Genomic DNA, 288,358 nt, shown 5'->3' with positions numbered 1-288,358 from the left:
TGATCAGCAAGGGAGTCAAATGATATGGGGAAAGAGCGGGAAAGTGGAGTTGAGGTAAAAATCAGATCATAGAATCATAGAATCATAGAAGTTACAACATGGAAACAGGCCCTTCGGCCCAACATGTCCATGTCGCCCAGTTCATACCACTAAGCTAGTCCCAATTGCCTGCACTTGGCCCATATCCCTCTATACCCATCTTACCCATGTAACTGTCCAAATGCTTTTTAAAAGACAAAATTGTACCCGCCTCTACTACTACCTCTGGCAGCTCGTTCCAGACACTCACCACCCTTTGAGTGAAAAAATTGCCCCTCTGGACCCTTTTGTATCTCTCCCCTCTCACCTTAAATCTATGCCCCCTCGTTATAGACTCCCCTACCTTTGGGAAAAGATTTTGACTATCGACCTTATCTATGCCCCTCATTATTTTATAGACTTCTATAAGATCACCCCTTAAACTCCTACTCTCCAGGGAAAAAAGTCCCAGTCTGTCTAACCTCTCCCTGTAAGTCAAACCATCAAGTCCCGGTAGCATCCTAGTAAATCTTTTCTGCACTCTTTCTAGTTTAATAATATCCTTTCTATAATAGGGTGACCAGAACTGTACACAGTACTCCAAGTGTGGCCTCACCAATGCCCTGTACAACTTCAACAAGACATCCCAACTCCTGCATTCAATGTTCTGACCAATGAAACCAAGCATGCCGAATGCCTTCTTCACCACCCTATCCACCTGTGACTCCACTTTCAAGGAGCTATGAATCTGTACTCCTAGATCTCTTTGTTCTATAACTCTCCCCAACGCCCTACCATTAACGGAGTAGGTCCTGGCCCGATTCGATCTACCAAAATGCATCACCTCACATTTATCTAAATTAAACTCCATCTGCCATTCATCGGCCCACTGGCCCAATTGATCAAGATCCCGTTGCAATCCCAGATAACCTTCTTCACTGTCCACAATGCCACCAATCTTGGTGTCATCTGCAAACTTACTAACCATGCCTCCTAAATTCTCATCCAAATCATTAATATAAATAACAAATAACAGCGGACCCAGCACCGATCCCTGAGGCACACCGCTGGACACAGGCATCCAGTTTGAAAAACAACCCTCTACAACCACCCTCTGTCTTCTGTCGTCAAGCCAATTTTGTATCCAATTGGCTACCTCACCTTGGATCCCATGAGATTTAACCTTATGTAATAACCTACCATGCGGTACCTTGTCAAATGCTTTGCTGAAGTCCATGTAGACCACGTCTACTGCACAGCCCTCATCTATCGTCTTGGTTGCCCCTTCAAAAAACTCAATCAAATTCGTGAGACATGATTTTCCTCTCACAAAACCATGCTGACTGTTCCTAATTAGTCCCTGCCTCTCCAAATGCCTGTAGATCCTGTCCCTCAGAATACCCTCTAACAACTTACCCACTACAGATGTCAGGCTCACTGGTCTGTAGTTCCCAGGCTTTTCCCTGCCGCCCTTCTTAAACAAAGGCACAACATTTGCTACCCTCCAATCTTCAGGCACCTCACCTGTAGCTGTCGATGATTCAAATATCTCTGCTAGGGGACCCGCAATTTCCTCCCTAACCTCCCATAACGTCCTGGGATACATTTCATCAGGTCCCGGAGATTTATCTACCTTGATGCGCGTTAAGACTTCCAGCACCTCCCTCTCTGTAATATGTACACTCCTCAAGACATCACTATTTATTTCCCCAAGTTCCCTAACATCCATGCCTTTCTCAACCGTAAATACAGATGTGAAATATTCATTCAGGATCTCACCCATTTCTTGTGGTTCCGCACATAGATGACCTTGTTGATCCTTAAGAGGCCCTACTCTCTCCCTAGTTACCCTTTTGCCCTTTATGTATTTGTAGAAGCTCTTTGGATTCACCTTTGCCTGATCTGCCAAAGCAATCTCATATCCCCTTTTTGCCCTCCTGATTTCTCTCTTAACTCTACTCCGGCAATCTCTATACTCTTCAAGGGATCCACTTGATCCCAGCTGCCTATGCATGTCATATGCCTCCTTCTTCTTTTTGACTAGTGCCTCAATCTCCCGAGTCATCCAAGGTTCCCTACTTCTACCAGCCTTGCCCTTCACTTTATAAGGAATGTGCTTACCCTGAACCCTGGTTAACACACTTTTGAAAGCCTCCCACTTACCAGACGTCCCTTTGCCTGCCAACAGACTCTCCCAATCAACTTCTGAAAGTTCCTGTCTAATACCATCAAAATTGGCCTTTCCCCAATTTAGAATTTTAACTTTTGGGCCAGACCTATCCTTCTCCATAGCTATCTTAAAACTAATGGAATTATGATCACTGGTCCCAAAGTGATCCCTCACTAACACTTCTGTCACCTGCCCTTCCTTATTTCCCAAGAGGAGGTCAAGTTTTGCCCCCTCTCTAGTCGGGCCATCCACATACTGAATGAGAAATTCCTCCTGAATACACTCAACAAATTTCTCTCCATCCAAGCCCCTAATGCTTTGGCTGTCCCAGTCAATGTTGGGAAAGTTAAAGTCCCCTACTATTACCACCCTATTTTTCTTGCAGCTGTCTGTAATCTCCTTACATATTTGCTCCTCAATTTCCCGTTGACTATTTGGGGGTCTGTAGTACAATCCTATCAAAGTGATCTCTCCCTTCTTATTTTTCAGTTCTACCCACATAGACTCAGTGGGCGAACCCTCGAATATATCCCCTCTCACTACTGCCGTGATGTTCTCCCTAATCAAGAACGCAACTCCCCCTCCTCTCTTACCTCCTGCTCTATCTTTCCTATAGCATCTGTACCCTGGAACATTGAGCTGCCAGTCCTGCCCCTCCCTTAGCCATGTTTCAGTAATAGCTATAACATCCCAGTCCCATGTACCCATCCATGCCCTGACTTCATCTGCCTTGCCCATCAGACTTCTTGCATTGAAATAAATGCAGTTTAATCTAGACTTCTCTTGGTCTTTGCCCTGCTTTCTCAGACCATCTGTCCGGTCATGTTCTGTACACTCTCCCTTGCTGCCTTTTGTTTCTGTCACCATTTTATTTCCCACTGACTTCCTGCATCGGTTCCCATCCCCCTGCCACATTAGTTTAAACCCTCCCCAACAGCACTGGCAAACACTCCCCCTAGGACATTGCCGTGATCTCATTAAATGACGGAGCAGGCTTGAGGGGCCGAATGGCCTACTCCTGCTCCTATCTCTTATGGTCTTATGGTCTTATAGCAGGGGAGTGGGACTAATTGGATAGCTCTTTGAAAGAGCTGGCACAGGTACGATAGGCTAAATGGCCTCCTCCTGTGCTGTACCCACTATGATACTATGATCTGAAAGAAAGCACCTTTGACAGTGCAGCACTCCCTCAGTACTGCAGTGAAGTGTCAGCCTAGATTATCTGGGTAATTTTAACCCCCAAGAACGGGTGGGATGGAGGTGGGTGGGTAGTAAAAATTGTTGAATTCTTCAGCAGGACCGCATCCCGCTCCAACACACCCACTTTTGGGTTTAACCCAGGCGAGTTAGGATGCATGTGTGCAACAAAAACCAAAAACCTGGAAATCTCATCTCCACGTCTCGGAGCGGCTGCAGAACATTTTGGAGGGGAAGGGCGAACAGCCAGCTGTTGTGGTGCACATAGGCACCAACGATATACGTGAAAAAGGGGATGAGGTCCTAAAAGCAGAATATAGGGAGTTAGGAGGTAAATTAAAAAATAGGAGCTCAAAGGTAGTAATCTCAGGATTGCTACCAGTGCCATGTGCTAGTCAGAGTAGAAATAGGAGGATATTTCAAATGAATACATGGCTAGAGGAGTGGTGCAAGGAGGAGGGATTCAAATTCCTGGGGCATTGGAACCGGTTCTGGGGGAGGTGGGACCAGTACAAACCAGACGGTCTGCACCTGGGCAGGGCTGGGACCGCTGTCCTCGGGGGAGCGTTTGCTGGTGCTGTTGGGGAGGGTTTAAACTAAAGTGGCAGGGGGTTGGGAACCTGAGCAGGGAGACAGAGGAAAGCATGTCAGGAAGGGACAGAAGGTATGGAGTAAAAGGTAAAGTGTTAAAAAAGGAAAAAGCAGGAACTAAGTGTCACAAAACATATTTGAAAGTTCTTTATCTGAATGCACGTAGCATTCGTAACAAAATGGACGAGTTAACGGCACAAATAACTACGTATGGGTATGATCTTGTGGCCATTACAGAAACATGGCTGCAGGGTGACAACGACTGAGAATTAAATATGCCAGGGTATTTAACAATCAGGAAGGACAGGCAGGAAGGAAGGGGAGGTGGGGTGGCTATGTTAATAAAGGAAGGAATCACTGAATACTGAGAAATGATATTGGGACAAAGGATCAGGATAATGAAACAGTTTGGGTAGAGATAAGGAATAATAAGGGGAAAAAAACTAGTGGGAGTAGTATATAGGCCTCCTAATAGTTGCAACTCTGCTGGAAGAAGTATTAATCAGGAAATAGTCAGGGCATGTAACAAGGGAACAGCTATAATTATGGGGGATTTTAACTATCATATTAACTGGACAAATCAAATTGGGCAGGGCAGCCTTGAGGAAGAGTTTATTGAGTGTATTAGGGATGGATTTCTTGAGCAGTATATAACTGATCCTACAAGGGGGCAGGCAACCTTGGACCTGGTCCTGTGTAATGAGCCAGGATTAATTAATAATGTCCTAGTTAAGGATCCCCTTGGAATGAGTGACCATAACATGGTTACATTCCATATCCAATTAGAGGGTGAGAAGGTTGGTTCTCAAACAAGCGTACTGAGCTTGAATAAAGGAGACTATGATGGTATGAGAGCGGAATTGATTAAAGTGGACTGGGAAAATAGATTAAAGGGTAAGACGGTGCATGAGCAGTGGTGTTCATTCAAGGAGTTATTTTACAACTTTCAAAAAATATATATTCCACTGAGGAAAAAAGGGTGTAAAAGAAATGACAGCCATCCGTGGCTAAGTAAAGAAATTAAGGATAGTATCCGACTAAAAACAAGGACATATAAGGTAGCCAAACTTAGTGGGAGGATAGAAGATTGGGAAGTCTTCAAAAGACAGCAAAAAGTAACGAAAGGATTGATTAAGAAAGGGAAGATAGATTATGAAAATAAATTAGCAAAAAATATAAAAACAGATAGCAAGAGTTTCTACAGTTACATAAAAAGAAAAAGGGTGGCGAAGGCAAACGTAGGTCGTTTAGAGGATGAGACCGGGAAATTAATGGTGGGAAACATGGAGATGGCAAAAATGCTGAACAAATATTTTGTTTCAGTCTTTATGGTAGAGGACACTAAGAATATCCCAACACTGGACAAACAGGGGGCTCTACGGGGGGAGGAGCTAAATACGATTAAAATCACTAAGGAATTGGTACTCAGTAAATTAATGGGACTCAAGGCGGATAAATCCCCTGGACCCGATGGCTTTCATCCTAGGGTCTTGAGGGAAGTGGCAGCAGGGATTGTGGATGCTTTGGTGATAATTTCCCAAAATTCTCTGGACTCAGCAAAGGTCCCGGCAGATTGGAAAAATGCTAATGTAACACCCTTATTTAAAAAGGGTAGTAGGCAGAAGGCTGGAAATTATAGACCAGTTAGCCTAACATCTGTGGTGGGTAAAATTTTGGAGTCTATTATTAAGGAGACAGTAGCGGAACATTTGGATAAACATAATTTAATAGGACAAAGTCAGCATGGCTTTATGAAGGGGAAGTCATGCCTGACAAATTTGCTTGAGTTCTTTGAGGACATAACGTACAGGGTGGATAAAGGGGAACCAGTGGACGTAGTGTATTTAGACTTCCAGAAGGCATTCGACAAGGTGCCACATAAATGAGTATTGCTCAAGATAAAGAATCACTGGATTGGGGGTAATATTCTGGCATGGGTGGAGAATTAGTTATCTAACAGGAAGCAGAGAGTTGGGATAAATGGTTCGTTCTCGGACTGGCAACCAGTAGCCAGTGGTGTTCCGCAGGGGTCGGTGCTGGGTCCCCAACTCTTTACAATCTATATTAACGATTTGGAGGAGGGGACCGAGTGTAACATATCAAAGTTTGCAGATGATACAAAGATGGGAGGGAAAATAGAGAGTGAGGAGGACATAAAAAACCTACAAGGGGATATAGACAGGCTGGGTGAGTTGGTGGAGATTTGGCAGATGCAATACAATATTGGAAAATGTGAGGTTATGCACTTTGGCAGGAAAAATCAGAGAGCAAGTTATTATCTTAATGGCGAGAAACTGGAAAGTACTGCAGTACAAAGGGATCTGGGGGTCCTAGTGCAAGAAAATCAAAAAGTTAGTATGCAGGTGCAGCAGGTGATCAAGAAGGCCAATGGAATGTTGGCTTTTATTGCTCGGGAGATAGAATATAAAAACAGGGAGGTTTTGCTGCAGTTATATAAGGTATTGGTGAGACCGCACCTGGAATACTGCATACAGTTTTGGTCTCCATACTTAAGAAAAGACATACTTGCTCTCGAGGCAGTACAAAGAAGGTTCACTCGGCTAATCCCGGGGACGAGGGGGTGGACATATGAGGAGAGGTTGAGTAGATTGGGACTCTACTCATTGGAGTTCAGAAGAATGAGAGGCGATCTTATTGAAGCATATAAGATTGTGAAGGGGCTTGATTGGGTGGATGCGTTAAGGATGTTCCCAAGGATGGGTGAAACTAGAACGAGGGGGCATAATCTTAGAATAAGGGGCTGCTCTTTCAAAACTGAGATGAGGAGAAACTTCTTCACTCAGAGGGTGGTAGGTCTGTGGAATTTGCTGCCCCAGGAAGCTGTGGTAGCTACATCATTAAATAAATTTAAAACAGAAATAGATAGTTTCCTAGAAGTAAAGGGAATTAGGGGTTACGGGGAGCGGGCAGGAAATTGGACATGAAGCTGAATTCGGATCGGTCAAGGCCCTGTGGGTGGCGGAGCGGGCCCAGGGGCTGAGTGGCCAGGTCCTGTTCCTACTTCTTGTGTTCTTTCGATTTGAGGTTAGGATCAGATCAGCCATGATCTTATTGAATGGCGTAGCAGGCTCGAGGGGCCGATTGGCCTACTCCTGCTCTCATTTCTTATGTTCTTATGTTAAAGCCGGCGTGCCAATACTTAAAGGGGCAATGTACCCTAATTTGATAGTTGAGGCATTTAATTTTTGTGTATTAGTAAAGTAGAACGAATTTAACCATACCTGTTCAGGTTTCCCATCCTTCCAAATCACATTGGGTGAAAGCAGTCGGGTAGGGCCGGATCCATGACGTGCCTTTATTGCACTGCTTGTGGGCCAGAAGGAGCAGGAGTGTTTCATCCAGGCCCAACAAGCTCACCTGGCTGACAGGAACCCTGCGATCGGCTGACCACTCCCCCCCCCCCAAAAGGATGCTGCAACTGCCCCCCACCACTTAGACTCTGGACCCCCCTCCCTTGGATGCTGCTCCCCCCCCCCCCTTGGATGCTGGCCATCCCACCCCCCCACTGGTTGCTGGACATCCCCCCCCCACCTTGGATGCAGGACAACCCCCATCCCCCCCCCCCCCCGATCTTCTCCAAGGCCCACCCGATGTCATCCACGTTCCCCCCACCCACTCCGTCCACCCACCCGTCCCCCGATTTCTTCCACAGCCCATGATCTCTCTCTCTCTCTTCTCCAATTTGCGGCACTTTTCCCTCCCGACAGGCATCCAGCCTCTCAGTCTGGCGGCCTGGCTGGGAAACCTGGAAGCACAAATACTTACCGTCAATTGATCTGCGATCACAGAATGCGATGCACTCACTTTCACTTCCGGGTTTCCCATGCAAATAACATCGCACACGCTGGGATCCTGGCTCCCAGCTAAAATCATGCTCTGTGAGTTCAAGTACTCTGAGTGGGGCTTGAACCCGTGACCTTCTGAATCAGTGGCGAGAGTGCTACCGCTGAGTCCAGGCTGACACCTAAGGCTGGCGCTATTGCAATACCCCTGTCCCTGAACCCATGGCTGCTCAGAGCAAGGTGTGGGATTAAATGAATTGAGGGTGTGGTGATTTAGCTATTTTTAAAAAAAATTGTTTTTTATTTGCTACAGGAGGGATAAAGTTGAGCCAATATCTTCAAGTAAAATCAGAGCATCGAGCTTTAACAAACATAAAAGTGCTCTTTCCTGCTTTCGATGCTTGTCCATCATTTTCTAACACAAAGTTGGGAATTAATTTGATGATAACAGCGCACGAAAGGTTAACATGCTTGTGTGACATTTCTCTTCCCATTATCAGATGGGATGACCTTTTTTTTAAAAAATAGGTCGATGAAAAATGACAGTCAGAGGAACGTCCATCGAACGTATTAAGTGTTCATGTGCAATTTAACGCCAACAGTAATTTCTACCCTATATTGATCTTTTAACTCAGTCACACTTGAAAAGAAAAAAATTGCAGGGAGGTGGGGAAGAAGCGGGGTAAAGAGACAAATTGGATAGCTCTTTCAAAGAGCCGGCACAGGCAGGATGGGCCGAATTTCCTCCTGTGCTGTAAGATTCTATGATTCTATCAAAAGGTTTTTTTTGCTGCACTGGAAGCCATTGATCATTGTAAAATCTTTTAAGAAAAAAAACTAAACTGCACGAAGGTGTGGTTATAGGGGGCTGAATGTTGTGCTTTCTGGTGGACCTGACAGACTGCCATCATCTGGGGTTTCCAATCTGTTATGCTCGATGTTGATTATTAATGTCACCTCCACATTTCTGCGTGGATGTTCACTGCTCTAAAATGGACGATGCAGCCTCTTTCCATGGTTAAGGCTCAGTAACAAACGAATATAGGAACTGGAGTAGGCCATTCAGCCCCTTGAGCCTGTTAGAACATAAGAAATAGGAGGAGTGGCTATATGGCCTCTCGAGCCTGCTCTGCCATTCAATAAGATCATGTCTGATCTTCTACTTCAACTCCACTTTCCCGCCCGATCCCCATATCCCTTGATTCCTTTAGTGTCCAAAAATCTATCGATCTCAGTCTTGAATATACTCAAGGACTGAGCATCCACAGCCCTCTGGGTTAGAGAATTCCAAAGATTCACAGCCCTCTGAGTGAAGAAATTTTTCCTCATCTCAGTCCTAAATGGCCGCCCCCATATGTTGAGACTTTGACCCCTAGTTCTAGACACTCCAGCCAGGGGAGACAGCCTCTCAGCATCTACCCTGTCGAGCCCGCTAAGAATTTTACATGTTTCAATGAGATCACCTCATTCTTCTAAACAACAGAGAATATAGGCCCATTCTATGCAATCTCTCTTCTTAGGACAATCCTCTCATCCCAGGAATCAATCTAGTAAACCTTGGTTGCACCCCCTCTAAGGCAAGTATATTCTTCCTTAGGTAAGGAGACCAAAACTATACACAGTACTCCAATTGTGGTCTTACCAGAGCCGTATCTAATTGCTGCAAGATCTCCTTTTATTCTAAAACTCCAACCCCTCTGCAATAAAGGCCAACATACCATTTGCCTTCCTAATTGCTTGCTGTACCTGCATGTTAACTTTCTGTGAATTGTGTATAAGGACACCCAAGTCTCTCTGAATATCAACATTTCTTAGTCTCACAACTTTTAAAAAACATTTTTGCTTTTCTATTCTTCCCACCAAAGTGGATAATTTTACAATTCCCCACATTATACTTCCGTCTGCCACCTTCTCGCCCATTCACTTAACCTGTCTATATCCCTTTGCAGCCTCTTTGCGTCTTCCTCACAGCTTACTTTCTCACCTAGCTTTGTATCATCAGCAAACTTGGATATATTACCCTCGGTCCCCTCATCTAAGTCATCAATATAGATTGTAAATAGCTGAGGCTCAAACACTGATCCTTGTGGCACCCCACTAGTTACAGCCTGCCAACCCGAAAATGACCCGTTTATTCCTACTCTCTGTTTTCTGTCTGGTAACCAATCCTCAATCCATGCTAATGTATTACCCCCAATCCCTAATTGGGATTGTTCTGCCATTCAGTGAGATCATGGCTGATCAGTATCCTAACAACATCCACCCGCCTTGGCTCCATATCCCTTAATACCCTTAACTAGCAAAAATCTAGCGATTTCAAATTTAAAATTATTAATTGAGTAGCATCTACTGCTTTTTGTGGGAAGGAATTCCACACTTCAAGCACCCTTTGCATGAAGAAATGTTTCCTAACTTCACTCCTGAATGGACTGGCTCTGATTTTAAGGTTATGTCTCCATGTCCTAGACACCCCGACCAGTGAAAAAGGTTTCTCTCTACCTACCCTATCATAAGAACATAAGAACATAAGAAATTGGAGCAGGAGTAGGCCAATCGGCCCCTCGAGCCTGCTCCGCCATTCAATAAGATCATGGCTGATCTGATCCCAACCACAAATCTAAAGAACACAAGAAGTCGGAGCAGCACCCGGCCACATAGCCCCTGGGCCCTCTCCGCCACCCACAGGGCATTGACCGATCCGAACTCAGCTTCATGTCCAATTTCCTGCCCGCTCCCCATAACCCCTAATTCCCTTTACTATCATTCCTTTCAAAATCCTAATATCAATAAAATCATCCCTTAGCCTTCCATATTCCATGGAATACTAGCCTAGTTCATTTAATCTCTCCTTATAATCTAACCTATGGAGTCCTGGTAACATTCTGGTGAATCTGCGTTGCACTCCTTCCAAGGCCAATATATCCTTTCTAAGGTGCGGTGCCCAGATCTGTACACAGTACTCCAGATGTGGTCTAACCAACATTTTGGACTTTGTATAGCTGTAGCAAAACTTCCTCCCCTTTATATTCTAGCCCTCTAGTTATAAAAGCTAACATTCCATTAGCCTTTTTGATTATTTTTGAACTACATTTTAGTTAAGTGTGGACATGGACCTCTAAATCTCTTTGGACCTCCACTGTTCCTAGCATTTCACCATTTAATAGATACTCGGATCTATCCCTTTTTTTGGTCCAAAATGGATGACCTCACACCTACCTGTGTTGAAATCCTTCTGCCACAGTTTTGCCCCTCACTTAATCTATCAGTGTCTCTTTGTAATTTTATGCTCCCATCCACGCTACTTACTATGCCAGCAATCTTTGTGTCATCGGCAAACTTGGATATATGGCTCTCTATTATGTTATCTAAGTCATTAATAAATATCGTGAATAGTTGAGGCCCCAGCACAGGTCCCTGTGGGACACCACTAGTCACTTCCCTCCAATTCGAGTACATACTCATTATCCCTACTTTCTGTCTTCTACTGCCTAACCAATCATAGAATCATAGAATTATGGAAAATTATGGCACCAGAAGGATGTCATTCGGCCCGTCGTGTCCGTGCTGGCCGAAAAAGAGCTATCCAGATTAACCCCACTTTCCAGCATTTGGTCTGTAGCCCTGTAGGTTACGGCACTTCAAGTGCACATCTAAGTATTTTTAAAATGAGTTGAGGGTTTCTGCCTCTACCACCCTTTCAGGCAGTGAGTTCCAGACCCCCACGACCCTCTGGGTGAAAAAATTTATCCTCCGCTCCCCTCTAATCCTTCCACCAATTACTTTAAATCTATGCCCCCGAGTCACTGACCCCTTTGCTAAGGGAAATATGTCCTCTCATAATTTTATACACCTCAATTAAATCTCCCCTCTGTCTCCTTTGTTCCAAAGAAAACAACCCCAGCCTATCCAATCTTTTCTCATAGCTAAAATTCTCCACCCTTGGCAACATCCTCATAAATCTTTCTAGCTGTGGGGTCCAGAACGAGGGGTCACAGTCTCAGGATATGGGGTAGGGCATTTAGGACTGAGGTGAGGAGAAATTTTTTCATTCAGAGGGTGGTGAACCTGTGGAATTCTCTACCACAGAAGGCTGTGGAGGCCAAGTCACTGAATATATTTAAGAAGGAGCTAGATTGATTTCTAGACACAAAAGGCATCAAGGAGTATGGGGAGAGAGTGGGAATATGGTATTGAGATAGAAGATCAGCCATGATCATATTGAATGGCAGAGCAGGCTCGAAGGGCTGAAAGGCCTACTCCTGCTCCTATTTTCTATGTTTCTATGTTTCTGGTGTAATTACATCTTTCCTGTAATGTGGTAACCACCTTATTTACCTGTCCTACTACCTTCAGGGATCTGTGGACATGCACTCCAAGTTCCCTCACTTCCTCTAAGTCTCTCAGCATTCTCCAATTTATTGTGTATTCTCTTGCCTTGTTTGCCCTCCCCAAATGCATTACCACACACTTCTCCAGATTGAATTCCATTTGCCACTTTTCTGCCCACCTGACCAGTCCATTGATATCTTCCTGCAGTCTACAGCTTTCCTCCTCACTATCAACCACATGACCAATTTTTGTATCATCTGCAAACTTCTTGATCAAGCCCCCGACATTTAAGTCCAAATCATTAATATATACCACAAAAAGCAAGGGACCTAGTACTGAGCCCTGTGGAACCCCACTGGAAACAGCCTTCCAGTCACAAAAACACCCGTCCACCATTACCCTTTGCTTCCTGCCACTGAGACAATTTTGGATCCAACTTGCCTATTTTTCTTGGATCCCATGGGCTTTTACTTTTTGTAAATCTCTTTTTTTGCAATTTCCTAACCAGGTCAATAATTTGCTTTCAATTCCATGAACTTTAATGTTAGCTAACAGTCTCTTATGTGGAACCTCCATTTCTATGTCTTTTAGGGAAGAAAACCTGCCATCCTCACCGGGTCTGGCCTGTATGTGACCCCAGTCTTACCCCAATGTAGTTGACTCTTAACTGTCCTCTGAAGTGGCCCTGCAAACCACTCAGTTGTATCAAACTGCTAGAAAGAGTAACAAGGACTTCAGTGGTTCAAGAAGGCGGCCCATCACCACCTTCGCAAGGACAACTAGGGATGGACAATAAATGCAGGTCTTGCCAGCGATGCCCACATCCCAAGAGTTGTTCAAAAAAACAAAAGATTGTGCAATTCGTCATTAAAATCACCTCAAACTGCTTCCCACAATGAATTACTTTCGGTGTGCACTGACCCCCTTTTTATGAATTGTAGATTACACCAGGTAGAATTCAGAGAATGTGTGGTAGAAACTGACTGTCGGAATGAGATGAACAAGGTCTTTGCCCAGAAGAAGCAACAAAAATCAACACTCATATCTCAGAAAGGATCATCCCAGCAGCACAAGCCATGGCTTCTCATTCTCTGCTGCCGAGAGGTGACAAGCAGCAATGTGTTGATGGAATGGTCACGTGCCTCCCCTTCCATTTTTTGAAAACAGGATACGTATGTCCAGAGATTTATAGTAAAACTGAAAGCAGCTGATGCTTCCTCAGTCTCCAAATACGTTGACACTGCACTTGCAGGACTTGCGGAATTTTTTTTTATTTTTGTTGGAACTTATTTGATTAAAATGCCCAATTTCTCTGTAACTGGCTACCGATTGCTTCTCTGTAAACCTACAGATCGCGGATTTAATACGGTCACTTGTAAAATGTCATGCTCTTGCTCGCTCAGAAACTTACCAGGCAAAGTGAGAGAGAGAAAGATGAGCAGTATCTCAAAATGCTAACCTAAGAACCAACATTCATGAACTAAAACCCTTCCTTTTCACTATGATGACGGTGAGGAATTTTTTTTGGAGGTGATTTTTTTTTTATGTGTGTGTGTGTGTGTGTGTGTGTGTGTGTGTGTGATAATCAAGATTAAGGATGAAGAATAGAATATTTTTCCACTTTGGATTTCTCCTACCTCCACCCCTCTTTGGATAGGTGCAGCACAGATTCGCCAGAATGATACCGGGGCTAAAAGGGTTAAATTAGGAGGACAGGTTTCATAGACTAGGCTTGTATTCCCTTGAGTATAGAAGATCAAGGGGTGATCCAATTGAGGTATTTAAGATATTTAAAGGATTTGATAAGGTAGAGAGAAACTATTTCCTCTGATAGGGTTTCCAGAACAAGGGGCCATAACCTTAAAATTAGAGCTAGGCTGTTCAGTGGTGATATCAGGAAGCACTTGTTCACATAAAGGGTAGTGGAAATCTGGAACTCTCTCCCCCCAAAAAGTTGTTGAGGCTGGGGGTCAATTGAAAATTTCAAAACTGAGATTGATAGATTTTTGTTAGGCAAGGGTATTAAGGGTTACGGAACCAAGGCGGGTAGATGGAGTTAAAATACAGATCAACCATAATCTAATTGAATGGCGGAACAAGCTAGAGGGGCTGAATGGCCTACTCCTGTTCATATGTTCCCACAATCAAAGCCCAAGTCTTTCCTACCTGTTGCAGTCAAATGGCAGGAGTCCCGCCCTTCCAGATGTGCGCTACGTTGGTGTCTTGATGCACAGATCGAGGGCAGTGGGAGTGTGCGCCTCGAGTACGCGAGAGCTTCATTTTAATATCGGCCCCCCGAGGCACGTTGGTGCTGAATGTCACTTCCCGCAATTCTTGTGTGCGGACATAAAGGATGCCCATTTGAAATGGGTGCCAATGGTTTCTAGGTGGTGGTCGGTGACCTGAGGCTGTGGAAAAGGCACAGTAATGTTAAGGGGAGTGTACTTTAACCAATTTGTAACTGCTTTACTTCAGGTTTTCTCCCCCCAACAACACCCGCCCCCACCCCCCCAACCCATGGCACTTAGATTCTCGTGATTTGTGCCAATTGCGTGTGGCCAGAGCTTTACTCCACCTCCTTGCGGGCATGCTAAATGTGGACCTATGGGGTTCGGTACAATGAAATGGCACAGAAGATAAACCTCCTCATAGCCACCTCTCCTAGAGCAGAATAACTTTTTTGCAGTTAGAGGTTAACTTCAGGAACAGACTGCCATGGTGCTATGTTACTCTGTCATTCACCTGCAGACAGAAGAGTTTCCTTTTCCTTCAGTTTTCCAATCTCCTCTTAGTCCCCACCCCTTCCAGCCTTAGCAAAGGCTGCCAATGGCTTGGCATGCCTTCTGAGCCTTTTCAAAGACATTTACTGAATTTTTGTCCTCCTATCGTGACACTCCCCTTTAACTGCCTTCATCCCTTGAAGTTTGACTCACAATCAATTTTCCTCTCCAAGCACTATAGTGTGCTCATTTGATTTGTCCAAATCTGCATCTGAAGTTATACCATAGAGTCATAGAGTCATACAGCACGGATAGAGGCCCTTCGACCCATCGTGTCCGCGCCGGCCATCAGCCCTGTCTACTCTAATCCCATATTCCAGCATTTGGTCCGTAGCCTTGTATGCTATGGCATTTCAAGTGCTCATCCAAATGCTTCTTGAATGTTGTGAGGGTTCCTGCCTCCACAACCCTTTCAGGCAGTGAGTTCCAGACTCCAACCACCCTCTGGGTGAAAAAGTTCTCTCTCAAATCCCCTCTAAACCTCCCGCCTTTTACCTTGAATCTATGTCCCCTTGTTATAGAACCCTCAACTAAGGGAAAAAGCTCCTTAGTATCCATCCTATCTGTGCCCCTCATAATTTTGTACACCTCAATCATGTCCCCCCTCAGCCTCCTCTGCTCCAAGGAAAACAAACCCAATCTTCCCAGTCTCTCTTCATAGCTGAAGCGCTCCAGCCCTGGTAACATCCTGGTGAATCTCCTCTGCACCCTCTCCAAAGCAATCACATCCTTCCTGTAGTGTGGCGACCAGAACTGCACACAGTACTCCAGCTGTGGCCTAACCAGTGTTTTATACAGCTCCATCATAACCTCCTTGCTCTTATATTCTATGCCTCGGCTAATAAAGGCAAGTATCCCATATGCCTTATTTACCTCCTTATCTACCTGTTCCGCTGCCTTCAGGGATCTGTGAACTTGCACACCAAGATCCCTCTGACCCTCTGTCTTGCCTAGGGCCCTCCCATTCATTGTGTATTCCCTTGCCTTGTTAGTCCCTCCAAAGTGCATCACCTCGCACTTTTCCGGGTTAAATTCCATTAGCCTGTGGCCAGTGGGGTACCACAGGGATCGGTGCTGGGTCCCTTGCTGTTTGTGGTCTACATTAATGACTTGGATATGAATGTAAAAGGTATGATCAGTAAGTTCGCTGATGATACAAAAATTGGTAGGGTGGTAAATAGCGAGGAGGATAGCCTCAGTCTGCAGGACGATATAGATGGGTTGGTCAGATGGGCGGAACAGTGGCAAATGGAATTTAACCCGGAAAAGTGCGAGGTGATGCACTTTGGGGTACCACAGGGATCGGTGCTGGGTCCCTTGCTGTTTGTGGTCTGCAGTGATCCAGGAAACTGAAACCAATGATCTAGGGCAACTGAAACCAATGTACTGACATAGGAGAACTTGTTGTAAAGTGAGTTCAAGTTGCCCTAATTCGTATTGTGTCGAGCCCTTACGGCCAGCAGAGAGGAGACCTTATCCCCATCACTCTCGGCTGGATTCAAACCCGGACCACAGAGATGAAAAGGCATTATCCTAACACACTGTGCCACACAGCCCCTCCCTCCCCCGCGGAGTCACTTCCTAAAAAGTCACACACATAGAATTATAGAATGTTCCAGAGCAGCAAAAGGGCCATCAAGTGGTTAGGATGTGGAATTCTTGCCAGAAAATATTGTTGAAGCAGTCACAAATTCTATAAAAAAAAAACGAATCAGATAGTTGCTTGAAAAAGAGCAATATTAAAGGGCCTGTCGTCAGTTGTTGAGGCCCCATGCAATGGAATTCTCTCGCTAAATTCCTTCGCCTCTCCACCTTCCCTCTCCCTCTTTAAGGCCCTCCTTAAAATCCACATCTTTGACCAAGCTTTTGGTAACCTTTCCTTACTATCTCCTTTTTTGGCTCAGCATCCATTTTTGTCTGATTACACGTCTGTGAAGCATCTTGGGGATGTTTTTCTATGTTAAAGGTGCTATACAAATGCAAGTTATTGTGGAGATTATGAAATAGTTCCTTGCCCTGAACTAAGTGACATGATTATAATCCAATAATAGGAGATATGATTATAATCCAATAATAGGAGATATGATTATAATCCAATAATATATGATTATAACATATCTAGTAATACCTAACATATCTGGAGTTAGGTCGGCAGGTCAGAGGCTGGGTATTCTGCGGCGAGTGACTCACCTCCTGACTCCCCAAAGCCTTTCCACCATCTACAAGGCACAAGTCAGGAGTGTGATGGAATACTCTCCACTTGCCTGGATGAGTGCAGCTCTAACAACACTCAAGAAGCTCGACACCATCCAGGACAAAGCAGCCTGCTTGGTTAGTACACCATCCACCATCTTAAACATTCACTCCCTCCACCACCGGCGCACCGTGGCTGCAGTGTGTACCATCTACATGATGCACTGCAGCAACTCGCCAAGGCTTCTTCGACAGCATCTCCCAAACCGCGACATCTACCACCTAGAAGGACAAGGACAGCAAGCACATTGGAACACCACCACCTGCACGTTCCCCTCCAAGTCACACACCATCCCAACTTGGAAATATATCGCCGTTCCTTCATCGTCGCTGGGTCAAAATCCTGGAACTTCCTGCCTAACAGCACTGTGGGAGAACCTTCACCACACGGACTGCAGCGGTTCAAGAAGGCGGCTCACCACCACCTTCTCAAGGGCAATTAGGGATGGGCAATAAATGCTGGCCTCGCCAGCGACGCCCACATCCCATGAATGAATTTTAAAAAACAGAATAATAGCAGGTACGATTATAACATAATAAAAGGATACATCATTATAATCCAATAACAGGACTCCTGATTATAATCGAATAATAGGAGACCGGATTATAATCCAGTGACAGGAGACCGGATTATAATCCAGTAATAGGAGGAATGCTTATAACCCAAAATAATAGGAGACCTGGTTATTAAAAAATAATAGGAGATATTGGAATCAAAAATTGGTAGGCCAAACAAAAACTGAACAATGGGAGGCCTTCAAGGACGAGTTGGTTCAGGTGCAGAGTAGACACATCCCTGCTGGTGCTCCCTGGTTGACTAAAGATAGAGAGATTAAAGTGAAACAGAAAAAGAAGGTTTATGATGAATGTAAGGTTCATAATACAATAAAGTAGAGAATGAGGCTGAATACAGAAAGTTCAAAGGAGATCTAAAAATGGGAATAAGAGCAGGAAAAGGAGATTAGGAGAATAGATTAGCAGCTAACGGAAAAGGGAACCCAAAAGTCATTTATAAATAGAAAAAGGGTAGTCAAAGGAAGGGTGGATGAATGTAAGGAATCTTACAACACCAGGTTATAGTCCAACAATTTTATTTTAAAATCACAAGCTTTCGGAGATTATCCCCTTCGTCAGGTGAATGAGTGAAAGGTTCTCAAATCGCATATCTTATATTAGGCTGGGACAGCATCACACCAATCAAAAGGTGTCGTTGTTGTTCAAACAGGCCAGTCACGGAGAACAGCACGTCCCAGTACACTGGATATACATTGTGTCAATTACACAGACAGAAAGAAAGAGACCCAAATGGCAGAGAGAGAGAGAGAGAGAGAGAGAATATTAAAACACGGTCGGTGGTGGGGAAAGTTCAAGAGACAATAATCCAGGACAAAATTAATTGGCATTTGGAAAAGTATGGGCTAATAAATGAAAGTCAGCACAGATTTGTTAAAGGAAAATCGTGACTAACTTGATTGAGTTCTTTGGAGTAACGAAGAGGGTTGATGAGGGTAGCGGGGTTGATGTTGTGTATATGGACGTTCAAAAGGCATTTGATAAAGTACCACATAATAAACTTGTTAGCGAGATTAAAGCCTATGGGATTAAAGGGATAAGTGGCAGCATGGATACAAAATTGGCTAAGGGACAGAAAGCAGAGAGTAGTGGTGAACGGTTATTTTTCAGACTGGAGTGAAGTATACAGTGGTGTTACCCAAGGGTCAGTATTAGGACCACTGCTCTTTTTGATATATATTAATGACTTGGACTTGGGTATAGAGGGTATAAGTTCAAAGTTTGTAGATGGCATGAAACTCGGAAATGGAGTAAACAATGTGGAGGATAGTAATAGACTTCAGGAGGACATAGACAGACTGGTGAAATGGACAGACACATAGCAGATGAAATTTAATGCAGAGAAGTGAAGTGATACATTTTAGTAGAAAGAATGAAGAGAGGCAATATAAACTAAATGGTACAATTTTGAAGTGGGTGTAGGAACAGAGAGATCTGAGGGCGCACATACACAAATCTTTGAAGGTGGCAGGACAAGTTGAGGAGGCTGTTAAAAAAGATACTATGATAATGATTATAACCCAATAATAGGCAACATAATTATTATCCAATAATAAGAGATATGATTATAATCCCAATACTAATATGAGACCGGATTATAAGCCAATAATGGGAGACTGAATAATAGATAATATAATATATTATAACTGAATAATAACAGCTCTGATTATAATCTCCCATTATTGGGATAGACAGTAATGATAGTAAAATTGAAGTCAATGGGAATTAGGGGGAAAACTCTCCAGTGGCTGGAGTCACACCTAGCACAAAGGAAGATGATAGTAGTTGTTGGAGGCCAATCATCTCAGCCCCAGGACACTGCTGCAGGAGTTCCTCAGGGCAGTGTGCTAGGTCCAACCATCTTCAGCTGCTTCATCAATGACCTTCCCTCCATCATAAGGTCAGAAATGGGGATGTTCGCTGATGATTGCACAGTGTTCAGTTCCATTCGCAACCCCTCAGATAATGAAGCAGTCCGTGCCTGCATGCAGCAAGACCTGGACAACATCCAGGCTTGGGCTCATAAGTGGCAAGTAACATTCGCGCCAGACAATGACCATCTCCAACAAGAGAAGTCTAACCACCTCCCCTTGACATTCAACAGCATTACCATCGATGAATCCCCCACCATCAACATCCTGGGGGTCACCATTGAAGAGAAACTTAACTGGACCAACCACATAAATACTGTGGCTATAAGAGCAGGTCAGAGGCTGGGTATTCTGCAGCGAGTGACTCACCTCCTGGCTCCCCAAAGCCTTTCCACGATCTACAAGGCACAAGTCAGGAGTGTGATGGAATACTCTCCACTTGCCTGGATGAGTGCAGCTCCAACAACACTCAAGAAGCTCGACACAATCCAGGGCAAAGCAGCCCGCTTGATTGGCACCCCATCTACCACCCTAAACATTCACTCCCTTCACCATCACGCACCGTGGCTGCAGTGTGTACCATCCACAGGATGCACTGCAGCAACTCGTCAAGGCTTCTTCGACAGCACCTCCCAAACCCACGACCCCTACCATCTAGAAGGGCAAGGGCAGTAGGCATATGGGAACAACACCACCTGCATGTTCCTCTCCAAGTCACACACCATCCCGACTTGGAAATATATCGTCGTTCCTTCATCGTCACTGGGTCAAAATCCTGGAACTCCCTTCCTAACAGCACTGTGGGAGAACCTTCACCACACAGACTGCAGCGGTTCAAGAAGGCGGCTCACCACCACCTTCTCAAAGGCAATTAGGGATGGACAATAGATGCTGGCCTTGCCAGCAACGCCCACGTCCCATGAACGAATTTTTAAAAAATGAACAAGAGTTAAGGAATAACTATTTTGCATTTAGAGGTTAACTTCAGGAACAGACTGCCACTGAACAGATTGAATGCAGACTGGGTTAAAGCAATCAAAGACAAATTTCTCATTCAATGTGAAGTTGTGGGATACGGGGCTTAGCACTAAAGCAGATAGAATGGTATTGGGGGAAGTTGTGCCTAGAGAATGAGAGAGACAGCGATAGAGAGAATAGTAGAAGATGTATAGATAGAGAGGATAGGAGAGAAAGAGACAAGGGGAATGAGAACGAGAGTGACTGAAAAGGTGAAAAAGAATGAGGAGAAAGGGAATGAGAGGTGGGAAAGAGATGAGAGACACGGAAAGTGTGAAAGAAATAAAGAGGGAGGAAATGTTAGAGAGAGGGAACAAAAAGGAGGGAATGGGAAGGAGAGAAAATACAAAAGGAGGCAGGGAATAAGAGGGGTGAAAGAAAGAATGAAAAATAGTGAAGGCTATCAGAGAGAGAGAGACAGAAAGAGATGGAATGTAAGATAATGAGCACTATGTTGTGAGTTAGGGAGTGTGAGAGAGAGAAAGAGAGTACAATTCAGGTTCTGATAGTTGTCAAAAATCACATTAATGGGCATGGTATGCTTATAGTTACAGTAACAATATTGGTGAGCATATTAGTATATATCTCTTTATATTAAAAGTCTTGTGTAACTGTCACACTTACTTCCTGTCACAGTTTAGTGGTCACATTTCAGCATATCCTCTGACTGCCTGTGAGCGACACCACAAGAAATTGGTTGGTGCGAGATTTCAAACTCGGTTCTTACAGTGCAGACTCTTCTTCCGGCCCTTGGGCTTTGAAAGGTTGGCTCCCCCGGTTTAACACATTTGCAGGAAATTACCTTGTCTGCTATTTTAATTGATGTGGTTGCCCAGTGAGTTAAATGGCATTAAATTAACAGCAGAAGCTGTAAATATAATGGTCCAAATAATTTCATATAGACACCATAAATGTGTATACACTAATATCATACAGCATCAATTCGATTATTATATTAAATGTACAGCAAAGCCCAGATTCAATGGTGTGGAGATGCCGGTGATGGACACGGGAGGACAAATGTAAGGAATCTTACAACACCAGGTTATAGTCCAACAGTTTCATTTGAAAATCACAAGCTTTCGGAGCTTTCCACCTTCGTCAGGTGTGTGAAGGTTTCCATAAAAGCACCGCATATATAGTCACAGAACAATGCCTGGTGATTACAGATAATCTTTCCAACTGCCTGTTATCACACCTCTGCATGGATGGTGTTCAGACAGGGGAACATTACACCCAAGACCACTGAATACGCAAGCGGTCAGATTACAAAGACAGAGAGAGAGAGAGACAAAGACTGGCCAGTTGTATTAAAAACAGATAACTTTTTTTTTCCCCCGGTAGGGTTACATGTAGCGTGACATGAACCCAAGATCCTGGTTGAGGCCGTCCTCATGGGTGCGGAACTTGGCTATCAATTTCTGCTCGACGATTTTGCGTTGTCGTGTGTCTCGAAGGCCGCCTTGGAGAATGCTTACCCGAAGATCGGAGGCTGAATGTCCTTGACTGCTGAAGTGTTCCCCGACTGGGAGGGAACCCTCCTGTCTGGCGATTGTTGTGCGGTGTCCGTTCATCCGTTATCGCAGTGTCTGCATGGTCTCGCCAACGTACCATGCTCCGGGGCATCCTTTCCTGCAACGTATGAGGTAGACAACGTTGGCCGAGTCACAGGTGTATGAACCATGTACCTGGTGGGTGGTGTCCTCTCGTGTGATGGTGGTATCTGTGTCGATGATCTGGCATGTCTTGCAGAGGTTGCCGTGGCAGGGTTGTGTGGTGTCGTGGTCGCTGTTCTCCTGGGAGCTGGGTAATTTGCTGCGAACGATGGTCTGTTTGAGGTTGGGTGGCTGTTTGAAGGCGAATAGTGGAGGCGTGGGGGTGGCCTTAGCGAGTTGTTCGTCATAATCGATGACATGTTGAAGGCTGCGGAGAACATGGTGTAGTTTCTCCACTCCGGGGAAGTACTGGACGACGAAGGGTACTCTGTTGGTTGTGTCCCGTGTTTGTCTTCTGAGGAGGTTTATGCGATTTTTCGCTGTGGCACGTCGGAACTGTCGATCGACAAGTCGAGCGTCATATCCCGTTCTTACGAGGGTGTCTTTCAGCGTCTGTAGGTGTCCATCGCATTCCTCCTCGTCTGAGCAGATACTGTGTATTCGCAGGGCCTGTCCATAGGGGATGGCCTCTTTGACGTGGTTAGGATGGAAGCTGGAAAAGTGGAGCATTGTGAGGTTGTCCGTGGGCTTGCGGTAGAGTGAAGTGCTGAGGTGCCCGTCTTTGATGGAGATTCGTGTGTCCAAGAAAGAAACCGATTCTGAGGAGTAGTCCATGGTGAGTTTGATGGTGAGATGGAGCTTGTTGATGTTATCGTGTAGTCTCTTCAGTGATTCTTCGCCGTGGGTCCATAGGAAGAAAATGTCGTCAATGTATCTGGTGTATAGCGTTGGTTGGAGGTCCTGTGCAGTGAAGAAGTCGTGCTCGAACTTGTGCATGAAAATGTTGGCGTATTGGGGTGTGAATTTGGTCCCCATGGCAGTTCCGTGTGTTCAGGTAAAGAACTGGTTATTGAAGGTGAAGACATTGTGATCCAGGATGAAGCGGATGAGTTGTAGGATGGCGTCTGGAGATTGGCTGTTGTTGGTGTTGAGTACTGAGGCTGTTGCAGCGATGCCATCATCGTGGGGGAATACTGCATTTATTTCAATGCAAGAAGTCTGATGGGCAAGGCAGATGAAGTCAGGGCATGGATGGGTACATGGGACTGGGATGTTATAGCTATTACTGAAACATGGCTAAGGGAGGGGCAGGACTGGCAGCTCAATGTTCCAGGGTACAGATGCTATAGGAAAGATAGAGCAGGAGGTAAGAGAGGAGGGGGAGTTGCGTTCTTGATTAGGGAGAACATCACGGCAGTAGTGAGAGGGGATATATTCGAGGGTTCGCCCACTGAGTCTATGTGGGTAGAACTGAAAAATAAGAAGGGAGAGATCACTTTGATAGGATTGTACTACAGACCCCCAAATAGTCAACGGGAAATTGAGGAGCAAATATGTAAGGAGATTACAGACAGCTGCAAGAAAAATAGGGTGGTAATAGTAGGGGACTTTAACTTTCCCAACATTGACTGGGACAGCCATAGCATTAGGGGCTTGGATGGAGAGAAATTTGTTGAGTGTATTCAGGAGGAATTTCTCATTCAGTATGTGGATGGCCCGACTAGAGAGGGGGCAAAACTTGACCTCCTCTTGGGAAATAAGGAAGGGCAGGTGACAGAAGTGTTAGTGAGGGATCACTTTGGGACCAGTGATCATAATTCCATTAGTTTTAAGATAGCTATGGAGAAGGATAGGTCTGGCCCAAAAGTTAAAATTCTAAATTGGGGAAAGGCCAATTTTGATGGTATTAGACAGGAACTTTCAGAAGTTGATTGGGAGAGTCTGTTGGCAGGCAAAGGGACGTCTGGTAAGTGGGAGGCTTTCAAAAGTGTGTTAACCAGGGTTCAGGGTAAGCACATTCCTTATAAAGTGAAGGGCAAGGCTGGTAGAAGTAGGGAACCTTGGATGACTCGGGAGATTGAGGCACTAGTCAAAAAGAAGAAGGAGGCATATGACATGCATAGGCAGCTGGGATCAAGTGGATCCCTTGAAGAGTATAGAGATTGCCGGAGTAGAGTTAAGAGAGAAATCAGGAGGGCAAAAAGGGGATATGAGATTGCTTTGGCAGATCAGGCAAAGGTGAATCCAAAGAGCTTCTACAAATACATAAAGGGCAAAAGGGTAACTAGGGAGAGAGTAGGGCCTCTTAAGGATCAACAAGGTCATCTATGTGCGGAACCACAAGAAATGGGTGAGATCCTGAATGAATATTTCACATCGGTATTTACGGTTGAGAAAGGCATGGATGTTAGGGAACTTGGGGAAATAAATAGTGATGTCTTGAGGAGTGTACATATTACAGAGAGGGAGGTGCTGGAAGTCTTAACGCGCATCAAGGTAGATAAATCTCCGGGACCTGATGAAATGTATCCCAGGACGTTATGGGAGGTTAGGGAGGAAATTGCGGGTCCCCTAGCAGAGATATTTGAATCATCGACAGCTACAGGTGAGGTGCCTGAAGATTGGAGGGTAGCAAATGTTGTGCCTTTGTTTAAGAAGGGCGGCAGGGAAAAGCCTGGGAACGACAGACCAGTGAGCCTGACATCTGTAGTGGGTAAGTTGTTAGAGGGTATTCTGAGGGACAGGATCTACAGGCATTTGGAGAGGCAGGGACTAATTAGGAACAGTCAGCATGGTTTTGTGAGAGGAAAATCATGTCTCACGAATTTGATTGAGTTTTTTGAAGGGGTAACCAAGAAGATAGATGAGGGCTGTGCAGTAGACGTGGTCTACATGGACTTCAGCAAAGCATTTGACAAGGTACCGCATGGTAGGTTGTTACATAAGGTTAAATCTCATGGGATCCAAGGTGAGGTAGCCAATTGGATACAAAATTGGCTTGACGACAGAAGACAGAGGGTGGTTGTAGAGGGTTGTTTTTCAAACTGGATGCCTGTGTCCAGCGGTGTGCCTCAGGGATCGGTGCTGGGTCCGCTGTTATTTGTTATTTATATTAATGATTTGGATGAGAATTTAGGAGGCATGGTTAGTAAGTTTGCAGATGACACCAAGATTGGTGGCATTGTGGACAGTGAAGAAGGTTATCTGGGATTGCAACGGGATCTTGATCAATTGGGCCAGTGGGCCGATGAATGGCAGATGGAGTTTAATTTAGATAAATGTGAGGTGATGCATTTTGGTAGATCGAATCGGGCCAGGACCTACTCCGTTAATGGTAGGGCGTTGGGGAGAGTTATAGAACAAAGAGATCTAGGAGTACAGATTCATAGCTCCTTGAAAGTGGAGTCACAGGTGGATAGGGTGGTGAAGAAGGCATTCGGCATGCTTGGTTTCATTGGTCAGAACATTGAATGCAGGAGTTGGGATGTCTTGTTGAAGGTGTACAGGGCATTGGTGAGGCCACACTTGGAGTACTGTGTACAGTTCTGGTCACCCTATTATAGAAAGGATATTATTAAACTAGAAAGAGTGCAGAAAAGATTTACTAGGATGCTACCGGGACTTGATGGTTTGACTTACAGGGAGAGGTTAGACAGACTGGGACTTTTTTCCCTGGAGAGTAGGAGGTTAAGGGGTGATCTTATAGAAGTCTATAAAATAATGAGGGGCATAGATAAGGTCGATAGTCAAAATCTTTTCCCAAAGGTAGGGGAGTCTATAACGAGGGGGCATAGATTTAAGGTGAGAGGGGAGAGATACAAAAGGGTCCAGAGGGGCAATTTTTTCACTCAAAGGGTGGTGAGTGTCTGGAACGAGCTGCCAGAGGCAGTAGTAGAGGCGGGTACAATTTTGTCTTTTAAAAAGCATTTGGACAGTTACATGGGTAAGATGGGTATAGAGGGATATGGGCCAAGTGCAGGCAATTGGGACTAGCTTAGTGGTATAAACTGGGCGACATGGACATGTTGGGCCGAAGGGCCTGTTTCCATGTTGTAACTTCTATGATTCTATGATTCTATGATTCTATGGTGTATCGTGCCGAGACGTCCATCGTGGTGAAAAGTGTTCCTGGTTCAACTGGTCTGTGGGTGCTGAGTTTTTGTAGGAAGTCTGTAGTGTCGCGACAGAAGCTGGGGGTTCCCTGTACGATGGGTTTCAGGATGCCCTCGACGTATCCAGAGATGTTCTCACACAGGGTTCCGTTGCCTGATACGATAGGACGTCCGGGTGTGTTGGCTTTGTGTATCTTTGGGAGGCAGTAGAAGTCTCCCACGCGGGGAGTACGTGGGATGAGAGCACGTAGGATGCTTTGAAGGTCTGGATCGAAAGTCTTGATCAGTTTGTTGAGATGGTGGGTGTGTTCTTTGGTCGGATCTGCGGGTAACCGTCTGTAGTGTGCCTGGTTGTCCAGTTGTTGGTATGCTTCTTTGCAATCGTCCATTCTGTTCTGTATGACGATGGCTCCTCCTTTGTCTGCTGGTTTGATGACGATGTTGCGGTTGGTCTTGAGAGCGTCGATGGTGTTGCGTTGTGCTCGGGTGACATTCTGGACTGTCTTGTGAGTGCGGCTGATGAATCTGGCGTTAACGCATCTCCTGACAGCTTGAGCATACATGTCCAGCTGAGGGCAGCGACCCTCATCAGGAGAATGAGGCTCCGGGAATTCTTCCACAAATCCCAAGATTTCATCAGCGAACCCAATGAGACAATCAACGATCCGGAACAGCAGACAGAGGGATCCGCAGTACAGCAACCGAAGAAGAAAGAGTCAAGCTGTCAGGAGATGCGTTAACGCCAGATTCATCAGCCGCACTCACAACACAGTCCAGAATGTCACCCGAGCACAACGCAACACCATCGACGCTCTCAAGACCAACCGCAACATCGTCATCAAACCAGCGGACAAAGGAGGAGCCATCGTCATACAGAACAGAACGGACTATTGCAAAGAAGCATACCAACAACTGGACAACCAGGCACACGGAACAGCCATGGAGACCAAATTCGCACCCCAATACGCCAACATTTTCATGCACAAGTTCGAGCAGGACTTCTTCACTGCACAGGACCTCCAACCAACGCTATACACCAGATACATTGACGACATTTTCTTCCTATGGACCCACGGCGAAGAATCACTGAAGAGACTACACGATAACATCAACAAGTTCCATCCCACCATCAAACTCACCATGGACTACTCCTCAGAATCGGTTTCTTTCTTGGACACACGAATCTCCATCAAAGACGGGCACCTCAGCACCTCACTCTACCGCAAGCCCACGGACAACCTCACGATGCTCCACTTTTCCAGCTTCCATCCTAACCACGTCAAAGAGGCCATCCCCTGTGGACAGGCCCTGCGAATACACAGTATTTGCTCAGACGAGGAGGAATGCGATGGACACCTACAGACGCTGAAAGACACCCTCGTAAGAACGGGATATGACGCTCGACTTGTCGATCGACAGTTCCGACGGGCCATAGCGAAAAATCGCATCGACCTCCTCAGAAGACAAACACGGGACACAACCAACAGAGTACCCTTCGTTGTCCAGTACTTCCCTGGAGTGGAGAAAATACACCATGTTCTCCGCAGCCTTCAACATGTCATCGATTATGACGAACACCTCGCTAAGGCCATCCCCACGCCTCCACTACTCGCCTTCAAACAGACCATCGTTCGCAGAAAATTACCCAGCTCTCAGGAGAACAGCGTCGATGACACCACACAACCCTGCCACGGCAACCTCTGCAAGACATGCCAGATCATCGACACAGATATCACCATCACACAAGAGGACACCACCCACCAGGTACATGGTTCATACTCCTGTGACTCGGCCAACGTTGTCTACCTCATGCATTGCAGGAAAGAATGCCCTGGAGCATGGTACATTGGCGAGACCATGCAGACACTGCGACAACGGATGAACGGACACCGCACAACAATCGCCAGACAGGAGGGTTCCCTCCCAGTCGGGGAACACTTCAGCAGTCAAGGACATTCAGCCTCCGATCTTCGGGTAAGCGTTCTCCAAGGCGGCCTTCGAGACACACGACAACGCAAAATCGTCGAGCAGAAATTGATAGCCAAGTTCCGCACCCATGAGGACGGCCTCAACCAGGATCTTGGGTTCATGTCACGCTACATGTAACCCAACTGGGGGAAAAAAAAAGTTATCTGTTTTTAATACAACTGGCCAGTCTTTGTCTCTCTCTCTCTCTGTCTTTGTAATCTGACCGCTTGCGTATTCAGTGGTCTTGGGTGTAATGTTCCCCTGTCTGAACACCATCCATGCAGAGGTGTGATAACAGGCAGTTGGAAAGATTATCTGTAATCACCAGGCATTGTTCTGTGACTATATATGCGGTGCTTTTATGGAAACCTTCACACACCTGACGAAGGTGGAAAGCTCCGAAAGCTTGTGATTTTCAAATAAAACTGTTGGACTATAACCTGGTGTTGTAAGATTCCTTACAGATTCAATGGGGTAGATTTTGACTTTGTGCAATATTGTAAAACGGGTGATAGAGAGTCAGAAGCCCGTTTTATACCTTTCCCGATTTTTATTTCCATTAACTGCTGACTCAACGTCACCCGTCAAGATCTACCCTAATGACACACTTCCCTCACCCTCTCATGGTCCTTATTGGTTTTCATTCTCTCTTTCCCCCTCTTAGTTCCTCTCTCACACATTGCTTTTCTTCCTCTTTTTCCTGTCTTTCATTCCTTCTTCCTCCATTTTTCTTTTCCTTTTTCAATCTCTCTCCTTCTCATTACGTCTGTCTCTTTTTCTCTCAATCCCTGCATCTCTCTTATTCTGTCATTGTCTCTCACCCCTTGTGTCCTTGTCATTCACTCCTTCTCATTCTGTTTCCTCTCCCCTTTCTCTCATTCCCTCTTTTTTCATTCCTTCTCTCCTTGCCTTTCTCATTGTTTTCTCATTCTCTCCCCTTTCCTTTACTCTCGCCCTCCTTTTCTCTCCCTCGCCCCCTCACTAGCTATCTCATTTCATTTCTTCTCTCCTTGTCTCATTTCCTGTCTCTCTTCCTCATATTTCTTCCCTTCTCTTTTCTCTCATTCCCTCTTTTTTCGTTCCTTCTCACCTCATTTTTCTCATTCTCTGTTTCCTCATTTCATTCCATCTCCTTGTTTTTTTTCCCATTTGCCTCTCTCCTTGAGGCCAATTTTAACTTCTGTCGCCCGGTGTTAATGGGATGGTAACGGCCTCAAACTGGGGTCAGTCGCTCCGCTGTTCACCCGCCTGTCTCAGGCGCTAGGCCCCTTTTAAGATGCAAGTCGAGGTCCTAGGCACCCCGATTGCCATTTTAGGTCGGAAATCCTTGGAGCCTGCGCTGTGAGCACTCTGACCAGATCCACGGTTGATGGAGGCGAAGAGGCCCAGCCAACGGGTGCTCGTCTGGGCCTCACAAAAATAATTGGGCCGCAGCCCCCTCCTCCCCCCACCGGGACCCCCACCCTCTGTGATCAGCCCCCGCACTTACCTTATTGGCAGCTGGGGAGGCCTCAATTCGGCGAGCTTCATCTGGTTGCCCGTTGAGGTCCCGCAGCTCGCCGGCCCGACTTTACTGAGGCCAGTGACTCTCCCCACGCTGGGATGGGCCATCGATCCTCTTGTCTCTCTCTCTCTCTCTCAATCCTCTTTCCAGCTGTCTCTTCTTCATTTCTTCTCTCCCAGCCCCTCATTTATTCTCTCCCCATCTCGCTCATTTTTCTTTCTCATTATCTGTCTCTCTCGATATTGGAGGAAAGGTAAAAGAAAATGGTAAAAGAAATTTGATTTGGGCGGGAAGGCAAAACAGGCGATATCACATAGGCTGCCCGTTATACGCCAAGCCCAATATCGACTTCAATGGAACTGAATATTGGCAGGCCTTTTAATGGGCGACAGATGCAATACCGCCCATTTTGCATCCTTGCGCAAGTAAATTTTACCCCCAATAACAACAACTTGTATTTATATCCCGTCTTTAACATCGTAAAATGTCATAGGAGCATAATCAGATAAAAATTGACACTGAACCAAAGAAGGATAAGCTTGGTCAAAGAGGTTGGTTTTAAGCAGCGTCTTAAAGGAGGAGGGAGAGGTAGAGAGGCGGAGAGGTTTAGGGAGGGTATTCCCTGAGCTTAGGGCCTAGACAGCTGAAGGCACGGCTGCCAATGGTGGGACGAAGGTAGTGTGGGATGCACAAGAGGCCAGAGTTGGAGGAACACAGAATTCTTGGAGGGTTGCGTGGCTGGAGGAGGTTACAGAGAGAGAGGGAGGGGGCGAGGCTATGGAGGGTTTTGAACACGAGGATGAGAATTTTAAAATGAAGGCATTGATGGACTGAGAGCCAATGTAAGTCAGCGAGCACAGGGGCGATGGGTGAACGGGACTTGGTGCGGGTTAGGATACGGGCAGCGGAGTTTTGAGACAGCATTTTAAAACGCAAAAATGCTTTTGTCTGTATTTAATCTGAGTCCTGTGGGATGATTAGCCTTTCCCTACGACAATCAGCATCCTGGAAAACCACAGTCACATGTTTTGCTGGAGACCAGCTGATCCTTCGCTTTATGAATGGGTTTTTTTGGTGGGGTGGTAGTTACAGTAAAGTGGAGGCATTACTGAACTTTACCAAAATCAGCACTCTTTTTGACCCTTATTCTTGAACTAAATACATAGAATTGTATTAGTCACTTTTTAGAGGTATTATAATTGAAACTGAAATAAAACTTGTGGTCAGAGAGAGCTAATATAAAAAGGAAGTCGTTTTAGTGCTTTTAAAATGTAAATTTTTCTAAATCAATGCTTTTTGGCAGTGATGTCATTAGGATCTGAATAACTAGTATTTTCTCCCAGTTAGAAGCGGTGTACAACTTCAAGTTACAAAGCACCTTTAATATGATGAAACCCCTTGAGGACACTGGATAATCTTGGACTTTTCAGTCTTGTCTGAACGTTGGACAATAAAGAATCTGGAATGAGTAATCCAGAATATTACTTCAACTATTCAGAGTAGCACAAGGGGATACAGGTTGAAATTAGTGAAAGGTAAATTTACGATTGATCTCAGAAAGTCCTTTGCACAAAGAGTGACCAACACAGAGCAGTGTCCTAGGCCCAAATTATCTTCAGCTGCTTCATCAATTGCTTTTTCTCCATCATAAGGTCAGAAGTGGAGATGTTTGCTGATGATTGCACAGTGTTCAGCTCCATTTACAATTCCTCAGATAATGAAGCAGTCCATGCCTACATGCAACAAGACCTGGGCAACATCCAGGCTTGGGCTGATAAGTGGCAAGTAACATTCATGCCACACAAGTATCAGGCAATGACCAGCTCCAACAAGGGAGAGCATAACCCCCTCCCCTTAATATTCAATGGCATTACCATCATCGAATCTGCCACCATCAATATCCAGAAACTCAACTGGACCAGCCACATAAATGTCATGGCTATTAGAGCAGGTCGGAGGTTGGGTGATGGAGTGTGATGGAATACTCTTCATTTGCCTGGATGGATAAAGCTACAACGTTACAACAGAGGGGAAAAAATGAGATGAGGAAGCAGGAAAAACTGTAAAAGGGACAGAGAGTAGGAAAGATAGGAGAGAGAAATAGATCAGAAGGAGGACAGAATAAAATAAGTAATATTGTTAAACAGCCAGAGGCGGTATGAGTTGTATATAATGTGAATAAAATTGGTGAGCTAGAGGTACAAATTGCAATAGAGGGTATGATATAACATTAGCTGAGATGTGGATAAGATTAGGGTAGGACTTAGAGCTGAATGTTCTTAGTTACAAAATATTCAGGAGAGATAGAGTCGGAACAAAAGGAGGAAGGGTGGTGATGTTAATGGAAGATTCCATTACAGCACCAGAACCACGGGGATGATGTAGAGGATGGTGCAAATGCTGAACCATTTGGTCAGAGCTGAGGAATAGGAAGGAAATTGTTGCTCATTAAAAAAAAGACAAACGAAGCACTGGGGTTCATTTCTAGAGGGATAGAATTGAAAAGCAGAGAAGTTATGTTAAACTTGTATAGAACCTTGGTTAGATCACACTTGGAGTACTGTGAACAGTTCTGGTCTCCATAGGATATCGAGGCACTGGAGAAAGTGCAAAAATGATTTACTAGGATGATACTAGAACTGAGAGATTATACCTATCAGGAAAGATTGAATGGGCTGGAACTCTTTTCTCTAGAAAAAAGGCTGAGGGGTGACCTGATAGAGATCTTTAAGGTAATGAAAGGGTTTGATAGGGTAGTCATAGAGACGATGTTTCCACTTGTGAGGGAGGCCAAAACTAAGGGCCATAAGCATAAGACAGTCACTAATAAATCCAATAGGGAATTCAGGAGAAACTTCTTTACCCAGAGAGTGGTTAGAATGTGAAACTCGCTACCACAAGGAGTAGTTGATGCGAATAGTATAGATGCATTTAAGGGGAAGCTAGATAAACACATGAGCGAGAAAGGAATAGAAGGTTGTGCTGATAGGGTTAGATGAAGAGGGGTGGGAGGAAGTTCAGGTGGAGCATAAACACCAGCATGGACCAGTTGGGTCGAATGGCCTGTTTTTATGCTGTACATTCTATGTAATTCTATTGGGAGTATATTGCAGACTGCCGAATAATGGAAAGGTAGAGGTACGTAGATAAATTAGAGAAAAATGTAGCAACAACAGGACTATAATAATGGACGCATTTATTTAAAATAGGCAAAGAGCAATGTAAGTGGCAAAGGAGGGAAACAGTTTCTACAGGGCTACTTTCTGGTTCAGAATGCATTTAGTCCAACAAGGAACGAGGCAATGCTGGAACTGGTTCTATGAAATGAAGTAGGATAAATAGGTAATGTCAGGTTAGGGAAACATCTAGTAAACAGCAATCAGAACATAATTAGATTCCATAAAAACTGAAAAGGAGAAGGAACAAAGTACTTGACTGGAACAAAGTCCACTTCAATGAGATAAAATGGGAACCAGCCCCCCAAAAAACTGGAATGAAAAACTGATAAATAAGACATAAATAATGGGAAATGTTCAAACAGAGATGATTAGGGTACAGTCAAAACATATTCCCACAAGGAGTAAAGGCGATGCAGCAAACACTGGAGTTCGTTAGAGATAAGTAGAGAAATTAAAATGAGTTGACCCTTAAAAAAAGCCATGATGTGGCGATGCCGGTGATGGACTGGGGTTGACAAATGTAAAGAATCTTACAACACCAGGTTATAGTCCAACAATTTTATTTGAAAATCACAAGCTTTCGGAGGCTTTCTCCTTCATCACCTGACGAAGGAGAAAGCCTCCGAAAGCTTGTGATTTTCAAATAAAATTGTTGGACTATAACCTGGTGTTGTAAGATTCTTTACACTTAAAAAAAGCAGCATGTGACAAAGCTAGGGCTAATATTACAAAAGAAAATCAAGGCGGATATAAAAAATATAGGGGCGAAGTTACCAAAAGAGATTAGAAAGGTTGAGAGGAGGTATGAAACAGGAACATAAACTGGCTCCCCCGAAAGGGGATGGGATTCTCATGGTGAAAGGCGGGCGCTGATAATACAGCACTATGAAACCATTCAAGGGCCACTTCCATATGGACCAGTGGGTATGAAGAAAGACTGGCAGGGAACATAAAGGGAACATAGTAAAATATTTTATAAACACGCAAAATATAAAAGGATAGTTAAAGAAAGAGCAGGGCTGATTAGAGATGGGAAAAGCAAATCTTCTTATGGAAGATGAAGGAATGGCTGAGAAGTTAAGTGAGTACTTTGCCTCGGTTTTCACAGAACGACGTGATAGTGGGAATGAAAGTGTACAAGAGGAGGGGGTGGAGTAATTAGATAAGATAACCATAGATGAGGACCTTGAAAAAACTGGGGCAACTCAAAACGGAAAAGCCAACGGGCTCTGATGGCATCCATTCTAGAATGCTCAGGGTGGTCAACAAGGAAATTGTAGAAGCTCTGTTCATAATCTTTCAAACATCCTTGGATATGGATGTTGTGCCAGAGGACTAGAGGGTTGCCAATGTAACACCTCTGTTTAAAAAGGGAGAAAAGGATAAACCAGGTAATCAGTCAGCCTAACATCAGTAGTGGGCAAGCTGCTAAAGATCATGATACAGGATGAAATTAATATTAATTTATAAAGACGTGGGTTAATTAAGGATAGCTGGTGTGGATTTGCAAAAGGCAAATCATTGCCTGCCAAATTTAATAGTCCTTTGAAGGAATAATGGAGTGTATTGATAAAATAAATGCAGTGGATTTTGTGTGTATATTGATACGGTGTCACCTAGGAGGCTTTGTGATAAAATTAAGGCACATGGTACTAAAAGGAACGTGACAATATGGATAGCAATGTGGTTTAAATGACAGAAAACAGAGAGTAGTGGCTAATGGATATTTTTTGGACTGGAAGGATGTAAACAGTGGTGTCCCCCGGGGGTCAGTGTTGGGACTGTCGGTTTTCTCAATATATGGACATGATCTGGACTTGGGTATACGGGCATAATATAAAGATTTTCAGATGACACAAAATAGGGAATGTGGTTAAATGTGAAGAGGACTTCTGGATGACTAAACACCGTGAAAGTTTTCAGCTGATCAGAGAGAGCCAGCATGGATTTGTAAAGGGTAGGTCATGCCTGATGAACCTGATTGAATTTTTTGAAGAGGTGACTAAAGTAGTGGACAGGGAAATGTCAATGGGTGTTGTTTATATGGACTTCCAGAAGGCTTTCGATAAAGTCCCACATAAGAATCCGTTAGCTCAAGTTGAAGCTCGTGGAATTGAGGGCAAATTATTGACGTGGTTGGGAAATTAGCTGAGCGGCAGGAGACAGAGAGTAGGGATAACGGGCAGGTACTCAAATTGGCAGGATGTAACTAGTGGTGTCCCACAGGGATCTGTGTTAGGGCCTCAACTATTCATTGTATTTATTAACGATTTAAATGACGCAATAGAGAACCACATATCCAAGTTTGTCGATGACACAAAGATAGGCATCATTGTAAGCAGCGCAGATGGAAGCATAAAATTACAGAGAGATATTAATAGATTAAGTGAATGGGCGAAACTGTGGCAAATGGATTTCAATGTAGGCATGTGTGAGGTCATCCATTTTGGACCAAAAAAGGATAGATCAGGGTACTTTCTAAATGGTGAAAAGCTCGAAACAGTGGAGGTCCAAAGAGACTTAGGCGTCCATGTACATAGATCATTAAAATGTCATGGACAGGTACAGAAAATAATCAAAAAGGCTAATGGAATGCTGGCCTTTATATCTAGAGGACTAGAATATAAGGGGGTAGAAGTTATGCTACAGCTATACAAAGCCCTGGTTAGACCACACCTGGAATACTGTGTTCAATTCTGAGCACCGCACCTTAGGAAGGATATATTGGCTGTGGAGGGTGTGCAGAGTAGATTTACAGGAATGATACCTGGACTCCAAGGGCTAAATTTTGAGGAGAGATTACACAAACTAGGGTTGTATTCCCTGGAATTTAGAAGATTAAGGGATGATTTAATCGAAGTTTTCAAGATATTATGGGGAACTGATAGGGTGGATAGAGAGAAACTAATTCCGCTGGTTGGGGACTAGGGGACACAGCCTAAAAATTAGAGCCAGGACTTTCAGGAGTGAAGTTAGGAAACACTTCTACATGTAAAGGGTGGAAGAAGTTTGGAACTCTCTTCTGCAAACGGCGGTTGATGCTAGCTCAATTGTTAATTTTATATCTGAGATTGATAGATTTTTGTTAACAAAAGGTATTAAGGGATATGGGGCTAAGGTGGGTATATGGAGTTAGGTCACAGATCAGCCATGATCTCATTAAATGGTGGAATAGGCTTGATGGGCTAAATGGCCTACTCCAGTTCCTATCTTCCGATGGATGACACAGACAGGTTAGTAGGTTGGTTACATAGATATCAGATGAAATCTAATGCGGAGAAATTTGAGGTGATACATTTTGGGACTTTGAAGGAGAAGGCGCATCTATTAAATGGCTAAACCTTACAAAGGGTAGAGGAACAGAGACTTAGGGGTTCAGCTACATAAACCTTTAGATAAGGGAGGACAGATTAATAAAAATACACAAGAAAGCATATGTTTTATAAATAGCAACATAAAGTACAGGAGCACAAAGATCATGCTAAATCTATATACATCATTGATTAGGCCACAGTTAGGAAATTGTGTCCAGTTTTAGGCAACTTATTTTAGGAAGTGTGTCAAGGCCATGATGAGGGTACAGAAGTGATTTTATTAAGAGGATCCCAGAGATAGGAGGCTTTAGTTATGAGGAGACTATAGAAACTGTGACTCTTTTCATTAGAACAGAGAAGACTGAAAGGAGATTTGACAGAAGTGTTCAAAATTATGGGAAGGTTTGATAAAGTAAAAATCAGGAGAAACTATTTTCACTGGTCAGCGAATGGTAACTAGAAGTCATAAATTTAAGATCATCACCAAAAGCTTGAAGGGAGAGATTAGGAGATTTTTTTTTAACGCAGAGAGTTGTTAGGAGATGGAATTGCCTGCCAGAAGCAGTGATGGAAGCAAAATCCCTGATAGCTTTTAAAAAGGGAGTGGATAAATATTTGAAAAAGAAAAATTGGAACGGGAATGGGGAAAGAACATGGGAAGTGGATTGCTCTTTCAGAGAATTGGCACAGGACCAATAGGGACAAACGGTCTCCTTCTGGGATGTTAAATTCTTTGATTCTAGATAGGGATTATGCAAATATATTTTATTTGACATATAAAGGACAAATCACTCGGTGTGTTCTACACAACTAATAATTCTTTCCATCATTATGTTATATGCCCAACGTCATTGATGATTGATTTCCCCTGCAGAATACCAAGGAGCTTCAAGAAACATAAGAACATAAGAAATAGGAGCAGGAGTAGGCCATACGGCCCCTCAAGCCTGCTCCGCCATTCAATCAGATCATGGCTGATCTTCGGCCTCAACTCCACTTTCCCGCCCGATCCCCATATCCCTTGATTCCCCTAGAGTCCAAAAATCTATCAATCTCAGCCTTGCACATACTCAACAACTCAGCATCCACAGCCCTCTCGGTCTTAAATGGTCGACCCCTTATCCTGCGACTGTGCCCCCTAGTTCTAGACTCTCCAGCCAGGGGAAAAAACCTCTCAGCATCTACCCTATCAAGCCCCCTCAGAATCTTATATGTTTCAATGAGATACTGTGATTCAAATATCGGGCCAGCTTTTGCTGTGAGCGGCGGACGAACGGCACCCATCGTTCGTTAGACTTACACTTGCCTACAGACTTTCCATGGGGGTCTTGCGCTGCAAGTTGCTATCAGCAGGACACCCAAACAGCACAGCACCCTCAACAGGGCATCTGGGACCTGTGCGAACAGGGCAAGCAACTGTGTATCTCCTTCCCCATTCAGATTGAAGTATCGTCAATGAGCAGCACAGAGCCTGAACCAGGAAGTGTAAGTTAGAATAGTGAATTGAATGTCAAATCAGGTACAGAAAGCGAAATAACGAGGGAAAGAAAGATTCGATTAAGAGAGATAAAAGAGACACAAAAAGAAAGTTAAAAAAAATTTACATTTAAAAAAATCTCCAACAATATATAAAAGGAGAAGGAATGAGACTCCACACTTGTAAAAGTTAATTTTCAGTGCCAGAGAGGTTGTTTGGCAGTAATTAAGACTTACCATGCAAGTCCTAACTTTTTTTGGTGAGTTTATTCTGTATCTGCGATGTCAGTACAGGAACTTTACATTGTTCAATACATTTGAATGGGGAGCCAGGCGGTGAGATGCCATTCTCGTGCAGCTTACGGAGGGGCAGCGCATCTAGGAAAGCAACTTCCGGAATTTCACGTTTAACTGCGCATGTGCGCTCACTGGAAGTTGCTGTCCGATTTGTTCATAAATAATGGTGAGCACTGTTAGCTTCATTGTTATTTTCACAGCAAAATCTGGCCCATCATATTTCCATTAACTGTCTCTCTGTCCGAACATACAGTGTTATCATCAGCAGCATTGAAATTAGTACCAAGATTTAGTGCTCCGTTGTCTGTGAGGCTTGCTGATTATAACTTAAGTTCCTTTTCTGTAGTCTGTTCGTAACTGATGTCTCTTATCACTGGGATCATCTTAATAAAATCACTTCTGTACCCTCACCATGGCCTTGACATCCTTCTTAAAGATTAGGTGCTTAAAACTGAACAATATACTAACTGTGGCCTAACCAATGATTTATATCGGTTTAGCATTACCTTTTTGCTTTTGTATCTTATGTCCCTACTTATAAAACCTAGGATCCCATATGCTTTCTTTTCTGTACTTTTATTAGCTTGTCCTCCCAGTTCTGAAGATTTATGCAGCTGAACCCTTAATTCCCTCTGTTCCTCCGCTCCTTGTAAAGTTTAGCCATTTGATGGGTGCATCTTCTCGTTAATCATTCCAAAATGTATCATCTCACATTAGATTTCATCTGATATCTATCTACCCAACCTACTGAACTGTATTTGTCATCCAGAAGTCCTCTTCACAGTTGACCACACTCACTAGTTTATGTTGTCTGCAAATCTTTATACCAGATTAGGCAAAAGCATACGTCATTATTCAGTACAGACATATGTGGGCATGCAGGCTTTGATATGCCGTTCTAGTATTCCTATATAATTCATTATATTATATTCGATTGTGTAGAGCGTGTTTGTAAACACAAACCATTCAGTGGGTAACTACGAAACACGTGATTCATTCCAATCGCCAAGTAGGTTACATAGGAACACAGGAACAGGAGTAGGCCATTCAGCCCCTCGTGCCTGCTCCGCCATTTGATAGGATCATGGCTGAACTGTGATCTAACTCCATATACCCGCCTTTGGCCCATATCCCTTAATACCTTTGGTTGCCAAAAAGCTATCTATCTCAGATTTAAATTTAGCAATTGAGCTAGTATCAATTGCCGTTTGCGGAAGAGAGTTCCAAACTTCTACCACCCTTTGTGTGTAGAAATGTTTTCTAATCTCGCTCCTGAAAGGTTTGTCACTAATTTTTAAACCGTGCCCCCCACTCCTAGAATCCCCAACCAGCGGAAATAGTTTCTCTCTGACCACCCTATCCGTTCCCCTTAATATCTTATAAACTTCGATCAGATCACCCCTTAACCTTCTAAACTCCGGAGAATACAACCCCAATTTGTGTAATCTCTCCTCGTAACTTAACCCTTGAAGTCCGGGTATCATTCTAGTAAACCTATGCTGCACTCCCTCCAAGGTCTATATGTCCTTCCGAAGGTGCGGTGCCCAGAACTGCTCACAGTACTCCAGGTGCAGTCTAACCAGGGTTTTGTATAGCTGCAGCATAACTTCTTCCCCCTTGTACTCTAGTCCTCTAGATATAAAGGCCAGCATTCCATTAGCCTTATTGATTATTTTCTGCACCTGTTCATGACACTTCAATGATCTATGTACCTGAACCCCTAAGTCCCTTTGGACATCCACAGTTTTTAACTTTTTACCATTTAGAAAGTACCCTGTTCTATCCTTTTTTGATCCAAAGTGGATGACCTCACATTTGTCTCCATTGAATTCCATTTGCCACAGTTTTGCCCATTCATCTAATCTATCAATATCGCTTTGTAATTTTATGTTTTCATCTACACTGCTTACAATGCCACCAATCTTTGTGTCATCGGTAAACTTAGACATGAGACTTTCTATGCCTTCATCTAAGTCATTAATAAATATTGTGAATAATTGAGGCCCCAAGACAGATCCCTGCAGGACTCCACTAGTCACATCCTGCCAATGTGAGTACCTACCCATCATCCCTACTCTCTGTCGCCTTTCACTCAGCCAACTTCCTAACCAAGTCCGTACTTTTCCCTCGATTCCATGGGCTTCTATCTTAGCTAACCGTCTCTTATGTGGGACCTTATCAAATGCCTTCTGGAAGTCCATATAAATAACATCCATTGACATTCCCCTGTCCACTACTTTAGTCACCTCTTCAAAAAATTCAACCAGGTTTGTCAGGCATGACCTACCTTTCACAAATCCATGCTGGCTCTCTCTGATTAACTGAAAATTCTCGAGGTATTCAGTCACCCTATCCTTAATTATAGGCTCCAGCATTTTCCCCACAACAGATGTTAGGCTAACTGGTCTATAATTCCCTGGTTTCCCTCTCTCTCCTTTCCTAAAAAGCAGAGTGACATGTGCAATGTTCCAATCCAGAGGGACAGTTCCTGAATCTAGAGAACTTTGAAAGATTATAGTTAGGGCATCTGCAATCTGCTCACCTACTTCCTTTAAAACCCTGGGATTGAAACCATCTGGTCCTGGGGATTTGTCACTCTTTAGTGCTATTATTTTCTTCATTACTGTTGCTTTACTTATATTAATTTTATCAAGTCCCTGTCCCCAATTCAATATTAGTTTTCTTGGGATTTCCGGCATGCTATCCTCTTTTTCTACTGTAAATACTGACGCAAAGTAATTGTTCAACATGTCCGCCATTTCCCCATTGTCAATGTCAATATCCCCACTTTCAGTTTTTAAAGGGCCAACACTGCTCCTGACCACCCTCTTTTTCCTAATATAACTATAAAAGTTCTTCGTATTGGTTTTGATATCCCTTGCAAGTTTCTTTTCATACTTTCTTTTTGTAGCTCTTACTATCTGTTTTGTGACCTGTTGTTGATCTTTGTATCTTTCCCATTCGCCAGGATCTGTGCCATTTTTTGCCTTTTTGTATGCCCTTTCCTTATGTCTTACACTGTCCCTTACCTCTTTAGTTGTCCATGGCTGTTTTTTTTGGCAAGTAGAGTTCTTGCCCCTCGGGTATAAACCGATTCTGTATCACGTTAAATGTTTCTTTAAACATTTCCCACTGATCATCAGTCGTTTTACCCATTAACAGATTTGCCCAGTTTACTGTGGACAGTCTCTGTCTCATCCCATTGAAGTCGGCCTTGCCCAAGTCTAGAATCTTAGCAGCTGACTCACTTTTTTCCCTTTCAAACACTACATTGAACTTGATCATGTTATGATCGCTATTGGATAGATATTCGCGTACAGTTAAGCCGTTAACCAAATCTGGTTCATTACCCATTACTAAATCTAGTATGGCTTACCCCCTTGTTGCCTCTAGGACATACTGCTGTAGAAAACTATCCCGAACACACTCAAGAAATTCACTACCTTTCTGACAGTTGCTAGTCTGCTTTTCGCAATCTATGTGAAAGTTAAAGTCCCCCATTAAGACACTATGCCTTTCTTACATGCTTGTCTAACCTCTACATTTATACAATCTAGGTTCATTGTAATGTTACCACTGAAGAGTCACTGGGGCCTCCATGTGCTCCTGGAATAAGTTCTGCATTCTACAGTTCCTCCTACAGAAGTGGCAGGTAGCTCCCCTGACAACCCAGTTGGAAAATTTGTGGCCCAGCATGGAACCAAACCATACACATCTGGCACCACCCATGTTGAATACCCAATCTGTGCTGAGTCAGTCAATGGCAGCTTGGGGACACCACAATCGGGCTTGAGGGGGGTGGGGGGGTGGTGGTGAGTGGAAGGGATAAATCATCCGGAGTGGAAATCTAAGTCACAAGTTAGAATCATAGAATCATAGGAAATTTACAGAGCAGAAGGAGGCCATTCGGCCCATCTTGTCTGTGCTGGCTGAGAAACGAGCCACCCAGTCTAATCCCACTTTCCCACATTTGGACTGTAGCCCTGCGGGTCCCGGCTCTTCAGGTGCACATCCAGGTATTTTTAAATGAGTTGAGGGTTTCTGCCTCTACCACCCTCAGGCAGTGAGTTCCAGACCCCCACCATCTTCTGGGTGAAAGCATTTTTCCTCATTTCCGCTCCAATCCTTCTACCAAACACTTTAAATCTATGCCCCCTGGTTATTGACCCCTCCACTAAGGGAAATAGGTCCTTCCTATCCACTCTATCCAGGCCCCCTCATAATTTTGTACATCTCAATCAAATCACCCCTCAGCCTCCTCTGTTCGAAGGAAAACAACCCCAGCCTATCCAATCTGTCGTCATAGCTAAAATTCTCCAGTCCTGGCAACATCCGCGTAAATCTCCTCTGCACCCTCTCTAGTGCAATTACATCCTTCCTGTAATGTGGTGATCAGAACTGTACACAGTACTCAAGCTGTGGCCTAACTAATGTTTTATACAGTTCCAGCATAACATCCCTGCTTTTATATTCTATGCCTCGGTTAATAAAGGAAAGCATTCCATATGCCTTCTTAACCACCTTATCTACCTGTCCTACTACCTTCAGGAATCTGTGGACATGCACTCCAAGGACCCTCACTTCCTCAATACGTCTCAGTATCCTCCCATTTATTGTGTATTCTCTTGCCGTGTTTGCTCTCCCCAAATGCATTACCTCACACTTTTCTGGATTGAACTCCATTTGCCACTTTTCTGCCCATCTGACCAGTCCATTGATATCTTCCTGCAGTTCACAGCTTTCCTCCTCACTATCAACCACACGGCCTATCTTTGTGTCATCCGCAAATTTCTTAATCACGCGCCCTACGTTTAAGTCCAAATCGTTAATGTATACCACAAAATGCAAAGGACCTAGTATCGAGCCCTGCGGTACCCCACTGGAAACAGCCTTCCAGTCGCAGAAACACCCATAGACCATTACCCTTTGCTTCATGCCACTGAGCCAATTTTGGATCCAATTTGCCACATTCCCTTGGATCCCATGGGCCTTTACTTTTTTGATCAATCTGCCATGTGGGACTTTGTCAAAAGCCTTGCTAAAGTCCATGTAGACTACATCAATTGCACTACCCTCATCGATCCTCCTTGTCACCTCCTTGAAAAATTCAATCAAGTTAGTCAGATATGACCCCCCCCTTATCAAATCTGTGCTGACTGTCCTTGATTAGTCCGTGCCTTTCTAAGTGACAGTTTATCCTGTCCCTCAGAATTGATTCCAATAATTTGCCCACCACCGAGGTTAGGCTGACTGGCCTGTAATTACTCAGTCTATCCTTTGCTCCCTTTTTAAACAATGGTACAATGTTAGCAGTCCTCCAACCCTCCAGCACTACGCCTGTATCCAGTGAAGTTTGGAAAATGATGGTCAGAGCCTCCGCTATTTCCTTCGTTGTTTCTTTTAACAGCCTGGGATACATTTCATCTGGCCCTGGTGATTTATCCACTTTTAAAGATGCTAATCTCCTTAATACTTCTTCTCTCACTAAGTTTATCCCATCCAATATTTCACACTCATCCTCCTTAACTACAATTCCTGCATCACTGCATTATCCCTCTCCTTTGTGAAGGCAGACACAAAGTATTCATCAACAACCATACCCACATCTTCCACCTCCACACATAGTTTATCTTTTTGGTCTCTAATAGGCCCTACTCTTTCCTTAGTTAACCTCTTGCTCTTAATGTATTTATAAAACATCTTTGGGTTTTCTTTAATTTTACCTGCTAATATTTTTTCATTCCCTCTCTTTGCTTTCTTAATTTCCTTTTTAACTTCACCCCTGCACTTTGTATACTCCTCTAAGCTTTCCGTAGTATTGAGTTCCCGGTATCTATCATAGGCTTTCTTTTTCTGCCTTATCTTACCCTGAATGCCTCTTGACCTCCAGGGGCTTTAGATTTGGCAGCCCCTCCCTTTTTCTTTGTGAGAACATGTTTACCCTGAACCCCTTGAATTTCCCCCTTGAATGTCTCCCACTGCTCTGACACTGATTTACCTTCAAGTAGCTGTTTCCAGTTTACTTCTGCCAAATCACTTCTCAGTTTAGTAAAATTGAAAACTTTAACTCCTGCTCTGTCTTCGTCCTTTTCCATAACTATGCTAAAACTAACTGTATTATGATCACTACCACCAAAATGCTCTCCCACTGCTACTTCTTCCACCTGCCCCTCTTCATTTCCTGGAACTAAATCCAGAACTGCCCCTCCTCTCGTTGGGCTTGCTATATACTGGCTAAAAAAATTCTCCTGTATCCAACTTAAGAAACCTGTGCCCTCGATACCATTCACACTGTTTGTATCCCAGTTAATATTAGGGTAGTTGAAATTCCCTATTATTACTGCCCTATTGTTTTTGCACTTCTCAGAAATTTGCCAACATATTTGCTCCTCTATCTCCCTCTGACTGTTTGAGTGTATAGTACACTCCCAGTAGTGTGACTGCCCCTTTTTTATTCTTTAGCTCGACCCATAAGGCCTCATTTGATGCTCCTTCTAAAATATCATCCTTCCTCACAACTTTAATTGTTTCCTTAACCAAAATTGCTACCCTCCCTCCTTTTTCATCCCCCCTCTATCGCTTCTGAAAACTCTGTAACCAGGGACATGGGTTCAAGCCCCACTCCAGAGACTTGAGCACATAATCCAGGCTGATATTTCAGTGCAGTGCTGAGGGAGCACTGCATTGTTGGAGGTGCCGTGTTTCAGATGAAATGTTAAACTGAAGCCCTGACTACCCTCTCAGCTGGATGTAAACTATCCCATGAAACTTATTGAAAAAGAGCAGGGGAGTTCTCCTGGTGTCCTGTTCAACATTTTATCCACTGCAGTGCATCCACACGGACTGCAGCGGTTCAAGAAGGCGGCTCACCACCACCTTCTCAAGGGCAATTAGGGATGGGCAACAAATGCCGGCCTCGCCAGCGACGCCCACATCCCATGAACGAATAAAAAAAAATCCGCGGGGTTGAGAGCTACATGGATAGCACATTTCAGGAGGTGGTCACCTCGCAGCTTAAGAGAGTGCAGGCAGAGGGGGACTTGGGTGACCGCCAGACAGACAAGGAGGACCGGGCAGGTAGTGCAGGATTCCCCTGAGTGCATCTCACTCTCTAACCAGGGGTGAGGGAAAGGGATCCTCTGCGGAGTGCAGCCAGAGCCAAGACCATAGCACCATGGATTGCTCAGCTGTACAGGGGAGGAGGAGAAAGGTTACGAGAGCAATAGAGATAGGGGTTTCTATAATTAGGGGAGCAGACAGGTGTTTCTGTGGCCGCAGATGTGATTCCAGGATAGTATGTTGCCTCCCTGGTGCCAGGGTCAAGGATGTCACTGAGCGGTTGCAGAACATTGGAAAGGAGAAACAAGAGGCAGAAAAGATCTGGAGGGAAAGATAGCACTGGAGCAAATAATAGTACAGTATTAGGTGGGATCAAACTAAGAGAGAGTACAAGCAAGTCTAAGACTGGTTTGCAGTGCATGTGCGTAAACGCACGAAGCATGGCAAACAAGGTTGGTGAGCTGCAGGCACAAATAGCCACATGGGAATACGATGTTGTGGCGATAACGGAGACCTGGCTCAAAAAAGGGCAGGATTGGGAACTAAATATTCCTGGATACAAGGTGTTCAGGAAAGATAGGTAAGGAAAGAAAGGGGGGGGGTGGGGGGGGTGCGGTATTGATTAAGGAGAATATTGCAACATGGGGAGAGAGGATGTCCTGGAGGGGTCAAGGACAGAATCTATTTGGTTAGAGTTAAGAAATAAAAGAGGTGCCATTACACTACAGGGTGAATTCTATAGGCCACCAACTAGTACAATGGATATAGAGGAACAAATTTGCAGGGAAATTACAGAGAGGTGCAAAAGCTATAGAGCAGTGATAACTGGGGACTTCAACTATCCTAATATAGACCGGGATAACAATAATAATATAAGGGGCAAAGAGGGGGATGTATTTTTGAAATGTGTTCACGATAACTTTCTTAACCAGTACGTTTCCGGCCCAATGAGGAAGGAGGCATTGCTGGACTTGGTTCTAGGGAATGAGACGGGCCAAGTGGAGCAAGTGTTAGTGGGAGAGCATTTAGGGAGCAGCAATCATAGTATCTTAAGGTTTAGAATAGCTATGGAAAAGGACACAGACCACTCTAAAGTAAAAACACTTAATTGGAAGAGGGTCAATTTCAGTGGGATGAGAACAGATTTGGTCTGGTTAAATTGGAGTCAAAGACTGGCAGGCAAAACCGTAATTGAACAACGGGCGGCCTTTAAGGAGGAGATGGTTCTGGTAAATTCGAGGCACATTCCCACGAGGCAGAAAGGTAGGGCAACTAAAGCCAGAGCTCCCTGGATGACAAAAGAGATAGTGAGTAAGATGAAATGGAAAAAAGGGGTGTATGACAGATGTTGGTAGACTCATGGTGGGGGCAGACCAGACAAGAAACATGCTTCCCAAGAAAATTTTGAAAATGATAAACTTTGAGCACTTGTATATTTCACAAATAATATATTTTTAATCTAAAGAGGAAAAACAAAGTGACATTTATAATTTTCAACAGACCATCACTTCCCCGAAAGTTACCTCAACAATCACTCACCCACATCTGACCTCCTCACGCTAGTTCACAGAGGGTCATAAACTATGGACCGTGTCCTTTTACCCAGATCTCGCAATTAAAAGAGGGAGAAGACATGGAGAAAACGTGTTAAATCAGACCTGGAATAAACAAATAGAATTGCATCTATTTTAAAATATATTTGAAAATATTGTATATGTAAAACCAGGCTGATCCAAGTTGATTTATGCCTCTGGCCAGCAAAGACCTAGACTCGATAAACAACAGCTTGCGTTACTAGAATTGTGCTGTAGAACTAACTCCAAGCTTGGCCTCAAGTGCATTTTTTGCACTTGCTGAATACATAAACCCTACATGACTTCCAATAATAAATGGTTATTTACAAGAGTTAGGGCTGACCTTGTGATACAGATGTTTGTTGGCAACTGGACTATGCTGGATCCTTATTTCAATAGAGGTGAGAAAAGCCGAATAAATATAGACTGAGTGGAATTTTCAACTGCAGTGGGGACGTAAAACGAGCGGATTTTCCTGTCCATGGAAGCTAATGGATGGGAAGGTCAGGCGGGATGTAGGGTGTATAATGGATGGGAAGATCAGGCGGGGTGTAGGGTGTATAATGGATGGGAAGGTCAGGCGGGGTGTAGGGTGTGTAATGGATGGGAAGGTCAGGCGGGGTGTAGGGTGTATAATGGATGGGAAGGTCAGGCGGGGTGTAGGGTGTATAATGGATGGGAAGGTCAGGCGGGGTGTAGGGTGTGTAATGGATGGGAAGATCAGGCGGGGTGTAGGGTGTATAATGGATGGGAAGGTCAGGCGGGGTGTAGGGTGTATATTGGATGGGAAGGTCAGGCGGGGTGCAGGGTGTATAATGGATGGGAAGGTCAGGCGGGGTGCAGGGTGTATAATGGATGGGAAGGTCAGGCAGGTTGTAGGGTGTATATTGGATGGGAAGGTCAGGCGGGGTGCAGGGTGTATAATGGATGGGAAGGTCAGGCGGGGTGCAGGGTGTATAATGGATGGGAAGGTCAGGCAGGTTGTAGGGTGTATATTGGATGGGAAGATCAGGCGGGGTGCAGGGTGTATAATGGATGGGAAGGTCAGGCGGGGTGTAGGGTGTATAATGGATGGGAAGGTCAGGCGGGGTGTAGGGTGTATAATGGATGGGAAGGTCAGGCGGGGTGCAGGGTGTGTAATGGATGGGAAGATCAGGCGGGGTGCAGGATGTATAATGGATGGGAAGGTCAGGCAGGTTGTAGGGTGTATAATGGATGGGAAGGTCAGGCAGGTTGTAGGGTGTATAATGGATGGGAAGGTCAGGCAGGTTGTAGGGTGTATAATGGATGGGAAGGTCAGGCGGGGTGCAGGGTGTATAATGGATGGGAAGGTCAGGCGGGGTGCAGGGTGTATAATGGATGGGAAGGTCAGGTGGGGTGTAGGGTGTATAATGAGGGCCGTTGGTGTCATGGTTAGGTTGCGCACCCAAAGACGTCAGCACAAGGCTTGTTGGAAATTGGGCCTGAGGCCTCATCGGCATAAAACTGGCGAGCTTCGGAGGTGAATCACATGTCCTGATGCAGCTCGACAGTCGGGGCCGTGGGAAATTTGGCGAGCTCTGATGTTGAGCCGGTCCGCAAGCACATCCTGGAGGTGGGAGGAGGCAAACCAGAGGGGACCAGCCTGGGCCGGCAGCAGCCTGCAGTATATTTGTGGAACCTGGAGGAGCCCGAAATTGGTGCCCAGAAAGCAAATTTTTCACCCAAAAAAGACGCGATGAGGACTAATTTTTCCCCTGTCTGTTTCTACCTACCCTCTCCCATCCTTTCATAATTTTAAACACAGCTATCAAACCATTCCATAATCACCTCCGTTCTAACCCCAATTTCTCAAGACTTTCTTCATTTTTGTATTTCCTTATAGCAGGCAGCATCCTAGTGATCTACGAAGTACTCTCCCGATTACCTAAACATCCTTCCGATAATGCGGAGCTCAAAGTTGTACACAGTACTCCAACTGCAGTCTGATTAACATTATTGTATAGATTCCCCATTATATCTTGACTTTTATATTCTATGCCTCTCGCCATCACCATTTGCTTTTTTTAATGGCCATATCCACTTTAAGCGTCTTGTGAACCTAAACTCCCAAATCCCCTTGCTCTTCCTCAATACCCAGCTTTCACCCAAAGTATAATGATTAAATTTTTAAAATTAAAATATACCACCTCACATTTACTGACATTGAATTTCATTGGTCACCTTTCTAGCCCATTCCACCAACTTATCAATCTCCCCTTGCAGCTTCCTTTGGTTCTTAGAATTATTTACTATGTCTTAGTATCATTTGCAAATTTTGGACACTGATCTGTATGGTACTTGCATATTGTTAACTGAACACTAGATGGCCCCCTGATGGGAGTAAGCACTTTGTAGTATTTGCATTCCAATGTCTTCCCTTGTATTACATTGTTATTCTTTAACGAGACTATCTGAAAATAAAAGCCATTAGTTAATACCACACCAATTTGAGTATTGTTTGGACAAAACAGACACCTCTCTTTCTAGCCCTATATCTAAATCATTAATGTACATAATGAACAGAAATGATCCCAGAACAGAATCCTGTGGGACGCCACTACCCACCTCCAACCACTCTGAGGAACTGCCCTTAACTCCAACTCTCCGCTTCCTCTCTTTGAACCAGTTTTTAATCCAATTTGCTACCCTTCCCCTAATTTCATACCACCCAGTCTCCTGTGTGGTACCTTGTCAAAGGCTTTCTAGCAGTCTATGTACACCACATCCACTGTATTTCCCCCATCCATCATTTCTGTCACCTCCTCAAAGAACTCTATTTTATCAAGCGTGATCTTCCTTTCTGAAATCCATTTGGCTGCTTATAATTGTTTTCTCTTCATCTAGATATTTAGTGATTTCATCCCTCATTAAAGATTCCAAAATTTTCCCGATCACAGATATTAAGCTAACTGCCCTGTTACTACCCCGGTTAGCTCTGTGTCCATTTTTGAAAATGGGTGTTACATTGGCCACTTTCCAGTCCTCCAGTAAACATTCACTCTTAATAGAACCCTGAAATATAATTTCTGGGGCCACCACTATTCCTTCCCCTTCAGGTTCCTCGATTGTATTCAGTACAGTCAGGCCTTTGGTCCTCCTTTAGCTTAACTAGTGTAATACTTTCCTTTTATTTATCTCTTATCTCACGTTTAACCAATTCAGGATTTACTACCTTCCCAATATTGTTCTCTTTTGTAAACATTGACGAGATTCCTCATACTCCCTCCTTGCTTTCCTTAACTTCTTTCCTTATTTTCTTGTATTCTCTCTTACTTTTATCATACCTGTATGTGTGAGGGTCACAGCATTGCAGAAACCAAGGAGTGTCATTCACAACAGAACTTATGGCAAGGCATCTTCTGAACCATCGATATGTACAGTTCTGGGCTCTTGCGCATCCCCGATTTTAATCGCTCCACCATTGGTGGCCTTGCCTTCAGCTGTCTAGGCCCTAAGCTCTGGAATTCCCTCCCTGAATCTCTCCGCCTCTCTATCTCTCTCTCCTCCTTTAAGGAGCTCCTTAAAACCTACTTCTTTGACCAAGCTTTTGGTCACCTGTCTTAATATCTCCTTATGTGGCTCGGTGTCAAATTTTGTTTGAAGTGTCTTGGACGTTTTACTACGTTAAAGGTGCTATATAAAATTTGTTCCAAACTCCATAACTCAGATTATATCCTGTACTAAGTCCCACTCACCCACGATTTTGAAGTCAGTGTGATGGCTCGCCTTCCCCTAAGCACTGGCTTCAAAATCCTAGTCCACGCAAATCACTCCATGGCCTGATCCGAACCTAATTTTTCAGCCTCCTCCAATCCTATTTCCCAGCTCACACTTTCCGTTCACTACTACAATGCTGGCCTCCCTTCCCCTTCCCACACCATTAAAGGTCCTCCAGTAGTCTTGGCTCTGCTTTCTGGAATTCCCTCTCTATATCCCTCTGCCTTGATACTCATCTTCCCACCTTCAACCACATTCTCAAAAACCGACCTAATCATCCGTGTCTTCAATAACCACCCCAACTCTTCGACTACTGTTCGAGGTCCATTCTTCTGTGAAGCACCTCGGGATATTTGTTACATGCAAGTTCTTGTTGTTGAATGTTCTTTAATTACTACAATGCTGACATTTATACATGATTGTCATGTTTTGGTATTTTTTGACCATTTTCTCAAAAGGATTTAAAAAAAAGTTTACATTGAAGGGTTGTATTTTAAAGCAAAGTGTACACGCACAAGTTAGAAAAAGGCACAGCGTTGGAAGGTGGTTCAGTGTGAGGCCTGGGCCATTTTAAGTCCCGGGCCTCATTTGAAGAGTGCAGCACTGAAGCCGGGAATGGTGGTCATAGCCGATGGGCGAGAGCGGAGAATCAGGCAGGAGGCTGACGCCGCTGGGGACCCAAGGGAACGGGACCCTGACATAAGATTAGCGCTTGAATGGGGGAGGGGGTTGGGAGTCTCCAAAGAGCTGCCGGAGTGCCTGACCTATGAGGAATCCTCACAAAATTTCATTAAAAAATACTTACTCTGGTCTCTTCGGACAACTCTGCTGCCTTCCGCCAGGTTTCGCTGGTGGGTTTGTCCTGGTGTGTGTCTCCTGCAATTTCAGGTAAAAATAATGTTGCAGCTCTGATAACTTCATCAAGCTGTGACTTCAGTATTTTAAGTAGAACCCCACCACCCCCACCCACTGCCGTGCCTGAAACGTCTGCGCGAACCCCCTCCGACCATCATTTTACCTACTTACCAGCCCCATTCGCGCTGGGCTGAGATAAAAAGACAGGGAGAGAACATAGGGCATGATTTTAGCATGGAGCTGGGAATCGAGCGGGCGGGTAGATGTTCGTGTGGGATACCGGGAAGCGAATTGAGTGCGTCAGAATCTGCGATCGCAACTCAATTGAAGGCAAATTAGTTTTGCTTCTGGGTTTCCTGCGCGACAGCCAGTCGGGAAGGCAGCCAGAAATTGGAGTTGAGGGAGGGAGAGAGAGAGAAATCGTGGGCCATGGAGGACACATCACGGGCCAAGAGGTGATCGGGTCAGCAGAAGATCGGAGGTCAGCAGGAATCGGAGCCGTGCAAAACATCGGAAGTCAGGAGGAAACGGAGGTAAGGAGGGGGGTCAGCCATCGGAGCGGGTCTCGGACATCGGGGAGCGGGTCGTCGGCCAATTGCAGGGGTCCGATCGCAGCAGGTAAGCTTGTTGGGCCTGAAGGGAGCATTCCTGCTTCTCCTGGCCCAAAAGCAGTGCTATAAAGGCACTTACCTCATGCATCTGGCCCTTCTCGCCTCCTTTCTCCTGACATGATTCAAGAGCCACGGGAAAGGCGTCCTGGAGACGTTAAATATAAAGGTAACACTCAATAAAAAAAACCTACCTTAACTGTTTCAACGAGGTACATTGCCCCGTTAATGATCTACCCACCGGCATTAAGTGGGGATGGAACTTCTGGGCTTCGGCTGTGCACGTGCATCCAAACGCGCCCATGTTAAATCCAGAAGTGCACACGTGGAGCAGGGTTGCGGTTGCGCTTGAAAAAAAAGAGGGATTTTGACCATCCACGTGCCCCCAACCCACCCGTTTTTAGGGGTTAAAATTATCCCCGTATAGTCAGTAAGTGTTTTTAAATAGAAAGCCGTGAGGGAAAGCGTATGGTGTGGTTCAGGAGGAGAATGCAGGAAGCGAGTCAGAAGTTATTTTATTTAAATCAAGGAAGACCACCCACTAGTGTGGGGAAGCATAGTGTGTTCATTATTTTTGTATTGCACAAAGACAAGTTGTACTGACTGAATTAAGTATCATTATCATTGTCATTATTAATGATATTATCAATCATAATCATTACTCTTTATGTTCACAAGTTGTGAAATAAAGCAGCTTAACAATTCGTATCTGCCCTAATCTTACCAGGGGTTTTGTTGTCTGCTTTCAAAAAGTTTTTAAAAATTTGTTCTAGGGAAGTAGGCAATGCTGGAAAGGCCATATTTATGGTCCATCCCAAGTTGCTCTGAAGCGGAACTGGGCCTTTTCCTTGAACTGCTACGAGTCCTTAAGATGATGGTGCTCCCTTAACGGTGCTAGGTAGGAAATTCCAGGTTATTGACCCTGCAAAGATGAAGCAATGTGATATATCTCCAAGTCAAGATGGTGTGTGACTTGGAGAGGACGCTGTTCCCACAATATTGCTGCCCTAGTCTTTCTTGGTGGTAGAGGTCTCACAGGAGGTGCCGCCAAGGAATCTTGGTGAGATGCTGCAGTGCTGTAGACAGTATGTACAACAGCCACAGTGCATTAGCGATGAAGAATGTTGATATTAAGTCCAGTGGCAGGGGTGCTTCAAGGGAACTGGTTGGTCCCAGATGAGGTTGAGCTCCTTTAGTGTTGGTGCAGCTGCAGCCATTGATGCTGACTATTCCACCACACCTGCAGATGGTGGAGAGACCTTGAGGGATCAGGAATTGAACCATTTGTTGCAAAATCCCCAGCCTAATTTCCACATCATAGGCCTAGTGAAGCTTCTGGTCAATGGTGACCCCCCCCCCCCCCCCAAGATGATGATGGTTAGGAACTCGCCAATGGTGTAGTCATTGCAGGTGAGGGGAGATGGCTGGATTCTCTCATGATTGAAATAGTAATTATCTGGCACATGTGGTTTGAATGTTGCCTAGCGTTTGTCAGCCCAAGCCTGGATATTATACAGATCCTGCTATAGACTGGCACGAGCTGCTTCATTATCGGAGGAGCTGCGAATGAAGCTGAACACCGTGGAAATGCCACCGAACAGCCTAAATCGTGACCTTATGGTTGTAATGAAGACAATTTCCTAAGGAACTCCTGCAGCAATTCCTGAAGGTATGATGATTGGCCTCAACAACCCCAACCATCTTCTTTTGTACGAGATATTACTCCAGCTACTGGAGGATTTTCCCTTTCACCAACCTTCGATAGATTGTGGCATGTGCGAAGGACATGAATATCCTGCTCAAATCACAAGGGCACAGCACTGTTACACCCATGGGCTGTGTCATCATACAAGTATGATGTGGAGATGCCGGTGATGGACTGGGGTTGACAATTGTAAACAATTTTACAACACCAAGTTATAGTCCAACAAATTTATTTTAAATTCCACAAGCTTTCGGAGTTTACCTCCTTCGTCAGGTGAACGGTGTGGAAATGACATTTTCGAATCCTTCGCATTTGAAAATCACAGAACAATGCCTGGTGATTACTGCCCGTTGCCAAGGCAATCACAGTGAGCAGACAGAAAGGTGTCACCTAAAAGGCCACCGAATATACAAACCCCCAAAAAAAAAGAGACAGAGAGAAGGAAGACAGTCAATGACCCGTTATATTAAAAACAGATAACATTTGTTCGCTGGTGGGGTTACGTGTAGTGTGACATGAACCCAAGATCACGGTTGAGGCCGTCCTCATGGGTGCGGAACTTGGCTATCAATTTCTGCTCGACGATTTTGCGTTGTCGTGTGTCTCGAAGGCCGCCTTGGAGTACGTTTACCCGAAGGTCGGTGGCTGAATGTCCATGACTGCTGAAGTGTTCCCCGACAGGGAGAGAACCCTCCTGTTTGGCGATTGTTGCGCGGTGTCCGTTCATCCGTTGTCGCAGCGTCTGCATGGTCTCGCCAATGTACCATGCTCTGGGGCATCCTTTCCTGCAACATATGAGGTAGACAACGTTGGCCGAGTCACAGGAGTATGAACCGTGCACCTGGTGGGTGGTGTCCTCTCGTGTGATGGTGGTATCTGTGTCGATGATCTGGCATGTCTTGCAGAGGTTACCGTGGCAGGGTTGTGTGGTGTCGTGGACGCTGTTCTCCTGAAAGCTGGGTAATTTGCTGCGAACGATGGTTTGTTTGAGGTTGGGTGGCTGTTTAAAGGCGAGTAGTGGAGGTGTGGGGATGGCCATAGCGAGGTGTTCGTCATCATTGATGACATGTTGAAGGCTGTGGAGAACATGGCGTAGTTTCTCCGCTCCGGGGAAGTACTGGACGACAAAGGGTACTCTGTTGGTTGCGTCCCGTGTTAGTCTTCTGAGGAGGTCTACGCGATTTTTCGCTGTGGCCCGTCGGAACTGTCGATCGATGAGTCGAGCATCATATCCCGTTCTTACTAGGGCGTCTTTCAGCGTCTGTAGGTGTCCATCGCGTTCCTCCTCGTCTGAGCAGACCCTGTGTATTCGCAGGGCCTGTCCATAGGGGATGGCCTCTTTGACGTGGTTATGGTGGAAGCTGGAAAAGTGGAGCATCGTGAGGTTGTCCGTGGGCTTGCGGTAGAGTGAGGTGCTGAGGTGCCCGTCTTTGATGGAGATTCGTGTGTCCAAGAAAGAAACTGATTCTGAGGAGTAGTCCATGGTGAGTTTGATGGTGGGATGGAACTTGTTGATGTTATCGTGTAGTCTCTTTAGTGATAGAATAAAGAATAGTGTATCATACAAGTAGATAGTGGGCAGTGTAAGCCTGAATAGTGTGTTGCCTCCCTGGTGCCAGGGTTAAGGATATCACTGAACGGGTGCAGGAAATTCTGCTTAGAGAAGGGGAACAGCCAGAAATCAAAGCACATGTACGAAGGTACGAAAAGGGTTGAGGTCCTTCAGACAGAGTTTCAGAAGCTAGGAAAAAGATTAAATAACAGGACCGCAAAGGTGGTAATCTCTGGATTACTTCCAGTGCCATGTGCTAGTGAGTGCAGAAACAGGAAGATAGTGCAGGTGACTGCGTGGCTAGAGAAGTGGTGCAGGAGGGAGGGCTTCAGATTCCTGGGGCTTTGGGACTAATTCTGGGGAAGGAGGGACCTGTACAAGCCGGACGGGTTGCACCTGAACAGAGCTGGGACCAATGTCCTCGTGGGGAGGTTAACTTGTGCTTTGGGAGAGGGTTTAAATTAATTTGGCAGGGGGAGGGGAAGCAAGATATAGCAGCACGATGCATAGAAAACTAGCAGGGATCAATAGCAACAGAATAAAGAATAGTGTAGAAAGAGCAGGAACTAGGGAGGAAAAAAACAAAGCAGACTAGCTTGGTGTTGGAATGCATGTGTGTTAATGGGAGAGTTACAAATAAGGTTGATGAGCTGCAGGCACAAGTTGTTACTTGGGGTTATGGTATTGTGGCTATAACAGAGACCTGGCTTCAACATAGGCAGGAATGGGAACTAAACATTCCTGACTACAATGTACTCGGAAGTGATAGGGAAGGAAAAAAAAGGGAGGGGGAGTGGCAGTATTGATCAAGGATAATATTACAGTTCTACAGAGGGACGATATACTTGAGGGTTCAAAGACTGAATGTATTTGGTTAGAGTTAAGGAACAGAAAAGGAGCTGTTACACTGCTGGGTGTTTATTACAGACCCCCAAATAATGAGAAGGAGTTAGAGGAGCAAATCTGTAGGTAAATTTCAGAGAAATATAAAAATAATGGAGCAGTAATAGAAGGGGACTTCAATTACCCTAATATAGACTGGGAAAAAAAGTGTAAAAGGCAAGGAGGGTGAAGAATTCCTAAAATATGTACAAAACTTTCTTAATCAGTATGAAGTATGCTGCAGTGTGCACCATCCACAGGATGCACTGCAGCAACTCGCCAAGGCTTCTTCGACAGCACCTCCCAAACCCGTGACCTCTACCACCTGGAAGGACAAGAGCAGCAGGCACATGGGAACAACACCACCTGCACGTTCCCCTCCAAGTCACACACCATCCCAACTTGGAAATATATCGCCGTTCCTTCATTGTCGCTGGGTCAAAATCCTGGAACTCCCTTCCTAACAGCACTGTGGGAGAACCGTCACCACACGGACTGCAGCGGTTCAAGAAGGCGGCTCACCACCACCTTCTCGAGGGCAATTAGGGATGGGCAATAAATGCTGGCCTCGCCAGCAACGCCCACATCCCGTGAACGAATTTTAAAAAAGTATGTTTCTAGCCCAACGAAGAAGGAAGCCGTGCTGGATCTTGTTCTGGGCAATGAAGTAAGGCAAGTGGAGTGTGTTTCAGTGGAAGAACGCCTGTGTAATAGTGATCATAATATAATTAGATTTAAAGTAATTACGGAAAGGGACAAAGAAAAAGGTGAAAATAGCTAACTGGAAGTACAATTTCGAAGTTTGCAGATGATCCAAAACTTGGCAACGTATTAAATAGTAGCAGACTTCAGGAGGACATAGACAGACTGGTGAAATGTGCAGACACTTGGCAGATGCAATTTAATGCAGATAAACATGAAGTGATGCACTTTTGGGAGGAACAACATGGAGAGGCAGTATTTTTCATTATTCATTCATGGGCGTCGCTGGCAAGGCCAGCATTTATTGCCCATCCTTAATTGCCCTTGAGAAGGTGGTGGTGAACCGCCTTCTTGAACCGCTGCAGTCCCTGTGGTGAAGGTTCTCTCACAGTGCTGTTAGATAGGGAGTTCCAGGATTTTGACCCAGCGACGATGAAGGAACGGTGAAATATTTCCAAGTCAGGATGGTGTGTGACTTGGAGGGGAACGTGCAGGTGGTGTTATTCCCATGTGCCTGCTGCCCTTGTCCTTCTAGGTGGTAGAGGTCACAGGTTTGGGAGGTGCTGTCGAAGAAGCCTTGGTGAGTTGCTGCAGTGCATCCTGTAGATGGTACACACGGTGTGCCGGTGGTGAAGGGAGTGAATGTTTAGGGAGATGGATGGGTGCCAATCAAGTGGGCTGCTTTGTCCTGGACGGTGTTGAGCTTCTTGAGTGTTGTTGGAGCTGCACTCATCCAGGCAAGTGGAGAGTATTCCATCACAATCCTGACTTGTGCCTTGTAGATGGTGGGAAGGCTTTGGGGAGTCAGGAGGTGAGTCACTCGCTGCAGAATAGCCAGCCTCTGGCCTGTTCTTGTAGCCACAGTATTTATATGGCTGGTCCAGTTAAGTTTCTGGTCAATGGTGACCCCCAGGATGTTGATGGTGGGGGATTCGGCGATGGTAATGCCGTTGAATGTCAAGGGGAGGTGGTTAGACTCTCTCTTGTTGGAGATGGTCATTGCCTGGCATGAATGTTACTTGCCACTTATCAGCCCAAACCTGGATGTTGTCCAGGTCTTGCTGCATGGGGGCACAGACTGCTTCATTATCTGAAGGGTTGTGAATGGAACTGAACACTGTGCAATCATCAGCGAACATCCCCATTTCCGACCTTATGGTGGAGGGAAGGTCATTGATGGTTGGGCCTAGAACACTGCCCTGAGGAGCTCCTGCAGCACGAGATGATTGGCCTCCAATAATCACTACCATCTTCCTTTATGCTAGGTATGAATCCAGCCACTGGAGAGTTTTCCCCTGATTCCCGTTGACTTCAGTTTTACTAGGGCTCCTTGGTGCCACACTCGGACAAATGCTGCCTTGATGTCAAGGGCAGTCACTCTTACCTTACCTCTGGAATTCAGCTCTTTTGTCCATGTTTGGTCTGGAGCCGAGTGGACCTGGCGGAACCCAATAATATAAATGGTACTATTTTGAGGGGGTGCAAGAGCAGAGAGACCTGAAGCTGCATATTCACAAATCTTTAAAGGTGGCAGGGCAAGTTGATAAGGTGGTTAAGAAAGTGTACAGGATACTTGGCTTTGTAAATACTTGGCAATGTAAACAAGGAAGTCATGCTAAACCACTTCAAATCACTGGTTAGGCCTCAGCTAAAGTATTGTGTACAATTCTGGGCACCATACTTTAGGAAGGATGTCAAGGCCTTGGAGAGGGTACACAGTAGGTTTACCAAGATGATACCAGGGATGAGTTATGTGGAGAAATTGGAGGAGCTGGGACTGTTCTCCTTAGAGCAGAGAAGATTAACGGGTTTTGATGGAACAAATAGGGAGAAACTGTTTCCACTAGCAAGTGGGTCAGTAACCAGAGGTTATAGATTTAAAATAATTGGCAAAAGAACTAGCGGGGAAATGAGGAGAATTTTTTTCCACACAGAGGGTTGTTACGTTCTGGAACACATTACCTGAAAGGGTGGTGGAAACAGATTCCATAGGAACTTTCAAAAGGAAATTGGACATCTACTTGAAGAGGACTAATTTGCAGGGTTATAGGGAAAAAGCTGGGGTGTAGGACTAAATTGGACAGCTCTTTCAAAGAGCCGGCACAGGCACGATAGGCTGAATGGTCTCCTTCTGTGCTGTAAGATTCTATGATTCTATGTTCTGGAATGTAACAGGCATGAGATCACAATAGTGACTGTCGCTACTGAACCAGAGTAGGTACGTGAGGCAGACCCGAATGTGTAATAATGATTTTGCAATATAATATGCACTCTGTATGAAGTGAAGAGCAACGTAACACAATGAAGAAAATGTCTTTTCTTATGTTTTACTTTGTAGTCATTAAAATAGACATTGGCGACACCACTGAAATTTGCTACTTAAATTTAAATATTGTCTGTATAACATTCAGAAAAGTACAATAATTTCATAGTAGGCTAAAGTTTACAGCAAGTTTCTTCCTCAGTACAAAGGAAGTTTCTAAAATTTGTGCTTACAAGACAAGTATTCCAGTTAAGGGGAGAAAGAGAAGCACAAATAAATATAGCAGCAACACCCTATATTTGTTAGTAGCTCAGAAAGCAATAGCAGTACAGCATCTTGTCTACCATCTGTGCAATTGGCACTTGTACAGAAAATAAATTACGCAAGTAAAAGACAAAATCCCCAAACCTTAAATTATGTGCAAAGAAACAATGTAGTGTTGGTGCTATTCTTTCAAATAAATTATAAAGCTTTCATTAGAAGAAATTTGCAGCTTTACTCAAACTCCAGGTTATGTATGACTGGTGCAGCCGCCGTTTTAAGCATATAATCTTGCCCAGTATGGACCTTACTGTCCTAAACTAATCTGTGATTTGGAATTTACACACTTCAAAAATAAACCTGTACTGCTATATTGATGATTGTAGTGTCACAGGATGCCATCGTAATTCATTTGCTATTGCCCTGCAAATTTTAACTTTTCCCCAAGGCAAGAATTCCAAAAGCACAGGAAGGTTTGACAAACCAGCGAATGATCCTCATGCATTTAAAGCGCCACTTAATTTTTGAGAAAGGAAAGATTCATAGTATGTGAAGCACGGTGTGACATTTCTGAGACACAAGGCTTGATATAAATGTGTCGATTAATTTTACTGCTGCAGTTATCAAATAGCTATAGAATTACCTGAAATAAATTAACATTCCTGGTAAAGAGTTATGATTTCGACATCAACGTGCAGAAAAAATTAAAAGGCGATTTCTTTTCTTGACTGAGAAATGTGCAAGGTTTTCCCCTACCAGAGGATAAAAGCAGTGCATTTTGCCTCATTGTTAAAAGTGAAACCCAGCTTTGAAATGCATCCTTAAAGTCTCCCTTACCTAAATCACTTTTTACTAGAAATTCTGATCGTCAGGAAAAAAAAGCTACCCAAATTGGCACTTACAGATTTGCATCAACACTTAATTGTCCATATTTGAAGTTTCTCTCTCACTCTCCACTTTACAGACAGCTTGCTTTAACACTGGCCTTAAAAGTGGTGCTACTGCCACCAGTCCTGATGTGCACAGCAGCAATTCCAACAGAAACTTGCCAAATTAATTAAATCAGGCACTTGCCAAATTAATTAAATCAGGCAAAAACACGCCTTCCCGGCAAGTTGGATTTCGTGAATCTGGCAGGTTTACTTTGGGGCTACAAACGGCAACACTGTCACCCCTCTACTGCCGGTTTTGGAGCGACTATAGAGACTAACCAGCCTGTAAATTAGTAGCAGATCTCTCGTCTCCCACTTCAAGAAGCTAACATGATTGAGAGGCCGGTGTTCAAAAACCACAGGAAAATAAAAGGAGCTTCTAAATCCAATTGAAAACATTCTCAATTTTACAACTTCAAAACATTTCAAACGATTTTTTGTCCCCTGAAGCTACTAACTGTACCGAGTATAAATGTTGCGTAGGGTCAATCAGCTTTAAGATGCTAATATCCGTGCTGTGGATGAGATACATGAGTTAAAACCCACCATATTGATCTTTTCAAAATCATTAAATAAAAAAAAAAATCACAATTATTCAAGTTTTCGATAATAAAACTTTGGATCTCGTCACTACTACCAAAAGCTGCAGATGCTACCTTCTAAAAGTCATTTTATTTTTCTTGCTCTAATTTTCTCCCCTTCTCAGATGAGGTAGCTGCCCCGATAGGGTTGGGATCCTTCTGACATCTCGGCCAAGCAGCCATTCTTTACGTGAGCCTGGCAGTGACGGTCGGTGCGCTGTGCCATAAGCTCAGCCCAGTCTTGTTCTCCTCCAACATCTACTTTCTCAACACAGGTTGTGGTGATAGTGATCAAGAATGGGAACGCTGGTTGGTTTTTCCTCCTCCTTAGCCCTGAGCACTCAGGCCACAGTTGGTACCCTGCCTGAGAACAGCTAATTCAGCACAGACCATGGGAATCAAACCTGGGACTTTCTAGACTTGAGTATGGCAACCCTGGGATCTGTCTTTACCCACCAGGGCAAAGAGGTCACTTTACTGTCAGTAATTTCCTAATCCCATTCTGCATCTTGAGGTAGTGACTAGATTCAGATCAGCCATGATCTCATTAATGGCGGAGCAGGCTCGAAGGGCCAAATGGCCTACTCCTGCTCCTATCTCTTATGACTACCTGAAAGCTGAAGGTGTGACTGCATCGGGTTCATTCAAAAATCCCATTTCAGCTGCAGAGATCCGCGTAAACACGAGAAGTAAACAATCCTAGAGTCCTAAAGTAAACAGATGCACACACAAAAGAGGGAAACAAAAAAATAATCACATTTGCAGCTTATTGTATAGTTTAAAAACTCTAAACGCAACCACAAAAATATGCTCTGCCATTAACTTCCATTGGTTGGATTCCAAGATTCCCAACATTTAAAAAACAAAATTCCAGTTGAGGTTTAGGATAGGAAAAATCATGTGCATAAAAAAATATTGTAGCAATTTAAGTCCTGTAATAGACAGGGGACTTTACCTTGCCCTACCATATTGGAAAAACTTTGCTCAATGTCCAAGGTTCAGCTGACCAATTGCCAAAAATATCTGCAGGGCAAACTCTACAGGTGGAAAGATGCTGGGAATCTGCAACCCATCTCTCCCAGTCACATTCTCAGAATGCGAAAAAAGCCCCCCAGAAAACTGCATTGGATGTGTGGAGTGAACACGGAGGGAACGATGAACAGTACGGGAGTGTGCTCATGTCCCTCTCCAACAAAGATGGCTGCAAGGTCAAGCGCATCAGTTATTAGAAAGTGCTCGACTTGGGAAGAGTGGAAAATGCATCCCACAGGCTGGGAGGTGGAATTTTCACATTGTTCCAAGGCTGAGTTTTCTCTGGACATTGCACTTGCAGCCATTTCCAGAAGCTAGAGATTTAATCCTTGTAAGCAGACACAACTTACAACTTGGCTTTGTGTACCTCACCTCTGGTCCCAGCTTGCTCAGCATTCTAGTGAGTTTAGTGACGTAAAAGTGCATGATATTCACATTGAAGGAAACTTTTTGTTGTGTGCGCGCAACTGTGAAAATAGAGACAACTACCAAACTATTTACAAATGGTAAAAGAGAAAGTTACAAATCCAGACACATAATAGAATTCCTAGTAACTATACAATCAATGTAGTGTCCAAGCTCTTGAAACGACAAACAGTGCGTTACACTATAGACACTCTTGTATTACTGTTGTCCAAGTTTTGCTTGCCTCTCATGCAACTGCAAGGGGCAACCTATCTGATTTGGATCTATAAACACACACACACCACACACACACACACCACACACACACACACCACACACACACACAAACTGCGCTCGAATCCTTCCATGGTGGAGGTGGGATTTCATGACTAGTTGTTGTACTGTTCAATTATCAATAGCACAATTAGGGAGAACTAGACATAGGGCCATGGAGTGTTACAGCACAGAGAGAGACCATTCTGTACATCAAGCCTGTGATGGTGTTTTTCTCCTCATCAGCCATCTAATCTAATCCCACTGCCTTGCTCACTCCCCATATCCTGAAGTAGTCCTTTTCAAGCAACTATCTGACATTCTTAAGATAATTTATGGAGGGATTGGTAGATTTTTTTAAAATCTGATTTTTGGGCCTGTGACACCCTTTTTTAAGGATTTATTTTTCTTTTTGTGCTCAAAGTGAGGGATGCTAGTTTTGAGAAATGGAACACTTTCCCATTGCTAGCATCACACACTCAAGCAGAAGTGAGGGACAGCACCAGTGAGCTGCAGGGTAAAGTTGCCTCTACTCTGGCCCAAATATTTGCCTAAATACCAATCTCAGTACAGTACCCCCTTACTGTATTTGTGTGACATTTCACTATTTCCACAGCAGCCATCTTGGAGTGACACTACCATATTAAAGGCAATTCTGTGCTATGTGCCCACACTCAAAATAGGTTGAGACTGCCCAAACTCATTTCATGTAGGATCTTTACAGGCATTCTGGACTGAGTTCCAGAGATGAAAGGACAGTATACTAACCCACTGCAACACCCATTAGTTTCTAGCTTGAAGGGGAATGGGCAAAGAAAGGCAGGTCTGGAGGAATCCTTTCAATTGAAAATGACTCACTGGCTACTGAACCAAAATATCTTCTGACCAGAATCACAGAACCATACAGCACAGGAGGCCATTCGGCCCATCGTGTCTGTCCCAGCTCTTTGAAAGAGCTATCCAAATTAGTGCCACACCCCCTGCTCTTCCCCCACAGCCCTGCAATTTTTTTTTCCTTTTCAATTCGATATTGAAAGTTACTATTGAATCTGCTTCCACCACCCTTTCAGGCAGAGCATTCCAGGTCATAACAACTCGCTGCGTAGAAAAAAAAAAATTCTCCTCATCACCCCCTCTGGTTCGTTTTGTGAGAAGGAAGTGAGATGGTGGTGATTATAGTCAAACGTTGGATTTGCTTCCCACGTTGCGCATGGGTAGATTCGATGGCCAGCTGTCATTAGTCACTGGTCCCATTTGCCAGTCTCAAGTGCTATTGTCTCCCTTTCCGTTCACTGAAGTAAGCAGAGGTCCTCATTTTCAACGCCTTCTGCGTTTCCTTCTTCCTTCAGGGCTTCCTCTGCCTCTCCATCTGGTTGAGTTTCTGTGCCGGTCAGCTTCTCCCGAAGCTCCATGAGCAGGTCGCGGCTCTCGCTGGCTGGTAGGTTGCTAAGGTAGTACTGCGGCGCAAACTCAATCAGCCTAGGCGAGAGAGAGAGAAAAAGCAGAATCCAACAGACTCAGCGGTGTCAGAAATCATAGCTAAAAATGAGTGTAGACTTCTCAGAACAGGTTAAGGACGGCTTGGGAAATAAAATTCCACTCATGCAATACGGCAGCACCGAGATACTTTTTAATTCACTATTTCATGAAACGCTCAATGAATAAATCAGGCAAAAAATAATTGCTTCAATAATACCGGCTTCGGTTTTAGATTTAAATCTCGATACAAACCCTTGTCAGCTAAACACTGACAGAAGGACACAGATTCAAACCAAGAAAAAGCAAATTTAGGGCCATGTCTGGAAATTATTCATCACCACAAAGAATAATTTGGAGTGAACTGGGTACAGCAATGGAGGCAAAACAACTGAAATCCTTTAAGAAACAGACTGGTCTGTGAGGAGTGTAGATTCTTTCTGAATGGATGAGCTAGAATCCAAGTGCCCTCCTCCTCTGTATTTATTTTATGGCTGGTGTTGCAGCTATGAACAGGTGGTGAGCCCTTTCTGTTAAAATATAGCCGTATGAAGTATTCCTGTCTCCTAGCTGTCAGCATTCAACTTGAGTTTGGGCAGTCTTAATTCAGCTTCAAATGAACAGGGGCCCTGAACACAAAAGTGGCTAACTCCCTCAGAGGGGCCAGAAAATAATTGGTATAACAAACAGAATCTATTATGCCAATCTCAGCCATACCACCATGGGAGGACACCAACTGGGGTCCAGGTGGACACTTGAACTTGACAGAGGTCATTAGCAATCAATATTCACCAGGGAAGACACTAGTAACATGCCCTCTATAAATCAAACATATAATCCAAATAGGATTAACAGGTTCAACATCCGTGACATAGGGTTTCTAAACAGGCTAAAAGGCTCAAAACTAATAAATCTTCAGGAATGGATGGTATTTATCCTAGGGTACTAAGCAAGATGAGGAATTTAATTTGTGAGGTGTTGATGGCCATCACGAGGGAGCTGAATGCTGAAAAGATCTCATTCGATCAGAAACAAGCTGATGTGATAAACATATTCCAAAAATGCAGCAAAACATAGTCAGGCAACATCAGTATGGGGTACAAAGGAAACTTGAAGATTAACTGTATGATTACAACCTAGTAAATAGCAGCCAACATAGATTCAGAAGGGGGAGGATCCTGCCTGACCAACTCCTTGACCTTTTTTCAGGAAGTGATACCCGAGTAAACTTTGGAAAACCCTATGATGTGGCATACCTACACTTCCAAAAACCCTTTGACACAGCTTCACACAAAAGACTGCTAGAAGCTTAGAAGTGGGGACTTGAGGTAAAACCTGTGAAATTGGGTGAAGTATAGGAAACGGTGAGTATTGATATTGGGTTATGGTGCTGAATGGAGTGCCCCACAGATCAGCTTTCAGATTCTTGTTGTTTCTAATTACATTAATGATTTTAATTCAGAAGCTTAAAATAAATAGAATGCTGAAACATACAGCCAAAACGGCATACAAGTCAGAGGATGTCATGATAAATTGATAAGTATTTAGTTTGGGCCAGAAAGGAATCATAAAACCAGGTTTTGGGAAGATTGAGATCTGAACAGGCAAGCTCAGAAGCAAAAGCCAATGTGGAAATTGATAAGCCAGCTAGGTGATGAGAAATTATTCCTGATATATGAATTGAGTGAGAATGTGACAGTTTTGCAGAAACTGACTCTCCCCATATCCCCCGTAACGTGCACACACCGTGAAGACTCAAACTAATTTATAACGGTCTTACATTTCAGGATGAATCTCAGAGACGACACTGATGCAGTTGTCTTGGGAGATGGTGAACTCATGATACAGGACCCAGGAGGGAGGCCGTGGCTGAGGCTTCCTGGTGAGGTAACATGAAAAAGGATGCAGGTGAGCCACGTGCTTATGATTCAGCATCAGGTAATTCCCAGAGCCATCCACGTCTCTCGCTACCTGGAGATCGGGTTCATTTTTTTGGGAGAAAGGGGTAATAGGAGGAAGGGAGCAGAGAGGAAAGAAAAAAAATAGCTTAGTTAATCAGTTAAAATAAACGCACTCCTTTAATTTACCATGGAATTAAATACAGTTACCAGTGCATTAAGAATAAGGCAACAGTGTCACCCCTTAGCTTGCCCTAAAAGTGAAGATTTTTTTTTAAAAACAGGTATCATAAATAACCCTGACACTCATCAATCCTGATCTGTGTAGAGTTTGTGTAAAATAATTTCTCCGAGGGCTCTTCAGTACCATTTCAACTGATGCCAAACAGACGACATAGTGCAGCTACCAGGGAAAGACTTCTTCAGAGCAAGTTTAGGGGTGGCTTATTGATTGACCTCAGACTAAATACTTTATTGGTTATTGGCTTTCATTGGCTGAACCCAGATAGGTGACAGCAGCTGGAAAAGCAGCTTCTCACTCTTCAGTTCTCATACAGGGCCCACCTGAAATACCTTTCTCTTTCTGATGTTGACTAGCTTCCTAAACATTCTCAGGATTTTCTGCTTTTTTAAAAAAAAAATGCATACTGTTCAATGCTTACCTAGGGTCAATTAATCTGAATCGTAACATCTCAGTTTAATATTAAACCTAAAAGCCGGCAGAAATATATTCAGGTGTTTTATTAGAACATATTTCTTAAATTACTCCAGTATTTCTGTTTACATTTTAATGAACTACCATTGAGCTTTGTCGCCATTTTTTAGTCTGTGGTTTTGCATTCTCACAGCTGCGATTTGACTATGTGCCTTCGATCCGAATGTAACACAGACAGTTGTGCCTTCCAACCATACAGCAGAGACAAGCTTAACAATTTCACATTGCTACGGGCAACAGTTAAGCAAACAGAATAACACATCAGGCAAAGAAATCTGGGACCTTGTGCAATGCATACTTTACATGAAGGAGTATCACCATGGGTTACTCGTCAAACAGTGTGCATTAGCTGTGGCTCTTTAGGATGTCCTGAGGTTGTGAAAGGCGCTATATAAATGCAGGTTCTTTCTTTTCCTTTATATACTGGTAACTATGGAACCAGATCACTTTTCCAAGAGAAGGGTGACAAAAAATGGTATGCAACACAGTGTAGAGATATATTAAAGGAACTAATAAAAGCTCACTAAAGATCTTCAATTGATGTCAGGCCTTGGAGGAAGAATTGGGACAGTGCAACGTGATCACACACCTTAAGGAAGTAGCCAGAGATCAGAGCTCTCTTTACGTTGAGCACATTTTCCACCATTCCGAAGTATGGTGGCGATACAGGCAGCTCTTGCCTATGAGTCCAATCCAAAGACTTGAGCACAAAATCTAGGCTAACACTCCAGTGCAGTACTGAGGGAGTGCTGCACTGTCGGAGGTGCCGCCTTTCGGATGAGATGTTAAACTGAGACCCATCTGCCCTCTCAGGTGGACGTAAAAGATCCCATGGCATTATTTTGAAGAAGAGCAGGGGAGTTCTCCCCGATGTCCAGGTCAATATTTATCCCTCAACCGACATCACTAAAGCAGATTATCTGGTCATTATCACATTGCTGTTTGTGGGGGCTTGCTGAGTGCAAATTAGTTGCCACATTTCCTACATTACAACAGTGACTACACTTCAAAAGTACTTCGTTGGCTTTGGGATGTCCTGAGGTCATGAAAGGCGCTATATAAATGCAGGTTCTTTCTTTTCTTTATATACTGGTAACTATGGAACCAGATCACTTTTCCAAGAGAAGGATGACAAGAAATGGTATGCAACACAGTGTAGAGATATATTAAAGGAACTAATAAAAGCTCACTAAAGATCTTCAATTGATGTCAGGCCTTGGAGGAAGAATTGAGACAGTGCAACGTGATCACACACCTTAAGGAAGTAGCCAGAGATCAGAGTTCTCTTTACGTTGAGCACATTTTCCTCCATTCCGAAGTTTGGTGGTGATACAGGCAGCTCAATCCTCTGCATTAGTTCCAACAGCTCATAGCGGACAACATCAGCCAACTTCAGAGCAGAACAACTCAGATAATTCTTCAGACACCACGTTTCATCTTCATTATCTGCAAGCAAATGTACAGAGTTAATCTGATATTACTGCCCTCTCACAAATAAATAAATTAAAATGCTTCCGAGACAATGTAGATAATAAAAGGGCAGGTGGGACAGATTATAAGCTTTTAAGAAGTACAATTAAGAAGTACATGAAACACATTAGTGTTGGGGTCACTGCATGATTTTACCCAGAGGCAAAAAGGAAAAAAAAAAGTATTGGAAATATGTAGCGTGTCAGCCTGTATCTGAAAGGGAAAGATCCATTCAAATTTCAGGATTAGCTGAGCCCCAATGAAGGGTCACACCTGAAACGTTAACCCATCTTTCTCTTTCAGATGCTGCTTGGCCTCTGCACATTTCCTCTTTCTGTTGTTCCTTGGGCTCATTCCAGCCGATGCACTTCATCCAGTGGATGTGTGAGGATGGCCACACCGACCACAGGAAGTTAATCAAATGATAATCAAAAGTTGATCGTTGGGAATCAGTCGATGGTGCAGCTCATCCGATAAGTCGTTACTGATTGTGCCTGTTGTTTTCTCAACAATTAACAAAGCAAATAAAAGAAATGATGGAATTATGTCAGCGTATATAAATAAGCAATTCAATTTTTATGTTATTTAAAATTGGACATTTTCAGTTGGTCTGTTGAGGGGAGATACAGTACTAAAATAAGAAGCGTAGCTTTTGAGATAAGCAACATTAAATCAAGAGGCACACTTGCTGCTATTTTCTATACAGATTAACAGCAGAGCGGTTGATTCTCTTGATATGTGAACTTTGTACTCTTTGGAGTAATGAAAGGTAGTGCTGGGGAATGGAACAATTTCTACTTTGGGCACCTAGGGCCCGATTTTGCAGGGATGCGGGTTCTCGGCGGATGGGCAAGCGGGCGCGTGGGTAACGCGCCCGGTGAAATTAGTGGGTTTCCCGCGCGATCGTAGCAGGCAACCCACTAATTGGATTCACTTACCTGCTCCTCCGGGTTCCCCGCTGCTGATCTGCACGTCGGGCGGGCTGCGCATGCGCAGTAAGATCTGTCAGCTGGAGGCGCTCTATTTAAAGGGGCAGTCCTCCACTGACAGATGCTACAACAAACAGCAAAGATGACTGCATGGAGCAGCCCAGGGGGAAGGCTGCTCCCAGTTTAATGATGCCTCACCCCAGGTATCAATACATGGGGTGAGGAGGAGGGGGAGGACAGAGATCTTCCACCCGGCAGGCGGGAGGAAGCGGCCCGCCTCCGCCACCAGGAAGGCCTGGCTCGAGGTGGCAGAGGGGGTCACCTGCGCCACCAACATATCGCCCACCTGCACACAGTGCAGGAGGCGGTCCAATGACCTCAGTAGGTCAGCCAAAGTGAGTACACGTAGTCTTTCCCCTACACTCCGTCTGCCACATCACTGCCCCCACCCCACATCTCCTTCGGCACTGCCAACACTACTCTGTCACATCACCCCTCATACCCACTCAAACCCCATCCTCATCTTACCTGCACCTACTCACCTCGCCAGTACTCACCCCGCCACTACCACGCAACCCAATCCTCATACAATCTCATGGCTCTATCCCATACTCACCCTCTCGTGCATCTCTCTCACGGCCAGCCGCACTCAACCTGCCACCACCTGTGCTGCAGCCACAGGGCATGCATCACATATGTGCAGTAGGCAGTGTAAGGCAAACGTGTCGTGAGCATGAAGGGGATGCACAAGGGTGTTTGAGGGTTTGTCATGTTGTTACTTCTATTGAATTTCAGAACAACTCACATCACACATTATATTGTCACCACTACTGCCATGTCTTCGCGAATCCTGTCCGGTTTGTGCAATAATGCCCGCTCCTGGGTATCACTATGAGGACCCACCAACTGATGCCACCCATTGTGTCACTGCAGAGTGGGTGTAAGTGTATTTGCAGGGCTCTTCTGCGCAGACGACTGAGAGACATCGGCGATGTCCCCGGTTGCACCCTGGAAGGCTGTGGAGGAGAAGTTCGGGAGGGCAGTGGTGACTTTGACAGCGACAGGTAGGAAGATGGTGCACGGGCCAGCCAGGAGCAGCTCGGCATGAAAGAGGCTGCAGATGTCCACGGCTACATGTCGAGTGACTCTGAGCCTCCGTGTGCACTGCTGCTCAGAGAGGTCCAGGAGGCTGAGCCTCGGTCTGTGGAACCTGTGGCGAGGGTAGTGCCCTCTGCGACGCATCTCTCTCTGCGGTAGCCCTCCCTCCTGCTGTGCAGGTGGATGTGTCACAGCACTCTGTTGTGGAGCTCCACGTGTCAGAGGTGGACGGCGTGGATGGTGAGGCTGGTGATACTGTTCGCCCTCCGAGGAGGTCATGACTGCAGCTACGGCGGCCCCCATCCGCAAGATGTACATCTGAGGGGGTCCGCTAGGTAGGTACATGTCTCCGGACCCCGGGGTAAGTGTGCAGGTTGGTGACTTTGACCGTCAGGAGGAAGGTGGTGGAGGCCAAACTTTGTCCCAAGTGACAGAGTGGCCTCCTGCAATGGGTGAGGGTCTCCCCCCGCCACCTGTCAAATGGACCTTTGCAGCTGCCACAGGCTGACAGCTGCAACACGTCCATTCGAGCTGGGAGTGTTTCCCCCAGTGTGGGAAACAGTCCCATGTTGATCAAAAATCACACACAGTCCTTTAATCAGGTCAGTTAATGACCTGAAATACCAAACTAAATATTGTCACGTGGCATCCCGCTGGCTTTAATTGCCTGCGGGATTCCCACCAGCGGGGGCTGCGCGCGCATGCCGGCGCATCAGCGGGGAACCCGGAAGTGGGCGGGATCGAGGCGCGATCCGGTCCCGCTCCTGGATTTCGCGATTTTCGGGCCCCCCCCGCCGATAACGCACCCGATAGCGGGTGCTAAAATCGAGCCCCTAGAGTCAGCATCAAGCACTTCCAAGTCAAGTACAGCATTGTTAGATGCAGAACAATGCTCCCTCTTCACTGTCCCAACAATGTGTCTGTGGTCAAACCTTAGAAGAGCATCCAGTAATGCCTCACTGTGATATTTTTCCATTTCCCACACCAAGGTGTGAGTGAGACTGTCAATTTAGACCTGAATTAGGGGTAGTTTATTGATGTGGGAACTGGATTGAGATTGCCCAAATACATTTAATTTTGGATAAAAGATTTCATGATATTATACTGTGTACTGTTAATATGCAACACTGCTGAAAAACAAGTAGAACATTCTAAATTTAAAATATTCTGATTGTGTTCCTAAAAAAAACACCTACATATTTGGGAATATTTATTGGGCTTTACATCATAAATTGTAATTAAAGTATCCCCCATGTGTCAACAACCTTGTAATTAAAATAGAAGTTTTCATCTCTTAGACTTAAAAAAATTGTGGTAACCCAGTTCGAAGATGGATTCAACAAGATTTATTTAAAACTAAAATAGCTGCTTACAGACTATCCTCTGTATCATAGACTCGCCTAAAAAATGGACAGACAGCAACAGAAAAACACATTGCTTGTCATTTTAATTCTCCGTCCCATTCCCACTCTGACCTCGGCCCCTTACGTTGTTTCAATGAAGCTCAAAGGAAGCTCGAAGAACAGCACCTCATTTTTCGATTAGGCACTTTCCAACCTTCTGGACTCAGCACTGATTTCAATAACTTCAGATCATAACCACCGCTCCCATTTTTTCGGACAGCAGGTGCTGGTAACGGTTCTGCCATCGACCTGTAACATTAACTCTGTTTTTCTCTCTACACAGATGCTGCCTGACCTGCTGAGTATTTCCAGCATTTTCTGTTTTTATTTCAGAAAATCATGGGCGGGTTGGGGGGGCGGGGTAGCCTGATGCAATTGCACAAGCTGCACCCATTTATACCAGGAACTGACCGGCCTGACCAGCAGAAGTCGCTCAAAAGACAGCTGAGGAAATTTTAAAGGTTTTTTTTGGAGCGTTTGAAAATAGTAGGATGGGGGATGCTTTTGATTACAAGGATGTTGACACATGGGGGATACTTTAATTACAATTTATGATGTAAAGTCCAATAAATATTCCCAAATGTGTAGGTGTTTTTTTTGAGAAACACAATCAGAATATTTTAAATTTAGAATGTTCTACTTGTTTTTCAGCAGTGTTGCACATTAACAGTACACAGTATAATGTCATGAAATCTTCTATCCAAAATTAAATGTGTTTGGCCAATCTCAATCTAGTTTCCACATCAATAAACTGCCCCGAATTGATAGTCTCACTCACACCCTGGTGTGGGAAATGGAAAAATATCACAGTGAGGCATTACTGGATGCTCTTCTAAGGTTTGACCACAGATACACTGTTGGGACAGTGAAGAGGGAGTATTGTTCTTCATCTAACAATGCTGCACTTGACTTGGAAGTGCTTGATGCTGACTCTAGGGGCCCGATGTTAGCAGGGCTGCGGGTTCTTGGCGGGGGGGCTATCGGGCGCATGGGTAACGCGCTCGGTTAAATTAGTCAGCTTCCCGCACGATCGTAGCATCCAATCCACTAATTGGATCCACTTCCCTGCTCCTCCGGGTTCCCCACTGCTGATCTGCGCGTCGGGCGGGCTGCGCATGCGCAGAAAGATCTGTCAGCTGGAGGAGCTCTTTTTAAAGGGGCAGTCCTCCACTGACAGATGCTGCAACAAATAGAAAAAATTACAGCATGGAGCAGCCCAGGGGGAAGGCTGCTCCCAGTTTAATGATGCCTCACCCCAGGTATCAATACATGGGGTGAGGAGGAGGGGGAGGACAGAGATCTTCCTCCCGGCGTGCGGGAGGAAGCGGCCTGCCTCTGCCACCAGGAAGGCCTGGCTCGAGGTGGCAGAGGAGGTCACCAGAGCAACCAACATATCGCCCACCTGCACACCGTGCAGGAGGCGCTCCAATGACCTCAGTCGGTCAGCCAAAGTGAGTACACATAGTCTTTCCCCTACACTCCGTCTGCCACATCATTGCCCCCATCCCACATCTCCTTCAGCACTGCCAACACAACTCTGTCACATCACCCCTCATACCCACTCAAACCCCATCCTCATCTTACCTGCACCTACTCACCTCGCCAGTACTCATCCCGCCACTACCACTCAACCCAATCCTCATACAATCTCATGGCTCTATCTCATACTCACCCTCTCGTGCATCCAGCCTCACTCAACCTGCCACTACCTGTGCTGCAGCCACAGGGCATGCATCACATATGTGCAGTAGGTAGCGTAAGGCAAACGTGTCGTGAGCATGAAGGGGATGCACAAGGGTGTTTGAGGGTTTGTCATGGGTGTTACTTATATTGAATTTCTGACCAACTCACATTACATATTATATTGGCACCACTACTGCCATGTATTCGCGAATCCTGTCTGGTTTGTGCAATAATGCCCTCTCCTGAGGATCACTATGAGGACCCACAACTGATGCCACCCATTGTGTCACTGCAGAGTGGGTGTCGGTGTATTTGCAGGGCTCTTCTGCGCAGACGACTGAGAGACATCGGCGGTGTCCCCGGTTGCACCCTGGAAGGCTGTGGAGGAGAAGTTCGGGAAGGCAGTGGTGACTTTGACAGCGACAGGTAAGAAGATGGTGCTCAGGCCAGCCAGGAGCAGCTCGGCATGAAAGAGGCTGCAGATGTCCACGGCTACATGTCGAGTGACTCTGAGCCTCCGTGTGCACTGCTACTCAGAGAGGTCCAGGAAGCTGAGCCTCGGTCTGTGGAACGTGTGGCGAGGGTAGTGCCCTCTGCGACGCATCTCTCTCTGCGGTAGCCCTCCCTCCTGCTAAACAGGTGGATGTGTCACAGCACTCTGTTGTGGAGCTCCACGTGTCAGAGGTGGACGGCGAGGCTGGTGATACTGTTCGCCCTCCGAGGAAGTCATGACTGCAGCTACGGCGGCCCCCATCCGCAAGATGTACTTCTGAGGGGGTCCGCAAGGTAGGTACATGTCTCTGGACCCCGGGTTAAGTGTGCAGGTTGGTAACTTTGACTGTCAGGAGGAGGGTGGTGGAGGCCAAACTTTGACCCAAGTACCAGAGTGGCCTCCTGCAATGGATGAGGGTCCCCCCCCACCCCCCACCTGTCAAATGGACCTTTGCAGCTGCCACAGGCTGACAGCTGCAACACGTCCATTTGACCTGGGAGTGTTTCCCCCAGTGTGGGAAACAGTCCCAGTTTGCTCTAAAATCCCACCTCTCCTCACATAATCCCTTAATCAGGTCAGTTAATGACCTGAAATACCTAAATAAATACTTTCAAGTGGCATCCCGCTGGCTTTAATTGCCAGATCTTCGACCTCAACTCCACTTTCCTGCCCTATCCCCATATCCCTTGATTCCCCTAGAGTCCAAAAATCTATCTATCTCAGCCATGAATATACTCAATGACTTTGGAATTCTCTATCTCAGAGAATGCTAAGATTCACAACCCTCAGAGTGAAGAAATTCCTTCTCATCCTGAGCCCTTATCCTGAGACCATGCCCTCTAGTTCTGGCCTCTCCCGCCAAGGGAAACAACCTCTCAGCATCTACCCTGTCAAGCCCCCTCAGAATCTCATATGTTTCAATGAGATCACCTCTCAATCTTCTAAACTCGAGAGTATAGGCCCATTTTACTCAACCTCTCCTCATAGGACAACCCTCTCATCCCAGGAATTAATCTAGTGAACATCCGTTGCACCGCCTCGAAGGCAAGTATAACCTTCCTTAGATAAGGAGGCCAAAACCTGTACACAGTACTCCAGGTGAGGTCTCATCAAAGCCCCATACAATTGTGGATGATTGGACCGTTTGATTGGTTGAAGTTACGACACTCTTATGACATGCTGAAACTTAATGATTAGGATTTCTAAAAGTAATAGAAGATCCGAAGCAACGTTTTGCATAATGTACAAGCCAGTGCAATCATCCACAATCCAAGGGGAAGAGAGGCAGATTTCTGAGATTAAACAGACGCAAAGAACATATTACAATGCAATTGTCTCTATCTTTAAGAGAAGCTACTTAAAGGGGAAGTAATGACTTGGGGGCATTTTTGTTCAAAGTGCTCTATTTAATGAAAAACATGGTAATTTTATAGAGATTTTGTTTCACTGTTCTTAAAATTTCTTGACTCTTGAGCTGCTCTACTAATTGCTCAGTGACATCACCATCAGAAAACATCCCCCCTGCACCCTGCAGCAATTCCAATAGATACAGTGCTGCAATACAGCAAGTACCACCCAGCTGTGGATGTAGATTTCATGTAAATTACAACCAGCTGATATAGCTGAGCTTGAGCACTGAGGTTGGGAAAGACAGAGAGTGAGCCTCTAACGGAGTGAAGAGCTAATAGAATGAGGACACTCAATTGGGAATTTGGTGAATGTGGGTATTAGGTGCAGAGGGGGAAAGGAGGTGCTAAGTGATTTAAACCAAAGAACTATAGACTAAGACTAAGTGGAACATAAAGGGAGCTGCACGAGGAATCAAAACAAGGTAAGGAGGACTGCCGAGGGTAAGTCAGAAAGTATTTAGTTCATTGGTTAGTGTTTTTAGTTTTTAAGTGATTACTGGGGATAAAAGGAGCGGGAGCGGAGGCCCGAGAGCAGAACGGGGACATAAAGCTGAGACTAACGCAAACACAGGCAGAAGTTTGAAAGAGTGACATCAGAGGACAGCGGGTTGGTCACTGGTTGGTGAGTAATACATTTGTTTGCTCTCTAAGCTAGGGGAATGGTTTAAACTAGGAACCTACAACTTGCTAATACTTTATTAAATTAATAACTTAAACTAGATAAATTAATTATAAAAAAACTGAAAATAAACCAAGTGAATTAATTACATAAAAACTTTAATTAAATAAATAAATAAAACAAGGTTAGACAGAGATGGCAGTGCAGGTGGTGTGCCGTAACTGCAGCATGTGGGAGTTTATGGAGAGTAGCGTGATCCCAGGCAACCATATCTACAGTAGGAGTCTACAACTCGAGGAACTTCAGCTCAGCGTTGTTGAGTGGAGTCCGCGGTGCAGACACTGCGATGCATCAGGGAATGGGAGAATTACCTGGACACTTTGAGCCAGGAGGCAGCCACACCCCTTAGGTTAGGCAGTGGTTTAGATTTGGTTAGTGGTCAGGGACAGGAGGACGTGACTGAGTCAGGCAGGTAAGGGGATCTCAGATGCAGTGGTGTCCAACAGGTACAAGGTAAGTGCTACCTGTATAGATGAGAATAAAGACTGCAGGGAGGATGGGCTAACTGACCAAGGCATCATGGTACAGGAGGCCATTCAAGTGGGGGGAGTAAAAAGGAATGTGGTAGTCGTAGGGGATTGCATATGCAGGGGGATAGACCAGGAGTCCCGAAGGCTGTATTGCCTGTCTGGTGCCAGGGTTAAGGACATCTCCTCGTGGCTGGAGAAGAACTTGAAGCAGGAAGGGGAGAATCCAGTTGTCGTCGTCCACGTAGGAACCAATGACATAGGTAGATCTAGGAATGAGGTTCTGCTGATAGAGTTTGAGGAGCTAGGGTTCAAATTAAAAAGCAGAACCTCAAAAGGTAATAATCTCTGGATTACTATCTGAGCCACAGCAAATTGATGTAGGGATAAACAGATTAGATGGTTAAATGCGTGGCTGAAAGAGTGGTGTGGGAAGCAGGAGTTTCATTGGGGCACTTGCATCAGTACTGGGGAAAGAGGGAGCTGTTCCATTGGGACGGGCTCCACTTAAACTGGGCTGGGACCAGTGTCCTGGCGAATCGAATAACTAGGGCGATAGATAGGGCTTTAAACTAATAAGAGGCGGGGAGAGTTCAGGTAAGGGTAAATTTATAAGTCTAAAGAGAAAAGTCAAAGCTGTCGAGCAGAGTAGAGATTTGGGTAAAAACAAGCAGAGTGTGTCAGGAAGGGACAGAGACTTTAACAAGGTAATAGGGCATTAGTGACCAAGGTCACATCAGGGAAAAATAGTAAAAAGTTAAAATTAAAGGCGCTATATCTGAATTCATGGGGCATTCGTAACAAGATGAATTAATGCCACAAAGAGAGATAAATGGGTTTGATCTAGTAGCCATTACTGAGATGTGGTTGCAGGGTGACCAAGGTTGGGAACTAAATATTCCAGGGCGCTTGACTTTTAGAAAAGATAGGCAAAATAGAAAAGGAGAGCGGGGGTAGCCCTGATAATAAAAGATGAGATAAAGACAGTAGTGAGAAAGGATCTTAGCTCAGAAAATCAGGATGTAGAACTGGGTGGAGCTAAGAAATAACAAGGGGCAGAAAACACTGGTGGGAGTAGTTTATAGGCACCTAACAGTAGTTATAGTGTTGGGCAGAGTATGAATCAGGAAATTAGAGGAGCATGTAACAAGGGTAATGAAATAATCATGGGGGACTTTAAACTTCATACAGACTGGGCAAACCAAATTGGCAAAAGTAGTTTGGAGGATGAGTTCATGGAATGCTTTCAAGATAGTTTTCTAGATCAATATGTTGAGGAACCAAGGAGGGAACAGGCTATTTTAACTCTATTGTGAAGTGAAAGGGTTAATTAGTAATGTTATGGCTAAGGATCCTCTGGGGAGGAGTGATCAACAGTTCCGACAGGCCACAGTGAAAAATCGCATAGACCTCCTCAGAAGACAAACACGGGTCGCAACCAACAGAGTACCCTTCGTCGTCCAGTACTTCCCCGGAGCGGAGAAACTACGCCATGTTCTTCGCAGCCTTCAACATGTCATCGATGACGATGAACACCTCGCTAAAGCCATCCCCACGCCTCCACTACTCGCCTTCAAACAGCCACCTAACCTCAAACAAACCATCGTTCGCAGAAAATTACCCAACTTTCAGGAGAACAGCGTCCACGACACCACACAACCCTGCCACGGCAACCTCTGCAAGACATGCCAGATCATCGACACAGATACCACCATCACACGAGAGGACACCACCCACCAGGTACATGGTTCATACTCCTGTGACTCGGTCAACGTTGTCTACCTCATACGTTGCAGGAAAGGATGCCCCAGAGCATGGTACATCGGCGAGACCATGCAGACACTGCGATAACGGATGAACGGACACCGCACAACAATCGCCAGACAGGAGGGTTCTCTCCCAGTCGGGGAACACTTCAGCAGTCAAGGACATTCAGCTTCCGATCTTCGGGTAAGTGTTCTCCAAGGCGGCCTTCAAGACACACAACAACCCAAAATCTTCGAGCAGAAATTGATAGCCAAGTTCCATACCCATGAGGACGGCCTCAACCGGGATCTTGGGTTCATGTCACGCTACATGTAACCCCACCTGACGTAGAGTCATCCAGACTCAAGTAGTAGTTGGCTTGTTCTCCATACACAGATGCGGCCGGGCCTGCTACGATTTCCAGCGAAAAAAAGTTATCTGTTTATAATACAACTGGTCATTCTCTCTCTCTCTTTCTGGTCTCTCTCTCTCTCTGTCTTTCTGATTTGACCTCTTGTGACCCCACCTCAGTATTCTTGGATGTAATGTTTCCCTGACTAACCTGTCTGAACACCATTCACTCCTTTGATTGCTGTGATTATCTTTCTGCCGAGGTGTGATAAAGGGCAGTTAGAAAGATTATCTGTAATCACCAGGCATTGTTCTCTGACTATATATGCTGTGCCTTTATGCAACTCTTCACTCACCTGACGAAGGAGCAAAGCTCCGAAAGCTTGTGATTTCAAATAAAGCTGTTGGACTATAACCTGGTGTTGTGCGACTCCTTACATTTGTCCACCCCAGTCCATCACTGGCATCTCCACATCATTAAATTAGAATAGACGTGGGGGAGTGGCACTATGTTACTTCATTCTGAAAGCTATTTCCTGATGTTTGTGCATGAGTCATCTCTACACCAATATGTAATGGATGCCCAGGGTTGCCATTGGACCAGCTATATTTGGAAGTACATTTAAAGGGCGTAGTAGAAAGATTGCATTAACATTTTTCAGGTAGTTTCTGCACTAGGTTTGTTGATTTTTCTCCCCTGTTGCCACTTTAGTTTTCAGGACCACTATGGCAATTGTTTTGATGCTGCCTTTTCCCCTCCAACCCAATGGGTTTCCAAATGGAAGTCCCCCTATATCTTGATCTTTTTGGAGGAAGAGAACCAATAGAGGGATACCAGATGTGTCAGACTGCACCAGATGTTATCAGTACCCGCCCACCGAAACCTCGCACCACCATCGAAAGACAGGTACATATTCCTTCCCTAAACCTCTCCACCTCTCTCTCCTCCTTAAAATCTACCTCCTTGACCAAGCTTTTGGTCACCTGTCCTAATATCTGTGTGTGTCTTGGTGTCAAATTTTGTTTGATAATCGCTCCTGTGGAGCGCCTTGGGATGTTTTAATACGTTAAAGGTGCTATATAAATGCAAGTTGTAGTTGTTGTCAGAGGATTAGTGCGTGCAGATGCTCCAATTTCTAAGCGAGGCCATGACAGTTGACACAATGGCACAAATGTGGTACGTGAAGGCTGGATTTACCTTAATGCTGAATGGCTCTCCCACACTACTGTACAAGAACGTGCTCGTCACCTGGAAAGCATGGTCACCATTTTAAATTTTCTTTTCCTTATTTTGTCAATACTAGTGTTACCAGTGCTCCTATAAACTTTCCTCTCTTGTTCCTCTGAGCTCCAACTATACGAACCTACATGATCTTTCTCCTCCTTGTGTTGAATTCAGGTCTAAATCCACTTTCTCCTATTCTATCACATAGAAGTTACAGCACATAAACAGGCAATTCGGCCCCACGGTCGATGCCGGTGTTTATGCTCCACACGACCCTCCTCCCATGCTACATCATCTAACCCTATCAGCATATCCTTCTAGTCTACAGGTGAGGTGGCTGAAGATTGGAGGGTAGCAAATGTTGTGCCTTTGTTTAAGAAGGGCAGCAGGGAAAAGCCTGGGAACTACAGACCGGTGAGCCTGACATCTGTAGTGGGTAAGTTGTGAGAGGGTATTCTGAGAGACAGGATCTACAGGCATTTGGAGAGGCAGGGACTGATTAGGAACAGTCAGCATGGTTTTGTGAGTGGAAAATCATGTCTCACGAATTTGATTGAGTTTTTTGAAGGGGTAACCAAGAAGATAGATTAGGGCTGTGCAGTAGACATGGTCTACATGGACTTCAGCAAAGCCTTTGACAAGGTACTGCATGGTAGGTTGTTACATAAGGTTAAATCTCACGGGATCCAAGGTGAGGTAGCCAATTGGATACAAAATTGGATTGACGACAGCAGACAGAGGGTGGTTGTAGAGGGTTGTGTTTCAAACTGGAGGCCTGTGACCAGCGGTGTGCCTCAGGGATCGGTGCTGGGTCCGCTGTTATTTGTTATTTATATTAATGATTTGGATGAGAATTTAAGAGGCATGGTTAGTAAATTTGCAGATGACACCAAGATTTGTGGCATTGTGGACAGTGAAGAAGGTTATCTAGGATTGCAACGGGATCTTGATAAATTGGGCCAGTGGGCCGATGAATGGCAGATGGAGTTTAATTTAGATAAATGTGAGGTGATGCATTTTGGTAGATCGAATCGGGCCAGGACCTACTCCGTTAATGGTAGGGTGTTGGGGAGAGTTATAGAACAAAGAGATCTAGGAGTACAGGTTCATAGCTCCTTGAAAGTGGAGTCACAGGTGGATAGGGTGGTGAAGAAGGCATTCGGCATGCTTGGTTTCATTGGTCAGAACATTGAATACGGGAGTTGGGATGTCTTGTTGAAGGCCACACTTGGAATACTGTGTACTGTTCTGGTCACCCTATTATAGAAAGGATATTATTAAACTAGAAAGAGTGCAGAAAAGATTTACTAGGATGCTACCGGGACTTGATGGTTTGACTTATAGGGAGAGGTTGGATAGACTGAGACATTTTTCCCCTGGAGAGTAGGAGGTTTAGGGGTGATCTTATAGAAGTCTATAAAATAATGAGGGGCATAGATAAGGTAGATAGTCAAAATCTTTTCCCAAAGGTAGGGGAGTCTATAACGAGGGGCCATAGATTTAAGGTGAGAGGGGAGAGATACAAAAGGGTCCAGAGGGGCAATTTTTTCACTCAAAGGGTGGTGAGTGTCTGGAACGAGCTGCCAGAGGCAGTAGTAGAGGCGGGTACAATTTTGTCTTTTAAAAAGCATTTGGACAGTTACATGGGTAAGATGGGTATAGAGGGATATGGGCCAAGTGCAGGCAATTGGGACTAGCTTAGTGGTATAAACTGGGCGACATGGACATGTTGGGCCGAAGGGCCTGTTTCCATGTTGTAAACTTCTATGATTCTATGATTCTAGTCCTTTCTTCCCCATGTACTTATCTAGCTTCCCCTTAAATGCATTTATGCTATTCGCCTCATTCTAGCTCATGTTTCCTGCAACATCAAAGCTGTGGAACTCCTCCCCTATCATTCTTTCCTCTCTCTTACCACCTTATCATTTGGGTGCTCTCTCGATGTTTTTCTTCATGGCAAGTGCAAATGACCACTTCCCTAGACAAGTCAATGCTTCCTTTGAACCGAAAGGTGGCCTAATATGCAAAGTAATCTGGGAGGCAGTGTGCTATGGGGAAGCAACAACCCAATTTATCGTCAGTATATATCGACTGACAAATAACATTAGGACAGAATGTATATCGCCGGCTACAACTACAAATCAGGTTTATTAAGAAACAAAGTTAGCGGAAGCAAAAGTCAAATAGCAGCAGATAATGGTTCACTTAACATAACTTCTATTGTTATCTAACAGATTTTAAGGACCTTTAGTAGTTCTCTGCAATACTTTAAATAACTTGTGTCCCTGATGAAAAGCTTTCACTTAAGAAAAATGAACTCACAAAATCTTTGGTTTGCCTCTGCCCACGTGGCAGTACAATAAAAGGGAAGTCATGAACTAGCAAAAGACCCTAATAGTCAGGTGAGCCCTGAGCATGGGCCAATACCAGTATCAGACAGCTTGGACAAATTGAAACAGCAACAAAAAATGGTGGAAAAACTCTGCAGGTCAGGCAGCATCGGTAGACAGTACAGACAAGTTGACGTTTCAGGTGTGGGCCCTTCATCAGAACTGGAGGATGGTACAGATGAACAGCATTTAAAAAGGAACAGGATGAAAGGAAAGGGAAGGAAAGAGAAAACATGCCTGCCATTTAACCATCTCCTGTTTGCCACTCAAGCACTTTACAGGTCATTTTATTTTGTGTATGTGTTCGTTCTTTGTTTCCTGTTCCTTTTTTAAGTGCTGCTCATCTGTAGTATTTTCCAGTTCTGATGAAGGCTTCACATTTGAAACATTAACTTGTCCGTTCCCTCCATAGATGCTGTCTGACCTGCTGTGCATAATTTCAGATTTCCAGCATCTGCTGTTTTTTTTCCCCCTTTCTGTTTATCCTGGATAAAGTGCCTTCTACAACACACAATTAGAGGTATACGGGATTGTTAAGGTCATAGAAATAGTTAACCCGGAATATCCTCGAAGCCTTTCCATCATCTACAAGGCACAAGTCAGGAGTGGAATACTCCCTACCTAACAGCACTGTGGGAGAACCTTCAACACACAGACGGCAGCGGTTCAAGAAGGCGGCTCACCACCACCTTCTCAAGGGCAATTCGAGATGGGCAATAAATGCTGGCCTTGCCAGCAACGCCCACATCCCATGTATTACTTCAAATTAATGAATGACTTCAAATTAAACTGCGGGGGTAGAACTAGGGAACGTAGGTTCAAACCAGTAAAAGGTAACTTTAGGAATATCATCAGGAAATTCTTCACACAAAGAGTGATCAATGTGTGAAATAAACCTCCAGATAGAGTAGTGTAGGCAAAAATCCCTGGCATCATTTAAGGAACAATTGGGTGCTGCAGTGGGGCAGACTTTAGAATCTTTCTGGATTGATGAGCTAAGATGGATGGATGAACTAAGAATGATTTTCCTTTTCTGTAAATTATCTTGTGAACATCCTTTTCCTTCATGACACAAATGGATTGGATAGGGTCCATGATAGTGTAAATTGTCTATGAGGTGTGGAAGGAATGGGCTTGAGGGACTAAGTGACGTTTCTGCCATGCATGCTTTATGTTCTTATGGCAGGCCCAGCAACACTACACAATCCTAAATGAGAGGTTAGGAAATCACAATGCATTTAAAGCCAACGGCACAAGTGCATTCCATACTCCAGCAGTTTTTTAAAAAACTTATTACGCACTGTAGCTATTTTTGCAGACTCTGACTGAGATTCCCAGGGAAGGACATTCTTGTTAAAAGCACCGATCTAGCAATACAAAGTTACCAACAGCATTAATGCTGCCTGCCCCGCCACAGTGGCAGGAGGTAAACATAGTAACAGTAGTAGGCCATTCAGCCCCTTGAGCCTGTTCTGCCATTCAATTAGATCATGGCTGTTATCTTAACTCCATCTACCCGGCTTAGTTCCATAACCCTGAATACCCTTGCCAAACAAAAATCTATCAATCTCAGTTTTGAAATTTTCAATTGACCCCCCAGCCTCAACAGCTTTTCGGAGAGAGTTCCAGATTTCCACTACTCTTTGTGTGAAGAAGTGCTTTCTGACATCATCCCTGAACAGCCTAGCTCTAATTTTAAGACTATGCCCCCTTGTTCTGGACTCCCCCACCAAAGGAAAGAATTTCTCGCTATCTACCCTATCAAATCTTTAATCATTTTAAACACTTCAATTAGATCAACCCTTAATCTTCCATATTCAAGAGAATAAAAGCCTAGTCTATGCAACCTGTCCTCATTTAGGGGGATAGAATATAAAAACAGGGAGGTATTGCTGCAGTTATATAAGGTATTGGTGAGACCGCACCTGGAATACTGCATACAGTTTTGGTGTCCATACTTAAGAAAAGACATACTTGCTCTCGAGGCAGTACAAAGAAGGTTCACTCGGTTAATCCCGGGGATGAGGGGGCGGACATATGTGGAGAGGTTGAGTAGATTGGAACTCTACTCATTGGAGTTCAGAAGAATGAGAGGCGATCTTATTGAAACATATAAGATTGTGAAGGGGCTTGATCGGGTGGACGTGGTAAGGATGTTCCCAAGGATGGGTGAAACTAGAACTAGGGGGCATAATCTTAGAATAAGGGGCTGCTCTTTCAAAACTGAGATGAGGAGAAACTTCTTCACTCAGAGGGTAGTAGGTCTGTGGAATTTGCTGCCCCAGGAAGCTGTGGAAGCTACATCATTAAATAAATTTAAAACAGAAATAGACAGTTTCCTAGAAGTAAAGGGAATTAGGGGTTACGGGGAGCAGGCAGGAAATTGGACATGAATTTAGATTTGAGGTTAGGATCAGATCAGCCACGATCTTATTGAATGGAGCAGGCTCGAGGGGCCGATTGGCCTACTCCTGCTCCTATTTCTTATGTTCTTATGTTCTCATGTTCTCATAATTTAATCCTTTTAGCCCCTTTAAACATCATGTAATGAAAACCGAATGCAGGAAACGACGACAGTGTCTTTGGCTAGGTTAATTAAATCTCACAATACAAGTGGCTGCATGTCCAGAATCATCATTAACAACTTGCACTTTTACAGTGACTTTAACACAGTAAAACATTTCAAAGCAGAGGTGAAACAAATAGTCGGACAGAATCAGTTAGTTAAATGTGAACTGCCGACACAGTTGTACTACTTTTTGGGAGGGTGTAAGAAAAAAAGAAAAAGAACTACTAATTTAAAGAATATAGCTTTTCCCACACTTACGCTGTTTGAACGCATTGTAGACATTGATGAGAGTAAAATGGTCACCCTCGGGATGTAGAAGAACTCTCCTGCGAATGGCTGCGGCTTCCTCCAAATGCTTGGGTGGCACGACAAAACACGGTAATGCTGAAGAAAAGAAAAATACCCAAGCTATAAGGATCTTAGATACTCTGCTCTAATATAATAATCAAAGCGCAATAGCCACTCAATTAGAATACCTGGTAACGATGGTTACGGCAAATCTCTGTCGGTAACCATCCATTCGGTTTGGGACCAGACAATTCTGCTTTGAGGAATGACTTCCTCCTGGTTTTTAGAAATTGCGGCTAGTTACTGGTTAAGAATTTTAACCAGCAATACAGGCCCGTTTTTTGTACCACTTCATCACAATATTAAAAGAACATTATGTTACTAATTAAAATGATTGACCGGTAGCTATTTATATCAAATCAAGCAAGTGGCAATCCCAAGGTGATAAATGGGAAGGTTGATAGCTAGACAAAAAAGTAAAAAGATTGCACACATGCATTTGATTCCTATTGTGTGGACATGCATTATCTCGCTTTAAAATATCCAGTCCAGTGCCAGACTGACAAAAAGTGGTCACTGCAAATCAAGTTACAGCACAGAAACAGGTCTTTCAGCCCATCTGCTCCATGCTGGCGTTTATGCTCCAGACGAGCCTCCTCCCACCCCTATTCAGCTATCAGCATAACAACAAACAACAACAACAACTTGCATTTATATAGCACATTTAACATAGTAAAACATCCCAAGGCGCTTCACAGGAGCGTTACCAAACAAAATTTGACACCGAGCCCCCTAAGGAGATATTAGGACAAGTGACCGAAAGCTTGGTCAAAGAGGCAAGTTTTAAGGAGCGTCTTAAAGGAGAGAGAGGTGGAGAGGTTTAGGGTTTAGGGCCCATGCAGCTGAAGGCACGGCAGCCAACGGGGAAGCGATAAAAATTGGGGATGCGCAAGAGGCAAGAATTTGAGGAATGGAGAGATCTCGGAGGGTTGTATGGCTGGAGGAGGTTACAGAGATAGGGAGAGGTGAGGCCATTGAGGGATTTGAAAACAAGGATGAGAATTTTAAAATCAAGGCACTGCTAGACCAGGAGCCAATGTAGGTCAGCGAGCATCGGGGTGATGAGTTTGAACGGGACTTGGTGCGTGTTAGGCTACGGGCAGCAGAGTTTTGGAGGGTGGAAGATGGTCAGCCAGGAGAGCATTGGAATAGTCAAGTCTAGAGGTAATAAAGGCACGGATGAGGGTTTCAGTAGCAGATGAGCTGAGACAGGGGCGGAGACGGGCGATGTTATGAAGGTGGAAGTAGGCGATCTTGGTGATGGAGCAGATATGTGGTTGGAAGCACATTTCAGGGTCAAATAGGACACCAAGGTTGCGAACGATCTGGTTCAGCCTCGGACAGAGGCCAGGGGGAGAGAGAGGGGTGGAGTTGGTGGCTAGGGAACGGTGTTTGTGGCGGGCTTCACTGTGGAGTGGCTATAGCCAGAAGTGAATGAAATTAACCCACAACCCCCCGCCCCCGGCCATAGCTGTGATATACAGGACCACCGCACCATTACCGTTAATCTGTTCCAGAAATGAAAATTATAGGGTTAGATTTTTCATCCATATGATTGGGTGGAAAGTCTAGCCTGAAAAGCTGGAGCAATACTGAACAACCACTAAGTGGGTATCTGAGACAAACAGCCTGCAAATTCTGTTCCCTTTTTGGCATGTGAATCTCACAATCAGGGCAGGGGATGGGAAAGAGGAAGGAAATTGGTGCAGAACCCATTTCCACCACGTGCCTGGCCCTTTCCACCCATGTGGAAAATCCTGGTGGGGACCAACCCCCTCTGTCATGATATCACAGTAAGAGGAGGGACCTAAGTGGGGCCTACATAGCCATTTCCCAACTGTTGATCTCAGAGAGATTGACAACCAACAGAAATGTGGCAACTGGACTGAGGAGCACATTGGGTGTCAAAGTTTCCTCTTTGGCCACCCCCTCCCCCGCTTTCCCTCCACACCCTGAAATTCTGGTCACGTCTTAGGACATGGGGGCTTGCACCCTTTATGCATATGACCCAGTCTCCAAATTTTGGGACAGGGCTATCACTGGGGCAGAATTCCCACCCAACCTCACTTCTGGCCACACCGCAGCCCAGTCGGAATTTCTGGGCTAATTTTATTTAGAATTGTAAAAATACTGTGGTATTGGTAGCAGAGGTTTCTCACATTTACTTTGTTTCCTGCAAAAAGGAGAAGCTATGAAGAAGAAAGGTTTTTTTGTTAGAAGTTCAATACCGTATTTATAATCTCCCCTATTGGCCTCCTTCAGCTTGGAGGTCACATGTGAAACTCATAGACATTGCCGTTTCCTCAGTCTATCAAAGGCGTTTACGCACGTACAAACTGACACACACACAATACCGTGAAAAGAGATAACTTTTTCATTTTCCTGCCCTCCTTCGAACAATTGTAGGAAAATCCCAAAATATTGCACTTCAAAGCAAATAAAACTTAAAAGCATGCCATTAGTAGCCGTGTTCACCACATACCGAAATGCCCGTTAACCACAACAAGGATAGAGATGAATGCGTGGCTGGAGAGATGGTGCAGGAGGGAGGGCTTTAGATTCCTGGGGCATTGGGATCAGCTCTGGGGAAGGTGGGACCTGAGGTGCAGGCCGGACGGGTTGCACCTCAACAGAGCTGGGACCAATGTCCTCATGGGGAAGTTCGCTAGTGCTGTCGGGGGAGGGGGGGCTTTTAAACAAATTTGGCAGGGAGATAGGCACCAGGATGTCGCAATGGAAAGGAGAAACAAGGGACACAAAAGATTGGGGGAGAAAGATAGCACTAGAGCAAGTAATAGTACACTATTAGGTGGGATCAGACTAAGAGAGAGTACAAGAAAGTCTAAGACTGGTTTGCAGTGCATGTGTGTAAATGCACAAAGTGTGGTAAACAAGGTTGGAGAGCTGCAGGCGCAAATAGCCACATGGGAATACGATGTTGTCGCGATAACGGAGACCTGGCTCAAAAAAGGGCAGGATTGGGAACTAAATATTCCTGGATACAAGGTGTTCAGGAAAGATAGGGAAGGAAAGGGTGGGGCGGGTGGCAGTATTGATTAAGGAGCATATTGCAGTGCTGGAGAGAGAGGATGTCCTGGAGGGGTCAAGGACAGAATCTATTTGGTTAGAGTTAAGAAATAAAAGAGGTGCCATTACACTACTGGGTGTAATGGGCCTTGGTGAGACCGCACCTGGAGTATTGTGTACAATTTTGGTCTCCTTACCCAAGAAAGGATATACTTGCCATAGAGGGAGTGCAATGAAGGTTCACCAGACTGATTCCTGGGATGGCGGGATTGTCGTATGAGGAGAGATTGAGTAGATTAGGCCTGTATTCTCTAGAGTTTAGAAGAATGAGGGGTGATCTCATTGAGACATACAAAATTCTTACAGGGCTCGACAGGGTAGATGCAGGAAGAATGTTTCCCCTGGCTGGGGAGTCTAGAAACAGGGGTCACAGTCTCAAAATAAGGGGTAGGCCATTTAGGACTGAGATGAGGAGAAATTTCTTCACTCATAGGGTGGTGAATCTTTGGAATTTTCTACCCCAGAGGGCTGTGGAGGCTCAGTCATTGAGTACATTCAAAACAGAGATCGATAGATTTCTAGATAGTAAAGGCATCAAGGGATATGGGGATAGTGCAGGAAAATGACGAAGTAGAAAATCAGCCACGATCTTGTTGAATGGCGGAGCGGGCTCGAGGAGCTGGATGGCCTAATCCTGCTCCTATTTCTTACGTTCTTATGTATTCTATAGGCCACCAACTAATGGGAAGGAGATAGAGGAGCAAATTTGCAGGGAAATTACAGAGAGGTGCAAAAGCTATAGAGTAGTAATAGCTAGGACTTCAACTATCCTACTATAGACTAGGATAACAATAATAATAAGGGACAAAGAGGGGGAGGAATTTCTGACACGTGTTCAGGATAACTTTCTTAACCAGAATGTTTCCGGCCCAACGAGGAAGGAGGCATTGCTGGACTTGGTTCTAGGGAATGAGATGGGCCAAGTGTCGGTGGGAGAGCATTTAGGGAGCAGCGATCAAAGGATCATAACGTTTGGAATAGCTATGGAAAAGGACTCTGACCACTCAAGTAAAAATACTCAATTGGAGGAGGGCCAATTTTAATGGGATGAGAACAGATCTGGCCCAGGTAAATTGGAATCAAAGATTGGCAGGCAAAACTGTAATTGAACAGTGGGCTGCCTTTAAAGAGATGGTTTGGGTACAGTCTAGGCACATTCTCACGAGGCAGAAAGGTGGGGCAAATAAAGCCAGAGTTCCCTGGATGACAAAAGAGATAGTGAGTAAGATGAAATGGAAAAAAGGGGCGTATGACAGATGTCATACGTTGATAACACAAGTGAGAACCAGACTGAATATAGAAAATTCAGAGGGGAAGTGAAAAAGGAAATAAGAGGGGCAAAGAGAGAGTATGAGATCAGTCTGGCGGCCAACATAAAAGGGAATCCAAAAGTCTTCGACAGGCATGTAAACAGTAAATGGGTAGTAAGAGAAGGGATGGGGCCGATTAGGGACCATAAAGGAGATCTACTCATGGAGGCAGAGGGGATGGCCGAAGTACTAAATCAGCACTTTGAATCTGTCTTTACCAAGGAAGATGATGCTGCCAGAGCCTCAGTAAAGGAAGATATAGTTGAGATACTGGATGGGCTAATAATTGATAAAGAGGAGGTACTAGAAAGGCTAGCTGTAATTAAAGTAGATAAGTCACCCAGTCTGGATGGGATGCATCATAGGTTGCTGAGGGAAGTAAGGGTGGAAATTATGGAGATACTGGCCATTATCTTTCAAACATCCGTAGATACGGGAGTGGTGCCAGAGGACTGGAGAATTGCAAATGTTACACCCTTGTTCAAAAAATGGTGTAAGGATAAACCCAGCAACTATAGGCCAGTCAGCTTAACCTCACTGGTGGGGTAACTTTGAGAAACGATAATCCGCACAGAATTAACAGTCACTTGGACGAGTGTGGATTGATTAGGGAAAGCCAGCACGGATTTGTTAAAGACAAATCATGTTCAACTAACCTGATAAGCTTTATGATAAGGTAACGGAGAGGATAGATGAGGGCAATGCAGTTGATGTGGTGTATATGGACTTTCAAAAAGCGTTTGATAAAGTGCTGCAAGGTAGGCTTATCATCAAGATTGCAGCCCATGGAATAAAGTGGGCAGTAGCAACAGGTAGTGAATCCCGGGGATGAGGGGGCGGACATATGAGGAGAGGTTGAGTAGATTGGGACTCTACTCATTGGAGTTCAGAAGAATGAGAGGCGATCTTATTGAAACATATAAGATTGTGAAGGGGCTTGATCGGGTGGATGCGGTAAGGATGTTCCCAAGGATGGGTGAAACTAGAACTAGGGGGCATAATCTTAGAATAAGGGGCTGCTCTTTCAAAACTGAGATGAGGAGAAACTTCTTCACTCAGAGGGTAGTAGGTCTGTGGAATTTGCTGCCCCAGGAAGCGGTGGAAGCTACATCATTAAATAAATTTAAAACAGAAATAGACAGTTTCCTAGAAGTAAAGGGAATTAGGGGTTACGGGGAGCGGGCAAGAAATTGGACATGAATTTAGATTTGAGGTTAGGATCAGATCAGCCATGATCTTATTGAATGGCGGAGCAGGCTCGAGGGGCCGATTGGCCTACTCCTGCTCCTATTTCTTATGTTCTTATGTAACATGGATACAGAATTGACTAAGGGACAGGAAACAGAGAGTAGTGATGAAGGTTGTTTTTTGGACTGTAGGGAGGTGTACAGTGGTGTCCTGCAGGCGTCGGTGCTGGGACCACTGCTTTTCTTATATATATTAATGACTTGGGCTTGGGTGTACAGGGCACAATTTCAAAATTTGCAGATGGCATAAAACTTGGAAGGGTAGTAAACAGCGAGGAGGATAACGATAGACTTCAAGAGGATTATAGACAGGCTGGTGGCATGGACGAACACGTAGTAGATGAAATTTAACACAGAAAAATGCGAAGTGATACATTTTGGTAGGAAGAACGAGGAGAGGCAATATAAACCAGAGGGCACAACTCTAAAAGGGGTACAGAAACAGAGAGATCTGGGGGTATATGTGCACAAATCGTTGAAGTTGGCAGGGCAGGTTGAGAAAGCGGTTAAAAAAGCATATGAGATCCTGGGCTTTATAAATAGAGGCATAGAGTACAAAAGTATGGAAGTCATGATGAACCTTTATAAAACACCGGTTCGGCCACAAATGGAGTATTGTGTCCAGTTCTGGGCACCGCACTTAAGGAAAGATGTGAAGGCCTTTGAGAGGATGCAGAAGAGATTTATTAGAATGATTCCAGGGATGAGGGGCTTTAGTTACGTGGATAGACTGGAGAAGCTGGGATTGTTCTCCTTGGATCAGAGACGGTTGTGAGGAGATTTGATAGAGGTATTCAAAATCATGAAGGGTCTAGACAGAGTAGATAGGGAGAAACTGTTCCCACTGGCGGAAGGGTCAAGAACCAGAGGACATAGATTTAAGGTGACTGGCAAAAGAACCAAAGGTGATATGAGGAAAAACCTTTTTGCACACTGAGTGGTTAGGATCTGGAATGCACTGCCCGAGGGGGTGGTGGAGGCAGATTCAATCATGGCCTTCAAAACGGAACTGGATAAGTACTTGAAAGGGAAGAATTTGCAGTGCTATGAGGATAAGGCGGGAGAGTGGAACTAGCTGGATTGCTCTTGCATAAACGCGGACTCGATGGACCGAATGGCCTCCTTCCGTGCTGTAACCTTTCGATGATTCTATCTTTCTCCATTACATCTCCGTTATTACGGTCAGTGCTCCTATGAACTTTCCTGTACACACTCAGCTTCAAACACATGAAAAGCAAGAGCATGCAAGATGTCAAGAGTTATTGCAGCCTTAGACTCAAACTAATTCTTTCCCAAGACCTCAGAAGTGTGGATCCTCCTACCTTTTTCAGTTATTCCTTTCTCCTACAAGCTAAAGGCTTTTAAAATCCAATCCTGCCACCACTTAAATCACTACAACCTGATTCATCTCATCTTTTATTCTTTTTAACCTGCCCTGGGAGTCTTGCCCCTTCACTTTAATTTTTTTCGAAAAAAATAAGGCCAGAGAACATAAACGGGATTTAATGAAAAGTGAAATTGATGACAGAAACTAGGAAAGAACTCTTCACTCAAAAAAGTGATAAATGTTTGGAATTATTTATTATGGGTGAGGTACTCAGGGCTGCTGTTAGCTGTGTAACGCACCACCTTTGGGGGAAAAAAAAAACAAAACTTGAGATTGAATTCCATTCACCACTAATCACCTAGCATTAAAGGAATGTTTCTAGGGTGGGACTATAAAAATGTGTGAAGAGCCCAGCATAGGAATGCAGGAATTCAAGGTATTTTTAATAATGAATCAGGGGAAAGTTGTTCTACTCCACAATCAGACAGATGCCTCATCAATCTTTTTAAAATGTGCAATGTTCAATCAGAGAGTGCATTTTTCATAGATAGGATCTGATGTACATTTAAAAGTGTACGTCAGTCTGACAGTAGGAGTAGGAAGGACAGCTGATAAACGCACTCCCTCTCTCTACCACTTCCTTCAACCAGCAACTACCCATGCTGTCAAAATACCTGGGATGAATCAAAATTTCTTCTAACTGAACAATGGTAAGGCCAAAGTCATAATTTTTATCCTCCACCATAAATTCCGCTCCCTTGCCAGTGACTTCATCCCCCTCCCCAACTATCTGCTCTGGCTGAACTAGACTGTGTGAAACCTTGGTGTCCTGTTCGACCCAGAGCTGAGCTTCAAAGCCCACTTCCTATCCACCATCAAGGCTGGTTACTTCAGCTTCCACCACATTGCCTGCCTCCACACCTACTTCACTCCATTGCCACTGAAACCCTTACCACGCTTTTGTCACCTCTAGACGTGATTTCTCCAACGTCCTACTTACTGGCTTCACGTCTTCCATAAACTCCAAATTGTTCAAAACTCAACTGCCTGTATCCCGTCCTGTTCATCAGTCACTCCCATCCTTGCTGACCTACGTTGGCACCCTGTCCACCAATGCACTGAATTTAAAATGCTTGTCCTTGTCTTCAAATCACTCCTTGGCCTCAGTCTAACCTATCTCTCCAAATTTCTGCTGCCTTGCATCCCTTAGTGCACCCTTGAGTCCTCTGACTCTGCTCTTTTGTTCATCGACCTCTCCATTCCATTTTCAGTGGCACAGCCTTCAGTTGCTAAGTCCCTACTCTTAGAATTCCCTTCTTAAATCCCTGTGCCTCTCCACTTCTCTTACCTTAAGAAACTTTTTGACTAAAGTTTCAGTCACCTCTCCTAACTCCTGCACGATAACGTGTCCATTTCCTTTATTCCTTCCATCTATTTTTCTCCCCCTTTGTAAAGTATTTTTCCTCATTAAAGGTATATAAGCAAGTTACTGCTTAAACACTTCAATGAAAAACCAATTTCCCACTTCCACCTTAAAGGATCAGGACAAAGATTGTTTAACCTATCTTATACGCAAAAAGATACATTTCAAATGGTGGAGATGAGGGCAGGGAGAGAAAGCACTTCAAAGACCTGCTCAAATGATATATTCAGTGGGTTGTCTCATGCAATAATCATCCTTTTAAGTAGTGAGACACATGCTGCCTCTGCCTGAATGCTTAGGAACATAGTTTTGGTTAACGGATGCATATGCATACACGCACAGTATTTAAAGTAAACTGTCCACAAACATGAGCTTTTGAGAGTAAATAAGATTAAATGTTCACAGAAAAATTGAATTAGTGATGTGAGGAGGCAGGAGTGGGTGTTCTACTGGGGGAATGGCAGACTGATGTATTTGGTCTTGATCAAGCTAAAAAAAATACACATCACAGTATAGATTTAAATGCCTTAAAAATATTATGCTGTGGAGATGCCGGTGATGGACTGGGGTGGACAAATGTAAGGAATCATACAAAACCAGGTTATAGTCCAACAATTTTATTTTAAAATCACAAGCTTTCGGAGATTATCTCCTTCGTCAGGTGAGTGAGTGAGTGAAAGGTTCTCAAATCGCATATCTTATATTAGGCTGGGACACGCTCACACCAATCAAAGGTGTCGTTGGTGTTCAGACAGGTTAGCCATGGAAAACAGTTCTGAATACACAATGGGTCAGATTACAAAGCCAGAGAAAGAGACCCGAAAGGCAGAGGAACACTTCTCACCACGATGGACGTCTCGGCACTCTACACCAGTATCCCCCACGATGACAGCATCGCTGCAACAGCCTCAGTACTCAACACCAACAACAGCCAATCTCCAGACGCCATCCTACAACTCATCCGCTTCATCCTGGATCACAATGTCTTCACCTTCGATAACCAGTTCTTTACCCAAATACACGGAACAGCCATGGGGACCAAATTCGCACCCCAATACACCAACATTTTCATGCACAAGTTCGAGCAGGACTTCTTCACTGCACAGGACCTCCAACCAACGCTATACACCAGATACATCGATGACATTTTCTTCCTATGGACCCACGACGAAGAATCACTGAAGAGACTACACGATAACATCAACAAGTTCCATCTCACCATCAAACTCACCATGGACTACTCCTCAGAATCGGTTTCTTTCTTGGACACACAAACCTCCATCAAAGACGGGCACCTCACTCTACCGCAAGCCCACGGACAACCTCACGATGCTCCACTTTTCCAGCTTCCACCCTAACCACGTCAAAGAGGCCATCCCCTCTGGACAGGCCCTACGAATACACAGGATCTGCTCAGACGAGGAGGAACGCGATGGACACCTACAGATGCTGAAAGACGCCCTCGTAAGAACGGGATATGACGCTCGACTTGTCGATCGACAGTTCCAACGGGCCACAGCGAAGAATCGCATAGATCTCCTCAGAAGACAAACACGGGACACAACCAACAGAGTACCCTTCGTCGTCCAGTACTTCCCCGGAGCGGAGAAACTACGCCATGTTCTTCGCAGCCTTCAACAAGTCATCGATGATGACGAACACCTCGCTAAGGCCATCCCCACGCCTCCACTACTCGCCTTCAAACAGCCACCTAACCTTAAACAGACCATCGTTCGCAGCAAATTACCCAGCTTTCAGGAGAACAGCGTCCACGACACCACACAACCCTGCCACGGCAACCTCTGCAAGACATGCCAGATCATCGACAAAGATATCACCAACACACGAGAGGACACCACCCACCAGGTACATGGTTCATACTCCTGTGACTCGGCCAACGTCGTCTACCTCTTACGTTGCAGGAAAGGATGCCCCGGAGCATGGTACATTGGCGAGACCATGCAGACACTGTGACAACGGATGAACAGACACCGCGCAACAATCGCCAGTCGGGGAACACTTTAGCAGTCAAGGACATTCAGCCACCGATCTTCAGGTAAGTGTTCTCCAAGGTGGCCTTCGAGACACACGACAACGCAAAATCGTCGAGCAGAAATTGATAGCCAAGTTCCGCACCCATGAGGACGGCCTCAACCGGGATCTTGGGTTCATGTCACGCTACACGTAACCCCACCAGCAGGGAAAAAAAGTTATCTGTTTTTAATACAACTGGACATTCTCTCTCTCTCTGCTTTTCGGGTCTCTTTCTCTCTCTGGCTTTGTAATCTGACCCATTGTGTATTCAGAACTGTTTTCCATGGCTAACCTGTCTGAACACAAACGACACCTTTGATTGGTGTGAGCGTGTTCCAGCCTAATATAAGATATGCGATTTGAGAACCTTTCACTCACTCACTCACCTGACGAAGGAGATAATCTCCGAAAGCTTGTGATTTTAAAATAAAATTTTTGGACTATAACCTGGTGTTGTAAGATTCCTTACATTAAAAATATTAAACACTGCACAAACTATGGAAACAGCAGCCCCCTATTGATTTTTGTGGAGATTCATTACTTGTCACCAGGATTGCTCTGATAGAGAAAAAAGGAGTTAAAGTGGACGAGGTAAAATTGGAGAAAAAAGCAACTTTAAATAATTTTTTTAAAACACAATTTATTCTCACCTATTATCATCGCAGCAATTGTTAACATCTCATTCACACAGTCAAATTCACAGGATGCAAGAAGAGCTTTGGCAAGCTGCGGATCCAGTGGGAATTCAGACATAATAATTCCAACTTCTGACAGGTTCCCGTCATCATCCAGAGCTGCCAAATAATCTAGGTCCTCTAGTGCCTGCATTAGAGCCTCTGGGGCTGAGGAGGGAAAGACAGAAATTATCACGTTGTGCTCTTTGTATTATTACAGGTGCCGAGTGGAGGTAATTGCACCTGGAAGAGGTCTCACGAAAACGGAAGCTGGTGGCTGCAATTATACTGAAGTATGAGGCATATATCAGTATAAATCAGACCTTTCCCAGAACTGAATGTATGCTCCAGTGAAGCCATCCCTTGGAATAGTGACTTGTTGGGCTCCACATTTTAACGTTACTCATTAATAGTACAGAAGTAAGATGAAAGACTTATAAGAGTTGTATTTCTGAGCATCAGCCCATCACGTCTGTGCTGGCTCTCTGATGGAGCTAACCAACGAGTCCCAATTCCCTCCTTTTCCCAATGCCCTTTTAATTTTTTTTCAAATATTTCACAACTTTCCTTTTAAAAGCTATTATAGATTCTGCTTCCACCAAGCCATTCCATATCCTAATAACTTAGTGCGTCAAAAAATTATTCTAAATCGGTCCCTTTTTTCTTTTGGTGATCTTAAATTGATGTCCTCTAGTTACCAACTCAATGACCAATGGAATTGATTTTACTCCATTTATCCGACCAAAACCCATCATAATTTTTACATCTGGCAAATCTCCTCTTAACCTTCTATGTTGCAGTGAAAAGAGCCACAGTTTCAATAGTCTTTCCTCATAACTAAAGCCTCTCATCCCTTGGATCCTCTTAGTAAATAAATCCCTTTTGAACCCACTCCATGGCCTCAACATCTTTCTAAAGTAAAGTGCCCAAAATGGGAAACGAGAGAGGAGATTTCCTTCTGTCAGCTCTCCAGATACAGGAACGGATATCGGGCAAACATGCATTCCAGCCCATGATTTTTCGGGCATTTAAATTAACAGAGACAAAATCATGCGCTGGAGGTGAGCAGTTTCTCGATATGCAACCCCAGCATGAGGCAGGTACACCAAAGTGTAAAAGCTCCCTCATAGCTCATGTGCAGCCTAGCCAATGATGTGTATAATAGGTTTAACATTATCTCTTTACTTTTGTACTCAATACCCTATAAAAAAGCCTAGAATCCCATTTTCTATGATTACAGTCTTACCGTCCCATTTTCAAAAATATGTCTATCTGATCCCAGTCGTCCACCCCTCAGATCCAACAGCGGTAGGACATTTTGGGACTACTGTAGCATCAGGTTATAACAAACTGGTATTATGGCTTTAGGGCTTTATACGACATAAGAGTAAGAGACATCATTAGCTACATCATTAAATAAATTTAAAACAGAAATAGACAGTTTCCGAGAAGTAAAGGGAATTAGGGGTTACGGGGAGCGGGCAGGAAATTGGACATGAATTTAGATTTGAGGTTAGGATCAGATCAGCCATGATCTTATTGAATGGCGGAACAGGCTCGAGGGGCCGATTAGTCTACTCCTGCTCCTATTTCTTATGTTCTTATGAGACAACATCATGACAACATTTTAACGTATGTGCCAAGAACCAATGAAGCGAGACCATATTTTACAGTGTGGAGGATGCTTATTAAGATTTTTCCCAACGTGGATATAAAGGCGTTTTTAAAAAGTTTCACTACAAGGGGTGATATCAATGTAATTAGTGGTAATGAGAGTTTTTAAAACAATATTTATTAACGACTTAGATGAAGGCATAGAAAGTCTCATATCTAAGTTTGCCGATGACACAAAGATTGGTGGCATTGTAAGCAGTGTAGATGAAAACATAAAATTACAAAACGATACTGATAGATTAGGTGAATGGGCAAAACTGTGGCAAATGGGATTCAATGTAGACAAATGTGAGGTCATCCACTTTGGATCAAAAAAGGATAGAACAGGGTACTTTCTAAATGGTAAAAAGTTAAAAACAGTGGATGTCCAAAGGGACTTAGGGGTTCAGGTACATAGATCATTGAAGTGTCATGAACAGGTGCAGAAAATAATCAATAAGGCTAATGGAATGCTGGCCTTCATATCTAGAGGACTGGAGTACAAGGGGGCAGAAGTTCTGGGCAACGCACCTTCGGAAGGACATATTGGCTTTGGAGGGAGTGCAGCGTAGGTTTACTAGAATGATACCCGGACTTCAAGGGTGAAGTTATGAGGAGAGATTACACAAATTGGGGTTGTATTCTCTGGAGTTTAGAAGGTTAAGGGGTGATCTGATCGAAGTTTATAAGATATTAAGGGGAACAGATAGGGTGGATAGAGAGAAACTATTTCCGCTGGTTGGAGATTCTAGGAGTCGGGGGCACAGTCTAAAAATTAGTGACAAACCTTTCAGGAATGAGATTAGAAAACATTTCTACACACAAAGGGTGGTGGAAGTTTGGAACTCTCTTCCGCAAACGGCAATTGATACGTGCTCAATTGCTAAATTTAAATGTGAGATAGATAGGTTTTTGGCAACCAAAGGTATTAAGGGATATGTGCCAAAGGCAGGTATGTGGAGCTAGATCACAGATCAGCCATGATCTTATCAAATGGCGGAGCAGGCACGAGGGGCTGAATGGCCTACTCCTGTTCCTATGTTCCTATATTCCTAAAACGCTATGGGAACTATAGAAAAAAATGACTGAGGATTGAGTAGCAAGACACATCTCAAAAGAAACAAGTGTATTTCAAAGTTTATCTGTAACTAATTTTTATATAATGGGATATTTTAAACTTATGATTGTATTCTACGCCAACATGCATATCATACAAAATGCTGTGTTGCCCTTACCTGGCCTATCCAGGAAGTCACACTGTCCCATATCCGCAATATCCAGCCTCTTCAGCAGAAGCACCAGGTGACTGAGGTTTGTTTCAGACACTCGAGGTGGTGGAACCTCCAGCATCTCGTTGTGGAATGCTTCAGAGTACAAGCGGAAGCACTTCCCTGGAAAATAATGCACACGATGTTAAACAGTTCTCTTAAAAGCCCTGTTTCCTTTTCTTGCTGCTGCAAAACTGGCCTCCAGAAAATAGGTGCCGTCACTGCACCACGATCATCTTAGCAGCATCTAGTGGAAGGAAAAATAGATTATCTATTCAGCAGGCTACCTTTGTGCTGAACCGTATAATCCTAACCAAAGTCTTGCTTGAAGGCTACTCAGAAATGCTACAACCTAGTGCAGCATAGAGTGATGGGATTCAGGTCTGTGCCTTCGATTGTTTACATGGCATGCTCCCAATTTCAATTTTGCTACTATGGGTCGTTCACAAGATAATTATGGATGAGGAAGACATTCAGCCCATATTTGCTCATCCAGAGATGAGATCCAGAGAAGCTTCCTCCCCTTGCAGCATTGAATTGTTTCTTAAATGTATCCAGGTTTATTGCCTCCACAACTCTACCGGGAAGTCCATCTTGTATATCTCTATAAGATCACCTCTCAAATGCCCACTGTCCAGGCTGAAAAAAAGCCCACATTTCTATAGACTTTCCTCATAACTCAGAATCGTGATCACAAGGATAAGTCTCATGGTTCTTCTCTTCAATACCTCCAATGTCTTGGCAACCAGAAACCTGTCCATGACAGTATTGGTAGGAGTGACCACCGTACAGTCCTCGTGGAGATTAAGTCCCGTCTTTGCACTGAGGACACCATCCAATGTGTTGTGTGGCACTACCACCGTGCTAAATGGGATAGATTCAGAACAGATCTAGCAGCTCAAAACTGGGCATCCATGAGGCTCTGTGGGCCATCAGCAGCAGCAGAACTGTATTCCAGCACAATCTGTAACCTCATGGCCTGTCATATTCCTCACTCTACCATTACCAACAAGCCAGGGGATCAACCCTGGTTCAATGAGGAGTGTAGAAGAGCATGCCAGGAGCAGCACCAGGCGTACCTAAAAATGAGGTGCCAACCTGGTGAAGCTACAACTCAGCTACATGCATGCTAAACAGCGGAAGCAACGTGCTTTCGACAGAGCTAAGCGATTCCACAACCAACAGATCAGATCAAAGCTCTGCAGTCCTGCCACATCCAATTGTGAATAGTGGTGGACAATTAAACAACTAATGGGAGGAGGAGGCTCTGCAAACATCCCCATCCTCAATAATGACGGAGTCCAGCACGTGAGTGCAAAAGACAAGGCTGAAGCGTTTGCAACCATCTTCAGCCAGAAGTGCCGAGTGGATGGTACATCTTGGCCTCCTCCAGATATCTCCACCATCACAGAAGCCAGTCTTCAGCCAATTCGATTCACTCCACATGATATCAAGAAACGGCCGAGTACACTAGATACAGCAAAGGCTATGGGCCCCGACAACATCTCAGATGTAGTGCTGAAGACTTGTGCTCCAGATCTAGCTGTGCCTCTAGCCAAGCTGTTCCAGTACAGCTACAACACTGGCATTTACCCGACAATGTGGAAAATTGCCCAGGTATGTCCTGTCCACAAAAAGCAGTACAAATCCAATCCGGCCAATTTCCGCCCCATCAGTCTACTCTCAATCATCAGCAAAGTGATGGAAGGTGTCCTCGACAGTGCTATCAAGCGGCACTTACTCATCAATAACCTGCTCACTGATGCTCAGTTTGGGTTCCGCCAGGACCACTCGGCTCCAGACCTCATTACAGCCTTGATCCAAACATGGACAAAAGAGCTGAATTCCGGAGGCGAGGTGAGAGTGGCTGCCCTTGACATTAAGGCAGCATTTGACCGAGTGTGGCACCAAGGAGCCCGAATAAAACTGAAGTCAATGGGAATCAGGGGGAAAACTCTCCAGTGGCTGGAGTCATACCTAGCACAAAGGAAGATGGTAGTGATTGTTGGAGGCCAATCATCTCAATCAGGGCATTGCTGCAGGAGTTCCTCAGGGCAGTGTCCTAAGCCCAACCATCTCCAGCTGCTTCATCAATTACCTTCCCTCCATCATAAGGTCAGAAATGGGGATGTTAGCTGATGATTGCACAGTGTTCAGTTCCATTCGCAACCCCTCAAATAAAGCAGTCCGAGCCTGCATGCAGCAAAACCTGGACAACATCCAGGCTTGGGCTCATAAGTGGCAAGTAACATTCGCGCCAGACAAGTGCCAGGCAATGACCATCTCCAACAAGAGAGAGTCTAACCAGCTCCCCTTGACATTCAACGGAATTACCATCGCCGAATCCCTCACCATCAACATCCTGGGAGTCACCATTGACTAGAAACTTAACTGGACCAGCCATACAAATACTGTGGCTACGAGAGCAGGTCAGAGGCTGGTTATTCTGCGGCGAGTGACTCACCTCCTGACTCCCCAAAGCCTTTCCACCATCTACAAGGCACAAGTCAGGAGTGTGATGGAATACTCTCCACTTGCTTGGATGAGTGCAGCTCCAACAACACTCAAGAAGCTTGACACCATCCAGGACAAAGCAGCCCGCTTGATTGGCACCCCATCCACCACCCTAAACATTCACTCCCTTCACCACCGGCACACAGTGGTTCCAGTGTGTACCATCCACAGGATGCACTGCAGCAACTCGCCAAGGCTTCTTCGACAGCTCCTCCCAAACCCGCGACCTCCACCACCTAGGAGGACAAGAGCAGCAGGCACATGGAAACACCACCACCTGCACGTTCCCCTCCAAGTCACACACCATCCCGACTTGGAAATATATCGCCGTTCCTTCATCGTCGCTGGGTCAAAATCCTGGAACTCCCTTCCTAACAGTACTATGGGAGAACCTTCACCACACGGACTGCAGCGGTTCAAGAAGGCAGCTCACCACCACCTTCTCAAGGGCAATTAGGGATGGGCAATAAATGCCGGCCTCGCCAGCGACGCCCACATCCCATGAACGAATTAAAAAAAAATTGACGTTTTGCCTATGTTGTTCAACATTCAGTTGGCTTGGTTGATTGCTGCTCTGCGTTGGTACGACATGTTTAGCGTTGAATCAAAGATTCCGAATTCTCTTTCCACTTCATTTTTGCTATTTCAATCCCATTCATGGAGCACGTGTTTCTTATTTTTCAATCCGAAGGGCAGTACTTTGCACTTGTCTGAATTAACTTTCATCTGCCATTGATCTGTGCGCACACTTATTGAAACAAAAACTATAAAACCAAAAGCTCTATCAAATAGTTCTATATAATTAGGGCTCTGTCATTTGCTCAATGGGAGCTACCTCCCAATAGAATTCCCTAGCCAGAATGCATAGGCCAGTGATCCCAGCATTTGAAAAGAGATCGCGCCCGCTGCGAAAGCCATCTTCAAATCCTTCCACAGCTCACCAATTCCTGTCTCTGCCTGATGTTTCTGCCCAAACTCTGCACTCCTCCAATTACTTATTGGTGGTCACACCTGCAGCCGCTATGGCCTTTTTACAGTGTTTTTAAAAAAATGTGTTCTCAGGATGCATGCCATGCTGAGAAGGCTGCATTTATTGCCCATCCCTAGTTGCCCTGACTGCACGGCTTGCTGGACCACTTCAGAAAGCATCAAGGGTCAACTACGGAACTACGGTCACATGCAGGACAGACTGGTTATGGGTGGCAGGTTGCCTTCACCGAAGGATATTAGTGAACCAGTTGGGTATTTATGGCAATCTGGCAGCTTTCATAATCGTAGCCATTTTTTCTGGTGCTAGCCCAAAAATTATCACATTTATTGAATTCAGTTCCACAACTTATCATAGAATCACAAAATGATTACAGCACGGAAGGAGGCCATTCAGCCCATCGAGCCCATGCCGACTCTTTGTAAGAGCAATCAAGTTAGTCCCATTCCCCACTCTTGCCCAGCAGCCCTGGAAATTTTTTCCCTTCAAATATTTATCCAATTCCATTTTTGAAAGCCACGATTGAATCTACTTCCACCACCCGTTCAGGCAGCGCATTCCAGATCATAATGACTCGTTGCGTAAAAAGGTTTTTCCTCATGTCGCCATTGGTTCTTTTGCCAATCGCCTTAAATCTGTATCCTCTGGTTCTTGACCCTTGCGCCAATGGGAAGAGTTTACATAAGAACATCAGAAACAGGAGCAGGAGTAGGCCATACGGCCTTTCGTGCCTGCTCCGCCATTCAATCAGATCATGGCTGATCTTCGACCTCAACTCCACATTCTTGCCTGATCCCCATATCCCTTGATTCCACGAACGTCCAAAAATCTATCTATCTCAGCCTTGAAAATACTCAATGACTCAGCATCCACAGCCCTCCAGGGTACAGATCTCCGAAGATTCACTACCTTTTGAGTGAAGAAATTCCTCCTCATCTCAGTCGTAAATGGCCGATCCCTTAACCTGTAACAATGTCCTCTAGTTCTAGACTCTCCAGCCGGGGAAACAACCTCTCAGCATCTACCCTGTCAAGCCCCCTCAGAATCTTGTATGTTTCAATGAGGTCATCTCTCATTCTTCTGAACTCCAGAGAGTGCATGCCCATTCTACTCAACCTCTCTTCATAGGACAGCCTTCTCATCCCAGGAATTAATCTAGTGAACCTCTATTGCACCAACTCTAAGGCAAGTATATCCTTCCTTAGATAAGGAGACCAAAACCGTATGCAGTACTCCAGGTGAGGTCTCACCAAAGCCCTGTACAATTGTAGTAAAACTTCCTTACTCTTGTACTCCAACCTCCTTGCAATAAAGGCCGACATACCATTTGCTTTCACAATTGCCTGCTGTACCTGCATGCTAACTTTTTGTGTTTCTTGTGCCATAAGAACATAAGAAATAGGAGCAGGAGTAGGCCATCCAGCCCCTCGAGCCTGCTCCGCCATTCAACAAGATCATGGCTGATCTTCTACCTCAATGCCATTTTCCTGCACCATCCCCATATCCCTTGATGCCTTTAATATCTAGAAATCTATCAATCTCTGTTTTGAATATACCCAATGACTGAGCCGCCACAGCCCTCTGGAGTAGAGAATTCCAAAGGTTCATCACCCACTGAGTGAAGAAATTTCTCCCCATCTCAGTCCTAAATGGCCTACCCTTTATTCTGAGACTGTGACCCCTGGTTCTAGATTCCCCAGCCAGGGGAGACATCCTCCCTGCATCTACCCTGTCGAGTCCTGTAAGAATTTTGTATGTTTCAATGAGATCGCCTCTCATTCTTCTAAACTCTAGAGCATACAGGCCGAGTCTACTCAATCTCTCCTCCTATGACAATCCCGCCATCCCAGGAATCAGTCTGGTGAACCTTCTTTGTACTCCCTCTATGGCAAGTACATCCTTTCTTAGGTAAGGAGATGAAAATTGTGCACAATACTCCAGGTGCGGTCTCACCAAGGCCCTGTATAATTGCAGTAAGACATCTTTATTCCTGTACTCAAATCCTCTTGTAATAAAGGCCAACATACCATTTGCCTTCCTGATTGCTTGCTGCACCTGCATGTTAGCTTTCAGTGACTCATGTACAAGGACACCCAGGTCCCTTTGAACGTCAACATTTCCCAATCTCTCACCATTTAAAAAATACTCTGCATTTCTGTTTTTCCTACCAAAGTGGAAACCTTCACATTTTTCCACATTATATCCCATCTGCCATGTTCCTGCCCACTCACTTAGCCTGTCTATATCCCCTTGAAGCCTCTTTGCATCCTCCTCACAACTCACATTCCCATCTAGTTTTGTGTCATCTGCCAACTTGGAAATATTGGGCCCGATTTTAGGAAGGCGGCGGGTCGGCAGCAGGGGGTCGACTGGGCGCATGGGTAACGCTCCCAGTGAATTCTGAATGCTCCGCACGCAATCGCAGCTTGATTGAAGGTACTTACCTTTGCTTCCGGGTTTCGCACTGGAAAGCTGCGCAGCGGGCGGACTGCGCATGCGCATCATAGGCTGTCAGCTGGAGGAGCCCTATTTAAAGGGCAGTCCTCCACTGACTGATGCTACAGAAAATAGGAAAAATTACCGCATGGAGCAGCCCAGGGGGAAGGCTGCTCCCAGGTTTAACGATGCCTCACTCCAGGTCTTATTGGATGGGGTGAGGAGGAGGGGGAGGACAGAAATCTTCTCCCCGGCGGACGGGAGGATGTGGCCTGCCTCTGCCACCACGAAGGCCTGGCTCGAGGTGGCAGAGGAGGTCATCAGCACCACCAACATATCGCGCACCTGCATACAGTGCAGTAGGTCAGCCGAAGTGAGTACACTTACTCATTCCCCTACACTCTGTCTGTCACATCACCGCCCCCACCCCACATCTCCTTCTGCACTGCCAACACTACTCGATCAGATCACTCCTCACACCCACTCAAAACTCATCCTCATCTTACCTGCACTTACTCACCTCGCCAGTACTCATCCCACCACTACCACTCAACCCAATCCTCATACAATCTCATGGCTCTATCTCATACTCACCCTCTCAAGCATCTCTTTCACGGTCGGCCTCACTCAACCTGCCACTACCTGTGCTGCAGCCACAGGGCATGCTTCACATATGTGCAGTAGGAAGCGTAAGGCAAATGTGTCGTGAGCATGAAGGGGATGCACAAGGGTGTTTGAGGGTTTGTCATGGTTTTTAACTTATATTTAATTTCTGACCAACTCACATTACATATTATATTGGCACCACTACTGCCACGTCTTTGTGAATCTTGTCTGGTTTGTGCAATAATGCCCTTTCCTGAGGATCACTATGAAGACCCACAACTGATGGCATCCATTGTATCACTGCAGACTGGGTTTAGGTGTATATGCAGGGCTCTTTTGTGCAGACGAAAGAGACGTCGGCAATGTCCCTGGTGGCACCCTGGAATGATGCAAAGGAGAAGTTGTTGAGGGCAGTGATGACTTTGACAGCGACAGGTAAGAAGATGGTGCTCGGGCCAGCCGGGAGCAGCTCGGCACGAAGGAGGCTGCAGATGTCCACGACTACATGTCGAGTGACTCTGAGCCTCCATGTGCACTGCTGCTCAGAGAGGTCCAGGAAACTGAGCCTCAGTCTGTGGACCCTATGGCGAGGGTAGTGCCTTCTGCGACGCATCTCTCTCTGCCGTTGCCCTCCCTCCTGCTCTGCAGGTGGATGTGTCACAGCTCTGTGTTGTGGAGCTCCACGTGTCAGAGGTGGACAGCGTGGCCGGTGAGGCTGGTGATGCTGTTCGTCCTTCGAGGAAGTCATGACTGCAGCTACGGCGGCCCCCATCCGGAAGATGTATGTTTGAGGGGGTTTGCAAGGTAGGTACATGTGTCTGGACACCGGGGTAAGTGTGCAAGTTTGTGAATTTTATTGTTCGGAGGAGGGTGGTGGAGGCCAAACTTTGTCCAAAGTGACAGAGTGGCCTCCTGCAGTGACCCCCTCACCTGTTGAATGGACCTTTGCAGCTGCCACAGGCTGATGGCTGCAACACGTCCATTTCAACTTGGAGTGTTTCCCCCAGTACGGGAAACAGTTGCAGTTGACTTGAAAATCCCATCCCTCCTTAAATATCAGGTCAATCAGGTCTATAAACGACCTGAAGTACCTAGTTAATTACTTTAAGTGGCATCCCGCCGGCTTTAATTGCCGGCGGGAGTCCCGCATGCGGGGGTTGCGTTCGCATCTAAGCGCGTCACTGGGGAACCCGGAAGTGGGCGGGTTGGAGCCTGGCTCCGGACCCGCATCGGGAATCCCCAATTTTCGAAATCCCCCCGCCACAAACGCACCCGCTCGGGGGTACGAAAATCAAGCCCATTACATTTGGTCCCTTCATCCAAATCATTGATACAGATTGTGAATAGCTGGGGCCCAAGCACCGATCCCTGCGGTATCCCACTGGTCTCAGTCTGCCAACCTGAAAAAGACCCGTTTATTCCTACTCTCTGTTTTCTGTCTGTTAACCAATTCTCAATCCATGCCAGTATATTACCCCCAATTACATGTGCTCGAACTTTGTTCACCAGCCTCCCGTGTGGGACCTTATCAAAAGCCTTCTGAAAATCCAAATACACCACATCCACTGGTTCCCCCTTATCTGTTCTACTGGTTACATCCTCAAAGAACTCCAATAGATTTGTCAAACATGATTTCCCTTTCATAAATTCATGTTGACTCTGCCAAATCCTATTATTATTTTCTAAGTGTCCTATTATCACATCCTTTATAATAGATTCTAGCATTTTCCCTAATACTGATGTCAGGCTAACAGGTCTGTAGTTCCCTGTTTTCCCTCTCCCTTCTTTCTTAAATAGTGGGGTTAGATTTGCTACCTTCCAATCTGTAGGAACCATTCCAGAATCTATAGAATTTTGGAAGATGACAACCAACGCATCCACTATCTCTATAGCCACCTCTTTCAAAACCCTGGGACGTAGATCATCAGGTCCTTTGGGATTTATCGACTTTCAGTCCCATTAATTTCTCTAGTACTATTTTTTTACTAATACTAATTTCCTTCAGTTCCTTATTCTCGTCAAACCCTTGGTTCTTTCGTATTTCTGGGGGGGGGGGGTTTTGTGTTTTCTTCCAGGAAGTCAGACACAAAGGGCCCGATTTTAGCACCCGCTATCGGGTGCGTTCTCGGCAGGGGGGCCTCGAAAATCGGGAAATCCAGGATCCCGACCACTTCCGGGTTCCCCGCTGACGCGCGCGCAGCCCCCACTGGTGGGAATCCCGCAGGCAATTAAAGCCAGCGGGATGCCACTTGAGAGTATTTACTTAGCTATTTCAGGTCATTGACTGACCTGATTAAGGGACTGTGTGTGATTTTGGATCAACATGGGACTGTTTCCCACACTGGGGGAAACACTCCCAGATCGAATGGTCGTGTTGCATCTGTCAGCCTGTGGCAGCTGCAAAGGTCCATTTGACAGGTGTGGGGGGTGGGGGGGGACCCTCACCCATTGCAGGAGGCCACTCTGTCACTTGGGACAAAGTTTGGCCTCCACCACCCTCCTCCTGACGGTCAAAGTCACCAACCTGCACACTTACCCCGGGGTCCAGAGACATGTACCTACCTTGCTGACCCCCTCAGATGTACATCTTGCGGATGGGGGCCGCCGTAGCTGCAGTCATGACCTCCTCGGAGGGCGAACAGTATCACCAGCCTCACCGGCCACGCCGTCCACCTCTGACACGTGGAGCTCCACAACAGAGTGCTGTGACACATCCACCTGCACAGCAGGAGGGAGGGCTACCGCAGAGAGAGATGCGTCGCAGAGGGCACTACCCTCGCCACACGTTCCACAGACCGAGGCTCAGCCTCCTGGACCTCTCTGAGCAGCAGTGCACTCGGAGGCTCAGAGTCACTCGACATGTAGCCGTGGACATCTGCAGCCTCTTTCATGCCGAGCTGCTCCTGGCTGGCCCGTGAACCATCTTCCTACCTGTCGCTGTCAAAGTCACCACTGCCCTCCCGAACTTCTCCTCCACATCCTTCCAGGGTGCAACCGGGGACATCGCCGATGTCTCTCAGTCGTCTGCGCAGAAGAGCCCTGCAAATACACCGACACCCACTCTGCAGTGACACAATGGGTGGCATCAGTGGTGGGTCCTCATAGTGATACCCAGGAGCGGGCATTATTGCACAAACCGGACAGGATTCGCAAAGACATGGCAGTAGTGGTGCCAATATAATGTGTGATGTGAGTTGTTCTGAAATTCAATAGAAGTAACAACATGACAAACCCTCAAACACCCTTGTGCATCCCCTTCATGCTCACGACACGTTTGCCTTACACTGCCTACTGCACATATGTGATGCATGCCCTGTGGCTGCAGCACAGGTGGTGGCAGGTTGAGTGAGGCTGGCCGTGAGAGAGATGCACGAGAGGGTGAGTATGGGATAGAGCCATGAGATTGTATGAGGATTGGGTTGCGTGGTAGTGGCGGGGTGAGTACTGGCGAGGTGAGTAGGTGCAGGTAAGATGAGGATGGGGTTTGAGTGGGTATGAGGGGTGATGTGACAGAGTAGTGTTGGCAGTGCTGAAGGAGATGTGGGGTGGGGGCAGTGATGTGGCAGACGGAGTGTAGGGGAAAGACTACGTGTACTCACTGTGGCTGACCTACTGAGGTCATTGGACCGCCTCCTGCACGGTGTGCAGGTGGGCGATATGTTGGTGGCGCAGGTGACCCCCTCTGCCACCTCGAGCCAGGCCTTCCTGGTGGCGGAGGCGGGCCGCTTCCTCCCGTCCGCCGGGTGGAAGATCTCTGTCCTCCCCCTCCTCCTCACCCCATGTATTGATACCTGGGGTGAGGCATCATTAAACTGGGAGCAGCCTTCCCCTGGGCTGCTCCATGCAGTCATCTTTGCTATTGGTTGCAGCATCTGTCAGTGGAGGACTGCCCCTTTAAATAGAGCGCCTCCAGCTGACAGATCTTACTGCGCATGCGCAGCCTGCTCGACGCGCAGATCAGCAGCGGGGAACCCGGAGGAGCAGGTAAGTGGCTCCAATTAGTGGGTTGCCTGCTACGATCGCGCGGGAAACCCACTAATTTCACCGGGCGCGCTTGCCCACCCGCCGAGAACCCGCACCCCTGCTAAAATCGGGCCCAAAGTATTTGTTTAATTTCTCTCCCAATTCCTTATCCTCCATTATAAACTCTCCCGTCTCTGTCTGTAAGGGACCCACATTTGCCTTCGCCAGTCTTTTCCTTTTTACATACCTATAGAAACTTTTACTTCACCCATGATTCTCTGGACACCAACATTTAATTGTTTCTCACCATTTAAAAAATATTCTGTTTTTCTATTCTTCCTACCAAAGTGAATAACCTCACATTTCCCCACACTATACTCCATCTGCCACCTTCTTGCCCATTCACTTAACCTGTCTATATCCCTTTACAGGCTCTTTGTGTCCTCCTCTCTGCTTACTTTCCCACCTAGCTTTGTATCGTCAGCAAACTTGGATACATTACACTCAGTCCCTTCATCCAAGTTATTAATATAGATTGCAAACAGCTGAGGCCCAAGCACTGATTCTTGTGGTATCCCACTAGTTACAGCCTGCCCAACTTGAAAATGACCCGTTTATCCCTACTCTCTGTTTTCTGTCTGTTAACCAATCCTCTATCCATGCTAATATGTTAACCTCAACCCCATGAGCCCTTATCTTGCGTAACAACCTTTTATGTGACACCTTATCGAATGCCTTTTGAAAATCCAAATATACTACATCCACTGGTTCCCCTTTACCTACCCTGCTAGTTACATCCTCTTTCTTTTTCTTTAAAGTTTCTCTTTATTTACTTTATCTAAACCTTTCATGATTTTGAACACTTCTATCAAATCTTCTCACAACCTTCTCTGCTCTCAGAAGAATAACCCCAGCTTCTCCAGTCTATCTACGTAACTAAAGTTCCTCATCCCTGGAACCATTCGAGTAAACCTTTTCTGCACTCTCTCTAATGTCTTCACATCCTTCCTATTGGACACAATACTCCAGTTGTGGCCGGACCAGTGTTTAATAAAGGTTCAACATAACTTCCTTGCTTCTATTCTATGCCTCTATTTATAAAGCCCAGGATCCTGTATGCTTTTTTAAAAAAAAACGGTTTCTCAACCTTTCCTGCCACCTCCAAAGATTTGCCCACATATACCCCCAGGTGTCTCTGTTCCTGCACCTCCTTTAGAATTGTACCATTTAGTTTGTATTGCCTCTCATTCTTCCTGCCAAATGTATCACTTCGCACTTTTCTGCATTAAATTTCATCTGCCATGCGTCTGTCCATTCCACCAGCCTGTCTGTCCTCTTGAAGTCTATCACTATCCTCCTCACTGTTTACTACATTTCCGAGTTTCGTGTCATCTGCAAATTTGGAAATTGTGCCTTGTCCAAGTCCAAGACATTAATATATGTCAAAAAAGCAGTGTTCCTAGTAGCGAGCCCTGAGGAACAACACTGTATACCTTCATCCAGTTTGAAAAACAACCAACCATTCACTACTATTCTCTGTTTCCTGTCACTTAGCCAATTTCGTCTCCCTGCTGCCACTGCCCCTTTTATTCCATCATGCTGGGATTTGAACTTATGACCTCTGGGTTGCGAGTCCACTACCATAACCGCTTACATTACTGCACCTCCTTTCGACTTGCTTCCCTTTCGCCTTCCGTCTTGGTATTCTCTCATTATCCACCGCCCAGTAAAGAGCTCTGGGACATCTCTCTTACTTATTAAGTGATAGATAAATTTAAGTTGTTAATGGATACACACGCTAACAACAAAGCAGTTTCTAAATAAGAAGCATCGAGTCAGATGTATCTGAAGGAGCAAAAAAAGAACAAGGTTCTAACCTATTGAATTATTAATGAATCAGTCGGTAAATTTTACTGCAAGTCAGGCTACCGCAGACCTTAACTTCTCTTTCTAGGTTTCATACTGACTGGAGTCAGACCACACAGCAGTTTCTTTAATCTTGTTTGAAAAAATTAGGATATTTTAATGATAGAAAATACACACTAACCACTAATGTCAAAACTGCAATATTTGTAGCAAAATTATAAGAAGTGGAAGCAGAAGTATTTTTCTGCAGAGTCTTTCAAAACTTTTGTAACAATCATTTCATTTCTGCAATGCTATCACAGAAGTATCAGACATTGGCTAATCAGAGTCACAAATGCCGGGCAATGCTGTGGTAAACAGAGATATGCCAACTCACCCTCCATTTCTAATACCCTGCCCTCTTGCCTCGGGGTTCATAGAATCATAGAATGGTTCCAGCACAGGAGGAGGCCATCCGGCCCATCGAGCTTGTGCCTTATAAGATCCAGTTAGTCCCATTCCCCCATAGCCCTGCAAATCTTTTCCTTTCAAGTATTTATCCAATTTTTTTTTGAAAGCCACGGTTGAATGTGCTTCCAACACCCTTTCAGATAACGCATTCCAGATCATAACTACTCGCTGCTTAAAAAAGTTTTACCTCATGTCGCCTTTGGTTCTTTTGCCAATCACCGTAAATCTGTGCCCTCTGGTTCGCGATTCTTCCGCCAATGGGAACAATTCCTCTTTATTTACTTTATCAAAATCCTTCACGATTTTGAACACTTTTAACAAATCTCCTCTCAACCTTCTCTGCTCTAAGGAGAACAATCCCATCTTCTCCAGTCTATCCACATAACTGAAGTTCCTCATCCCTGGAACCATTCTAGTAAATCTTTTCTGCACATCTCTAAGGCCTTCACATCCTTCCTAAAGTACGGTGCCAGAATTGGACACAATACGCCAGTTGTGGCCGAACAAGTGTTTTATAAAGGTTTAACATAACTTCCTTGCTTTTGTACTCTATGCCTCTATTTATAAAGCCCAGGATCCCGTATGCTTTTTTAAACCAGTTTCTCAACTTGTCCTGCCACCTTCAAAGATTTGTGCACATATACCCCCAGATCTCTCCGTTCCTGCATCCCCTTTAGAATTATACCATTTAGTTTATGTTGCCTCTCCTCGTCCTTCATGCCAAAATGTATCACTTCGGACTTCTCTGAGTTAAATTTCATCTGCCGTATGTCCACCCATTCCACCAGCCTGTTTATAGCCTCTTGAAGTCTATTACTATGCTCCTCACTGTTTACTATGCTTCCAAGTTTTGTGTCATCTACAAATTTTGAAATTGTGCCCTATGACCCAAGTCCAAGTCATCAATATATATCAAAAAAAATAGTGGTCCCAGTACTGACCACTGGGGAACATCACTCTATAGTTTCCTCTGGTCCGAAAAATAGCTGTTCACCATTACTCTCTGTTTCCTGTCACTTAGCCAATTTCGTATCCACGCTGCCCACTGCCCCTTTTATTCCACAGGCTTCAATTTTGCTGACAAGCCTATTACGTGGCACTTCATCAAAGGTCTTTTGAAAGTCCATATGCCCAAAATCAGCCGCATTGCCCTCATCAACCCTCTCAGTTACCTTGTCAAAAAACTCAATCAAGTTAGTTAAACATGATTTGCCTTTAACAAATACGTGCTGGCTTTCCTTTATTAATTCACACTTGTCCAAGTGACTATTAATTTTGTCCCGGGTTATTGTTTCTGAAAGCTTCCCCACCGCCGAGGTTAAACTGGTCTGTAGTTGCTGCGTTTATCCTTACACACTTTTTTGAGCAAGTGTGTAACATTTGCGATTCTCCCAGTCCTCTGGCACAACCCCGATCTGAGGAGGATCGGAAGATTATGACCAGTACCTCTGCAATTTCCACCCTTATTTCCCTCAGCAATCTAGAATGCACCCCATCTGGACTGGGTGACTTATCTACTTTAAGTATAGTCAGCCTTTCTAGTACCTCCTCTATCAATTTTCACCTCATCCAGTATCTCAACTATCGCCTCTTTTACTGTGACTTTGGAAGCATCTTCTTCCTTGGTAAAGACAAATGCAAAGTACTCATTTAATACCTCAGCCAGTGCCCTCAGCTTGCATGCGTAGATCTCCTTTTTGGTCCCACCCCTTCACTTACCATCTGTTTATTATTTATACGCCCATAGAAGACTTTTGGATTCCCTTTTATTTTAGCTACCAGTCTTTTCTCATACTCTCTCTTTGCCCCTCTTATTTCCTTTTTCACTTCTCCTCTGGAATTTCTATATTTAGCCTGGTTCTCACTTGTATTATCAACATGACATCTGTCATACGTTCTCTTTTCTGTTTCATCTTACTCTCTATATCTTTCATCATTAGGAAGCTCTGGCTTTGGTTGTCTTACCTTTCCCCCTCATGGGAACGTACCTAGTCTGTACCCGAACCAGCTTTTCTTGAAAGGCTGCCCATTGTTCGATTACAGTTTTGCTTGACAATCTTTGATTCCAATTTACCTGGGCCAGATCCGATCTCAACCCACTGAAATTGGCCCTCTTCCAATTAAGTATTTTTACTCTAGATTGCTCCTTGTCCTTTTCCATAACTAATCTAAATCTTATACTATGATCGCTGTTCCCTAAATACTCCCCCACTGACACTTGCTCCACTTGGTTCTGAGCTCGAGGTTTCTCTTGCTTTCTCTCACTGAACTGCAAAAATGTGATGGAAGGCTACTCCAGCACTCATTGCATGTAGCATCATAGGAATTGCTAGATCCAAAAAGACCGAGCTCCATCTAGTTCACCTTTTACCATCCTGGTAGTAGCATGTTACAACGATAATGGAGTTGCTGACTAATCATAGCAATCAATCTCTATCAATTAGTCTACAACAGACCCAGACATGAGGCGAGGAAAACCCCAGTGGTGCAGAGCTTTGGGAACAAAGTCGAAAGTCACCTGTTCCTCCCAAGCATGCCAAACTTACCACATGTGATGTCACGAGTGAAAGTACAATATAACAAATATAGGCTCTAAAGAGGACGAGAGAGGGAAAGGATAAAGACTATAAGGCTGATTATGGGGTCCTGTCACAGTGCCACAAAGAGCTGACCGAGGTTATTTCCATCCACACAGAGAGAATGCTTAACAAGTGGGAAGAACTTCTCCAGAGACATGAGCACAAAATCTAGGCTGACATTTCAGTGCGGTACTGAGGGAGTGCTGCACTGTTGGAGGTGCCGTCTTTCGGATGAGATGTTAAACCGAGGCCCCATCCGCCCTTGCAGGTGGACAAGATCCCATGGCACTATTTTGAAGAAGAGCAGGGGAGTTCTCCCTGGTGTCCTGGCCAATATTTATCCCTCAACCACCATCACTAAAACTGATTATCCTGTCATTATCACATTGTTGTTTGAGGGACCATGCTGTGTGCAAATTGATTGTCGCGTTTCCTACATTACAACAGTGACTACACTTCAAAGAGTGCTTCGTTGGCTGTAAAGCATTTTGAGACAACCTGAGGTCGTGAAAGGCGCCAAACAAATGCAAGACTTTGTTTTATTAATCCAGTCATTTTTAAAGGGTTGCCGTGAAAATTTAAAAGGGATATGTGGGATTGTTTTGGAGTATTTGCCAGTCTTTCCAAAAGCTCTATTGGGATAAAGAAATGGCAGGTAATTAGCAAGGGAAGGCAAACCCAAGGCACAGGGAGGAACCAGTCTGAGCACCTGACCCCTTGTTTGATGGTTGTGGACATGGAACACACTGCTGCTGGAGGTGGGTTGCTCTCCTCGGAAGCACCTCATAAAATGGCAGTGCATCATGCTTAATGGTGGTCAGGCTCGACTTTGTGTAATGTACCTGCAACATCCGGGAAAAGAGGTGGGAGAAACCAGAATACTTGAGTGAAGCTGGAAGCGTATGGTGCCAGATAGATGGAAAATTAAATGGAGAAGTGGTAACAGCAGCCAGGTATGTGATCTCCCCAAAACCAGCCCAACACAAAAGCACCTATAGAGTGAATTTACAACCGCTTTCCAAGCAGACTATTTCAAAATTAATTTTAAAAAGCCAGTCTAATAGAAGCACATTTAAGGATTTATTTTCTAACGGTGAAGCTCAAGGCAGTTGCACTATGTTCCCCTGTGCGCTAGTTTCACTTTGAACTACCCAAGGTTGTTGGAAATTAATAATGGTCCAAACAGCTTTTCGGGCTGTTGCTGAATAGAATACTATTCATATAGGTATTAGCATATTAAACCACCTTGTGCTACAAAAGGAACAATCTACAAGCAAATTCTAATAGCCTACAGTCCATCAGACTGTCATGTGTATCTTCTGCAGCTTGCAGGAACAATCGTAATCAATTGTAATCCTGTGGGTGCTGCGATTGGCAAGAATTCCATACGTAATCTAGCACACTCAAAAATGCTTCATTTTGTCACAGCTTTCCTAAAAACAATGCACAGTGGAATATGTATCAACACATTTAGTGTTCGTATATGAACATTACCAATCTGGAAATATACGTTTTAGTTATGGAGTTGTGTATAATTTCCACTGATCGTTTGACTCACTTGCCCAGCCAAAAAAACTACAACCAGTGCCAGTGCAGAATGTAAATAGCTGGTGGATCTTCCACACGCATTACCTGAACTGATCTTTGACATTTTACTCGTCAGTATTTATTCTTACCTGGGCAGGTGTGGCCTAATCTCTGCCGCCTCAGCTCAGCCTGGCTCTTGCTAATTGGCTGAACTACCTGAGAATCAGCCCTAATGCGAGGATTGTATACCTGAGGAAGAGAGAAAAAAAACATATAGTAAATACTGCCAAAGGATTAGGATTTTACATACAGGATATCTCTCTCAGGCCTCATTTGGACAGTTTTAGCCTGTTGATTCATGAAAAAGGGCAGAGTAGTGCAGTACTGGACAGCCAAACCAGAGGTCATAAGCTCAAATCCCATCTTGTCAAGTTGTGGAATTCAAATCTATTAAATCTGATAATTTGTGGGCTGGCACCAGAAAAATAGACCATGGGCGGGTGGAATTACTGCAAAAGTAATTTGCACCTTTACAGGGCAACTCAGGCCTTCGTGTCCACATCCTGAGTTCCGGGTGCATCCAGATGATAAGCTAATTTGCTCCGCAGAGGAATAGTTTCTTCAAACTAGAATGTTAGCTAATAACAAATGCCTGCTAATCCCATGGTATTTTCTCTCTCTACTCTCTAATAAGTATATGGGTATCGAGTAATGCTACACCTAGGATATCATAGGTGTTTTAGAAAAGCCCATTGCAAATCCTCATTCATTACAGGTCACTCAAAAAAGTGCATTAATCACACTGTAGTGAGGGCCATGGTTAGTTATAAAACCTAGAGGCATGCAGTAAGATGAGCAATTTTACAATACAGGTTGATGTACACTCTACCCACAAGAAATACAAGGTTGATCTACTTTAATAAAACTTATTGCTAAAAATGGAGTCCAATTCCACAGGTAATGAATTTGTTCAATCTTAATTCACAGATGCATTTAAGGGGAAGCTAGGTAAGTACACAAGGGAGAAAGGAATAGAAGAATATGCTGATAGGGTTAGATGAAGTAGGGTGGGAGGAGGCTTATGTGGAGCATAAACACCAGCACAGACCAGTTGAACCGAATGGCCTGGAAATTCTATGTAATTCTAAGTAGTTTGTGAGGACGGTCCTCCAATGCATCAACAGACACTAAATTGGCAATCTCACTTGGATGGCTGGTGTGGGAAATGGAGAAATGTTACACTTATACAGCAGGAGGTCAGGGTTGATGCACATTGTTAATGCAGAGTAGAGAGAGCTTAACTCGGAATCTAGCATTTTGTACATAACCTGGCATATTAGATACTGACAGGAAGGGAGCAATTTTATCTAACCTGCCCGGTGGGAACCTTCCTTACCTAGGGAAGGATATACTTGTCTTAGAGTGGGTGCAACAAAGGTTCACTAGATTGATTCCTGGGATGAGAGGGTTGTCCTATGAGGAGAGATTGAGTAGAATGGGCCTATACTCTCTGGAGTTCAGAAGAATGAGAGGTGGTCTCATTGAAAGATACAAAATTCTTAGAGGGCTTGACAGGGTAGATGCTGAGAGGCTGTCTCCCCTGGCTGGAGAGTCTAGAACTAAGGGGCATAGTCTCGGGATCAGTGGTCGGCCATTTAGGACCGAGACGAGGAAACATTTCTTCACTCAGAGGGTTGTGAAACTTTGGAATTCTCTAACCCAGAGGGCTGTGGATGAGTCGTTGAGTATTAACAAGGCTGAGATCGATGGATTTATGGACTCTAGGGGAATCAAGGGATATGGGGATAGGGCGGGAAAGTGGAGCTGAGGTCAAAGATCAGCCATGATGTTATTGAATGGCGGAGCAGGCTCGAGGGGCCGTATGGCCTACTCCTGCTCCTATTTCCTATGTTCTTAAGGGTTCGGATCAGATGCCCATTTTATACCTATTTTTCAATGGAAAGTAAAATCTGGCAGGGTGTAAAATGGGCAGCTGATCTGATCCAGTCAGCTTCCTGCTGTGCGGTTTCGACTAAAATTACTTCATAAATAGTTTATTCCCCAGCACCAATATGCTGTCTCGATGGGCACAAAAGACAAAAGATTAAAAGTGGGCAAAAAGTGTTCCTTATTTATGACAGTAAACATAAATTTAAGCCAAAAATAGTAAGAGTGCCTTTTTAAAAAAAAAATAACAATTTGGGTTAGAAATGTTATTGTTAATGGAAAAAAATCATTGCACTTAAGAGATAAAGGCCATGATGTGGAGATGCCGGTGATGGACTGGAGTGGATAAATGTAAGGAGTCTTACAACACCAGGTTATAGTCCAACAGTTTTATTTGAAATAAAACTGTTGGACTATAACCTGGTGTTGTAAGACTCCTTACATTAAGAGATAAAGAGTTAACTTACATTTTTCTGTTCCATTCCAGAGTCTATTACATAAGTGACATCAACAGGAAATGAAGAATCGGCTAATGAATCTGCAATGATGATCTTTCTCCGGTACTCTTTGGATCTTTGGTTGTAATTTTCATAAATTTTTTGAAAGTTGCTTCCGACTGCCGAATGCAATGGAATAGGAACAACTTCACCCAACTGAGACCCAATAGCACCCCCTTCTGTCCGTATAGCTCTACAGCAATCCGTTATCTCCTGCAAAACAAGAGATGAGATACAATTGAGGCAATTTGCTGGCTGGTCATCATGAAACAACCTCCTAATTTAAATGAACAGACTGCAATTTGAAATAAAGAATAGTCAATGGGCTTCAGCGTCCATTTGGTGACACCTCCTGTTACTACTCGTCAGCAAACCTCAGCAAAGTGATGTATTTTGGAAGGAAAAATGAGGAGAGGCAACATAAATTAAATAGTACAATTTTAAATGGAGTGCAGGAACAGAGAGACCTGGGGGGTCACATACACAAATCTTGGAAGGTGGCAGGACAAGTTGATATGGCTGTTAAAAAAGCATATGAGGGGGCGGACATATGAGGAGAGGTTGAGTAGATTGGGACTCTACTCATTGGAGTTCAGAAGAATGAGAGGCGATCTTATTGAAACATATAAGATTGTGAAGGGGCTTGATTGGGTGGATGCGGTAAGGATGTTCCCAAGGATGGGTGAAACTAGAACTAGGGGGCATAATCTTAGAATAAGGGGCTGCTCTTTCAAAACTGAGATGAGGAGAAACTTCTTCACTCAGAGGGTAGTAGGTCTGTGGAATTTGCTGCCCCAGGAAGCTGTGGAAGCTACATCATTAAATAAATTTAAAACAGAAATAGACAGTTTCCTAGAAGTAAAGGGAATTAGGGGTTACGGGGAGCGGGCAGGAAATTGGACATGAATTTAGATTTGAGGTTAGGATCAGATCAGCCATGATCTTATTGAATGGCAGAGCAGGCTCGAGGGGCCGATTGGCCTTCTCCTGCTCCTATTTCTTATGTTCTTATATGGGATCCTTGGCTTTATTAATAGAGGCATAGAGTACAAAAGCAAGGAAGTTATGCTAAACCTTTATAAATCACTGGTTTGGCCTCAGCTGAAGTATTGTGTCTAACTCTGAGCACCACACTTTAGGAAGGATGTCAAGGCCTTAGAGAGGGTACAGAGGAGATTTACCAGAATGATTCTTGGGATGAGGGAATTCAGATATGTAGAGAGACTAGAGAATCTGGGGTTGTTCTCCTTAGATCAAAGAAGGTTAAGGGGAGATTTAATAGAGGTGTTCAAAATCATGAAGGGTTTTGATAGAGTAAATAGGGAGAAACTGTTTCCACTGGCAGGAGGGTCAGTAACCAGAGGATACAGATTTAAGGTAATTAGCAAAAAAATCCAGGATGGAAATTAAGAGAATTTTTTTTTCGCAGAGAGTTGTTATGATTTGGAATCCACTGCCTGAAAGGGTGGTAGAAGCAAATTTAATAATAACTTTCAAAAGGGAATTAAATATATACTTGAAAAGAAGAACTTTACAGGACTATTGGGAAAAAGCAGGGGAAGTGGGGCTAAATGGATAGCTCTTTCAAAGAGCCGTCACAGACACGAGGGGCCAAATGGCTTCCTTCTGGACTGTATGATTCTATGAAACCTTCTCTTCTGTCACCATCCCAAGTGTGAATCACCCTAAAACGAGCGCATGACTGCCCTTTGTGCCTCCCAGCATTCTCTGGAGGTCCATCATGCTTTATCACAGCTGTCTCTTCAACAGCAGCATCCCTAAATATCACATCCTCCACTGTCACTGAGCATCTCACCCAGAGTTCCACGGGGTCAAACTCCTCCCCATTTGTCACCCCTTTACACCACCGAGTCCCTCCGACCCTATATGCACAATCACACCCCCTTCTGTATTTACCTCCAGAATGTTCACTTGCAGACGCATAAGTCACTCTTAAATTTAGGATGTGCCGTAGATACCTTTTCAGCTTCAGTGGCGTCAGTCATTCCCGTAAGTGGATCCCACGTTCCTTACGTGCCAGAGTAGACTCCTGCTGCCCAAAATTTACTTATTTAATAGTATAGCCCAGGGGTGTAACAATGGTACCCCCTTGTGATCCAAACTGGATGTTCAGATCTCTTGCACATGTCCCCACATGCCTCCCCATTCTTTTCGAAGGCGGACCAAGGAAACACCTGGTAAGATGAGGTCAGATTCAATTTGTTAAGCTTGTCTAAACCTCGGTCACATGCATCAACCCCAGCACCCAATACCCCGTCCACACCTGACCTACATTGGTTCTCCATCCCCAACACGTTATATTTAAATCCTCATCCCTCCATGGCCTCGCGCATCTTTTCTCTGCAATCTCCTCCTCCTCTGCCACCCAACCTTCAGAATGTTCACTTGCAGACGCATAAGTCACTCTTAAATTTAGGATGTGCCGTAGATACCTTTTCAGCTTCAGTGGCGTCAGTCATTCCCGTAAGTGGATCCCACGTTCCTTACGTGTCAGAGTAGACTCCTGCTGCCCAAAATTTACTTATTTAATAGTATAGCCCAGGGGTGTAATGAGACTTAAACTGCAAGGGTTCTAATCTCAAGAATTCCCTCCCTAAATCTTTCAGTTTCTCCATCTCTCTCTCTCTCTTTTAGAAACCTTCACAAAACTCAAGCCTTTGATCAACCCTCCTAACCGCTCCTTTTCCTTTCACCTGTGAAGCAGCTTACGCCATTCTTCACATTGAAGGCACTATAGAAAAGCAAACTCCTGATGTAACAAGGTCACGTGGGGCATTGCAGAGCAAAATCTGCACAATAAGTAGTTATTACTCTGAACAGATTAATATTGGACAAGTGCTGTATTGCAACCGATCCAACAGTGGGGGTGGAGGGGAAACAGGAAAGGATTTATTGTTGTTCTGTAAATTCCTCAATTTAAAAGCAAAGGTAACTCATGAAATAAGTTCCTTGAATGGTACCTGCTTTCCTGAGAACACACTCGTATATATTAATTGCTACAACACAAGATGTCGTCATATGTGCAGTTATATGCGCAAGACTGGAGGACAAAATTGAGGTACATTGTGTATGTGATGTGAAACCCCATGACGTGTGTCCCTTCAATGTTCCCATAATCAAGTCTCAGCTAATGGTAAGTTTATGTTGTTTTCCTTCAAATTACAGACTTTTCTATTCACATCTTTTGCCACAGTGTTTTAACTGGCTTCCTCCTCCAATTGTCACTCAGCCTCAGCCGTGTCTGAGTCCCATTGCCCCCACATGAATGACCCATGTGTTATGCTGGCTTCGAGAGACCCTTCAACATAGGTGGAGTTCAGAGCTGCAAACACAGCAGTTGATGTTCAGCAACCATCCCCCCAAATCAACACCCACCGATAGCCATGTAAAGAGATAATGCAGACATCTCCAGCCAAACTTGGCACGCTCAGCTGCCACATGCCAACCAAAGTTCCTTCACAGCTCTGTCCCAAAGCAGCTGTTTGCAAAGTTATCAACCAATCACCATACTCCCTCCTCCCAAAGTTCCATTTCACAAGGTAGCAAAAGCCACTGAACATGCCAATAGTCTTCACTGTGAGCAGCACCGGAGACCTGGTAACAAGCCCAATTCAATCATCAATTAATTGGTCTGCAACTTGCACTCAGAAAGAGAGGGTGCATGGCATCCTCAAAATGACCAACGAGGGAGATGTTCCTTGGCTTTCCTTCAGTCAGTACTTATATGGTATGGTACTCAATCATACAGACCAGGAATTTCCCAGGGTCAATCCAGCCAATTTCAGGCAGGGAAGCATTAGGCAGTACAATTGGCTTCCATATTAGAAGCAACTACTTGCCATCTAGCAGCCAGTGCTGTCAGAGCAGACAGGATTAGAGTCAGCTGTATTGGCCCTCTGGTCAAATAACTTGTTGATACTCACTGCCTAATCTGACCCATGAGGAATGACTACTTAGCTGCCAGTATCTGAGAAACCATACATCAGTATGAAGAACACCTTCAGGAGGGGAGGAAAGCAAACGAGCACATAGGTTAGCACGACATCAGCCCAAAAACAGAAAGTCCACTCATCATCATCATCACTGCAGGTGTAATTGGTCCAGAATAGACCAAGTTTTTCTCTCACAATTTTAAAAAAGTCTGTTAGTATTTCCACTGATGTAGCAGATAGTTATTGGAGATTGATTAAAAAAATACCCTCCAAGTTAATGGCCATTCACACTGTCGTCAACAATTTTGAATAGATACATTCCAAAGGGATCCACAATAATAGTTTGTTCCCCTTCCCTCCACAGTTTTGGTCCACCGCTGACAGTACTATTTATGAACCTGCCCAAAATTACAACTTAGAAACTTTTCTCCTCCCTTGTTACTTGGCAGGTTTACTCGCTATACAACAACTGCAAATAATCCACTACCACTTATTTATCCTTCCTATTTTTTGCAAGCTAAGTCGAGATTAATTCTATTTAGGGCCCTTAAAATCATACGGAGAGATGGATTTTCTCCCTTCCCCAAACAATCTACTGTACCTACAACGGATAAGATCAAAGTATGGAATGAAGAAAGGCCAATTTGCTGATTAAACCTGTTTGTTCTACAGACCATGTACAATGTGCGTTTAACTCTACCCACTTGATTTCCTGAAAGATACTACATGGACAACACACCCATAAGACTCAACACAAGAACTACTGTCCTCCATAGACTTGGATGATCAAATTCAGTATCTTTATACCCTTCAATTCCATAATCAACATAGCATGAAATTTTATTTTTATTTGCAGTCTGGTCCACATACGAACATGAGAAAATGACAGGCAGCTGGTCCACTGAGCCTGCCCCACACTCATGATGCCTGGAGCATCATTGACTAGACACTTCCTATCCCCACATACCCACCCCACCCCCCAAAATCACAAGTTTCACGAGGTTTGCTCATAAGTGTATGCATGTCCTCCAATACTGCAATCACAGTCTAAAGTAGCCAGCCTATACATTTGGGACTACATTGTTCATACGATTTTAAAATTAATAAATTAGTTAAAAATGAATATGCATCTGCAGGAAATGAACTCTAACCCAGCTTAGAAATTACGCCTTTTATCATCAATTCAAACATGACAATTCTGCTATTGGATTCAGTTTGTTTGTACAAAGTTAGATAACACAGAGTATGTAAAAACAATGAGCCTGAACTCATGATCTACATTAGGGTTGCCAACCCTCCAGGATTGTCCTGGAGTCTCCAGGAATTAAAGATTAATGTTTGGACGCTGTTGCGAGCAACCTGGGAGAATTACAAAAAATGTGTTGTTTTTCTCATTTTCTTTGAATGCTTTTATTAGTTCTAAAAATATTGGAGATGGGTGGGGGGGGGGGGGGAAACAACTGCTTGTCTGGGTGGGGAGGCTGGTGATGGGTGGTCATGTAATGAAATCTTGAGGAATACGTCCCACCAGAGTTGGCAACCCTAATCTACATAAACCAGGGCGACAAACAGGCAACATGAACAAATGGGTACTCCTGGCAGCGCAACTCAGGAAATTGCTGCTGCGCAATTGTGACTTTCCATCCATCAAAATAAATGGGCCAGCAGGGAGTGCCAGATGGCGGAAACACCCTTAAAGATGTACCAATCATGTCATAATACATTGAAATTAATTTTACATAACATACTGCACCTAGATTATACTGACAAAATTGTTCTCTATGGTAAAGGATTCAAAAAAACAGGGGAAACAAGTTAACAGTTGGGAGGTAGAAGTAAGAAAGGAAATCAGCAGATCTTTTTCCACCCAAATGGTAATGGATTTGTGGAACAAGTTACCAGGAAAGGCCATTATAATTGGATTTGAAATTCAATTAGAAGTGTTTCTGGAGATGGGGTATGGTGGGAAGCTAGGTAGGTGGGGTTCATACATGCTTGTTGGGTGCATAGATCTTTCCCCACTATGTTCATTTTACCATGCTATCATGGTGCTGCAAGTCAAGATGGATCGGGTTAATGCCACGTTAGACCACTACACTCTAGTTCAACACAGCAATATTGACATTCCTTGTTCAAATAGCAGTCTGTCAGTAATACAGCTTATTTCCTTAAAGGACCCACAGGCTTCATATTACAAACAGTTTTCAAGCTATCAAACTATTTTCAATTTTATAAAAGCCACCTTCCTTTCCATTGACAAACTAATGCATAAAGTGCAGAATCTTAGAAATGATTTTTCATTTTGACAGTACATCTCCACCCAAATTTTAACTTGAGCTGTTAGCAATATAATACGTGGATGTGAAAAGCTTAGCATCTCCTGGGAACGAGGAGCATTATGCTGGACATAGATCAAAGTGACAGAACAGTGAACTAGCAGTTCTATATGAAACTCAAAACTACAAGACATAGTACAGTTTAGATCCTCATAGCACCGCTGGCCCCAACCAAAGTTACAAACCACATCCTCGAAGTGTGACCAAGCTGCATTATCCATCCTTATCCATTTTGCATTGTTCCATCCTCCTCCAAAGCCTCCCCTTTGTTGTCGACATCCATGCAACTGCCCTTTCATGGTTCTGTTCCTACCTATCCGAAAGTATCCAGTGTATGGGTACGGTAGCATAGTGGTTATGTTACTGGACTAGTAATCCAGAGGCCTGGACTAAAATCCAGAGTCATGAGTTCAAATCCCGCCACGGCAGCTGGCGAATTTAAATTCAATTAATTAATTAAATTCAATTAATTAAATAAAATCTGGAATTAAAATACTAGGATCAGTAATGATGGCCATGAAACTACCGGATTGTCGTAAAAACCCATCTGGTTCACTAATGTCCTTTAGGGAAGGAAACCTGCCGTCCTTACCCGGTCTGGCCGAAATGTGACTCCAGACCCACAGCAATGTGGTTGATTCTTAATTGCCCTCTGAAATGGCCTAGCAAGCCACTCAGTTGTAAAATCTCGCTATGAAAAGTCATAATAAGAATAAAACCGGACGGACCACCCGGCATCGGACCACTAGGCACCGGACACGACGGCAAAACACCAAGCCCAGTCGACCCTGCAAGGTCCTCCTGACGAACATCTGGGGACTTGTGCCAAAATTGGGAGAGCTGTCCCACAGACGAGTCAAGCAACAGCCTGACATAGCCATACTCACAGAATCATATCTTTCAGCCAACGTCCCAGACTCTTCCATCACCATCCCTGGGTATGTCCTGTCCCACCGGCAGGACAGACCCACCAGAGGTGGCGGTACAGTGATATACAGTCAGGAGGGAGTGGCCCTGGGAGTCCTCAACATTGACTCTGGACCCCATGAAATCTCATGGCATCAGGTCAAACATGGGCAAGGAAACCTCCTGCTGATTACCACCTACCGTCCTCCCTCAGCTGATGAATCAGTCCTCCTCCATGTTGAGCACCATTGAGGGTAGCAAGGGCACAAAATGTACTCTGGGTGGGGGACTTCAATGTCCATCACCAAGAGTGGCTCGGTAGCACCACCACGGACCGAGCTGGCCGAGTCCTGAAGGACATAGCTGCTAGACTGGGCCTGCGGCAGGTGGTGAGCGAACCAACACGAGGGAAAAACTTACTTGACCTCGTCCTCACCAATCTACCTGTCGCAAATGCATCTGTCCATGACAGTATTGGTAGGAGTGACCACCGCACAGTCCTCGTGGAGATGAAGTCCCGTCTTCGCACTGAGGACACCATCCAACGTGTTGTGTGGGACTACCACCGTGCTAAATGGGATAGATTCAGAATGGATCTAGCAGCTCAAAACTAGGCATCCATGAGGCACTGTGGGCCATCAGCAGCAGCAGAATTGTATTTCACCACAATCTGTAACCTCATGGCCTGGCATATTCCTTACTCTACCATTACCAACAAGCCAGGGGCTCAACCCTGGTTCAGTGAGGAGTGTAGAAGAGCATGCCAGGAGCAGCACCAGGCGTACCGAAAAATGAGGTGCCAACCTGGTGAAGCTACAACTCAGGACTACATGCATGCTAAACAGCAGAAGCCACATGCTATAGACAGAGCTAAGCGATTCCACAACCAACGGATCAGATCAAAGCTCTGCAGTCCTGCCACATCCAGTCGTGAATGGTGGTGGACAATTAAACAACTAACGGGAGGAGGAGGCTCTGCAAACATCCCCATCCTCAATGATGGTGGAGTCCAGCACGTGAGTGCAAAAGACAAGGCTGAAGCGTTTGCAACCATCTTCAGCCAGAAGTGCCGAGTGGATGATCCATCTCAGTCTCCTCCCGACATCCCCACCATCACGGAAGCCAGTCTTCAGCCAATTCGATTCATTCCACGTGATATCAAGAAACGGCTGAGTGCACTGGATACAGCAAAGGCTATGGGCCCCGACAACATCCCAGCTGTAGTGCTGAAGTCTTGTGCTCCAGAACTAGCTGCGCCTCCAGCCAAGCTGTTCCAGTACAGCTACAACACTGGCATCTACCCGACAATGTGGAAAATTGCCCAGGTATGTCCTGTCCACAAAAAGCAGGACAAATCCAATCCGGCCAATTACCGCCCCATCAGTCTACTCTCAATCATCAGCAAAGTGATGGAAGGTGTCATCGACAGTGCTATCAAGCGGCACTTACTCACCAATAACCTGCTCACCGATGCTCAGTTTGGGTTCCGCCAGGACCACTCGGCTCCAGACCTCATTACAGCCTTGGTCCAAACATGGACAAAAGAGCTGAATTCCAGAGGTGAGGTGAGAGTGACTGCCCTTGACATCAAGGCAGCATTTGACCGAGTGTGGCACCAAGGAGCCCTAGTAAAATTGAAGTCAATGGGAATCAGGGGGAAAACTCTCCAGTGGCTGGAGTCATACCTAGCACAAAGGAAGATGGTAGTGGTTGTTGGAGGCCAATCATCTCAGCCCCAGGACATTGCTGCAGGAGTTCCTCAGGGCAGTGCCCTGGGCCCAACCATCTTCAGCTGCTTCATCGATGACCTTCCCTACATCATAAGGTCAGAAATGGGGATGTTCGCTGATGACTGCACAGTGTTCAGTTCCATTCGCAACCCCTCAAATAATGAAGCAGTCCGAGCCCGCATGCAGCAAGGCCTGGACAACATCCAGGCTTGGGCTCATAAGTGGCAAGTAACATTCGCGCCAGATAAGTGCCAGGCAATGACCATCTCCAACAAGAGAGTCTAACCACCTCCCATTGACATTCAACGGCATTACCATCGCCGAATCCCCCACCATCAACATCCTGGGTTCACCATCGACCAGAAACTTAACTGGACCAGCCATATAAATACTGTGGCTATGAGAGCAGGTCAGAGGCTGGGTATTCTGCGGCGAGTGACTCACCTCCTGACTCCCCAAAGCCTTTCCACCATCTACAAGGCACAAGTCAGGAGTGCGATGGAATACTCTCCACTTGCCTGGATGAGTGCAGCTCCAACAACACTCAAGAAGCTCGACACCATCCAAGATAAAGCAGCCCGCTTGATTGGCACCCCATCCACCACCCTAAACATTCACTCCCTTCACCACCGGCGCACTGTGGCTGCAGTGTGTACCATCCACAGGATGCACTGCAGCAACTCGCCAAGGCTTCTTCGACAGCACGTCCCAAACCCGCGACCTCTACCACCTAGAAGGACAAGAGCAGCAGGCACATGGGAACAACACCACCTGCACGTTCCCCTCCAAGTCACACACCATCCCGACTTGGAAATATATCGCCGTTCCTTCATTGTCGCTGGGTCAAAATCCTGGAACTCCCTTCCTAACAGCACTGTGGGAGAACCGTCACCACACGGACTGCAGCGGTTCAAGAAGGCGGCTCACCACCACCTTCTCGAGGGTAATTAGGGATGGGCAATAAATGCTGGACTCGCCAGCGACGCCCACATCCCGTGAACGAATAAAAAAAAAATCTCCAGAAATTGCTACTCTTCCGTCCAGTCACTTCTGGAGCCCCCCCAGGATCTATCCTTGCCTTCCTCCTCTTCCTCGTTACAGAAGGCATATGGAATACTTTCCTTTATTAGCCAAGGCATAGAATATAAGAGCAGGGAGGTTATGCTGGAACTGTATAAAACTCTGATTAGGCCACAGCTTGAGTACTGCGTATAGTTCTGGTCACATTACAGGAAGGATGAAATTGCACTAGAGAGGGTACAGAGAAGATTTACGAGGATGTTGCCAGAACTGGGGAATTTTAGCTATGAGGAAAGATTGGATAGGCTGGGGTTGTTCTCTTTGCAACAGAGGAGGCTGAGGGGTGATTTAACTGAGATGTACAAAATTATGAGGGGCCCAGATAGAGTGGATAGGAAGGACCTATTTCCCTTAGCAGAAGTCAATAACCAGGGGGCATAGATTTAAAGTGAATGGTAGAAGGATTCGAGGGGAGCTGAGGAAAAATGGTAGGGGTCTGGAACTCACTGCCTGAAAGGGTGGTAGAGGCAGAAACCCTCAACTCATTTGAAAAGTACCTGGATGCACACCTAAAGTGCCTTGACCTACAAGGCCTCAGACCAAGTGCTGGAAAGTGGGATTAGGCTGGGTCACTCATTTTTGGCCAGTGCAGACACGATGGGCCGAATGGCCTCCTTCTGTGCCTAAATTTTCTATGATTCTACGATTCAGTGACATCATCCACAGGTAAGAAGTTAGCTTTTGCACCTACGCTGATGGCACCTAGCTCTAACTCTGTACCACACCTTTAAACCCAGCTCTCCGCCACCCACCACCGCCTCTGTGCTGTCAGACTGCTGGTCCAACATTTGCCTTGGATGAATTATAACTTCTTCTGGTTCAACATTGGGAAGTGTGACGTTGTCACCTTCGGCCCTGCCATAAATTCTGCTCTCTTCCCCAGCCACTTTCCCAAGCAGTTCGAAAACACAGTTTCATATCTGGCCCACAGCTGAGCTTCAGACCTCACGTACTTACCAACAAAAAGACCTCTTATAAGAACATAAGAAATAGGAGCAGGAGTAGGCCAATCGGCCCCTCGAGCCTGCTCCGCCATTCAATAAGATCATGGCTGATCTGATCCTAACCTCATCTAAATTCATGTCCAGTTTCCTGCCCGCTCCCCGTAACCCCTAATTCCCTTTACTTCTAGGAAACTGTCTATTTCTGTCTTAAATTTATTTAATGATGTAGCTTCCACAGCTTCCTGGGGCAGCAAATTCCACAGACCTACTACCCTCTGAGTGAAGAAGTTTCTCCTCATCTCAGTTTTGAAAGAGCAGCCCCTTATTCTAAGATTATGCCCCCTAGTTCTAGTTTCACCCATCCTTGGGAACATCCTTACCGCATCCACCTGATCAAGCCCCTTCACAATCTTATATGTTTCAATAAGATCGCCTCTCATTCTTCGGAACTCCAATGAGTAGAGTCCCAATCTACTCAACCTCTCCTCATATGTCCGCCCCCTCATCCCCGGGATTAACCGAGTGAACCTTCTACCTCTGCAATATTACACGCCTCTGCTCCTACCTCAGCCCCTCTACATTGTAACCATTATAAATGCCTTGTCACCTCCAGGCTCAACTATACCAATGCTCTCCTTGATGGCCTCTCATCCTCCACTGGCCATCAATTCCAACTTATCCAAAACTCTACTGCACATATGCTATGCTGCATTAAGTCCCACTTGCCCATCACTGCTGATGTTGTTGAGCAACATTAGCTCCAGTGCTGGAAACACTGAATTTAAAATCTTTCTTCGCATCTTTAAAGCCCTCTATGAGATCACTCCACCTCATCTTCTCCAACCCTATTTGCCTCAACCTTTTTCTCCGACTCCAACCTCTTGTGTACTCTCTACCCCCCTTTTCCCCACAACCCTCAGCTACCTGGGTTCTACTTTCTGGAAATCCCTCCCTAAATCTCTCTGCCTTTCTTTTCTCCTTTAAATAACTTCTCAAAACCCATCTCTATAACCAAGCTTTTGGTCACCCTTCCTAGCTTGGCATCTGTTTTCTTAATGCCTATCTTGGAAGCACCGTGGCACTAAACAAACGCAAATTATTGTAATTGACTTAAAAAGTGATCTAATTATGCAGAAAACATTTTAAAAATAGGGGGGAGTTACATCGAAACTACAGCACAGAAACAGGCCATTCGGCCCAACTGGTCTATGCCAGCATTTATGCACCGCACGAGCCTCCTCCCTCCCGACTTCATCTAACCCTATCAACAAACCCTTCTATTCCTTTCTCCCTCATGTAGCAGTTTTAACGCAAGAAAACGTCTCAAGGCACTTCACAGAAGTTTAATCAGACAAAAATTGACACCGAGCCAACGAAGGAGATATTAAGATGGGCAGAATCATAGAAAATTTACAGCATAGAAGGAGGCCATTCAGCCCATCGTGTCCGCGCTGGCCGAAAATGAGCCACCCAGCCTAATCCCACTTTCCAGCACTTGGTCCGTAGCCTTGTAGGTGACTAAAAGCCTGGTCAAAGAGGTAAGTTTTAAGGCGGGTCTTAAAAACGGAGAGAGGTCTAGGGAAGGAATTCCAGAACACAGGGCCTAGACGGCTGAAGACATGGCGGGATGAAGGGAGTTGGGAATGCATAAGAGATCAGATTTGGAGGAAAGCAGAGTTCTTGGAGCGTTGTAGGAGGTTACAGAGATGGGGGGGGGACAATAGCATGGAGGGATGTAAGTCAGCGAGCATAGGGTTGATGGGTGAGTGGGACTTGGTGCGAGTTAGAATACGGGCAGCAGAGTTTTGGATACGATCTCAAGTTTACAGAGGGTGGAAGGAGGGAGGCCAGCCAGAAGAGCACTGGAATTGTCGAGTCTGGAGATAACAAAAGCATGGACGAGGGCTTCAGCAGCAGATCAGCTGAGGTAAGGGCGGAGACGAGCGATGTTACGGAGGTGGAAATAGGCCGTCTTTATGATGGAGGGGATATAGGATTGGAAGCTCAGTTCAGCATCAAATAGGAAGCTGAAAGTAACAACAGAAATAGGAAGAAATAAAAATGGTACCTTCCCGCACTGTTCCCAAATGTTACACTATCAAGCCCAGTTGCATTCACAAAACTGTAACCCACTGGTGAGTCAGCTTTCAGTGCTTGGTCTCTCTGCAGTCACTCTTAGTAATTCTAAACATATACACATTAAACAATAATTTTTTTTACATACAAACTGTGATGATTTGTTTATTGACTGATTTCTATAATTGTGTGCTTACAGCATGTATCCACTTTCGGTTGATAAATTGCGACTACTTTGTCAAACAAGTGCCAACAAATTCCATGATTATAGAGATAAATATCAAACCGCCCTCAGTCATCATTTGATGAAATAGTAATTAAAATGAAAACTAGTCAATAGCAACTTTGGAATTACATATCATTCAGTAAATGAAGTATTGAGTTGCTTTTATGTTGATCTTAAGCCGCTAGCTACTGACATTAAGATCTCACGCAGCTAGCAGCAACCCGCAACCAAATCTAATCGGCACCTGTGAAGACCTGATTTCTTTACTAGGTCTTTCTTAGTCTAGTAGTCTACATGGCTTCAACGAACGTGCTGCTCCACATGCAGTGCAAGTCATTCGTTGTTTCATTGTGGCACAACATCATGGTGTCAACAAGCAGATGCACATAGCTGGCTGAGCAATGCACTAATGTCATGATGCGTTGCTTTTTGCCATTTGCTTAATAAAAAAAAACTTAGTAAAGCGACAGCAGTAACTTCCAGATGGAGCCAGGTAGAACACGTGGCAATCAAAATGGCTGCAGAAGGGAGTAACAGCAGCACTTGTCAGAACCATAGAAGTACAGAACACAGAAAGAGAGCATTTGGCCCATCCTTGTAATAAATTGGATAGCTAGGTGGTGAAGGATAGAACTCTAGAGCCCAGTCTTCAGTTGCTTCAAGCCTTTATTCTCAGAGCTCCCCATTACCCACCCAGAACTCCCTAGATAAGCTCCCTCCTATAAATGGATACAAGAGAGTCCCCAAGTTGATACCCACCACATAAATACAACTAACACTAATTGATATAAATCACATGGATACAATTAACAATCCTGTCTGTGCCGACTTTTTGCTGGAGCAATCCAAAACTAATCCCATTGCCCTGTTCTCTTCCCATATCCCTGCAGCTTTCACTGCTTTAAATATTTATCTGCTTCCCTGAAAAGATGCCGTGACAGTACAGCACGTGTGCTGAATGGCTGGATTAAGTTGGTATCCATCTACACTGAGCCTGGCTGCACAGTGTAAGTGTAAATGCAGAAGAAAGGAGCAGGAAGCTCACTCTCCCTTCCTGGACCAGCAACGGTAAAGGCAACTACTGTCATTTGATTTTCTTCCCCTTCTTATTTAAGGAATTTACCTGTGCTGGAGATTGGATCCCAGGGCTCTGCTATTGCTATACAGTTTATTACAATACTTGCACTTTCATAACACTATTTCAAGTCATCAAAATGTTTCAAAGCGCTTTAAGACAACAAATTAATTTTTGGAGTGTGGTGACTATTCTCCCTCTCATCCACTTGTCATGGGAACATAGGAATTACTAGATGATAAAAGACCAAGGTCTAAATAGTTTGCCATCTGCCATCTTAGTAGTAGCGGGAAACAATGATAATGGAGTTGTTGACTAATCATAGAAATCAATCTGTATCAATTAGTTTACAACAGACCCAGACATGACACGAGAAAAACCCCAGTGGTGGAGAGCTTTTGGAACCATAAGTCCAAGTCACCTGTTCCTCCCAAGCATGCTACACTTACCGCACATCATGTCTCAAATTACTTGTATACTGTATCCCCAATGCTGATGCTTACCTCCACCTTTCCTCTTTCCTTCCCACTTGCTTCCAATACTTTCCCTATCCTTCCTGTTCCTACATTGCCCTTGCTTCCAAACACCTCTCCTATCCCTCTAATTTCTTACCATTTCCTGATGCCCTGTATTGTCTCCTCCCCTTGCTCCCATTGACTCCCCTTAGTTACCCTGCCAACCTCACAATCATCTCTTCTTATCTTCTTCATCCAAATATCATAAAATTGCACCCTCACGTTCCCCTGTACCCACCAATCAACCAAACCCTTTGCCCCATCAACCATCCCACAAAGCCCCTTCCCCCACCATCAAAATCGCCATTTCCACACCCTTTCACCACCTATTCCTCTTCTCCTTCACCACCCTATTGCCCTCCTCCTCTTCAATTACCCCCAATGTCCCGATCTGACTCAAAATCCTCATTTTCTTCTCCATCTTTATGCTGCTCCTAAGAGCAGAGTCTTAGTAGAGCAGGACTTGAGGAGCAGGGTGTAAAGAGCAGGGTGGGTTTAGGTGTGGAAGAAGTCAGATGGTATCTGGCTCCCCCCAACAATGGAAAAAATTGTTGCTGGCAGGGAGGTGTGAAGTGTGTGTTGGGGCCGGGCCTGGTAGCAGGTCCCGTGAACTGGGTCGGGGGCAGCAAGGATTCCCCCAGATGGGGTCAGAAATTAAAATAAAGAAAAATTGCAGTTGTTAACAGGGAATGAAGAATATGGCTGGGTTTGGCGAATAGGGTCAAGCAGCAGCAAGGTTCCAGTGAGTGGGGCTGGCAATTTAAAAAAAAACTATACTGCAGATGAAAGTGGGGCAACAGGGAAAGGGACATTTTTTAAAAATAAATTTTATTAAAATAAAATATAAACCTGATTTGCGAAAGAACAAAAACAAGATGGCAGGCGGACCTGAGTGACTCGTATCAGAGAGCCAACTAGTTGCTGCAGACCTGCGACTACATTATGACTCTCTGCATATGGAATTACCATGATAAATATTTACATAAGGAGTTTTCATTGTAAATATTCGCCGAAAAAACATTACTCAAAATTGTAATAAGTAGTAAGGTTTGTGGACAGGAAATGCACACCATATGCAAGATTTTAAATAAAATATAGACATGTTATCCACTAAACCTCAATACCACAGCTTTATTTCATGGACAGGTCATCAATTTGAATAACTTTAATCCTTTTGTGGCATTTAACAGAAATGTCATCAATGGACATCAACTTTTAACCCAATCTTACCTAACCACTATCTTAGATGTCACTCCCAAATCTCATTGAAAACTGAAAAACAACTGTGATTGCCTGATTCAAGTTAAACATTACACAATTAAATCCATGGAGATGTGTTAGCATTCCATTCTCTCAATGGACATCATCAGTATTACTGGAGTACCAGTGCAAGTCTTTGAAAGAGCACATAAAATTCAATTGTATATAGATAAAATGAAAAAGCAAAGCAAACTAAAATCTATTTCTAAACTATAAAAAATCTGTGGGTCAGAGCTATAATAATAATAAATAAATAAATGCACACAGTACCACTCCAATTGAATAGAGTTTATATAATAAAAACAGAGGTTGATGCAGTATCGATGTAATGCAATGTGAATCAGCATTACAGTGTTTACTAGATAGGCCATCATACTAACAAACTATTCTAAACGCATCTGCGGTCATTTTGAGACCTTAAATCAAATATCAAGACTTTTGAAAATAGGACACTGAACTCTGTAGCTAGAATTGTATCCTACATCAACTGCAACACCAGTAGAAATAGTAGTTGAGGAAAGTCAGTAGTATGGATCATGGCAAAGCGCAAAATGAAAAAAAGGTTAGTGCCAGCAGGAGCAATAATTTTATTTTACTTTTGGAGGGGAGGGTGGAGAAGTATGTGACCAGAGCAATCAAAATGTTGTAAAGAATCCGCACTAAAAACTAATGCTCTGTACTATCAGAAGCAGACACATTAACCCGAAGCACAAAATCAGTGACCATAAACCCTGTGGTAGCTGACACAGATTTCATGAGATTTTGCAAAATTCTGTTCTCTTCAAAATGCTACCCATCTAAAAGAGAAACTGACTCATTTTAACGGATTCAAACTGCCAAATCTAATTGTTCCAAAAGAAAAATTCTGGAAAATCTAATTGATTGCAGAGGGGTTTTGAGGTCAACATGGGCCCACGGTGTATTTTTCATAAATAAATATAAAAGTACATGCAGCTCTATTAACCCAGTTATTGTCAAGAACAGTTCGCTAGGCACTGAGCTGCAACAGGCCCCATTAAAACAATTCCCAAAGCAGGCAAAGCTCCCATGTGAGAGTTGTAGACCTATTTATCTTATTAACTTTGCCTCCATGATACTTGCATAAATTGACATGCAGCTTGAAGGAACTTTGCCGTCCCAAATTTACAAGGAGTAGATTGTGTGAAGAAAAGGGTCTCCAATGACAATACCAGTAGCTGTTCCCAAATCTCATGTGTCTCTGACCTAATTTTAAATTTGTTGTAAAAATCTGCGACGCTGCAGGGAGATATAGTCATTAGGAGCAAATAGAAAGTTCACTCCCACAACAAAGGACCGTTAATCAGCACTCTATTCCAGCCTCCCTTTCTGATGGTCCCCAAGGAGAGTGAGCTAATTCATTATTTCTTTTACCCCAGATGTGAGCAATTGAATAAAATATAAATCTCTACATAAACAGAATAGACACCATATAATCTCAGTGTGGGAGTGGACTCATACTAAAAATTAATAATCATCCTCATGCAAACCCTGATTGTCAAAAGTGCCCCAACCTGTGGCACTATCTATAGTTATTAGGACAAAAATAGTCTTGCAAGAATGCTAAGCATGTTTTTATTGAGGGCCACAATTGGAGCAGTGACTAGCACAAGAGCATTCTCACAAACCTACCAAAAAGCAATCCTTCTGATTATTTTTATTTCCCCCCAACCAATAAACTCCCCCTTCCCCCCCGCCTCTTGTTCCCAAATCCACCAACATCCAAGAACACAATTTCAGACCCACAAAGACATAAAACAGATTTGCTGTGGGTCACAGGCGAGGTGCAAGAGAGCCATAAGTGGCCATACCCCATTCTGAGTATCAGGCTGTATTATTAATCCGTACTTAACTGCATGTTGTGGAGAGAATTAAAATAAAAACAGACCTTATGAATTCAAAGCTTTAATTACTCAGCATATAAAATTAGCTCTCTCATGGAACAATTATACCCTAGTAAAATAGTGAGGATTGAGGTAATTCTTGCCAATGGAGACCACCTCAACCCACAACTGTAGGAGACAATCATAGAATCATAGAGCACAGGAGGTGGCCATTCAGCCCATTGTGTCTATGCCAGCTCTTTGAAAGAATTATCCAATTCGTCCCACTCCCCTGGTCTTTTCCCATAGCCTTGCAAATTTCTTCTTTTCAAGTATTTATTCAATTTCCTTTTGAACGTTACTATTGAATCTGCTTCCACCACCCTTTCAGGCAGTGCATTCAAAATCATAACTCGCTGCATAAAAACAATTATCCTCATCTCCCCCCTGGTGCTTTTGCCAATTATCTTAAACCTGTGTCCTCTGATTACTGACCCTCCTGCCAGTGGAAACAGTTTCTCCCAATCTACTCTTATCAAAACCCCCCTCATTGGTTGAAAAAAGAATAAGGTCTTTGGTTCAGCAAATATTTCCTTTTGCACTACCCGTGATTTGACTGACACTTAAAAATCTGTTTAACTTGTTCCGACATTACAACAGTGACTACATTGCAAAAAAGTACTTCATTACTTCATTGGCTGTAAAGCCCTTTGGGGCAACCTGAAGTCATGAAAGGTGCTATATAAATGCAAGTCTTTCTTTTGAGTGTCATGGTATCCTGTCGTAAATATGGGCATAATATCTACAATGGATAGTCAAGTGCCTCTCTTTGAACAGTAAGTTCATTAAAGGTCAGACAATATTTCTAGGTTCCTTTCTAGAGATAAATATGAAAATATCTAAAGCAACTGCTTTCTTTCAACTAATTCATATGAAAATCCACAGCAGTTCTGTCACATCAGACAGGCCAAAGCAAACAGGAATTAGGCCATTTCCTCTGGCGGCATTATAATCAGCTAGAGAGAAAGCTGCTTCAATTATTTTTAGGAGTACATGCTAATGTGATCAGACTCTGGAAGTAGGTAACTAGATTACTTTGTGAATCTCTGGGGTTACATATCAGGGTGAGGACTGTATCCAGTTGCATCAATCCCCCGTAACTGTCCCAAAACTGCAGCGATATCCTGACATTCAGGAACCCAGAATCTGGTCACTTAAGGGCATTTCTAGACTAACTGTAGCATTTGCCGACCTAAATCATTTATCACCCAGATCTTGTATTAATTTTAGTTAAGCAAACAGAATTCAAGTGGGACTCTGATATTTTTACTCAGTGGTATAGCTGCTCACCAACATCCCTAATAAAGCATTTTTGCATTATTATAAGAGAAACAGTGTGCGGTTAAAACAGGAGGAAAGTCCAGAAGTACTTGTTGCTCAAAGTGTTCTTCTAATTCCCATGTAAATTTGATTGAGTTTTTTGAAGGGGTAACCAAGAAGATAGATGAGGGCTGTGCAGTAGACATGGTCTACATGGACTTCAGCAAAGCCTTTGACAAGGTACCGCATGGTAGGTTGTTACATAAGGTTAAATCTCACGGGATCCAAGGTGAGGTAGCCAATTGGATACAAAATTGGATTGACGACAGAAGACAGAGGGTGGTTGTAGAAGGTTGTTTTTCAAACTGGAGGCCTGTGACCAGCGGTGTGCCTCAGGGATCGGTGCTGGGTCCGCTGTTATTTGTTATTTATATTAATGATTTGGATGAGAATTTAGGAGGCATGGTTAGTAAGTTTGCAGATGACACCAAGATTGGTGGCATTGTGGACAGTGAAGAAGGTTATCTAGGATTGCAACGGGATCTTGATAAATTGGGCCAGTGGGCCGATGAATGGCAGATGGAGTTTAATTTAGGTAAATGTGAGGTGATGCATTTTGGTAGATCGAATCGGGCCAGGACCTACTCCGTTAATGGTAGGGCGTTGGGGAGAGTTACAGAACAAAGAGATCTAAGAATACAGGTTCATAGCTCCTTGAAAGTGGAGTCACAGGTGGATAGGATGGTGAAGAAGGCATTCAGCATGCTTGGTTTCATTGGTCAGAACACTGAATACAGGAGTTGGGATGTCTTGTTGAAGTTGTACAAGACATTAGTAAGGCCACACTTGGAATACTGTGTACAGTTCTGGTCACCCTATTATAGAAAGGATATTATTAAACTAGAAAGAGTGCAGAAAAGATTTACTAAGATGCTACCGGGACTTGATGGTTTGACTTATAGGGAGAGGTTGGATAGACTGAGACTTCTTTCCCTGGAGAGTAGGAGGTTTAGGGGTGATCTTATAGAAGTCTATAAAATAATGAGGGGCATAGATAAGGTAGATAGTCAAAATCTTTTCCCAAAGGTAGGGGAGTCTATAACGAGGGGGCATAGATTTAAGGTGAGAGGGGAGAGATACAAAAGGGTCCAGAGGGGCAATTTTTTCACTCAAAGGGTGGTGAGTGTCTGGAACGAGCTGCCAGAGGCAGTAGTAGAGGCGGGTACAATTTTGTCTTTTAAAAAGCGTTTGGACAGTTACATGGGTAAGATGGGTATAGAGGGATATGGGCCAAGTGCAGGCAATTGGGACTAGCTTAGTGGTATAAACTGGGCGACATGGACATGTTGGGCCGAAGGGCCTGTTTCCATGTTGTAAACTTCTATGATTCTATGATTCTAAAAAAAATGTAAAAAGTAAAAATACTGTGGCTGTTACCATTTTCTTTTTAAAAAAAGCTTCAAATTTTATGCACCATCATTCTTCCATCCTGGCTGTTTCATTGAAGTAATTTGGAGAGAGGAACCGCCCATATGCCGTAGTGACTCTATTTATTTTTAAAGGGAGCTATAATTTTCAGCAGGCATGGGAGCTAGTCCAGAGCTACAGGAAAACACGCTAAAGCCAGCAAAATGAACATCACACTCACTTCTTGCACTAGGTTGAAGTTGCTACGATTGTTAAACAGAGCTACACCAGAGGATAGATGTCTTGGTGCGTTAACAAATTCAATTTTGAAAAAGGACAGTAATGAATGTTTAAAATATTTTTATATATCTCATTTAAAATTTTGTGCATGGTCACACTATTCTACAAAATTCACTTCCGATTGTCATGATTTTTCATCACTTTTAAATCAACATTTAGCATTGAAATTGTCGATACATAAACACATAATCGAATGACCCTATGTAAACAATTGCCTGTAGTTCTTTATTTACAAACTAATCATATCACAAAATGTTTTTCCAAAAATTGTCTGCTTTTTTCCCCTCATCTGATACTTAGAATGTCCAAAATAAGATTTTGAAGAAAATTAAATTAAAAAAATTACGTATATTACATGACGATTACATTTGCCCAGTAATTGTATCTTTTAATATCTTCATTAAAGGCTTCAGCCACTCTCAATAGCCTGGGCTGCGACTGGCTATTGTTCCTTCAACAGTTGCCCAGAGCTTTGAATCACATCTGTGCAGTCTGAGCATGGGCAATTTGTACAATTTCCCAGCAAGCAGCACGTGCCTCAACAGGAGCTGAAGTGTAGAAGAGTATGTCTCTTCATTTTGAGAGGATATGACAGTGTGTTTGCTTTTTCCAACAAGAATTTGAAAACAAAACTGGAGATTGAATTCTCAAGACTGTTATTTGAGGCAAATGATGACATGTATTGACAATTGTGCGTTTCTATTATAAACTCCTCACAAAACAAGTCGGCATCATCTGTTATTGTGCTTTCTTTGTTGATGGTTAGAAAAGAAAACAAGAGATTGTTTTCGGAGGATGGATTGCTGTTGAAAATTCTGTTGAATAAATCTCTCCTGAACATTTAAATGATGTACTTTTGATCATTTTAGGAGGTAATTTTGTTTATGATAATGTATATTTACTAAAGGGTTGTACAAATTGGGAAATTCATTGAATGCTAAATTTTCCATTTCTGTGCTCCTGAGGTCTGCAAGGAATGCATATCAGTAAGTTGCATGCCCTCTGCTCATGATTTTCTGTCTATTCATTTTTAAGTCTTTACGTGCAGGAATACAAAGATAGGAACCAGCTGGCAGTGGGGAAACTGATGGTAGCTGTACCTGAGGGCTCAAAAGTGGGTGCAGATAGATGTTTGAACAATTGGGTTTGATTCTCCTCATCCTCCCTGCTCTCTCCAACATTGCCAGATCCCACCAACCTTTGATACTGCCAGACTCTGGCTCCCCCAATGCTCAAAATACCTCCTCAGTCCTGCTGGACCCCCTCTTAGTACTTACAAACGTCTAGGTAGCATTCCAGTGCTCCCTGATCCCTGAACTGCCCCAATGCTCGCAGAGCCTGAGACCTCACTCCCCAGTGTTTCTAGATCCTAGGATCCCTCTCCCAGTGATCTCAGAACCCAACAACTGTCCCAGTATTCCCCAAACCCATGGGCCCTTCTCCCAGTGTTCTCAGACCCTAGGATCCGTTCAAAGTATTGTTCGGGCCCAAGGCCACATTCCACTACTGCCAGACCGCAGGGTGTCCCCAATGTTGATTAATCAGCATCTCTGATAATGCTACTTGACACAACACACACCAATCCATTCACACATCCAAGGCAACACTGGGGTGAGAATTTTCAATGAAAAGTACTCTGCAACGCCCCTCCCTCATTTTCTTTCCTCTGTAAGCATCTGCAACCTGGAGGTCAGAATATGGAATACAAAACTCAGAACAAACATCATCCAGATTAGATTGGCTAGATGAAAAAAAGGAATAGGGGCTTAAGGAATTTGGGAATAGGGAGGGTAAATGTTGAAATGGACTGGGTGGGCCGAATGGCCTGTTTCCATAATGTAACTTCTATGTACTATCAGGCAGATTTTAGTTGATTATCTATCACAGACACAAGAGCCACTAAAAATAATTTTTAACTCAAGAACGATTTGCGTTGCTGAAACCTTTGCTTTTACAAGCTTGTATACCCACCTTTTCACTGGCCAGGAAGACTATAATGTTGCCCTCTTCTCCCTTCCTATGGATATCCAGTACTGTTTGAGAAGCAGCAGAAACACAGTCCTTAAACTGTCCATCTCTGTATATAACTTCCACAGGAAATGAATTTTCAGCAGCATCCTCTACTTTTACAAAAGGCACATCAGCATAGTAACTCTCCAGTCTGTCCGCCAGATGTTGTGCCGTGATGACGACAACCTTCAGCTCTGGCCTCTGCCTTGGCAAATCTTTCAATAAACCAAGGAGGACATCGGTTGCCACTGTCCGTTCGTGGGCCTCGTCAATAATTATAACTCCATAGTGATGCAACAAGGGATCAGACATCATTTCACAGAGCAATATATCATCCGTGCAGTACCTGTTGAAAAGAGAAAACTTGTTTTTATATCGCACCATGTCATGTCCCGAGGACATCTCAAAGCTACTTACAACCAAAGGATTACTTTATTTAAAAGTGAGTTAACTGCAGGCAAGGACAAGAAGTTGGGGCTTTCATTAACCATATTCTTGCAACAAGTGAGGTAACGAGAACAATCACATGCTTACCCGGCTGAACACTATGTAAAGATCACCAGTTACACCAACTAGGCTTATTCTACGAACCACCTAATCAACATCACACAGAAAAAAAGCATTTGGCATTAACTTGTGTACAAATCTATTACAACCACAGTCGCCATATGGAACTGATTGATTGATTTCTACTGGTTGTGTAAATCGGAATTCCCATTAACAGGAGCACAAAGATCCAATATTACTATCATAATCCAAAGCTTCAGAATGCCACAAAACAACTATTAACTAGGCAATAACTAGGTTAATAAGTTGAGATGAGTATGCAAATAGTTTTATAATCATAATTTACACAGCAAAACGGGTTTCAGAAGCTGTTCCATACTACTTTCTCCCAGTCCTGGTGCTGTAGAAACTCTTCTCTTTACATTTTGCAATGGGTTGTGTAATAGACAGTTGCACTTTAAACTAAGGGTTATTTGGGAGATGCAGTGAAGCATAACTGCCTCCTGTTGATCCTTAACCTAGCAAGATGCAGCAAAGCCTTCAAAACAGGAAGAAAGGTGAGAAAATAGAGAGGGAAAAAAAAATTCCTGCAGTTAATATGCTCAGTAATTTTCAATCCTTCAGTTATGGTGTACAATCCTTACATTATTCACCAGTCATACTTCTCATAATTGTAGTTGGACTGCCGGGTGGAACACCAAAAACCAACAGGATAGCCGGATTCCCAAGAACACATGTGATACGCCATTTAAGCTTCCTTTGGCCTCATCCCAGGAAATGTTTGGAACATTCATCTGCTATTTTATGCCAATTTTCTCTGCTTGTCTCCTAGAACTGTCCAGTTCTTGCTGGGGTGCAATTCCATGGCTACTGACACTAGTACTTCACCTAAATCACTGTTCATCATGTGTGAACCTAGACAATGAATGCCAACCTGGCTGCTTTTTACAATAAGTTACACTGAAACCCCACCTTTAATGTAGGAAAACATCTGGCCCCACCATCTTCAGCTGCTTCATCAAAGACCTTCCGCCCATCATAAAGTCAGGATTGGGACTATTTGCAGACGATCACATAGGGCCTGATATTAAGAGGGAGGTGGGTTGCCAGCAGGGGGGGTCAACTTGGCGCATGGGTAACGGGATTCGCGCTGGAAAGCTGCGCAGCGGGCGGACTGCGCACCCGCATCATAGGCTGTTAGCTGGAGGAACCCTACTTAAAGGGGCAGTCCTCCACTGATTGATGCTGCAGAAAGGAGCCAAAATTACAGCATGAAGCAGCCCGAGGGGGAAGGCTGCTCCCAGGTTTATTGATGCCTCACTCCAGGTCCTACTGGATGGGATGAGGAGGAGGGGGGAGGACAGAGATCTTCTCCCTGGTGGACAGGAGAAGTGGCCTGCCTCTGTCACCTTGAAGGCCTGGCTTGAGGTGGCAGAGGAGGTCACCAGCACCACCAACATATCACGCACCTGCATACAGTGCAGGAAGCGCTTCAATGACCTAACCAGGTCAGCCGAAGTGAGTACACTTTCTCATTCCCCTACACTCCGTCTGCTACATCACCGCCCCCACCCCACATCTCCTTCTGCACTGCCGACACTACTCGATCACATCACTCCTCACACCCACTCAAAACTCATCCTCACCTTACCTGCACTTACTCACCTCCCCAGTACTCATCCTACCACTACCACTCAACCCAATCCTCATACAATCTCATGGCTCTGTCTCATACTCACCCTGTCATGCATCTCTTTCACGGTCAGCCTCACCACACCTGCCACTACCTGTGCTGCAGCAACAGGGCATACATCACATATGTGTAGTAGGAAGTGTAAGGCAAACGTGTCGTGAGCATGAAGTGGATGCACAAGGGTGTTTGAGGGTTTGTCATGGTTTTTACTTATATTTGATTTCTGATCAACTCACATTACATATTATATTGTCACCACTACTGCCACGTCTTGGCCACTCTTGACTGGCTTGTGCAATAATACTCTTTCATGAGGTTCTTCATGAACACCCTTGATGCCACCCATTGGGTCACCCTACAGTGGGTGTATGTGTAGTTGCACGACTACTTTGTGCTGGTGCCTGTTGTGCAGCACTGTGTTGTGTAGCTCCACGTGGCGGGGGTGGACGGCGTGCCTGGCGAGGCTGGTGATGTTGCTTGTCCTCCAATGGAGTGATGAATGCAGCAATGGAACCCCCCTCATCCTGACGGTGTGAGTGTGAGGGGGTCCACAAAGTAGGTAAATGTGTTTGGACAGCAGAGTTTAGGGTATGATTTAATAATATGGAGTGTGGAGACAACGGTGTGGCAGGCAAAACTTTGTCTGAGGTGACAGAGTGCCCTGCTGCAATGAATGAGGGTTTACGCCGCACCTGTTAAATGGACCTTTGCAGCTGCCACTGGCTGCTGGCTGCAACACGTCCGTTTAAACAGGGAGAACATAAGAACATAAGAACATAAGAAATTTGAGCAGGAGTAGGCCAATCGGCCCCTCGAGCCTGCTCCGCCATTCAATAAGATCATGGCTGATCTGATCCCAACCACAAATCTAAAGAACACAAGAAGTCGGAGCAGGACCCGGCCACATAGCCCCTGGGCCCTCTCCGCCACCCACAGGGCATTGACCGATCCGAACTCAGCTTCATGTCCAATTTCCTGCCCGCTCCCCATAACCCCTAATTCCCTTTACTTCTAGGAAACTGTCTATTTCTGTTTTAAATTTATCTAATGATGTAGCTTCCACAGCTTCCTGGGGCAGCAAATTCCACAGACCTACCACCCTCTGAGTAATAATCTTTTATGTGGCACCTTGTCGAATGCCTTCTGGAAGTCTAAATACACTATGTCCACTGGTTCCCCTTTATCCACCCTATACGTTATATCCTCGAAGAACTCAAGCAAATTTGTCAGACATGACTTCCCCTTCATAAAGCCATGCTGACTTTGTCCTATTAAATTAGGATGGGAACCACGCTCTGGGTAGTCCAAAATCCGAATCCTCCTAAAATCTCCAACTAATGAGGTCTGTAAACGATCTCAACTATCCAGATAATGATCCTAAGTGGGATCCCGCCGGCTTTGATTGCCGGTGGGAGTCCCGCATGCGGGGGCTGCGCGTGCACCGATTCGGGTCATTGGGGAACCCGGAAGTGGGCGGGTTGGAGCCGGGCTCCGGACCCGCTCCGAGAATCCCCAATTTTAGGAGCCCCTGCCACGAACACACCCACTCGGCCATCCGAAAATTGACCCCATAGTGTCCAGCTCCATGCAGAACTCCTCTGATAATGAAGCAACCCATGCCTATACAACAGGACTTCGGATAATATCTAGGCTTGGGCTGACAAGTGGCAGGTAACAGTTGTGCCATGTAACCGTTGTGCCATGTAAGTACCAGGTAATTACTATTTCTAATAAGAGAAAGTCCAACCACCAACCCCAACTTTCAAGGGCACTGCCATCGCCAAGTCCCCCATTATCAATATTTTGGAGAGAGTCATCACAGAAACTGAATTGGAGTAGCCACATCAACACCATGGCTACATGAGAAGGGCAGATGCTGCCCACTTAGCAATGAGTGGCTCACTTCCTGACCCCACAACGCCTCTTCACCATCTACAAGGCTCAAGCCAGGAATGTGATGGAATACTTACAACTCGCCTGGGTGGGTGCAGCTCCAACAACACTCGAAGAGCTCAACACCATCCAGGACAGAGCAGATGCTTGACTGGTGCCCCGCCACTGGACTCAATGTCCACATACTCAATCACTGACACACTATGGCTATTGTATGCACTATTTATAGGACGCACTATACTAATTGACCAAGATTACTTTGGCAGCACCCCAGGGACCTCTACCATGAAGGAGGGCAGCAACGTTGTGAAAACACCATCACTTCCAAGTCACACATCATGAAAAACTTGGACCTTTATGGACATTCCTGAATTGTTGCTGAATCAATATCCTGGAATTCTTTACTTAACATCATTGTGTGAGAACCATAACAAAGCCTGTAGTGATTCAAGAAGGTCCACCAGCACCTTCTCAGGACAACAAGGAACGAGCATTAAATGTGGGCTTGCCCACTTTCTGAGAACAATTTTTTAAAATTGAGGATGGGAGTCAAGGGAGCAGGAGGTAGTGTATCAGAGAGGAAGCTGGTGAACTTTGGGGTGGGGATAAGGAGGAAACTATAAAGAGTTCCAAAGTAACAACTGGGATAGGGATAAGTTGGAGTGCTCAGGGAGGGCACAGAGGCTGGTGAAGGCTTACACAATTGAGCAGATAGCTTCAATATTGGATGAAAAGCCTAAGCTCTTCACGACTTGCCTTTATTAGCCGAGGCATAGAATATAAGAGCAAGGAGGTTATGATGGAGCTGTATAAAACACTGGTTAGGCCACAGCTGGAGTACTGTGTGCAGTTCTGGTCGCCACACTACAGGAAGGATGTGATCGCTTTGGAGAGGGTGCAGAGGAGATTCACCAGGATGTTACCAGGGCTGGAGCGCTTCAGCTATGAAGAGAGACTGGGAAGATTGGGTTTGTTTTCCTTGGAGCAGAGGAGGCTGAGGGGGGACATGATTGAGGTGTACAAAATTATGAGGGGCACAGATAGGATGGATACTAAGGAGCTTTTTCCCTTCGTTGAGGGTACTATAACAAGGGGACATAGATTCAAGGTAAAAGGCGGGAGGTTTAGAGGGGATTTGAGAAAGAACTTTTTCACCCAGAAGGTGGTTGGAGTCTGGAACTCACTGCCTGAAAGGGTTGTGGAGGCAGGAACCCTCACAACATTCAAGAAGCATTTGGATGAGCACTTGAAATGCCATAGCATACAAGGCTACGGACCAAATGCTGGAATATGGGATTAGAGTAGACAGGGCTGATGGCCGGCGCGGACACGATGGGCCGAAGGGCCTCTATCCGTGCTGTATAACTCTATGACTCTATGACTGGCATTAGAAATTAGGCTAGATGGGACAGCAGAGAGCGTGAAGGAGGCGTAATGCAGAAGAGGAGTTTAGGATTTCCCTTGCTCTCCAGATGATCCTATGCTCACTGACCTACATTGGTTCCTGGTCCAGCAACACCTCGATTTTAAAATTCTAATCTTTGTTTTCAAATCCCACCACAGCTCCCTATCTTGGTAACCTCCTCCAGCCTTACAACCCTCCAAGATCTCTGCTCTCCTCCAATTCTGGCCTCTTGCGCATCCCTGATTTTCATCGCTCCACCAGCGGCAGCTGTGCCTTCAGCTGCATAGGCCTCAAGCTCTGGAATTCCCTCCCTAACCCTCTCTGCGTCTCTACCTCTCTCTCTCTCTCTCCTCATTTAAGTCGTTCTTTAAAATGTGCCTCTTTGACCACCCTGTCCTAACATCTCTTTATGTGGCCCGGTCTTAAATTTTGTCGGATTACGCTCCTGTGAAGCGCCTTGGGACGTTTTTACTACGTTAAAGGCACTATATAGATGCAAGTTGTTGTTGTTGTAGTAGAGAGGGAGGGAGGATATTTTTTTTTACAGGTGGTCGAGCAGATCTGGCAAGTTGTGTGTCAGATAGTACTTCATGTCAGACAGGCAGCTGGTTCATGGAATCAAAGGTAGCGGTAGAGGTGAAGCTGCGACTAGACTGATCGTATGTCACATACATTTAAGTGCATCCTTCGGATTTCGAGACATTAAGGTAGTATGAAAAATTATGAGGGAAACGGAAGAGCCAAAGGAATCAACAATAGAAGCAAGGGAACTGCTGACTCGGTTTTTAAAAATAAAGTTAAAACTTGTTCATGATTTTGTTTTCCCTCCCTTGTGCTCCTCCCTCTTTTAACCAGTTTTGTTTTCGAACTGGGTCTCACAGGCCAGAGTTATAAGGAAGTAAATTGAGCAAATAAACCCTTGTGACTGTGAGAAAAAAAAACAGATTAGGCAAACTAACATAACAGCAAACACACCTCTCACCGACTGAGCAGGGAAGCTCATAGTCGTCTAACACCATTCGGAAAAGAAGACTCTCTCTCCAATCTATCCCTCCACTGATACAGAAAGATTCAGCCATCAAAAGGACGGGTGGGGGGGGGGGGGGGGGCGGTGGGAATATTAATTAAAATCTCATGGCATTACCATCTCCAATTAATTCTTTTACTACCAACAGCAAGCAGCCACTTGGAAGTGATTCAAAGCACCGTGCCCAAGGACACAGGAAGGGTGTGTCCTGGGACGCACAGTACGCACTATACTTTAAGACTTGAAGGAAATTTCACAATTGAAGAAGGTTATGAGAATAAGAGATTGAAATATTCACAGGAATCCTTGCAATTAATATAAAGGTGGGAAAGGAATGGTACACATTTATAAAACCATTACTTACTCAACATTTACATACATAATAAATGAGAGGTTGACACTTTGTTTTGCAATCTATTTCAGAAAGATTTCCATATTTCAATGAGGTGCAAAGGTTAACTACAATTTCCAGCATAGTCTCAGTACTATTGAGACTTGAACCCATGTGGCCTTCGAGGCACTAATTACCTCAAGTTAGGGAACAGAGGACATTAGTAAACTGCCTCTTGCTATTCATAATGTCATCTGAATCTCAAGGGAGTGCATCATAACTGTGCAACATACATCTGGAACTCTCTAAATAAAGTGTGTGTGTAATATATATATATATATATATATATATATATTTCACACACACACACACACACAGTTTAGAAAATGTATTTTGCTACCAAATCCCAAACAATGGAGTATTGTCTATCACACGATTTGCTCAATACACATAATCACAGCATCTCGTATAATATCTATAAGCTATAATGTAGTACCTGGGAGAAAGCTAAAGGTCCAAAATCTATCTTGATGTTTAAGCAATGTGCACCAAGTGTGATTTTGACTGTTGGGAGTACCCCTGGCTTCTGAAACAGAATATTGTAGATTCAAGCCTTACTGCAGAACTTGATGTAATCCATGCAGCCTCTCTGGTACTGAGGGAATGCTGCAGAGGAAGAGGCGCCATCCTTTAGAAAAGATGTTAAAACAAAGCCATATCTCCAGAGAAGGTGGACTTTCGGAAACAGTCAACAGGCAGTTCTCAGTGTCCGGGCCAATATTCCACCCTGAATTAACACTACCAAAAACAAATTAACTGGAATTTGTTTCACTGCTATTTGTGAGATCTTGCTGTGCTCAAAATATCTATTACATTTGGCTTCATAGCACTGAAGTAATACTTTTGAGAAGTTTCTGAGAGATGTGATGAGGCATTATATAAATACCAACCTTTCACAAATTATGTCATAGTTTATGCTGTCAGTTGATTAAATATTTTTCCTTGTAGGGAGGTAGGCAGTGTCTTTGGGATTGAGATGGTTCCAAGATGACACGCCAGGTGATGGAAGGTTGACTTAATTCTGAGCTTCCGTGCAGACTTGGTGATCCGGTACCTAAAAGTGCTGACGCTTCCCGGGTACAGAAATTGAGGGCATCACTGCCGAGCCCAGTCCTGTCCTGTCCTGATTTGACATCTACAGAGGCACATTTTCAATGGAGATCACTGGATAGCAATCAGGAGCAGGAACCCTGGTGGATGCCCAGCCCCTCACCCCCAACCCCCTCCAGTGATGCTGATTCCCATTATAGTATCCCAATTGTTGCCCCAGTTAAGATCAGCAAACTCAGTACATATTGGGAATCAAACATGGAACCTTCATGTCAGAAGGTCATGGGTTCACACATCCCACTTCAGAGATTTGAGCATATAATCCAGGCTGCACTGTCAGAGGTGCCCTCTTTCGGATGAGATGTTAAATTGAGGCCCCGTCTGCCCTCTCAGATAGACGTAAAAGATCCCATGGCATGATTTTGAAGAAGAGCAGGGGAGTTCTCCCTGGTGTCCCGGCTAATATTTATCCCTCAATCAATATCAATAACGGACTATTGCAAAGAAGCATACCGACAACTGGACAACCAGGCACACTACAGACGGTTACCCGCAGATCCGACCAAAGAACACACCCACCAGCTCAACAAACTGATCAAGACCTTCGATCCAGACCTTCAGGGCGTCCTGCGCGCTCTCATCCCACGTACTCCCCGCGTGGGAGACTTCTCCTGCCTCCCAAAGATACACAAAGCCAACACACCCGGACGTCCTATCGTATCAGGCAACGGAACCCTGTGTGAGAACCTCTCTGGATACGTCGAGGGCATCCTGAAACCCATCGTGCGGGGAGCCCCCAGCTTCTGTCGCGACACTACAGACTTCCTACAAAAACTCAGTACCCACAGACCAGTTGAACCAGGAACACTTCTCACCACGATGGACGTCTCGGCACTCTACACCAGTATCCCCCACGATGACGGCATCGCTGCGACAGCATCAATACTCAACACCAACAACAGCCAATCTCCAGACGCCATCCTACAACTCATCCGCTTCATCCTGGATCACAATGTCTTCACCTTCGATAACCAGTTCTTTACCCAAACACACGGAACAGCCATGGGGACCAAATTTGCACCCCAATACGCCAACATTTTCATGCACAAGTTCGGCACGACTTCTTCACTGCACAGGACCTCCAACCAATGCTATACACCAGATACATCGACGACATTTTCTTCCCATGGACCCACGGCGAAGAATCACTGAAGAGACTACACGATAACATCAACAAGTTCCATCCCACCATCAAGCTCACCATGGACTACTCCTCAGAATCAGTTTCTTTCTTGGACACACGAATCTCCATCAAAGACGGGCACCTCAGCACCTCACTCTACCGCAAGCCCATGGACAACCTCACAATGCTCCACTTTTCCAGCTTCCACCCTAACCACGTCAAAGAGGCCATCCCCTATGGACAGGCCCTGCGAATACACAGGATCTGCTCAGACGAGGAGGAACGCGATGGACACCTACAGACGCTGAAAGACGCCCTCGTAAGAACGGGATATGACGCTCGACTCGTCGATCGACAGTTCCAACGGGCCACAGCGAAAAATCGCATAGACCTCCTCAGAAGACAAACACGGGACGCAACCAACAGAGTACCCTTCGTCGTCCAGTACTTCCCCGGAGCGGAGAAACTATGCCATGTTCTCCGCAGCCTTCAACATGTCATCGATGACGACGAACACCTCGCTAAGGCCATCCCCACACCTCCATTACTCGCCTTCAAACAGCCACCCGGCCTCGAACAGACCATCGTTCGCAGCGGATTGCCCAGCTTTCGGGGGAGCAGTGTCCACAGCGTCGCACGACCCTGCCACGGCAACCTCTGCAAGACATGCCAGATCATCGACACAGATACCAACATCACACGAGAGGACACCACCCACCAGGTACATGGTTTATACTCCTGTGACTCGGCCAATGTTGTCTACCTCATACGTTGCAGGAGGGGATGCCCCGGAGCATGGTACATTGGCAAGACCATGCAGACACTGCGGCAACAATCGCCAGACAGGAGGGTTCCCTCCCAGTTGGGGAACACTTCAGCAGTCAAGGACATTCAGCCACCGATCTTCGGGTAAGCGTTCTCCAAGGCGGCCTTCGAGACACACGACAACGCAAAATCGTCGGGCGGAAGTTGGTAGCCAGGTGCCGCGCCCATGGGGACGGCCTCAACCGGGATCTTGGGTTCATATCGCGCTACACGTGACCCCACCAGCGAATAAAAGTTATCTGTTTTTAATACAATGGGTCATTTTCTGTCTTTCTCTTCCTTTCGGATGTTTCTCCCTCTCTCTCTGTTTTGTGTTCTGGCCGTTTGTATATTCGGTGGTCCTGTAGGTAACATCTCTCTGTCTGAACACTTTGATTGCCTTGACAACAGGCAGTTGGAAAGATTATCTGTAATCACCAGGTATTGTTCTCTGAATATAAATGCGAAACGTTCAAGGATTCTCACATTCACCTGACGAAGGAGAAAGCCTCCGAAAGCTTGTGATTTTCAAATAAAATTGTTGGACTATAACCTGGTGTTGTAAGATTCTTTACAAATATCAATAAAAACATTTTATCTGGTCATTATCATTTTGCTGTTTGTGGGACCTTGCTGTGTGCAAATTAGCTGTCGCATTTATATCTACATTACAACAATGAGGTGCTTTGGGACAGCCTGAGGTCATAAAAGGCGAAGTATAAATGCAAGTTCTTTCTTTCTTCCTGTTCTGTATGGCTTAGCACAACACTGGGTGGCGTCTTTACATAAGACTAACAGCCAATGTACTCCAAAAGTAATCCACTGTATGAAGTATTTTAAGACATTTCATGGCGATATTATCTAATCAGCAGTTTTGCTCTGCCTTTTCTCAGCCCTTCGTTTCCAGCTCTGTGGTAATGGGAACAAAGATTTACTGCAAGTGTCACCTTCCACGACAACTTATAAATTAGCAGTTTCAAAAATTCACTTAGATTCACTTGCATGCGAAACTGACCTGAGAATAGTTTCTGTCGTGCAGCAGTCTTCATAAGGAACACGGTACCCGATCTCATGACCGACATTTAAATCCAGTTCATCAGCCACACGCTGTGCTAAACACATGGCAGACAGGCTGTGGGGCTGCGTGCACACCACCATGCCATGTTGGTACTGAACTGAGAGGGCATACTCAGCACACCATTGGGAAATCTAATAAGGGAAAACAACAATGTAAGCCAGAAATTAACTTTTCGTTTGTAATTCATACAAGCACCTTTTAATGTTTGCGCTGTCCCAATAATGCATCTTAGGGCAGTTTGCAGTAAAGTTACGATTTTTCGGGAAATTACTAGAGAAAAATATAAAAATCTTACTTGATTATGTGACAATTAGGCTTTGTAATAATATTTATCTTCTTTTGTGATTACAAAGCTAAGAGACATTAGTGCTAGGTGAATCAAATTATTTCTCACTTATCCATTTCCCAGATTCAGGATGCCTGAATAAGACTTCCCACACAATAGCAGAACATGTCAGCTATATACTCTATTCCCATGCCCAGTGCAAATTAATTTGAGACCAGCTAAATTAATTTTATGTAGGACCCTTATAATCCACATTGAGAGAATGACAACTTTCATTCTGTTGTAATCTTTAAATTGAGAAGATATTAAAGAACAGAATCATTAGGATTACACAGAATTACATAGAATGTACAGCACAGAAACAGGCCATTCAGCCCAATGGGTCCATGCTGATGTTTATGGTCCACATGAGCCACCTCCCTCTCTACTTCATTTAACCCTATCAGCATATCCTTCTAATCCTCTGTCCCCTTAAATGCATCTATGCTAGTTGCCTCAACTACTCCTGTGGTAGCGAGTTCCACTTTCTAACCACTCTCTGGGTAGAGAAGTTTCTCCTGAGTTCCCTATTGGATTTATTAGTGACTATCTTATATTTATGGTCCCTAGTTCTGGTCTCCTCCACAAGTGGAAACATCTCTACATCTACCCTATCAAACCCTTTCATAATCTTAAGGACTTCTATCAGGTCACCCCCTCAGTCTTCTCTTTTCTAGAGAAAAGAGCCCCAGCCTGCTCAATCTTTTCTGATAGGTACAAACTCTCAGTTCTGGCGTCATCCTAGTAAATCTTCTTTGCACTTTCTTGAGTGTCTCTATATCCTTTTTATAATATGGAGACCAGAACTGTTCACAGTACTCCAAGTATGGTCTAACCAAGGTTCTATACAAGTTTATCATAACTTCTCTGCTTTTCAATTCTATCCCTCTAGAAATGAACCTCAGTGCTTGGTTTGCTTTATTTTTTTTTAAATTGACCTGCGTTGCTACTTTTAGTGATTTGTGTATCTGTACCCCCAGATCCCTCTGCTAGTCTACCCCATTTAGACTTATTATCGAAGCAGTACGTGGCCCCCTTATTCTTCTTGCCAAAATGTAATACCTCACACTTAGCTATATTGAAATTCATTTGCCAATTACACACCCATTCTGCAACTTTATTAATGTCTCCCTGTATTTTGTCGCAGTCCTCCTCGGTACTAAGAATTTGATGTCATCCGCAAATTTTGAAACCGTACTTCCGATTCCTGAGTCTAAATTGTTTATGTAAAAGGTGAACAACAGTGGTCCCGGGCACTGATCCTTGTGGAACACCACTTCCCATCTTTTGCCAATCTGAGTAACTACCTTTAACCCCTACTCTCTGTTTTGGTGCACTCAAAAATGAGCATATTTTATTGATGAATTATTTGCTTCAGCATTCAGAGAGAATGAATAATGTCTTCAAAAGCTTGCAAATGTGGAAAATAGAAAAGTGACCAAGAGGTATATGTATTAATAAGGAAAAGATTTTTTAGGGGCTGAGGGTACTAACAATTGACAACTGTCCAGATCAGCAGCCCAGAATACCGAAGGAGATTAGTGAAGAAAGAGCAGAAGGGCTAACCATGATTTTATCATTATTCAGTATGTGGGAGCTATGCCAAAGGACTGGAGAGTGGCAAATGTTACACTTCTGTTCAAAAATGGTGAAAAGGTTAAGCCAAGCTGGTTACTCCTACATCAGCAGTAGGACATTTACCAGAAACAATGAATACTTGGAAGAGCACGGACTGATCAGAAACAGTCAACAATGATTTGTGAAAGGGAGGTCATACTTAATAGGTGGAGGGGGGGGGGGGGGGAACGGTAAATGTAGTTCATTTGGACTGCTAGAAAGGGTTTGATAAAGTGCCATAAAGGAAATTATTTGACAAAATTATGGCCTGTGCTATAAAAGAGAAAGTGGATAAAAAGATGGGCGAAAGATATAATAAATGACTGTTTCTCAGACTGACAGGCAGTGTCTAGTGGAGTGCCCTAGGGATTGGTGTTGAGACTATATATTATATGTATGAAAAATCTTGTGCTTGCAAGCACTTCCTGTTTTCCTGTCCAACATCCTGTTGTCACCATTTTTTGATACACTTTTATGTCAATATTTAAGATTGAAACTACCAATGTAAACATTTACAATTTAAATCCTGTATGCCAACAATTGCTTGTGATTCCCTTCTTTTTGCCTTCAATCTCTGGGCTTCAGCTTAGCCATCTCCTGGTAAATAACCAGTTTTGCAAGCTTCCTTGACCTCTTCCTCACAATGAACTAAGTATATCGTCATGTCTAAGGTGAACATCCATTCTTCCAGTTTTAATTACCTGTATAATTCCTCTTCATTGATCTGTGATATTTGTGCTGTAATCATAACATTTAATATGATCCCCACAATACAATCTCCAACATTAAAATAAATAATTCCTTCACTGCCTCCTCCCCCAACCCACTGACCAAAGATTCAAATCTTTCACATTCAATTTAACTGCTCGGTAACCATTTTCTCCTCACACGGTGTGTGAAAAATATAAATATTACATTTCATGAAGTTCCCAAAATTACCAGCCGACATATAAATAATTGACACTAGCTTACCCATTGCCCAAAAATTAAATCATTCATTCTCTGCAACCTACAAATGAATTAATCAAATCTTCACACTTGATTTCATGTGCTCGCTCAATCTTTTTCTCCAGTCTCTCTGAAATGTGCCTGTGTAAATATGTATATATTTAATTAAATAATAATGCCTCCACCATGCAATAACAACATGGAAAAAATAATTGAGCGGCAGAGGGCATCATCTGGATCGCACATGTTAAACAAATAAAGGTCAAAGAAAAATTAACACATGATGCATACTTCATTATTTGGATGCTTTCTGCTACCATCTGACATTTGTTAAGCAATTGCAAGTTATGACTGTGTTAAAATAGCACAAGGGATTTTAGATTCACCAATGCACTGCCAGAGAAAATTAAACCCCACAGTGACACAAGAAAATGGAGGAAATGATTGCTTTCAAAAGCCTCCTACAGGCCAACTTAAAGCAGTACTTGTTGAGGCCTGGGAGGTCTGCCCCAGGACATCTATGGCTGGAATGCTGGAGGCACTGAATCCCAGGGTGCAGTTATACTGTCACTTGGATAAGTCAGTGCTTGGGCTTCTCATCAGAGGTGCTACCAAGGCCAGTTTGAAATGTACTCAGGAGCCCACTGGACCTCCTAAACACAAAACAATGTTGACACTCCCACCAGCACTCTAAAAAAAAACATTTAAAATTTACCAGCTGAGGCCAGAGTCCTATGAATGTGAATGCAATTTGTCCCATCTTCTCGTTCTTCCAATAGAAACCTATGGTCCTACAATCACAGCATCCAACTTCATCTTGAATGACTCTGTTACTTCCTAGAAGATCAATCCAGGAATTAAATCGCCCTTCACCTGAAGAAGCCTTTCATGACATCAGTCCTGAACTTACTGTTTACCAGTTTGTCCTGCAATCATAGTTTAACTTGATTGTAACTTGGGTATTCTTGAGCCAGAAGAGGGTAATTAGGTACCTTGTTAATACTTTTCCCAATTTAGCTGACGTGGGGGACAATATCAGATAAGAGTCTCCACTGCACTGTCCTTGTGCAACACCTGGTATCCAACCAAAAACAGAGTGACACTAATGGTGGTCTATTAGCTGATCACTCTCTCAGATTCATGTAATGTGCATAAGACATGTGGGCGGGGAGGAGGAGAAAGGGTTAAAAAAAAAGTAGGATAAGAAACTCGATAATGAAGTGCAACAAATCTCTGTGGTCTGATTACTATCTGCTTGAGCTTAGTTCACCATTTACGATGTCATCAGAACACAATGTTACAACCTCAAAACACACTCTTTATTCACCCTATATATGTATCTACAGTGAATATATCCTGACCAGATATAACCTGACAACAAAAAAAGCCAACTCACAAACAACTTGCTCAAAAAATTAATAAAACCACCTTCCGCAAATTCCACTTGCGTGTACTAAAACCAACATGCTACAGGGTGCCTCAAGACATTTCATGGTTGAAGTGTCAATAAATGACTCAACTTTGCTCTTAAAATTTACAACGTGATCTCAACTGCTAGATGTGTTAGGGTTTTGTGACATACTCTAGTCTATGTTATCCAATATTTAACAGCCAACGGTTCTATACACTCATTGGTCTTTATTTTTATTTGAAAGCAACCTTCTTTTTCCAATTGAAATGGTGTGATTATGTTTTTTTTATATGGGATATTTACCTACCACTCCCCCCAGCTCCCCTCCAAATTATTTCTTCCCTTTGGACTCCTTGGGCACGCATCACCTGCTCTAAAGTCTCCACCAATGTTATTCTAAACAGGCTCCCGGAGACAAGCACTGAGGAATAATGATTCCCTCGCAGAGTTTCATTCCATCCCTCTAGGCAAACATCTGGGCCCTGCCCAATCCCTATAGTGGCACGGCTGTGACAAACTTACTGGAGTAGAAGCAAATAAAAGTCACACTTTATGCCTTCTATTCTGTGGCAATGTGTGTTGGTATTGCAAAGTGCTATGTAACAATGCCCCCACACTCTCACAGCATGATTGTCACAGGGTAGGATAATGATCAATTACTACTTCAAAATGGGCTGTTAGTTGTTATAGTGAAAGGATTGTTTAAGGCTCTGGACTGGAAGGAGTTAACCAGATTTTTGCACTATAATTGACTCAGGGGATGCTATTCCCCTGTAACATGCAGCGAACTCAAAACCATTAATAGTTCAGTTCAAATGACCTGATTTGGTCACTGGAGCCTGTCTTTGTTACTACTGTCCAGAAGCCCACATACTGCAAAAATAAACTGCACACAAAATGAAACCGCCTCCACAATCTCCACCAGCTTACAGCACAGGCTGGAGCACATTTCGGGAACACATCATCTCAGGGCTCTGATGATACTGATAAGTCGTTCAGGCTTTTCTCTTGCAGCTTATCACCTTCATCTGAACCTCTTGATGTGTATACCTTGCCAACAGCAATTCTACGTTTGGCAGCAGTACAGTAAGCAAGGCAGATCTTAAAAGGTTCAAGACCTAACAAAACAAATTGTTTCCACAGCCACCTCTGGGAGCAGCATCACCCATGAAAGAGGTACCAAAAATACCATCACAGAAGGACATATACAGGCCAAAAAAGTGGTTTTATTCTCACTGACTTGTATATAACTGCTCCAGCTGCTGAGGGGAAAAAAAAGTATAAAAGAGCCAAATACAACGCCACCAAAAATAAAAGTTTTGCATTAAATTGAAAGAAAACCTTCCTCTTTGAAGAAATTAGGGAGCGTATAGACAAGGATAATATAGTGGATGCGATATATTTCGACTTTCAAAAAGTATTTGATGACCTATTGCAAAGATTAAAGTCCAACGTAAAATGCAGACGGAAGACTAAAGGACAAAAAACAAAGGATAGCTGTAAATGGACAATTCTTGAATTGCAAAGACATACATAGTGCTGAACTTGAAGGATCTGAGATGAGACATATATATATATAAAAATAAATGATCGATCTAGATATGGACTTGGAAGGAATGGTATAAACATTTGCCGGCAATACCAAATTAGTGGGCAAAGTAAACTGTGAAGAGTCGAGAAGACTGCATGAGGACCGAGGGGAAGTGGACTGATATATAAGAAATACAGTTTAATGTAGATAAATATGAAGTAGTCCATTTTAGGAAAAACAGAGAATGGAAATACACCCTATCTGGAAAATTCTCCATGGAATAAAGGAATAGAGATTCAGAGGTACAGTTAAAGATAGGATTTCATAAAAAGGGCAAATGGAATTCTGAGTTCTATATACAAGGGCACTGAACACAAATGGAAGTGATAATGAAGCTAACAAGACATTAGCTAGGCTACAGTTGGGAGTACTGTGTCCAGTTTTGGGCACCATACTATGGCAGGGGTATTGGAGCTGTGGAAAAGGTATAATGTGGATTCACTGGGATATGACCAGGGAAGAGAGAATATAATTATGATGACAGATATAACAATTTATAGCTGTATTTATTGCATCAGACTAGGTTAAAAAAGAATCTTATGGAAGTCTTCAAAAATATTAATAGCTTGAGAGATAAAATTGTAGCAGATTATTTCTACTGGTTAGTGAACTGGTAGTATATTTTAGGAAGCAGCTAAGGATTAGGACTGAAAGGGATGAGTGGGAAGAACATTTTTCACGTAAGGATTATTAGGTATAAATATGGAATGTTTTAATCAGAAGTATTGAAGCTGAGTCAATAACAATATTTAAGAAGGAATTAGATAAACTTTTGAAGAGGCAAAATATTAACAGGTAAAGGGTAAGAACAGGGAGAAAAGATTAGAGTAGGTAACTCTAGTGGGGAACTAGTACCAACAAATGCACAAAGAGCCTAATGGCCTCCCCTAAACTTCTCTGATTATATGAATTATATGGATTGGAACAGTACAATTTGGCACCAGCTTGTAATCTGACTTGGAGAGATCACAAGAATGACTGGTGTCACATATGATGCATTGGGGCAGCTGGTGCTGTACTGAAGTATAGCATTAAGGCAATGCAGAGAGCGCTTCATTCTATGTTGTAACCCAGACATGCCATGGGGTGTAAAATGCAGGAAAGGTTCATTCCATTCCCTCTCCCAATAAAGAGATAAGCATTCAGACATCCAGATTTTTAGTTTTGCGTTTTGTATTTTAATATCACCAGTTTAAAGTTCTTATGTGACCAACAATCTGAGCTAGTGCTGATTCAAAATCTCTGCAAGGCCCATCTCATCTTACTTGAAACACAAATCTAAAGCACCTAAGTGGGCACGGCTTAAGCACAAAGCTGCAGCCAAGTCAAGCTGTTCTTGTTCCCTGTTCTTATCCTTTACCTGTTAATATTTTTCCTCTTCAAAAGTTTATCTAATTCCTTCTTAAATATTGTTATTGACTCAGCTTCAAATGAACTTTACCATTAGGTTAACTAATGACTATTGTTTTCCTAACTCCAAGAAACTTACAGCATTTACAGGAAATGGGAGTTGAAGCACAGATCAGCCATGATCTAACAGGAACAGGCTCAAGGGGCTGAATGGCTTACTCCTGTTCCTATGTTCCTTCAATTCTGCTATTTATGTCCCAGGTGTTATATAAAAACCACAATGTTAACTTTAATCCATCTTTTTGAAATCCAGTATGGGCATTAAACAGGCCATTTAATCCTCTCCTGTTTGATAACAGCAGCATTACTCAACCCATTACTGATGAATGAATTAAAAAAACAGTAGAAAAAAATGCATATCTCATCACAACCAAATAATAGATTAAAAGAACCAACATTCAGGCCAGAATAGTGTGCTTTATACTACTGCTCTGAAAACAGAACTTTTCCTCCATCATTGCAAGGGATGTTTATTTTGGTACTAGCACTAACTTTTTCTTTAAGTTCTATTTTTTATATATATCATCTAGAGAGAGATATCCTTGCTACCTTGCACACCATTTTCAACTTGAGATGGATTTGCAGACTGTAGTTGCATGATACTTAGGAACAAAAACAGGACATTCAGCCCCTCAAGCCTGTTCCTGAGAATCCCTACGTGGTTAGTTTTCGGTAAAATATTAAGATGCCTACGTGGCAAAGAAGCAGAATGCAAAATGGTTAGAAAGGGTTAATTAGTTAGTAACTGAGATTGGTACAGGTGGCCTGGCCTCCTGCTGGGCCATATGTTTGCGTAGTCAGCAGGTTTGCATGGTCTTATCAATGTAGAGTCTTTGATGTGATTCAAGGACTGGTCTGAATGTCTCCATGTTTATGGCAGATCAATAAGGTAACGAGCTTAGCCAAAGTTGAAAGACATTCCAGGTTGGGAGATAAGGAACAGAAGGAACAGGGAAGAACATTCCAAGTTGGAAGGTGAGGAAGTATCCCCTTTGATGTCTAACAGCAACATGGTCAGCACATGATTATCTATGATTGGCCGGAAATAATGTAACCTCGCATGGCAACCTGTGCCCGGCTTATGATTGGTGTTGACTCTTGTGTTAATGATGTTCCAACCCCTATCGATCTGTATAAAAGTATGAGTTTTTGTCTTTGTCTTTGTCTCCTTATTCTGTTAGAATCGTTTGGATTCTCTCAGGAATCTGAATTGAAGCTACAGACTAAGACCTGCTATTAAAGTTGTGATGAACTTTAAAATGTACTCGACTCAGTTTTTACTGAACCAGACTGAGGGGAAAGAATCCGGATCGTCATTCCCACATAAGATGTCTTCCACTAGCAGCTTTCAAACTAAATTTTGAGCGTCACCCCCTCAACCACACCATCCTCCTCCAAAACCTTTCCTCCATTGTGTAGCTTAGTGGGAGTACCCCTTGCTTGGCTCCACTCTTACCTATATGATCATAGTTACAGCATCTCCAGTAATGGTTTATCCCTGTCCCCACATTGTTATCTAGAGTCCCCCAAGGATCTATCCTAGGCCTCCTCCTCTTCCTAATCTATATGCTGCCCCTTGGCGACATCATCCGCAGATATGGGGTCAGCTTCCACATGTACGCTAACGACACACAGCTCTGTCTCTCTACCACCTGTCTTGACCCCCTCTGTGCTGTCAGACTGATTGTTCAATATCCAATTATGGATGATCTGCAAGTTAAACAGTGGGAAGACTGAGACTATCATCGTCAACTCCTGCCACAGACTCCTCACCAGCAATTCCACCCTCCTCGCTGACAACTGTCTTCGGTTGAACCAGACTGTTCACAATCTTGACCTCCTATCTGACCAAGCTGGGCATCTCACCCCATGTCCTCTGCATCACAAAGACTGCCTACTTCCACCTCCATAACTTCGCCCACCACCGCCCTTACCTCAACCCATCTGCCAATGAAACTCTCATTCATGCCTCTGTCAGCTCCAGACTCAACTATTCCAATGGTCTTTAGGCTTGCCTTCCACTCTGTAAATTTCAGCTGCCGGTATCCTATTCAGCACAAGGTTCCATTATAATATCACCCCTGTCTCTGCTGACCTACATTAGCTCCTTGTCCCCTAGTCCTTCAATTTAAAATTTTCATTTTTGTTTAAATCTCTTCATGACCTTGCCCATCCCCATTTCTATAAACTCTTTCAGCCCTACAACTGCTCCACAACTCTCCATTTCTCTAAGGCTGGCTTCTTGGGCATCCTCCCTCCCTTCGCCCCTCCATTGGTGATCATGCCTTCAGTCGTCTAGACCTGTTACTGATGGAAATAGCATTTATGTTTTTTCTATGAGCCATTCATATGAATTATAAATTAATTGATTAGATTAACAATAGTCAACAGTAAGTTCACACTTTCAGCATTTCCCATTTACAATGACTCTTTGATCTCACGCTGTCCGTCTCCACATTGGAATCAATTCAAATTGGTCTTTCTTAAAATATGTGCAGCCTTCCATGCATTACTTATCTTGGCAGGCTAGTCTCACTCGAGCTCTAACCACACCTATAAAAAATTATTACAAATAATTTAACAAACACAGCTCAATTTTTGGTTGCTATACATCAAATAAAGATGCATTTGTCATATACTCCATGAGGGGGGTGATGAGAAAGCTATTGGAGAGAAAAAAAAATTGGCAACTATATTGTACATCCTGAAATGTGTTTTCCCTTGGCAACTAGGCAGAACATAGCTCAACATATAGTCCCATCATCTCTGAATCTAGCACAGCCTGATGCAATGAAATATTAAAAAACTAATACTGAGAACCTAAAATAAAAATAGAAAATGATGTACACTGCAGGAAAATAAAGAGAAGATAGGTTAAAATTGGATTGAGACCGTTCATCTAAACTGGAAAGGGAAAGCATGCGAGACTCTAATCAAGGGAAGGAAGAGATCAACAGGGTAAGGTCACTGGTCAGATATGCTAACTACTAGTACAAAGAGGAATTGTCAACAGGATTATCTAGGAAAAGATTTTTGTTTAAATGGGAAAGGTTGAAAGTGCTGAATGAAATATAAAGACTTGCTCGACTTCTCAGTGACTCAAATGTTTCAATTTCATGCGCATTAGCCACAATGAGGCATACGTTTTTAACTCAGTGAATTTTTGTGCTCATTAAAGTGAGGGATGTCCAAACTGGAGAATAGAACAACAGCAATAACTTGCATTTCCATGTCCATTACGTATAAAATGAGACATCCTGGTTGTTTTACAGGTTGGCGGTTAGCGCGTGAATGCTAAATGGGACAGGGGTGAGGATGTTGGAGGGGATAAAAGTACAGTAAAAGAGGAGTTTTAATGAATATTTGAAGGCAGGGAGTGAAGTGGCAAGGCAAAGAATGCTTTCCACTTTTGGCAGTGAAAAAGCATTGCAAAGACAAACTGACCAATGACTATTTGCCCCAGTCAATTTTTTTCTTGTTCTGTCCTATAACTGAGTTTGTCTAACTTTCCTTTCAAGCTCTCACAAATGGTCTCTACCTGAAATATTAACCTGTCGTTTTTCAGATGCTGACAGATCTACTGCGTATTTCCAGCATTATCTATTTTTAAACTTGAGAGAGAGAGGAAACTTTCATCCCAGAGGCGAGTCTGAAAACAAAATAATAGTGGACATTCCTAATACAGTTCCTAGTGGGTGCAAGTTTACAGCACAAAATTGCCCATGATTTTGTACAAGTTAACAATTTCATGAGAGAGACATCATAAGGATTGCTGATGTGAGAAACTGAAGAGTTCAGTCATATAGCAGGAGATGCTCCAGGCTGGGGCTTGAGGCACAATGGTAGGACAGACTAGAGGCATATTTACTTGGCATCTCTCTGTAGTGTAGATCCAGGAATGCTGGACACTGGCTGTCAAAAGTGGAAAGCGTTCTCTGCCTTGCCACCTCTCTCCCTGCCATCAAAAATTCATTAAAACTCCTCTTTTACTGTACTTTTGTCCCCTCCAACATCCTCACCCCAGTCCCATTTAGCATTCACTCGCTATCCATCAACCTGTAAAACAACCAGGATGTCTCTTTATACACAATGAACATGGAAATGCAAGTTATTGTTGTTCTATTCTCCAGTTTGGACATCCCTCACTTTAATGAGCACAAAAATTCACTGAGTTAAAAACACATGCTTCATTGCGGCTAATGCGCACAAAACTGAAACATTTGAGTCACTGAGAAGTCGAGCAAGTCTGCTCCCCCAGAGATTTGAGCACCAAATTTGGGCTGAAACTATAGTGCAGTACTGAGGGCGCTCGGCCCTGTCAGAGGTGTCGTCATTCAGATGAGATGTTAAACCCTCTCGGGTGGGCATAAAAGTTTCCCATGAAGAAAAGAAGTGCTCCCACAAACACAATGAGATAAATTATCTGTTTTTAGTGATGTTAGTTGAGGGATATATATTGGCCAGAACACTGGGACAATTCTCCTGCTCTTCTTCAAATAGTGCCATGGGATCTTTTACATCCACCTGAGTGGGCAAATGAGGCCTTGGTTTAAGATCTCAAGCTGATAGACGGCACCTCTGACTGTGCAGCATTCCCTCAGTACTGCACTGGGAGTGTCAGCCTAGATTATGTGCTGGTCGCTGGTAGGTATTAAGTTACAAAAGCCAGGAAACGGCAAGTTCAGTCCCCAGTCTCTGCTGAGTTAGCTGGTCTCAGCCAAGACAGCAAATTGATTTATCACAGGCCTCGACTAGGAAAGATAGATCAGCCAGGATTCCTGCTCCTAACCATTATGCAGTGACTCGGTCTAGAAATTGTGCATATGGTGACACAGGACGTTCAGGCATGGTTGAATAACCAGCTCACTGCCTTGACTCAGAAACAATGACGACCATTTGGACAAAGTACTGGAGGGCTGCCAGAGCTGGTGGAACTGCATGCCAGCAAAAAGCACTGCCTTCAAGTGTAGCTCAGTTCGAGAAGACAGTAGAGAGGATATTAGTGCTGTTATGTGCTGTACCACTCCTGCTGACTGTCTTTAACAGTCTAAAGAACAGTCGTTAGAACAGAAGAGAGAAAAAGAGAAGAAAGTGCAAGAACAAACACTTCAGTTAATGACCTTTTGACCTCTGTAGGATAGAAGACCGCAACTATCAGATTATGAACTGGCTAGTTATATGCATATCATGAGGGGAGGAGGTGGAATAAATCGAGTGCGTACGTTGTGTTAATCCATGAGTCACATTCTTGCAATTAAGAATAAAATTATGAATGTTTAACTCATTGATTCTGTTTTAATAAGTTGCCCATTTTAAAAATAAAACCCCCAGTATAGCACCGACCTGAGTACTTTTGCCACATCCCAGTTTGCCAGAAACCAGTACCACATTATTGTTGACAAGGCTTTCCATGAAGTGGAACTTGACACTCCAGACTGGCAGAGCTTTTCTCTGTTTTAGTAGCTCGTAGTACCGTGAGGAAAAAGGCAGCCCGTCGAAAGGATTGACTTCCAGATCACTGCCTTCACAGTTCAAGCCCTCGTCTTCATCATCATCTAACTCCGAGTGAAAGCCATTCAGCTTTAAGGAGGAGACCGAGATAGAGTCGTCAGCTGGCCCACTGGCATCGGCCTCGCTATCCATCCTGTCACTGTCCATTTTGCTAAGTCAACTTTACAATCCAAGTGCTGTCTTCAAAGCTACATGCTGCAAAGAAATGAGAGATCAGAAATTAAAGACAGCAGGAGAGGCACAGCATATAACTGCGCTAATATCCTGCGCCATGTAGTGATACAGCTAGAGCTCACACTTAGTTTCCTAACCTCAACTGCGACAAGTATAGGCTGGGTATATTCCACAAGAGAAAGCAGCAAAAAGAGGGTTACTCAGAAGTTGCTCTGATACGCCCCTAGCAGATCTTTATACAGTGGTATTAGCAAGTTGCCCACCTGCTCTCTCAGCCAGGCATAATGCAGTAATGGCTCAGAATTTATTATGGCACTACATAAAGTCAAATAATTTTACTATATAAAATCCAGAGTTGTGCAGTAGACGTTACCATAGCAGGCAATCTGAATCAGGTTTGCTGCCACATTTCAGAGTTTAGGACCTCAGAGCTGATAGCAAATGCTTACATTTTTATAAAAATATAGAAATATTTCCCAGGATGAAATCTGCCAACTGTAGCATATAAAGCTGCAACGTAACTTACATAATCAACAGCTAATCACAGCAGAAAGCATCAAAAACAGCATCAAGTCTAGAACAAATAGAAGTGTGGAGTCAGATCAAGCTGCAGCACTGTCAGGTCACGTGTTTTTGTTTCCCACATCAGCCATCCTGTGACATCTCAGTGAGAACATCAATTTATCGAACACGATGGGTGATTTCGGGTAGTTTTGCACTGTCAGGCTATGCCCACTAGCAACTCGATTGAGGCTGCTCAATCTCATTTCATATAGGACCCTTGTAGCCAGCAGTCAGAGAAGACCATTCATTCCATTAATGAGCTGCGCATCCTGCTCTTTCATTATTCAGTATTACAGTACAGTGCGTCCACTATTCAAATGTGTGGAAGCTTGGACTTAAGCTCAGATGAGAGAGATGAACAAGCAGTTTAAATTGAACAACTTCAAACGAAAGATAATAAATGTGTGGAGGCGGATAATGTTTAAAAATCAAGAGGGTCCCAGATAGTTTTTTTTAGATAAATAGACAATTGAGGATTATAAGAAATGGAGCACCGTGCAGTACTGTTAACTTTGGGATCACCAGATGCAAGGGCTTTTTCTCAGTTTTACACACTCCAGTGATCTTATGAAAAGATTTGTCAGGGCACTGGTGAGGAGAAACTAATTGCAGGAATACGATAATGGCAGTCTGGTGATAAACATGTTTTGTAAACAAACATTACCCATGTGGTAAATCATTTAAAAAGCATGGTACCTTGAATGTAAGAACTCTCAGATGCAACCCAGAAATACTAAGTGGACTTATAATTAATAATCTTAGTTACACATGTAGTCATTAAAAGATATTTCAGTGATGATTTCCTCTGGCCTTATTTAAAAATAACAAGTGCTATATCAAAGGTACAATTTATACCACTCGAATACTGTGATTAAAGCAAAATTCTGTCCACCTGTACAGTACATTTTTCTAATGCTACACAATATTCAGCAATGAATAGGAACCATCATTTTTGCATGTTACCCGACAGAAACAGGTGCACGTCTGGGAAAAATGTACCAGCCATTTTGAACTTGAGGATAGAATCTCCCTTTTCTCATCTGTCTTAGCACCAAGTGCTACATGGTTGCTGCCATAGTGCAGATGGAATTCCCACCTGTCCCAATCAAAGAGCATCGCCTGAGGAAAGTAGCCGAGAGTGACAAGTGGAAGAGGCCAGACTAGTGCAATAGTACACAGCAGATCCAATGCTAAGAGCGGCAAAGTTAGCAGTGCGAAGGGGAAATGATCTACATTAATATAATAAATGAACATAATAAATCTACGCAAGTGTTCTTTATGGGCCCTGGAGACTTTTCATTCTTCTATACCAGAACACAGTCTTTAGGAAATAAAATATGATCTACCTAACTGCACTTCTATAGTACAAAAAGAACTTTATATAGCGCCTTTCAGGATGTCCCAAAACGTTCCATAGCCAAAGAAGTACTTTTGAAGTGTAGTCACTGTTGTAATGTAGGAAACGTGACAGCTAATTTGTACACAGCAAGAACTCACAAACAGCAATGTGATAAATGACCAGATTTAGTGATGGAGGTCCAAGTTATTTAGATATGCTAGACAATTAGAGAATAGCTTGTAGCCCAGAGTGTGTTAATGATAAATCTCTCCAGGAGTGAGGCTAACCAGATAATTGGCAGACAAAGTCACTGTCAGTAACACTTGTGGACATATTTATCATAGCTCAGTAATGGCCAGGACATATACTATTTTACCACGTTTAAAATACTTTTGGAACTTCTATCGCAAGTGCAGAAGTAAGAACAATGCAACAGTTCCCAGCACACGTCATCTCACTCTTCACAACCCAAGATCACACTGCGGTCTCATTTAAGTCAGCCATATTGGTAGGGGAAGAAACTAACATAATCATTACAATTCTCCAAATCCAAGTTTATCCTGCAGTCAATGCTTTTAATTTTGAGGTACATTTTGGAACGTAGTATGGTGCAATATTTTACAATACAAGAGTAATTCATTGTAAGCCCTTTTAGGCATGATAAGGTGCTATATAATGGAAAGTTTTTTTTAGCCAAACGTCCTTTCTCAGAAGTCTCTGACTTATTTTATATTCCAATAAAGCTCAAAGTACTTTCTCCAGTCACAACCCTACGCAATCCATAATTGGACAGCTGGATGTTTTTCACTTTGTTTTAAATTCATTCATGGGATATGGGCGTCGCGGGCAAGGCCAGCATTTATTACCCATCCCTAATTGCCCTTGAGAAGGTGGTGGTGAGTCGCCTCCTTGAACAATTGAGTGGCTTGTTAGGCCATTTCAGAGAGCAGTTAAGAATCAACCACATTGCTATGGGTCTGGAGTCACATCTCGGCCAGACCGGGCAAGGACGGCAGGTTTCCTTCCCTAAAGGGCGTTAGTGAACTAGATGGGTTTTTACGACAATCTGGTAGTTTCATGGTCACCATTACTGACTCCAGATTTTTATTTAATTAATTGAATTTAAATTCCCCAGTTGCTGTGGAGGGATTCAAACTCATGTCTCCGGATTATTAGTCCAGGCCTCTGGTTTACTAGTCCAGTAACATAACCACTATACCGTACCCCCTATTACATATTCACCGTTACATTTTACTGAAATCCTAGTGACAACATTGCATCACAATCATTAAAAGAAAAATACATTCAATTGTATTTAGCATCATTTTTAAAACAAAAAGTTCACCATTTATTCCCAAAATACATTTCATACCACCCAGATCTTTTTACGTTGCCAGAACATTTAAATAAAGCTGCACAACTGCCACAGATAAAAAGAAAACAGCTTTTGACAAACTTTGATTTTGGGGGGGGGGGGCTGTTTGGTAGGAATAGCCTTGCATCACCCGTCACAATGTGACCCAATGAGAGAGTCTGCAACAAAATTTATACCATTGCATCATGCACTGCACTGGCTAACCTTCCATTGCTAGTTTGGCAAAAAAAACACATTTTCTTGAACACACTGTCCCTCGTAAAGGACTATGTGACACAGGGTTCCCAAAGGTATACAGCATAAGAACATGCAGTCTGAAGCAAGAAAAAGCCATTCAACCCATTGAGCCCATTCCATCCATAGTCCACGTTAGATGGTTCTATCATGGACAACCCTCACATCTTATTGATCCCCTACTTTAACACCCATGGGGTAGATTTTAATTTTCGGCACCGGCGGAAAACTGGCAGTAGCGAATCGGCCGCCCGTTATATACCCCGCTGGATTTTCCTTTCCACTGACTTCAAAGGAAAGAAGAATCGATGCGGCGTGTATAAAGGGCTCCCGATCTACTATCGCCAGTTTTCCACCAGACAGTGAAAGTTAAAATCTACCCCATGGTTCTCTGCCTACATTTCCTGAAAATATCCCAATAGCTCTCAATCCCACCTATCAACAATTTTCAATCCAGCTCCTTTATAAAACGGACTCCAAATCAACTCCTTCATCTGGGAGCCTGTTCATCACGTCCACTGTTCTGTGGGGAAAAAACATCCTGAGAGGGACATTTTTTATTAAAAAAAAACTTCAATTCCCCATGATGATTACTATATTTTATTATATTGAATTTTATTAGATTATATACTGGCTGCAAGCTTCCTGCAAAGGATATACTTTCAAACCAGTCAGCTATTTAAGATAGTTGGCAAAAGAGCCAAGGGGAATATGAGGAGAAATTATTTTACGCAGCGAGTTGTTATGATCTGGAATGTACTGTCTGAAAGGGTGGTGGAAGCAGGTTCAATAGTAACTTTCAAAAGAGAATTGGATATATGCTTGAAATGGAAAAACTTGCAGGGCTATGGGGAAAGAGCAGGAGGAGTGGGACTAATTGGATAGCTCTTTCACAGGCATGATGGGCCGCGTGGCCTCCTTCTGTGCTGTAAGATTCTATGATTCCATTGACACAGAGACCTCCAATACAATAAAACTTATTTTTGCTCCTTCTAAATTCCCTTATAAATTATTAAATATTACTTTTGCAGACCCTTCATGCACAGGGTGATTTTATTTAAACATATATTTCCCAAGCCACCCTCCCCACCTCCAGGGTCACCCAGATCAAGGGGCCTCTTGATGTTCAGAACACCCATTGTTTCCCCCTTTTAAATTCTCTAATCAAAAGGAATATTAAATCACTACTCTTCACGCTCAGGGCAGGTTCATATTTCAAATAAACTCCCCCAAAACCTGAGACTTAAGCACAAAATCCAAGTCGACACTCCCAGTGCAGCACTGAGGGAGCGCGGCACTGTCGGAGGTGTTGTCGTTTGGATGAGACGTTAAACTGAGGCCCCGTCTGCCCTCTCGGGTGGACGTAAAAGATCCCCGAGCACTATTTCGAAGAAGAGCAGTGGAGTTCTCCGCCGGTGTTTAGGCCAATATTTATCCCTCAACCAACACCACTAGAACGGATTATCTGGTCATGACCACATTGTTGTTTGTGGGATCTTGGTGTGCGCAAATTGGCTGCCGCGTTTCCGACATTACAACAGTGACTACATTTCAAAAAAGTACTTGATTGGCTGTAAAGCACTTTGGGACATCCTGAGGTGGTGAAAGACGCTAACCAAATGCAAGTTCTTTCTTTTCATTTCTTTTCACCCTCCCCCTTGGTTAATCCTCACCCAGAGACCTGGTGACATAAAATGAATTATCATTCCTAGCCCTCCTTTACTCTAAAAAATTATCTATTGATGAATTATTAAAGAAAATCACAGCAAAAAAAACAAACCCCACCTTTCTTTAAATAATAATATATAAAAATCTGCCAGGCAACAGACTCACCTGGTCCTGTCTCTCAAGGGAATCTCCTGGGTGATTATTTCCCCCTCTCTCGCTGTGGTTGACGTTTTAAAAATGTAAATTGATTCTTAAATTGAAATAGCTTATACTGATTATTAAATATTATTATTTAAGGATCCTCAGTCTGAGGTTCGCTCCCCTCCCCCGTGCACTTTAACCCCCTTAGCCCCGATTATTTTCCACCTGAACCGGATTAAATCCCTCAGAAATATTATAATGATAATTAATAATTATTTATATTTATCCCCCGGATTTATTTATTTATTTATTTATTTTCTCTCTCTCTCCGGGTCTGCGGGGTCTCCTCCTCAGAGGGGGTTGTCAAGCTCTCTCGGTCCCGCTCCCCGCCCCTCACGATCCCGTCCGTTTTGTGTTAACTTTCTTGTCGGTATTTGTTTTTAAAATTAATTATTATATTTATTTAAACTTCGTCCAAATAAACTGCCGAAACTCGAGCGGCGCCAGAGACGCCATGTTGACCGCGCCAGCTGGAATTAAAGGGGAAGGGCAGCTGGAGGGCCGGACCCTGCGCACAAGTGCCTGTGGGCCGACAGGAAATCGGGGTTAAAGGGGAGGGGCACTGGATGATGGTGCGTGCCTTTTCTCGAGAAAAAAACCCCACAAGGAGACGCTGGGGTTGGCCCCAGCCTCATCAAACCAAAAAACAAATCGAACAAAAGTGTCACTATTTTTATGATGTGGAGATGCCGGTGATGGACTGGGGTTGACAATTGTAAACAATTTTACAACACCAAGTTATAGTCCAGCAATTTTATTTTAAATTCACAAGCTTTCGGAGATTTTCTCCTTCCTCAGGCAAATGTTTCAAGATCTTGAAACATTTGCCTGAGGAAGGAGAAAATCTCCGAAAGCTTGTGAATTTAAAATAAAATTGCTGGACTATAACTTGGTGTTGTAAAATTGTTCACTATTTTTAGAGGGACACAACTAATAGAAACCCAAATCATAAAAAAGGATTCATTTCCAGGGGGATAGAATTGAAAAGCAAAGAAGTTACCTCAAACTTGCATAGAACCTTGGTCAGACCACATTTGGTGTGTATTGCGTACAGTTCTGGTCTCATTATTATAAAAAAGCATATAGATGCATTGGAGAAGGTGCAAAAAAAAAAGGTTCACAAGGATAATACCAGAACTGAAAGGATATACTGAAAGGCTGAACAGGCTGGGGCTTTTTTCTCTAGAAAAGAGAAGGCTGTGGGGTGACCAGGTAGAGGCCTTTAAGATAATAGAAGGGTTTGATAGGGTAGATGTGGAGAAAATGTTTCCACTTGTGGGGCAGTCCAAAACTAGAGGTCATAAATACAAAATAGTTGCTAATAAATCCAATAGGGAATTCAGGAGACACTTCTTCACCCAAAGAGTAGTAAGAATGTGGAACTCGCTACCACAAGCAGTAGTTGAGGCAAATAGCATAGATTCATTTAAGGAGAAGCTGGATAAAGACATGAGGGAGAAAGGAATGGAAGGGTATCCTGATAGGGTTCGATGAAGTAGGGTGGGAGGAGGCTCGTGTGAAGCATAAACACTGACACAGACCAGGTGGGCCGAATTGTCTGTTTCTGTGCTGTAGCTTCAGTGTAACTTGATGTAACCCAAGGGAAACTTATTAAATTAAATAATAATGTTGTCATCCGTGTCCACTATGCCCTCCAGTCCCTGCGGTGCTCCAGGTCACGGAAGGCCTCAAGTGTACCAGCAGACACCGAATGCTCCCTCTCCAGGGCCACCTGGACGCGGACAAGGCCATGGAAGAGAAGCAGGCTGCCGGAGCGACCATAAACACGGGCCACGTCCAACCTGGACCTGTGGATGGCCACCTTGGCCAGAGGATAGGGTGTGTCTGCACCTCTGTGTACAGGGAATCAGTTTAAAGGGGAGCAGATTGGAGAAAGGGTCAATGTGTGCCTATCTCTCCCTCTCTGTGCCTGTATGCCAATAGGAAATCAGGTTAAAGGGCAGGGGACTGAATATTGTGTGTGTCTGTCTGTCTGTCTGTGAGCAGGAAATGGTTAAAAGGGAGGGGATTGAAGAAGAGGTCAGTGTGAGCCCCTCTCTCTCTCTGTGCCTGTACGCCGACAGGAAGTTGAGTTAAAGGAGAAGGGACTGAAAGAAAGGATTAGTGTGAGCCTATGTCTCTTTCTCTTTGCCTTTATGCCGATAGAAAATCAGGTTAAAGGGGAGGGGACTGGAGACCAGTGGGTCTCTCTCTGTCCATGTGTCAGGTTAAAGGAGAGGAGACTGAAGAGGCTGTCTCTCTCTCACTTTCTCTCTCTCTTTTATGCAGTGGGTTTTTGGAGCATGGAATGCTTTCCTACACGGAGTGGTTGAGGCAGAGACCATTGCAATTTTAAGAGAAAAGTGGGTAAGTATTTAAAGCAAAGGAAGATACAGGGATATGGGGACAGAGGAGGATAATGGGATTGGTTCTGGATTGCTCTTGCAAAGAGGCGGCATAAACACAATGCACAGCACTGTCTCCTTCTGTGCTGTAAACTTCTATAGTTCCAGATGTATAGAGGCAGAGAGTACAAAATCAAGGAAGTCATGATGAACCTTTATAAAACACTGGTTCGACCACAACTGGAGTATTGTGTCCAATTCCGGGCACCGCACTTTCGGAAAGATGTGAAGGCCTTAAAGAGGGTGCAGAAGAGATTTACTAGAATGATTCCAGGGATGAGGGACTTCAGTTACGTGGATAGACTGGAGAAGCTGGGGTTGTTCTCCTTGGAACAGAGAAGGTTGGGAGGAGATTTGATAGAGGTATTTAAAATCTTGAAGGGTCCAGACAGAGTAGATAGAGAGAAACTGTTCCCATTAGCGGAAGGGTCAAGAACCAGAGGACATAGATTTAAGGTGATTGGCAAAAGAACCAAAGGTGACATGAGGAAAAACTTTTTTACATCGCAAGCGGTTAGGATCTGGAATGCACTGCCCGAGGAGGTGGTGGAGGCAGATTCAATCATGGCCTTCAAAAGGGAACTGGATAAGTGCTTGAAAGGAAAACAAAATTGCAGGGCTATGGGGATAGGGCAGGGCAGTGGGACTAGCTAGATTGCTCTTGCATAGAGCTGGCACGGACTCGATGGGCCGAATGGCCTCCTTCCATGCTGAAACCTTTCTATGATTCCATAACCTTTCTATGTGTGTGCATACTTGACAATTGTCAGCATTTCAGAATTATACCAATTTAAAGGCCAGGTCAGTGTTAGCTGACCATAAACAGGACAGATCAGATCCCTCGCTCCCTTCCCTGGACCCATTCTGCCCTCTCAGTTGATGTAAAGGATCCCATGGCACTATTTTGAAGAAGAGCAGGGGAGTGTCCTGGCAATATTTATCACTCAACCAACATCACTAAAACAAATTATCTAGTCATTATCACATTGCTATTTGTGGGATCTTGCTGTGTGCAAATTGACTGCCATGTTTCCTACATCACAACAGTGGCTACACTTCAAAAGTGCTTCATTGGCTGTAAAACGCTTTGGCACGTCCTGAGGTTGTGAAAGGCACTATGTAAATGCAAGTTCTTTCTTACTTTATTGCACTGCACTTGGTCCTCTCAGCACTGGTCCCAACACTAGTGGCAGGGACTTCATGCTCTGCATGCTGTTGATGAAAACCCTTGCAAGAACATAAACAGAAAATGAATGAATAAACTATTAATCTGTTTTTGTTGGTATTGGGTAAGGGAGGAATGTTACACTGGGAAAACCTCCAGCTCTTTCTCAACTACTGTTATCTGAGCAGCAGACAGGGCCTTAGTTTAATGTTTCATCCAAAGAATGGCAGCTCTGCCAATGCAGTACTCCATCCATGCTGCACTGATTATGTGCTCAAGTTAATAATGGGACTTAAACACACAACCTTCTAAATCAAAGATGAGAGTGCTACCAACTGAGTCAAGTTGACATGTGGATGGATGGCAATGAAAAGGGAGAGGGACCTGGATAAACAGATGGCAATGAGGGAGGGGAAAATGGATGGTAGTCAAAGAGCAGGAGCTTCATTTGGTGCTTTAGGGGAAAAAGAGTGAAATCTGGAAGTGGTACTTTGGGGGAAGGAAGGTGGAATCTGGGTGTGGGGTTTTGGGGGTAAGAAGAATCTAGGAGTGGGCCTTTGGGTGAAAGAAGTTGGAATCTGAGTGTAGGGCTTTGGGGGAAAAAAGGTGGAATCTGAGAATGGGGCTTTGGGGGAAAGAAGGTGGAATCTGGGAGTGGGGCTTTGGGGGAAAGAAGGTGGAATCTGGGAGTGGGCCTTTGGGGGAAAGAAGGTGGAATCTGAGTGTGGGGCTTTGAGGGAAAGAAGGTGGAACCTGGGAGTGGGGCTACGGGGGAAAGAAGGTGGAAACTGGGAGTGGGGCTTTGGAGGAAAGAAGGTGGAAACTGGGAGTGGGGCTTTGGAGGAAAGAAGGTGGAAACTGGGAGTGGGGCTTTGGAGGAAAGAAGGTGGAAACTGGGAGTGGGGCTTTGGGGGAAAGAAGATGGAATCCGGGAGTGGGGCTTTGGGGAAAAAAAGGTGGAAACTGGGAGTGGGGCTTTTGCGTGGGGAAGGAAGGAAAGTGCCAGCATTAACTGAAAGTGAATGGGGTGTGGGATTACAAGCATGAATTGGTGGGAGAGTGGGGTGGGGGGGGGGCGGTGGGAGAGCACCAACATGAACTATAGAGAACGGGAAGAGCACCATCTTGAACTGCTGGAGTGGAAGAAGAGTATCAGCTTGAACTGGGTTGGAAGGAGAGAAGAGTGCCAGGTTGAATTGGTGAGTGAAATGGTGAAGACTGCCAGTGTGAACTGGACGGGCTGGAGGAGAAAAGAGTGACTGTCAAAGGGTGGGGAGTTGCTTGGGGAGTTGGATGGGTAAAGTATCTCATTGGACTGGGTCCAAAGAGGGTAGGGTGCCTCTGTAAACTATGTAGTGAGGGGAGTTGTTTGGATGTGGGAGAGGGACTGTGAGACAACTTGTGGGAGTGTTGTTCTGGTTAGTCTGTTGAAAATCCAAATGTAACTTTGTTTTTACTTTTTGTTAAGATTAAAAATCTCATTTATGAAGTGCAGAAGTGCTTAAAATTACCCATTAATGTAAAAACTCAAGAATTCACAGAGAAGCCTGCACTCTGTAGAAACACACCACCAAGTTTTTGCCTTCAACATTTGTATTTCCCTTCAGGTTTTCACGTAATTATGTTTTTACCCTCCAATACAAGTGAAGGAACATTGGATATGCCGACAGGTTAAACGACAAAGCCCGTGTAAACTATTTGTTTTCGCGAGTCACGGTCGTGCTTGAGTTGTCAACTTTTTGGGGACTATGCCAGCTTGTTCCAGTTTCTTAGGGTATGTGTGTATGTGTGTGTGTCTATGTATTATATGTTTGCGAGGTGAAATCAGGACTGCTATGAGTTAAAGAAGGGAGTGGAGGACAAATGTGAGACAACAAGCATGAGATAAAAAGAAAAAAATCGTAAATGCTGAAATAAAAACGTAAAATGCTGTAAACACATGGCAGCTCTGCTAGTATTTGTAAAGAGAAAAGGCGGGTTAATGCTTTGGATGTAGACCCTTCTACAAAGTCAGCTGGAGTTAAAGGGGAGGTGGCTGGAAGATGTCCGTATCTGCTGATTAAAAATAAATAATTTGCTGTGAGTTAAAAGGGAGCGTGCATCGGCTGCCAAACAACCCTTTGGTCTGCCCGAAACCTGCTGGTCTTCCAGCTGAAGGAGCTGTCCATGACCAAGTGGTCCAGGAGTACGTACTGCGGGACGCACTAAGGCAAGATGCGACCTACGCAAAGGCTCTATGGGGAAAGGCCACCTTATAAAGCCACGCCACTTTGTATTGTATTGTACACCATGAATCATAAGCGATATATTGTGTTTGAATTGTAATATTGAGATCGCATTGTATACAACCTGTAATAGGAACATAGGAACATAGGAACAGGAGTAGGCCATTCAGCCCCTCGTGCCTGCTCCGCCATTTGATAAGATCATGGCTGATCTGTGATCTAACTCCATATACCCGCCTTTGGCCCATATCCCTTAATACCTTTGGTTGACAAAAAGCTATCTATCTCACATTTAAATTTAGCAATTGAGCTAGTATCAATAGCCGTTTGCGGAAGAGAGTTCCAAACTTCTACCACCCTTTGTGTGTAGAAATGTTTTCTAATCTCGCTCCTTAAGGGTCTGGCTCTAATTTTTAGACTCCTAGAATCCCCAACCAGCGGAAATAGTTTCTCTCTATCCACCCTATCTGTTCCCCTTAATATCTTATAAACTTCGATCAGATCACCCCTTAACCTTTGAAACTCCAGAGAATACAATCCAAATTTGTGTAATCTCTCCTCGTAACTTAACCCTTGAAGTCCGGGTATCATTCTCGTAAACCTACGCTGCACTCCCTCCAAGGCCAATATGTCCTTCCGAAGGTGCGGTGCCCAGAACTGCTCACAGTACTCCAGGTGCGGTCTAACCAGGGTTTTGTATAGCTGCAGCATAACTTCTGCCCCCTTGTACTCTAGTCCTCTAAATATAAAGGCCAGCATTCCATTAGCCTTATTGATTATTTTCTGCACCTGTTCATGACACTTCAATGATCTATGTACCTGAACCCCTAAGTCCCTTTGGACATCCACAGATTTTAACTTTTTACCATTTAGAAAGTACCCTGTTCTATCCTTTTTTGATCCAAAGTGGATGACCTCACATTTGTCTACATTGAATTCCATTTGCCACAGTTTTGCCCATTCACCTAATCTATCAATATCCCTTTGTAATTTTATGTTTTCATCTGCACTACTTACAATGCCATCAATCTTTGTGTCATCGGCAAACTTAGATATGAGACTTTCTATGCCTTCACCGAAGTCGTTAATAAATATTGTGAATAATTGAGGCCCCAAGACAGATCCCTGCGGAACTCCACTAGTCACTTCCTGCCAATGTGAGTCCCCACCCATTATCCCTACTCTCTGTCGCCTTTCACTCAGCCAACTTCCTAACCAAGTCCGTACTTTTCCCTTGATTCCATGGGCTTCTAACTTAGCTAACAGTCTCTTATGTGGGACCTTATCAAATGCCTTCTGGAAGTCCATATAAATAACATCCATTGACATTCCCCTGTCCTGGTTTGTACTGGTTTGAATTGTACTGGTTTGAAATTGTGATATTTACATTGAACTGTGTGTATCTTAAAATTCTATGAAATAAAGTATATTTTGAAATAAAATAAAAACAACCCTCCTGTCTTGTGTTTGCTCATTAGTGTGAAAGGGAAGGACCAACATTTTTTTTAAATACTAGACAGAAATTTGCGCAGCTTTGATTAGATACCATCAATGCATGAGTAACTGAAGTTAAAAGAGTAAATACCACGTCTCTGTATTTACAAACCAAAGTTAAAGCAAGCTTCTGTCCATTTTTAAAAAATAAATATGTATTTTGACCTGGACTTTGTGTCATCTGCAAACTTTGAAGTTTGCAGATGACACAAAACTTGGGAATGTAATAAACAATGTGGAGGATAGTAACAGACTTCAGGAAGGCATAGGCAGACTGATGGAATGGGCAGACACTTGGCAGATGAAATTTAACGCAGAGAAGTGTGAAGTGATACATTTTGGTAGGAAGAATGAGGAGAGGCAATATAAACTAAACGGTACAATTTTAACGGGGGTGCAGGGACAGAGAGACCTGGGGGTGCACACACACAAATCTTTGAAGGTGGCAGGGCAAATTGAGAAGGCTGTTAAAAATGCATAAGGGATTCTGGGCTTTATTAATAGAGGCAAAGAGTATAAAAGCAAGAAAGTTACTCCATACCTTTATAAATCACTGGTTAGGCCTCAGCTGGAGTATTGTGTCCAATTCTGGGCACCACACTTTAAGAAGGATGTCAAGGCCTTAGAGACGGTGCAGAAGAGATTTACTAGAATGGTACCAGGGTTGAGGGACTTCAGTTATGTGGAGAGACTGGAGAAGCTGGGGTTGTTCTCCTTAGAACAGAGAAAGTTAAGAGGAGATTTGATAGAGGTGTTCAAAATCATGAACGGTTTTGATAGAGTAAACAGTTTTGATAGAGTGGATGCTGAGTCGTTAAATATATTCAAGACTGAGATCGATAGATTTTTGGACTCTAGGGGAATCAGGGATACGGGGATCGGGCAGGAAAGTGGAGTTGAGGTCGAAGATCAGACATGATCTGATTGAATGGCGGAGCAGGCTCGAGTGGCCGCGTGACTGACTCCTGCTCCTATTTCTTATGTTCTTAAATAAAGAAACTGTTTCCAGTGGTAGAAGGGTCGGTAACCAGAGGACACAGATTTAAAGTGATTGACAAAAGAGCCAGAGGCGACATGAGGAAACATTTTTTTACGTAGCAAGTTGTAATGATCTGGAATGCATTTCCTGAAGGTGGAAGCAGCTTCAGTAGTAAATTTCAAAAGGGAATTAGGTAAATAGTTGAAGGGAAAAAATTTACAGGGCTATGGGGAAAGAGCAGGGAAGTGGGACAAATTGGATGGCTCTTTCAAAGGGCACAGGCACAATGGGCCAAATGGCCTCTTTCTGTGCTGTACCTACTATGATACTATGATATAATGAGAAATTGTGCAGCATTGTTTTAATACTGTTTGGTTAGCAAGTGGTCAACTGAAGTTAAGGGAGAGAAGCAAAGCAGGGGTTTTCCCTCAATACCAGAGACACACTTCTGTAGTAAAACCAGAAAATGCTAGAAACAATCAGTAGGTCAGGCAGCATCTGTAGATAGAGAAACAGAGTTAATATTCGGTCATCAACCTAGGAACATAGGAACAGGAGTAGGCCATTCAGCCCCTTGTGCCTGCTCCGCCATTTGATAAGATCATGGCTGATCTGTGATCTAGCTCCATATACCTGCCTTTGGCCCATATCCCTTAATACCTTTGGTTGCCAAAAAGCTATCTATCTCACATTTAAATTTAGCAATTGAGCTAGTATCAATTGCCGTTTGTGGAAGAGAGTTCCAAACTTCTACCACCCTTTGTGTGTAGAAATGTTTTCTAATCTCACTCCTGAAAGGTCTGGCTCTAATTTTTAGACTGTGCCCCCTACTCCTAGAATCTCCAACCAGCAGAAATAGTTTCTCTCTATCCACCCTATCCGTTCCCCTTAATATCTTATAAACTTCGATCAGATCACCCCTTAACCTTCTAAACTCCAGAGAATACAACCCCAATTTGTGTAATCTCTCCTCGTAACTTAACCCTTGAAGTCTGGGTATCATTCTAGTAAACCTACGCTGCACTCCCTCCAGGGCCAATATGTCCTTCCGAAGGTGCGGTGCCCAGAACTGCTCACAGTACTCCAGGTGCGGTCTAACCAGGGTTTTGTATAGCTGCAGCATAACTTCTGCCCCCTTGTACTCCAGTCCTCTAGATATAAAGGTCAGCATTCCATTAGCCTTATTGATTATTTTCTGCACCTGTTCATGACACTTCAATGATCTATGTACCTGAGCCCCTAAGTCCCGTTGGACATCTACAGTTTTTAACTTTTTACCATTTAGAAAGTACCCTGTTCTAACCTTTTTTGATCCAAAGTGGATGACCTCACATTTGTCTACATTGAATTCCATTTGCCACAGTTTTGCCCATTCACCTAATCTATCAACATCCCTTTGTAATTTTATGTATTCATCTACACTGCTTACAATGCCACCAATCTTTGTGTCATCGGCAAACTTAGATACGAGACTTTCTATGCCTTCATCGAAGTCGTTAATAAATATTGTGAATAATTGAGGCCCCAAGACAGATCCCTGTGGGACTCCACTAGTCACATCCTGCCAATGTGAATACTTACCCATTATCCCTACTCTCTGTCGCCTTTCGCTCAGCCAATTTCCTAACCAAGTCCGTACTTTTCCCTCGATTCCATGGGCTTCTATCAGAATCAGTTCCTTCGTCAGGTGAACGATGTGAAAACGAAGGAGGTAGCCTCCGAAAGCTTGTGAATTTAAAATAAAATTGCTGGACTATAACTTGGTGTTGTAAAATTGTTTACAATTGTCAACCCCAGTCCATCACCAGCATCTCCACATCAGAATCAGAGTTAACCTGTAACGTTAACTCTGATTCTCTCTCCACAGATGCTGCCTGACCTGCTGAGCGTTTCCAGCATTTTCTGTTATTATTTCAGATTTTCCAGCATCCCCAGTATTTTGCTTTTGTTTTACACGTTTCTGTAGCTTTTCGTTCGACACTGAAGTAAGGCTGAAGAGCAGAAACAGAGCATGGCCCTTTAAAAACATACAGGGCAAAAATGTGCATAGCTTCACTTCAGACTACAGGTGGATTTTTTTTTTGAGGGTGTGCTCCCCAGCATGGAGCCTGGCGCCCTGGGAGCCTGTATCGGAAACTTTTGTGGGCTTGGGCTCTTCATTTGCTGTGAGGTTCTTTGCCATCAGTGCACGAAAAGGAAATTTACCTTTGAACGCGCTGAAGCCAAACTGGAAAAGCAAAGCAGACCATTTTTTTAGTTGATAGGAATTGCAATAGTCTTGTTTTTTTTTGTTCATTCATGGGATATTGGCATTGCTGGCAAGGCCAGCATTTATTGCCCATCTCTAATTGCCCTTGAGAAGGTGGTGGTGAGCCGCCTTCTTGAACCGCTGCAGTCCGTGTGGTAAAGGATCTCCCACAGTGATGTTAGGTAGGGAGTTCCAGGATTTTGACCCAGCGACGATGAAGGAACGGCAATATATTTCCAAGTCGGAATGGAATGTGACCTGGAGGGGAACGTGCAGTTGGTGTTGTTCCCATGTGCCTGCTGCTCTTGTCCTTCTAGGTGGTAGAGGTCGTGGGTTTGGGAGGTGCTGTCGAAGAAGCCTTGGCGAGTTGCTGCAGTGCATCCTGTGGATGGTACACACTGCAGCCACTGTGCGCCGGTGGTGAAGGGAGTGAATGTTTAGGGTGGTGGATGGGGTGCCAATCAAGCGGGCTGCTTTGTCCTGGATGGTGTCGAGCTTCTTAAGTGTTGTTGGAGCTGCACTCATCCAGGCAAGTGGAGAGTATTCCATCACACTCCTGACTTTTGCCTTGTAGATGGTGGAAAGGCTTTGGGGAGTCAGGAGGTGAGTCACTCGCCGCAGAATACCCAGCCTCTGACCTGCTCTTATAGCCACAGTATTTATGTGGCTGGTCCAGTTAACTTTCTGGTCAAACTTTGATTGAGAGTAGACTGATGGGGTGGTAATTGGCCAGATTGGATTTGTCCTGCTTTTTGTGGACAGGACATACCTGAGCAATTTTCCACATTGTCGGGTAGATACTAGTGTTGTAGCTGTACTGGAACAGCTTGGCTAGAGGCACGGCTAACTCTGGAGTACAAGTCTTCAGCACTACAGCCAGGATGTTGTCGGGGCCCATAGCCTGCGCTGTATCCAGTGCACTCATCCGTTTCTTGATATCACCTGGAATGAATCGAATTGGCTGAAGACTGGCTTCCGTGACGGTGGGGATATCGGGAGGAGGATTTTCATTGTCAGTCTCTCAACTGAAGGGAAAGCCTGCAAGTGCTGGGAATCTGAAGGAGATAAGATGCTGTAATGTTTCAGCTGGGTTGGCGACGGATGGTCTGAATGGGGCCTTTAGTTTCCTTTTCTTCGCTTCCACTCATCTCGTGAAGGCAAGATTCCTTGCAGGAATATGGGTCGACAATCATCAATTGTCCTCCAGTGCTTCATCCAAGTGCCCACTGCTCATGAGCGAGCTTTGACAGTGAATGGTGACAGGCCATTTGACTGTGGAGCCTACTCATTAAATGTTCACACACACAAACACAAACACACACTCATAGCAAGCACAAGTGAGAACTCTGTCCAATTCCCCCTCCCTAACTAATGGGTGCTGAGACCAATTCTAGATCCCCAGGACAGGGATCAGAGCTGGGAACCTCTATTTCAGTATGTCTCAGCTGCACTGGATAAACTTACTGTGAAATCAGTGGCGTTCTTAAAGATATAAATGCTCTACACTCTCAGACACACAACCAACCAAACATTGGGCTTCTGCCTGCTTAGTATCCATCTGTACTTTATACATCCCTGAATTCTGGGTTTCCCGTTGCCTAGTATCTAACTGTACTTTAAATGCTCCTGAAGTCTGGGTCTCTGGATTATTGCAGACATGTTTCACTCTTTGCTTGAAGTTCATTATGGCATCTGATCAAAATTTACTTTTCATTAGCTGATAGTTATGATCTCTGGTCCCACTGCTTCACCTATTTTATAGGAATATTCAGGATTTGCCTTATCGAAGCTATCTAATATATTACTCTTTTACGTTTAATATATAATGCTTAATCGCTATTCCTGTTTAACAGTCTTCCAACTGAGTTGTGGAGATTGATTTTTTTGTAACGTTTCCTCATAATCTTGGAATCATTCTTTGTACTTAGAATTACAGTCCCATAGAAGTTCGCATCACAGAAAGTGAGCTTGTGCTGACTCTTTGTCAGAGCAATCCAAAAACAAACTAATCCCACTTCCCTGCTCTCTCCCCATAGCCCTATAACTTCCACTGCTTCAAATGCCCACCCAATGTTCCTTTAAAGGTGCAATGGCAAAAAGTATGAAAGTTAACACGTGTGAAATTACAGGCATGAGCCCGTGTTGTACTAATATTTGGCGAGGACATTGGAGCACCAATGCTTTGTGCCGTCAAGATTCCCTTACTCAATGAGAGCTTTAAAGAAGGTGAAGATGGCTGGCAAACAAATTGTGGCTGCTCAAGCAAATGTGTGGAGATAGGCCAGTCAAGCAAACATTTCATACATGTGCTTGCAGAGGGCCAGGCTCCCTGCTTGGGAGCACACACGCAAAAAAAAAAATTCCACCTGTAGTGTAAAGTGAAGCTATGGACATTTCCGCCCTGTATGTTTTTAAAGGGCCATGCTCTGTTTCTGCTCTTTAACTTTACTTCAGTGTAGAACCAAAAGCTACAGAAATGTGTAAAACAAAAGCAAAATACTGTGAATGCTGGAAAATCTGGTTTTGCCTTCGAGGCGGTCCAACGAAGGTTCACTAGATTGATTCCTGGGATGAGAGGGTTGTCCTATGAGGAGAGGTTGAGTAGAATGGGCCTATACTCTCTGGTGTGTAGGAGAATGAGAGGTGATCTCATTGAAATATATAAGATTCTGAGGGGGCTTGACAGGGTAGATGCTGAGAGGTTGTTTCCCCTAGCTGGAGAGTCTAGAACTAGGGGGCATAGTCTCAGGATAAGGGGGTTGGCCATTTAGGACTGAGATGAGGAGGAATTTCTTCACTCAGAGGGTCATGAATCTTTAGAATTCTCTACCTCAGAAGGCTGTGGATGTTGAGTCTTTGAGTATATTCAAGGCTGAAATAGGTAGATTTTTCTAAGGGAATCAAGGGATATGCGGATCAGGCGGGAAAGTGGAGTTGAGGTCGAAGATCAGCCATGATCTTATTGAATGGCGGAGCAGGCTCGAAGGGCCGTATGGCCTACTCCTGTTCCTACTTCTTATGTTCTTATATTCTTATGTTGACTTTCTTATGTTTTGCCAAGGAAGGAAGTATTGGCCAGTAATATTGTTGACTTGATTTGTACTACATGTGGGGAGGTTTCCCAATTGAAGTAGAGAACGGCATGCAACTGATGTCAGCCTTGGTTCAGAGAGCTCTCATTCTCGCTCTCATACAAGCCCTGGTCTGTGCTGACAGCTGACCTCAACTAGAGCAATGAAAGGAAGAAAGAAAGAAAGATTTGCATTTGTATGGTGCTTTTCACTACCTCTGGATGTCCCAAAGCACTCTACAATCAATAAAGTATTTTTGAAGTGTAATCACTGTTGTAATGTAGGAAACTCGACAGTCAATTTGCACACAGCAAGCTCCCACATACATCAATGTGATAATGACTGGATAATCTGTTTTTTCAGTGGTGTTGGTTATGGGATAAATGCTGGCCAGGACACTGAAGAGAACTCCCCTGCTCTTCTTCGAAATAATGCCATGGGATCTTCCACGTCCAGCTGAGAGGACAGACAGGGTCTTCAGTTTAACATACATGTTAGCTGATATTATTAACCGTTCCCTTTCCTCAGGTACTGCCCCCTCCCCTTCAAATCTGCCATCATCACACCCCTCCTCAAAAAACTCACCCTTGACCTCTCTGCCCTTGCAAACTACCTCCCCATCTCCAACTTCCCTTTCCTCTCCAAAGTCCTTGAACGTGTTGTTGCCTCCAAATTCCATGCCCATCTTTCCCGTAACTCCGTGTTTGAATCCCTCCAATCAGGTTTCCTCCCCTGCCACGGTACTGAAATGGCCCTTATCAAAAATCACAAATGACATCCTATGTGACTGTGACCGTGGTAAACTATCCCTCCTCATCCTTCTCCACCTGTCTGCAGCCTTTGACACGGTTGACCACACCATGCTCCTCCAACGCCTCTCCTCCGTCTTCCAGCTGGGTGGGACTGCGCTCGCCTGGTTCCATTCTTATCTATCCTGTCGTAGCCAGAGAATCACCTGTAATGGCTTCTGTTCCTGTTCCCGCACCGTTACCTCTGGAATCCCCCAAGGATCTATCCTTGACCCCCTCCTAATTCTCAACTACAAGCTGCCCCTCGGTGACATCACCCAAAAACACAACATCAAATTCCACACGTATGCTGACGACACCCAGCCCTACCTCACAACCACCTCCCTCGACCCCTCCACTGTCTCTCAATTGTCACATTGCTTGTCCGACTGGATGAGCAAAAATTTCCTCCAACTAAATATTGGGAAGACCGAAGCCATTGTCTTCAGTCCCCGCCGCAAACTCCATTCCCTATCCACCAACTCCACCCCTCTCCCTGGTCACTGTCTGAGGCTGAACCAGACCGTTCACAACCATGGGGTCCTACTTGACCCTGAGATGAGCTTCCGACTACATATCTGCTCCATTACCAAGACCACCTACTTCCACCTCCGTAACATCGCCCGTCTCCGCCCCCAGCCTCAGCCCATCTGCTGCTGAAACCCTCATCCGTGCCTTTGTCATCTCTAGACTTGACTATTCCAATGGTCTCCTGGTTGGCCTCCCATCTTCCACCCTCCATAAACTTAAGCTCATCCAAAACTCTGCTGCCCGTATCCTAACTCGCACAAAGTCCCGTTCTCCCATCACCACTGTGCTCGCTGACTTACATTGGCTCCCGGTCCGGGAACGCCTCGATTTTAAAATTCTCATCCTCGTTTTCAAATCCCTCCATGGCCTCGCCTCTCCCTATCTCTGTAACCTCCTCCAGCCCTACAACCCTCCGAGATCTCTGCACTCCTCTAATTCTCACCTCTTGCGCATCTCTGATTTTAATCTCTCCACCATTGGCGGCCGTGCCTTCAGGTGCCTAGCCTTAAGCTCTGGAATTCCCTCCTTAAACCTCTCCGCCTCTCTACCTTTCTCCTCCATTAAGACGCTCCTTTAAACCTACCACTTTGACCCAGCTTTTAGTCATCTGTCCTAATACCTCCTTATGTGGCTCGGTGTGAAATTTTGCTTGATAACACTCCTGTGAAGCGCCTTGGGATGTGTTACTATATTAAAGGCGTTATATAAATGCAAGTTGTTGCTGTCATAGAGTCATAGAGTCATAGAGTTATACAGCACGGATAGAGGCCCTTCGGCCCATCGTGTCCGCGCCGGCCATCAAGCCCTGTCTAATCTAATCCCATATTCCAGCATTTGGTCCGTAGCCTTGTATGCTATGGCATTTCAAGTGCTCATCCAAATGCTTCTTGAATGTTGTGAGGGTTCCTGCCTCCACAACCCTTTCAGGCAGTGAGTTCCAGACTCCAACCACCCTCTGGGTGAAAAAGTTCTTTCTCAAATCCCCTCTAAACCTCCCGCCTTTTACCTTGAATCTATGTCCCCTTGTTATAGAACCCTCAACGAAGGGAAAAAGCTCCTTAGTATCCATCCTATCTGTGCCCCTCATAATTTTGTACACCTCAATCATGTCCCCCCTCAGCCTCCTCTGCTCCAAGGAAAACAAACCCAATCTTCCCAGTCTCTCTTCATAGCTGAAGCGCTCCAGCCCTGGTAACATCCTGGTGAATCTCCTCTGCACCCTCTCCAAAGCGATCACATCCTTCCTGTAGTGTGGCGACCAGAACTGCACACAGTACTCCAGCTGTGGCCTAACCAGTGTTTTATACAGCTCCATCATAACCTCCTTGCTCTTATATTCTATGCCTCGGCTAATAAAGGCAAGTATCCCATATGCCTTCTTTACCACCTTATCTACCTGTTCCGCCGCCTTCAGGGATCTGTGAACTTGCACACCAAGATCCCTCTGACCCTCTGTCTTGCCTAGGGTCCTCCCATTGTCTCATCCAAAAGACAGCACCTCCGACAGCGCAGCACTCCTTCAGTACTGCATTAGAGTATCAGCCTAGATTTTGTGTTCAAGTCTCTGGAGTGGGGTTTGAACCCATGACCTTCTAACTCAGAGGCAAGAAGTGCTACCAACTGAGCCATGGCTGATGGCCGATACTACAGTTGGCATCGTCTCCGGAAAAAAGGAAGGAAACAAGCACCATCAGGTTTCCCGGTTCGATGCCATGAACCCTGCTGGAGAATGGGAGCAGGTTTAGGCTAGGTCATGATGCTGCCACGGTGGGATAGCCTGCTGACACTTCAGCCCCAGTTTAAACTCGGGGTGTGAGTGTGGCTTTCCGGGGGCGGGAAACCCCCGTGACGATGCAGCGTGACAGCCCGGAGAGGTTTTAACTCCCGGGCTCAGCTCCATCTTCGAGGTTGGACTCACGGCCCGAACCTGGTGGGAAACGCTACTCTGGCCGGTGGGCAGAAGCCATCGCCGGAGCCCTGAGGTAATGGTCCCCAGTGAGTGATGGTTGGGGGAGGGGGGCTGGGCAGGGAAGCCCCAAAGTTTCCTTTGTGGGGCTCGGAGCAGCACTCCTGCTCCTTTTGGAAGCTTTGAATAAATTAAAATCGCTTACCTTCCTGGGCCTCTCTGGCCCCGCCCCTATTTGCCGCCAGATTTTACAGGCGGTTGCGGCAATGTGCGCAAATTCCGCGATCCTGAGTTAAAATCCCGTCAGGGTCCTAACTGGGTCGTAGGACTAAATCTTGGTATGAATTAGAAAACAGAGCAGAAACTTGGGAGAAATAATAACTTCCGGAAGATAACGGCTACTCTGTAGATTCCAGCGAGTCTTGTAGTAACAAGGTTCGAGGATGACACAAGGCGTCAGCCTAGGCTCAGTTGATAGCACTCTCATTTCTGAGTCAGGAGGTTGTGGGTTCAATGCACCGGTCCTGACACTTGAGCACACAATCCACAACGGTACGTCAGTGCAGTACTGAGGGAGTGCGACACTGTCGGAGGTGTCATTTTTCGGATGAGGCGCTAAATGAAGGCCCTCTCAGGTGGGTGTAAAAGATCCCATGGCACTATTCAAAGAAGAGCAGAGGAGTTCTCCCCAGTGTCCAGGCCAATATTTATCCCTCAACCAACACCTAAAGCAGATGATCTGGTCATTTATATCATTGCTGTTCATGGGACCTTGCTGTGCATACATTGGCTGCCACGTTTCCTGTATTACATCAATGACCACACTTCAAAAAGTACTTCATTGGCTGTAAAGAGCTTTGGGACATTCTGAAGAGTACCGGGGGACACGAGTTTAAATATGGAAGAGTAGGAATAGACTGGACGTTGGGCGGTTCTTCTTTTCCCAGAGAATTGTGAGCCTCTGGAATACATTGCCGGCTGGTGTGGTGGGTGCTGACTCTCTGCTTTCAGGAGAGAGCTGGACCGCTTCCTGACTGGGAGCAGAGATCGCATCATATCAAGGTAAGTGTCTTTATAGAGAATACTTGGTCCATGTAATCTCCTGGACTGGTCTCAATTGCCTGAGGGGGTTGGAGAGGAGATTTACAGAGTATTTCTTCCCTTATTGGCCCTGGGTTTGTTCTGTTTTTTTGCCTGTCCCAGGAGATTACATGGCTGCGAAGGGGGGGCGGGGGAGGGAAGGGAGGTCTTAAATCACGATGCTCCGGTCAGCATGAGTGTGGGGCAGGCTTGATGGAGCAGCTGGTCTTTTCCTGCCCATCGATTTCGTACGTTTGTACGAAAGGCACTACGTAAATGCAAGCCGTTTATCTTTCTTTTGACACAAGAATCCTTGCTACTTGATATAAGAAGACGAACTTCCCGATTTTGCGCTCCTGGCATGCAGCCTCGTTCAACGGACGCACATGTCAGAAATCCGGCCCGTGTTGTGGACTAAGTGCCTATATTTGCTGCCAGTGGGAGTGAGTTGCAGCGAAATGGCTGGAGAGCGCAGTACTGAGTCACGACCAGCAGGTGCCAGTGTAGGATCTCCCTGAACGGCCTCAAATAACGTTTCCAGACTTTGTGTTCTTTTCAAATTCGAATCTCATTTGAAACTCAATTTAATTTTCCCTTAAACAGAGTAGAAAGCGACCACGAGACAAGTAGAATCGTGTTAACCGGGTAAACTACAGACAAGCGAATAAACCTTAAAAATACGTTACCAAATCTCAATAAAAAGCAGGGTGGGCCACGTACTGATATAAAAGCAAGCAGATGAGGCCCAACGTAAAGATGTAGAGACAGAAACTTGCATTAAAATATTGTCACGTCAGCCGAGGCAGCAGAGGGGCTGGATCAATCACCCCTTACCCCCTGAGCAAGGGAATATAGTAACAGGCATAGGCCATTCAGCCCCTCGGGCCCATCCCACCATTCAATTAGATCACGGCTGATCTGTACCTCAGCTCCATTTACCTGCCTTCGCTCCATATCCCGTCCCCAACAAAAATCATACGTAGGCTGGCCCAGGTAGGGGTGTCAGATTCCCTTCCCCGAGGGACAGTAAGTGAACCAGTTTGTGTTTTTACAAACAATCAAGTAGCTTTCAAGGTCATTTTATCTCTTGCCAGTTTCAATATGCTATGGAAAGTGGTGAAATTGAGTTCGATACATCTGGTAATTTGTGGGCTGGCACAGAAAAAATGACCATGAAATCTGTTGAAAACAATCGGTTCACTGATGTGCTTCAGGAAAGGGAGCCTATCATCCTTACATGGTCCTGAGCTACACGTGACGTTGTGACGTTTGTCCAACATTACATAGTTGAGTCTCAATGCCCCCAGAGCAACTAGAAATTGGGAAATAAATACAGTCTCCACCACTTAAGCCACCCAAGTTTACAAGGGTGATACCAGAACTGAGAGGTTATACCTATCAGGAATGGTTGAATGGGCTGGGGCCCTTTTCTCTAGAGAAGAGAAGGCTGAAGGGTGACCTGATAGAGGTCTTTAAGATTATGAAAGGGTAGATGTGGAGAAGAAGTTTCCGCTTGTGGGGGAGACCAGAACTAGAGGCCATAAATATAAGATAGTCACTAATAAATCCAATAAGGAATTCAGGAGAAACTTCTTTACTCAGAGAGTGGTTAGAATGTGGAACTCGCTACCACAAGGAATAGTTGAGGCGAGTAGCATAGATGCATTTACGGGGAAGCTGGATAAACACACAAGGTAGAAAGGAATAGAAGGATATGCTGATAGGGTGAGATGAAGAGATGTGGGAAGAGGCTCGTTTGGAGCATAAACACCGGCACGGACCAGTTGGGCCGAATGGCCTGTTTCTGTGCTGTACATTCCATGTAATTCTATGTTTGAATCGGGCAACTAGCGCTAACCAATTCCCATTACCGTTATTGCCAATTACAGAGTTTGGTGAGTAGTTCTCTCCTCGTTAAGTTGTCTTTCTGAGAAAATTACAAGACAACCAAGCAGTTCAGGTACAGCTTTTTATAATAGACAATTTTTACCGTTGGTATTTGTTTGTTACCTGCTCCCTTTGGCCAGCTTCAGTGAAGTTCAGGTTCCCCCGCTGCTGAAACTAGTTAGCTGTTCTGCTGCAGGCAATCGTTGTGAGAGAAGAAAAGACCTGTATTTATATAGTGACTTCCATGACCTCAGGACGTCCCAAAGTGAATTACAGCCAATGAACTATTTTTGAAGTGTAGTCACTGTTTGGGGAAATATGTCAACCAATTTGCACACAGCAAGGTCCCACAAACAGCAATGTGATAAATGACCAGAAAGCGATGAGTGATGTTAGTTGAGGGATAAATATTGGCCAGGACACTGGGGAGAAAGTCCCTGCTCTTCTTCGTAATAGTGCCGTGGGATCTTTTACATCCACCTGCGAGAGAAGACAATTACGTCAGATTAATTCAGAGTGCACCTTTTCTATGCTGATGGCACTACACGCAGGTTCTTGGAGGAATTTGGTTTTGTCCAGTTCAAGCTTTAATTAGTGTCAGAACTTTTGGATCATGCAAATCGTTCAAATTTTATAGTGGGCAAATCGAGTTTGGGCTCACTATACGCAGCGGGGACTGTACCGACTTATTGATTTAGCACCAGCGCTCCTGCTGTACTGACTTTCTAGTATCGGCCACATCCTGAGAACAAATATATAAAAAAACAGTTGAAGGGCTGAGGAGAATGACTCCAGCAGCTGTCGAAGGGGGCTTGTGGTTGTTTCCTCTCCAAATAAGCCATGTTGTAAATGGAAGGGGGGTGGGGTAGGTGGGTGAGATGGGGCTAATTTTAAGTGCCTCCCCCTGGCGCAAATGGGGTGGTCATGGCCTGGCAATGGTGCGGGTTACTTAATGTCCCTTTACGCTCGTTGCGTAAGTTGCAGCTATCCTGGGTCGGGTCCTGAGACGAGTGGCCACGGTGTTTGCTCATTTCAGGTGGAAGGCCGCTTGTAATATGTACATTGGGGTCCTCCGGTGTAGGTAGCATCCCGATTGCAATTCTGAGGTGCAAATAGGCACGGCACGCTTTCCGCCCATTGGTATCGGCAGTGAGTGACCTACTCTGCGGCCTTTAAAGGGACCACTCCGAAGCGTCCGGATAGCAGCCTGAACTTTTATTTCTGTGGGTCCAAGAGGAGCAGGAGTCCTCTGGCCAGGCCCACAAAACAAACTCCGGCCCCCCACCCCCCCACTTCCAGACCATGCGAGGCCCCACCTCGGGATCATCTTCCCTCTCCAGGTCCCGACGGTAGGCTGGCTCCGCAGATGTTTGGCACCTGCAGCTCGTCGGTGGCATGTAACTGAGGCCCAGGCCTCTAAATGACTCGGGCCTCATGGCGGTAACAACAGGCGGACGGTGGGCGTGCATTTTTCCTGCTGACTGCCCATTGTGTGCCTCAGATTAAAATCGGGCGTCAGTGTTCCTTTAACTCAACTGGTGGTCATGATGTGGAGATGCCGGTGATGGACTGGGGTGGACAAATGTAAGGAATCTTACAACACCAGGTTATAGTCCAACTTTCGGAGCTTACCTCCTTCGTCAGGTGAGCGAGTGTCACTTGACGAAGGAGAAAGCCTCCGAAAGCTTGTGATTTTTAAATAAAACCGTTGGACTATAACCTGGTGTTGTAAGATCCCTTACATTTGTCAACTGGTGGTGGTGGTATTGTGGGAAGTCTGTGATTTATAGTAAAGGGCTCAGTTTGATGGGCCGAATGGCCTTTTCCAACACCCAGACTTTCTTCCGTTCTTAATCCTTATTTTCCTTAAACTTTTTTTTTGACCATGATGTGGAGATGCCGGTGATGGGCTGGGGTTAACAATTGTAAACAATTTTACAACACCAAGTTATAGTCCAACGATTTTATTTTTAATCCCACAAGCTCTCGGGGGCTTTCCCCTTCCTCAGGCGGTGTGAGGAAGGGGAAAGCCCCCGAGAGCTTGTGGGATTAAAAATAAAATCGTTGGACTATAACGGTGTTGTAAAATTGTTTACAATTTTTTTTTGACAGTTATACTCAGATTATCCAACAGAGGGAGCCATTGCACAACATAATAATCTTCTGTTCCAACCGGCAGTTTCCTATAGGAAAGAAAGACCTGCATTTATATAGCGCCTTTCATCTCCTCAGGACGTCCCAAAGCGCTTTACAGCCAATGAAGGACTTTTGAAGTGTAGTCACTGTTGTAATGTGGGAAATGTGGCAGCCAATCTGTGCACAGTAAGATCCCACAAACAACAACAATTAGATAATCTGTTTTAGTGATGCTGGTTGAGGGATAAATATTGGGCAGGACACCAGGGAGAACTCCCCTGCTTTTCTTCGAAATAGTGCCACAGGATCTTTTACGTCCACTTGAGAGGGCAGACGGGGCCTCGATTTAACGTCTCATCCTAAAGCCGGCACTCTCTGACAGTGCAGCACTCCCTCAATGCTGCGCTGGAGTGTCAGCCTAGATTTTGTGTTTCGAGTCTCTGGAGTGCGGACTTGAACTCACAACCTTCTAACCCAGTCGGCGAGAGTGCTACCCACTGAACCACAGCTAACACCTACCCTGGGTTATCATCCGTGGCCGGAATTCCAAGTCTGAAATGAAAAGCCGAAAATTCTGGAAACTGTACGCAGGACCAGCCGGGATCTGAAAGAGGGAGATAGGTTAATGTTTCATCATCCAGGCCGGAGGGTGATAGCTGAAATGTTATCATTTATCATGTAAGGAACATTGTAATTTAGGAAAGTATAGGATCGGGAAATGTGTCCTGTCACAAAAACCTCTGAATTGTCCACTCGCTCAAGCATCAATCCAATTTCAGAATGATACCGGGGCTTAGAGGGTTAAATTATGAGGACAGGCTCCATAAACTTGGCTTGTAGTCCCTTGAGCACAGGAGGTTGAGGGGTGATCTGATCGAGGTGTTTAAAATGTTAAAAGGATTCGATGGGGCAGATGCGGAGAAACTAATTCCTCTGGTGGGGGAATCAGGAACAAGGGGACACAATCTTAAAATTAGGCCATTCAGGAGCAAAGTCAGGAAGCATTTTATCAGGAAGGGTTGATGAAATCTGGAACTCTCTCCCCCAAAAGGCTGTGGATGCTGGGGGGGACTAGTTGGGGCTTTCAAGACTGAGATCGATAGATTTTTGTTGGGTAAGGGTATCGCAGGATACGGATCGAAGGCTGGGTAAGTGGAGTTGAGGTACAAACCAGCCATGATATAATTGACGGCGGAGCTCGAGGGGCTGAGTGGCCCCTCTCCTCTGTCTAATATTCCCAATTCTCCCTTAAATGCAACGTTGACCCAACTGTGCCATTTGCAGCTTCTTCTGTCGTTATTCCAGCTTTCCAGCACTTTCCCTCTTACCCTATCGTCCGGTTAAAAAATCTACAGCTGGAATCTGCTGGTTCCTGGTAACTCTCTGAAGCCGCAGTTATTGTATTGTGGTTGCCAGTCCCTCTGACACAGAGCTTTGAAACACCTCAGCGACCCAGAGCGCACTGACCTCTGGCATTAACGGTGACACGGAATGACCGCCACGAGCTTCCTGCTGTAACGACCTAAGAATTAGTAGGAGCAGGAAAAGGTCATTAGGTCTAAACAAGCTCCTTTTAGAAATTATGGGGGGGGGGATTTCCCTCGGAGCTGCTCTTTGCTCTATCGGCATAACTTCGGCGGAAACCCCATTTATAAAAAAAAATCAGTGTGTGGGACATTGTTGGCAAGGCCGGAATTTATTCCCATCCCTAGTCGCACCTGAGAAGGTGGTCGTACAACTGAGTGGCTTGCTAGCCCACTTCAGAGGGCAGTTAAGAGTGAACTGATGTCTCATATAGGCCCAGGCCAGGTAAGGACGGCAGGTTTTCTTCCCTAAAGGACATTAGTGAACCAGTTGGGTTTTTACAACAATCTGACAGCTTCATGGTCACTTTTACCAATGCCAGCTTTTTATTTCCAGATTATTTTTTTTAAACTGAATTCAAATTCTCAAGCTGCCATGGTGGGATTTGAACTCACGTTTATCCTGTGATGATTAATTCAGTCCTTGGGATTACTTGTCTGGTAACATAACCACAACGTTATCTAATGCGCGTATAGTTTCTATGTGGGAGAGATTCTCCTTCTCTCTCACACCCATCACCCCCTGTGCTCGCTGACCTACATTGGCTCCCAGTCCGGCAGCGCCTCGATTTTAAAATTCTCATCCTTGTTTTCAAACCTCTCCATGGCCTCGCCCCTCCCTATCTCTGTAACCTCCTCCAGCCCTACAACCCTCCGAGATCTGCACTCTCCTCTGGCCTCTTGCGCATCCCGATTTTCTTCACTCCGCCATTGGCGGCCGTGCCTTCAGCTGCCCAGGCCCTAAGCACTGGAATTCCCTCCCTAAACCTCTCCGCCTCTCTACCTCTCTCTCTCCTCCTTTAGGACGCTCCTTAAAACCTGCCTGTTTGACCACGCTTTTAGTCACCTGTCCTAATGTCTCCTACTTTGGCTCGGTGTCAATTTTTGTCTGATTAACGCTCCTGTGAAGTGCCTTGGGACGTTTTACTAAGTTAAAGGTGCTTTATAAATGCAAGTTGTTGTTGTGGTTCTGTGACCCCCCCTGGCGGCCATCTTCTGCCCGGCCTAGTGTCTCTTCTCCACGTTTTATACCGAAGCCGGGGCAATTCCCTTGCAGCTGCTCCCGCTCCCACTCTGCTGGCGATACTTTCCCAGGAGCGAGGCGGAAAGCCTCGCTTGTGTCCTTAAAAATGGGGGGGGGGTTTTCCGCCGCGCTTCCGGCTAAGTTTGTCCGGCGGAGCTGGAGCAGCTCCGAGGGAATTCCCCCACCCCCTCCCCCGCCCTGACTGACAGCACGGCCGTTCAACCGTGGAGGGGCGTTGCAGCCGAGACTGATCTTGTCCTCGTACGTTGTCCTCATTAGCACAGCGCCCAGCGCGATCCACTGGACTCAGGTCCCTCCTCCTCCTCCTCCTTACCACCGGGTGTGCTGTGGCACCTTTCACTGCCGATCAGCTGACTCAGCAGAGACTGTGGATCGAGCCTCGGGGAGACGGAGCCCGCCTGGCTCAGCCTTAAATGGGTGTGGGAGCACTGAGCAATTATAGAAGCTTTGTGAAAGGAGTTATATAAATGTAAGTTCTTTCTTTTTTTCACAATTCTTAGGAGTCATTTCCTTTCCCTTCGTCTTTCCTTTCCCCCACCGCCTGTTTTGTTCTTCCTTCCCCTTTTCTTTTTCGAGATAAACAAGCACTTAAAGGGGCAGTGTCTTCATGAGAGAGTATTTGTTTGGCAAAAAATAAAATACTCAGAGGAGCTACACATTCAAGAGTTGCTGACTGAAGTACAGATCAGGCAAACACAACACATAACAGGTGCCTCATTTAACAATCGTGTCAGTTGTGTATGAGTACATGTGCACGAGTGAATATATAAGGAGTGATTCCGCCATCTGGCCCTCCTACCGAGGCATCTTGGGAAATCATGGTGCAAGTTTGCTCAGATTCACCCTTATAGAGAATCATAGGTGCCAGGGAGGGATTGCACATTGCAATCTAATCTAACTGTTCACCGAGCATCAGAAGGACACCAAAAGGAAAAAGGAAATGCAGTTGGAAATGTTTTATTTAAAGGTTGATAAGTATGTGGAGCAGATTACTGGCACAGGTGGTCAAGCAAGAAACCCTAAAGGGACGTGATGGAATGCTCTCCACTTGCCTGGATGGGTGTAGTTCCAACAACACTCAAGAAAGCCGACACCACCCAGGACAAAGCAGTCCGCTTGATCAGCAGCCCATCCATTGCCTTAAACATCCACTCCCTCTACCACTGGCGTACCGTGGCTGCAGCGTGTACTATCCATAGGATGCAAAGCTTCTTCGGCAGCACCTACCGAACCCGCGACCTTCACCAACCTTGAAGGACAAGGGCAACAAGAGCATGGGAACACCATCACTCCCAAGTTCCCCCTCCAAGTCACACGTCATCCTGACTTGGACATATATCGTCCATACCTTCATCATCGTTGGGTCGAAGTCCTGGAACTCCCTACCCAACACCATTGTGGGAGCACCTTCACCACGCGGACTTCAGTGGTTCAAAGAGAAGACCCACCACCACCTCCTAAGGGCAGGTGGGGATGGGCAATAAATGCGGCCTTGCCAGCATTGCCCACATCCCAAGAACAAATAGAAAAAAGTACAAGAACCGAATAAAGAGATGGTGATCCATCGGGCTAGAGAGTGAAAGTCAATAACACAAAACTCATGAAAATATTAAACTAATTGTCAGTTTTTCTTCTTGGCCAGTATTCAATAGCTGGTACCAAAGCGCTCCAGTTTATGTACCAGGTCTAGATGCAGGATGATGGTACAGCCCTTCCAGGATTGCCCTCTTTAAAGTTAACCCTCTCTCTGCTGTTCTTGTTTTTTGTGTCTCTCTCAGATAAGCATGAATGAAAGAGTTTCGACTGCCCCAACCACTCAGAGTAAATTATAAAATAAACAGAAGACGCAAAATTTCAAATGCAAAGTTTCACTTGTCACACGCGGAGGAAAATGCAGCAAAAAGTAATTAAAAAACGCAAAGAGATAAACAAAAGACTTTTGCCAGCGACTGAAACTGTCACAACCCTTTAACATGACTGCTTACACTGACCAAACATTAACAAACATTCTAACACACAAGGGGTGTGGTGCTTTCATTGAATAGTTGAAAAGATCGTTTTATAAAAATGAATGCCCACAAACTAGACTCCACAGACTCTTCTATTTATTGTGCACATTTTTTTTTTAAAGGCAGGCCTGCTCCTTCAGTGGGCCTTTCCCTCTCAACCTTCTCCCCATCCCTCACTCATGGTGTGGCCAGCTCTGAGGGTTGTGAAACAAAGCTTTGAGGTCTAACTGAGAGGGCGATGATGAAATCTGTACAGAACAAAATAACACAGGAAAGGTTTGTTTTCTCAGCACTGCAGCGATAGGCATCTTGATAAGAAGCCAAGAGAGTGTGATACGACCCCTCCACTCCGACATAAGAACATAAGAAACAGGAGCAGGAGTAGGATCATGGCTGATCTGCTACCTCAAGACCACATATCCCCATTTCCCTTGATTCTCTTAGTGTCCAAAAATCTATCGATCTCAGTTTTGAATATACTCAACGACTGAGCATCCACAGCCCTCTGGGGTAGAGAATTCCAAAGATTCACAACCCTCTGAGTGAAGATATTTTTCCTCATTTCGGTCCTAAATGGTCGACCCCTTATCCTGTGACTATGACCCCTAGTTCTAGACTCTCCAGCCTCTCAGCATCTACCCTGTCAAGTCCTCTAAGAATTTTATTCTGCAAAGCACTTTCTCTTTAAGCCATAGAGGTTGAGTTTTAGGAAGCTAGACCCGACCTCTGCACAAATGGCTACCAACCCCACAAAGGTACCTATTAATGGCAGAGGACGGCTTTTCGCTGGAAAGAAAAGGTTGTCATCTAGGTTTGGAACAATGAAAGAGTGTATGAAAGAGCAATGGCTTAAACGGTACCTCTCAAAGAAGGTTGGGAGTTCCCAACTTTGTGCCATGCTTGATGGACCTCCTCAGAAAATTGCCAAGTGAGAGGATTACACTTACCTTTGACCTCCTCCCGATGTACCATAGCAGGTACAGCACCGGAGGAGGCCATTGTGTCTGTGCCGGCTCTTTGAAAGAGCTATCCAATTAGTCCCATTCCCCTGCTCTTTCCCCATAGCCCTGTAAATTTTTCCTTTTCAAGTATTTATCCAATTCCCTTTTGAAAGTTACTATTGAATCTGCTTCCGCTACCCTTTCAGGTTGTGCATTCCAGATAACAACTCACTGAGTAAAAAAATGTTTCACGTCGCCTCTGACTCTTTTGCCGATCACCTTAAATCTGTGTCCTCTGGTTACCGACCTTCTGCCATTGGAAACAGTTTCTCCTTATTTACTCTATCAAAACCGTTCATGATTTTGAACACCTCTATCAGACCTCCCCTTAACCTTCTCTATTCTAAGGAGAACAACCCCAGCTTCTCCAACCTTTCCGCATAATTAAAGTCCCTCATCCCTGGTACCGTTCTAGTAAATCTCTTCTGCACCCTCTCTAAGGCCTTGACATCCTTCCTAAAGTGCGGTGCCCAGAAATGAACACAATAGTCCAGCTGAGTCCTAACTGGGTTCAGCGTAACTTTTTTCCAATTCAGAACCAGGTACAAGGTGACCTCATTGAGTCAGTCAACAATCTCCCTCCATGCAGCGAGCACGTCTGCTTTTCCTGGAGGGTGGCTTTCTGCCCCAACTCCTCAGTATCAAAGTGTAGTCCACATGTGAACAATTTGTCCATTCTCCTGCTATGAGTACAACCTCCCCTTTAATGGTGAGCGGCAGCTCTTTAAGACCTGCTGCCTCACCAGATCTTATGCTTTGCAGTCAAGGGTACCGCTGACCAAATTCTCTGGGCAAGCTTTTCCTGTAAAAATAGCCTTTTCAATTTAGGGGCAGGGACTTTGTACTGCGAAACCGCCTTCAAGGAACTTCAGGGCGATCTAATTTAGGCAGATGGCAATGGAAATGTGGAATAGATTGCCCAAGGAGGCAAATAATGTGGAAACATTTAAGGGAGAATTGATAGATATTTGATGGAATGGTTGATCGCGGGACTAATTGGATAGCTCTTTCAAAGAGCCAGCACAGGCAAAATGGGCTGAGTGGCTTCCTTCTGTGCTGTATGATGCTATGATTTTTATGAAAAGGCCAGTTAATGTTTCAGCTATAACTGTTCAACAGAACTGAAGGCTGAAAGATAAAAAAAAGAATTTTGGTAAGCTTGGAAAAAAAAGAGGAAGGGGAGAAGGAACAACAGATACTCCAAACACAGAGAGGAAGTGAATGGTCTGCAAAGTGCTTCATAGAAAACCGTTACTGTTTTTTATTCATTCATGGGATGTGGGCATCACTGGCAGGGCCAGCATACATTGCCCATCCCTAATTGCCCTTGAGAAGGTGGTGGTGAGCCGCCTTCTTGAACCACTGAGTGGATAGTTCAGAGGACAATTAAGAATCAACCACATTGCTGTGGGTCTGGAGTCACATATAGGCCAGACAGGGTAAGGACAGCAGGTTTCCTTCCCGAAAGAGCATTAGTGTACCAGATGGGTTTTTACAACAATCCAGTAGTTTAATGGCCACTATTACTGATACTAGTTTTTTTTTAATTCCAGATTTTTATTTAATTAATATGAATTTAAATTCCCCAGCTGCATGTGGTAAGATTTGAACTCATAACTCCAAAATATTAGATCAAGCTTCTGGATTATTAGTCCAGTAACATGACCACTATGCTACCGTATCCACGTTGATCGTAACTTGTCACTCGATCAATGGTCAGGATGCAAAGCAAAAGAGGAAGCTGCGTCGCAAGTAGAAGCTCTGGTGCATTAGAGTAAGGAAGTGTACGTAAGTTGCTGTCTAACGTGGAAGATGTGTTTGGGGCCCTGGGCAATGGTATGGGTGAAGATGAATAAACAGGTGTTGTGTGCGTGTGTTGTGGGTGGTGAGGGAAGGTGCCAGGAGAAGGGCAACTGGAAGCTGGGGTGGCGAACAAGGGCATCTCAGAGGGAGCAGTTCCTTTCGAAAGAGGACAGAGGAGTGGTGGGGAAAGAATGCTGTAGGGGACAGAAATTGTGGAAAGTAATCTGGCCAAGGCAGAGACGATCATAGAATTGTACAGCTCAGAAGGAGGCCATTCGGCCCATCGCGCCAGTGCCGGATCTTTGAAAGAGTTATCCAATTAGTCCCATTCTCCAGCTCTGTCTCCATAACACTGCCATTGTTTTGCCTTCAAGTATTTAACCAATACCCTTTTGAAACTCACCGCGTAAAAAAAATTCTCCTCATCTCCCCTCTGGTTCTTTTGCCAATTACCTTAAATCTGTGGTCTCTGGTTACCGACCCTCCTGCCAGTGGAAACAGTTACTCATTATATACTTTATCAAAACCCTTCATAATTTTGAACACCTCTATTAAATTTCCCTTTCACCTCCTCCGCTCTACGGAGAACAACCCCAGCTTCTCCAGTCTCTCCGCACAACTGGTCTCTCATCCCCGGTACCATTCCAGTAAATCTCCTCTGCACCCTCTCCAAGGCCTTGACATCCTTCCGAAAGTATGGTGCCCAGAATTGGACAGACTACTCCAACTGAGGCCTAACCAGTGATTTATAAAGGTTCAGCATAACTTCCTTGCTTTTGTACTCCATGCCTCAGTTAATAAAGCCAAGGATCCCATATGCTTTTTTAAGAGCCTCATCAACTTGTCCTGTTACCTTCAAAGATTTGTGTACGTACAACCCCGGGTCTCTCTGTTCCTGCACCTCCTTCAAAATTGTACCATTTAGTTTATTTGCGTATCCTCATTCTTCCTTCGAAAATGCATCACTTCACACTTCTCTGCATTAAATTACCACATGTCTGCCTATTTCACCAGTCTGTCTCTATCCTCTTGAAGTCTGTTACTATCTTCCTCACTGTTTAATATCAGTAGGGCGGAAAGTGGTAACCAGGAGGGTCCTCTCATTGTTGTGTGGGTGATGGGTGGGACCAGTGGCATGGGAAATGGGGAATGTGATCAAGGATGGCACTGTTGAGCAGATTCAAGGAAAAAGGTGGACATTTCAGAAGCTCTGATGTGGAAGTGTAACGAAGGTGAAGAAACTATGAGAAAGGGATGGAGTTTCTACTGGAAGCGGAGAGGGAAGAAGCATAGACTAGATAGATCTTGGAATTGTTACGTTTGTAATAGATGTCTGTGAAAAATCTATTGCCAGAGGGGGAAAGAGCGAAGCCCAGGTAGGGGAGAGAAGAGTCAGAGATGGACCACGCCAAGGTTAAGGAAGGTGGAAATTGGAAGCATAATTTGTGAAATTTTCACTATTGGAGAGCGAGCAGGAAGCAGCACAGACTCAGTAATTGAGAAAGAGGTCAGGAATGGGTTCTGAGCAAGATTGGAACAAAGAGTGAAAGAAAGAAGAAAAAAAACATTGTAGGACAAGTAAATAAGTCTGTTAAAAAAGCATGCGGTATCCTTGGCTTAATAAACAGAGTCATAGAGTCATAGAGTTATACAGCACGGATAGAGGCCGTTCGGCCCATCGTGTCTGCGCCGGCCATCAAGCCCTGTCTAATCTAATCCCATATTCCAGCATTTGGTCCGTAGCCTTGTATGCTATGGCATTTCAAGTGCTCATCCAAATGCTTCTTGAATGTTGTGAGGGTTCCTGCCTCCACAACCCTCTCAGGCAGTGAGTTCCAGAATCCAACCACCCTCTGGGTGAAAAAGTTCTTTCTCAAATCCCCTCTAAACCTCCCGCCTTTTACCTTGAATCTATGCCCCCTTGTTATAGAACCCTCAATGAAGGGAAAAAGCTCCTGAGTATCCATCCTATCTGTGCCCCTCATAATTTTGTACACCTCAATCATGTCCCCCCTCAGCCTCCTCTGCTCCAAGGAAAACAAACCCAATCTTCCCAGTCTCTCTTCATAGCTGAAGCGCTCCAGCCCTGGTAACATCCTGGTGAATCTCCTCTGCATCCTCTCCAAAGCGATCACATCATTCCTGTAGTGTGGCGACCAGAACTGCACACAGTACTCCAGCTGTGGCCTAACCAGTGTTTTATACAGCTCCATCATAACCTCCTTGCTCTTATATACTATGCCTCGGCTAATAAAGGCAAGTATCCCATATGCCTTCTTTACCACCTTATCTACCTGTTCCGCCACCTTCAGGGATCTGTGAACTTGCACACCAAGATCCCTCTGACCCTCTGTCTTGCCTAGGGTCCTCCCATTCATTGTGTATTCCCTTGCCTTGTTAGTCCCTCCAAAGTGCATCACCTCGCACTTTTCCGGGTTAAATTCCATTTGCCACTGTTCTGCCCATCTGACCAACCCATCTATATCATCCTGCAGACTGAGGCCATCCTCCTCGCTATTTACCACCCTACCAATTTTTGTATCATCAGCGAACTTACTGATCATACCTTTTACATTCATATCCAAGTCGTTAATGTAGACCACAAACAGCAAGGGACCCAGCACCGATCCCTGTGGTACCCCACTGGCCACAGGCTTCCAGTCACAAAAACAACCTTCGACCATCACCCTCTGCCTTCTGCCACTAAGCCAGTTTTGTATCCAAAGTGCCAAGGCACCCTGGATTCCATGGGCTCGTGCCTTCTTGACCAGTCTCTTGTGCGGGACTTTATCGAAGGCCTTACTGAAATCCATGTATACCACATCCACTGCGTTACCCTCATCCACACGCCTAGTCACCCCCTCAAAAAATTCAATCAAATTAGTCAGACATGATCTTCCCTTGACAAAGCCATGTTGACTATCCCTGATTAATCCTTGCTTCTCCAAGTGGAGACTAATTTTGTCCTTCAGAATTTTTTCCAATAATTTTCCTACCACTGATGTTAGGCTCACTGGCCTATAGTTCCCCGGTTTTTCCCTACTCCCCTTCTTGAATAATGGTACTACATTAGCGGTTCTCCAGTCCTCTGGCACATCCCCTGTAGCCAGAGAGGTTCTGAATATATGTGTGAGAGCCCCCGCAATCTCCTCCTTTGCCTCACACAGTAGCCTGGGATACATTTCGTCCGGGCCTGGGGATTTATCCATTTTTAGGCCTGCTAAAACCGCCAATACCTCCTCCCGTTCGATGTTAATATGTTCGAGTATATCACAGTCCCCCTGCCGTATTTCTATGTCTACGTCGTCCTTCTCCATTGTGAAAACAGATGCAAAAAATTCATTTAGAACCCCTCCTACATCTGCCGGCTCCACACACAGATTGCCATTTTTGTCCCTAATGGGCCCTATTTTTTCCCTAGTTATCCTCTTACCCTTAATATACTTATAAAACATCTTAGGATTTTCCTTTATTTTGCTCGCCAGTGTTATTTCATGGCCCCTCCTTGATCTCCTAATTTCTTTTTTAAGTATCCCCCTGCACTTTTTGTACTCCTCTAGGGCTTCCTCCGTCTTTAGCCTTTTGTATCTGCCAAAAGCCCTCCTTTTTTTCCTAATCCATTCTCGTATATCCCCTGACATCCAAGGTTCCCTGGAGTTCTTGGAACCACCCTTGACCTTTACGGGAACATGTTGCCATTGTATGGTTTCAATCTCCCTTCTGAAAGACTCCCATTGCTCCGATGCGGATTTTCCTACAAGCAGCTGATCCCAGTCCATTTTGGCCAGATCCTGCCTTATCCTATTAAAATCGGCCTTCCCCCGATTTTAATAGGATAAGGCAGGATCTGGCCAAAATGGAAGGAAGTTATGCTAAACCTTTATAAATCACTGGTTAGGCCCTAGCTGGAGTATTGTGGACAATTCTGGGCACCACACTTTAGGAAGGAAGTCAAGGCCTTGGAGAGGGTGCAGAGGAGATTTTCTAGAATAGTACCAGGAATGAGAGAGTTCAGTTACAATAACAGACAAAGGGATCTCATGAAATGTTGACACATTCGTTATTATTATCGCACAGCGTGGCTTCAGAATGGTACCGGGGTGAGGGACTTCAGTTATATGGAGAGACTGGAGAAGCTGGGATTGTTCTCCTAAGGGAAGGTTGAATTTAATAGAGGTGTTCAAAATCATGAAGGGTTTTGATAGAGTAAATAAGAAGAAACTGTTTCCAGTGGCAGAAAGGTCGGTAACCAGAGGACACAGATTTAATGTAATTGGCAAAAGATCCAGAGGCGAGATGAAGAGAAATTTCTTTACACAGTGAGCTGTTAAGATCTGGAATGCACTGCCTGAAAGGGTGGTGGAAGCAGATTTAACAATAACTTTCAAATGGGAATTTGATAAATACTTGAAGGGGAAAAATTTGCAGGGCTATGGGGAAATGCCAGGGGAGTGGGACTTATTGGATAAGTCTTTCAAAGAGCCAGCACAGGCACGATGGGCTGAATGGTCTCCTTCTGTGCTGCATCATTTTACGATTCTATGATTCCATGATATATATAGCATCTTCCATGTCCTGAGGATGTCCCAAAGTGCAATTTGGGCACCTGCTAGAGGGAGGGGGAGGAAAAAGTGGCACTAGCAAGTTGCTTTGTAGGTCAGCCAGTGCCAACAACTCTGAAGTGTTTTTAGTGTTTGCAATCAGCCTCCTTTATAAGAGGACCAATCTGCCTGCGTATGCCAGTAGTATTTGCAAGGACCCAGGCCTGGACACCTGGGAGGCTCCTATTACCCCCTCCACAAGGGCGTGGTTGTCAGAAACTTCCTGGTATCCAGATTCCTGGGTGAAGACCAAGCCTGAAGGCAGCCCACCTGTGCCCAACAATAGGCAAGACAATGAGAGAGCAGTAAAAGGGCACTGGATAGTTCACCATTAGCACTAGCTTGTCCACTCTTGGTGAAGTGCTTTGACCAGCTCACCAAGTGGTTTAGGGTCAGAAGTAAGGGCAGTCCAGTTAAGACTGTTGGTGTATCTGATTTCATAGTTTGTAGGTAGTGCGTATCTCACAATACAGCCTGGGTCATTCCGCCACTGCGGACTCCACCGATTCCTGAACCGATGTTTAAACTGGACATGCGACTTCAATTGCAGCCCAGAGGGCTGATACCAGCTTAAGAATCTATCAAGCAGAAGCTGTTGGGGGCAGGCTGAAGTACCACTTCCAGGGAAATTTTCTGTGGTCAAGATTTTTGGTGCTGCCTTGAAGTGTCACACAGCAAAATGTTGAAGCAGATTTGAAGTATATTGAGAGGCCAGCTTCAGGTGAGGGGGTTCCTAGAACTGTACTTTATTGAAGCATATTTGAAATGCCGTAAATCTAGCTAAACAAACATGCACTAGCAAACCCATTCAAGCCTCAGATAATGAAGCAGTGCCCACATGCAGCAAGACCCGGACAACATCCAGGCTTGGGCTGATAAGTGGCAAGTAACATTCGCGCCAGACAAGTGCCATGCAATGACCATCAACAACAAGAGAGAGTCTAACCACCTCCCCTTGACATTCAACGGCATTACCATCGCCGAATCCCCCATCATCAACATCCTGGGGGTCACCATTGACCAGAAACTTAACTGGACCAGCCACATAAATACTGTGGCTACAAGAGCAGGTCAGAGGCTAGGTATTCTGAGGCAAGTGACTCACCTCCTGACTCCCCAAAGCCTTCCCACCATCCACAAGGCACAAGTCAGGAGTGTGATGGAATACTCTCCACTTGCCTGGATGAGTGCAGCTTCAACAACACTCAAGAAGCTTGCCACCATCCAGGACAAAGCAGCCTGCTTGATTGGCACCCTATCCACCACCCTAAACATTCAATCCCTCCACCACCGGCGCACAGTGGCTGCAGTGTGTACCATCCACAGGATGCTGCAACAACTCGTCAAGGCTTCTTCGACAGCACCTCCCAAAACCATGACCTCTACCACCTAGAAGGACAAGGGCAGCAGGAACATGGGAACAACACAACCTGCACATTCCCCTCCAAGTCACACACCATCCCGACTCGGAAATATATCGCCGTTCCTTCATTGTCGCTGGGTCAAAATCCTGGAACTCCCTTCCAAACAGCACTGTGGGAGAACCTTCACAACACGGACTGCAGCGGTTCAAGAAGGCGGCTCACCACCAGCTTCTCAAGCGCAATTAAGGATGGGCAATAAATGCTGGCCTTGCCAGTGATGCCCACATCCCATGAACAAATAAAAAAAATTCAGATACACAACAACAAACCAACTCAAAAACAAGCCAATAAACCCACTCAAACATAAACTTAAAACCCACTCAAACACACATCAACAAACTACATTCAAATACACATCAAAAAACCACTCCAAAACAAAACAACAAACCCATTCAAATACAAACCAACAAACCCAGCCAAACAGACACCAACAAACCCTGCCAAACAGACACCATCAAACCCTGCCAAACATACACCAACAGAACTACTCAAACACACACCAACAAACCCTGCCAAACATACACCAACAAACCTGCCAAACATACACCAATAAACCCAACCAAAAATACACCAACAGATCCATTCAACCATACACCAAAAAACCCACTCAAACACACACCAACAAACCCAGCCAAACAAATAGTAACAAACCCAAACAAATACATAACAACAAACTAACTCAACCACACACCAACAAACCCATTCAAAAACACACCAACAAACCCATTCAAACACACATCAACAAACCCATTCAAACACACACCAACAAAATCATTCAAACACACACCAACAAACCAATTCAAACTCACACCAACAAACCCATTCAAACTCACACCAACAAACCCATTCAAACACACATCAACAAACCCATTCAAACACACACCAACAAAATCATTCAAACACACACCAACAAACCAATTCAAACACACACCAACAAACCAATTCAAACTCACACCAACAAACCCATTCAAACTCACACCAACAAACCCATTCAAACTCACACCAACAAACCCAGCCAAACACACACCAACAAAATCATTCAAACACACACCAACAAACCAATTCAAACTCACACCAACAAACCCATTCCAACACACACCAACAAACCCATTCAAACTCAAACCAACAAACCCATTCAAACTCAAACCAACAAACCCATACAAGCACACACCGACAAACCCATTCAAACCCACACCAACAAACCCATTCAAACTCAAACCAACAAACCCATTCAAACTCACACCAACAAACCCATTCAAACTCACACCAACAAACCCATTCAAACTAACACCAACAAACCCATTCAAACTCACAACAACAAACCCATTCAAACTCACACCAACAAACCCAATCAAACTCACACCAACAAACCCAATCAAACTCACACCAACAAACCCATTCCAACACACACCAACAAACCCATTCAAACTCAAACCAACAAACCCATACAAGCACACACCTACAAACCCATTCAAACCCACACCAACAAACCCATTCAAACTCAAACCAACAAACCCATTCAAACTCACACCAACAAACCCATTCAAACTCACACCAACAAACCCATTCAAACTCACACCAACAAACCCATTCAAACTCACACCAACAAACCCATTCAAACTCACACCAACAAACCCATTCAAACTCACACCAACAAATCCATTCAAACTCACACCAACAAACCCATTCAAACACACACCAACAAATCCATTCAAACTCACACCAACAAACCCATTCAAACTCACACCAACAAACCCATTCAAACTCACACCAACAAACCCATTCAAACTCACACCAACAATCGCATTCAAACTCACACCAACAAACCCATTCAAACTCACACCAACAAACCCAGCCAAACACACACCAACAAACCCATTCAAACTCACACCAACAAACCCATTCAAACTCACACCAACAAACCCATTCAAACTCACACCAACAAACCCATTCAAACTCACACCAACAATCGCATTCAAACTCACACCAACAAACCCATTCAAACTCACACCAACAAACCCAGCCAAACACACACCAACAAACCCATTCAAACTCACACCAACAAACCCATTCAAACTCACACCAACAAACCCATTCAAACACACACCAACAAACCCATTCAAACACACACCAACAAACCCATTCAAACTCACACCAACAAACCCATTCAAAGTCACACCAACAAACCCATTCAAACACACACCAACAAACCCATTCAACCACACACCAACAAACCCATTCAAAAACACACCAATAAACCCATTCAAACACACATCAACAAACCCATTCAAACACACACCAACAAAATCATTCAAACACACACCAACAAACCAATTCAAACTCACAACAACAAACCCATTCAAACTCACACCAACAAACCCAGTCAAACACACACCAACAAACCCATTCAAACTCACACCAACAAACCCATTCAAACACACACCAACAAACCCATTCAAACACACACCAACAAAATCATTCAAACACACACCAACAAACCAATTCAAACACACACCAACAAACCCATTCCAACACACACCAACAAACCCATTCAAACTCAAACCAACAAACCCATTCAAACTCAAACCAACAAACCCATAAAAGCACACACCTACAAACCCATTCAAACCCACACCAACAAACCCATTCAAACTCAAACCAACAAACCCATTCAAACTCACACCAACAAACCCATTCAAACTCACACCAACAAACCCATTCAAACTCACACCAACAAACACATTCAAAAACACACCAATAAACCCATTCAAACACACACCAACAAAATCATTCAAACACACACCAACAAAACAATTCAAACTCACACCAACAAACCCATTCCAACACACACCAACAAACCCATTCAAACTCAAACCAACAAACCCATTCAAACTCAAAACAACAAACCCATACAAGCACACACCTACAAACCCATTCAAACCCACAACAACAAACCCATTCAAACTCAAACCAACAAACCCATTCAAACTCACACCATCAAACCCATTCAAACTCACACCAACAAACCCATTCAAACTCACACCAACAAACACATTCAAACTCACACCAACAAACCCATTCAAACTCACACCAACAAACCCATTCAAACTCACACCAACAAAGCCATTCAAACTCACACCAACAAACCCATTCAAACTCACACCAACAAATCCATTCAAACTCACACCAACAAACCCATTCAAACTCACACCAACAAACCCATTCAAACTCACACCAACAAACCCATTCAAACTCACACCAACTAACCCATTCAAACTCACACCAACAAACCCATTCAAACTCACACCAACAAACCCATTCAAACTCACACCAACAAACCCATTCAAACTCACACCAACAAACCCATTCAAATACACACCAACAAACCCATTCAAATACACACCAACAAACCCATTCAAACTCACACCAACAATCGCATTCAAACTCACACCAACAAACCCATTCAAACTCACACCAACAAACCCATTCAAACACACACCAACAAACCCATTCAAACACACACCAACAAACCCATTCAAACTCACACTAACAAACCCATTCAAACTCACACCAACAAACCCATTCAAACACACACCAACAAACCCATTCAAACACACACTAACAAACCCATTCAAACTCACACTAACAAACCCATTCAAACACACACCAACAAACCCATTCAAACTCACACCAACAAACCCATTCAAATACACACCAACAAACCCATTCAAACACACACCAACAAACCCATTCAAACTCACACCAACAAACCCATTCAAACTCACACCAACAAACCCATTCAAACTCACAACAACAAACCCATTCAAACACACAACAACAAAACCATTCAAATACACACCAACAAACCAATTCAAACTCACACCAACAAACCCATTCAAACACACACCAACAAACCCATTCAAACACACACTAACAAACCCATTCCAACACACACCAACAAACCCATTCAAACTCACACCAACAAACCCATTCAAACACACACCAACAAAACCATTCGAATACACACCAACAAACCCATTCAAACTCACACCAACAAACCCATTCAAACTCACACCAACAAACCCATTCAAACACACACCAACAAACCCATTCAAACTCACACCAACAAACCCATTCAAAGTCACACCAACAAACCCATTCAAACTCACACCAACAAAACCATTCAAACTCACACCAACAAACCCATTCCAACACAAACCAACAAACCCATTCAAACTCACACCAACAAACCCATTCAAACTCACACCAACAAACCCATTCAAACTCACACCAACAAACCCATTCAAACTCACACCAACACACCAACAAACCCATTCAAACTCACACCAACAATCGCATTCAAACTCACACCAACAAACCCATTCAAACTCACACCAAAACACCAACAAACCCATTCAAACTCACACCAACAAACCCATTCAAACTCACACCAACAAACCCATTCAAACTCACACCAACACACCACGAAACCCATTCAAACTCACACCAACAAACCCTTTCAAACTCACACCAACACACCAACAAACCCATTCAAACTCACACCAACAAACCCATTCAAACTCACACCAACAAACCCATTCAAACACACACCAACAAATCCATTCAAACTCACACCAACAAACCCATTCAAACTCCCACCAACAAACCCAGCCAAACACACACCAACAAACCCATTCAAACTCACACCAACAAACCCATTCAAACTCACACCAACAAACCCATTCCAACACACACCAACAAACACATTCAAACTCAAACCAACAAACCCATTCAAACTCACACGAACAAACCCATTCAAACTCACACCAACAAACCCATTCAAACTCACACCAACACACCAACAAACCCATTCAAACACACACCAACAAACCCATTCAAATACACACCAACAAACCCATTCAAACTCACACCAACAAACCCATTCAAACACACACCAACAAAACCATTCAAATATACACCAACAAAACCATTCAAACTCACACCAACAAACCCATTCAAACTCACACCAACAAACCCATTCAAACTCACACCAACAAACCCATTCAAACTCACACCAACCAACCCATTCAAACTCACACCAACAAACCCATTCAAACTCACACCAACAAACCCATTCAAACTCACACCAACAATCGCATTCAAACTCACATCAACAAACCCATTCAAACTCACACCAACAAATCCAGCCAAACACACACCAACAAACCCATTCAAACTCACACCAACACACCAACAAACCCATTCAAACTCACACCAACAAACCCATTCAAACTCACACCAACAAACCCAGCCAAACACACACCAACAAACCCATTGAAACTCACACCAACAAACCCATTCAAACTCACACCAACAAACCAATTCCTACACACACCAACAAACCCATTCAAACTCACACCAACAAACCCATTCAAACTCACACGAACAAACCCATTCAAACTCACACCAACAAACCCATTCAAACTCACACCAACACACCAACAAACCCATTCAAACTCACACCAACAATCGCATTCAAACTCACACCAACAAACCCATTCAAACTCACACCAACACACCAACAAACCCATTCAAACTCACACCAACAAACCCATTCAAACTCACACCAACACACCATGAAACCCATTCAAACTCACACCAACAAACCCTTTCAAACTCACACCAACACACCAACAAACCCATTCAAACTCACACCAACAAACCCATTCAAACTCACACCAACAAACCCATTCCAACACACACCAACAAATCCATTCAAACTCACACCAACAAACCCATTCAAACTCACGCCAACAAACCCATTCAAACTCACACCAACAAACCCATTCAAACAGACACCAACAAACCCATTCAAACACACACCAACAAACCCATATAAACACACACCAACAAACCCATTCAAACACACACCAACAAACCCATTCAAACTCACACGAACAAACCCATTCAAACTCACACCAACAAACCCATTCAAACACACACAAACAAATCCATTCAAACACACACTAACAAACCCATTCAAACTCACACTAACAAACCCATTCAAACACACACCAACAAACCCATTCAAACTCACACCAACAAACCCGTTCAAATACACACCAACAAACCCATTCAAACTCACTACAACAAACCCATTCAAACACACACCAACAAAACCATTCAAATACACACCAACAAACCCATTCAAACTCACACCAACAAACCCATTCAAACACACACCAACAAACCCATTCAAACACACACTAACAAACCATTCCAACACACACCAACAAACCCATTCAAACTCACACCAACAAACCCATTCAAACACACACCAACAAAACCATTCGAATACACACCAACAAACCCATTCAAACTCACACCAACAAACCCATTCAAACTCACACCAACAAACCCATTCAAACACACACCAACAAACCCATTCAAACTCACACCAACAAATCCATTCAAACTCACACCAACAAACCCATTCAAACTCACACCAACAAAACCATTCAAACTCACACCAACAAACCCATTCCAACACAAACCAACAAACCCATTCAAACTCACACCAACAAACCCATTCAAACTCACACCAACAAACCCATTCAAACTCACACCAACAAACCCATTCAAACTCACACCAACACACCAACAAACCCATTCAAACTCACACCAACAATCGCATTCAAACTCACACCAACAAACCCATTCAAACTCACACCAACACACCAACAAACCCATTCAAACTCACATCAACAAACCCATTCAAACTCACACCAACAAACCCATTCAAACTCACACCAACACACCACGAAACCCATTCAAACTCACACCAACAAACCCATACAAACTCACACTAACAAACCCATTCCAACACACACCAACAAATCCATTCAAACTCACACCAACAAACCCATTCAAACTCACACCAACAAACCCAGCCAAACACACACGAACAAACCCATTCAAACTCACACCAACAAACCCATTCAAACTCACACCAACAAACCCATTCCAACACACACCAACAAACCCATTCAAACTCACACCAACAAACCCATTCAAACTCACACCAACAAACCCATTCAAACTCACACCAACACACCAACAAACCCATTCAAACACACACCAACAAACCCATTCAAATACACACCAACAAACCCATTCAAACTCACACCAACAAACCCATTCAAACACACACCAACAAAACCATTCAAATATACACCAACAAAACCATTCAAACTCACACCAACAAACCCATTCAAACTCACACCAACAAACCCATTCCAACACACACCAACAAACCCATTCAAACTCACACCAACAAACCCATTCAAACACACACCAACAAAACCATTCAAATATACACCAACAAAACCATTCAAACTCACACCAACAAACCCATTCAAACTCACACCAACAAACCCATTCAAACTCACACCAACAATCGCATTCAAACTCACATCAACAAACCCATTCAAACTCACACCAACAAACCCAGCCAAGCACACACCAACAAACCCATTCAAACTCACACCAACACACCAACAAACCCATTCAAACTCACACCAACAATCGCATTCAAACTCACACCAACAAACCCATTCAAACTCACACCAACACACCAACAAACCCATTGAAACTCACACCACCAAACCCATTCAAACTCACACCAACAAACCCATTCAAACTCACACCAACACACCAACAAACCCATTCAAACTCACACCAACAAACCCATTCAAACTCACACCAACAAACCCATTCGAACACACACCAACAAATCCATTCAAACTCACACCAACAAACCCATTCAAACTCACACCAACAAACCCAGCCAAACACACACCAACAAACCCATTCAAACTCACACAAACAAACCCATTGAAACTCACACCAACAAACCCATTCCAACACACACCAACAAACCCATTCAAACTCACACCAACAAACCCATTCAAACTCACACGAACAAACCCATTCAAACTCACACCAACAAACCCATTCAAACTCACACCAACACACCAACAAACCCATTCAAACACACACCAACAAACCCATTCAAACACACACCAACAAACCCATTCAAACTCACACAAACAAACCCATTCAAACACACACCAACAAACCCATTCAAACTCACACCAACAAACCCATTCAAACTCACACCAACAAACCCATTCAAACTCACACCAACAAACCCATTCAAACTCACACCAACAAACCCATTCAAACACACACCAACAAATCCATTCAAACTCACACCAACAATCGCATTCAAACTCACACCAACAAACCCATTCAAACTCACACCAACAAACCCAGCCAAACACACACCAACAAACCCATTCAAACTCACACCAACAAACCCATTCAAACACACACCAACAAACCCATTCAAACTCACACCAACAAACCCATTCAAACTCACACCAACAAACCCATTCAAACTCACACCAACAAACCCATTCAAACTCCCACCAACAAACCCATTCAAACTCCCACCAACAATCGCATTCAAACTCACACCAACAAACCCATTCAAACTCACACCAACAAACCCAGCCAAACACACACCAACAAACCCATTCAAACTAACACCAACAAACCCATTCAAACTCACACCAACAAACCCATTCAAACACACCAACAAACCCATTCAAACACACTCCAACAAACCCATTCAAACTCACACCAACAAACCCATTCAAATTCACACCAACAAACCCATTCAAACACACACCAACAAACCCATTCAAACACACACCAACAAACCCATTCAAACTCACACCAACAAACCCATTCAAATTCACACCAACAAACCCATTCAAACTCACACCAACAAACCCATTCAAACACACACCAACAAACCCATTCAAACACACACTAACAAACCCATTCAAACTCACACTAACAAACCCATTCAAACACACACCAACAAACCCATTCAAACTCACACCAACAAACCCATTCAAATACACACCAACAAACCCATTCAAACTCACAACAACAAACCCATTCCAACACACACCAACAAAACCATTCAATTACACACCAACAAACCCATTCAAACTCACACCAACAAACCCATTCAAACACACACCAACAAACCCATTCAAACACACACCAACAAACCCATTCCAACACACACCAACAAACCCATTCAAACTCACACCAACAAAACCATTCAAACTCACACCAACAAACCCATTCCAACACACACCAACAAATCCATTCAAACTCACACCAACAAACCCATTCAAACTCACACCAACAAACCCATTCAAACTCACACCAACAAATCCATTCAAACTCACACCAACAAACCCATTCAAACTCACACCAACAAACCCATTCAAACTCACACCAACAAACCCATTCAAACTCACACCAACAAACCCATTCAGACTCGCACGAACAAACCCATTCAAACTCACAACAACAAACCCATTCAAACTCACACCAACACACCAACAAACCCATTCAAACACACACCAACAAACCCATTCAAACACACACCAACAAACCCATTCAAACTCACACCAACAAACCCATTCAAACACACACCAACAAACCCATTCAAACTCACACCAACAAACCCATTCAAACTCACACCAACAAACCCATTCAAACTCACACCAAGAAACCCATTCAAACTCACACCAACAAACCCATTCAAACACACACCAACAAATCCATTCAAACTCACACCAACAATCGCATTCAAACTCACACCAACAAACGCATTCAAACTCACACCAACAAACCCAGCCAAACACACACCAACAAACCCATTCAAACTCACACCAACAAACCCATTCAAACACACACCAACAAACCCATTCAAACTCACACCAACAAACCCATTCAAACACACACCAACAAACCCATTCAAACTCACACCAACAAACCCATTCAAATTCACACCAACAAACCCATTCAAACACACACCAACAAACCCATTCAAACACACACCAACAAACCCATTCAAACTCATACCAACAAACCCATTCAAACTCACACCAACAAACCCATTCAAACACACACCAACAAACCCATTCAAACACACACCAATAAACCCATTCAAACTCACACCAACAAACCCATTCAAACACACACCAACAAACCCAGCCAAACACACACCAACAAACCCATTCAAACTCACACCAACAAACCCATTCAAACACACACCAACAAACCCAGCCATACACACATCAACAAACCCATTCAAACTCACACCAACAAACCCATTCAAACTCACACCAACAAACCCAGCCAAACACACACCAACAAACACTTTCAAACACACACCAACTAACCCATTCAAACTCACACCAAAAAACCCATTCAAACTCACACCAACAAACCCATTCAAACTCACACCAACAAACCCAGCCAAACACACACCAACAAACACTTTCAAACACACACCAACTAACCCATTCAAACTCACACCAACAAACCCATTCAAACTCACACCAACAAACCCTGCCAAACATGCACCAACAAACCTACTCAAACACACACCAACAAACACAACCAAAAATACACCAACAGATCCATTCAACCATACACCAAAAAACCCATTCAAACACACACCAACAAACCCATTCAAACACACACCAACAAACCCATTCAAACTCACACCAACAAACCCATTGAAACTCACACCAACAAATCCATTCAAACGCACACCAACAATCCCATTCAAACTCACACCAACAAACCCATTCAAACTCACACCAACAAACCCATTCAAACACACACCAACAAACCCATTCAAACTCACACCAACAAACCCATTCAAACTCACACCAACAAACCCATTCAAACACACACCAACAAACCTATTCAAACGCACACCAACAAACCCATTCAAACCCACACCAACAAACCCATTCAAACTCACACTAACAAACCCATTCAAACACACACCAACAAACCCATTCAAACTCACACCAACAAACCCATTCAAACACACACCAACAAACCCATTCAAACACACACCAACAAACCCAGCCAAACACACACCAACAAACCCATTCAAACTCACACCAACAAACCCATTCAAACAGACACCAACAAACCCAGCCAAACACACACCAACAAACCCATTCAAACTCACACCAACAAACCCATTCAAACACACACCAACACCCCAGCCAAACACACATCAACAAACCCATTCAAACTCACACCAACAAACCCATTCAAACTCACACCAACAAACCCATTCAAACTCACACCAACAAACCCATTCAAACTCACACCAACAAACCCAGTCAAACAGACACCAACAAACCCAGCCAAACACACACCAACAAACTCATTCAAACACACACCAACAAACCCATTCAAACTCACACCAACAAAGCCATTCAAACTCACACCAACAAACCCTGCCAAACATGCACCAACAAACCTACTCAAACACACACCAACAAACACAACCAAAAATACACCAAAAGATCCATTCAACCATACACCAAAAAACCCATTCAAACACACACCAACAAACCCATTCAAACTCACACCAACAAACCCATTCAAACTCACACCAACAAACCCATTCAAACTCACACCAACAAACCCATTCAAACACACACCAACAAACCCATTCAAACTCACACCAACAAACCCATTCAAACTCACACCAACAAACCCATTCAAACTCACACCAACAAACCCATTCAAACTCCCACCAACAAACCCATTCAAACTCCCACCAACAATCGCATTCAAACTCACACCAACAAACCCATTCAAACTCACACCAACAAACCCAGCCAAACACACACCAACAAACCCATTCAAACTCACACCAACAAACCCATTCAAACTCACACCAACAAACCCATTCAAACACACCAACAAACCCATTCAAACACACTCCAACAAACCCATTCAAACTCACACCAACAAACCCATTCAAATTCACACCAACAAACCCATTCAAACACACACCAACAAACCCATTCAAACACACACCAACAAACCCATTCAAACTCACACCAACAAACCCATTCAAATTCACACCAACAAACCCATTCAAACTCACACCAACAAACCCATTCAAACACACACCAACAAACCCATTCAAACACACACTAACATACCCATTCAAACTCACACTAACAAACCCATTCAAACACACACCAACAAACCCATTCAAACTCACACCAACAAACCCATTCAAATACACACCAACAAACCCATTCAAACTCACAACAACAAACCCATTCAAACACACACCAACAAAACCATTCAAATACACACCAACAAACCCATTCAAACTCACACCAACAAACCCATTCAAACACACACCAACAAACCCATTCAAACACACACTAACAAACCCATTCCAACACACACGAACAAACCCATTCAAACTCACACCAACAAACCCATTCAAACTCACACCAACAAACCCATTCCAACACACACCAACAAATCCATTCAAACTCACACCAACAAACCCATTCAAACTCACACCAACAAACCCATTCAAACTCACACCAACAAATCCATTCAAACTCACACCAACAAACCCATTCAAACTCACACCAACAAACCCATTCAAACTCACACCAACAAACCCATTCAAACTCACACCAACAAACCCATTCAAACTCACACGAACAAACCCATTCAAACTCACAACAACAAACCCATTCAAACTCACACCAACACACCAACAAACCCATTCAAACACACACCAACAAACCCATTCAAACACACACCAACAAACCCATTCAAACTCACACCAACAAACCCATTCAAACACACACCAACAAACCCATTCAAACTCACACCAACAAACCCATTCAAACTCACACCAACAAACCCATTCAAACTCACACCAACACACCCATTCAAACTCACACCAACAAACCCATTCAAACACACACCAACAAATCCATTCAAACTCACACCAACAATCGCATTCAAACTCACACCAACAAACCCATTCAAACTCACACCAACAAACCCAGCCAAACACACACCAACAAACCCATTCAAACTCACACCAACAAACCCATTCAAACACACACCAACAAACCCATTCAAACTCACACCAACAAACCCATTCAAACACACACCAACAAACCCATTCAAACTCACACCAACAAACCCATTCAAATTCACACCAACAAACCCATTCAAACACACACCAACAAACCCATTCAAACACACACCAACAAACCCATTCAAACTCATACCAACAAACCCATTCAAACTCACACCAACAAACCCATTCAAACACACACCAACAAACCCATTCAAACACACACCAACAAACCCATTCAAACTCACACCAACAAACCCATTCCAACACACACCAACAAACCCAGCCAAACACACACCAACAAACCCATTCAAACTCACACCAACAAACCCATTCAAACACACACCAACAAACCCAGCCATACACACATCAACAAACCCATTCAAACTCACACCAACAAACCCATTCAAACTCACACCAACAAACCCAGCCAAACACACACCAACAAACACTTTCAAACACACACCAACTAACCCATTCAAACTCACACCAACAAACCCATTCAAACTCACACCAACAAACCCATTCAAACTCACACCAACAAACCCAGCCAAACACACACCAACAAACACTTTCAAACACACACCAACTAACCCATTCAAACTCACACCAACAAACCCATTCAAACTCACAACAACAAACCCTGCCAAACATGCACCAACTAACCTGCTCAAACACACACCAACAAACACAACCAAAAATACACCAACAGATCCATTCAACCATACACCAAAAAACCCATTCAAACACACACCAACAAACCCATTCAAACACACACCAACAAACCCATTCAAACTCACACCAACAAACCCATTGAAACTCACACCAACTAATCCATTCAATCGCACACCAACAATCCCATTGAAACTCACACCAACAAACCCATTCAAACTCACACCAACAAACCCATTCAAACACACACCAACAAACCCATTCAAACTCACACCAACAAACCCATTCAAACTCACACCAACAAACCCATTCAAACACACACCAACAAACCCATTCAAACGCACACCAACAAACCCATTCAAACCCACACCAACAAACCCATTCAAACTCACACTAACAAACCCATTCAAACACACACCAACAAACCCATTCAAACTCACACCAACAAACCCATTCAAACACACACCAACAAACCCATTCAAACACACACCAACAAACCCAGCCAAACACACACCAACAAACCCATTCAAACTCACACCAACAAACCCATTCAAACACACACCAACAAACCCACCAAACACACACCAACAAACCCATTCAAACTCACATCAACAAACCCATTCAAACACACACCAACACCCCAGCCAAACACACATCAACAAACCCATTCAAACTCACACCAACAAACCCATTCAAACTCACACCAACAAACCCATTCAAACTCACACCAACAAACCCATTCAAACTCACACCAACAAACCCAGTCAAACAGACGCCAACAAACCCAGCCAAACACACACCAACAAACTCATTCAAACACACACCAACAAACCCATTCAAACTCACACCAACAAAGCCATTCAAACTCACACCAACAAACCCTGCCAAACATGCACCAACAAACCTACTCAAACACACACCAACAAACACAACCAAAAATACACCAACAGATCCATTCAACCATACACCAAAAAACCCATTCAAACACACACCAACAAACCCATTCAAACACACACCAACAAACCCATTCAAACTCACACGAACAAACCCAGCCAAACACACACCAAAAAACCACAAGAGATGGGTGAGATCCTGAATGAATATTTCACATCGGTATTTACGGTTGAGAAAGGCATGGATGTTAGGGAAATTGGGGATATAAATAGTGATGTCTTGAGGAGTGTACATATTACAGAGAGGGAGGTGCTGGAAGTCTTAACGTGCATCAAGGAAGATAAATCTCCGGGACCTGATTAAATGTATCCCAGGACGTTATGGGAGGTTAGGGAGGAAATTGCGGGTCCCCTAGCAGAGATATTTGAATCATCGACAGCTACAGGTGAGGTGCCTGAAGATTGGAGGGTAGCAAATGTTGTGCCTTTGTTTTAGAAGGGTGGCAGGGAAAAGCCTGACATCTGTAGTAGGTAAGTTGTTAGAGGGTATTCTGAGAGACAGGATCTACAGGCATTTGGAGAGGCAGGGACTGATTAGGAACAGTCAGCATGGTTTTGTGAGAGGAAAATCATGTCTCACGAATTTGATTGAGTTTTTTGAAGGGGTAACCAAGAAGATAGATGAGGGCTGTGCAGTAGACGTGGTCTACATGCACTTCAGCAAAGTCTTTGACAAGGTACCGCATGGTCGGTTGTTACGTAAGGTTAAATCTCACGGGATCCAAGGTGAGGTAGCCAATTGGATACAATATTGGCTTGACGACAGAAGACAGAGGGTGGTTGTAGAGGGTTGTTTTTCAAATTGGAGGCCTGTGCCCAGCGGTGTGCCTCAGGGATCGGTGCTGGGTCCGCTGTTATTTGTTATTTATATTGATGATTTGGATGAGAATTTAGGAGGAATGGTTAGTAAGTTTGCAGATGACACCAAGATTGGTGGCATTGTGGACAGTGAAGAAGGTTATCTAGGATTGCAACGGGATCTTGATAAATTGGGCCAGTGGGCCGATGAATGGCAGATGGAGTTTAATTTAGATAAATGTGAGGTGATGCATTTTGGTAGATCGAATCGGGCCAGGACCTACTCCGTTAATGGTAGGGCGTTGGGGAGAGTTATGGAACAAAGAGATCTAGGAGTACAGGTTCATAGCTCCTTGAAAGTGGAGTCACAGGTGGATAGGGTGGTGAAGAAGGCATTCAGCATGCTTGGTTTCATTGGTCAGAACATTGAATGCAGGAGTTGGGATGTCTTGTTGAAGTTGTACAAGACATTAGTAAGGCCACACTTGGAATACTGTGTACAGTTCTCGTCACCCTATTATAGACAGGATATTATTAAACTAGAAAGAGTGCAGAAAAGATTTCCTAGGATGCTACCGGGACTTAATGGTTTGACTTATAGGGAGAGGTTGGATAGACTGAGACTTTTTTCCCTGGAGAGTAGGAGGTTGAGGGGTGATCTTATAGAAGTCTATAAAATAATGAGGGGCATAGATAAGGTAGATAGTCAAAATCTTTTCCCAAAGGTAGGGGAGTCTATAATGAGGGGACATAGATTTAAGGTGAGAGGGGAGAGATACAAAAGGGTCCAGAGGGGCTATTTTTTCACTCAAAGGGTGGTGAGTGTCTGGAACGAGCTGCCAGAGGCAGTAGTAGAGGCGGGTACAATTTTGTCTTTTAAAAAGCATTTGGACAGTTACATGGGTAAGATGGGTATAGAGGGATACGGGCCAAGTGCAGGCAATTGGGACTAGCTTAGTGGTATAAACTGGGCGACATGGACATGTTGGACCGAAGGGCCTGTTTCCATGTTGTAAACTTCTATGATTCTATGATTCTAAGAACAGATGAAGTCCAAAGAGATTTATGGGTCCTTGTTCACAAATCACTAAAATGTAGTGGTCAATTATTTATTTATCTATCTATCCATCTATCTGTCAATTATCTATTTGTCTACTTTTCTCTCTATCTATCTCTTACTATTATATATTTATCTATCTATCTATTTATCTATCTATCTATCTATCCGTCAATTAACTATCTATCTTTCTGTCCATTATCTATCTATCCATCTATCTATCTATCTATCTATCAATTATCTATCTATCTACCAATCTATCTATCTGCCTATCTGTCAATTATCTATCTACATATCTATCTATCTATCTATCTACCGATTTATCGATCTGTCAATTATATATCTGCCTATTTATCTATCAATTATCTATCTTTCTATCTATCAATTATCTATCTATCTTTCTATCTATCTGTCAATTATCTTTTGATCTATCTGTCAATTATCTATCTATCTATCAATCAATTATTTATCTACCTATCTGTCAATTATCTAGCTTTTTATTTATGTCTACTGTTAGCTATTTTTCTATCTATCTGTCAAATGTCTATCAATCTATCTATCTATTATCTATCTATCTGTCAATAATCCATCTATCAGTCTATCTGTACATCTGTCAATTATCTTTCTATCTTTCAATTAACTATCTATCTACCTATCTATCTGCCTATTTATTTATTATATATATGTCAATTATCTATCTATCAATTATCTACCGATCTATCTATCTATTTATCTATTTATCTATCTGTCAAATATCTATCTATCTATCTATCTATCTGTCAATTTTCTATCTATCTATCTTACTATCTATCGATCTATTGGTCAATTATCTATCTGTCAATTATCTCTATCTATCAATCTGTCAATTATCAATCTATCTATCTCTCTATCTATCTGTCTAGCTGTCAAATATCTATCTATCTATCTATCTATCTATCTGTCTAACTGTCAATTATCTATCATCAATCTATCTATCGATCTATTATCTATTTATCCATCTGTCAATTATCTATCTATCTATCTGTCAAATATCTGTTAGTCATCCTATCTATCTATCTATTGTCAATTATCTATCTATCTATTATCTATTTGTCTATCAATTTATTTATTTATTTGTCAATAATTTATCTATCTATTATTTATCTATCTATCTGCCAAATTATCTATCTATCAATCTATTAATTATCTATCTATCTGTCTATTAATTATCTATCTATCAACCTATTTGTTTATCTGTCAATTATTTATCTATCTATTATTTATCAATCAATCTGCCAATTATCTATCTATCAATCTATTAATTATCTATCTATCTGTCAATTATCTATCCATCAAATATCTATCTGTCTATCTATCTGTAAATTTTCTATCTATCTATCTATCTAATTATCTATCTGTCTGTCAATTATCTATATGTCAATTATCTATCTAACTATCTAACTATCTATCAATTATCCATTTATCTATCTATCTGTCATTTATCTATCTATAAATTATCTATCTATCTATCTATCTATCTATCTATAAATTATCTCTCTCTATCACTTATCTATATATCTATCAATTATGTTTCTATCTATCTATTTATCTGTCAATTATTTATCTATCTATATATTATCTATCTATATATCTATCAAGTATCTATCTATCTGTCAATTAGCTATCTCTCTATCAATCATCTATCTATCTATCATCTCTCTATCTCTCTACCACTTATCTATCCACCTATTAATTATGTATTATCTAGCGATCCATCTGCCAATTATCTACCTATCTATCTATATATCAAATATCTATCGACCTATTAATTATGTATTATCTATCTATCCAACTGCTAATTATCCATCTATCTGTCTATCTATCAAATATCTATCAACCTATCTATCCATCGATCGATCTACCTATCTATCTACCTACCAATTATCTATCTATCTGTCAAGTATCTATCTATTTATCTATATATCCATCTATCATAAATTATCTATCGATCTGTTAATTGTCGATCTATCTGTCAATCTATCTGTCTATCCATCTATCTATTTATCAATGATCTATCTATCCATCTATCTGTCAATTATCAATCTATACATCTATCATTTATCTATCTACCTATCTATCTGTAAATTATCTATCTATCAATCTATCTATCTATCAATTATCTATCTATCGATCGATCTATCTATCCAGCTATCAATTATCTATTTATCTATCTGTCAACTATCTATCTATCTATCTATCTATCGCTCAATTGTCTGTCTATCTATCTATCTATCTATCTATCTGTCAATTATCTGTCTATCTATGTATCTAACTATCTATCTGTCAGTGATCTTTCTATCTATCTATCTATCAATTATCTATTTATCTATCCATCAATCGATCTATCTCTCTGTCAATAATCCATCTATCTATCTATCAATTATCTATCTATCTATCCGTCAATTATCTATCTATTTATCTGTAAATTGTCTGTGTATCTATCTGTCAGTCTCTCAATTATCTATCAATCTGTCTATCAATCTATTATCTATCGGTTTATCAATCTATCTGTCAAATATCAATCTATCTAAACATCTGTCAATTATCTAACTGTCAATTATCTATCTATCAATCTATCTATCTATCAATCCATCTGAGAATTATCTATCCATCTATCTGTCAAATATCTATCTATCTAACTATCTTTCTATCTTTTAAAAAATTTCATTCATGGGATGTGGGCGTTGCTGGCGAGGCCAGCATTTATTGCCCATCCCTAATTGCCCTTGAGAAGGTGGTGGTGAGCCGTCTTCTTGAACTGCTGCAGTCCCTCTGGTGAAGGTTCTCCCACAGTGCTGTTAGGTAGGGAATTCCAGGATTTTGACCCAGCGACGATGAAGGAACGGCGATATATTTCCAAGTCGGGATGGTGTGTGACTTGGAAGGGAACGTGCAGGTGGTGTTGTTCCCATGTGCCTGCTGCTCTTGTCCTTCTAGGTGATAGAGGTCGCAGGTTTGGGAGGTGCTGTTGAAGAATCTATCAATTATCTATCTATCTATGTATCTATGTATTTAATCTATCTATATATCCATCCATCTATCTATCTTTTATCTATCTATCAATCTGTCAATTATCTACCGATCTACCTATCTATCTATCAGTTAGCTATCTATCTATCTATTAATTATCTATCGAGCTAACTGTCAATTCTCTACCTATCCATCTAACTATGTAGCTGTCAATTATCTATCTATATATCTATCTATCCATCTATCTCTCTATCAATCATCTATCTATCTATCTATTTGTCAATTATCTATCTATCTATTTATATATCTATCTCTATTATCTGTCTAACCATCTGTCAATTATCTATCTATCTATTTATATATCTATCTCTCTATTATCTGTCTATCCATCTGTCAATTACCTATCTATCTATCTATCCATCTATCGATCTATCTATCTTTATATCATTTATCTATCTATCTATCTAGCTGTCTAACTGTTAATTATCTAGCAGTACATCAAGTATCTATCTACCTATCTATGTCAATTTTTTTTTATTTGTTCGTGGGATTAGGGATTGCCCTTGAGAAGGTGGTGGTGAGCCACCTTCTTGAACTGCTGCAGTCTGTGTGGTGAAGGTTCTCCCACAGTGCTGTTAGGTGGGGAGTTCCAGGATTTTAACCCAGTAACAATGAAGGAACGGCGATAAATTTCCAAGTCGGGATAGTGTGTGACTTGGAGGGGAATGTGCAGGTGGTGTTGTTCCCATGTGCCTGCTGCTCTTGTCCTTCTAGGTGGTAGAGGTCGCGGGTTTGGGAGGTGCTGTCGAAGAAGCCTTGATGAGTTGTTGCAGTGCATCCTGTGGATGGTACACACTGCAGCCACTGTGCACCGGTGGTGGAGGGAGTGAATGTTTAGGATGGTGGATGGGGCGCTAATCAAGTGGGCTGCATTGTCCTGGATGGTGACAAGCTTCTTGAGTTTTGTTGGAGCTGCACTCATCCAGGCAAGTGGAGAGTATTCCATCACACTCCTGACTTGCGCCTTGTAGATGGTGGAAAGGCTTTGCGGAGTCAGGAGGTGAGTCACTTGCCGCAGAATACCCAGCCTCTGACCTGCTCTTCTAGCCACAGTATTTATGTGGCTGGTCCAGTTACGTTTCTGGTCAATGGTGACCTCTGGGATGTTGATGGTGGGGGATTCGATGATGGTAATGCCATTGAATGTCAAGGGGAGGTGGTTACACTCTCTCTTGTTGGAGATGGTCATTACCTGGCACTTGTCTGGCGTGAATGTTACTTGCCACTTATGAGCCCAAGCCTGGATGTTGTCCAGGTCTTCTGCATGCGGGCATGGACTGCTTCATTATCTGAGGGGTTGTGAATGGGACTCATCACTGTGCAATCATCAGCGAACATCCCCATTTCTGACCTTATGGTGGAGGGAGGGTCAATGATGAAGCAGCTGACGATGGTTGGGCCTAGGACACTGCCCTGAGGAACTCCTGAAGAAATGTCCTGGGGCTGAGATGATTGGCCACTACCACCTTCCTTTATGCTAGGTACGACTCCAGCCACTGGAGAGTTTTCCCCCTGATTCCCTTTGACTTCAGTTTTACGATGGCTTCTTGGTGCCACGCTCAGTCAAATGCTGCCTTGATGTCAAGGACAGTCACTCTCACCTCACCACTGGAATTCAGCTCTTTTGTCCATGTTTGGATCAAGGCTGTAATGAGGTCTGGAGCCGAGTCCTGGTGGAACCCAAACTGAGCATCGGTGAGCAGGTTATTGGTGAGTAAGTGCCGCTTGATAGCACTGTCGACGGCACCTTTCATCACTTTGCTGATGATTGAGAGTAGACTGATGGGGCGGTAATTGGCCGGATTGTATTTGTCCTGCTTTTTGTGGACAGGACATACCTGAGCAATTTTCCACATTGTTGGGTAGATGTCAATGTTGTTGCTGTACTGGAAGAGTTTGGCCATATATATATCTATATATATTATCTGTATACATATCTATCTATCTATCTGTCAATTAGCTATCTCTCTATCAATTATCTATCTATCTATCTTCTTATCAATTATCCATCTATCTATCCATTAATCTGTCAATTATCTATGTATCTGTCAAATTTCTATCTGTTTATCAATTATCTATTTATCTATCTATCCATCAGTCAATTATCTTTCTATCTATCTATCTATTTATCTGTCATTTATCTATCCACCTATCTATTATCTGTCTATTTATCTGTCAATTATCTATCTATCCATCTGTCAATTATCTATCTATCTATTAATTATCTATATATCTATTATCTATAAATCTATCTGTCTATCTAATGTCCATCTATCTATGTGTCAATTATCTATCTATCTATCTATCTATCTATCTATCTATCTATCTATCTATCTATCTCTCTATCTATCAATTATGTGTCTATCTTCCTGTCAATTACCCAGCTATCAATTATCTATTTATCTATATATCTATCAATTATCTATTTATATATCTACCTATTTATCCTTCTATCTATCTGTCAATTATCTATCTATCTATCTGTCAATTATCTATCTATCTATCGATCTATCTATCAATTATCTATCTATCTATTAATTATTTATCTGTCAATTATCTATCTATCTTATCTTTCTATCTATCTATCTATCTATCTATCTATCTATCTATCTATCTATCTGTCAATTATCTATCTATCTATCTGTCAATTATCTATCGATCTATCTATCAATTATCTATCTATCTATTAATTATCTATCTGTCAATTATCTATCTATCTTATCTTTCTATCCATCTATCTATCTATCTGTCAATTATCTATCTATCTACCTTTCTATCTATCTGTCAATTATTTATCTATCTATCCATCTATCTATCTATCTATTATCTATCAATCTATGTGTCAATTATCTACCTATCTCTCTATCTATCTATCAGTCAATTATCTATCTATCTATCTATCTATCTATTTATCTTTCTATCTATCTGTCAATTTTCTATCTGTCTACCAATTATCTATTTATCTATGTACCCACCTATCAATTATCGATCTATCGATTATCTATCTATCTATTATCTATCTATCTATCTGTTTATCTGTCAATTATCCATCTACCTATCTATCAATCAATTATCTATTTATTGATCGATCTGTGAGTTCTATCCATCTGTCAATAATCTATCTATCTATTTATCTATCTATCTATGGATTATCTATCTTTCTATCTATCTAACTATTATCCATCTGTCAATTATCTATCTACCTATCTATCAATTATCTATCTATCAATCTATCTGTCTGTCAATCATTTTTCTATCTATCTGTCACTTATCTATCTGTCTATCTATTTATCACTTATTTATCTATCTGTCTACCTGTCAATTATTTTTCTATCGATTATCTATCTATTTATCTTTCTATCTAGCTATCGATTTATCTATCTATCTATCTGTCAATTATCTATCTATCTATGGATTATTTATCTATCTATTTATCTGTCAATTATCTATACATCTATCTATTATGTATCTATCCTAACTATCTATCAATTATCTATCTATCTGTCAATTACATAAGAACATAAGAACATAAGAAATAGGAGCAGGAGTAGGCCAATCTGCCCCTCGAGCCTGCTCCGCCATTCAATAAGATCATGGCTGATCTGATCCTAACCTCAAATCTAAATTCATGTCTGATTTCCTGCCCGCTCCCCGTAACCACAAATCCCCTTTACTTCTAGGAAACTGTTTTAAATTTATTTAATGATGTAGCTTCCACAGCTTCCTGGGGCAGCAAATTCCACAGACCTACTAACCTCTGAGTGAAGAAGTTTCTCCTCATCTCAGGTTTGAAAGAGCAGCCCCTTATTCTAAGATTATGCCCCCTCGTTCTAGTTTCACCCATCCTTGGGAACATCCTTACCGCATCCACCCGATCAAGCCCCTTCATAATCTTATATGTTTCAATAAGATCGCCTCTCATTCTTCTGAACTCCAATGAGTAGAGTCCCAATCTACTCAACCTCTCCTTATACGTCCACCCCCTCATCCCCGGGATTAACCGAGTGAACCTTCTTTGTACTGCCTCGAGAGCAAGTATGTCTTTTCGTAAGTATGGACACCAAAACTGTATGCAGTATTCCAGGTGTGGTCTCACCAATACCTTATATAACTGCAGCAATACCTCCCTGTTTTTATATTCTATCCCCCTAGCAATAAAAGCCAACATTCCGTTGGCCTTCTTGATCACCTGCTGCACCTGCAAACTAACTTTTTGATTTTCTTGCACTAGGACCCCCAGATCCCTTTGTATTGCAGTACTTTCCAGTTTCTCGCCATTAAGATAATAACTTGCTCTCCGATTTTTCCTGCCAAAGTGCATAACCTCACATTTTCCAATATTGTATTGCATCTGCCAAATCTCTGCCCACTCACCCAGCCTGTCTATATCCCCTTGTTGGTTTTTTATGTCCTCCTCACTCTCTACTTTCCCTCCCACCTTTGTATCATCTGCAAACTTTGATATGTTACACTCGATCCCCTCCTCCAAATCATTAATATAGATTGTAAAGAGTTGGGGACCCAGCACCGACCCCTGCGGAACACCACTGGTTACAGGTTGCCAGTCCGAGAATGTACCATTTATCCCAACTCTCTGCTTCCTGTTAGATAACCAATCCTCCACCCATGCCAGAATATTACCCCCAATCCAGTGATTCTTTATCTTGAGCAATAATCTTTTATGTGGCACCTTGTCGAATGCCTTCTGGAAGTCCAAATACACTACGTCCACTGGTTCCCCTTTATCCACCCTGTACGTTATATCCTCAAAGCACTCAAGCAAATTTGTGAGACATGACTTCCCCTTTGTAAAGCCATGCTGACTTTGTCCTATTAAATTATGTTTATCCAAATGTTCTGCTACTGTCTCCTTAATAATAGACTCCAAAATTTTACCCACCACAGATGTTAAGCTAACTGGTCTATAATTTCCAGCCTTCTGCCTACTACCCTTTTTAAATAAGGGTGTTACATTGGCAGTTTTCCAATCTGCCGGGACCTTTGCCGAGTCCAGAGAATTTTGGAAAATTATTACCAAAGCATCCACAATCCCTACTGTCACTTCCCTCAAGACCCTAGGATGTAAGCCATCAGGTCCAGGGGATTTATCCGCCTTGAGTCCCATTAATTTACTGAGTACCAATTCCTTAGTGATTTTAATCGTATTTAGCTCCTCCCCCCCTCGAGCCCCCTGTTTGTCCAGTGTTGGGATATTCTTAGTGTCCTCTACCGTAAAGACTGAAACAAAATATTTGTTCAGCATTTTTGCCATCTCCATGTTTCCCACCATTAATTTCCTGGTCTCATCCTCTAAAGGACCTACGTTTGCCTTAGCCACCCTTTTTCTTTTTATGTAACTGTAGAAACTCTTGCTATCTGTTTTTATATTTCTTGCTAATTTATTTTCATAATCTATCTTCCCTTTCTTTATCAATCCTTTAGTTACTTTTTTGCTGTCTTTTGAAGACTTCCCAATCTTCTATCCTCCCACTAAGTTTGGCTACCTTATATGTCCTTGTTTTTAGTCGGATACTGTCCTTAATTTCTTTACTTAGCCACGGATGGCTGTCATTTCTTTTACACCCTTTTTTCCTCAGTGGAATATATATTTTTTGAAAGTTGTAAAATAACTCCTTAAATGAACACCATTGCTCATGTACCGTCTTACCCTTTAATCTATTTTCCCAGTCCACTTTAATCAATTCCGCTCTCATACCATCATAATCTCCTTTATTCAAGCTCAGTACGCTTGTTTGAGAACCAACCTTCTCACCCTCTAATTGGATATGGAATGTAACCATGTTATGGTCACTCATTCCAAGGGGATCCTTAACTAGGACATTATTAATTAATCCTGGCTCATTACACAGGACCTACGGTTGCTTGCCCCCTTGTAGGATCAGTTACATACTGCTCAAGAAATCCATCCCTAATACACTAATTGATATATCTATCAATTAACTATCTATCTGTCTATCTACTTATCTTTCTATCTATCTGTCAATTATCTATCTATCCAACCAGCTATCTAGCTATTACATATCTATCTGTCAATTATCTATCTATATATCTAACTATCTGTCAATCATCTTTCTGTCTATCGATCAATTATCTATCTATCTATCGATCTATCTATCTATTATCTAGCTAACTGTCAATTATTTACCTATCTATCTATCTATCTATCTATCAATTATCTATCTATCTGTCAATTATCTATCTATCTGTCGATTATCTATCTATCGATCTTTCTATCAATTATCTATCTATCTGCCAATTATCTCTCTATCTATTGATTATCTACTTTTCTATCTATCTATCTATTATCTATGAATCTATTGTCCATCTATCTATGTGTCAATTATCTATCTATCTATCTATCTATCTATCTATCAGGGGTTTAAATTCCTGAGGCATTGGGACCGATTCTGGGAAAGGCGGTACCTGTACAAGCTGGACGGGTTTCACCCAAGCAGACGGGGGCATTTGCTTGTTCTGTTGTGGAGAGTTTAAACTAGTATGGCAGGGGGATGGGAACCAAAGGGCAGGTACAGATAGGACAAATTCAGACCAGGAAACAGGAAGCAGAAAAGCAGTTAGTGAAGTGGTTAGAGACTCAGAAAGGCAAAAGAAGCAATGGTTAAATCGTGTTCAGCGCAGGAATTTGACAGGGTTAAAGGGTATATACTTCCATGCAAGGAGAATTACAAACAAAGCAGATGAGCTAAGGGCACAAATAAACACATGGCAGCACAAAATCATTGCTATAATGGAAACCTGGCTTAAAGAGGAGGATAATTGGCAGATCAATATCCCTGGATATCGGGTTTTCAGGCAGGATAGAGTGGGTGATAAAAAAAGGAGGAGGGGTAGCATTATTGGTTAAAGAATCAATTACAGTTGTGAAAAGGGATGATATGCTAAATGGATCATCAATCGAGGCCATATGGGTTGAGCTAAGAAATAAAAAAGGGGCAGTCACACTACTAGGAGTGTACTATAGACCCTCGGATAGCGAAAGGGAAATAGAAGAACAAATATGTAGGCAAATTTCTGAGTGCAAAAATAAGAGGGCAATAATAGTAGGGGACTTCAACTACCCTAACATCAACTTGGATTCAAACAGTGTGAGGGGCACAGAGGGCACCAAATTCTTGATCGGTGTCCAGGAGAACTTTTTTAGCCAGTACGTGACAAGTCCAACAAGAGGGGATGCAATTCTAGATTTAGTCCTGGGAAATGAAGATGGGCAAGTGGGTGACCATATTGGGGACAGTGACCACAATTCAGTTAGTTTTAGCATTATTATGGAAAAGGACAGAGTTAAATCAGGAGTAAATGTTTTAAATTGGGGGGAAGGCAAATTTTACAGAACTAAGAGGTGATTTGGTAGAAGTGGACTGGACACAACTACTTGAGGAGAAATCAATGGCAAGCCAGTGGGAGGCACTAAAAAGTGAAATTCTACGGGTACAATGCAGACATGTCCCCTCAAAGAAAAAGGGTGGCACTGCCAAATTTAGAGCCCCTGGTTGTCTGGAAGTATATGGGGCAAGATAAAGCAGAAAAAGAAAGCTTGTGACTGTCACAGAAAACTAAATACTGCACAAAGCCTAGGGGAGTATAGAAAGTACAGGGATGATGTAAAAAAGGAAATAAGGAAAGCAAAGAGAGGGCATGAAAAAATATTAGCTAGTAAGATTAAAGAAAACCCAAAGATGTTTTATCAGTACATTAAGAACAAAAGGATAGCTAAGGAAAAGGTGGGACTTATCAGGGATGATAAGGGTAACTTGTGTGTAGAAGCAGAAGATGTGGGTAGGGTTTTAAATGAATATTTTGTCTCCGTATTCACAAAGGAAAGGGATGATCCGGACATAGTTAAAGAGGAGAGGTGTGAAATATTGGATAAGGTAAACATAACGAGAGAGGAAGTACTAGAGGGACTGAAATCCTTGAAAGTTGATAAGTCACCAGGGCCGGATGGATTATTTCCTAGGATATTGAAGGAAGCCAGGGAGGAAATAGCGGATGCTCTGAGGATTATTTTCCAATCCTCACTAGATACAGGGGAGGTACCAGAGGACTGGAAGACTGCAAATGTAGTACCATTGTTTATAAAGGTTACGATGGAAAGGCCGAACAATTATAGGCCGGTCAGTCTTAACTCGGTGGTGGGCAAACTATTAGAATCAATACTGAGAGATAGGATAAACTGTCACTTGGAAAGGCATGGTTTAATCAGGGATTGTCAGCATGGATTTGTTCAGGGAAGGTCATGCCTTACAAATCTGATTGAATTATTTGAGGAAGTGACAAGGAGGATTGATGAGGGTAGTGCAGTGGATGTTGTCTACATGGATTTTAGTAAGGCATTTGACAAGGCCCCACATGGCAGACTGATCAGAAAGGTAAAAGCCCATGGGATACAGGGAAATGTGGCAAATTGGATCCAAAATTGGCTCAGTAACAGGAAACAAAGGGTAAAAGTTGATGGATGTCTTTGCGAATGGAAATCCATTTCCAGTGGTGTGCCACAGGGCTCAGTGTTGGGTCCCTTGCTGTTTGTGGTATATATTAATGATTCAGACTCGAATGTAGGGGGCATGATTGGCAAATTTGCAGTTGACACAAAAATAGGCCATGTAGTTGATAGTGAAGAGGATAGCTGTAGACTCCAAGAAGATATCAATGGGTTGGTGGAGTGGGCAGAAAAGTGGCAACTGGAGTTCAACCCGGAGAAGTGTGAGATAATGCACTTAGGGAAGGCAAACAGTAAAAGGGAATATGCAGTAAACGTGAATATATTGAGAGGGCTAGAGGAAGTGAGAGACCTTGGAGTGCATGTGACCCTGAAGGTGGCAGTACAGGTGGATAAGGTTGTGAAGAAAGCATACAGAATGCTCTCCATTATTAGCCAAGGTATAGAATACAAAAGCAGGGATGTAATGATGGAACTGTATAAAACACTGGTAAGGCCACAGCTGGAGTATTGTGCGCAGTTCTGGTCACCACATTACAGGAAGGACGTAATTGCTCGGGAGAGAGTTCAGAGAAGATTTACAAGAATGTTGTCGGGCTTGAAAATTGCAGCTACGAGTAGAGATTGGATAGGCTGTGGTTGTTTTCCTTGGAGCAGAGGCGGTTGAGGAGTGACTTGATTGGGGTGTACAAAATTATGAGGGGCCCAGATAGAGTAGACAGGAAGTACCTGTTACCCTTAGCGGAGAGTTCAAGAACTAGAAGACATAGATTTAAGCTGATTGGCAGAAGGATTAGAGGGGACATGAAGAAAAACTTTTTTACCCAGAGGGTGGTGGGTGTATGGAATTCGCTGCCCGAATTGGTGGTAGAGGCAGGGACCCTCAACTCTTTTAAAAAGTACCTGGACCTGCACCTAAAGTGCTGTAAGATGCAGGGCTACAAACTGGGTGCTGGAAGGTGGGATTAGAATGGGCACCTGGTTGTTCTTCGAGCCAATGCGGACACGGTGGGCCAAATGGCCCCCTTCTGTGCTGTATCTTTCCTATGGTTCTATGGTTTCTATCTATCTATCTATCTCTCTATCTATCTGTCAATTATGTATCTATCTTCCTGTCAATTACCTATCCATCAATTATCTATATATCTATACATCTATCAATTATCTATCTATATATTTACCTATTTATCTTTCTATCTGTCAATTATCCATCTATCTATCTATAAATTGTTTATTTATCTATCTATCTGCGAGTTATATATCTATCTGTCAATAATCTATCTATCTCTCAATTATCTATCTATCTATCAATTATCTATTTATCTATTGATTATCTATCTATCTATTATCTATCGATCTATCTATTTATAGTCCATCTATCTTCCTGTCAATTACCTATCTATCTATCGATTATTTATCTATCTATTATCTATCTATCTATCTGTTCATCTGTCAATTATCCATTAATCTATCTATCAATTATCTATTTATCTATCTATCTGTGAGTTATCTATCTGTGAGTTATCTATCGATCTCTCAATTATCTATCCATCTCCCTTTCTGCCAATCATCTTTCTATCTATCTATCTATCTTTCTGTCAATTATCTATCCATCTATCTATTTGTCAGTAATCTATCTATCCAGTGGGCCGATGAATGGCAGATGGAGTTTAATTTAGATAAATGTGAGGTGATGCATTTTGGTAGATCGAATCGGGCCAGGACCTACTCCGTTAATGGTAGGGCGTTGGGGAGAGTTATAGAACAAAGTGATCTAGGAGTACAGGTTCATAGCTCCTTGAAAGTGGAGTCACAGGTGGATAGGGTGGTGAAGAAGGCATTCGGCATGCTTGGTTTCATTGGTCAGAACATTGAATACAGGAGTTGGGATGTCTTGTTGAAGTTGTACAGGGCATTGGTGAGGCCACACTTGGAGTACTGTGTACAGTTCTGGTCACCCTATTATAGAAAGGATATTATTAAACTAGAAAGAGTGCAGAAAAGATTTACTAGGATGCTACCGGGACTTGATGGTTTGACTTACAGGGAGAGGTTAGACAGACTGGGACTTTTTTCCCTGGAGAGTAGGAGGTTAAGGGGTGATCTTATAGAAGTCTATAAAATAATGAGGGGCATAGATAAGGTCGATAGTCAAAATCTTTTCCCAAAGGTAGGGGAGTCTATAACGAGGGGGCATAGATTTAAGGTGAGAGGGGAGAGATACAAAAGGGTCCAGAGGGGCAATTTTTTCACTCAAAGGGTGGTGAGTGTCTGGAACGAGCTGCCAGAGGCAGTAGTAGAGGCGGGTACAATTTTGTCTTTTAAAAAGCATTTGGACAGTTACATGGGTAAGATGGGTATAGAGGGATATGGGCCAAGTGCAGGCAATTGGGACTAGCTTAGTGGTATAAACTGGGCGACATGTACATGTTGGGCCGAAGGGCCTGTTTCCATGTTGTAACTTCTATGATTCTATGATTCTATGATTCTATCTGTTATCTATCTATCTATCTACTTATCTTTCTATCTATCTGTCAATTATCTATCTATCCAACTGTCTATCTAGCTATTACCTATCTATTTGTCAATTATCTATCTATATATCTATCAATTATCTATCTGTCTATCTATCTATCTACTTATCTATCTATCTGCCAATTATCTATTTATCTATCTATCTGTTTATCTGTCAATTATCTATTTAACTATCTATCTGTGAGTTCTCTATCTATCTGTCAATAATCTATCTATCAATCTATTTATATATCTTTCTATCTATTTGTCACTTATCTATCTATCTTCTGCCAATCATCTATCTATCTATCTGTCAACTATCTATCTATCGATTATCTATCTATCTATGTATCTATCTTTCAATTACTTATCTATCTGTCTAACTATCTTTCTACCTAGCTATCAATCTATCTATCCATCTGTCAATGATCTATCTATCTATCTATCTATCTATCTGTCAATTACTTATCTATCTAGCGCTTATCTATCTCTCTATCATCTATTTATCTACCTATCTATCTTTCTATCTATCTAGCAATGAATTATCTATCTATCTATCTATCTATCTATCTATCTATCCGTCAATTATCTATCTATCTAACTATTATCCACCTGTCAATTATATATCTACCTATCTATCAATTATCTATATATCTATCTATCTAAGTATTATCCATCTATCAATTATCTATCTATCTATCTCTCAATTATCTATCTATTAATCTATATGTTCTATTTATCTATGTATCTGTCTATCTCTCAATTATCTATCTATCAATCTATCTATCAACCTGTCAATTGTTTACCTATCTATCTATCCGTCAATTATCTATCTATCTATCAATTATCTATCTATCTATCTTTCAATTATCTATCTATCTATCCATCTATCAATTATCTATCTATCTTTCAATTATCTATCTATCTGTTTATCTATCTGTCAATAATCTATCTATCTGTCAATTATCTGTCTATCTATCTATTTATCTTCCTATCTATCTCTCAATTATCTATCTATTGATCCATCTATCAATTATCTATCCATCTATCAATTATCTATCTATCTTTCTCTATATCTATCATCATTAATTGTCTATCCATCTATCTACCAATCATCTATTTATCTATCTATTTAGCTGTCATTTATCTATCAATCAATATATCTATCGATCATCTATCTATTATATATCTATCTGTCAATTATCTATCTATGTATCAATCAATTTATCTGTCAATCATCTATCTATCTATTATATATCTATCTGTCAATTATCTATCTATTTATCAATTATCTATCTCTCTATCTATTTATCTATCTATCTATTAGCTACCTATCTATCTGTTGGTTATCTATCTATCTATCAATTATCTACCTATCTATCTGTCTATCTGTCAATAATCTATCTATCTGTCAATTATCTAACTATATATCTATCAATTATCTATCAACAATTATCTATCTATTGATCCATCTGTCAATTGTCTATCTATCTATAAATTATCTATCTATCTATCTATCTCTCAATTATCTATCTATCTATCTATCAATCAACAATTATCTACCTATTGATCCATCTGTCAATTATCTATCTATCTGTCTGTCAATTATCTATCTATCGTCAATTATCTATCTATCGATCCATCTGTCAATTGTCTATGTATCTATCAATTATCTATCTATCTGTCAATTATCTATCTTTCTATCTATTATCTATTTATCCATCTGTCCATTATCTAACTATCTATCAATTATCTATTTAGCTATCAATCTATCGTTCTACATATCTATCATCGTTAATTATCTATCTATCTATCTACCAATTATTTATCTATCTATCTATCTAGCTGTCAATTATCTGTCTATCAACCAAGTCATCAGTCAATCATCTATCTGTCTATTATATATCTATCTGTCAATTATCTATCTTTCTATGTATTAATTGTCTATTTATCTATGTATCTATCTGTCTGTCAATTATCTATCTATCTATCTATATATCAATTATCTATCTATCTATCTGTTTATCTATCTATCTATCTATCTGTCAGTAATCTATCTATCCATTTATCTGTTATCTATCTATCTATTTATTATCTATCTATGTGTCAATTTTCTATCTATCTACCTGTCAATTGTCTATCTATTTATCTATCTATCTGTCAATCGTCTTTCTATCTGTCTATCTATCTATCAATTATCTATTTATCTATCTATCTGTCAATTATCTATCTATCAATTATCTATCTATCTATTATCTTACTATCTGTCAATTTTGTATGTGTCTATCAATTATCTATCTATCTATCTATCTATCAATTATCTATGCAACTATCTATCTGTGAGTTCTCTATCTATCTGTCAATAATCTATATATCAATCTATCTATATATCTTTCTATCCACCTGTTAATTATCAATCTATCTATTATCTATCTATCTATCTATCTATCTATCTGTCAATAATCTATCAATCTATTTATATATCTTTCTATCTATCTGTCACTTATCTATCTATATATCTTCTGTCAATCATCTTTCAATCTATCTATCTATCAACTATCTATTTATCTATCAATTATCTATCTATCTATCTTTCTATCTATCGATCTGTCAATTACTTATCTATCTATCGACTATTTATCTATCTATCTAACTATCTTTCTATCTAGCTATCAATCTATCTATCCATCTGTCAATTATATATCTATCTATTGATTATCTATCTCTCTATTATCTATTTATCTATCTATCTATCTATCTATCTATCTATCTATCTATCTATCTATCTATCTAACTATTATCCACCTGTCAATTATATATCTACCTATCTATCAATTATCTATATATTATCCATCTAAGTATTATCCATCTATCGATTATCTATCTATCTGTCAATTATCTATCTATTAATCTATCTATCTATCTGTCGGTTATCTATCTATCTGTCAATTATCTATCTATCTATCGTCAATTATCTATCTATCGATCCATCTGTCAATTATCTATCGTCAATTATCTATCTATTGATCCATCTGTCAATTATCTATCTATTGATCCATCTGTCAACTATATATCTATCTGTCAATTATCTAGCTATCTATCAATTATCTATCTATCTATATGTCAAATATCTATCAATCTCTATGTCAATTATCTATCTATCTATCTATTTATCAATTATCTCTCTATCCATCTATTAATCTATCGATCTATCTATCTATCAATTATCTATCTATCTAGCTAGCTTCCTATCCAAATCATACCTGAAATATTAACCCGTCTTTTCCCTTTTCAGGTGCCAACCGATCTGCTATATATTTTGAGCATCTTGTCTTCTGGTTCATATTTTCAGGATTCATGATTTAACATATGAATAGATTTAAGCTAGTGAAAGGGTTAACCACCGACTTGGCGCTAGAGTTTGCCCATTACAGTATTCTTTGTAGACCTTGGTTAGGTTGATTTGCTGGAAACCACTGTTTTAGCTGAGAGGAGACATGTAAAGGTTAATCTGCCAGATGAATATGACTGGCTGCGAATGGAAGAAAGGTCACAGACAAAACATGCAGCCAACATTTAATATGAATTGATGAATGACTTACAGAATCGGGCACATAGAATCCTAGATTCACATACTAACGTATCACTTTTCTGCTGAAAAAGCTTCCTTGCTGCCTCAGTAATATGTGACGTGGTTTAAGCATGTGATTGGCTTGTGTCTTGACTCTTGCACTGAACGGAGTATTGGGAGCAGACAGTCTTAAAAACTTTTAGGGTTTTTTGTGTTTTGCTCAAACACACAAGACATGCTTTCCTGGATTCGTACAGTGGATGCCAAATATGGAGTTGGTGAGTTCTGATATACTGTGTGTGTGTTTGAAAATGTAGACTCAGAAAGTCTCGTCAGTAGTATTCGGTGATACTTGTAACATACAGAGGAGCAGAGCAACAGTTATTTCCTGGCCAGCTGAATAGGCAGAAAAAAACATATAACAAGAACAGGATGTGGTTCAAAATAAGTAATGTAATTGTAGAAGAAAAATAACATCCCGGGTGTGAGGATTACAAACTGTTCAGCTTTGTAGAATGGTCCCTCCAGCAATGCAGTGGAAGTAAAGTAGACCATTCAACCCAATGCAGACTGCAAGAAGGAAGACTTTCCCTATTACGCCCTGCAGCAGAATTAGTCACCCGTGTAGTTGTAACTGCGTGAATTGTTGACTCTTAACGTGACAGTGTCACTCATACTGAAACACTCTCTTTAATAACTGCAATGCGAATTAAGGAAACACGTCAAGAAACAGATATAAGCAAACACAGATGCCATAACGGGCAGGGTGGCCCTTTGCTGCTGCCGAGGTGTGCAGCTTTAGCTGGTTAAACTCTAGTGTGCGTTAGGGAATCCCTCACCCTTGACACTTGTCAGCTTGTACCTCGGTTCTCTGCTCTTAAGTAAATGGGCTGTGCCTCTACACAGAGAGATGGTGCACTCTGAATCAGACAAACAGAAACTCTTGATTAAATTTCAGAGACTCTTAAACATGGTGCCTGGCGTCAGACATCAGGAGAGAGAGAGAAAAAAAATCCTTCATTCTCTTCCATACATGAGGGGCAAGCACGAGGGTAAAAGGGAACTTGGGAATGGAAAAATTAGTTATTTTAAACAATAAACTGACCAGAGAGAGTGTGAGAGAGAGAGAGAGGACGAGAAGAGGTCACTTCACAAAGTTCAGTACAACTTATCAGCAGCTTTTGGCAAGTGGCTGAGAGTTTGTGAGAATTTTATGTTCTTGCTCTGTGTTGATTAGCAGCAGATAGTATTGTGTGAGTCTCAGCGTTCAGCAGGCTGTTCGACTAGGATGAGCTGGAAAGACTTTTTAAGTCGACTGAGGGGGAGGGGTGGTAACAGAATTTGTGGTATGGTCCTGATAACAGCCTACCTATTAAAATTGTATATTTTTCCTTCTTCATGGAGGGGGTCTGGAGGACTGTCAAAGACCCTCATAGGTTTTGCTCCATGATATTCAATTGTTATTTTTTTTGAATGGGAATGTGCCTTGTAGTTGTCCCATTGGGTAAATGAGTTGCCTGATGTGTTCTGAACCATACAACTCAGAGAGGTCCCATGTCCAATTCTTGGTCTGTACCAAGTTAGCTGAAATGTGGGGGAGGGGGGTAAATCAGCCGGGGTACCTGCTTGTGACTTTGAGCCCTGCTGCAAAGTGCAAGTGTGAGGTCTACAGTCGAATAGCCTCTTGACACTCCCTGTCCAGCCTAACACATAGAAGGGCCCGATTTTATCTCGGACTGCCCGATGGAAACAGTGGAGTTAAAGTCGCTGTGTGCCACTTACCGTTAACACTCCAGCGTTACACTCACTGGGGCCTTCCGTTGGGCTGCCCAGGTGTCTGGAATCAGGAGGAAGCCTCATTGCTGGATGAAAATAGGGGTCCAGTGAGGTACATAGGACCCCAGTGCAATTTATAGGGATAACTGGGCGGAGCTCACGCTGGACATGCTCTGTCCAGTTGAATCGGGTGGTGAACTGGAAGAAGCCCCAAAATTGTAAGTCTAATCATTATTTTTGTGGGTCCCGTGCTTCTCTGGGCTCCACAAGAACAATCTGGGCCTGAGGACCCTCCTCTGCTCCGCGCTCGCCTCCTCCGAACCTACCTGCCCACCCTCTATGGTCAGCCTCCGGGCCGGCCTGGAGGTGGCGAGAAGCAGCGGGTCACCTGTTTCAGGCTGGGGCAGCTCGCTGGCCAGCAGGTCAATTGGGGCCCGGCCCTCAAAGTGGCTCCGGTCTCCCGTCGACCTTTTGCCCACTTGCCTGGCCGTCCCATGCCTGGAGTTATAATCTATCCCTGAGAAAGCCTACCTGGACAATGCACTGGAGGCTGTCAGTGAAACAAAGCCCCAACGCCAGTCGGCAACTTTATGAAGCAGAGGGGAAAAGAAAAACAAATTGCTTTTGCTTTTTAAAGGAGCAATTGGGTCAGAATAGAACCTTACAGCACAGAAGGAGACCATTCGGCCCATCGTGCCTGTGCCGGCTCTTTGAATGAGCTATCCAATGAGTTCCATACCTCGCTCTTTCCCCACAGCCCTGCAAATTTTTCCCTTTTCAAGTATCTATCCAATTCCCTTTCGAAAGTTACGATTGAATCTGCTTCCACCGCCCTTTCAGACAGTGCATTCCAGATCATAACAACTCATGGCGTAGAAACATTTCTCCTCAGCTCCTCTTTTTTTTGCCAATTACCTTAAACCTGTGTCCTTTGGTTACCGACCCTCCTGCCAGTGGAAACAGTTTCTCCTTATTTACTCTATGAAAACCGTTTATCATTTTGAACACCTCTATTAAATCTCCGCTTAACCTTCTCTGCTCCAAGAAGGACAATCCCAGCTTCTCCAGTCTCTCCATATAACTGAAGTCCCTCGCCCCGGTACCATTCTGAAGCCACGCAGTGCGATAATAATAATGAATGTGTCAACATTTCATGAGATCCCTTTGTCTGTTATTGTAACAGGAGAATGTCAGAATGCTTGCATAATTTTTGTCACAATTATGTCATAGGGTAGCTACGTTTTAGTGCTCTTATGTTGTAATAACAAGTTTTGATGCGGTTTTGTGTCAGAACTATCAGAACGTCCTCGCCCCTTTAAATGGAAGTTCATGAATCCTCAACAAAAAAGGAACTTCTTCAGACCATTTCACCTATTTTAAATCACAAACAAGGCCCTGACATTCACTGAAAACAATGCTGAATACCACACGGCCTCCCATTTCTTGAAACCTGGCAGTGGCCCATAGCAGAAGGCCGATTCTATCACTGCACGAACCTCCATGGAACCAAGAATTTGCATTAAAAATGCAACTAAAAAAATGTCTCAACTGGATACAAATGCAGCTGTTTGCCACCAATATTTATCAGTGTGAATGCACAGTGCAGTCGGAGGAGCTTTGAGCACCATCGATTTTTAATTCACAAAAGAGACGTCACAATCACTTGTGGGTTAAAGAAAGAACTTGCATTCACGCCTTTCATGATATCCCAAAGTACTTTACAGCCAATGAAGTACTTTTGAAAGTGTAGTCACTGTTGTAATGTAGAAAACACAGCAACTAATTTTGCGCACAGCAAGGTCCCACAAACAGCAATAAATAATGACCAGATAATCTGTTTTTTAGTGATGTTACTTGAGCGATAAATATTGGCCAGGACACCGGGGAGAACTTCTCTACTCTTCTTTGAATAGTGCCATGGGATCTTTTACATCCACCAGAGAGGGCAGATGGGGCTTTGGTTTAACGTCTCATCCACAAGACGGCACCTCTGACAGTGCAGCACTCCCTCAGTACTGCGCTGGGAGTGTCAGCCTGGATTATGTGCTCAATTCTCTAGAATGGCCTTCTGACTCAGAGGCAAGAGTGCTACCACTAAGCCACTGACACCTTCTGTACCATAGTATCATAGTAGGTACAGAACAGGAGGAGGCCATTCAGCCCACCGTATCTGTGCAGGCTCTTTGAAAGAGTCCCACTCCCCAACTCTTTCCCCATAGCCCTGTGAATTTTTTCCCTTCAAGTATTTGTCCAATTGTCTTTTGAAAGTTACTATTGAATCTGCTTCCACCACTTTCAGGCCATGCATTCCAGATCGTAACAAATCGCTGGGTAAAAAAATGTTTCCTCGTGCCACCTCTGGTTCTTTTGCCAATCACCTTAAATCTGTGTCCTCTGGTTACCAACCTATCTGTCACTTATTTGCTGTATCGAAACCATTCATGATTTTGAACACCTCTATCGAATCTCTTCTGTGACTGGTGACTCCGAATAATATCTGTCATCCAGCACTGCCACTGCTGTATATTATCTACAGGAAAGCAGACACTGAGTAAAAACTGACAATGGACTCCCTTTAGGGTCCATTACTAGTTATAAGAAGGACATGCAGTTCTATAGCATCTTATTTTGTCTGTCAGGAACGTTCCCTTTGCTGTGACTAATCCCAACACTTCCGTTAGTGTCTTGTTTCATGTGTATTGCCTAACTTTCAAAACATCTCACCCATTTGAAGGAAAAAGCCAGACTCAACATCACGGCATAAAACCTTTTCGAGATTTTCCCAGTAGACAGTGGATAACACAGTTAGTCTTGGAATGAGAAAGCTGTTGGCTCAAGCCTCACAGAAAGGGTTGAGCACATAATGTAGGTAACTTGTCACTCTTACATGGTCCTGAGCTACATGTGACGTTGTGACGTTGGCCCAACATTACATAGTTGAGTCTTAATACCCCCAGAACAACTAGAAATTGGGAAATAAATACAGCCGCCCACATTTACAAGGATATACCAGAACTGAGAGGTTATACCTATCAGGAAAGAATGAAAAGACTGGAGTTCTTTTCCCTAGAAAAGAGAAGGCTAAGGGGTGACCTGATAGAGGTCTTTAAGATTATGAAAGGGTTTGATGGGGTAGATGTAGAGAAGATGTTTCCACTTGTGGGGGTAAACCAGAACGAGGGGCCATCAATAAAAGATTATCACTAATAAATCCAATAGGGAATTCAGAAGAAACTTCTTTACCCAGAGAGTGGTTAGAATGTGGAACTCGCTACCACAAGGAGTAGTTGAGGCGAATAGTATAGATGCATTTAAGAGGAAGCTAGATAAACACATGAGGGAGAAAGGAATAGAAGGATATGCTGATAGGGTGAGATTAAATAGGGAGGGAGGAGGCTCATGTGGAGCATAAACACTGGCATGGACCTGTGGGGCTGAAAGGCCTGTTTCAGTGCTGTACATTCTATGTAATCTGCCAGTGTTAACTATTGTACTCCTCTGTTAGCCCGACTTAGTTAATAATGCCATTAGTCTTGGGATGAGAAGGCTGTTGGCTCAAAGCTCACACAAAGAGTTGAGCACATAATGTAGGTTGACACTCCAGTGCTGTAACTGAGGCAGTTCTGTATTGTTGGAGGTACTGTGCTTTGGATGAGATGTTAAGTCATATGCACGTCCCAATGGTTAACGAGCAGAAGGACCTCAGCTTAACGTCTCAACTGAAAGACGGAACCTGCGACAATGCAGCATATCCTCAGTACTGCACTGAAGTGTCAGGCTATTTATGTGCTCGAGCCGATGGAGCAGGGCTCTAACCCACAACCTTCTGACTCAGAAGCAAGAGTACTACCAACTAAGTCAAGGTTGACACCTAAAGCGCTGTCACTGAGTTAAGGCTGACAGGTTGTCACACTTGTGCAGTGGGGAGGGGGAGGTGAAGACACGCTGTTTTTTAAAATTCGTTCATGGGATGTGGGCGCCGCTGGCGAGGCCGGCATTTATTGCCCATCCCTAATTGCCCTTGAGAAGGTGGTGGTGAGCCGCCTTCTTGAACCGCTGCAGTCCGTGTGGTGAAGGTTCTCCCACAGTGCTGTTAGGAAAGGAGTTCCAGGATTTTGACCCAGTGACGATGAAGGAACGGCGATATATTTCCAAGTCAGGATGGTGTGTGACTTGGAGGGGAACGTGCAGGTGGTGTTGTTCCCATGTACCTGCTGCTCTTGTCCTTCTAGGTGGTAGGGGTCGCGGGTTTGGGAGGTGCTGTTGAAGAAGCCTTGGTGAGTTGCTGCAGTGCATCCTGTGAATGGTACACACTGCAGCCACTGTGCGCCGGTGGTGAAGGGAGTGAATGTTTAGGGTGGTGGATGGGGTGCCAATCAAGCAGGCTGCCTTGTCCTGGATGGTGTCGAGCTTCTTAAGTGTTGTTGGAGCTGCACTCATCCAGGCAAGTGGAGAGTATTCCATCACACTCCTGACTTCTGCCTTGTAGATGGTGGAAAGCCTTTGGGGAGTCAGGAGGTAAGTCACTTGATGCAGAATACCCAGCCTCTGGCCTGCTCTTGTAGCCACCGTATTTATATGGCTGGTCTAGTTCAGTTTCTGGTCAATGGTGACCCCCCGGATGTTGATGATGGGGGATTCGGCGATGGTAATGCCGTTGAATGTCGAGGCGAGCTGGTTAGACTCTCTCTTGTTGGAGATGGTCATTGCCTGGCACTTCTCTGGTGCGAATGTTACTTGCCACTTATGAGCCCAAGCCTGGATTTTGTCCAGGTCTTGCTGCATGCAGGCTCGGACTGCTTCATTATCTGAGGGGTTACGAATGGAACTGAACACTGTGCAATCATCAGCGAACATCCCCATTTCTGACCTTATGATGGAGGGAAGGTCATTGATGAAGCAGCTGAAGATAGTTGGGCCTAGGACACTGCCTTGGGGAACTCCTGCAGCAATGTCCTGGGGCTGAGATGATTGGCTCCAACAACCACTACCATCTTCCTTTGTGCTAGGTATGACTCCAGCCACTGGAGAGTTTTCCTCCTGATTCCCATTGACTTCAATTTTACTCGGGCTCCTTGGTGTCACACTCAGTCAAATGCTGCCTTGATGTCACGAGCAGTCACTCTCACCTCACCTCTGGAATTCAGCTCTTTTGTCCATGTTTGGACCAAGGCTGTAATGAGGTCTGGAGCTGAGTGGTCCTGGCGGAACCCAAACTGAGTATCGGTGAGCAGGTTATTGGTGAGTAAGTGCCGCTTGATAGCACTGTCGATGACACCTTCCATCACTTTGCTGATGATCGAGAGTAGACTGATGGGGCGGTAATTGGCCGGATTGGATTTGTCCTGCTTTTTGTGGACAGGACATACCTGGGCAATTTTCCACATTGTCGGGTCGATGCCAGTGTTGTAGCTGTACTGGAACAGCTTGGCTAGAGTAGCAGCTAGTTCTGGAGCACAAGACTTCGGCACTACAGCTGGGATGTTGTTGGGGCCCAGAGCCTTTGCTGTATCCAGTGCACTCAGCCCGTTTCTTGATATCATGTGGGGTGAATCAAATTGGCTGAAGACTGGCTTCTGTGATGGTGGGGATATCGGGAGGAGGCTGAGATGCATCATCCACTCGGCACTTCTGGCATTGTCAAGAAAAAACATGACAAAGTACAACGCCACAGGCAGTTGCCCCATTGCCCCATTCATTATGATTGAGCCTAGACAGTGAGTATCTAAAGCGCCACTACAGACGAGCCCAATCCTGTCCTAATCTGATGTCCACGCACACACACTTTTCAGTGGGTGTCACAAGATAGGGCTTAAGATAGGATCCGTGGATGATTTTTTTACCTCTTTCTCGCTCAGTGTTGCTGAGGCCAATTGTGGCATCTCAGCTGCTAACTTGGCAGGAATGCACTAAACTAACATAACTAACTTAACATAACTAACTACCAGAGGTCAAACCTGGGACCTTCTGGTCTGTATGGCTCAGTAAAAGTGGTACAATTGGGGGAGTGAGACCCCTTCCTGTTTTCTGACTCACCCGATTACACTCAACCTACCTGAAGCTGCTTATTCAATAGCAGCACATGGGACAAAAGACAGCAAATAGTCCTCTGGGGCTTGTGAGCAGTATTTTTACACACAGACACAAACCCACGTGCCATTGTTGCACAGTGCAAGCCCTACACCACTGCCAAGCCTCACTCGTTTGATGTGAGACTCATTCTTGTTTAAAAATGTCACCTATTTAAAGACATCTCATTGAAAAATAAACCTAATGCCACACATTTCAATGGGTTTCAGTTTGTTGTGCAAGTTTCTATCATAAATCTCACCCTTAACATTTCCCTGATGTTCACAACCCTGTCAATGATATAGCACTAAGTACAAATAAGCAGAGATAAGCATGAATGCTGCAATCTCGAAATAAAACATAGACTAGCACAAACTCTTAACCAGGGAACACAGGTCTAAGTTAGAGGAGGAAAGATGCACAGTTTAGATTTAACTATTTTTGCCAATGAAGTACTTTTGAAGTGTAGTCACTGTTGTAATGTAGGGAAATGTGGCAGCCAATTCGTGCACAGCAAGATCCACAAACAGTAATGAGATAAATGACCAGATATTCTGTTTTAGTGATGTTGGTTGAGGGATAAATATTGGCCAGGACACGGGGGAGAAATCCCCTGCTCTTCTTCAAATAATGTCAAGGGATCTTTTATTTCCACTTGAGAGAGCAGACAGGGCTCCTTCAGTGCTGCACTGAAGTGTCAGCATAAATAATGTGTGGGAATTGAACCCACAACTTTCTGACTGAGAGGCAAAGCATGTTTCCCACTGAGCCATGGTTGACACCGAACCAGTGGAGGCAGATAGTGTGGGAATAAATGTAGTGGGCGATAGAGAAGGATGGCTTATTGGGGCCAGCCAGATAGTGCACCAGAGTCTTTCCTGGGACTCTGCTTCCCTACATTCCGAATGTACTGGAAATGCACAGCAGCTCCATCAACACCTGGAAGACTGTGGGTGAGAGGTTTCGGGTGAAACCCTTCATCAGAACTTGAGTCCCACCAAACACATGAACCTATTTTTCTCTTTCAGCGGCTGATGGGCCTGCTGTGTATTTCCAGTGATTTCTATTTTTATTTTAGAGCTCAATATTTTCACAGACATTTTTCCTCTTCTGAATTCCTAACATCCTGCATTTATATAGCACCTTTAACATCGTAAAATGTCCCAAGGTGTTTCACAGGAGCGTTGATCAGACAATATTTGACACCAAGCCCCATAAAGAGATACTCCAGGTTTCTAAAAGCTTGTGGTGGGGACTGAAGACAATGGCTTGGGTCTTCCCAATTTTTAATTGGAGGGATTTTTTCCGATCATCCAATATTGGATGTCAGACAAGCAGCGTGACAAATCAGAGGCAGTGGAGGATACAGTGATAACTAACTGTGCTGCACTCAGCTTCACCTAATAAGTCAAAGAAATCTAGCCTGGGCAACGACACTTGCTTTCTCTGTCATTACTGCATCATGCTCAGTTCTTCAGTCAAAAGAGCACCGACATTGTGCATTTTCAGTACTCAAAGAGCCCATCAGTTGAAGAATGTCCACTTGGTTTTATTAAATTCGAGTCATTTGTTTTTACACAATCAATGGTATGTCAGAACCACAGTCCACAAACCAGGTCTCCATTTCAGACCTGTAACCCGTATAATGTGACAGGCAATCCACAGATCCAATTTATACTGCTGACTCCGTATCATCCAGTGGCGATTAATTAATTGATTGAATTAATGTATTCTTTCTGGTCCTTGATGTTGAAGGCCTCAGTTTGCTTTCTATTCAACTGTCACTGGATAAGGTTAATGCTTTGGTTGCAACCCTGTCGCTATTTAGTGGTGAGGTTAAATCTCAATATTTTAATACCCTGCAGCACCAAAATTGCACAGCGTTTTTTGAAAGTCCTCAGAAAGATAGGTCTTGAAATTGTATTCTGCAAATATTAATATTTGTAACTATAATATATTACATCTGCATGTAATACCATTATAAATTCTTGTGTCCACATTTATAATGGAAACTGCCTGTGTAATATTGTCACACTGTAATTACCCTCTCCTGTCAGTGGCGGCACTGTAGTCAGTTTTGCATCTCTCAGCAACTCAGCTTGTATTGCAGAAAGACTCCCATGTTCCAACCAACCTGACTGTGCTTCCCAAATTTCCATAAGTTTTGCTATTTAACTATAAACTAGAATATAAAATTAAAGTATTATTTAAAAATAAAGGCAGAACAGGAACATAGGAGTTTCCGGACGACAAAAGTCCAAGGTCCATCTAGTTCACCTCTACCATCCTGGTAGTTGCATGATATGACGAGAATGGATTTGTTGACTAATCATAGCAATCAATCTCTATCAATTAGTCTGCAACAGACCCAGACATGAGGCGAGAAAAACCCCAGTGGTGGAAAGATTTGGGAACCATATGTCCAAAGTCACCTGTTTCTCCCAATCCTGCCACACTTACCACATGTCACGTCTCAAATTACTCATATACTATGTCCCAAAATATTATTTTCTGGAAGATGTCTACCTAATTTATGTTTGAATGAAACAACTCTTTCTGCTTCCGCCATCTCCCTAGAGATTCTGTTCTATAGATTGACCACTCGCAGGTTAATTCTGAATTTACCTCCCTTCAAACGCAGGCCGTGTCCTGTGGTTCTACTGTTCTGGATAAAATGAATCAGCTTATCACGGTCTAATCTCTTTATAATCCTAAAAACAGCAATCAAATCACCTCTCAACTTTTTCCTTTCCAGTGAGAACATACCTAATTTACATAATCGCTCCTCATAATTCAATCCCTCCGTCCCCTCAATCATTGTGTATGATTTTAAAACGGGGTCCGAATTACAAATACATGCTCTGGTCTAATTATATCTCTCCATCTAACCCTGCTTCACCGAAAGAGTACACTTAGTCTTGACTCTCCCTTTGCAATGCCGCAGAAAATTGACTAGTAGCATAATAAAACTCCTGCTTCCGAATTTTATACTTACCGTTCGTTGCCAGACTTATGCTGTCAAAATTTGTTGATTGATGCGGAGTAAATCAGCAGCAAAATAGAATCGAGGAGATAGAGAACAGATAAATCAAAAGCAAAGAAAGTGGCTGGAAAACTGCCATGGGAAACTACCAATCTTGAACGACCAATCCAAAGATCCTACCAACACAGAATAGAAGAAAAGGAGAGTCAATTGAATCACTCAAAACTCTTTCTGAAAACATTTTCATACCCCATTTTTTTCCCACAGTAACTAATATTTCTATTGTCCCAAATAAGGTTTTACACATGTACCGCAATAACAATACGTACTTTTGTTTCTTTTAATATTTTTTATTAAAGATCTAATTAACCACCTGCAAAGATCCTGGGCTTGGACTTGATATTTTGCCCAGAGTTATGACTCTGTTGGCTGAAGGCAGATCCTGCAGTTTGAGCATGTGCAGTGTGCAAAATTTCCCAGGCAGCATCAGTAATATTTAGTCAGCCCAGCTGCTCCAGAGTTTCCTTTCAACTTTCAGCAGTATCTACAACAACAACAACTTGCATTTATATAGCATCCTAAAATATAGTAAAATGTCCCAAGGCGCTTCACAATTTGGCTTTTTTGAAAAAAATATTGGAAGAGAAACTAGAGGACAAATTCCAAGTGTTTTATGCAGTATCTGTCTTTGTGCGTGACAGAGATAGAAAAACAGACTTCAAATGCGACAGCCTGTGCTGACTGACTACATACCTGTTGTAGCTTTTGTTTACGTTTGAATTATAAACATTCTGTTTAGTTTTCTCAGTGCAAAGGTCAAACCAAGTCTCTGTGTATTACGGATATTTCAGTTTGTGTGTTTTCAGGGATGATTTGAATGCAAAGTGGGTGGTAAATTCGAGTAGGTCTTCAACTGAATTTTTTAAGTAATCTTTTTTTTTACTTCAGAAAGCTTGCCGAGCTGAAAGAGAAACAAAATCATGAAAGAGGATGAGAGATAGTAAGAGAGCAATGTATTTCTTCATCCTAACTCGAGTAATTTTTCCCCCTCAAGATGAAAAGCAAATCCATTGAATTTTGAAAGCTTCCCAGGCAGACAGCAAGGTTCTGGTTAGGTTTGGTTCTGTTTGTCAATAGTTATTAAATGTAAACATCCTAATTAGCGACAACTGTGAAACACAAAGAGAGGAAGATGGAAAGAGAGAGGAAGAGAGAAAGAGCCACGCACGCACACATCACAAAATACCTTATTCAAATTTTGCAGAGATCTCTTAGAAATTTACAAACCGGTGCTGCCAGAGCTTGGTTTCCCCCGCTTCAATAATATCAGACATATGTGTCCACTCCTCTCCTCACAGCTGACAGACTACAAGAATCTATTAGTGACAAGCTCCAAATACCATGTCCCCTCCCCATTACTTCCAAACCCCCTGATCCCTCTCCTGGGTGGTATGAGGCCACTAGACAATTCTCCAAGCTGTCGAGCCCCAGTACCCCCATCCCAGTGTTGCCAAACCCTTGGACCCCCAATCCCACTTCTGCCAAACCTTAGTACCATCACCCCAGTGCTGTCAAAGCCCAGGCCTGGCCCTCTCCCCAGTGAAGCTAAACCCTATCCCCCTCCCCGGTAAACACAAGGTACCTCCCTTCAAATGGTATATATTGGATACTATTTTGTGGTGTATCTTTGGCTTTAAAAATAGTAAGGGATATAAATTAAATACACAGATAAAGGACTATATATATGTATATATATGTATGTCTCTCTTTCACTCTCTCGCTCTCATATATAGAACTACATAGAATTACAAAGAATTTGCAGCACATTCGGCCCAACAGGTATATGCCGGTGTTTATGCTCCACAGGAGCCTCCTCCCTCCCTACTTCATCTCACCCTATCAACATATCCTTCTGTTCCTTTCTCCCTCGTGCTGATCTAGCTTCCCCTTAAATGCATCAATGCTATTTGCCTCAACTACTCCTTGTGGTAGCGAGTTCCACATTCTCACCACTCTCCTGAATTCTCTATTGGATTCATTAGTGATGATCTTATATTTATCGCCCCAAGTTTTGGACTCCCCCAAGTCCATATTTATATATATTAACAGAATTATGGAATTTGATCCCAAAGCACCAGTAAAAATTCCAGAATAGCACGGGATAAAAACGGAATTAGACTCATCCAGTAAATTATTTCACCCTTAATGGCAAAGCCCTAAAATAGTCAATTGTCCAACTCACAGTGTGTAATGCCATGGGAGATTGACTAGTAGAGATAATGTTTTGAGACCTGTCACACTTTGCAAGTCATACTTCGTTCAGTTGCTAATTGTTGGCGTGTTTATATAATCATTAATAAAAATAATTGAAAAGGAGGAAGTCAGTCAGCCATTATTCATCCACCACCCTAAACATTCACTCCCTCCACCACCGGCGCACAGTGGCTGCAGTGTGTACCATCCACAGGATGCACTGCAGCAACTCGCCAAGGCTTCTTCGACAGCACCTCCCAAACCCACGACCTCTACCACCTAGAAGGACAAGAGCAGCAGGCACATGGGAACAACACCCCCTGCACGTTCCCCTCCAAGTCACACACCATTCCGACTTGGAAATATATCGTCGTTCCTTCATCGTCGCTGGGTCAAAATCCTGGAACTCCCTTCCTAACAGCACAGTGGGAGAACCTTCACCACACGGACTGCAGCGGTTCAAGAAGGCGGCTCACCACCACCTTCTCAAGGGCAATTAGGGATGGGCAATAAATGCCGGCCTCGCCAGCAATGCCCACATCCCATGAACAAATAAAAAAAAAATTGACCTCAGGCTGCATTTATTCATAGATATTAGACTTTGTGACCTTAAAGGGACAGGCCACCTTACACATACTTCCACCTCAGCAGCAAAAAAAAATACACCATGTATTACATGATGTAATGCTCCCGTTCTTATTTCTTATCCTCCAACTTATGTGACTATCACTACAGAAGATCCATTGGTATTAAATAACGACTAATGCGTTCAAATAAATGAGGGAAGACCTCTGTTAAAATAACAGACAAAGAAACTTCATACAACATGGTTTCATTTCAAAAAGCTCCTGGACTCTAGGGGAATCAAGGGATATGGGGATTGGGCGGGAAAGTGGAGTTGAGATCAAAGATCTCATGATCTTATTGAATGGCGGAGCAGGCTCGAGGGGCCGTATGGACTACTCCTGCTCCTATTTCTCATGTTCTTTTGTAAGCTTTGTTTTATTTTTAAATAAACTCCTCTGTGAAAGCCCCAGTGCGATGGTCTCTATCTCTGAGGCTCTTTCTGTGGCTAACCTTCTTCTGCTGAATCTCTGTGTATATTTCCCACGGCCTGTGCGTGACACATGGCCAATCCTCCCCCGAGTACTAACTCCTCCGTCACCGACACATAGAATCATGCAGCACAGGAGGCCATTCAGTCCATCGTGCCTGTGCCGACTCTTTGAAAGAGGTATCCAATTAGTCCCACTCCTCTTGCTCTTTCCCCATAGCCCTGCAAATCTTTCCTTTTCAAGTATTTATTCAATTCCTTTTTGAAAGTTACTATTGAATCTGCTTCCACCGCCCTTTCAGGCAGTGCATTCCAGATCATAACAACTCGCTGTGTAAAGAAATTTCTCCTCACCTCCCCTCTGGTTCTTTTGCCAATTAACTTAAATCTGCGTGCTTGTGCATGTGCGCTGCTTCGGTTTTGCGTTATGCATACACAGAAGCCCACCCGAGGCAGAGCACTGCAGACTTCTAAAGTAATAGCGTGCAGAGAGCCTGCAGCTTAAAATCAGAATTGAGGGAAGCAAATAGAATTGGTAGACCTGGGCAAAACCTCCTGTCAGCTGTGGCTCAGTGGGTAGCACTCTTGACACTGAGACAGAAGGTGGTGGGTTTAAGTCCCGCTCCAGAGTCTTGAGCATATAATCTAGGAAGTGCTGTATTGTCAGAGGTGTTGTCCTTTGGATGAGATGTTAAACTGAGGCCCTGTCTGGTCTCTCGGGTGGATGTAAAAGACGGCATGGTGCTAAGTCAAGAAGAGCAGGGGAGTTTATCCTGGTCAACATTTATCCCTCAACTGACATCACTAAAAACAGATCATCTAGTCATTATCTCATTGCTGTTTTTGTGGGACCTTGTTGTGCATAAATTGGCTGCCGTGTTTCCTTACAGTAACCACACTTCAAAAAGTACATAATTGGCTGCGAAACATTTTGGAATATCCTGAGATTATGAAAGGTGCTATGTGAATCCAAGTCTTCCTTCCACTTAAATTCAAAATGAAGGGCAGGAGAGAGAGAATTCTAGTTTAATTTTCTTTTCAGACTTCAGTGTGGACTGAATGAAAAATCTCTCAAATCTTCTGTCAGGGTTCCGACCGGTTATTTGGAAATGAAATGCGTCTTTCTTTTCTTGCGCGGTTCAGGCTGGTGCATCTTTATGTTCGCAGCATGCAGATTTGGTTTTCGCAGAGGGTGACTTTCGGAATCACAGAGTCTTACGGTGTAGAAGGGAAGCATTCGGCCCATCATGCCAGCACCGGCTCTCTGAAAGAACTTCCCACTTTTTCCCCCCATTTCCCTCCTTCCTAATTCCCGGACCAATTTCAATTTTTCTTGATGCACTTCCCTCTTACAAGCTATTATGGAACACTGCAAATCCACCACAGTTTCCAGCCAGGCATTCAATGTCCTAACAGCCTTCTGCACAAAAGAAATATATTCTCCTAACCTCTCTTGTTCTTTTTATGTGACTGACTGACCAGTGGAAGTAGTTTTTCCTGATTTATTTTCATATTTTTCAACAGCTCTATCAGATTTCTTCTTAACCGTCCCTGTTTTCTGCTGAATGACATGACATTTTGTTTGGTGCGGGGGTTGGTAACCTTCCCATTGCTTGCCCCGTCTAGGACCATGCTACCCATTGGGGCATTGGCTTGTAGAGTTATCTGGAGCAGGTGGAAGAACCCTATCCCTCCAAGTGACAGGTCAAACTCTCAAGCAATGAGCCAAGTTGGTTGATCAATCATCACAGTTTTTCCTTCCACTCAAATTCAAAATGAAGGGCAGGAGAGAGAGAATTCTAGTTTAATTCTAGTGCATACCATGACTGCAGTGTGTACCATCTACAGGATGCATTGCAGCAACTCGCCAAGGCTTCTTCGACAGCACCTCCCAAACCCGCGACCTCTACCACCCAGAAGGACAAGCGCAGCAGGCACATGGGAACAACACCACCTGCACGTTCCCCTCCAAGTCACACACCATCCCGACTTGGAAATATATCGGCGTCCCTTCATCGTCGCTGGGTCAAAATCCTTGAACTCCCTTCCTAACAGCACAGTGGGAGAACCTTCACCACGCGGACTGCAACGGTTCAAGAAGGCGGCTCACCACCACTTTCTCGAGGGCAATTAGGGATGGGCAATAAATGCCGGCCTCGCCAGCGACGCCTGCATCCCATGAACGAATAAAAGGAACCCAGTGCCCTGGGGTGACCCAGACCTGCTTAGTTCAATCTTTTGCAAAGAAAATTACGCCCTCAACAAAAAGCATCAAAAGGACATCAACTGGTCATTTATTTCAGCTTGCTCTTTGCCACATTTGCCTTCATAAAAATAGTCACTGTAATTTGAAGTAACTGAAAGCAATTTGAGGGAGGTGTGATAAGGCACATATAAATTCAAGTCTTCCTTTTTTCTTTTCTGTCTCTCATCACGAGGCATGTCATTGTTGAGTTAACATAGACCTGAAAGACACCATCTTACCCCCAGGATGGCGTGTGACATGGAGGGGAATCATAGAATCATGGAACCATAGAATCTTACAGCTCAGAAATAGGCCATTGGTGTGCTGGTTCTTTGAAAGAGCTGTCCAATTTAGACCCACACCCCAGCCTTTTACTCATAACCCTGCAAATTAATCCTCTTCAAGTACTTGTCCAATTGCCTTTTGAAAGTTCCTACGGAATCTGCTTCCACCACCCTTTCAGGTAATGCGTTCCATTTATTAACAACCCTCTGTGTGAAAAAATGCCTCCTCATTTCCCCTCTAGTTCTTTTGCCAACTATTTTAAATCTATAAACTTTCATTGCTGACCCACTTGCCAGAGGAAACTGTTTCTCCCTAATTGTTCTATCAGAACCCCTCATAATTTTGAATAGCTCTATTAGATCTCCCTTTAACCTTCTTTGTTCTAAGGAGAACAATCCCAGGTTCTCCAATCTCTCCACATAACTAAAGTCCCTGGTATCATCCTGGTAAACCTCCTCTGAACCCTCGACAAAGCCTTGACATCCTTCCTAAAGTATGGTGCCCAGAATTGTACACAATACTCCAGCTGAGGCCTAAACAATGATTTGTAAAGGTTTAGCATGGCTTCCTTGTTTTTGTGTTCAATGCCCCTATTAACAAAGCCAAGTGTCCCATATGCTTTCTTAACGGCCATATCAACTTGTCTTGCCACCTTCAAAGATTTGTGAATATGTACCCTCCAGGTCCCTCTGCTCTTGCACTCCAGTCAAAATAGTTCCATTTAGATTATACTGCCTCTCCATGTTGTTCCTCCCAAAGTGCATTACTTCACACTTATCCGCATTAAATTGCACCTTCCATGTGTCTGCCCATTTCACTAGTCTGTCTACTCCTCCTGAAGAATGCTACTATCTTCCTGACTATTTACTATGTTGCCAAGTTTTGTATCATCCGCAACTTCGAATTTGGAGGTGACGGTGTTTCCATGCAGCTGCTGGCCTCGTCTTTCTAAGTGGTAGATGTCTTGGGTTTGGGAGGTGCTGTCGAAGGAGCCTTGGTGAGTTGCTGCAGTGCATCCTGTGGATGGTACACACTGCAGCCACGGTGCACCGGTGGTGAAGGGAGTGAATGTTTAAGATGGTGGATGGGCTGCCAATCAAGCGGGCTGCTTTGTCCTGGATGGTGTCGAGCTCCTTGAGTGTTGTTAGAGCTGCACTCATCCAGGCAAGTGGAGAGTATTCCATCACACTTCCGACTTGTGCCTTGTATTTAGATAGCACCTTATTACGTCCTCAGGATGCCCTAAAGTGCTTAAATTCAATGAATTACTTTTGAAATGTAGTCACTGTTATTATGTAAGAAAACATGGCAGCTAATGTGCACACAATATGATTGTGGAAACACCAGTTGGGACTAATGATCGGGTGATTCCTTCGACTGTATTGGTTGAGGGAGGAGTGTTCTTCTTCGAATAGTTCCATGGGTTCTTTTATGTCCATCCAGAAGGCAGTCTTTCTGACAATGCAGAGGATTGCACTGGAGTGTCAGCCCAAATTATATGGTCAAGTCCTGTCGAGTGGCTTGAGCTCACTAACTTCCTGATTCCAAGGTAACAGCGTTATTAGCTGAGCCAAGCTTACACTCAGCTTGAGTTTAGAGAATATTTCAAAATGTTGTCATACACAGCAACCTGCAGAACTTGTTTGCAAGCATCGATGGGGCTAGTTGGGTTGGGTTGCGTATTGAATGGCTTCGGGTTCTTGTGATGCTACTTCTGAGAGCCATCCGGCCAGTGTTTTATTATTAGATTGATTTTTATATATATATATATATATCTATAGAAGAAAAAAAATACCCCTCTGATTTCTTCAGCTGGCCTCCAGGCATCAGCCAAGTTAGGTCAAAGGGGAAAAACTTACTGTGCAAGGTTGTGATGTGACCACAGGACAGAGGGTGGAGGTTGAGCAGGCGACAGCTTATTGTAAGCGATCAGTTTTGGAGCAGTGACGTACAAGGGCATTTACTGGAAAAGGAAAGCAATGGAGGGAGGACTGGTTGATTGCAAAACCTTGTCTTCTGTGTACAATAAGAATAATAAAAGCAACTTGCTAACATATGCATATGGCATTGCAGTGTCAAAGCACAATATTAAGAGTGGTGGGTGGCGATGGTGGTTGCGGGCGGCTAGGTTCCTGTTTGCCTCAGTAAAAATTTGCCTCAGGCTACGGCACTGCTCTCTATTTATGGACTTTGGAAATAAGATGGAAATAGAACTTTAAAAAATAACATTGGCTACTTCAAGGTTGAACCAGTTTTCAGGACAAGTCATCCAAGTAAGATGGTGGTGACATTAAAATGACAGCTGGAGACAATGGGTTATGATGACCTCAGCAGAGCCAATTCCTTGAAAAGGAGGGTCGACATGTGGTAACTTATTAAAACTGAACGTTTGATAACTCCGGCTCGACGAAGACAGGGGGAAAACCACCGATGGAGAAACAGGGAACTGCAAGGATTCGTTCTGAAGTGCAGAACTGCCTCTGAATGAGAAACTTTAAGTGTAAGTTTCACCCTTAGTATCGCTTTATGTACTGGAAAAAGTAGTCAACAGAAGGTTAAGTTCTGGTCACGGTGGGTAAGTGCTCCACTAAGTGCTCTACAAAAGTATGCTAATACAGTGATTATAGTCCTGGACTTGTGATTATAGAGGTTGCGAGTTTGAATTCCGCATTTGCAAGTCGTGAAGTAAATGTGCTCATTTATAACCTAAAAGCCCACAATTGTTCAGAGAAGGGAACCTGTCACCCTTACCCAGTCTGGGCTACATGTGGACTCCAGTCCCCTACATACAAATTTCTCTTCATGCCTTGTAGTTGTACAAGCAATTACCATTCAAAAGGGCCTGCTCAAGGCAACTAAGGATCAGCAGTAAGTGCAGCTTTGCCAGTGTTGTATGGCTCACATCCTGAGGACAAATAAAAGAAGGAAACCCCAATTCATTCATATTGATGGAGTGAATGAGCTTGAGTGGGGTCAGGTGGGGTGAATCACTCACAGGGCTACTCACTCCCTATCATTGGTGGCAATTCTTTGGCGAATGTTCATGCTCTTCAAGCAAGGGATGTTAGCACTGGTGGATGGAACATTTACCCAGGTCAGGTCAACACCAAGAACTCACGTGTCAGATAAACGCCCAGGCAGCTGAAGAGTGGATCTTCCTCTACTCTACCACAACTGAGGACTCTTTCCCACGACTGCCGAAGACCACTCCCAATGCACCAATGTAATGTTTTGATTTTCCATGCTGACCGTCCGTGTGGCTCCTCTGATTTGAGAATGTCAATTTAGTATAAACATTAACAGTCAGTGACAGCCGTGGCTCAGTTGATAGCACTCTCTGCCTCTGAGTCAGAAAGTGGTCGGTTCAAGTCCCACCCTGGAGACTTGAGCACATTATCCAGGCTGACACTGCAGTGCAGTACTGAGGGAGCGCTGCGCTGTTGGAGGTGCCGTCTTTCAGATGAGACATTAAACTGAGGCCCCATTTTTCCTCTCAGATCCCATGGCACTATTTGGAAGAAGAGCAGGGGAGCTCCCTCCAGTCTCCTGGCCAATATTCATCCCACAACCAACGCCACCAAAAAACAGATCATCTGGTCATTGTCACATTGCTGTTTGTGGGATCTTGCTGTGCACAAATTGGCCAACGTGTTTCCCACATTGCAACAGTGACTACGCTTCAAAAAATACTTCATTGGCTGTCGAACGCTCTGGGACATCCTGAGGTCGTGAAAGGTTTCTACGGCAGCACCTTCCAAGAAGGGGCTGGTAGTATTTTTGGGGGAGGTGACGTGACGGACTACAAAAGCCATAAGCTTTCATGAACTTCCTCCCCTGAGCTTCTACAACCGTGCTTCCCTCGCATCGAGCTGGATAAAGAACTCTTGTAAAAGCTCTCGGGGAGGGAGGAGTTTATGAATATCAGATACCTGAAGCACATAATGTGCTCGTACTGTAATTGCCGACTGTGTGTTAACAATTACAGTTTATTTGGCAATGACAGTAAATGCATGATAAGCGCAAAAACCTTCTTAGAATCCCATCCATGAGGAAATCACAATATCTGCATTCCAAGACGTGGCCAGGAACTGGTTTTTAGTTCTTCAAAGCACTGACCGTGCATTTGCTGTCTTTCCTTATTTGGAATCCACATAACAGGCCATTTCCGTAGTTCAGGAAGCAGTGAAGCTGGTTCCTGGGGCACGCTGGGAATTTGTGTGGGGCTGTCAATGGGCCCAAAGGAAGGTGTTTCCTTCTAAAGTCGCAGGGCCCGCGAGATCCCTCGCCTGAATTCCCGATACGTGCTCCTGACGTGTGAAGCTCCGCTGCGGGAGCACCATCGAAACAGAATGGTGAAGGATAGGGAGAAGGAGAGATGAGGGACGGAGAGGGAGAGATGGGAGAGGGAGAGGGAGAGATGGGAGAAGGCTAGGGAGAGGGAGAGATGGGGGAGGGAGAGGGAGAGGGAGAGATGGGAGAAGGCTAGGGAGAGGGAGAAATGGGGGAGGGAGAGGGAGAGGGAGAGATGGGAGAAGGCTAGGGAGAGGGAGAAATGGGGGAGGGAGAGGGAGAGGGAGAGATGGGAGAAGGCCAGGAAGAGGGAGAGATGGGGGAGGGAGAGGGAGAGATGGGAGAGGGGTAGGGAGAGGGTGAGATGAGGGAGGGATAGGGTGCGGGAGAGATGAGGGAAGGATAGGGATAGGGAGACATGGGAGAGGGAGAGGGAGAGATGGGGGAGGGATAGGGAGAGGTGAGGGAGGGATAGGGAGAGGGAGATATGAGGGAGGGATAGAATCATAGAATCATAGAAGTTTACAACATGGAAACAGGCCCTTCAGCCCAACATGTCCATGTCGCCCAGTTTATACCACTAAGCTAGTCCCAATTGCCTGCACTTGGCCCATATCCCTCTATACCCATCTTACCCATGTAACTGTCCAAATGCTTTTTAAAAGACAAAATTGTACCCGCCTCTACTACTGCCTCTGGCAGCTCGTTCCAGACACTCACCACCCTTTGAGTGAAAAAATTGCTCCTCTGGACCCTTTTGTATCTCTCCCCTCTCACCTTAAATCTGTGCCCCCTCGTTATAGACTCCCCTACCTTTGGGAAAAGATTTTGACTATCTACCTTATCTATGCCCCTCATTATTTTATAGACTTCTATAAGATCACCCCTTAACCTCCTACTCTCCAGGGAAAAAAGTCTCAGTCTATCCAACCTCTCCCTATAAGTCAAACCATCAAGTCCCGGTAGCATCCTAGTAAATCTTTTCTGCACTCTTTCTAGTTTAATAATATCCTTTCTATAATAGGGTGACCAGAACTGTACACAGTATTCCAAGTGTGGCCTTACTAATGTCTTGTACAACTTCGATAAGACATCCCAACTCCTGTATTCAATGTTCTGACCAATGAAACCAAGCATGCTGAATGCCTTCTTCACCACCCTATCCACCTGTGACTCCACTTTCAAGGAGCTATGAACCTGTACTCCTAGATCTCTTTGTTCTATAACTCTCCCCAACGCCCTACCATTAACGGAGTAGGTCCTGGCCCGATTCGATCTACCAAAATGCATCACCTCACATTTATCTAAATTAAACTCCATCTGACATTCATCGGCCCACTGGCCCAATTTATCAAGATCCCATTGCAATCCTAGATAACCTTCTTCACTGTCCACAATGCCACCAATCTTGGTGTCATCTGCAAACTTACTAACCATGCCTCCTAAATTCTCATCCAAATCATTAATATAAATAACAAATAACAGCGGACCCAGCACCGATCCCTGAGGCACACCGCTGGTCACAGGCCTCCAGTTTGAAAAACAACCCTCAACAACCACCCTCTGTCTTCTGTCGTCAATCCAATTTTGTATCCAATTGGCTACCTCACCTTGGATCCCGTGAGATTTAACCTTATGTAACAACCTACCATGCGGTACCTTGTCAAAGGATAGGGAAAGATGGGAGAGGGATAGGGAGAGGGAGAGATGGCAGAGGGATAGGGAGAGGGAGAGATGAGGGAGGGATAGGGAAAGATGGGGGAGGGATAGGGAGAGTGAAAGATGGGGGAGGGATAGGAAGAGGGAGAGATGAGGGAGGGATAGGGAAAGATGGGGGAGGTATAGGGAAAGATTGGGGAGGGATAGGGAAAGATGGAGGAGGGATAGAGAGAGGGAGAGATGCGGGAGTGATAGGAAGAGGAAGAGATGGCACAGGGCTAAGGAGAGGGAGAGATGGGGAGGGATAGGCAGAGGGAGAGATGGGGGAGGGATAGGGAGGGAGAGATGCGGGAGGGATAGGGAAAGTGGGGGAGGGTTAGGGAGAGGGAGAGATGGGGAGAGATAGGGAGAGGGAGATATGCTGGAGGGGTAGGGAAAGTGGGGAAGGGTTAGGGAGAGGGAGAGATGGGGGAGAGATAGGGAGAGGGAGAGATGAGGGAGGGATAGGGAAAGATGGGGGAGGGTTAGGGAAAGATGGGGGAGGAATAGGGAGAGATGTGGGAGGGGTAGGGAAAGTAGGGGAGGGTTAGGGAGAGGGAGAGATGAGGGAGGGATAGGGAAAGATGGGAGAGCGAGACGGAGAGATGGGGAAGGGATTGGGAGAGGGAGAGAGGGGAGAGCGAGTGGGAGCGATGTGGGAGGGATAGGGAAAGGGAGAGTTACTTCCCGTAACTGCAACACTTACTTCCTGTTTCACTCTTCATCTTGCCAGGAGCACGAATTTCTAAAATCTACCCGGAATGATTTTACAGAATTAAGAGAGATAGTAGGTCATTTTGCCTCCCCTAGTTTTCGCTCTGATATTTCTCCCCTTTTATTCGCCCTCAGCTGAAGTTGGAGTTTAATATCGGAGTATAAGAAAATCAGGTGAGTTGTAAAACGGGCTCCCGATTCCCTATCACATGTTTTATCGTAACAGTTAAAATGACGCCCATTTTAATTGATTCAACCATCATAAATCAGTGGCCCTGATGTATTGTACATTACGTGGCATAAAACACCGTTTCCTCCAACTCATGAAGCAAAGACATTCGAGTTGCTGAATGAGGGGGGCGGGGGGGGCAAAATTTTTAGCTATTGAAGTTTTGAGGCCTTTGAAAGTGTCCAACTCGGTCATCAAATATTTTCAAAGGAAAGGGAGTGATGTGGGAGAAGATGTAGATTGGAGGCCATGGATCTGAAGTGATGAGTTATTGAACAAAGCTATTCAGTGTTATTATGAAAATCAAAGCCAGTTTGTCCAGGAAGATTTCAAAAGCGAAAGTGCAGTAGCACAGCGTATTAGAGCAAAGTTTTGTCAGCCGTGGCTCAGTGGCAGCACTCTCGCCTCTGAGTCAGTAAGAGCTTGTGGGTTCAAGTCTCACTTAAGGGACTTTACCACAAAATCTAGGCTGACACTAGGCAGTGTAGTACTGAGGGAGTGCTGCCCTGTTGGAGGTACCCTCTTTCAGATGCGACTTTAAACTTGAGGCCCTGTCTACTCTCTCATGTGGACGTAAAAGATCCCATTGCACTATTTGAAGAAGAGTGGGGGAGTTCTCCCTTGGTGTCTTAGCCAGTATTTATCCCTCAACAAACAGCACTGAAAAAAACAGATTACATGGCTATTATCACATTGCTGTTTGTGGGATCTTGCTGTGCGCAAATTGGCTACTACGTTTCCTACATTACAACAATGACTACACTTCAAGAGTGCTTCTTTGGCTGCAAAGTGCTTTGGGAAGTCCTGAGGTTGTGAAAGGTGCGATAAAAATGCAAGTCTTTCTTTATGTGGGTTTGTGCCCAAGATCTAGCATGTTGATCTCAGGTGGCCTGAAGAGGAGAGCTGGTAAGATGGTGACTGCATCTTGAGTATTGGTCTCTCTGCTTCATGTTATTGAAGAAGCCGACAAGTTTATACCAGCACTTAGAGGACTTAGCTATGAAAAGTGTTAGTGAATACTGGGACTTTTCTCTCTAGACGCCAACTTAACAGCTTTGCCTCCGAGTCAGAAGGTTGTGGATTTAGGTCCCATTCCAGGGACTTGAGCACATCATCAAGGCTGACACTTCAGTACAGCACCGAGGGAGTGCTGCACTGTCGGAGGGGCAGCACTGAGGGACTGCTGCGCTGTCGGAGGGGCAGTATTGAGGGAGTGCTGCATTGTCGGAGGGGCAGCACTGAGGGAGTGCTGCATTGTCAGAGGGGCAGCACTGAGGGAGTGCTGCATTGTCGGAGGGGCAGCACTGAGGGAGTGCTGCACTGTCAGAGGGGCAGTACTGAGGGAGTGCTGCACTGTCAGAGGTGCCCGTCCTTTGGATGAGATGTTAAACTCCATCCTTGTCTGTCTGGGCTGGTGGAGATTAAAGAACCAATGGCTCTATTTGAAGATGAGCAATGAGATCTCCTGGTGTTCTGGTCAACACCAGCAAAAATGAAGATTAACTGTTCATTCATCTCATCATCTTTTGTGGTACTTCACTGTGCGCTATCAACATAGGAACACAGGAACAGGAGGAGGCCATTCAGTGTCTCGACCCTGTTCCACCACTCAATTAGATCATGGCTGATCTGCACCTCAACTCCATTTACCCACCTTTACTCCATAACCTTTAATACCCTTGCCCAACAAAAATCTATCGATCTCGGCCTTGAAAGGTTTAATTGTCCCAGCATCCACCGCCTTTTGGAGGAGAGAATTCCAGATTTCTACTCTTCCATTAAACAACAGCAATGGGACAATATAATTCATTCTATTTGAAGTGCTTTGGGAAGTTTCTGAGAGATGTGATAAGGTGCTATATAGATGCAAGTCCTTTCTTGAAAAGGGGAGACTAGATACTACGTTTTTTTAAAAGTTCTGAAGCGGTTTCTAAAATTGAGACAGAAAACATTTCAGCAATAAACAGAAATGTAGAACTGGGGATGGGGTGGGGTTTGGGGACTTTGATTAACGATAAGGAGAACAACAACAAATATGTCATTCAGACAGACGCTCATTGTCCAGTGCTCCCTATGTGACACCATACCGCACCATCTGCCAGTGCAGGTCGGCAAGCAGGAAACTTTATAGGGTTTCCAAAATGGAAACAGACAAGTTCCTGGTGTTTGAAAGAATGTATCGCTATTAAATTTTAGGACTAGAAGGATATGCAGATAGGGTTAGATGATGAGGGGTGGGAGGAGGCTCGTGTGGAGCATAAACACCGGCACGGACCAGTTGGGCCGAATGGCCTGTTTCTGTGCTGCAAATTCTATGTAAAATAGAGATATCTCACAGAAAACAAAGAGACTGGATAACTGGATGGGGAGGCTAGCTGGGAATACGCAGGGAGTAGTTTTCACTTTGGACGCGGGCAGAAAACTGACAGGAGCGGATTGGGCTGCCCATTATACATGGACAGGAAAATCGGTCGGGGTGTATAATGGACGGCCAATCCGCCACCTTAGTTTTTTGCTCGTGCCCAGAGTGCAAATTACCCGGGTGGCAATGTTATACCGACTGGGAAGGCAAAAAACAAATCAGTGGGAGAGTCACCTTGGGTCATCGTTCCATCACTCCCACCTGCAAGCTTCAGAGTGAGACTCATGGAGGCTTGGATGGCAGGCACCCCATGAACCTTTGCTGCAGAGGATGGTGCTCGGACTGACCAAGACCGAGAGGGGACAAGGGAGAAGGACACCTTAAAATGGCAGTCCCAACCTCGCCAAAAAAAAACATTGAGAATTAATTTCTATGAAATTAGATGAGACTTGACATTTTTATGTCTGATGTTGTAGATGAATCCATGACCATTGGAATAAGGCAGGCAGCTCAGAATATCTCTGGGGAAAGACAAGGAATAATTGGTTTCTAATCACAGAGTTAAAGATAAAGGCACTTACCACTGTAGGCCTGATTTTAACCCAACACGAGCAGGACGGTTGGGTGGTTAAAATGGCCGTTCGGGGGATTCACTCTGCGTTCCCCTCCACGTCTGTGTCATGGCCAGGTGATGTCATCGGTGCCACGCCACGCTTTTAACTTCAAATTGCGGGGCGCCCGTGCAGCGCCAAGGCCGCCAGTGAAACCTGGCATGAGGCAGCGGGGTGACCAGCAGAGGCCATGGTCAGATAAATGACTTCGCATTTGGAAGGATTGCTTGGAGGCTAGGAGGAGCAGGGAATCCTTCGACCTCCCCTGCTGCACTCTTGCCTCTCCCTCCCATGACTGGCATCAGCACTGAGCCTCCCTCCCTCCCACCCCCCCACCCATTCTGCCCAACACTTACCTTATGCCAGAGAGCATTCCCTTGGAATTCCCTCCCAGCAAAGTCTGTCCCCTGCCCCGATTCCTGCACCCGCCCGCCGGTCTTGGCATCATTCCCTGCCAGCTCCCGGCAGGAGACGGATCTCAAATATTAAAAATGAGGCCTGTGAGTTAAAATGGCTTGGGATTCATCCCGACAAATCCATGGGGTCTCCTGCCCACCCCTTCCCCCAACCCGCACCGGATCTGCCCCAGGTTAAAATCTGGGACAGTTGATGCGTTCATTAATTACTTCAAAAGGAACTTGGTACTTCAGGTTAGGGGTCGAGTAATCCAAACAGTTTGTGGGATACATTGTTCACTGTACTTCTGGGACCGTGGAGATGTCATCTGTGGAATGTGATGGGCCAGAATTGAATAATGGAGATGGATAGTCCATTATTTCATTCAACTCTCTTTCGAATTCAAGGAAAAATGTGCAGAACTTTCTCTTGGATATTAAGTGGGAGGGGTAGAGGCAATGATAGGCTGGGCTGCACAGAGTGGGCTTAATGGGCCCAATGACCTTCACTTGTTCTGGGCCTTTTTCATGAAAGTGCACAGAATTACGAGCAAGTAAACTAACAGAAAACAAACACATTGAAGCAACAGAACTAACTGATGGGAAAGTGGAAGGAAAGAAACAGAACAATTAGTTAAAATGAGTAGGTGTATTATTTGATAGAAATAGGTAGAAGTATCAGGGCACTTCCTCCTGATTTTTGAATTTCCTGAAGGCTTAGATTCATGCTAGAAGTCAAATTTTGCTTATTATTTACTTTCTTAATGGATTCCCCCAGTTTCCAAAATCGGACCACATACCCTACGATCCAGAAGCTATATCTTTATCAATTACCTACCAGTTGCAGCATTGCTTTAGGAGATGACTAAGGAGATGAGATTCCTTAAACGCTACTTGATGAGAATATGTGCAAAGAAACAAAAAACATTTGATTATTCAAATATACACATATCTTTAAAGTAATTGGCAAAAGAACCAGAGGGGAGATGAGGAGAATTTTTTTTTAATGCAGCGAATTGTTACAATCTGGAATACATTGTCTGAAAGGGTGGTGGAAGCAGATTCAATAATAACTTTCAAAAGGGAATTGGATAAATACTTGAAGGGGAAAAAATTTCAGGGCTATGGGGAAAGGGACTAATTGGATAGCTCTTTCAAAGAGCTGGTACTGGCACGATGGGCCGAATGGCCTCCTTATGTGCTGTATCATTCGATGATTCTATACATGTTTCTGATTGACAGTTCAACAGCGGTAGAGGTGCCAAACGCTATTACATTTCATGCAGGGCTACGGGGAAAGAGCAGGGGAGTGGGACTAATTGGAGAGTTCTTTCCAAGAGCCAGCACAGGTGCGATGGACCAAATGGCCTCTTTCTGTGATGTAAGATTCTATAATTCATGGTTACTTTCAGCTTTTTATTTTATTTTCAGATTTTTTTAAAATTAAATTCAAATTCTCAAACTATCATAGCAGGATTAGAACTCCTAATATCGAGATCATTAAGTCCAGGTTTCTGCTCTAGTAATAGAACCACTCCACTCCCGAAACCCATTCCTTACCAACTCTTTAGAAGCGAGCAATAGAATCTACGCTATTCCCAAAATGTTCCAGTTTTTTTGCGATGTTGTAAATTGTTGACATAATTAATCACAGTGCAGTTTAACCTCAATTATAATATGTCTTGGAATAAGTGACATGACTGGAATGCACCACTCATTTGAGCAGTGCGTAATTTGTGTTGCTCCTAGGGGTTGTGTGCTTGTTGTCATGACTACGATCACAAGGTCTATTTTCATTGGGTTGTTGATGGCTCATGTCTCCGATGTGCGGTTGCTAGGGTAGCAATTGTTGTGCAGCTTACAATTTTCTGCGTGTGCGTGAGTATGTGTGTGTTTGTGTGTGTGCTAGGGTTGCAAACTCTGGTTGGATGTGTTCCTGGAGGTTTCATCACGTGACCACCTGCCTCCAACCGTCCCGCCCCCAGGCTCCCACCATTGGTCCCCCAACACGCCATCCCTTGCGGGTGCACTGCCTTCCTACACCAATTGGAAAGCAAATCAGCCAATTGGATGATTCTTGTCTGTCAGCCAAGCAGCCTTTCTTCCCATCTCCAATATTTTTATGACTAATAAATGAAAAGGTTCAAAGAAAATTTTTAAAAACACACAATTTTTAAAAATCCTTTTGAGTTGCTCACAGCAGTATCCTAGATATTAACCTTTAATTCTTGAAGACTCCAGGACAATCCTGGAGAGTTGGCAACCCTTGTGTGTGTGTGTGTGTGTGTGTGTAAGTGTATGAGTGTTTGAGTGTGTGCGTGAGAGTGCGTGTATGAGTGAGTCAGTGTGTGTGTGAGTGAGCGTGTGTGTGTGTGTGTGTGTGTAAGTGTATGAGTGTTTGAGTGTGTGCGTGAGAGTGCGTGTATGAGTGAGTCAGTGTGTGTGTGAGTTTTTGAGTATATGTGTGTGTGAGTGTGTGTGTGTGTGAGTGTATGAGTGTGTGTGTGTTTTTGAGTGTGTGAGTGTGTGTGAGTGTGTTTGTATGAGTGTGTGTGTATGAGTGTGTGAGTGTATGTATGAGTGTATGTGTGTGAGTGTGTGTGAATGTGTGTGTGAGTGTATTGGTGTGTGAGTGTGAGTGTATGAGTGTGTGCGTGATTGTGTGAGTGTATATGAGTGTGTGTATGAGTGTGTGTGAGTGTGAGTATAAGTATGTGAGTGCATGAGTGTATGTGTGTGAGTGTGTGTGAGTGTATGAGTGTGTGAGTGTGAGTGTATGAGTGTGTATGAGTGTGTGTGAGTATGTGTGAATGTATGAGTGTGAGTGTATGTGTGTGTGTGTGTGAATGTATGAGTATGTGTGTGAGTGTGTGAATGTGTGTATGAGTGTGTATATGAATGTGTGAGAGTGTGAATGTGTGTGTGCATGAGTGTGTGTGAGTGTGCATATGAGTGTGTGAGTGTATGAGTGTGTGTGTATGTATTTGTGCATGTATGCATGAGTGTGTGTGTGTGTGTGAGTGTGTGAGTGTGAGTGTATGAGTGTGTGAATGAGTGTGTGTATGTGGGTGTGTGAGTGTGCATATAAGTGCGCATGTGAGAGTGTGTGAGTGTGAGTAAGTGTGTGTGTGTGTGAGAGTGCATATAAGTGTGTGTGAGTGTGTGTGAGAATGTGTGTATGAGTGAGTGTGTTTGAGTGTGTGAGTGTGTGTGTGAGTGTGAGTATGAGTGTGTGTGTATGAATGTGTGTGAGTGTTTATGTGTGAGTGTGTGTGTGTGTGAGTGTGAATATGTGCATGTGAGTGTGAGTGTGTGAGTGAGTATGTGTGTGTGTTTGTGTGTGAGTGTGAGTGTGTGTATGAGTGAGTGTGTGTGTGTTTGTGTGTGTGTTTGTGTGTGTGAGTGTGTGTTTGTGTGTGAGTGTGTTTGTGTGTGAGTGTTTGTGTGTGTGAGTGTGAGTGCGGTTGTAAACTTCGGCATCTTTTGGGATCCCAGCACAAGGAACAAAACTAGTTCAGTGAGAGCTCCCCTGATGGCCCTGTGATAAATGCACCATCTAATGTAACATGGCTCCACACAGACGAGGAAAGTTTCATCTGTGCTGAGTTAGCTGATGTCAGCCAGGGGCAGCCATCGGTGTGCAATAATTGGTTAATGTACCTGTGGATTTTGAAGGTGGAAAGCAGCCAGGGTACCCGATTCAGATCTCGTGACATCTGCTGGAAAGTCTACATGTACAGTTATTGATTTGGAACTAGGATTGAGTTTGTCTCTGATGTCCCCCATACCCTTTGGTAAAGTGTATGCTGGGTAGCCAATGCCTGTGGAACAAAAACATTTTTTTTGTCTGTGCTGACTTTTGTAGAGCTAAAGTCAGCAGGTAAGGAGTTAACATCCTAGGCCACACAAGGTATTTTTTTCAACACAAAGCCATTAGCTCAAATCAGGCTGCCAGGTTTTCCACAAGGTGTGACATTTGAAGGTCCACAAAATGATTGCTTAAAGTACCAATTGTTTAATCAACCAGGGCCATGATATTGAATCTCAAACACCTTTGCCACTGTCAAAGATTGCGTATATTCAATATTAGTGGATGGCTATTTGCTTTAATGTAATTACGAGAGCTGCAGCTATCTGCTATTTTTGCTCCAAGTTAGCTGTGGGGATGCTGTTGCTCCCAAGCCACCTGGACACAGATCGAAGGATAAGGCCGAGTCTCGGGCAGTGACTTTAATTGGTGGCTCTTTATCAGACCTTTCAAGAAGGGTTGTCATGTTCCAGGATTCTTTGACCACTTCCACTGAAAGAATCTAGATATGAGTTATTTGAAATTTGAAATCATAGAATCAGAGAAAGTTACGGCACAGAAGAAGGCCGGTCATTGAAGGTGGCTGGGCAGGTTGAGAAAGTGGTGAAAAAAGCATACGGGATCCTGGGCTTCATAAATAGAAGCATAGAGTACAAAAGTAAGGAAGTCATGATGAACCTTTATAAAACACTGGTTCGACCACAACAGGAGTATTGTGTCCAATTTTGGGCACCGCACTTCAGGAAAGATGTGAAGGCCTTAGAGAGGGTGCAGAAGAGATTTACTAGAATGATTCCAGGGATGAAGGACTTTAGTTACATGGATAGACTGGAGAAGCTGGGGTTGTTCTCCCTGGAAAAGAGACGGTTGGGAGGAGATTTGATAGCGGTATTCAAAATCATGAAGGGTCTAGACAGAGTAGATAGAGAGAAACTGTTCCCATTGGCGGAAGAGCCAATAACCAGAGGACATAGATTTAAGGTGATTGGCAAAAGAACCAAAGGTGACATGAGGAAAAACTTTTTTACACAGCGAGTAGTTAGGATCTGGAATGCACTGCGTGAGGGGGTGGTGGAGGCAGATTCAATCATGGCCTTCAAAAGGGAACTGGATAAGTACTTGAAAGGAAAAAAATTGCAGAGCCATGGGGATGGTGGGGGGGGGGTGGGTGGGGAGTGGGACTAGCTGGATTGCTCTTGTGTAGAGCATAGAGCAGTCTCAATGGGCCAAATGGCCTCCTTTCGTGCAGTAACCTTTCTATGGTTCTATGATTCTATTCGGCCCATCGTGTCTGTGCGGTCGAAAACAGCTATCCAGCTTAATCCCACTTTCCAGCACTTGGTCCGTAGCCCTATAGGTTACAGCACTTCAAGTGCACATCCAGGTATTTTTTAAATGAGTTGAGGGTTTCTGCCTCTACCACTCTTTCAGGCAGTGAGTTCCAGACCCCCACCACCCTCTGGGTGAAAAAAATTCTCCTCAGCTCCTCTCTAATCCTTCTACGAATTACTTTAAATCTATGCCCCCTGGTCACTGAACTCTCTAAGGGAAATAGGTCCTCCCTATCCACTCTATCTAGTCCCGTCATCATTTTATGTACCTCAATTAAATCTCCCCTCAGCCTCCTTTGTCCCAAAGAAAGCAACCCCAGGCTATCCAATCTTTTCTCATAGTTAAAATTCTCCAGCCCTGACAACATCCTCGTAAATCTCCTCTGTACCCTCTCTAGTGCAATCACATCTTTCCTGTAATGTGGTGACCAGAACTGTACGCAGTACTCAAGCTGTGGTCTAACCAATGTTTTATACAGTTCTAGCATAACCTCCCTGCTCTTATATTCTATGCCTCGGCTAATAAAGGAAAGTATCATGTATGCCTTTTAACCACCTTATCTACCTGCCCTGCTACCTTCAGGGATCTGTGGACATGCACTCCAAGGTCCCTCTGTTCCTCTACACCTCTCAGTATCCTCCCTTTATTGTGTATTTCCTTGCCTTGTTTGCCTTCCCCAAATGCATTACCTCACACTTCTCTGGACTGAATTCCATTTGCCACTTTTCTGCCCACTTGACCAGTCCATTGATATCTTCCTGCAGTCTACAGCTTTCCTCCTCACTATCAACCACACGGCCAGTTTTTGTATCATCTGCAAACTTCTTAATCATGCCCCCTACATTCAAGTCTAAATCATTAATATATACCACAAAAAGCAAGGGACCAAGTACTGAGCCTTGCGGAACCCCACTGGAAACAGCCTTCCAGTCACAAAAACACCCATCAACCATTACACTTTGCTTCCTGTCACTGAGCCAATTTTGGATCCAATTAGCCACTTTCCCTTGGATCCCATGGGTGTTTACTTTTTTGACCAGTCTGTCATGTGGGACCTTGTCAAAAGCCTTGTTAAAATCCATGTAGACAACATCAAACACTTTATCCTCGTCGACCCTCCTTGTTACCTTCTCAAAAAATTCAATCAAGTTAGTCAGACATGACCTTCCCTTAATGACCTGTCCTTGATTAACCCGTGCCTTTCTAAATGACGATTTATCCTGTCCCTCAGAATCAATTCCAATAATTTGCCCACCACCGAGGTTAGACTGACTGGCCTCTAATTACTCGGTCCATCCCTTTCTCCCTTTTTAAACAATGGCACAAAGAAATGGGGATCAAAACTATCTTCCAAGGGATCAGTTTCTCAGGACAACCTCTTGGATTGTGAATCCAAAGCCTGATGAAAGGTGCTGACCTGAACTTGTTTTCCCCAGAGACCCAAACAATAAGTAATTTAGTGACCTGTCTCCATAAGTGATAAACACCTTGTATAGGCTGTGTTGATCTGTCCCTGACAGTGAACAGGCAGGAATAAAGCAGAACACAGATACCAAGGAAGGCCCGTCTTATTTTTGGACATAGGATGCTCTCTGTGTAGGCAATCAAGTTAGCAAAAGTCTGTGTCGGGAGAAAGTTCTGCCCTGGACTGTAGGTTGGAATGCAAAGGGTTTATTCTGCTTAAATAAGATGACCCATCAATATTATTACAGTGTTGAGTTGTGCTGGCACATAATAGGGCAGAGTGACTCAACTCCCTTAACAGTCAGAAACTCAGGAGCCACCGTATCTATGGGAGACCTGAATGTGTAACAAGGGGCCGGGTTATTGATTATCTGGAGCTCTCTGTGATAGACAGTATGTGATCAGTGTTCTCATGTTATAGAATTTTATTTTGAGCTAGCCCATTGCCAGAGACAGTCAGTGTGTGGAGATCACAGCAGAAATCTATAAGGCTTAATAGTTCCAGTGCCATGTCGAAAGGAAGGTTAGGCTAGACTGAGGTGCATTAAGTAGACTTCTGTTTAAAATCCACACTTACAGAGAAATCAAGTGGTGCCTTTATTATTTTCACATATTGATGAAGATAGTGAAGATGAATTTCACTGTGTTATACTGCTTCCTGTTGAGTGCAGCTGTAGCTCAGTTGGGAGAATCAGAAGGTAGTGGGTTCATATTCCCACTCCAGAGACTTGAGCACAAAATCTAGGCTGACACTCCAGTGCAGTCCTGAGGGAACGCTGCACTGTCGGAGGTGCCGTCTTTCGGATGAGATGTTAAATGGAGGCCCCGTCTGCCCTCTCAGGTGGATGTAAAAGATCTACCACTATTTTGAAGAAGAGCAGGGGAGTTCTCCCCTGTGTCCTGATCAATATTGATCCCTCAACCAACATCACCAAAACAGATTATCTGGTCATCATCATACTGCTTGCTGTGCACAAATTGGCTGCTGCGTTTCCTGCATTATAACAGTGACTACATTTCGAAAGTACTTCACTGGCTGTAAAGTAGTTTCAGACATCCTGAGGTTGTGAAAGGCACGATATAAATGCACATCTTTTAATTACTTGTCCTATGTAAATAAAAACACTTCTTGCTCCAAAGCCTGCATCTTGACTTGGTTAGAAAATATATCCAGTTCCCCCTTTCAAAGAAAGGACTGTCACATGGAGGTAATTGGTATATTCCAGTAGCTGGTGTCTAGAGTAATGGCTCTATGTTATAACCACTGGACCTCACTATCGTTTACCTAGATATTGAACAGGAAAAGATGAACTCCAGATTGTAAAGCACATGAGGCCCACTTATGGGAGTGACTGGTGATGCTGAACCTGAGATAACATCTAGAATAAAAATGCAAACGCATAGCAATGAGTCAGTGCATTTAGGGGAAGAGGCAAATAAATTGTAGGGTCAAAATCAATATTATCTCATGAGCTGAGCAATGCGGTATAAAATGGGTTATGCAATTATATGGGAGGCAATGTATCTTTGATTTATAATGTTCTGTGAAGATAGGTCAGGCACAGATAAGTACTGAGGGAGTGCTGCACAGTCTTTCGGATGAGACGTTAAACTGAGGACCTGTCTTCCCTCTCAGGTGGACTTAAAAGATCCCACGGCACTATTTAAAGAAGACCAGGGAGTTTTCCTGGCGTCGTGGCCAATATTTATCCCTCAACCAACACCTAAAACAATTATCTGGTCATTTATTTCATTGCTGTTTGTGGGAGCTTGCTGTGAGCAAATTGGCTGCCGCATTACCCTACATTATAACAGTGACTACACTTCAAAAGTACTCAACTGGCTGTAAAGTGCTTTGAGACATCCTGAGGTCATGAAAAGCATTGATATAAATGCAAATTCTTGAAGCCACAACCTTCTGAATAAGAGGTCAGAGTGCTGCCCACTGAGCAATGGCTGACGCACAGGCATCCAACTGACGACCAGTACTTTGCCCAGGTGCTTATTATTCAAGTGTAAGCCTTTACAGTGTGTTTCTTCAGGCAATTTGACCACAGGGCCCATCACAGCCAAGCTCACTCCTGTCTTCAACTAACATCCACACACTTTCACTGCCCGCCGGGGCTGCTGGACAGCAATCAGGAGTGGCGACCTGGGACAATTTTTTTTTTTACTCCCTTGCCCAGGAGTGCTGAAGACATTTGCAGCACCCCTACCAGCAACCTGTCTGAGATCAGCTAATTCAAGACAGACCAGGGGTTGCACCTGGGACTTTCCTGCTACGTGTGGCTCAGCAAAGACTCAAGATAAATTTAAAAGCCTGTAGATTATAGGAGAAAGGGAAGACCGAGTGAGGCAAGGTGTTCTACAGGTTGGAGATCTTAGGAAAGAAGATGTTGGAGTAGGACACAGTGCGGTGACTCTTAAGTTCAACACAGAGAAATCGGGGGGGGCGGAGGGAATCTAAGATGGCACATTCAGAGCTCAGTAGGAATTAGAGAGGAAAGTTCAATGGAGCACTGACTGTTAACAGTCTTCAACGGAGAAAGACAGGAAAGGATGGATAGAAAAAGAAAGGTCAGAGGCTGAAGGTGAGAGAAGGATCTTATAGAGTCATAGAGTCATACAGCACGGATAGAGGCCCTTCAGCCCATCGTGTCCGCGCCGGCCATCAGCCCTGTCTACTCTAATCCCATATTCCAGCATTTGGTCCGTAGCCTTGTATGCTATGGCATTTCAAGTGCTCATCCAAATGCTTCTTGAATGTTGTGAGGGTTCCTGCCTCCACAACCCTTTCAGGCAGTGAGTTCCAGACTCCAACCACCCTCTGGGTGAAAAAGTTCTTTCTCAAATCCCCTCTAAACCTCCCGCCTTTTACCTTGAATCTATGTCCCCTTGTTATAGAACCCTCAACGAAGGGAAAAAGCTCCTTAGTATCCATCCTATCTATGCCCCTCATAATTTTGTACACCTCAATCATGTCCCCCCTCAGCCTCCTCTGCTCCAAGGAAAACAAACCCAATCTTCCCAGTCTCTCTTCATAGCTGAAGCGCTCCAGCCCTGGTAACATCCTGGTGAATCTCCTCTGCACCCTCTCCAAAGCGATCACATCCTTCCTGTAGTGTGGCGACCAGAACTGCACACAGTACTCCAGCTGTGGCCTAACCAGTGTTTTATACAGCTCCATCATAACCTCCTTGCTCTTATATTCTATGCCAAATGATGAGCTTTTCCTTGTATCCTGAAAGGGTGGTGGAAGCAGATTCAATAGTAAAGTTCAAAAGGGAATTGGATAAATACTTTAAAAGGAAACATTTGCAGGGCTATGATGATAAAGCGGGGTAGTGGGTCCAATTGGACAGCTCTTTCAAAGAGCCGGCACAGACACAATGGAGTCATCTCTTGACTTACCTTCACATCCTTGTTCACTGAGCAATGTTGCCACAGCCTTTCATGTTATGAATAATGCTGTTGACTGTCAAATCTGAAAACAAAATTAACCTCTTACATTGTCAGTCCAAACTATATTAACAATTCTGCATATAACACTCACTTCCTGTGTCTCCTTTATTTGTAACACTTCCTCTGTCAAATTTTACTCATCACACTTGGTACATAACACATAACACATAAGGCACAGGCACAATAGGCTGAATGGCCTCCTTCTATGCCGTGAATTTCTATGATCCTATGATATCGCTCCCCCCATTCTAAAGCAGCATATCCTCCAACGCACCCTGAGTGTCACTGTGAAAGATCAGATAAGCTATTTAATTCCTCCCCCCTCCCCTTAAGATGCTGTGCTGCCAGAACCAGGGAGGAAGAGACACCCATGCTCCATCCAATTTATTACCCTTCCCTTACCTGTCAGGTATTACTTGGTACTGTTTGCCCTAAATCATATGTCTGAGACTGGAGTGGAGGTGAGGATGGAGGTGAGGATACCAATGTGTCAGCTGTGGCTCAGTGGGTAGCACTCTTGCCTCTGAGTTGGAAGGTTCAAGTCCCACTCCAGCGACTTGAGCCCATATTGTAGGCTGACAGTCCCAGTGCAGTGATGAGGGAGTGCAGCACTGTTGGAGGCACCGTCTTTCAGATGAAATGTTAAACCTAGGACCCGTCTGCCCTCTCAGATGGATGTAAAATTTCCCATGACGTTATTCAAAGAAGAGTAGGGGTGTTCAACCAACACCAGGGTGAAACATTAGAGAGGAGAAACAAGGTGCACAGAGGCCTGGGAGAGATAAGTAGCACTAGAGTAAAGAATAGTTCAGAAATAAGAGGGATCAGACAGGGGACAAATGCGAAGCAGTCTAAGATAAGTTTGGAGTGCATGTGCATAAATGCACGTAGCGTGATAAATAAGGTTGGTGAGCTGCAGGCTCATGTTGCCACATGGGACGATGATATAGTGGCAATAACAGAGACCTGGCTCAAAGAAGGGGAGGATTGGGTACTTAATATTCCTGGCGACAAGGTATTCAGGAAAGATAGAGAAGGAAAGAAAGGACTGGGAGACTGGGGGTGGCAGTGTTGATCAAAGAAACGATTATAGCACTGGAAAGGGATGATGTAGTAGAGGGTCAAAGACAGAATCTATTTGGTTAGAATTAAGGAACAATAGAGGAGCTATTACACTACTGGGTGTGTATTATAGGCCACCAAATAGTGGGAAGGAGGTAGAAGTGCAAATTTGCAGGCAAATTACAGAAAGATGCAAGAACTATAGAGTAGTGATAATGGGGGACTTCAATTATCCCAATATAGACTGGAATAGTAACAGTGTAAAGGGCAAAGAGGGGGAGGAATTCCTGAAATGTGTACAAGAGAACTTCCAGCCCAACGAGGAAGGAAGCAGTACTGGGTCTAATTCTGGGGAATGAAGTGGGGCAGGTGGGGCATGTTTCAGTGGGGGAACATTTCAGGAGCAGTGATCATAATATCATTAGGTTCAGAATAGTCATGGAAAAGGACAAGGAGCAATCAAGCTTGAAAGTACTCAACTGGAGGAGGGCTAATTTCATCGAGTTAAAAAGGGATCTTGCTCAGGTGGAATGGAATCAAAAATTGACAGGCAAAAGAGTAATTGAACAATGGGGGGCATATAAGGAGGAGTTGGTTCAGGTACAGAGTGGACACATTCTCATGAGGGGGAAATGAAGGGCATCCAAAGCTAGAGCTCCCTGGATGACTAAAGATATAGAGATTAAAATGAAACAGAAAAAGGAGGCTTATGACAAATGTAAAGTTCATAATACAGTAGAGAACCAAGCTGAATACAGAAAGTACATAGGAGATCTAAAAAGGGAATAAGAGGGGCAAAGAGAGAATATGAGAATAGATTAGCAGCTAACATGAAAGGGAACCCAAAAGTCTTTAACAAACATATAAATAGTAAAAGGGCTGTCAAAGGAAGGTTGGGACCAATTAGGGACAAAAAAGATCTTCTGAGGAGGCAGAGGGCATGGCTGAGGTACTAAACATAGGAACATAGGAACAGGGGTAGGCCATTCAGCCCCTCGTGCCTGCTCCGCCATTTGATAAGATCATGGCTGATCTGTGATCTAACTCCATATACCTGCCTTTGGCCCATATCCCTTAATACCTTTGGTTGCAAAAAAGCTATCTATCTCACATTTAAATTTAGCAATTGAGCTAGCATCAATTGCCGTTTGCGGAAGAGAGTTCCAAACTTTGTGTGCAGAAATGTTTTCTAATCTCACTCCTGAAAGGTCTGGCTCTAATTTTTAGACTGTGCCCCCTATTCCTAGAACGCCCAAACAGCAGAAATAGTTTCTCTCTATCCACCCTATCCGTTCCCTTCAATATCTTATAAACTTCGATCAGATCACTCCTTAACCTTCTAAACTCCAGAGAATACAACCCCAATTTGTGTAATCTCTCCTCGTAACTTAACCCTTGAAGTCCGGGTATCATTCCAGTAAACCTACGCTGCACTCCCTCCAAGGCCAATATGTCTTTCTGAAGGTGCGGTGCCCAGAACTGCTTACAGTACTCCAGGTGCAGTCTAACCAGGGTTTTGTATAGCTGCAGCATAACTTCTGCCCCCTTGTACTCCAGTCCTCTAGATATGAAGGCCAGCATTCCATTTGCCTTATTGATTATTTTCTGTACCTGTTCATGACACTTCAATGATCTATGTACCTGAACCCATAAGTCCCTTTGGACATCCACTGTTTTTAACTTTTTACCATTTAGAAAGTACCCTGTTCTATTCTTTTTTGATCCAAAGTGGATGACCTCACATTTGTTTACATTGAATTCCATTTGCCACAGTTTTGCCCATTCACCTATCAATATCAATCTTGAGATCACTACCTTTGAGGTCCTGCTTTTTAATTTATCTCCTAACTCCTTAAATTCATCTTGCAGGACCTCATCCCTTTTTTTACCTATGTCGTTGGTACCGATATGGACCACGACTACTGGCTGTTCACCCTCCCCCTCCAGAATGCCCTGCAGCTGCTCCGTGACATCCTTGACCCTAGCATCAGGGAGGCCACATACCATCCTGTAGTCACATAGCCGCAGAAACGCCTATCTGTTCCCCTTACAATTGAATCCCCTATCACTATAGTTCTGCCACTCTTTTTCCTCCCCTCCTGTGCAGCAGAGCCACCCGTGGTGCCATGAACTTGGCTCTTGCTGCTTTCCCCTGATAAGCCATCTCCCCCAACAGTATCCAAAGAGGTGTATCTGTTTAAGAGGGAGATGGCCCCAGGGGACTCCTGCTCTACCTGCCTAGTTTTTTTACTTTGCCTGGCGGTCACCCATTTCCTTTCTGCCTGTGTAATCTTTACCTGCGGTGTGACCACCTCACTGAACATGCTATCCTAAATGAATACTTGGCATCGGTCTTCACTAGAGAAGAGGATGCTGCCATTGTAGCAGAAAAGGAGGAGGTAGTAGTGATATTGGATGGGATAAAAATAGATAAAGAGGAGGTATTTAAAAGGTTGGCAGTACTCAAAGTGGAAAGGTCACCCGGTCCAGATGGGATGCATCCCAGGTTACTGAGGGAAGTAAGGGTGGAAATTGCAGAGGCTCTGGCCACAATCTTCTAATCCTCCTTAGATATGGGGATGATGCCAGAGGACTGGAGGATTGCAAATTTTACACCCCTGTTCAAAAGAGGGGAGAAGGATAAACCCGACAATTACAGGCCAGTCAGCCGACCGTCGGTGGTGGGGAAACCTTTAGAGACAATGATACGGGAAAAAATTAATTGGCTCTTGGAAAAGTATGGGCTGGTAAATGAAAGTAAGCATGGATTTGTTAAAGGAAAATTGAGTTTGACTAAATTGATTGAGTTCTTTGATGAAGTAACGGAGAGGGTTGATGAGGGTAGTGCGGTTGATGTTGTGTATATGGACTTTCAAAAGGCAGTTGATAAAGTGCCACATAATAGACTTGTTAACAAAATTAAAGCCCATGGAATTAAAGGGACAGTGGCAGAGTGGACACAAAATTGGCTAAGGGACAGAAAGCAGAGAGTAGTGGTGAATGTTTGTTGTTCAGACTGGAGGGAAGTATACAGTGTTATTTCCCAGGGGTCAGTATTAGGACTCGTGCTCTTTTTGATATATAGTAATGACCTGGATTTGGATACAGAGGGTATAATTTCAAAGTTTTCAGATTACACGAAACTCAGAAATATAGTAAATAATGTGAAGGATAGTAACAGACTTCAGGAGGATATGGAGACAGACTGGTGAAATGGGCAGATGAAATTTAATGCAGAGAAATGTGAAGTGATACATTTTGGTAGGAAAAATGAGGAGAGGCAATATAAACTAAATGGTACAATTTTAAAGGGGGTGCAGTAACAGAGACACCTGGGGGTATATGTGCACAAATCTTTAAAGTGGCAGGAAAAGTTGAGAAAGCGGTTAAAAAAGCATATCGGGTCCTGGGCTTTATTAATAGAGGCTTAGAGCACAAAAGCAAGGAAGTTATGCTGAACCTTTATAAATCACTAGTTAGGCCCCAGCTGGAGTATTGTGTTCAATTCTGGGCACCACACTTTAGGAAGGATGTCAAAGCCTTGGAGAGGGTGCAGAAGAAATTTACTAGAATGGTACCAGGGATGAGGAACTTCAGTTATGTGGAGAGACTGGAGAAGCTGGGGTTGTTCTCCATAGAACAGAGAAGGTTAAGGGGAAATTTGATAGAGGTGTTCATAATCCTGAACAGTTTTGATAGAGTAAATAGGAGAAATTGTTTCCAGTGGCAGAAGAGTCAGTAACCAGAGGACACAGATTTAAGGTGATCGGCAAAAGAGCCAGAGACGACATGAGGAAACATTTTTTATGCAGCGAGTTGTTATGATCTGGAATGCACTGCCTGAAAGGGTGGTGGAAGCAGATTCAATAGTAACTTTCAAAGGGGAATTGGATGAATATTTGAAGGGAAAAAGTTTACAGGGCCATGGGGAAAGAGCAGAGGAGTTGGACTAATAGATCTACCAAAGAGCCGGCACAGGAACGATGGGCTGAATGACCTCCTTCTGTGCTCCATCATACTATGATACTATGATACCTAAGACAGGTGATCTGGTCACTTATTTCATTGCTCTTTGTGGGAGCTTGCTGTGCTCAATTTGGCCTCTGCATGTCCTACATTATACAGTGACTGCACTTCAAAAGTACTTAATTGGCTGTAAAGCATTTTGGGAAGTCCGGAGGCGGTGAAAGGCGCTATATAAATGCAAGTCTTTCTTTCCTTTAGCTTTGTAGGAGGGCCAATTTCAGTGGGATGAGAACAGATCTGGCCCGGGTAAATTGGAATCAAAGATTGGCAGGCAAAACTGTAATTGAACAATGGGCGGCCTTTGAGGAGGAGATGGTTCGGGTACAGTCTAGGTACATTCCCATGAATGGCCTCCTTCTGTGCTGTAACCTTTCAATGATTCTATGATCCTAAGTGCCACACATGCATTACATCCAAAGTATGGGCTGTTTAAACACAAAGCTGAGTTCTTCCAGTGTGATTGTTGCTCAGGCAGGAATACAAGTTTGCATCTCTTGGGAGGTAACCTCACATCACGGCAGAATAAGAATACGGCAGGTTTTCAAACAGTGTGGGCTACAGCAATTAAACACTAATTTGTTTTATCTCGCCTAATTACAGTACCAGCAGACTTGTCAGTTGATGGATACTATCCGGATTGTCCTGAAATCTTACTCTGTCACACTTTAACTGTGCATCCAGCTGCAAGCATCACAGGGGATTTTTCATTTATATATAGAGATATATATATATATATATACACACACAGTAAAGGCGACAGCACAGCATCAGAACGATAAGACTTAATTGAGGTCAGGTATTTAGAGGCTCTTTTGAAGTTGCTTCTTTGACTGTATGTGGAATGACAGCCCACGTTACAGCAAATGACTCCTTAAATGACAAAGTTTGTGAGAAACCAGACATACAAACTGGCACTGGTGTAAAAATGAACATAAATCATTACTCTTGGCATGTGGCCAATTTGTTATTTAATGATCGTTTTATTTTGGCTTGATTGATCTTTAAAAAAATCATTCTTGGGATGTGGGCGTCGCTGGCAAGGCCGGCATTTTATTGCCCATCCTTGTTGTCCTGAGAAGGAGGTGATGGCGGGGCCTTTTTCTTGAACTAAAGCAGTTTGATACAACTGGGTGGCCCACTTCAGAGGGCAGTTAAGAGTCAACGGGGTAGATCTTGACTTTGTGCGATAGTGTAAAACGGGCGAGAGCGAGAGTCGGAAGCCTTATTTAACACCGCACCTGATTTTTATTTCCATTGACTTCAAATGGAAATTAAAATGGGGAGAAATGTTAAACGGGCAGCCGACTCGCCGTCACCCGTTCTGCACTATCGCACAAAGTCAAGATCTACTCCAGCCACATATAGGCCAAACCAGGTAAGGACGGCAGGTTTCCTTCCCTAAAGGATATTAGTGAACCAGTTGGGGTTCTATAGCAATCCAACAGCTTCATGGTCACTTTTACTGCCATGGTGGGATTTGAACTCATATTCTACTGGATTATTAGCCCAGGCCACTGGATTACTAGTCCAGTAACATAACCACTAAACTACCACACCCACAATTCAAGGTAAAGTTGCTCGCAGACCAATGGCTTGCCTCATTTGTCGTTGATGAAGTCACCTTTTTGCAGGGGACGGCCCTGGCAGTAACTGTGAAAAAATAAACAATTTTGTTGGTGGCATAACTTTTTTTTCTTTTGTTGAATCTCTCACCAGCCAATGAAAGGGCACATATCACTACTCCTCACCTCCTCCCCTGCAGTTTTACCCATCTTCCTCCCGGGTCACAGGCCTTTTGTATTTGAGAGGGTTGATGGTCAGTTATCCAGCAGTTCATCAACAACAATTTACATTTATATAGCGCCTTTAACTTCGTAAAATGTTCCCAAGATGCTTCACAGGAGCGATTATCAAACAACATTCGACACTGGGCCACACAAGGAGATATTAGGACAGGTGACTAAAAACTTGGTCAAAGAGGTAGGTTTTAAGCAGTGTTTTAAAAGAGGAGAGAGAGGTAGAGAGGCGGAGAGGTTTAGGGAGGGAATTCCAGAGCTTAGCCCTAGGCAGCTGAAGGCACGGCCGCCAATGGTGGAACGATGAAAAACAGGGATGCACAAGAGGTCAGAATTGTAGGAGCGCAGAGATCTTGGAGGGTTGTAGGGTTGGAGGAGGTTCCAGAGATAGGGAAGGGCGAGGACATGGAGGGATTTGGAAACAAGAATGAGAATTTTAAAATCAAGGTGCTGCCTGACCGGGAGCCAATGTAGGTCAGCGAGCACAGTGGTGGTGGGTTAACGGGACTTGGTGTGAGTTAGGATATAGGCAGCAGAGTTATGGATGCGCTGACATTTACAGAGAGGTGCAAGATGGGAGACCAGCCAGGAGAGCATTAGGATAGTTGAACACCAACACTGCCTTTAACCAGACGGAGAATGCCAAGTGACAACAGCTTGGTGAATATCCCCCGTTAGGTTTTCCCAAACTGCCCCTTGCCCTGTTTGGACTAGATCTACTCACAAGAATAGATTCAGATGACGAATGGAATCCCAGCTTACCCATCCAGAAAAGAACCGACAGTGCTCCCATCATAGCATCCAACTGTCTCTTAGATGATTCCAATGTCTTTGCCTCTACTACCCCACACAGAAATCTATTCCACATATTGATCGCTCTCTGTGAAAAACATCTTCAAAATATTTGCCTACATAACAACAGTGACTTTGCTTCAAGGGTAAAGAAAAAAAAAGAAAGACCTGTGTTTATATAGCGCCTTTCACAACGTCCCAAAGCGCTTTACAGCCAATGAAGTATTTTTTGAAGTGCAGTCACTGTTGCAATCTTGGAAACACGGCAGCCAATTTGTGCACAGCAATGTCCCACAAACAGCAACGTAATAATGACCAGATAATCTGTTTCAGTGATGTTGGTTGAGAGATACATGTCGGCTAGGACACTGGGGAGAACTCCCCTGCTCTTCTTTGCAATAGTACCATGGGATCTTACGTATCCACCTAAGAGGCCAGACAGGGCCTCGCTTTAACGTTTCATCCAAAAGACAGCACCTTTGACAGTGCAGCACTCCCTCACTACTGTACTGAAGTGTCAGCCTAGATTTTGTGCTCAAGTCTCTGGAGTGAGGCTTGAACCCATGACTTTCTAACTCAGTATCCAAGAGTGCTACCGACTAAGCCACAACTGACACAATTCATTGAATGTGAAGCACTTGGAGACATCCTGAAGATGTGATAAGTTGCTATACAAATCCAAATTCTTTTGTTTACTGTCCTACATTTGCTTTTCGCTAGTTTAAACCCACATCATGGCCATCTTTGATGTAGTGTTCTGGATTTACCTCTGCTTTACTGTTTACTGTCTTGTATACCTCTATGAAGTCCCTTCTCTTTTGCCTCTTTCGAAGCTAAAAGGCCCAAATGTCTCATTTTCTCATAACTCATTCCTCTGATGCTTGAGATGAGTCAGGTGAACCTTCTCTGCACTGCCTCCAGGCTTGAATGTCTCCTTGTGCCTCATCACCAGAACTGCACACAGATCTTCAGAACAGTCTATATGTAGACAAATAGTCTCGCCTTTGATCATTTTAACCAAATTACCATAATATTCATCCTTCCCTCGCCTATATATAACCTGTAGCCCTGTTACGTTACAGTCCATCTTCCAGTCGAGTAGTGTTTTAGCATTTTGATGTGTTTTTCTATCGTTTTGTTGCTCAGAATTTCCATGGTTATATTATTCATATCACTTGCTATTTCCAATTTCTTGCTCGATTGCCCGCTGTCAACCAATTCTTCCCCTCCACATGCAGATTAAATAACTTCCATTTGCACTTTTTACATTCTGCAGCCATGACTACTTTAGCTGACTCCTACTCTAACTCATTCTTTCCAAGGCCCTCCAAACTATGAAACTCTTTACTCCCTTCAGACTCTCCTGCATCGTACAGGCTTTTAAAATCCAAGCTCCTCACTCCGTCATCCATTGCTTCTTTACTACTGTTGTCTATCCTGGATGGGGCCCTTCATGAAAGGCCTTCTCTATAGTTTCTCAATAAAAATTAAAATTAACCTGGTCTTGATCTCTTCAAGTGGAAACTACGCCATTAAAATGTTCTGCACTTCCACAAATCGCCCGGTTAGCACCAAGAAAGCTTCTTCCAAAAATGCCCAACCTCCAAAACTAACAGGAGCCGGCCAGCAGCTTCAGAAAGGCAGTTCAGTGGGACAGGGTCTTGTCACAACTTAGGCCGTGGAGACATCCAACATTTGATCGATTTTATTGCAGGTGGAAATCCCAAAGGGCATAAAAGCATAGAACGCAGATGGTCGATTTTAACCTTTTGGGAGCGACCGACCCATGGAGCGTCAATAGGGTCGCCAACTCCGGTTGGACATATTCTTGGAGGTGTCATCACATGATCTCCTGCCTCCAGCTGCCCTGCCCCCACACTCCTGCCATTCCTTGGCCCAACATGTCCATACTCATAACACACCGCCTTCCCACACCAAGCGGAGAGTGAATAGACTCTTTGTTACCCGATTGCGCGATTCTTGACTGTCGGTCAAACAGCCTTTTCTCCCATCTCCAATATTTTTATAACTAATAAACAAAGTGTTGACAGAAATATTTTTAAAAACTAAAAGATATTTAGCGCCCCTATCATTTTGCTCCAGGTGTTGCTCGCGGCAGTGTCCTGGAGATTAGTCTTTAATTCCTGGAGACCCCGGGCTAATCCTGGAGGGTTGGCAACCCTAAGCATCAAAGATGTCCCCATGATTTTGAGGCCCCGGCCTCATTTAGATTTGGAAGGCGCCAAACAGACGTCCCGGTGCAGCTCACACCACCTCCCGCTCAGCCCTTCGACAGCATCGTGGTCCTATTAACGTCATAGGACCCCGGTTCAAATATTTGGGTCAGCCGTGTGCCCTCTTCGGGCGTCCACCCGGGCCGCCTATTCGGAGGACCCCGGCAAAATAGAGATGGCCACAGCGATGGTGGGAATGGAATGAGGAGGAGGTAAGTTCCTCCGCGCCATTTTCAGGATGCTACCGCCTCATCTCTGCCGGGCGGGAAGTCCCAAAGTTCAAGCCCATCGTGTTAATCGGTGAACGGAAACCTTAAGGAATTGAAAGGTTTTACAACACGGACTAAATAATTTCAAATGGACAAAACACACCTGGCTCACTATTGACGAAGGAAAGAAAGAAAGACTTGCATTTATATAGCGTCTTTCACAACCTAAGAACGTCGCAAAGCATTTTACAGCGATTGAAGTGCTATTGAAGTGTAGCCACTGTTGTAATGTAGGAAACGCGGCAGCCAATTTGTGCACAGCAAGGTCCCAGATACAGCAATGTGATAATGACCAGATAATCTGTTTTTAGGTGTTGGCTGTTAGTAAGATGCTTGTCTATAGTGAGCATTATCACGTCTGTCAGAAATATCCCAAAGCTTCTCCACAAGCAACAGGTTCTATTTTATTGTCAAAATCAGCAGTTCTGCTATGCAGCAAAGTTATTGTGTTCTGTTAGCAAAGGAGAGCTCAGCCTATCAAGAATTTTGGTTGTTTTTAGGATAGATCAGAAACTGACTCGCTGAGGTGCTACACTTTGCAGGACTGAAAAGCCTCTTCACACTTCTAGATGAAACTACTTTTGCTGAAGTATTGGAATGAACAAGTGTTTATTTTGGGATATAACTAAAGCTGTGTCGATGTCATAAACAGGAAGTGTGGTTATTGGGCTGTTTTGTATGCAGGTGCACTGATGTAGCACCATGTGCAGTGGAATGTTCAGTTACTGGCTTCAGATACACTGTTCAGATGATAGACATGTTCCTGGTCTTAATTAAATTAAAAGCAACTGACTTGTTAATCTTACCATCTGTAATCATATCTTCTACTTTACCTGTTTACATCTGACTGTTTCTTTTCTGACAACATAGTAACAGATATACATAGAAAGAAAGAAAGAACTTGCATTTATAGAGCATCTTTCACGACCTCAGGACGTCCCAAAGTGCTTTAAAGCCATTAAAGTGCTTTTGAAGTGTAGGGGATGCAGGGAAACACAATGGTCAATTTGCACACAGCAAGGTCCCACAAACAGCAATGAGATAATGGCAGATAATCTGTTAATTTGGAGATGTTGGTTGAGGT

General features: G+C 43.8%; 2 protein-coding genes across 3 annotated transcripts in view; one reads left to right on the top strand and one right to left on the bottom strand.

The window, feature by feature from the left end:
- Positions 1 to 58,941: 58,941 nt before the first annotated feature.
- Positions 58,942 to 170,959, bottom strand: LOC137316822 (putative pre-mRNA-splicing factor ATP-dependent RNA helicase DHX32). Its single transcript, XM_067980695.1, has 12 exons — positions 170,458 to 170,959; positions 164,771 to 165,133; positions 152,063 to 152,256; positions 141,056 to 141,440; positions 118,086 to 118,328; positions 115,821 to 115,920; positions 98,710 to 98,865; positions 95,798 to 95,989; positions 84,630 to 84,755; positions 67,715 to 67,905; positions 65,627 to 65,817; positions 58,942 to 63,849 (listed from the first exon to the last, which is right to left on the bottom strand). The coding sequence occupies exons 2-12, from the start codon at positions 165,083 to 165,085 to the stop codon at positions 63,660 to 63,662; spliced, it is 2,283 nt and encodes a 760-aa protein (XP_067836796.1). The 5' UTR covers positions 165,086 to 165,133; positions 170,458 to 170,959; the 3' UTR covers positions 58,942 to 63,659.
- A 69,266-nt stretch (positions 170,960 to 240,225) lies between these two features.
- Positions 240,226 to 288,358, top strand: part of LOC137316523 (dedicator of cytokinesis protein 2-like) — a 1,021,473-nt gene continuing 973,340 nt past the window's right edge. For both annotated transcript variants that reach the window (XM_067980505.1, XM_067980471.1), the window contains exon 1: positions 240,226 to 240,343. In XM_067980505.1, coding sequence (XP_067836606.1) covers positions 240,301 to 240,343 — 43 coding nt within the window. In that variant the 5' untranslated portion in view covers positions 240,226 to 240,300. The remainder of the gene's footprint in view (positions 240,344 to 288,358) is intronic.

The sequence above is a fragment of the Heptranchias perlo genome, chromosome 1 (assembly GCF_035084215.1).
Source record: "Heptranchias perlo isolate sHepPer1 chromosome 1, sHepPer1.hap1, whole genome shotgun sequence".
NCBI classification, from domain to species: Eukaryota; Metazoa; Chordata; class Chondrichthyes; order Hexanchiformes; family Hexanchidae; genus Heptranchias; species Heptranchias perlo.
This window is presented reverse-complemented; position numbering and strand designations above follow the sequence as displayed.

Excerpts from the sequence above, each read along its gene's own strand:
- LOC137316822 (XM_067980695.1), bottom strand. The coding sequence starts at position 165,085 with ATGGACAGTGACAGGATGGATAGCGAGGCCGATGCCAGTGGGCCAGCT. Across the intron at positions 84,756-95,797 it reads AATTGCTGCGATGATAATAG|CATTACCGTGTTTTGTCGTG; the intron begins GTGAGAATAAAT and ends TCTTTTCTTCAG. Across the intron at positions 65,818-67,714 it reads TCTCTGGCTACTTCCTTAAG|GTAGCGAGAGACGTGGATGG; the intron begins GTGTGTGATCAC and ends CCCGATCTCCAG.